Here is a 255,433-nt window from a genome sequence, read left to right as displayed (position 1 = left end):
AGGAAGTTTGCTCCAAGTTCAAGGCCAGCCTGTGCTCTATAGCAAGTTTCAGGCCAGTCAGACCCTGCCTCAAGTAAAACATGATATTCCTCGACTTGATGAGTGGAATGGCTTTTCAGAAATCTTGACTGTTTCACTTACCAGTAAAAAATTGGATGTTGCTTTCAATATGGTGACGGCTTTCCTCAGGTGTTTAGCATTGTCTTGGCGGTCCCAGTCAGTAAGAGGAGGAGAGGTGTACACACCCAAAAGGATGCAGCTGCCCTCACAGCTGGCTTGAGCACGTTTGTAAATCATCCCCGAGGAATCTACAGAACTCTCACGGTGGAGCTTAGCAAGCGTGCGACACACTCTGCAAACAGACACGAATGACAGTTTTTAAGCACAATGTATGATGGCCTCAAAAATGTTAATTAAATTTTGCCAACACAAACGAGAACTGTGTGCTTACAAATATGACTGCTAAGAAGTGTTAAGAGAGGCGGGCATAAGTGAAGAAGGGCCGATCTGAGGTGAGAAGATGCCAGGGCGTATCCTGGTGGCAGTACTGACATCTGTCGAGAACAATTTATAGTGCATTCAGAATGTGTGCATTTCTGAGTAAATCGTCAGCAAGGCTTGGTGTGTGTGTGTGTGTGTGTGTGTGTGTGTGTGAGAGAGAGAGAGAGAGAGAGAGAGAGAGAGAGAGAGAGAGAGAGAGAGAGAGATGATGACTAGGCAGTTCAAAACTTAAAAATATCAGAGACATCTAGGCACCTTTAATTCCAACACTGGAGTCAGAGGCAGGCAGATCTCTGAGTTCAAGGCCAGTCTGGTGTACAGAGAGAGTTCAGAAGAGCCAGAGCTACATAGTAAGACTTTTATCTATCAAACAAACAAAAATATTGGAAACAAGCATTGCTCGTCTCATGACTGTAATGGTAGTTAAGATATTTAAGATATTGGATATTTTAAACATTTGCTAATAAAATCCATATTAAACTTGGTATTGTTAGGAAAAGTCATCTTTGTGTCAATGGAGACAAAACAGAAGTTGTACAAGTGCATTAGAATCTCAAGTTGACCAAGGCTGGCCTTGGGCTTGCTGTGTGGTAAAGGCAGACCTCGAACTCCTGATCCTGTCTGTATCTCCCAGGTGTGGGATTGCATTTCTGAACCTCTGCCCAGTGGGAATGGGACCTCCCTAATCAAACCAGAGGAGCCTGCCTTAAGTTCCTGGCAAGTAGCACATCAGATTGGGAAGCCCATTTTAAAATCTTATACTTAGTACTAGAAATAGGGCTGGGGCTCACATCAGCGCTCCTTCTTGGAATGGTTCTGGGGTTTGGTTTAATTTTTCCCAGGTACTGGGGGTTAAATCCAGGGCCTCAAACATGGTAAAGATACCCAGCCACATTCCAAAACGCTATGGAGATCAGTCTTGGGGGGGGGTGGGGGCGGGAGTGGGAATGAAGAAACCCACCACGATTTGGAAGGATGGAAGCGTACCCGATAGGGAAGGCGTTCGCCCAGGTGTATGTGAGTGTGCGCATTTCAGAGTAGAGGCAGACAGACAGAAACACAGGGATGCTCTGGGGGCAGGGCCCTGTATCTGGAGAGATGCAAAAGGTCAGTTCTCTAACGGTTAAAAAAAAAAAAACCCTCCAGTGGGGTGACTGATAATTTGAGGAGAGTCACCCACAGAGGTCACCTCTCTTTAAGCTCATCCTTGCAGGGGATGGGGGTGGGGCTGTAGATAGTTAACTTTAAACACAAATAATAGATACTCTTTTACCCCCCATGGCAGCCCACTGCCTGCTCAGGGGTGTGCGCGTTATCTCGGTCTTTTTAACTAGAGCCAGGAAGTGGCTCTTTTCAGTTTCCTCGCTTAAGCCCTTGGCAAACATGGGCCAGGCCCTAGCTTTCCTTCAGAAGCTCTTCCCTGTAGATTTAGAGTCTATCCAAAGACACGGACTTCCTGCAGGGCCTCCGCTGGTTAGTCGGGGGGGGGGGGGGGGGTGAGGTTTGGGAGGTGGGGGGGTGGAGTGGGGGATGGGGCGGGGGTCTCCTTTGCTACAGCCTCTCCTTGAATTTCACCCATACCATGTCCAGTGACACCAACACAAAGCTCTGAGGTTAAATAATATAAGCAAAGTTACGGAACAAAGCCTGCCAGTCAAAGGTCTTCTAGAAATCTCCACCCCGCCCCTTGTCGAATCCTATACAGGGAGAGGGAGAGCCTTCCTAGAGACCAGGCAATGGATACTGAGATTGACTCCCAGTATTCACTGACTACAGGGACGGTCTGAAAGAAATGAGGAGAAACTTTAAAAGATTTCGGTTTCTCAGCAGCAGTTCCTAAGGCAGGGTCGGGGTGAGGATGGGGGTGTGCCAGTATATGCTGAGAGGAGTGGGGAGAGGGAGAAACCCAAACAACAAAGCCAACCAAACAATAACAAGCTACAGCTACACTACAGGACTTGGCAGGAACCTTGGTTACACCCGGTTCCCTTGCCCAGGGCAAAGGACCAGGAGATCTGCACACCATCTATCTCCCTCATGCCTTTGTCAGAGGCTGCTGCAGGGTAACTGATTGCCTGGTGACTTCCAACTGGACTCTGCCAGATCTCATGAAGGAGGTTCAGGTCATTGAAGTCAGTCTCCAGGGCAGGCTAGCATGGCTCCAGGAGCAGAGAGTGAGGACAACTACTACCCTAGAGACAGCTGCACCACCCCTCACTGGAGGGAGAACTCACGCTCTGCACCAGCAGACCAGGAGCTAACCCCCTGCAGTGTTAGGAGCAGGCCTAGGAAGAGGGTAGTGCTCTGTTGGGGGGTATTCACTACTCAGAATCTGACCTTAACACTGGTGACGATATCTACCTTACCCAGCCCTGAGAAATACACCTAGAAGTATAAACAGAACAATTTTAAATACCAGGCTATATAGAAACTCAAGGATCAGTGAGTGGTGCCCGTTCTTATTAAATTCCACACATAAGTCCTACAGAGCCATGAAGGATGGGGCAGAGTGCACCAGGCATGGGCAAGCTTTCCAGAAAGTGATTCGGGACCATGTGGATGGCTGGGGTTGTCATCCACAGGGTAGAATGCTTGACCAGCACGCAGGAGGCCTTAGGCTCGTGAATGGTGGTGTAAGACTCTGAGGAGCCTTAACTTAGCAGAGACCCCTGAGTGAACAACATGGAGATGGGAAATCGATGCAAAAGGCAAGAGGGGTTTTATTTAATCCAGCATGCTGGGGTCGCACTGCACACGGGGAGACCATGCAGCCCGTGCAGTGGGCCTTTATACAGTCCTCAGGGCAGCCGCCATTAGGCACAATGTGATTGGCAGACCAGTGTTACCTTTAAACTGATTAGTTGTTAGGGAATGAGGTAGGAGATCAAGGGTCTCAGAGTAACTCTGGGCCTCCCCTAGCTGCAGGGACTTCCCGGTGGTCTGAAGAATGTAATTTAGCCCCTCCCAGAAGGGAGGGACAAGTGTTCCATGGCCTTTTCAAAGTTTCTGAGCTGACCCTTTCAGCGTGACATGGGAGGGCGGCAGGACAGGGCAGACACTGACCCCTGTAGAGTCCACTGCACATCCCCCACCATTCATGGCGTCCTGCTAGGACCTGTGTATGCCCATTGCTCTGTCCAGGTTGGACCTACAGGAGGCCCTTTAGACTCCCATGGGCACTTTGTCTTGTCCTCCATTTCTGTGGTCTCCCGGCAGGCTCACTGAGCTATCATAGTGGCTATAGTCCAGTGTCCTGAATACACAAATACAACACATGTACACGTGTGGAGCACACTTGGCTCTGGAAAACTGTTGTAGGGTTGGGACCTTAAGCCTGGGATTACAGACTCATCTTACCCTGCAGAAATCAGGTTTACATGAAGCTGACAGACAAATCAGCATGGTCTTGAACATGCTACATGGAGATAACAAGGTGTATGTTGGGGATGCAGAATATAATCTTTTTTTAAAATATTAGGCAGTCTCATTTCTATTATAAGCTTAAAAAAGTTTAGAGTTGCGAGGTTGGACAGATAAAGGCAGATAAAGTGCCTGCCAGACCCGAGCTGGATTCCCAGGAATCGCATAAAAAAGTCAGGCCTGGTGATGCATGTGTGTAATCCCAGAGTCTAGGGACAGAGACAGGTGGCTTCTGAGCTTACTGGGCAGCTGGCCTAGCTTTACTGGCAAGTTCCATGCCAGTAACAGACTGCACTATTTAAAAGGAAAAAAAAGCTGTGTGATTTTAATTTGCAATTTTAAAAAAATAATAAAGTTTCAAATCAATAAATAAATGCAATTAGTGCACACTTTCCCACTTTTAATCTCAGCTCTCAGGGGGCAAGGGCAAATGGATCTCTGTGAGGCCAGCATGGTCTGCATAGTGAGTTCATGCTGGCCATGACTATACAGTGAATAAAATTCAAAAGGTAGATGACTCCTGAGGAAGGACGGCTAAGGGTGTCCACCTCTACACACGTGAACTGGCACACACAAAGATACGTGTACATGTCTGAGTCACTCTTCTGTTGCTCTGAAGAGACACCAGGGCCAAAGTGACTCCTATAAAAGTAAGCATTTTAAGTGTTGGCTTACAGTTTCAGATGTGGGGAGCATAGCAGTCCACAGGCAGCGGTTCTGGAGATGTAGTTGAGAACTTTAAATCCTGGTCCACGGGTGTGTGTGCAAAAGAAAGGGAGAGAGAGACAGAAAGACAGAGAGAAAAAGAAGAGAGATGGGAGCTCAGGGCCTCCCCTTAGTGGCATGCTTCCTCCAACAAGGCCACACCTCATAAACCTTCTAATCCTTTCAAACAGTTCCATTCCCTGATGACTAAGTATTCAACCCCTAAACCCCTGCCCAGAGCTCCTGGGGACTGGGACCACCAACCAAAGAATACATGGAGCGACCCATGGCTCTGGCCACATGTATGGCTGAGGATGGCCTTGTTGGACATCAGTGGGAGGAGCAGACCTTGGGCCTGAGGCTGTTCAATGCCCCAGTGTAGGGCAATGCCAGGGCGGGAGGATGGGAGTGGGTGGGTAGGGGAGCACCCTCATACAGGCAGGGGGAGGAGGATGGGATGGGAGTTTCTGAAGAGGAGACCTGGAAAGAGGAAAACATTTGAAATGTAAATAAAGAAAATATCCAATCCAAAAAAAAAAAAAAAAAAGACAAGGGACAAGGGACAAGGAGCCACCTAAGCTGCCTTTGGGAGCATGGTGCCCCAGTCCACCAAGAGGAAAGCATCAGATGCTGAGAACCAAGACACCAAACCTGGGAAGACATCCCTAGTACCTCCATTCGAGCTTTGTCCTCCGCCTGATGGATAAATCTGGGAAAGCGTTCCCTAGAGTGACTTCGCTTCCAGAAAAATCTCAGGGCTTGATTCTTGCCAACAATCCTGAGTTCCAAACGTCAATACAAACTCTTAATCTCTCTTCCAGAGTCTACTGAGAAAGCAGGGAGGGAAAACATTACTGGGAGTTTTTTCAGCCTCCAAAGTTAGATGCCAAGGGCCAGATGAAGGGTGAATTTCAACAGGCCAGTGTGGTTGAGTCTCTGAAACTGTATGGTGGGCAACGTGATTGACAGCTGCCTGTGAGCTCTACATCCAAGAGGCAGTCAAGGAAGATTGGGAGTTCAAAGCCAGCCTGGGCTACACATGATCCTGTCTCTAAGTAATCACCAACCCAAGCCTTCCAACAGTCTTTATTACCCTTTAAAAAATGATCTAGGCCGTTACGTTCTTAGATGTGTGTGCCCGAGTTGTGGGGATAAAATGCCACTGAGCACCGAGCCCTGGGTGCTTGGCTGTAAAATATTTGAAGTTGCTTTTGAAACTGAACGCCAGTATTTTCCAGGCTTCCGGTTTTAACGTTCCTTTTCAGTTGTAAATACTTTATGTAGTTCTTTACTTACAATAATACCGTTTGTAATACCGTTTGTAAATTTACAACCAGATGTTAGACCAGAGGACTAGCATTTCGATGACCACTCCGCTATTTGAGATTTATAGATGTCGATGCTTGTCAATCAAACCCGAACAGTTGGGGTTGATGCTTACGGAACACTGATCATAAACGCACAAGTCATCCTATGTTACAAACGGACAAGCTGATTCCTCGGGGCCAGCGAGCAGCCACGCAGACCGCAGCGTCACTGTCCGGTTCTAACCAGGTTTTTTGAATGTCCTGTCTGTTGTACTTACCCTGTAATGGTAATTAAAGCTACATTACTATCTTTCTTTCCCCGCTTCCCTTCTCCCTCTTGCTCTGCCTCCCCCCCCAACCCCCCACCCCCGCTCGATCCAGCCCAAAGATTTGTTATTTGTTTCTCATTATGGATGGTTGTGAGCCACCATGTGGTTGCTGGGATTTGAACTCAAGACCTCTGGAAGAGCAGTCAGTGCTCTTAACCGCTGAGCCATCCCACCATCCCTATCCTCATGTTCTTAAAGCTATTAGCTATCCTCATGTTCTTAAAGCTATTAGCTATTAGCTATTAGATTTGAACTTATGTTGTATGAATGCACTCTGTTGGCACTGGAGCACGTCGCTGAGCATTGGTGCTGGGACTGGATCTGGGGATACAGGAAGAGTCCCCGGTGACAAGCAGGGCTTTGTGGAACACAAGCCAGCAGGGCTCAATCTCCATAGGACTGTCCAGGGTCTCAGTAGAAGGCTGCAGTAGGGGACAGGAGCAGTACATCTCAAGGGTGGAAAAGAGAAAGAAATTCTCATTTACAGAGAGTTCTATATATGGAAAGAGTGTGCTTTGAAAATGTGAGAAACTTAATACATTCCTGTTGATACCTTTTTTTTTTTTTACTACTTTCTTGGGTTCTTATACCTTTACTCTTTTCCAAACTTTGTTCCCCCAATCCCTTCCAACCCCCCCCAACCCCAACACTAAGTAGGAGAGAAAGAAGGTTAGAGGGAAAAGGGAGGGCATAGATATCTTTCAGCCAACAAAATAGACTACTTCCTGCTGCTTAGGGGCGTTGGCTTCCTTGGGGCAAGTCCTCTCTGTGTCATCAGGATATCTCTGGCTTCTTCTTATCAAACCACAGCAGCAACCAGGAGCAGCAGAGACCAACAGTGTCCTCCTCCTCCTCCTCCTCCTCCTCCTCCTCTTCCTCCTCCTCCTCCTTCTCCTCCTCCTCTTCTTCCTCCTCTTTCTCCTCTTCCTCTTCTTCCTCTTCCTCCTCCTCTTTTTCCCCTTCCTCTCCTTCCTCTTCCTCTTCCTCCTCCTCTCTTCCTCTTCCTCCTTCTCCTTCTCCTCTTCCTCTTCTTCCTCCTCTTCCTCCTCCTCCTCTTCCTCCTCCTCCTCTTTCTTCTTCTGACTGCCCCCACCCCTCTCTGGGCTCTGACGTTTATTCCCTCTTCAGAGTCTGCAGCTGACAAAAGTCATGCCTCCTTCTCGTTAACAATCATAGTGGCTGTAGACAAACTCCAGCAGCCCCATATCCTATACCTAAAATCAAAACAAAAACATATTCACATAACATAACGCCCGCACAAACCAAGGAAACAAAAGACTTCTACAATGAAAAGTTCAGGGCTGGAGAGATGGCTTAGCCGTTAAGAGCACCGATTTCTCTTCCAGAGGTCCCGAGTTCAATTCCCAGCAACCTGTTGGTACCTCACAACCATCTGTAAAGGGATCCGATGCCGTCTTCTGGAGTGTGTCTGAAGATAGTTACAGTGTGCTTAGATATAATAAATAAATAAATCTTTTTAAAAAGTGAGCTGGAAGGATTTGCACTGAGCAAAGTCGAACAGCGTGCGTTGCCTCTCACATGTGGTTCTTAGCGTCAACTTTGAAAGGTGATTAAACTGGAATGCCTGGTAAGATCTGGAGGCAAGGAAAGCGTCATAGTGAGCAGAGGGAAGGGTACGTATAGGGAATGGGGCTAATAGAAACCAGGAGACAGGCAAACAGAGGGATGGAGGACTAAGAGGAGGCAAGGCTCATCCAGGGAGGGTAAGAGATGGGGGAGGGGAGAAAGGAAGGTACGTGAGGCCTGAAGAGGCGGCTTGGCGGTTGAGAGCACTTGCTAGTCTTGCAAAGGACCCAGGTTCGATTCCCCTGTACCCACAAGGTGGCTTACCACCATCCACAACTCCAGTTTCAGGGGATCTGATGATCTCTTCTGACCTTCTTGGGCATCAGGCATCCACATGTTACACATATGTACACACAGGCAAAATATGCACACACATGAATGAAATAAACAATACTGCCTTTGAAAGGGGGCGGGAGAGATGGCTCTGTGGTTAAGAGCACTGGCTGCTCTTCCAGAGGACCTGGGTTTGGTTCCCAGCGCCCACATGGTGGCTCATCCTTGTTTGCAATTCCAGCTCCAGGGGATTCAGTGCTCTCTTCTGCTCTGCAGGCACTAGGCACACATGAAGCCCACAGACACACATGTAGACAAAACATGCATACAATTAAGTCAATACAGTGATGGAGAAGTACACACGTTGTATGGAGAAGCCATGTGGAAATTGACCACTTTAAAAGTTAATTTATAAACACGATTTTAAAGAGATTGTAAATGAGCCGGGTGGTGGTGGCTCTCAGAGAGAAGCCAGAAAGACAAGAAAAGAGAATGGTCGCTCTGTGGAAAGGGTGGGGGCGGGGGAAGGGTAAGCGTGACCACAATGTATTACATATATGTATAAAACTGTCAAAGAGGAATTGTTTAGAAAGATTTGGAGAAATGGAAGCCTCTACTCTCATTGTATCAGTAGAGCAACAGATGGAGGTCTGGGTAGCAGATCTTCAAAAGGCTAAATAAAATAAACACATCCAGAGAATTCAGTTCCAGATCTACACCTCACAGGCCTGGAAGGCAGGATTCGAGAATCTCTGCTGGCCCTCACACCGTTGGTTCACTGCTGTAAGGAGGCGTCGGCAGACAGTGCACGGACAGGCTTGAAACCACCGCGTTAAGCAAAAGAAGCCAGTACAAGAGGCTTCAGAGGCTTCCATTCCTCTGAAGCACCAAGACGAGCAGATTTCCTTAGGAAGACAGAGACAGAGGGGAGAGGAGGGCGCAGGTGGAGAGACTCAGTTTAGGACAATAAATAAGATTTGGAGATGGTCCTGGCACTTGTCACACAACAACATATTAACATCCCTAGCGTCATACACTACACCCTTAAAATAGTCTAAATGATAGATATGTTTCCTTCCCTCAAAATTTAGATTGAAAAGAACTGAAGGAAAAAAAAATGCCACCAACCGTGCCAGTAACAGTTGCATAAGCTAAAAACAATTCGACTTGTGTCTGTTCAGAGAAACTGAAATTTACTTAAATCAGTGACAGACTAAGCTTTGGCGACTTAAATGGATTTTCAGAAAACTAAAAAAGAAAAAAAAATCTCATGACCAGCATAGCATATATTATTAAAATATTATACATTGTATATAAAATCATGACATACATACTACTCATGTATCACTATTGTTTTTGCATTTAAAAAGAAAGACTTTTTGATACAAAATTTCTTTATTATCACAAAACAGGTAATATCCTTAAAAATAAATCATCACATGTAGGATATGTAAAATTAATGACAGAATTGACTACATAAGAAAATTTCATCCCATGGAATCATACAAAAGGCAGCAGCAAACTCATCGGATAGCAAAAATTATCACTGAAATGTCACAAAAAAAGACAAATTGGTAAAAAAAAAAAATGCTAAACATATAAACAAGAACTTAAATTCTAGATGAGCAAAAAAAAAAAAAAAATACAGACCCACAAAGCAACAAGAAACACTTAAGACCCTGGTCAACAAACATATAGACAAAAATTTTACAGAAAAGAAATCAAAGGCCTATAATCATGTGTTTTACAAATGTGCACTGAAAACCATGACAACTCAACCGCTGGGGTATCTGGGAGAGCAAAGCGGGTACAGATGTCCTGCACCTGGTGCATTCTATCTTGACGGGAAGCCAGTGCTTCACCACATCTAATACAGAAGGAATTGCACCATGGGTTGACATGCTGTTGCTTCCCACCATACATACTGTTTTAAATTACCTAGGGTCTGAATAATGGTCCCCCAACTGCATGTATTGATACTTAGTTCTCAATATCATGGTAACGATAGGGGGCCCTTAGGGAAATGATTAAGTCAGCAAGATCCTGACCTCACAAATGAGATTAATGTCCTCATAAAAGAAAACAAAATTATCTACTCTTTTCATCTCTTCTTCCATGGTCTGTCAAGTTGATGGCCAAGATTAGCCATCACAAGTAGTCTGTAAGTTACACTGGTTTCTAAAGGTTCGGGAGGGCACATTACATTAGCATATTTTAAAATCACATATGTGATTATTCCCTTTACTTATAGAATATTATAGAATCTTTCAAGCCCCCCATAATCTGTATTTTGAGATAATTTCAAAATGAAAATTAAGATGCATTAGTAAGTACTAAGATTACTGTTCCTATTCTGATATACTTATGTCATAATGTGAATGTTACTTATGTTATTATGTTAAATATTATTAGACAAATTAATTTTTGTTTATTTAAGACTATAGCTTTTTATTCCTTTTCTTTTTAAAAAAATTGAATATCTTATTTATTTACATTTCAAATGTTATCCCCTTTCTTGGTTTCCCCTCTACAAACCTCCATCCCAACCCAGCCTTTACCCTGCTTCTATGAAGGTGTTCTCTCACCCACCTACACACTCTGCCTCACCACCCTAGCATACCTCTACATTGGGGTATCAATTCTTCACAGGACCAAGGGTCTCCCCTGCCCCTTCAGCTCCTTCAGTTCTTCCCTCAACTCATCCATTGGGGTTCCTGTGCTCAGTCTGATGGTTGGCTGTGAGTATCCCCATATGTGTTGGTCAGGCTCTGGCAGAGCCTCTCAGGAGACAGCTGTATCAGGCTCTTGTCAGAAAGTACTTCTTAGCACTAGCAATAGTGTCTGGATTTGGTATTTGCATGTGGGATGGATCCCCAGGTGGGACAGTCTCTGGATGGCCTTTCCTTAAGTCTCTGCTCCACTCTTTGTCCCTGTATTTATTGCCTTTAGACAAGAGCATTTCTGGGTTAAAATTTTGGAGATGGGTGGGTGGCCCCATCCCTCAACTGGGTGGTCATGCCTAACTTCTGGATATAGTTTTGACAGGTTCTCCCTCCCCTTTGTGGAGTAATTTCAGCTAATGTCATTCTGAAGGGTCCTAGGAAACTCTTGCTTTCCTGGCATCTGGGACATTCTGGTTGCTACCCCCAGTTCCCCATCCCCCATTGCTACACACCCCTGTTCAATTTCCTGACCCTCTACATCTCCTCCATCTCCTCCCATACCAGATTCTTCCCCTCTTTTTTCCCTCCCCTTCTTCTCTTCCTCCCATCACCCTCCACCCTCCACTTCCCTTGATTATATTGTTCGCCCTTCTAAGTAGGACTGAAGCATCCACTCTTTGGTCTTCCTTCCTCTTGAGCTTCATATGGTCTGTGAATTGTATTGTGGGTCATCTTGTAGATTTTTCCTTTGATGAGTATGAAGTGTTCTTCCTTATCCCTTTTGATAACTTTTGGTTGAATGTGGATTTTATTCAATATTAGAATGGCTACTCCAGCTTGTTTCTTGGGACCATTTGCTTAGAAAATTGTTTTCTAGACTTTTACTCTGAGGTAGTAGTGTCTGTCTTTGTCACTGAGGTGTATTTCCTGTATGCAACAAAATGCTGGGTCCTGTTTACACATCCAGTCTTTAGTCTATGTCTTTTAATGGGGAATTGAGTCCATTGATGTTAAGAGATATTAAGGAATAGCTATTGTTATTACTATCCTGTTATTAGATAGTGGAATTATTAGAGGTGGAATTATATTTGTGTAGCTATCTTCTTTTGGGTTTGTTGAAAGAAGGTTACTTTCTGGCTTTTTCTAGGATGTAGTTTCCATCCTTGTATTGGCATTTTCCATCTATTATCCTTTGTAGAGCAGGATTTGTAAAAAGATATTATGTAAATTTGTTTTTGTCATGGAATATCTTGGTTTTTCCATCTATGGTAATTGAGAGTTTTGCTGGGTATAGTAGCCTGGGCTGGCATTTGTACTCTCTTAGGATCTGGATGAGATCTGCCCAGGATCTTTTAGCTTTCATAGTCTCTGGTAAGAAATATAGTGTAATTCTGATAGGCCTGCCTTTATATGTTACTTGACGTTTTTCCCTAACTGCTTTTAATAGTCTTTGTTTCGTGCATTTGGTGTTTTGACTATTTGTGATGGGAGGAATTTCTTTTCTGGTCCAATCTATTTGGAGTTCTCTAGGCTTCTTGTATGTTCATGGGCATCTCTTTCTTTAGATTACGGAAGTTTTCATCTATAATTTTGTTGAAGATATTTACTGGCCCTTTAAGTTGGGAATCTTCATTCTCTTCTATATCTATGTCCTGGATTTCCTGGATGTTTTGGGTTAGGAGCTTTTGCATTTTGCATTTTCTTTGACTGTTGTGTCAATGTTTTCTATGGTATCTTCTACACCTGAGAGTCTCTCTTCTATCTCTTGTATTCTGTTGGTGAGGCTTGCATCTATGACTCCTGATCTCTTTCCTAGGTTTTTTATTTCCAGGGTTATCTCCCTTTGTGATTTCTTTATTGTTTCTATTTCCATTTTTAGATCCTGCATTGTTTTGTTCAATTCCTTCACCTATTTGGTTGTGTTTTCCTGTAATACTTTAAGGGATTTTTGTGTTTCCTCTTTAAGGGCTTCTAGCCTTTTACCTGTGTTCTCCTGTATTTCTTTAAGGGAATTATTTATGTACTTCTTAAAGTCCTCTATCAACATCATGAGATGTGACTTTAAATTAGAGTCTTGCTTTTCTGGTATGTTGGGCTATCCAGGGGTTGCTGTGTGGGAGAACTGGGTTCTGATGATGCCAAGTAGCCTTGGTTTCTGTTGCTTACGTTTTTGTTCTTGCCTCTCGCCATCTGGTTTTCTCTGGTATTAACTGGCCTTTCTGTCTCTGGTTGGAGCCTGTCCATCTTGTGAGCCTGGTTATGTTGGGCTTCCTTGGGTCAGGCTGTCTCTGGGTGTGGGAGGGGGTCTGGAGAGCCTGATCTGTTAGCTGGTCTTGCTGTCTCTGACTGTGGCTTGTCCTTCCTATAAACCTGTGTATCAGTACTCCTGGGAGACCAATTCTCTGCGAATGGAATTTGAGTATGGAGAGCTGTGACACAGGGTCAACTCCAGGGTTCAGATGGAAACCAGAAGGATCCTATCCCTGGCTCTTCCTTCGTTCCTGTGTCGTGAGGGCTCTCGTCTGGTCCCTCTTGGGACAGGTATTTGAGCAGAAGTGTGGTCTTACCTGTGCTCCTAGGTGTGTCAGCACTCCTGGGAGACCAGCTCTCTCCTGGCAGGATTTGGGTATGAAGAGCTGTGGCACAGAGTCAGCTCTGGGTGCAGATGTAAACCAGACGGCAAAGAAAGAATTTTAAGGGGGGGAAAATCAGGGTTTAATAATGAAGAGCTCATGTTGCTTTTTCAGAGGCTTGAGTTTAGTTCCAGACACCTGTATCAGGTGACCCCCCCAAATCCAGCTCCAGGGCATCCTCTGGCCTCCACAGGCCCCTATACCCACATGCGCACCCCCATCCCCAAACACACTCAAGGCCCTGCACACACTAGGCAAGCAGTCCACCACTGAGCTGTGCCCCCCCCCCCCCGCCCCCCAGTTTCCTTACTGTACTAGCTGGTTTTGTGTGTCAAATTGACAGTTATCACAGAGATAGGAACTTCAGTTGGGGAAGTGCCTCCATGAGATCCAGCTGTGGGGCATTTTCTCAATTAGTGATCAAGGGGGGAGGGCCCCTTGTGGGTGATACCACCCCTGGGCTGGTAGTCTTTGGGTTCTATAAGAGAGCAGGCTGAGCAAGCCAGGGGAAGCAAGCCAGTAAGGAACATCCCTCCATGGCCTCTGCATCAGCTCCTGCTTCCTGACCTGCTTGAGTTCCAGTCCTGACTTCCTTTGGTGATGAACAGTAATGTAGAAGTATAAGCTGAATAAACCCTTTCCTCCCCAACTTGCTTCTTGGTGATGATGTTTTGTGCAGGAATGGAAACCCTGATTAAGACACTTACTTTTTGAAGAAAGGTTCCCATGGTTCTGTGTTGATATCATCTCATCAGCTATGGCCCTGGCCCAGCCTTGGCCTGACATGGGACCTAAGTAATGGAGTCATTTATCCTCTGCATGATTTCTTATTCCTCAAGTAAAAATATCAACTTTGCCTGACAGAATAGATGTGAATGTGTAGGGGGAAGGAGGAGGGAGAGAGGGAAGGAAACAGGAAGACAGACACACACAGATAGACATAGAGAAACAGAAAGAAAGTCAGAGAGACAGGAAAGGAGAGATAGTTCTCAGAATGTGTGCGTGCTTTAAATTCTGGTGGTGTGGTCACCTTTTCTTTCTTGTCACACAATGATGGGTGCCTACCAGAAATGCATCTTTGCCACTACCCTTCCTGGACTTTAAATCTTTAGATGAACAGGTTGCTTACTTAAAACCGAGGATGTTGTTGTATTTAATATTTTCTACACGGCTTTCCTGACATCTGAGAAAGCAGCTGAATGATTACGTGGTCCACAGCGGTGTTGTTTCCCAGACTGGTGATTTTGTAGGTATTTCTTCACGTGACCAAGAGCAAACTACACTGAAAGCGACGCCCAAACACTGGACTCCGGTGAGCAATCTCAAAGCTTGGAATCTCAAACAGGCTCTCTGATAGCAGCCTGGACTTTTATCTGCCTAAAAGGGGGTGGGGGGAGAAGGAATCACCACCAGGGCTGAGTGTTCCCAGAAGAGACCTGGGCCACCTCGCAGTCCCAGGGGATCCCAGGATACAGCTCTGAGTGTACACAGATACCCTGCAGGTTTGGGAATCTCTTCATCACCCCCCCCCGGGGGTGGGGTGGGGTGGATAGCAGGACCTTTGTCAGATGGAAGGATTCGAGCTAGAGACGAGGAGGAACTGGGCTGGAAACTTGAACTCACCAAGGCACACTTGGATTTTAGCCCCTGATAATCTGTTGGTGAAGGTGACCCCAATAGGACTGCGGGAGTCTCACACACACCCGCACACACCCTCATGGGCCTCCCCAGGATTGGTATAGAGGAGGAAGTGGTTCAGGGGTGTGGCTGAGATCTTGGGACGGGCTCTGCAGTCAAGAAACTTCGGGAGCCCACGTGTGCTGGAGAATCCTGGGGCTCCGGTCACCCCTCGCAAAGCGTTCAGTCATCCCCTCCAGCGCTTCGGGGTCCACTGGGAAGTCCCGTCTTGGGCCATCCTCACACAGCCCCTCCCACGGTTTCACCTTTGTCCTCTCTAATCGCTCAGATCGGCTCCCAGCCTCCATGGCTGTGTTTAAAGTCCACCTCTAGGGAACACAGACTGACTGTTCCGATAAACCCGGGGCACGGGACTGTGTGTGTCCCCGGGGTGTCCTGGGACCCTGGCCGGGGTTGGGGACAAGAGCAGCGTGTGCGTGCAAGATGAAACTGCTCTGCGCATTCTTCCTCCTATGGCTTGGCCTGGTGGGCAGTCTGGCTCAGAGTGACCCCAGCCCCAAGGGAGAGGAGTCCTACTCCGACTGGGGCCTGAGGCAGCTGCGGGGCAGCTTCGAGTCGGTCAACAGCTATGTGGATTCCTTCATGGAGTTGCTAGGAGGGAAGAATGGAGTCTGTCAGTACCGGTGTCGATACGGTGAGTGGGTGTCTTCTCTGGGGGTGGGGGAGGGGAGAGACGAGCAACGCAGGTCACATCCGTCCTACACCGGACAAGCCAGGTTGCCCGGCAGAGCAAAATCAGGTGTAGTGGCATCAGAAATCCAAAACAGACAGCTAAATCCTGTGAGGGGCCCCGAGTGACATCTAGGATCTATAGCTCCTGATAAAGAATGATTTATCTGGAAACTCAAGCGCTACTCAGCTTCCTGGGAACCTTCCGTGTGAGGCCTTTTAGGAGTTTACTGGGCGTCGCGCAGGGCCTTAAGGGAAGGCAGAGAGGTTTGAGAAGGACCTCAGGGTCTCAGAGATGCTCCTAAAGGGAGAACGCTGAAGTGGAGAATCTGCCTAACTGCATCCCCAAAACTCCGAAGGACTCTCCTCTCAGCCACAGGCCTCTGACTGTCAGCGATTTGCCTAGATTTTACTAAGGGAGCGAGCGGTCCAGCCCTGTCTTAGTACTGTATCACTGAACTGGCCTGCCCACTGCCCACGGGGGTCCCAAGCACCGCCTCAGAACCAGACACCAGAGACACAACTGGGAACTGGGGTAGGCTCCCATGCCTACCTAGCCTGAGTGGCAAAGCCAGCTAGGACAGGAGCTGGGGCTGAGGCTGGTTTCCCCTTCACCCTCCTGGCAAGAGATGGGAACTGAGTATGGTGTTCCCCTCCCCCTCCCCCAAATGTCATGGTGTTAGATGGATAAGCCCAAGGCCGGGTCACCACCTCCTTAAGCCCACCTAATATCCATCATCAAAGAGGCAGGAAAGGGTTAATGCCTGCCTTTCGAATCAACAGAGATATTTCAGGGTCAACATACCCAAGGTTTAGCAAACATCTAACAACTGCCGGACTTCTTGTAAAATGGTGAGCCCTATCTTGTTCTTACTTCTCTAGTAGAACAGCATCCAATGACTTCAGCAAATTTTGGTTGGGCAGCCTCTGTCTGGGCGGGACCATGAGGTCACCAACTGCTTAGGGGAAGAATGTCTTGAGACTGTGATCCCAGCTACTGGGGAGACTGAGACAGGTGAGCCTGGCTACACAGTGAGACCCCGAGATCCCCTCTCAGCCCACTTCCTCCTAACAGATGCTTAAACAAAAAAATCTTTTAAAATTAATTAATTAATTAATTAATTATGTCCTGGAACTCACTCTGTAGACCAGGCTGTCCTCGAACTCAGAAATCCGCCTGCCTCTGCCTCCTAGAGAGCTGGGATTACAGGCGTGCACCACCACCGCCCGGCTTTAAAAATATTTTAAATCGACAAAAATAATAGTGGCTATTTATGGAAAAGCTTGACGGTTCTGTCCATTAGGGAGAGGTTTGATGCATAAGCGATTCCTCCCTTGGACTTTTTCTTATATTTGTGGTGAGAAGGTTAAAAGTCTGCTCCTTGGGAGTTTTGAGATGGGGCTACTTTTCTCACAGTACACTTGCTAGAAATAACGTAAGGAAGGAAAGGGCTTATGCTGGCTCCTGGTTTCAGACCGTCTCTTGTCTATTGTGGAGGGATGCTACGGAAGTGACTGGGTAGTGGGAGCTTGAGGTGGAGGCTGCTTCACCAGGCAATACTGGGAAGCAGAGATAGCCAGGCTGGGTGTAGCCTTCAAAGGCGTGGCCCGGGACAGCTCCTTCTGACACACAGGCCCTCTCAGGATTAATTGTTCAGCTTCCCAAAACAGTAGCATCAGCCAGAAAACTAACATTCAAAACAAAAGGCCATGGGGAACGTACATGTGTGTGTGTGTGTGTGTGTGTTTGTGTTAATATACATGGGCGTGGAGACCAGAGAAGGACATCTGTGTCTCCACTTATCACACTGTGCCTTGTTCCCTGAGGCAGGCTCTCACTGAACTTAGAGCTAGGCTGGTAGCCAGCACGGGCCAGCCTCCTGTCTCTGTATTCTTATAGCCTTGGGGTTACAGGTGCATGGGCAGCCGTGCCCAGCTTTTTACATCGAAGCTATCAATTTGACCTCAGGTCCTGCACACCAAACATACATTTTTTAACCCACTGAGGCATCTCCTCAGTGCCCATGGAGCAGTCTAGGCTCAAATTATAATAGAAATATATAACAGGAAATCATTAGGTATGGTCATCAGTCAGTGAATTATTGAAACATTCATTCCATCAAAAAAAAAAAATGTGTCCTCCGGCCAAGGTCTCTCTTTCTCAGTTTCTCCTCCCTTCAGCCTTTCTGCTCTCCATTTCTAGGAAACTGACTTTTCTTTCTTAGATTCCACACTTGAGATCCTATGGGATGTGTTTTCCTGATTTATCTCCCTCCCAGTGCGATGATTTCCAGTTTCAGAATGACAGGCCTTCTCCTGATGGTATAGTTTCCCAAGGCACACACACGTTTTCTTAATCTACTCCCACACTGCCTCGTGTTTGGTTTGTTTCTGTGTCACACAAAACGCTGCAAGGAACAAGAGAGGTAGATGTTTCTTCCGCATCCTCAGCTTTGATGCATATATACCGGGAGCGGGATTGCTGGACCACACAGCAGTTCTAATTTTAGTTTTTAACTCTCCAAGGAGCTTCCATATTGCTTTCCAAAATGGCTATGTTCATTTTGAATGACAGCCCCATCTTGGCGGTATGAGCCCCCCCCCTTTGGCCATCCTGGCAAGTGTAAGGTGGTGTCTCTGGTGGACCCCACTTGTGTCTCCCTGGTAATGGGAAGGCACCTTTGCAAGTCCACCCAACACTTGCTGGGCCTCTTTGAATTGTTTTCTGGATGTATTTATTTTATCTTATGTGTGTGGGTGTTTTGCTTGGGTGCATGGGTAGCGCATGGATGCATGGGTAGCACATGGGTGCATGGGTAGCACATGGGTGCATGGGTAGCGCATGGGTGCATGGGTAGCACATGGGTGCATGGGTAGTGCATGGGTGCATGGGTGCATGGGTAGCACATGGGTGCATGGGTAGTGCATGGGTGCATGGGTAGCACATGGGTGCATGGGTAGCACATGGGTGCATGGGTAGCGCATGGGTGCCTGGTACCCATGGAAGAGGGCACTGACATCCCTGGAGCTGGAGTTATAAGCAGTTGTGAGCTGCCTCGTGGGTGCTGAGTCCCCTGTTTGTCTTCTTTTGAGAAGCATCTTGTTTTGTTTTAAGACAGGGTTTCTCTGTGTAGCCCTGGCTGTCCTGGATCTCATTCTGTAGACTAGGCTGCCCCCAAACTTAGAGATCTGCCTGCCTGTCTCTGCCTCCTGAGTGCTGGAATTAAGGGTGTGGGCCACCACACAGCAAGAAACCCGTTTTGACCATTCTGAAGTCAGGTTTTTGTTTATGCTATTGCTCCTATCTGTGTTTCTGGGTGCCAGCCCTTTCTTAGCTGCACAGTGTTTACCCTGTCTCTCTGCTGTCTCTGGTCTGTCACTGATCCTTCTTATGTTCAGAAGCTTTTCACTGTAGCAAATCTCCGCCATTTTAAGTAATTTGAGTCATATATCCCAGGCTAGCTCCAAACCTTCTATGTAGCCAAGGATGACCTTGAACTTCTGATCCTCCTGCCTTCACCTCCTGGGAACCGAGATCATAGGTACATGCCAACACGTCCAATGTGCTCACAAAAGGGGCTCAAATCCACAGATTCGTGTCATCTGTCACTCCACCAACTGAGCTACATCCCAAGCCCTGTCATTTTTAATTTTTTTAAGAGATGTTTTTAATCTGTCTGAAATTTCACAGAAAAACTTCACGTAAGTGTGAGTTGCCTATTTTCCCAGCAAAGGACTTTCTTACAGCCATCACTGGGTTCTCAGAAACCCAGAAAGCCTGAGAAAAGAAAACTCTGTTCTGTTGATGGAATGGATGCGGTTTTTTGTTGTTGTTTTGTTTTTTTGTTTTTTGGTTTTTTTTTTTTTTTTTTTGGATTTGGTTTTTTTTTTTTTTTTCTTTCCGAGACAGGGTTTCTCTGTGTAGCCCTGGCTGTCCTGGAACTCACTCTGTAGACCAGGCTGGCCTCTAACTCAGAAATCTGCCTGCCTCTGCCTCCCACAGTGCTGGGATTACAGGCGTGCGCCACCGCCCGGCGAATGGATGCTATCTTGCTGCCTCCAAATCACTGTGCTGCTCGTTTGTGCATCTCTGGAGGTTGTCAGGCAAACGTGCACTGTGCCCTCGCAGGTTCCCTTTGGAAAGCAGTCGGATGAGGGCAGCCTGCCCGTCCACAGGAGACATTCCGACCCCTGGTCTGTGATGTGCCCTTCTCTCCATCTTTACAGTAACACAAATGAGGGAGGAGAAAGGTTAGTTGTGAGCGTGACCAGGGGTGGCATTGCTGGGCCTCTCGGCTGACTCTTCCCGGAACCTCCATCCTGATGGCTGTGTTTTATGGGGTTAACTTTGTTTAGGCTTCGCATTTTATGTGTACAAATTTGTCAGTCTCTTTCTTTACAGCCCCTGACTTTTACATCTTGATTAGAAAAGCATCCTCAGTTTAAGATTGCACCAATCTCCTGTGATTTCTTTTCCCGTGGAAAGAGCCACAGCTAATGCATAATAAATGAGTGTGTCTGTGCCCCAATAAAACTTCTTTATGGGCACTAAAACTTGAATTTTGTCTAATCGTCACATGTCATAAAATGTTATTCTTGTTTTGGTTCCCGCCCCTGATCGTTAAAATAGATGAAGCCCTCGTGTAAGTTGGCAGGTTATAAAGGGCTGGCGATGAAAGGAGTCACTGTGTGCAAGCCAGGGAGACAGAGTTTCAGGTTCTCAACCACACTGGGAAATAAATCTACATGGAAACGTAGCTTGCTGGGATGCTCAGAGCGTCAAAACTACAAACAGTAGCTGGAGGCCAGAGTGTGTTATCTCTGCCTAGATTCGAACTTAGACTCCACGCCTCTCTCCCAAGCAGCATCCTGGAGTGAATAACCCTGCAGCTCACCAGCATTGCGGGCAGGGCAACCTGCCATTCCACTATCTTTCAACCTGACTTTAGAGGTTTCTCTTCTGTGATTTCTTAAGTGCAAAAGACCAGGGGTGCCTTGGGAAACCACCAGCCTCTGGAGCAATCTACCTCCTGCAGTCATTAAAAAAGATGCTTTGGGGGGCTGGAGGGATGGACCAGGGTTCAATTCCCAGCACCCACAGGATGGTTCACCATCATGTGTAACTCCAGTTCTAGAGGATCTGACACTCTCTTCTTGTCCCCAAGAACACCAGGCATGCATGCGGGGCATAGACCCACATGCAGGCAAAGCACCCACACATATCAAATAACAGAAAGCAATTTAAGAAGAAACTATAAAAAAAGCATTGCCTGTGAATTGAAGCATTAGTTTTATTTACGTTTTTCCTGAAGTCTATAAAGGTAGCTGGGCGGAACACTGATAAACGAGCAATCTGGAGAAGAGATAAAATCTCCACCATCTCATTTCCAAGAGACGACATTGAATTATACCACACAGCTCCATTGTTTGTCTGTGTGTGACTCAACTACTGGTGTCAGACTGTTCCCCAGTCTCTCTCTCTCTCTGTCTCTCTGTCTCTGTCTCTCTCTCTCTCACATACACATACATACATACACATTTACACACATACACTCACATATACTTATTCATACACACATGCACACATACACTCACTCTCACACACGTGCACGCACACACACACACTCATGCACTTTCACACACAATGTTCATTTACACTCACTCTCATTCACACACACTGACATACACTCACTCACACACATGCTCACACACACTCTCTCACTCTCACACCCACATACTTTCTCTCACACTCATGCTCTCACACACATGATCTCACACACACACACACTCACACTCACATACATGCTTGTACATGATCACTCTCATACACACATTTACGCTCTCTCACACACTTCCTCTCTCACACATGCACTCACACTTCACACACATGTTTGCACACTCTCACATGTGCTCATGCACACCCACTCACACACACCCACTCACACACACTGTCACACACTTCTCTTTCTCACACGCACTCACACTCTCACACACACTCTCTCAGGCTCACACTCACACACTTTCACACACACTTATACTCACACTCTCTTTCACACATACTCACATACACACACTCTTACACATTGATGTATACTCTCTCTCTCTCTCTCTCTCTCACACACACACACACACTCACACAAATGGCGGGATAATAATGGAAATCTTCAGAGATAAGAACTTGAGGAGGTGATGGGGGGCAGAGTCAAACACTGCAGACCCTGGGGCTTGAGTTTGAGAACAGATAGAAATTTCAGACCCAGGTCAGGGGGTCTAGTGCTCAGGACCAGGAGAGGTAACTGGGCCCCTTAAGAATTGGGGTGCTGAGCCTGAGCAGCTGCAGAAGGACTTGCGTTTCTTTCATTTCCACAGAAGTGGGTCTGCTGTATTCAATTTCCTGGGCCCTCGAGATGGTCTAGGTTATTTAGGGTTTCAGAACTGGGAGCCGGTGCTGACCTATAAGTACTGACAGCACAAGCACAGACACTTGTTAGGAAAAGCTGCGCTCAGATCCTGGCCCGTGTAGATGCTGGACTTGGAGGTACTTGCCTGTAACTCCGCCCTGCAGGACAGAGACAGGCAGCTGCCAGGCACCTCCCCAACATGCATAACACACACACACACCACACATCACACACATACCCTCCCCCACAGAGCACAAACATACCACATACACCACACATATACATACACATACCACTCCACACCCCACAAACACACATTCCACAAATACCTCACACACACCACACATACATGGCACCACACATATACCACGCCACACATACCACACATTACACATACACCACACATATACCACAAACATACATACCACACACGCCACATTCATGCACATACATACCACCACACACCATACAAACACACATTCCACAAATACCTCACATACACCATACCATATACACCACACATGCACATACAGGCAAACACACATATACCACATGCATGTACATGCATATACATATACTATACATGCATGTACACACACACATGAACTCACTCACATGAGCAAAGAGATTACAAAATCTCAACCCAATATTACAAGAAAGAAGCAAAATGCTTCCCATCTACCAGTGATGAGGTGTAGGATGTCCATGGGAAGCATCTTCAGCCCTAGAACACCTCGCACGCAGGAAATGAGCAGAACTCACCTAGTATTTAACTGTGGCCCAAGGAAAGCCAGGCTGAGCAGGAACTGTAGGTACTTAGCCGGAGACTCTCACAGGCACAGCCGAAGTGTTGGAAGGACAGAGCACAGATCAGTGACAGAGTGTGCAAGGTCCTGGTGCACGGTCCAAAATCTCTGCACTCAGCAGACATCAGCACCTACACGTCCCACCACACAGAGCACGCTGCGCGCGCGCGCGCGCGCACACACACACACACACACAGAGAGAGAGAGAGGAGAGAGAGAGAGAGAACCAATGCTTTGGGATTTATTTGTTTATTTATTTGTTTATTTATTTATTTATTTATTTATTTATTTATTTATTTTTGGTGTTTTGGATTTGGTTTTTTTAAGACAGGGTTTCTCTGTGTAGCCCTGGCTGTCCTGGAACTCACTCTGTAGACCAGCCTGGCCTCGAACTCAGAAGTCTGCCTGCCTCTGCCTCCCAGAGTGCTGGGATTACAGGCGTGCGCTACCACTGCCCAGCCTTTATTTTTATTTTTAAATCATATGTGTGTGTCTTTGTGAGGTCTGTGCATCTGTAGTATGTCCATGTGGGGTCTGTACATGTAGTGCCCATGGGGGCCAGACGAGGGTGTTAGAGTTAGAGATGGCTGTGAGCCACATGACTTGGGTGCTGGGAACCGAGCCTGGGTCCTCTGCAAAAGCAGTGCGTGTGCTCTTCACTGTGATGCCTCCTCGGTTTTTAGAATTCTTACTAAAAATTGCATTCTCTGCCAATTATCATGGGAAAAAATGATTGGCATTTAAAATGTATCAAACAGCCAACTATGGTGGCATATGCTGTTCTCCCAGAACTCAGAAGACTGAGACAAGAAAACTTTGAGTTCAAGGCCAGCCTGGGATATGTGTGTGTGTGTGTGTGTGTGTGTGTGTGTAGTGAGACCCAGGCTCAAAATATAAAACTCCAGTCCACAGTCTAAACTAAACCAAACACACTGAGAATCAATGCCCCAAGGACTAGAAATCATAATATAATATTTCAAATTATCGAATAAAAAGAAAACCAAGTTCTACAAGCAAAACCCAGTGGAAAGTGAATGCCCAAATCTGAAGGAAGAAATCGATAGAATTCAAATTAAAAAAAAAAAACAGTATTTGCAAGGAAAACCTTCAGTGGGTTAATTAAAAGGATTAGTAGATCTAAGGAAAATTAATAAGTGGAACAACGTAATTCAGTATTTTAAATTAGAGTCAGAAAATAGATTAGATGAGGCATACTCAAATCAGGTGAGAGGGAAAAATGTAAAATATGAAAGGGAGATGAATACGTATGAAGATATATGGAGGATAGAAAGGAAATTGAGCCCAAGATGGAAGAAGAAGCTAAACTACGAGACAAGGAAAATATCTATACAGAGACTCCAGAAATGGATGGGACGCCCGTCCTCTGCTCCGGGAAGCAGGAGCGATGCCCTTGTACTGAAGGACAAGGTGTGCAGGGGTTGGAAGCAAGGATTGTGAAGGATGCTAATAGTAAAGGATGGTGCAGCTGTTAGGGAAAACAGCTGTCCAGGAACCCTCGAAAAGGTCACGACCTTAACCATGGGGTCATCACGTGACCCAGAAATTCTACTCCTGGTACATCGTGCATTTCATCTCTCTCATAAACACCTTAGAGGACAAATTTAAAGCAAATTAAAGATTTATCTTGTCTCATGGTTTCAGAGGGTATCAGCAGGTAGGAGTTCGGTCTCTCTCTCGTGCGTGTGTGTGTGTGTGTGTGTGTGTGTGTGTGTGTGTGTGTGTGTGAGACAGCGAGGAGGGTATGTTAGATGTTAGAGCTCATGGTTGTGGCAGGGGTTTCTCACATTCTGTCACATCCTTCACAGCAGGAAGCAGAGACCAGGGCAGGGAACAGGCAGGTCAAGGTGATGTGACGACTCCCCATTATACAGCGGAACCGGCTTCTTTGACACATTTGCAAGATCACAAAATGATCCTTAAGCCCAGGAACAAGTCAAAGCATCCAGACTTTCCACGGAGTTCCTGAACACGCGGCACTGGCTCTGCTCCGTGGTCAGCCATGCTGTGTCTGCCCTGCAGAGATGCCCTTCGCTTTCCTCAGCGCAAAACCAGCCTCATTGATGGTGCAGCTGCCATTCTGAGGCTGCTGATGACGCGTGACCTCCAGTGTGCTGTGCTGCGCCAGGGCGTGTGGCCCCACTCTGTCTGGAGCAGATATTCAATTTGTAAAACAGTAAAGAGAATTCCTTTGTGCCCTCCTCCTCGCTGCCTATTCAGTGTGAATATCTTATGGGGACAGTGACATTGAAAAATAGAATATGCTTTAAGGAAATGTTTATTTGCTGAGTAAGTGTCAAATGTTTGACTTCTAAATGTTTCTTCCACTTTTCTCCTTCTTCCTGCTAGGAAAGGCGCCAATGCCCAGACCCGGTTACAAAGCTCAGGAGCCCAATGGCTGCAGTTCCTATTTCCTGGGTATCAAGGTTCCAGGAAGTGTACGTACCACTGATATTACCTTCTTGACTGATGTGTTTTAAATAAATATGAGCGATCCAAATGATATCACTGACAGAAGCGATCACTTATGGGATCTACAGAACAGTGAGATTTGGAAATTTAAACTAGAATGGGGGGAAGGGAGAGAATTTTCAGGGAAGATATTCTAGTTCATTTTCTCGAAGATGGCTGTCCCCAGCTGAGTTTCTGGTATTTGTGAACGTCAAAGTCACCATTGTAAGCATCAGCATCAGGATACAACATAAAGATGACTGGATGATGGTGATTTATTTAAACTGTAGTAATTCATTCCAGTGATGGACTTGAGCAGGTAGTCCGGGCCAGAAAGAACGGACTGCTATGCTGGCTGACTTCTGCAAACAGTAGCTTTGTGTTCAAAGTGTCGTCTCAACAACATTTGCAGTTTGGGATGGAGAGCTGGGTCAGGGGTTAAGGGCACTGGCTGCTCTGCCAGAGGTCCTGACTTCAATTGTTAACAACCACATGGTGCCTCACAACCGTCCATAATGGGATCTGATGCCCTCTTCTGGTGAGCAGGCATACGTGCTGATAGAATGCTCATATCCATAAAATAAATGAATAGACCTCACAAAAATGTTTGCAGTTTGACACACCCACTGTTCACTGAGATCATTAGCACATCACCAACCCCTTCACAAACTGTCAGCCTCTCCTGGAAGCAAGCTGTGACTTGATCTCCTTGAAGATCTCTTGGACCTGTCTGGGGTTTGTAGAGCGCTTGCTGTGCACTCACAAAGCTCTATGTAGCACCATAAAAACTAGGTGTGGGGGCACACGCCTGTAATCCCAGTACTCCCAAGGTTGAAACAGGAGGACCAGAAGTTCAAGGCCATCCTTGTGAAGTTGAGGCCAGCCTGGGCTACATGAGACCATGTCTCAAAACTTAGGGGGTTAGGTTGGGCGATAGGTCAGTCAGCACAATGCTAGCCTTGCAACCAAGCAAATCTGAGTTAGATCTCCAGAACCCACGTTAAGAAGCCTGGTCATCATGGCGTGTGCTTGTGATGCCGGTCCGTGGATCAAGACTGCCAGGTGCCTAGAGCTCCGTAGGGAGCAAACTATTTGGAAAGTTCCAGGCCAAAGACAGACCCTGACTCAAAAAAAGCACAAGAATCGGTGCCTGGGAAATAGCTGAGTGCTTGCACATGCATGCGTGCGCGCGCACACACTCACACACGTATGTACACACAGAGAGGAGGGGGAGAGGGATGGAGAGGGAGAGAGAAGGAGGGAGGGAGAGAAAGGAAGACAGACAGACACACAGACAGATCATGCTTTTGACTTTAGAAGAGAAGTTTGATATAAAATGTAGCTGGAGGGATATCAGCTATGATATTGAGTTGTGTTGTGTGTGTGTGTGTGTCTATAAGTGCATTGGATATCTTCATTTGCTCTCAACCTTATTTTTTCTTGTGCGAGTGTGTGTACTTGTGCATGCTGGCACACAATGTGTGTGTGTGTGTGTGTGTAATCTAGGGGTCAATGCTGGATATTTTTCCCATTTACTCTCCACTTTTAAATTTTTTAAGTTATGTTTTTATTTGTTTTGAGTGTGGGGTCATGCATGCCACAGTGCATGTGCAGGTCAGAGGCAACTTGCAGAAGTTGTCTGCTTGCACTGTGTGGGGCCTGGGAATTGAACTCAAGTCTTCAGGCTTGGGGCCTTGTGCTTTGACAACCTAAGACATCTTGCCTGCCCTCTGCCTGATTCTTTCTTTCTTCCTTCCTTTCTTCCTTTCTTTCTTTTGTTGGTGATTTTGAGGTGGGAGGTCTTTCATTGTATTTGAAGATCATCAGTTGGCTAGGCCGGCTGGCCAATCAGCTTTAGGGATCCATCCTTTCAATCTTACCCGGCACTGGGTGCTGATAGACAAGCTACTGGTCCTGGCCTTTATATGTGCACTGGGGACCAGGACCCCGGCCTCCCACGTATCTAGCTGGCACTGAGCCACCTCCTTCTTACCCAGAGCTTACCAATTTAATCAGACTGCCTGGCTCACACGCCTCGAATCCTCTTGTTCCTATCTTCCCTGGAGGAGCTGCAGGCAGTCAACCTTGATATGGATACGGAGAGTTAACTATTAGGTCTTCATGTTTGCACAGCAGGTGTGTCACTAACAGCCATCTCAGGCCAGGAAGAGTGTCTTTTTGAAAATTTTTACATATGAGTGTGCTGTAGCTTGTATACTTCAGACACACACCAGAAGAGGGCATCGGGTCCCATTACAGATGGTTGTGAGTCACCATGTGGTTGCTGGGAATTGAATTCAGGATCTCTGGAAGAGTAGTCAGTGCTCTTAACCCCTGAACCCATCTCTCCAGCCCCTGAAGCGTTTTTTTTTAATATATTTTTTCTTTTAAATTTTATTTTATGTGTACATTTCCTGCTAAAATCTTTGACACGCTAAATCAATTGACTTGTTAACCTGATCATTCTCTTTTATTGCTCTGATCTACTTTCATTTTATTTCATTTTCCTCCTCCTAGTCCTCCTCCTCTTCCTCCTCCTAGTTCTTCTCCTTTAAATATACAGTCTCATGTAGTCCAGGCTGGTCTCAACCTTGAAATGTAGCCAAGGATGGCCTTTACCTCCCGACTGTCCTGCCTCTGCCTCTGCCTCCCGAATGCTGGGATACAGGGATGTGCTGCCAGGCCTGGTTTTCTCAGTTCTGGGGATAACACCTCACCCACACGAGGTAAGCCCTCTCCCAGCAGAGCCACTTCCAATTTTTTACTTCAACAGACTCTCAGACTAATGTTAAGTTTTAACCAAATTCGAGTCTCCTGGTGCTCTGCCCTCTAATCTGTTTTATACCATCACACACGGCTGTGGATTTAAAAATCGCTAATATCACAAAAGGAAAGATGAAAAATAGGCTCGTGTCTCTTATAAAGCTAATGACATTAAAATCAGTGTCCCGTGACTTAGAGCAGCCTTCCCCGAGTCCGTGGCGTCTCCGAACTGATCTAATACGCGGCACACACCAGTTGATCTAATACGTGGCACACACACACAGTGAGGTGGGTGGGGTTGCCTCAGGTCGATGCTCCTAACGTGGCACACCCTCCCCGCTTCACTTTCCCAGATGGACTTGGGCATCCCAGCGATGACCAAGTGTTGCAACCAGCTGGACGTCTGCTATGACACCTGCGGTGCCAACAAATACCGCTGCGATGCGAAATTCCGATGGTGTCTCCACTCTATCTGCTCCGACCTCAAACGGAGCCTGGGCTTCGTCTCCAACGTGGAAGGTAAGTCTCTTAAGGACACTTCCTGGTGACAGGGAGCCGGCGTCCCCTCCACTGGAGAGATGGTTGGAGCTTGCAGGAAAGGTGGAGGGAGAGGCTAGGCACTCTTTCACTAAAGATCTTGCTACCCATGAGCTGCTGGGACCCTCCCTGCTGGAAAAGGCCACAGCAACACTTCCATACAGAATAAAAAACCTACCTTTTAAGACTGGAGAAAAAGATTCCATGCCCCTGTTAAACATTTTTCCACTCAGTAGTCCTTCTATATAGGACCATGTGGTTTGGCCAACGTTCTGTTTTCATAGTTCACTCTTAGCTTGGGCAGGAACTTTAAAAATTCTCTTCTGTGTGTGCACAGCTCTCTGTGTTGCTCCAGATAACTGTTGTTGAAGCACTGCCTAACTACTCAGCTTCCAGCTCTGGCTTTATTATTTCTCTTTCCTAACTGACTGTTCAAACGTTTTCACCGCTCCACGTCGGAGGCCAGAACATGAGAACCTGGTGTTAATGTTCGAAGTTTCCAGATGGGAAAGGCTGAGAGCATCAGGCTCCTCCGAGCCACAGAGATAGCAACTGTGGGGACGGCCTTGGATGTGGTTCGTAGAACAATGTCTAGGAAAACATAGTCTTCTTGTGAATGTGTGAAGGCCTGGGGTTATAGAACATTAACTGGGCCTTGTAAAAGCGAGATCTTCCCTAACCTGTGTCCACAAAGGGTAGAAAAGAGCTGTCGTTGATGTGGGTTTGGGCCAGGGAATGGCTCTAGGCCGCTGTCCTATTGATTTTTCTTCCTAAATATCTCACTGCTCTCTCACTGGCCAGGTTGCTGTGGAATTCTGATTTTCTGTTCCACCAACTGAGGGCCATCCACAGGGACCAGCTCTATTTTAACATTACCTAAATCTGATGGCCTTCGCTTGCAGTTGAAGCCAATAGTTTGTCTTCTGTGTAGACCAGACACAAGGCCAGAGTCCTGCAGGTACAGCCCTGTGGTGTCAGGCCACCTCCTTAGCACCATTTCGGCAGTTCTGATCTCCCTCTGGACTCCTGCACTGAAGTCTATCTAGGCTGAAGGCCCAGACATTCCACCCTAAAGTTCCGTCTATGAAGAACTCTCTGAGAATGTGTTGGTGGCACTAAAACAGTATCTTTGAGTATTTGTGGCATACATCTTTAATCCCAGCGCTAGGGAGGTAGAGATCTAAGTTCCAGGCCATCCTGGTCTACAGGGCAATTTGCAGGACAGTCAAGGCTACACAGAGAAACCCTGTCTTGAAAAACCAAAATCAAAACCAAAAAAAAAAAAAGATAATGTATTTGAAATGTAATTTATGTATATTTAACTCATTTAAGTACTAGTTGAATAAGTCTACAGAGTTGTACAATGAACCTCATGTTCATTATCTCCCAAAGAAACCCCATAGCTATTTCCCTCAGACACCCCCACCCCCACTCACCCCACACAGCCCAGCTGTGAAACTAATTTCTACCTCTATTGATTTGCCTCTTCTGGAATTTTTATATAATGGAATCAAAATACATGGGTTTCTGTGACCAATTTCTTCCATTTATCTATGCAGTGGAACGTCTCAGAAGGCTATTCCTCTTTAGTGCCGAAAACTAGTCCGTCGTATGCCATACCATCTTTATCTGTCCATCAGGCGGAACTAGGGTTGGCTTCGGCGTTAGTACTGCTACCGTGAACACTGGCAGAGGAGCATCTGCAGGAATCATGTTTTCGTGTGTGCATATGTGTGTGTGTCATATAAATGAGAAATTGCTGGATTAATATGGAATGTATGTTGAACTGTTTGATAACTTTACAAAATGTTTTTCTAACCAGTCACACCATTTTATATTCCCCAAGGCTCCAGATTCTTTTCAACATTCATAACTGTTTTCATTACAGGCCCTTGAGTATCCCCTGACACTGATCATGTTGGACATATAAATGCTTACATATATGTTATATATGTTGGACGTACAAAGTGTCTATCCAGGTTCATTGCCCCTTTTTAAATTTTTCTTTTAGTCACTGAGTCATTGAGCCTTTCCTTCTAGTCCTTCTTCATCCAGACTTATGATTTTAAAGTATTCATGCATACATATTCTTTGAGACGAGTCTCTCTGTAGCCCAGAATGTCAAACACCTAGATCCCCCTGCCTCAGCCTCTGGTCTCGGGGCCACAGGCAGAGCCCACTACAGCAGCTTCTACTGAATGCTACTTTTTGAGGCCCAGAAAGTTTAAATTTTGATGAAGTGAAATCTGTTTATTTCCATCAATGGTATTTTTGTTGTCATGGTTAGACTCATAGGCTTTACCAGCCCAGAGTCTAAAACATCTACTCATCTTTTCTTCTAAGACTTTTATGATCCTAGCTCTTGGTTTAGGTTTTAGTTTGTGGTCCATTTTGGGAATTATTTATACATGGTAGAAGAACGGGTCCAACCTCATTGTGTGGACATCCGCCGATTTAATCCTGATGTTGGAAGAACCAGTCCCACATTAACCTGTCAAGGGTAAGCGGTGCTCTCTGACTTTTGACCCTATGCTGTCACACCAGCCTGCACCAGCACCCCGTGTCCCTATTGCCTCTGCAGTGGATCTGCAAGCTGAGATGTGCCCTTGCGTCTTGTCCTTTGTCAAGATCTCGCTGGACACTCTAGATTCCTGCCATTTCTATGGAATGTTTAAGATCAGCTTGTTAATTTCTGCAATAAATGACAGCTGTCATTCTCGGAGCTGTGGTTGAATCTGTGGATAAATCCTAGCATTGCTACTTTTACAAAATTATGTTTTCTTGTCCAAGCACATGAATGTCTTTTTCTTTTTGTTTATATCTCCATTCATCCCTCCTTCCCCAATGTGTTATCTCTGTTGTAGCGGAGGCCTGGCAGGGTTTTGGTTTGTTTTTTGTTTTGTTTGGTTTGGTTTGGTTTTCCTTTGTGATATTATAGTCAATGGAACTGTTTTCTTACTCTTCTTTTTTAAATTTTGCCTTAGTTTTTCCCTGTGTGTTTATGATAGAGCCAATGTGGAGGTCAACACTGATGTCCCCAGTGATTCTCCTGGCCCCGCCCCTCCTCTCATTATGTAACACCTCTGAGTTACCTGGTCTAGCTTCTCCTTTTCTTGTTTATAGAGACAGCATCTTGCTAAATCGCCTTGGCTTGGCCTGGGACTCACTACATAGACCAGGCTGGCCTCAAACTCAGGGATCCTCCTGGCTCTGCCTCCAGCGCTGGGGTCAAAGGTGTACGCCACCACTCCCGACGCCAGCTTTTGCACATTTTTGCTTGTGAGCCCATCCCTTTAACAGCTGAGCCATCTCTCCAACTCCAAACTCCAGCTTCTGTATATGGGCTTCCAGGATCAAACTCAGGCTGTGTCAGGCTTGCGCAGCAAGTGCTGTTACGCACTGAGCCCTTCCTCCTCCCCCTTTTAATTGGCCTGGCAGGTGACTTATTGATGTTGTGCAGAGAGAGACGATTGATTTTTGCCTATTGATTTATTCTTCGATCTGGCTGAACTCATGTATTCGTTCTAGTAAGTTTTCAGGGCACAGCTCCGTCTTTCATAACAGGTCATCAGCACACCTTTGCCATTGCGATTTGAATGCCTTCTTTGTATTTGACTTTTCTGGCTAGAACCTTAAATACCCATTCCATGGAAGTGTTATGACTGTATATCCTTGTATATCTTCTTCCTGTTCTGCAGGGAAGAGGTATCAGCTTAGCTCTGAGCATGAGTTCTGGCCCTAATTCTTCCTTGGTGCTCCCTGTCAAGTGTGGAAATCCTCCTCCTGGGTTATTGAGTGTTTCTATCATGGAAAGGTCTGCAGTATGTGGCATGCGACTTTGTGACTTTTATTCTATTGCTATACTGAGTTCAGTGTGTTAAGCTGGCTTGCTTTCTTAGAAGAAGCCCCACTTGGTCAGGGGTGTGAGTCTGGTTGACTGGTGTCTGTTGAAGATACTGCATTTAGTCCTGAGAGATACTTATCAGTGGTTTGCTGTCTCTCTGGTTTCTCTGTCTGATTTTGTTATCAAAATAATACTGACAACATACAATGGAACAGATATAATCCTAAGGTTTGGAAGCATTTAGAAGGGATTGCTATGAACTCTTTAAACATCTAACAAACATTTCCTTGAAACCGCAGGGCAGTGGATTTCCTTGGGAGATGCATTTTTTAGTAACTAACAATCTGTTTTCATTTTCGATTTCATTTCATTGAGTCAGTTCAGTGGGGAATTTATATTTCCTCTAAGTTGTTTACATTTTCTCAAATGTCCATGGTATCTGTTATACAAGTGAACCAAGGTCTTTTCCTGCCTTGTCTTCCCTCTGAGCCCCTTCTTCCAAGGGACAGGAACCTTTCTGTGAGTTCCCAGCCACCTTGTGGCTCCTGTCACCATGGTGTAGTATAATTAGCTACTGTCCTGTTTGTCTGATCCATCTCTTGGTCCAAACTATTCGGTCCTTAAGTTGGGATGATGCATTTTGTCTGTTTATCTCTGGTACCCTAGAGGAAGGCTGATGTACCTATCTCTCATACACACCTCCCTTCCATCAATAAATAACTGTGCACCCCATGGTTGAGCAGGGAACCGTGGCAGTGTAGTCTAATTGAGTATTCTAAAATCATGATCGTGTGGGATTTCTAATGACTCCCCATGCCCCGGGGGGAGGTGCCACAGAAGTGAGGCCCCACCAGGAAGTGTGTGTGCCTTATTGGCCTAGAGGGGAACTTTTCTGAAAGTGCCTCTCTTGAAGGTATGCTGGTCCTTGTAACTCTACACTGTCTCTGCCACCCTCTGCTCACCACCCTGGAAATATGCAGCCTCACAAGCTTCTGGGGTGGTCTGTGCTGGTCTGGGCTGGTCTGTGCTGGTCTTTACGTTTCTATTCTTCTTTCTCAAGCAGCCTGTGATTCTCTGGCGGATACCGTGTTCAACACCGTGTGGACCCTGGGCTGCCGACCCTTCATGAATAGTCAGCGGGCGGCCTGCCTCTGTGCAGAGGAGGAGAAGGAGGAGTTATGAAGAGGAGGCGGCTCTTCCAGGCTCTGAGGCACATCGGGGCTGTTTCAGGGATGGCGGTATGGTACAAGGGCCATCCTTTCCTCAAACCCTCTGGAGTCATGAGCTGAAGAAGGGAAGCAGCAGGCCTTGTCGTTTGAGGAAAGTTAAGAAAAGGACACGCAGAGTCTGAACTGTTCCCTCTAACACCGGTCTCCCCGGCCAAGAAACGACGTGCCTGGAAGTTCAGTTCTTTGCTGAAGGACAGCTACAAGTAGGTCCTATTATTCCTAGACCTGGTCATGACAGTCATAAGCGAAATCTGGGGGAGCCCAAACATTTGGGAGATAATGACTTTTCTCTGGCCCATGTTTCAGTTGCCAGTTGACACCTCACATTTAATAAAGCGCATTTTTTAGAAAACTCTTAAGAGGGATGAATGAATTCCATTCTCATCTATAGTTCTATCTCACTTAATCTAGACCGGTAAGTAAGTTCTGCCCATGAGATTTCTCACTGGGGAGCAGAGGCTTGTCTGATGAAGGTCGGATGGAATTAGGGCCCCCGAGATTCCATTTCTCCCTCCAGCGGCCTGCCCCCATGGGTAAGCTCAGACTTCAAGTTCTGAGAGAGTCATTGGCAGATCTGAGATGTGTCTGGCATGGGTAGGACACATGCTTGCAACTGACAGGGCGTGACAGGCCCTCCCCTCGGATGTGGCACTCAGCACTGACTGAATACCTGTGGACCCTTAAAACAAGGCCAGTCAAGACTGTAGGCTGTGCCCAGGCCTCTTCAGATACTCTGCTGGTGTTCTGTCACCCCAAGCAGGCCGCCAATGTAGATTATAATTAGCCCAAGTAACACGGGCAGCCAGATTCAGTCCAAGGCCCGCTGTTTTGTACAGCTTTTCTGAGCATAGCACACTCACTTTTATATTTGTATCTATTTGTTTAAAGCTGTTCTTACCCTGTCATGTCAGAGAGAGAGAGAGAGAGAGAGAGAGAGAGAGAGAGAGAGATTAAGATGAAGACCGAAAGGCCCCAAAGTCTAAAACCTTTCACTATTTGTAGAGAAACAGTGTCGATTTCTGACCCAAAATTCCCACTCCTTCTATTCCCCTTCCTAATGTTGTTAACTTGAACCAGAATTGTCCATCACCCCACATGGTAATTAAAGAGAAACAAACAAACAAACAAACAACAACAACAACAAAGAACAAAACCCAACTGTTCGTTGCAGTGATTTTTAAGAAAAAGAGACCTCAGTTGATGACATGTAATGTCTGGAGTTAACTGGAGTATCAAGGAGCTGGATCCCACTGCAGATAACATTTTTCTTTATAGTTTATGATATTTATTTCAATAAAATTTATTGAGCACCTGCAAAGTAAGAGTGTGATATAATTGTATACCTTTTCCTATTGTCTTATCTAACCGAGAATGCAGAATACTAATATTCAGGGCATATGGGGCCAAAATTTAGTTTTGCTTATAGTATAGCCTTTGAACTACTTACGTGCACTCTGATAACTTAAAAAATTAGCCAGGCGGTGGTGTAATCCCAGCACTCTGGGAGGCAGAGGCAGGCGGATTTCTGAGTTCGAGGCCAGCCTGGTCTACAGAGTGAGTTCCAGGACAGCCAGGGCTACACAGAGAAACCCTGTCTTGAAAAAAACCAAATCCAAAAAACCAGAAAAAAAAACAGTTTTTATTTTACTTAGATGTATGTCTTGTGCCTGGGGAGTTCAGATGTGGGCATTGGATCCCTGGAACCAGAATTACAGACAGTTGTGAGCCACCATGGGGGTTCTGGGGATCGAACCCGGGTCCTGCAAGAGCGTCTCTTAAGGATCTTATGGATTTATTTTTAGGTGAAAAATAAATGTTTTGTATAGCCTTTCTGAGCACAGCACACTCACTTTTATATTTGTATCTATTTGTTTAAAGCTGTTCTCACCCTGTCATGTCAGAGAGAGAGAGAGAGAGAGAGAGAGAGAGAGAGAGAGAGAGAGAGAGATTAAGACGAAGACCGAAAGGCCCCAAAGTCTAAAACCCAAAGCAATATGAAAACACTAAAAATCACCTATTGTATTTTGTCTTACACATTATTTTATTGATAAACTTTCAAATCTCCTTTACTGGGGTTGGAATTTTAGGTCTCAATTATTAGATACTTAAAGGGATCATAGGTTATACTCTTAGTAATTCATTATTTTAGGTTTTTGACTTAGAATGTCTTTCCCAGCTCTTCATGGTAGTGGCCCTGTTACACCACAAATGAGGTATTTCACTGTAAGAAAGGAATGGGGGAAATGAGACAGGTGTCCTTCCACAAGGACAACTTGGTTCTTTGAATCTACACTTGGTCTTAGCCAAAAGGCTGAGAAGCGATTGGTTCTTTGAATCCAGAAGCTGAGGCCCCCCCTGGGCCCCATGGGCCAGCCGTGCTGTGATTCGGACCAACCCAGGAACAAAACCAGCCAGTCAGTCCTTTCATAGGGTGGGGCTGTCTAAACTTACAGTACATGATTTAAAGAAGCCAGCTGTCTTAGGAGGTTCTCTGAGGACACAGGAAGTCGTTCTAGAGGGGAGGACGGCTGGGAGCAGGAGCTAGTCCTCCCAGTCGATGGTGATGGGGCCGCCTGTCAGTGTCTGGCTCTGCAGCCCAGCAGAGTCCTCGTCCTCACCCACCTCACGACGCACTCGCCGGTGGCACCCCTGGGCACAGCGGGAGCGCTCATCCAGCACCCCACACACAAGGACACGGCAGTGTAGAAATACCTCCTGAAGGGACAAGGACAGTCAACTGTCACTGTAGGTAACAGCAGAGAGCCACACACAGTACCTCGAGTTTCGCAAGCACCAACCAGAGGCAACAATGACAATCTTGTATTCATGGACAGGAAACTGAGACTTAGGATGAGGAAATTGCCCAGTCCACACATTTAGAAATGTGGCCACGTGGCACAGTCACACGGATGACTTCAAAACCTAGCCCCATATCTTTGATATGCTGAAGAGACCTTAGGGAAACAGTGTCCCCTGCCTTAGCATTCCAGTCCTCTGGACTGGGAGGGGCACTGGGGCCCAGCACTTGTAAAGTCTTTTCCAGAAGGGTCTACAAGGCCAGGATCAGTTACTCGGCTGGAGTTTTGGAATAACAAATGACTGGAAAGGTCACTTAGAGCCATTGTGGGAAAGAACACTGCTCTGTGACACTTTCCTTGGGCTGTGTTTCAACACGGCCAACAGCAGCAAAATCTCCATGTTGTCACCCACAGCCTCTTGGGACAGCCTCCTGCCACCATGGCCCACGCATACACACGCTGTTAGGACCCTTCCTTCAGGTCTGCTTCTCTCACGTTCGTCATTTTAAAGACTGCTTGGTGTCCCATTAAACCGATACAGTGTGAGCCCAGTGTGTTTATTTGAGGTCCCCTCTTGCCCTCTTAAGAGCACGCTATAAAATATATCTAACACACTGTTCTGTCTCTGTGAGATTGCCAAGAATGTATTTAGACAAAAATCATGTGCCAAATTGATGATTGTGACAGGTAACTTACACACACACACACACACACACATATATATATATATAAAATTTATACTTATATTTGTTATATAATAAGTCATATTATATAATATATAACAAGTTATATATTATATAATATATAATAAGTTAATATATAAGTTATGTTATGTAATAATATATTATTAAATATATATATTTATATATAATATATATAAATTTATACTGTTGCTGTTCTCTTCCTATGGCTTAGGCGGCCTTGTAATTTGTAGTTTCCCACACATCCCACAGAGGACACTCCATATTCCCAAGTTATATCCTATGGTTAGCATTCTGGGTTCTATCCTCTCCGCAGTCCTGTGCTGTCTTTCCATGAGACTCCTGTCTAAATCCTTCTTTGAACTGTCACCACCACTGGCTTTTCATGCTAATCTGCCCACAGAGATTCCAAACTGTGGTCCTATGATATTCTCTGTGCACGGCCACTTTATGTGGGGTGGTGAGGGGCAGGCAATTGTAATGTGTGTGAACCCTGAGTTTCTCAATGGCCAGTTTAACTATATTCCCCCCAGAGGTCGTGCAGAAGCTGACCACAGGCCCTTAAAAGGTCAGCGCACCAGGGCCATAAGAAGGAAGGCATGGGGTTGTAGGACAAAGGTAGCCCACTTACCTTGTGGTCTTTGCCCACAAACTTGAAGACAGGGACTTGGAAGTGCTTCGCTAGGTGGTCCCTGGACGAGTACTGCTTTACTGAGTCATCGGAAACACAGCTAAAAGTAGGATAGACAGCGTGTCAGACCTGATCGCTTCCACAGAGGCAGCAGATGCTCCCAGCCAAGGCATTTGGCCCAAGGAGAGGTAAAGTGGGCGGAATGTGCTGGACTGCACGCCAGCCTTGTGAGAAGAAAGAGTAAATGGCTTCCTCTCCTGGCAAAGGCATCTTCAGACCTCGTCAGGCAGGGCTGAGTATGACGTCTGCCCGATCCTCCCTTCATGGAGTCTCAGAGAGCACAGCACCCCTGCTTGGTTAAGGACTCTCCATAATGAGAAGTGCCGAGATGTGCTCTTCAGAGACACTGTTGGCTAGTAAGGCTGTCCTTCTGTCTGTGACATGTAGAAATCTAGGTCAGTATAGTTGCTGGTCTGAGAAGGCTCTTCCTCGATTTCACACTTATTTCCTGGACATATGAGAGATGCAATCCCCCAGAGGGAGTACAGAGGTGAAGGAGCCATTTGTGTACGTACGTTTAAGATTCTCGGGTGACAAGTGGCCTCAAATGGTTTCATCTCTCTTTTCCCAAACAACAGCAAACTTCCATTTCACAGAGCCTGTGGTCTTAATCTTAGTTCAGTTTGGCTCATTGCTATGAGGTGCCTGTCATGGTACCCTGGGGAAAGGACCCATTAACAGACACACCAAGGCCATGGCTTTGGGTATTGATGGACATTTTCTCCTAAGAAGCTAAGGAGTCTGTGTGATTTGATCCGTTCTAACTTATTTTATATCTTTGTGCATGTGTGCATGTAAATGCATGTGCGTACACATACACACATACACATACACACACAGATCTATTTTTCTATTTTATATGTTTTAAGGGTCAAGGGAGAAACAGCAGTGCTTCTTTGAACTGTCTAGGAAGGTGACAGACTTCCCAGCACGAGACAGCAACTGACTCGTCCCCAGCAAATCTAAGAACTGGCTCCTAAGCGGATATCGTGCTATAAGAGTCAGAAACCCCTGTTCCGGGCACTGAGAGCTGTAGGAGGGGAAGAAAGCTGTGAGATTGGGGAGAAAATCAAGAAGCTGAAGAGAACTAGAAGCTTCCAAGGGAGCTGGGCAGCAAGTGGGGGAAAGGACCTGAGCCCAAGGGATGTTTCCTGACACACTATTCCACTCTCCCATCTAGGAGGCTGCAGTTCCTTCCTGACTGCCTAAGCTATGTCCGAGCTGCCATTTAGGCCAAGGAAGACAGAGATCTTGGTATGAACTAGGGCAGTGGTTAGGTTCACTGACCTGCAAACCTGACCCAGGGCCTTCCAGTGATGCCACAGAAATCTCCATATTCTTTCCTCTAGAATCCACCAAGAATTTCTTCTCTTTCCAATCCTTCCTGATTCATTTCTTATTTCTATGTATATGCCTGTGCGATGTCTGTTAGTGCTCATATGGGTATGCGCATGTGCATATGTGGGTTCATGCATGCATGTGTGAAGGTCAAGGGTCAATGTCTTCCTCCGCCGCCGCTGTCAACCTTATGTTTTAAGGCAGGGTCTCTCACTGAGCCCGGAGCTCATAGATTAGGTAGACTGTCGAACCAGGTGAGTGGGCGCCTGGGAGCCAGGAATCTGAAGCCCTGTCTTCTCTCTACAGACAGACATTTCACACACTGAACCATATTCCCAGCGCCCCACTATCAAACTTCTTCTTCTTCTTCTTCTTCTTCTTCTTCTTCTTCTTCTTCTTCTTCTTCTTCTTCTTCTTCTTCTTCTTCCTCCTCCTCCTCCTCCTCCTCCTCCTCCTCCTCCTCCTCCTCCTCCTCCTCCTCCTCCTCCTTCTTCTTCTTCTTCTTTTTTTTTTTTTTGCTTTTTCAAGACAGGGTCTCTCTGTGTAGCCCCGACTGCCCTGGAACTCACTCTGTAGACCAGGCTGGCCTCGAACTCAGAAATCCGCCTGCCTCTGCCTCCCAAGTGCTGAGATTAAAGGCATGCACCACCTTTAATAAGGCACTCCTGGCTTATCAAACTTCTTGAAAGTGGAGTCGACACAAGCTGTTTCGATGTCTTCCCACAGCCTTACTCTGTCGTGACTCCTGACCCATAGCTTTTTCCTGTGAGCAGGCTAATGGATCCTACTCTTAGTGGCATGTGGACAACTCTCTTTTCTGTCTATAGTTCTGATGGGTTCTTGAGACTGGCACACATTTCTAGTGGCCAATCGAAATTCTTCTTAGGTATTCCACAGGTGTTTCAAGTGAAAAACTATTTACTGTTTTATGACCAAATTCAATGGTACCTCAAATTTGCTTAAAAAATTGTATATGTATGTATATGTGTATATGATGTATATGGTGTATATGGTGTATAGGGTGTATATGTATATGTACATGTACATGTATATGTATATGATGTATATGTATAAAACACATCACACAACACAGCACCACACACACACACACACACACACACACACCCCACCAAGATAGTGCCTTGCTCACCCGTCCCGGATCAGGTAGTACTTGAGGATTTCATCCATCTTCGCGGTGGGCGTGGCAAAGCAGCTCTCTACCAGGCTCTCCAGGCCGCTCACGTGCACCAGGGGCTCGATGCCGAAGTAGAGTGAGTCTCGAAGCTTGAGTGTGGGCAGGGTCTCCCGGTACGGTTCCTCAAACTCGTGGTCCTTGAAGATCTCGAGCGTGAAGGGGAAGATGCCGTGGTTTCGGCTCCTGATTTCCAGCGGGGTGTTGCGCAGGTTGGGCACGTATCCTTCTGAGATGGTGTACAGGCGTGGGAACTCGCAGGTCACCGGGATCAGCAGTTCGCTGGTGCGAATGATGATGTCCCCGCTGCTCCCAGGGGTCTGCTTGGGCAGACCCGTCACGAGGTTGCTGGCCACGATTTTGTCATTCACCACCTGTGCCCATCAGGGGTGAAGAGAGATTGTGAGATTGTTTCTAGTTCCCTCTTTCCTCACTTTAACTTCCTCAAAGCACCCGGTATGTCAAACATTACAGATTTGGTTCCTTAAACTAGAGGGGCTTTGGCTTTGAGTGTGTGTGTGTGTGTGTGTTTTGAGAGAGGGCTGTCTATATGTTGCCTATACTGGCCTGAACTGGCCAAAAGTAAACCTGTCTAAGCCCTTTCTCTTTGTCAGTCAGTAAGACAGGCAGACTGCTAAGCCCGAATGCATTCCCTCCGAGTGCATTAGTCAGGAGAGCTGCTCTAGGAAGCTAATCAATGAATCCTAAACTCTGGCCCTCACAAGAGGACGTGCTGCATGCTCTCTCAGCAAGTCCACAGCTAAGCTAGCCCCAGATTCATTCTGAACCTCCACCCACACTAGTGCAGAGGGCTTTCAGCTGTCTACCCCAGAACTGTTTCTGCAGGAAGTGGTACCAGCCAGTGATGGGGCTATTCCATCAGGCTCTCCATGGAAATAATCCACACGGCTTGCCTGAATGGGGAACCCCTATTCCTCCACAGATACCTTGTATCTCACCCAAAGTAACTAGCCTTATGATTCCTTTATCAGAACTCATAAACAAATGATCACTAGGGCCTCTGTGTTGACCTGTATCCAGTCCTCTGTGTAGCATCCATCTTGCACACTGTGGGGTCTGAGTTACCAGTTTTTGTGAACTCAAACCTGCTGCCTCTCCCTAGCACAGGTCTCTGGAAGAAGAGGGGGCCAGGTGGCTGCTCTGCCCATTCACCTTATCACGGACTGAGAGTCTCTTGAGAGGCCGCCCCTGCACTTCCCATCAGAAAGGTCCTTTGCTTCTTTGCTTGTGTGTATCACACACAATTCCACGCACACCCAAGCCACATCCCTTTCAGGGACTCCCAGAGTCCATGTCTGTCATGTGTCTGACAGTTCAGACTTATTTATATTTTATATCACCTCAGGGACTGCTGTGTGCTTCTTAAAGGCAAGAACTTATTCTATAATTCTCCTCAGGGTTTTCAGCATGGGGTGTGAGCATCTTTGGAAAAGAAAAACATGAATGTTTTACCTCAGCCTGGATCAATGTCTGGACTCATTCACCTGTTGTAAACGAACTACCAGCCTCTTAGCCCATATCATCTTTAGTCTCCAGACAACTGACTACAAGCTGTATCCTGCATCTTGGTGCTGCTAGGATTAATGGGGAGAAACACCTTGCATACAGGTGTCTCAGCACTGTGCATGAACAGGGATGGCAGAATTAGCCATTCCACACCTCACCATTCCAGGACCATGGCTCGTGGCAGAAGATGTCTTGAGTTGTTCTTTTGTGAGGACCTATCTCACCATTTACCCTCTGCCAACTACCTCCCCAAGTAGCTTTGGACCCTCCAGAACTGTCCACCAGGGAACCTACGTCAACCATGGTGCCGCAGGTCTTGAGGGAGAAGACGATGTTGACGTGTGTGCCGTTGGACACTCCTCGGCAGGAGGCGTTGGTCAGGAAGAGCTCCAGGCCTCCAACCAGCTCCCGCGGGACACTCACTTCAATGGCGTTGGACTTGCACAGCACGGGGACTGTGTGTAAAGGAATTCTGTTAGAACAGGAAAAGTGACTTCGGGGAAAAGCTAAGGAGGCTCTAGGAGATGCTTTCTCCTCCATGCAATCTGCACTCTTGGTTCTTTTCTCCAGGATCCCTAACTCCCAATGATGCTTCTCAAATCACAGATTCTTTTGAACAGGAAATAGTGTGGTTACGCTCAACAAACGCCTGTCCGAAGTGTGGCTGGCATGACTCCGTGGGACGAGACATCCTCAAGATGAACTTTAGCGCCCACACAATTTACTGGCAATGCAGGAAAGACACTGCTGACATAGGATTAAATGGCACAGCTTTGCTTTGACCATTAGCTACCGCCCCATTAAACAGGCGATAAACAGTATTCCCGTGCTCTGGAAGCCTTCCAAATTGTCCTTGAGCTACTCAGTTAACTGGAAACTCAGACTATAAATTCCACTTTAACTCAATATTAAAAAGAGGTTGCCTTTCTGTGGCGTTCTGACGTCCGTGTTCTCTCACCCTGCAAACACCCCGAAGGATACTAGGGCCTGTCAGAGTCTCATCTGTGAGTACACCTGTCAGCATCTAGACGTACAACGAAATCAGACATTGGTGCTCAGTCAGTGTTTGCTGGACGGCGGACTAAATAGCCCAGACACCAAGAACTGGGGGGAAACAGTTCTCAAGGCACTATGGATGGGGAAGAATTCGCCATTCATTATTATTCAAGCTAGGTTTGGCCCCTGGAATTCTGCTAAATAACTCAATAGTTGCACTGTTGGCTATAGAAATCAGAGACCTACTCAGGCAATCATCGAAGGACAGTTAGCTTTTCGTGATTTGAGAGAGAGAGAGAGAGAGACAGAGAGACAGAGAGAGAGACAGAGAGACAGAGAGAGACAGAGAGAGACAGACATATACAGAGAGACAGAGAGACAGACACACAGAGACAGACAGACAGACAGACAGACAGAGCGCTTTTCCCACTCCTGTCTGTTTCTGAGACAAGGTCTCACAGGGTAGCTCGGGTTGGTTTCATTCTCAGGCAGGGTTCTGGCCTCTGCCACACAAGTAGTGGAATTACGGAGTGAGCCTGTCACACCCTGGGGTGGTGGGGTGGGGGAGGGGTTCTCCATTGAACCATTCCTGATTGATGACTCAGGGGACACTTGGTGCTCAGAAGGACAGTGTTCTGGAAGATAAGAATCGTACAGTCTGGGAGGAGGGAAGACAGAGGTGGGAGGGAGGATGGAGTGAGTCAGAAGGGAGTCAGCCCTTGCCCTACCTTGGCAAGTGTGGTTATCTTCAGACAGCACCAAGCCCCTGGGACATTCACACTGGTAGCCCTTCTCAGACCGGAGGCAGGAATGGCTGCAGCCACCGTTGTTGTTGTGACACCCTTCGATGTCTGCAGAGGGAACCGGCAAAGATGAGAGTCGTGCTGTGAGGCTCTTCTGCGGGAATCCCAGCATTAACCACCAGAGATTATCCTTAACTCAGGACACAATCCCCCATGGTCGAATGTGGGAACTGGTAACGAGGCAAACCCATGAAATGGTCACTAAATGTTATGACTGCCAAGGGTAAATCCTCTGTCCTCAGCAACGGTTACTGAAGCTCTCCCGGCATTTTGTAGAGTGTCTTTCTAGTTTTCTCACGGTTTTTCTTATGATTAGAATGAGGTCATAAATATGTATAAGGCAAAAAAAGGCCATTTCTTAACTGTTATAATATATGTACACATAAGTTAAAATTTTAGAGACCTATTAATGGGTGAATAGAAATTGAGTAAAAGTTCTTCTGGATCATCTGGGTGGGTCAGAGTTGCTGCAGACCAGTTGGGTCATTGGCTCCTCTCCTAGACTCTCTAGGAGGAAGAGCACCAGATATAAAAGGTCTTGGGTAGTCTAGGGGGCTGGAGACATAGCTCAGTCATAATGTTTGCCTACCACTCCTAAGGCCCAAGTTCCACCCCTGCTCCAGCATGTCAAAGACCATAATCTTAATCACCAAAATGACTTTTGTGGGACTTGGACATTATTTTTTAGGTTGAGGACTGTCAGATTCCTACCTGTTACACAGTGTTTAAAGTTTTATTAGCACACATAGGCATGACTGTTAGCAGACCACAATGGTCTATGGGTTTGTTGTTGTTGTTGTTATGATGGTGGTGGGTTTTTTTTTTTTCACTACAACGGCAGAACTGGGTAGTTCTGATGGATTCTGGATAGTCCACAAAGTATTTATCAACTGGCTTTTATGCAAAATGTTTGTACTCTATTCTAAGTTAAGATGATGGAAGGAAATGTTTCAGATCATCTACCATGCTCAGGGCGAGATGGAAGCTGATGCCAAGGGTGCTAGGAAAAACAGGTTAGTGGGTCATCAGGATGCTGACGTAGTATACGGAAATCAGTACTTGGAAAATGTAAGAGACTAAAGTTATAATGAATTAATCTTTATTTCCTGCTTAGAAACCCACCTATAATATTTAAAAATATTTATGTAGGGCATGTGTGGATGTGTGCATGTATGTATGTTCATAGCAAAGCCCCAGTGTGTGTGTATGTGTGTATGCAACTGTGTGTGTATAGAATAGCCACAGTTTATATGTATACATGCTTGCATGTGTGTATAGCAAAAACACAGTGTGTGTGTGCATGTATGCAACTGTGTGTATAGGAAAACCACAGTGTGTGCATATGTGTGTGTGTGTGTGTGTATGGGTGTGTGTGTACATGTGTGTATAACAAAGCCACAATGTGTGGAGGTCAGAGGACAACTTGTGGGCTCAGTTCTCTCCCTCTAGCTTGTGGGTTCCAGGTATCAAACTCAGGTCATCAGGTTTGGTGACAAATCCTGACCTGCTCAGACATCTTACCAACCCTAGACAAACCATATTTTTTCCATTAATTAATTTATTTATTCACTTTATATCCTGATTATAGCCCCTCTCTCTCCTCCCAGTTCCCCTCTCACACAGCCCCTCCTTCTCCTCTTCCTCTGAAAATGAGGAGCCCCACCCCCATACCAACCCACCCTGGCACCTCAAGCCACTGCAGGACTAAGTCCATCCTCTCCCACTGAGGCCAGACAAGGCAGCTCAGTTATGGGAACGGTATCCAAAGGCAGGCAAACAGAGTCAGGGTAGGTCCCCACTCCAGTCTACAGGACCTGCATGTAGATCAAGATGCACATCTGTTACATATGTGTGGGAGTCAGGGGAAAGAGGGGCAGGTCCAGCCCTTGGATGCTCTGTGGTTGGTGGTTCAGTCTCTGTGAGCCCTCAAGGGTCCAGGTTAGTTGACTCTATTGTTCTTGTAGAGTCCCTAGAGTCCTTCCTGGTTCCCCACTTCTTACCCCAACTCTGCCACAAGACTTCCCAAGCTCTGTGGATGTTTGGTTGGTTGCGGGTCTCTGCCTTGGTTTCGGGGGAGCTGCTGGGTGGAACCTCTTAGAGGACAGTTATGCTAGGCTCCTGTCTGTGAATCCAGGCTGACAGACACACACAGCCTGAGGCTCCAAGGAAGGTGAAGGAGGAAGGCAGGCCTGCAGTGTGTCCCTAGTGATCCTCGTAGGACAGCTCGGCGCACGCCCCATGCCCCCACCTCTTACAAATTGGCTGGGGTTGTTACTGCATTCATTTATGCCTGCCTCACACAGGACACCTGTGTGTCAGGGCCAGCAGTGTCTTTACAGGTTGTATCACTGTGACAAGCCAAACCATGTATTTTTAAAGGATAGATGCAGTTTGTGGATTTTTGAAATAGTTGAGATTGTAGATAACAATGTAGAAGAAAATATAAAAATATGCTACTATGCTACAAAGTGTTAAGATCACTGGGATGGTGGTGCATGCTTTTAATCCCAGCACTTTGGAAGCAGAGGCAGGTGGATCTCTGTGAATTCTAGGCCAGCCTGGTCTATACACCAAGCTCCAGGCCAACCAGAGTACAGAATGAGACACTGTCTCAAAAAAAAAAAAAAAAGGTGTTAAAAATCAACATTAATGTTTTTTTTCCTTCTAAAAGAAGACTTCTCTTCAGTGCTGAGATCACACCCAGGGCCTATCAGGCTCAGCACACACTCTGCTGCCTACCACCCTCAAAGTGACCTTTCCTAACTCAGTTTATTTCTCTAAGTTGCAATTTCAATATTTGTAAGATCAAGGGGTAACCCTAATCTAACCACACTGGGCATTTTCAGGTAAAAAAAAATTAAAATAGGGCTGGAGAGATGGCTCAGCTGTTAAGAGCATTGACTGCTCTTCCAAAGGTCCTGAGTTCAAATCCCAGCATCCACATGGTGGCTCACAACCATCCGTAATGAGAGCTGATGAGGAGTGTCTGAAGACTGCTACAGTGTGTTTACATATTATAATATTATAAATAAATCTTTTTAAAAATGCAAAATAAAATAGTCCTTAAAGGATTTAAGCCTCTTGGGACAGTGGAAAGAAATGTTCTTGGCAGAAACATTTAGCAACAGACTAGGGGTCATTTATGTTTTTTCTTTTACTCTTCCCTATTTTCCTATTTATATAATAAACTATTAACATTTATTTAAAATTTAAAAGTATAATTAAATTTTAAAAAGCTATAACCATTTAATAGCTGCACTAAAGAAACAAATACATTTAGCCTTCCAATAAAGTTAAATGTTATAAATAGAAACAGTATTGCTAAAATATTGCTCAGATAGACATATAAAATTTTTATCATTTGCTAAATATTTTTCAGTTATGGTTATTAGGTTTTAAATTATATGAATATTAACCATAATAGTCTCAATAATGTGCTCATGAATAATTACGATTGTTCTCCATGAAATATTTTATTAATATTCAAATATGCTGAAATCGTTACATAAAATTATTAAGATTTAGGGAGGATTCCTGACTTTATCATTATTCAATAAAATTCAAAATACTTTAGCCTCATTATAAGGACAGCAATTTAATATTCCATTTAATGTTCTCTGAATTAATAATGCAAACTTTTTAGGACACTACTCATAAATTTTTCTCTTTGGAATGGCATCTTATTATTTTCAATGTGACAAGAATAAAATGAACTCTTATATATAGATTATAACTCTATTAATAAGCAAGGTCAATGGTACTGAAGGGCAAATCATATAGCCTTTGTAAATAATAATAACTACGCTATTTACCTCTCCACAGCAGGCTCTGCAGGGAGTGCTAGGGCGACTCAGATTTGTGAAAGCAGGTGTGAGGTCACTTTAGCTGTGGTGAGGGCATGGAGGGGGGTCCCATGGAACAGTAGCAGATGACTCAATCATTACCCATAAAAATGTGAAATGTTATATCAATTAAAAAGGAATAGAGTAACACTAGATACTTTCATTTCAATTCCTTTCAATATATCAGTAAGGTTTTGGTTTCTAAGCCATGTACTTTGTTATTAAAAGTAGCGGATGGGGTGGGTTATGGAGACTGAGTGGTTAAGAGCCCTCACTACTTTTTTTTCTTTTCTTTTCTTTTCTTTTCTTTTCTTTTCTTCTCTTCTCTTCTCTTCTCTTCTCTTCTCTTCTCTTCTCTTCTCTTCTTTTCTTTCTTTCTTTCTTTTTGTTAAAGATTTGTTTATTTATTTATGTAAGTACATTGGCTCTCTTAAGAGACACCAGAAGAGGGCATTACAGATGGTTGTGAGCCACCATGTGGTTGCTGAGAATTAAACTCAGGACCTCTGGAAGAGCAGTCAGTGCTCTTAACTACTGAGACATCTCTCCAGCCCCAGCCCTAGCTATTTTCCTAGACCTGGGTTCAATTCTCCCAGCACCCACATAGTGGCTCACAGCTATCAGTAACTCCAGTTTCCTAACCCCTGTGTGTTGCCCGTACATGCGGGCAAAGTGCTCATACAAAGAAAGGAAGCCTAAAATTTTTAAGTAGATAATTTTATCTCCAAAAATATATTAATCTCCCCCAAAACAATGGAAAAGTAACCCAAAGAAGTTTTTCACATTGTCTTTTTTGTTTGTTGTTTGGTTTGGTTTGGTTTTTGAGAGATGGCTGCTCTGTGTAGCCTTGGCTGTCCTGGAACTTGCTTTGTAGACCAGGATGGCCTCGAGCGCACAGAGATCTGCCTGCCTCTCTGCCTCTGGCATGTTAGAATTAAAGATGTGGGCTGTCACCACCGCTGTCGCAGTGTTTCCTCGATTTTCTAAAACAATGAGAATCACCTATGGAATTTGTTAAAATTGTAAATTCTGAGGTCCCATCCCCGCCTGTAAGTGGCCTGGTTGGGGTTGGGTGGAGCCCAGTCTCAGGCCCGGGAAGATGGAGAACCGGGGCTGCTGCCTGCCACTGTCAGCTTCTGTCAGCAGAAGCTGGTACCTAGGCATTACTGAGACACAAAGTTACCTCAGCCTGACCCACACCCATCAGCCAGAATCTGCACCTTAACAGGATCCTATGGGATTTGTGGGCACATTTAAGTTTGAGAAAGTATTACTCCACTTCAGTTTCCCCACACATTAGACTTCTTGCAACACCGCCACGCCCTTCAATCTTCCACAGTTTAAGCACCCTCAATGCTCTGGAGCATTTCCTTGGGCAGACAAGTTGTTATTTTCCGCTATCGCTAAACCAGCTTCCCACACGTCAAAGAACAAGCCGGCGCCCCACCTCCCACCCCCCCTTTGGATGCCGGGTTCGCATCCCTTCCTCACCCAGTCTCACCTTCGCAAGTCTTTCCGTCACTCCTGAGCACGCGGCCGACCCCGCATGCGCAGCGGTGCGAGTTTTTGAGGTTCACACAGATCTCACTGCAGCCACCATTGTTGTGCTCACATTCATTTTCATCTGCAGAAGGGAAACCACATCACTGCCACACCATTGAGCAACCTCACCCGGCCAGCAGACCCTGAACAGAATCCCCGCCCCCTCCCTCCCCGCCCCTTCTCAGATGCTGTTGGATCGCCCCATGCCCATCACACATGCGCCAGCATAGTCCGAACTATGGGCCTGGTCTCCCTTAACCAAAATGTTAGCTCATCTGTCTTCTGCTCATTTGTCCTCTGCCAAGGAGAAGATGCCCGAGTACTTGCGAGTTCCTATCCTTTAGGGTGGAGCGATGGGGCTGGCAAGATGGCTCAGCAGAGAAAGGCACTTTCTGCTAAACTGGACAGCCTGTGTTTGGGTGGCACACACGTGGTAGAAGGTGAGAAATGACATCTGGAAGTTGTTCTATGACCTCGCGATAAGGGACGGCCATTGGCGGGGATGCGGGGGTAAGGTTCCTTTTGTGTGCTGACTACACTTCTTTATTTGTTTTTATGAATTCCTCTTTCTCCAATAAGCTCATGAAAACTCGTTCATGATTACACTTTGATTTATAGCACAGAAAGAACTTACAGTGCAGCAGGTACTATCTAGCAAAACACTGTGTGACTGTCTTCTGGGATTGCATGACAAGCCACCCTCAAAAATCAACTTTAAAAGTTGGAATAGTCTCATCCCAGCACTCAGGAGGCAGAGGCCAGCATATCTCTGTGAGCAAGAGGCTAGCCTTGTCTACACAGTGAGCTTCGGAACAGCCAGGGCTACATAGTGTGGCCCCGTTTTTAAAAAATTGAAATATTCTCAGATTATATTTAAGAAATGGGTCTTAGTCTTTAAAACATCTGATGAACTACGTATGGATTCTTGTTGTAAAAAAAAAACAAATTAAATGGGCAATGCATATTCATCTCAGTCCTTCTACAGAGGAAAGGACACCTGAGAGTGCAGTGCACCTTGGTTCTCAGGAAGGAACCCAGATTCAGGATGTGTGCCGAAGGCTGGAGCTTAAGTGATCACGGGATATCAGATGAGCTGGTATCCACTTACACCCAGAGCCCCATGGGGCTGGCAAGATGGTCAGCAGACCAATGTGCCTCCTTCTTAGGGTTTGGGTAAGAGCTAAACAAACTCTATGGCTCGTGTTGGATATTTGGTGCCCAGTGTGACATTATAAGGTGGTGTGCCGTTAAGAGGCAGGGCGTTGCCATTGGAGGGAATGGAAGTGGATCTCATGGGATCCCTGTTCTCGCTGCCTTTCTGTCTCTGCTTGTATTTTTGGTATTATATCTTCCGCCAGGTCCTCTCTGGAACTGAGCCAATGTCAGCAACAAGCCTGTGGACATCCTTGAACTGTGAAGTAAACTTCCTCTTCTTCGTAAGTGTCTCACTTACGTCTTCATAAGTGTCTACTGAGCATCAGCTTTTTCACTAGAGTAACCAGAGACACTATTGCATTTTCCAGTAACATTCAGAGTAGACCTCTGCCACTGTGGCAAATAGGAGGCTCCCTGCAGGAGGCCTGAAGGGAGAGGGATGCTCTTCATGTGCCAACAGTGGAGCCCAGGGTCAGGGCGCTGCAGCTGCTGAGGAAGTGTGGATGTACAACTCCCACTCAGGATGTCGATCTTGAGCTGAGACACTGACGTGCCATTGGACCTGACCTAGGGACACATTTGGAAACCTGCTCTGGAGCAGAGCCTCCTTGGAGGAGATGAGAAGGGTGGGAAACTACAGAAAACCCCTAATACCGGATGAGGGCTTGGCATAAATCGCTGCATAAATTGCTGTTTCACGATGGAAACAGGTAGGTCTAGAGGCTTTGAAGTGGTACTAAAAGAATAACCCAGAAAGCCACACAAGCATTTTTTCTAAAAAAGACCCAAAGGTGGTGGGGGTGGGGGGTGGGAAAGAACTAAATAAGGGAAGCCAACGTTTAGAGCTTACAGTAGAAATACAGAACAAGACAAAACAAACAACAGTAGATAAAGTGAGAGTCTCATGTAGCCCAGGCTAGCCTAGAATACACTATACAGAAGAGGCTAGCCTTGTACTCCTGATCTTCCCTTTTCACCTTCTAAGTGTTGAGGTCTCAACTATGTGCCACCAAACACTGGGCCCCAAACTCCACTCCACTCCCCACCAGGGAGGGCAGAAGGGAGCATCTTCCTTGCAACGGTGAGGTCATACCTATGGTACGACTTCTTCCCAGCTTCCCTTGCAAGTCTGGGGGTTTCTTAATTAATTAATTAATTTTTATTTTTATTTTATGTGAGGGAGAAATTAAATTCTACTTATTTAGGCTACTGTTGCTTGGGGCTGTTAGTTACAGCTACTGGAGGTATCTCGACAACTAGCAACTCCCTCTGCAAGTTTATACCCTAGAAAAAATGCCCCACATGGAGTGAGGTATCATTTGTAAGCTAACTTTAGGCACGGATACAATAATTCTGTATGGAGCAGTGTTGCACATATAGACAGCAATCATAACCATAAAAACCTGGTGGGAGGGAAACAGGCTCCCAGTATCCACCCCCAGAGGATGACAGAGGGCGGTGGAATCCAGCGAGACTGTTTAGCTTTAATACCAAATTCTATTTTCGCCCTTTTGAAGAAAGAAAAAAAGAAAGAAAGAAAGAAAGAAAGAAAGAAAGAAAGAAAGAAAGAAAGAAAGGAAGAAAGAAGGAAAGAAAGAAAGAAAGGAAGGAAGGAAAAGAAAACAAATTTTAGCTACAGTTCCATCTGGGTACATGTGTAGCTGCCTTGTTATTTTCTTACTCCTCTCTGCCTGAAAAAGCTAATTTAAAATAAATAATTAAAGGATGGAGAGATGGCTCAGCAATTAAAAGCACTGACTGCTCTTCCAGAGGTCCTGAGTTCGATTCCCAGCAACCACATGGCGGCTCACGACCAGCTATCATGGGATCTGATGCCCTCTTCTGGTGTGTCTGGAAACAGCAACAATGTACTCATAAACAAAAATTAATAAATAATTCTTAAACAAAATAATAATCAAAATTGTCAGGCTGGCTCAGTGGGTAAAGACATTTGTTGCCAAGCCTGACCCCCTAAATTGATCCTGGGACCCACTTGGAGGAAAGAGAACCAACTCTGCAAGCTGTCCTTGACCTAGCTTGATTGGTTGGACCTAGCTTGTCCAACCAGTAAATGATTGGAATAAAAAGTTTAAGCTTGTTTCATTTACATGGAAACTAAATATAAACTAATGTTGACGTGTGCTCCTGTACACAGAAGTCTCTCCGAAACTCCTGCCACTTAGGTAGGAACTTGGGGCTTTTGATAGGCAAAGATGCCTAAGGAACAGCGTCTAGAAGAAATGGGTGTGGTGGTGTGCTGATGCAGGAAAGAAAAGATCAATAAATAAACATATAGTTCCACTTTGATATCTGCCTAAAGGAAATATGTGTGAGGACATAATCTATGCCTTTGAAACAGCCTTACAGTGCATCTCACTCTGGGTGTCTGACTTTCTGGGTTTGTGAGTCAGAGTCTCGCCTATGTAGCTCAGGATGGTCTTGAATTCACCATTCTCCTACCTCAGCCTCCTCAGTGTTAGAGCTACAGAGTGCACCACACCTTAATGGAGGCTAGTTGTCACCAGAACATTTCATCTGCATTTACAGTTAGTAAAAAACAGACAAATTTTAGTGATTAGAGTTGTCCCAAGCACTTTTGGTTTGGGACAAATCAAAAGCCAGTTCTCCTATTAAGATTAGTTAATTTAAGATTCAGGTCCTCAATGGCTTCATGTGGCATCATAAGAGCAGACAGGGTGGTTCCAAATGGTCCCTGGTCACACCATGAGCTTGGACCTGCTTTAGTGGTAAGCAACAAAGACAATGCTCAGTCACAAGGATGGCAGTGGGTCCTGGACTTGTTTCATCCATCCTGTGGGATCACTTCCTCCCTGTGACTAGTTCTTACCGAAGCAAGTCTGCCCATCTGGGCCCAGCGAGGTTCCTGGAGAGCATGCACACTCGGTGGTTTCCAAGCAGTTGCCATGGCAATCCTCATCACAGATGTCATAGAAATCTATGGAAGGGCAACAATTACTTTCTGTGAGTGGTGAGACTCAGAGGACCCTGTCTTTTGAGTTGTCTCATGAACGCAGGCGTGGGCTACAAGTTCCTGACGTGTCTCAAGGCTCAGGGACTATATCACCAACAGAGAACAGCTGCTCGTGGGCAGCTTGGTCCATTCAGATAGCCAATTCCCAGCTGCAGATCTCAGGCCCATGGTGGCCAGAGGCCTTCAGCAAACCAAACACATCAGTGCAGATGAGCTAGGTCAGGTCATGTGCCACTGTGGACATTCTAGAATGTGCATAGGGGCTGAGAACACCTACTTCCGTGGGCCTTGGGTTCAAGTTCTACTGTTAAGGGTGTTTATGAAGTCTCCAGATTTTGATGGCATTGGTGATGCAGAAATTCACTTCAAAATATTATTGGCGCTAAGTTGCCTCTTCCCGTTACGTATCACGTCTAAAAAGCAGTGAGAGCGAACACAAAGCTACCAGGTGGATGTCTGGGCATCTATCTGTTCATCCACTGCTCATGTCTCCACAGTTAGATTACTGAGGGCTCTTCCACACTCAGGAAGGTGAAAATCCATCACTTATAACGTTTTAATGAAGAAACAGAACCAAGCATCACAATAAATAGCTTTTACCTAGTGCCTGAACTGACTAGTTTTGTGTGTCAACTTGACACAGGCTGGAATTATCACAGAGAAAGGAGCTTCAGTTGGGGAAGTGCCTTCATGAGATCCAGCTGTAGGGCATTTTCTCAATTAGTGATCAAGGGGGAGGGCCCCTTGTGGGTGGTGCCATTCCTGGGATGGTATTCTTGGGTTCTATAAGAGAGCAGGCTGAGCAAGCCAGGGGAAGCAAGCCAGTAAGAAACATCCCTCCATGGCCTCTGCATCAGCTCCTGCTTCCGGACCTGCTTGAGTTCCAGTCCTGACTTCCTTTGGTGATGAACAGCTGTGTGGAAGTGTAAGCCCAATAAACCCTTTCCTCCCCAAACGTGCTTCTTGGTCATGATGTTTGTGCAGGAATAGAAACCCTGACTAAGGCAGTGCCTTTCTCTTTAACTCTGTCTATGGCCTTGCTGGGGAGGGAAGGATCACAGGAGGACACTTACGGCCACAGTAGACGTGGAAGCAGACGCTGGGCTTGGCCAGCCGATACACATAGTAGCCTCCAGGGCAGGCCTTGATCTCCACCGTGGTGTTCCACAGACAGCAGTTCCCTTTGAAGCTGGCACAGGCCTGGCGTTGCACAATGCCATCCCCTTCTAGGGGGTGGCTGCCATTGAGCCAGACAGGTGCGTGGGTCCCACAGTGATTTTCTGGTATGCAGAAGGTGGGCATGGCATCTCCCGCCATACCCGTGAAGCGATACCACTCCCCGTCCATATGGTTGTCGCAAAGAGGTTGGTTCTGGGACTCGTCGAACTGGTGCTCGGTGTTCCTCCAGGGTTCATTCAGACTGATGTACGCGGAACAAGGGTCTAGGGCTGGGGATGAAAGGGGACCGAGAGACACCTGACGATGTTTCAGATGACAAAGCCAACAGCTACATCCACCATAGTCTTGTATGTTGATTTGTCAGGCCAAAAGTAGTATGTGCTGTGATGTGACATGATGTGTGTGTGTGTGTGTGTGTGTGTGTGTGTATGTGTGTGTGTGTGTGTGTGTTGTGGGAAAACTCTGCTAATTAGGGTCAAAGTCTACCATTGACTTATCGCCTTCTGAGGCTCGGCACATAATGGAGGAATCCCTTCATTGGCAGAGCTCCTCCTTCTCTGACCTTGTCCGGGAATTCAAACCCTTCAGACACACACCCAGGCCTCTGCCTGTGGGGTGTCATCATTCATCGTAGGTACTCGAAGGACTATGTTCGTCTTGGTTCCCCTTGCCCTGGCGGATTAATATCAGCCCATGATCCCCAAGGACAAGGAGAGTCGTGTGTGTGTGTGTGTGTGTGTGTGTGTGTGTGTGTAAGCATGCAAGATGTCAAAGGCATTCTTCCTTAGGAACTATTCATTTTGCTTTCTTTAGACAGGATCTCTCTCTCTCTCTCTCTCTCTCTCTCTCTGGCCTGGGGTTCATTGATTAGGCTAGACTGTTTGGCCAGTGAGCCCCAAGAATCCTCCTGTCTCCCCCTCCTCAGTATTGAGATGAACCGTCTGGGTGCCCCGCCTAGAAGTGTCACGGCTTGGGCTTGCTGTTCATGACGCTGTGTTCCAGTCAGCACCAAAATGAATGAATAAATGAATGAATGAATGAATGAACGAATACATAATTCAATATATCGAGAGGACCATGTGTCCGAGGATCTAGGGATTTTGAAGCAAGCATGAGAAGAGATGCTGTGGAAAGTCATTGCAGTTCAGCTATGCAGTCCTGGGAGAGGGCGGGTTAGACATGCAATTAGGTCCTCGGTTTCAGAAATTAAAAAAAGAAAAGGAAGTGAGAAGGCCTTCCTTGAGTTGCCTTTGCAAAAATGGCAGTCAGGTCTCGCTCGCATCGGTATGAAGTTTGACTGAATAAAGAATGTGGAAAGCTCATTCCACAGAAAGGGAAAGGCCCGAGGCACACGGCCACAGCAGCCTGGCAAGAGGAGCGGGAAATAACTTGACAGTCTGGGGCAAGAAGTGGCCAGGATATTGAACTTTCTGGAAATGACATTTGCAGAATTATAAATTCTTGCTTGTGCCACCTTCTCTTCAAGTTTTGTGAGTTTCTCCTAAAGTCTTTAAAATGTCCCTGAGCTGCCCCAGCGGAGTGCCAGTTGGCAGCTCCGAGTTCCCTGAAGAGATGTCCTCAAATTCCCTTCCTTTTCCAAGGCGGAAATCTCCTCCGCCCCTCTGGCTGTGGCTCTCCAGCCAAGCAGGGCTTCCAGAACAATTTCACAGGTGATTATAACTTCATAGAAGTATTTCACTCATCTCCCTGTCTCTAATTTTACAAGAAATAGTTAGACTCTCAACCTTTAATGGTATCCACAGCAACTCCCGTAATGACTGTTCCATGATTTCTAAAGTTTTTCTTAAAGTTAAATGTCATTTCTTTTTTCTTTTCTTTTCTTTTTTTCTTTTTTTCTTTTTTTTCTTTTTGGTTTTTCAAGTCAGGGTTTCTCTGTGTAGCCCTGGCTGCCCCGGAACTCACTCTAGACTAAGCTGGCCTCGAACTCAGAAATCCTCCTGCCTCTGCCTCCCAAGTGCTGGGATTAAAGGCGTGTGCCACCACTGCCCGGCTTAAATGTCTTTTCTTATACTGTTGAAAAGCTCAGTTGCCTTCCTGTTGCAGAGGAACAGTGGTGTGGAGATTGACCCCATATGGGATGTCGCACAAGCACAGTCGCTGGATATTTGCTAACATTAAATTCTTCCACCCTCTTTTACAATGCCCATCTTGTGTCAGATTCTCTTCTGGCTCTCAGTGTGGAGATAAGAGTGTGGCATTATACAAATTGATCCCAATTAGCTCATACAGTCCTCGGCACCAAGGTTTGAAAGAGAATGACCCTGTATGTTCCTCTCAAAGTCCCTCTTCCTGCTAGAAGGCTCAGAGGCTCAGCAGAACACGTAGGAGCTTGGATCTTATACAAAGACCAACCTTGGGGCCTGAGCAGATATATCCGTGTCCCTATTTTTTAATCCTGGAGGCTGGTGTACCCGGGTGTACACTGCCCCACTGGCGGTCTCAGCAGCCCTGCGCCTTTGCTGTGTCTGGAAGTTCCCTATCCCTGCTTCTACCCCACCTCTTCTTTCTTGTGTTCCAAGAAATGAACCGCGGTTGAATATTATTACCTCAAGCTTATGGTCATTTACATTGTCTAAGTTTTATCTACCATGTCCCCTGTCCCAGGCTCCCATCCAGGATATTGCAATACATGTAGCTTCTGTATCTCCTCAGGGTTCAATCTGTTGTTGTTTGATTTCTGCTTTTCAAGACATGGTTTTTCTGTGTAGCCCTGGCTGTACTGGAACTCACTCTGTAGACCAGGCTGGCCTCAAACTCACAGAAATCCACCTGCCTCTGCTTTCTGAATGTTGGGATTAAAGGCTTGTAACATCATTACCCAGCTTCAAAATTAGTATGTGTATGCATGTATGTGTGTATGTATGTATATATGCACACATATACATACATATCTATATATACTTATATACATATATATACATATATATGTATATATATATACTTAAAGGTGCCAGAGCATGACCCAAGTTACTGCAGAGAAACCAATCTAAGACAGTCATACCCTGAGCTACACAGAAACACCCAGAAGGATCCTCGTTGGCTAGTTTTATGCCAAGCCTGAGAAAAACAGCTTAAGAGTTGCTTGGTCTGTGCAAAAAGTCACTCATATTTTTAAAGGTCAAATTTAATACCTATTTTATCCAGGTCTGTACCCTTCATGGGCACAGAACATTTGGTCCCTTTTATTCATTAAGGAAAAAGCTCTACTCTCATTTCTAAAAGAAACAAAATATCATTTCCATTCTTAAAGTTGGAACTCTAAAGTCCTTACCCTAGAAAGAGATCTAATTTCTTTTCACACATACTCCAAGAACCCCTTAGCTCATAGAAGGGTTTTAGAGAAAAAATGATCCTTGGAAGTCCTGGACACTCAGGCAGGAGACTAAAGGAACACACAACACAAATTCTCTGGGCATATATCTGTGTAGGTTGAGTGACTGGTTTTGTTTTGTTTTTTATTTGTTTGTTTGTTTTATACAACCATAGGGCTGTATTTAAGACCCTATCATCTAGTCCTTAACATTTGGTACCCCCAAAACAAACAGCAACAAAAAAGTACATTGTGCCAAATTCTTGTCACGAGACTCACCCATGGGTGACACCGAGGTGACCGTGGTGAAGAGACCGGTGAGCAGCAGGAACAGAGGCATCTTTCTGATCCAGCGGCCAGGAGCGAAAAGGAAGATGCCCGGAACAGCAGTTCTCCGTTGTTCTCTCAAGCACTTAGGGGAAAATATCCCTCCGGACTCTTAGGAAGAGAACCTGTATCAGCGCTGGCTGGGACCTTGTGGGGCAGCGGAAGAGGGTGGGCGGGATAAAGCATCTACTGCTCTGGCCTTGACTCCAGATAGAGGCCCTGCTCCTCATGGTCCCTAGCGGTTTTTTACTGATACATGTCTTTAGAGGAAACAGAAAACAAAAAACAAAAATCAAACCCCCTCACCATGCCTCATCCTTCTATTGTGTTTTTGTGTGTGTGTGTCTGTCTGTCCCCTGCCCCCAAAGGACTGCCTGTAATGGAGCCTTCAGTATCTTATCCAGAAGGGACCTCTCACTGAGGGACATCCCTTCATGTCAAATCTTGTTTTGTGCCTTCTAGGAACTGACTTCCTGATGCTGCAGCCGTGGCATTGTGCCGCCTCCTCCAGCGGGAACAGGATAAGTCACTTAGATGGGACTGGGTACTGGGGAAATGTCTCAGTCTGCTGGCCCAAGAGATAACAAGAGCACACACACATACACACAGACACACATAGACATAGACATGCACGCTCACACACATAGACATACATAGACACAGACACACATACAAAGACACACAGACACACATACACTCACATAGACACACAGAAAAACACACACCCAGACTCATACACATAGAGACACACGCAGACCCAGACACAGAAAGACACACAAACACATAGACACATACACACAGAGAGACACACAGACACACAAAGACACAGACATGCATAGACACACATAGACACACAGACATACATAGACACAGATGCAGAAAGACACACTGACACATATAGACAGAGACACATAGAGAGACACACAGACATACATAGACACAGAAAGACACAGACACACATAGACACACGTAGAGACCCATAGACACAGACACAGAAAGACACACAGACATACATAAATACAGACACACATACAAAGATACACAGATACACACACATGCGCACACACATTCACACACACACACACACACACACACATACACAGGAAGTACTGAGGGGCCTATGAGGGCCTGGTATTCTCTTGAAGAAGTTCGTGGGTTTATTTTGTTCTGGTCTCTAGTCTCAAAGTTTCTGAAGGGACAAACCTTCGCATTACAAAGCCCAGCAGTGATACCTTGGTATTGCCAATCTGGGTTTCTTCTCCATGAAGCAGAGGCGTTAGGGGTTATTTATCTAACCAGTTCTCACACTAAAACAGTGACAGGAACTTCCCAAAATTTAGAACTACCCATTAGTTAACAAAATCCCGGAAAGTTTAAAATTGCCTAGAGTTTTACTTTTGACCAAAGAAGAGAACCCTGGGGACCAGTTTGCTAGACATCACCAGGCCTGGATGTAGTAACGTCACATGTGGGGTCACTGCTATTCTAGGCTGTGGGCACCAGAACCAGAAATTACGGTAAAATGACAATGCGAAGGGGGCGATCAGCGGGGTGGGCTAAACATGTGTCAAGATCTATTTTAAACAGATCTGAGGGAAATACATTCTCTTTCCCAATCTGACTTTTAGAGCCTCAAAGTCAGAGCTTATCCCCATGTCCCCTCTGTACCTGAGTTTGTTTTCTGAGTAACCACGTCTCTAGCAACTGGGACTGTTTAGGGGAAGGCAGCCCTTACATTTTTGTTGTTGTTGTTTTTTAATGGTCTTAAGCACTTTCCCCAATTGATTGTGGCTTCTTTCTTCTAAGGGCTCCATTTCCAGAAACTATTAGTGCTTATTACTAGATCGCTAATTTCTAGATTGTGATGGTAAACGGAAGTGGGATCTGCAGGAGCTACAGGTAAACAAGGGGTCGCATGAATCTAACTTTGCTATTTTCTCCCTGTCCAGACCCAGGCAACTTGACCATTAGCGTCCCCGTGGTTTGCAGGCAGGGACAATGATGACCTTGGGACTCCACAGCAGGGCAATGTTGCTGTTGCCTTCGATAGAAAAAAACCAAAAAACCAAAAAACAACAACAAAAAAACCAAGCCTTGCAATTTCCTGTCCCTGAGAAGACATCCGACTGCTTCATATGTGTTCGAAAGAAACAAAGGACGTGTGACTGAGATAAACCCAGGCTTGTTGCCGAGATTGATTGCCGGAGTCAAGGACTTACACCAGATAGCCCTTTGGTTCTATAAACATATATCCGGGATGCCAGGATACCCCTCCCCTACACTCATCGGTTTTTTTTTTCCCTCCCTTTTAGTTGACCTGCCTTTAAAAGTATGATTTAAAATCCAGGCAGTGGTGGTGCATGCCTGTCATCCCAGCACTCTGGGAGGCAGAGGCAGGCGGATTTCTGAGTTTGAGGCCAGCCTGGTCTACAGAGTGAGTTCTAGGACATCCCTAGAGAAGCCCTGACTTGAAAAAAACAAATCCAAAAAGCTGAAAAAAAATATATGATTTAAAAAAAATTAAATATATTCAAGACAGAAGAACGATGCCAAACATCCAGCTGCAAAGCTCACTGACATCTTATTGATTTTATTTCGTCACATTCCACGGCGCGTCCCTAAGAGGTGGTCTCTCTTATTTATGTCACCACGAGACTGTTATTACAGCCAGGGAAAGCAGGAATAATTCTTCAGTGTCTGATATCCTATCTGTGTTTAGCTTTTCCAATAGTTTCGAACGTTCATTTGTATTGCTAGTTTGAGTCAGGATTGAACAGGGGTTTTTACTGTAGACTGCATTTTGAGGTGTCACTTAAACGTTCTATGTGATCCTTGCTTCCTGTATGCTATTGGCTGAGAATGGCCAGTCATCTAACCATATAGAATTATAGGCCTTATAAAATGTTTCATAGTTCAGATTTGGTTAATTGCATCTTTATTGTATTATTTAGCGCCCCCTTCCCCATTGTCAATGTTAGCGCTTGTTTTGTATTGTCAATTCTCCTAAAGTATGTGTTATTAGGATTTAAGCCCCTAAATACCCTGGTGACAGGGAAGAAACTTACCAGTCAGAGGGCGATGCATCAGGGAGGGAGGGAAACCAGCTTGCTGAGATCTCAGAACCACACTGGGACAGCTTTCAAGAAACAAATGGCACCTGAGACGGGGGAGTGGGCGAGATTGCCCAAGGGGAATGTGCCCCAGGTAGAGCCTTGTGGGAACTTAGCACTTAATATGTGGTCGCTGGCAGGAGATTCTGCAAAGAAGACCAAGAAACTGTTGTCTTGAAGAGGGAACTCACAGGAGCAGAGAGGGTTGAGGGAGATGGCCCTGTTTAGCATGTGCCACACCTTCAAAGCATATGCAAATGACATGCAAATGTGAGCTTAACATTCAGTATGATCCCAAGGAAAAGATTCAAAAGGTGCTTTATGGGAAGACATGGTAGTGACTTATTAGGGAGAAGAAAAGCAAAGCTTGGCGGGACTGAAAAACAAACCAGTGGCATTTATGTCACCCCCCCTGTAAGGGTCGGGGAACGCTGAGGGAGGGGAAGTGTGTAAGAGCCAGAAGACCTGGTGATAGGCCTCAAAATGCCATCTAGACTTAAGACAATTCCACACGTGAGCTAACAACTATGGCTACCTGCACTGACCTGTACCAGGCTGGCCCTGCCAACACTCTGTCATGGGTGGGGGAGGGGCTCGTGAGACCCTATCCCTTGCTGCTGAACTATTGGTTGCCAATAGATTCTGGGAGGGGGGGGGGCGTCGCTGTCATCACCAGGCTTTCAAGGGCAGCTCCATGATCACACAGATGGCCCCTGTTTGAGCTACTCAGTGGGTCATTACATCAAATGCACAGACATGAATTAAGAGACAAACAGCTGTAACAGGGACTCGTCACTGGAGTCAATGACCTACAAGTGATGTAGCCTCCTCTCTTCCTGTTCTTTCTCCAGAGCAATGGTTTACCTGGACCCCCAAATGGGTGCACAGAGGTAGAAGATGGACCCCCAAATGGGTGCACAGAGGTAGAAGACGGCCTCTCCAGCACCTTCTGGGAGGTGCAGACCATCTGGAGATCCTCTGCTAGCCTCAGCTGTAAAAAGCTCAAGTTCCCTCAGCCAAACTATCCTGCCATACCCAGCGGCAGATCGGCGCTGATCAGTCTGCCTTTAGCGGTAATTTGCGGCGTTAAATACAACAAACTAGCTCTAACATAAAGATCTCCCCCCCCCCAAAGGATCATTTCTACCTTTGTGAATCTGATTAGATATTTCACACGAGTGGGATCCTGACGTGTTGTTTTAATGATTGTTTTTCCATTTAGCCTGTGATCGTCACAGTTCACCCATGTTACAGCATGTCAGAACGTGCGTCTTTCACGGCCACATCCAGCCATCTGTTGCTGGAACCTCAGCTGCCACTCTGTGTAGAAGTGTGCTGATGGACACTCGGCATTTCTTCTGCCCTTTGGTTGAGCTGAATAACGCTGTCATTTGAATCCTCAAATTCTTTTCGACACCTACCTAGCAGTGGAATTGCTGAGTCTTGTGGCCGTTCTGTTTAGTTTTGCTTTCAACCAATATCTACTACTTAGTGGATACTTTGCAAAGCACTGTGTAATAGAGCTCACCCATTGTCCCCATTATTTCCCACAAATCTCCACCGAGGCAGATGTTACACCCACACCTTATAGACAACACAGGTGTTTTCAGAAAGAATAACCGCTCGCTCATTTCCCAGGGAGAAGCCCAACCACAATTTGCTTCTCCTCTGCCTCGAATCCCCCAGGCAAAGTTTAGCAGTGCTGGCGAAGATGTCACCTTTCCCTACATTAAGCTCCTCTTACCTCAGGGGTATCCCATGAGGCTCTGTGAGCTGCAGGGGAAGGACCACTGCTCTGCAGGCTCTTGACCAGAGCAGCCGGACACCATGTTGCTGTTGTTGTTTGACATGTCCTTGACAATGGTGGCTCCCCATGATAATTTCCTATTTAGTTAGTGATCATTATAAATTTGATTCAGTTTCTGAAAATAGTGACTATTTACTTTGATTTGTTTTTGAACAGCTTTCTGCAGTACCAGGTAATCCAGGCAGAATGGTATAGCAGTGACTTTTGTTTCTTCCCTGTACATTATAATAAAGGCAAGGACACCAGTTTCAATGCAGTTTTATCCTGAGTACAGAGGCGACTCGACCTCTTGGTGGCTCTGAAAAGTGGGGAATATAATATCCATTTATGTATGGGAAGAATAAGTGACATACAGGTTCTAGCAAGAAAGTTTGCTCTGATATTGCTATCTTTTATAAAATCTACTTTATTTTTTTGTTGTTGTCTGGTTTTTGTTGTTGTTGTTTTTGTTTGTTTGGGGTTATTGTAAGTATGTGTGTACACTATCTGCTTTCAGACACACCAGAAGAGAGCTTCAGATCCCATGTGGTTGCTGGGAATTGGACTCGGGGCCTCTGGAAGAGCAGTCAGTGCTCTGAACTGCGGAGCCATCTCTCCAGCTTTATGTTTTGAGACGGGGTCTAACTGTGGAGCTCTTGCTGGCCTGGAACTGGTTGGTCTGGAACTCACAGAGATCCACCTGCCTCTGCCTCCTGAGTGAATTAAATGGGATTAAATGCGTGTACCACCATGCCTAGCCTATATAAAGTAAAACTTTAGAGAGAAAAATCTTCCCAGCTACCATCACAGGAAAGGCAGTTTCTTCCTGGCTTTGTGGTAAAGAACGAGATGCCTCGATTCAAAAATTGAATAAGTATTTATTGTTCCAGAAGGTACATTGCTTTTTATACATATTTCATAAATGATACAGGATTGTACATGTGTTCAACATCTCGCTTGCCCCCCCCTGCCTCCCACACCACCGGAGGATTTGCTCATCACGTTGTGCCACTCCTTAAGAAGCCTGCACACAAACAGGATAGATGGCTTAAAAATAATCAGCACAAGGAAAAGAAACAAGGGAGAGGTTGAAGGACAGGAAGGAAGGAGGAGGCGGGCTGGGGACCGAGACATGCGGCCTCTCACTCTGGCAGGCCAGCGGCCGCTGGTGGCGGAAGCGGCGGCCGGTCAGCTGGCCTTCGACCTCTGCAAGGCACCTGGAGTCTGGGTTTGTCACTTAAAGGTTTTCTTTCATACGCAATGATCCCAAAAGGAGGAGGGGAAAGGGAACCCCTTGTCCCAGGAGGAGGGGTGAATCACGAGAAGGAAACAAACCAAAAGTAAACACCCAATCGGCTGTGTGGCAAGGCCCCGCCAGCCTTGCCATCCTGTCCCCAGAACAGTTAAAAACAGGACCCTAGGCAGAGTGCTTCGAGTGCAGGTACCTTGGGGGAAGATGGTAGAAAACACTCTGAGTGTAAGAGTAATTCTCCTGTCTCTTGGTTTAAGATCAAAAGAAACAGGGTGGAGAAGACAGGGTAAAGGAAGCTGTAGGAAGGTATTCCTGGTAAAAAGATAGCTGCTCCCTTTGAGATCCGCCCTTGCTTTCCAGCAGCGGGGGTGGTGGAGTTTCCAGGGCACGTGATGGTGAGGACGTGTGTGTCTTAGGTTAACCGAGGCTATCCTGGTCTGAAACAGCCGCATCGCCTGATTTTTATCCGATTTGTAAACCTTACATCCTCCTCGTTTGGAAGCACGGATGAGCACTGGCCTTCTGATCCGTGGTGTGCAGGAAGTGGGGATTATCAATGGGATCGGTACTTAAAGGAAGCAATTTTCCTCCTCTCAAGACTAATTAGTAAAAAAACAAACCAAAAAACAAAACCGAAATACAACAAAACCCTCATGCAGTATTGCCAGTGATTTCTAGACACTGATTCAGAGCCCAGGGAGATAGACATGAGATCTCATTAAGAGATAACCCAAGTGTCAATCATCAAACAATCATAAATTAATTCCAATGATTATGTGGGTAAAAGCGGTGTGACCAACCAGTATCTGTAAATAGGTAGGGGGTCAAAAAAGGGGTGCGGGGTGGAGAGGAGTCCGGTAACTCTACAGAGACCAGATCCAGCTCAAAATGAAGGGAACTGCCCCGGCCCAGACTCTGCCAGTCACAAATCAGAAGATTTGATTTTCTTATACACTTATTTAGTCCTATGTCAAAAATAAGAAACTTTAAATTAAAAACAAAAACAACAACAACAAAAAAAATCTAGAGCCGAGTGGGGTGCTGGTGCGTTAGTGTTCTGCAGACCCTGCAAAGATGCAAGAAGCGGACACCCCAGCATGGTCCTCCCAGCTGCGGCTGACTCTTCATTCTCCTCCGGAAACGGAGATGCCTAAGACAAGATGCCGAAGCCCTTTGCCCTTGGATTCCACAAGGCCTGATCCTCAGCACTCCAGATCCCTTTTTCCCCTAAGATCCTTTTTGTGTTTTGATTTTAGAATTAAAGGTAAAAACCCTCTGCCCCACACACCCCAGCTTCCACCGGCCATGCTTTAATTAAAAAGGCGTGAGTTACAAACAGGCGCGCTCTCTGCTGCCGGGATCCACGCTCATCTCGGGTCAGTCCTTTTCTCCGATCTGTCGGAGGGGCAGGTGCACTTGTAAAGGATCTCTCAGTCTCTTCAGATCCATTTCTGCCTAAAATAGAAACAACAGGTGAGGAGGGGCAGCTAGGGAAGCCAGCAGCAACATCAGTGCCTACCAAGACAGGGAGCCGCTCTCCTTCCTAACCATCCGCCCAGGGACTCTGAAAATCCGAAGACTTTAGCCCAAGGCCGAGCTGCCCACCCAGCCTCAGCAAAGCAGACCTGCCCGGGGGATAAGGAGCCCAGGCTAAGGATGCAGGGACCATGCCAGACACGTGAGACAGCATTTCTCCATAAACCTGTAGGAGGAGCCAGTCTTAGGCTCTGGCATTTCAGACTTTATTTATTCATTCATCTATTTAAGTATTTTACTCAGTCACTGAATTTTTGTTGATTTTTTTATTTCTTTTCTTTCTTTCTTTTTTTTTTTTTTAAGATAGGGTTTTTCTGTGTAGCCCTGGCTGTCCTGGAACTCACTCTGTAGACCAGGCTGGCCTTGCACTCAAGAGATCTGCCTGCCTCTGCCTCCCAAGTGCTGGGATTACAGGCATGCGCCACGGTGCTTGGCTTTGCTGTTGACTTTTGAGACAGTCTCACTTGGTAGCCTAGGTTAACCACAAACTCATAGAAGCCTTCCTACCTCAGACTTCAGCGCTAGGATTACAGGCCTGGGTCTTAGCATTGCTACGACAGCATTAAAGGGAGATGTGCAGTCAATTGAAGCATCTTTAGAGCCTATCACATGCTTGGGTCTCATCCTTAAGAATTGTATTACAACAGAAAGCCCACATACACGTGGAAACTGAACAATACTCTACTCAATGATACCTTGGTCAAGGAAGAAATAAAGAAAGAAATTAAAGACTTTTTAGAACACAATGAAAATGAAAACACAACATACCCAAATCTATGGGACACAATGAAAGCAGTGCTAAGAGGAAAACTCATAGCCCTGAGTGCCTCCAAAAAGAAAATGGAGAGAGCATACATTACCAGCTTAATGACACACCTGAAAGCCCTGGAACAAAAAGAAGCTATTTCGCCCAGGAGGAGTAGAAGGCAGGAAATCATCAAACTCAGGGCCGAAATCAATCAAGTAGAAACAAAGAGAACCATACAAAAAATCAACAATACCAGGAGCTGGTTCTTTGAGAAAATCAACAAGATAGATAAACCCTTAACCAGAATGACCAAAGGGCACAGAGAAAGTATCCAAATTAACAAACTTAGAAATGAAAAGGGAGATATAACAACGGAAACTGAGGAAATCCAAAAAATCATCAGATCCTACTACAAGAGCCTATACTCAACACAACTGGAGAATCTGGAGGAAATGGACAATTTCCTTGACAGATACCAAATACCAAAATTAAATCAGGACCAACTAGACCATCTAAACAGTCCCATAATGCCTAAAGAAATAGAAGGAGTCATAGAAAGTCTTCCAACCAAAAAAAGCACAGGACCAGATGGCTTCAGTGCAGAATTCTACCAGACCTTCAAAGAAGAGTTAACACCAATACTCTTCAAACTATTCCACAAAATAGAAACAGAAGGAACACTACCCAATTCCTTCTACGAAGCCACAATTACGCTGATACCAAAGCCACACAAAGATCCAACAAAGAAAGAGAACTTCAGACCAATTTCCCTTATGAACATCGATGCAAAAATACTCAATAAAATTCTTGCCAACCGAATCCAAGAACACATCAAAACGATCATCCACCATGATCAAGTAGGCTTTATCCCAGGAATGCAGGGTTGGTTCAATATATGGAAATCCATCAATACAATCCACTACATAAACAAACTCAAAGAACAAAACCACATGGTCATTTCATTGGATGCTGAAAAAGCATTTGACAAAATTCAGCATCCCTTCATGCTTAAAGTCTTGGAGAGAACAGGAATTCAAGGCCCATACCTAAACATAGTAAAAGCAATATACAGCAAACCGGTAGCCAGCATCAAACTAAATGGAGAGAAACTTGAAGCAATCCCACTGAAATCAGGGACCAGACAAGGCTGCCCCCTTTCTCCTTATCTTTTCAATATTGTACTTGAGGTACTAGCTCGGGCAATTCGACAACATAAGGAGGTCAAAGGGATACAAATTGGAAAGGAAGAAGTCAAACTATCATTATTTGCAGACGACATGATCGTCTACCTAAGTGACCCAAAGAACTCCACTAGAGAGCTCCTACAGCTGATAAACAACTTCAGCAAAGTGGCAGGTTATAAAGTCAACTCAAGCAAATCAGTGGCCTTCCTATACTCAAAGGATAAGCAGGCTGAGAAAGAAATTAGGGAAATGACCCCCTTCACAATAGCCACAAACAGTATAAAGTATCTTGGGGTGACTCTTACCAAACATGTGAAAGATCTGTATGACAAGAACTTCAAGACTCTGAAGAAGGAAATGGAAGAAGACCTCAAAAAATGGGAAAACCTCCCATGCTCATGGATCGGCAGAATCAATATAGTTAAAATGGCCATTTTGCCTAAAGCACTATACAGATTCAATGCAATACCCATCAAAATCCCAACTCAATTCTTCACAGAGCTAGAAAGAGCAATTATCAAATTCATCTGGAACAACAAAAAACCCAGGATAGCTAAAACTATTCTCAGCAACAAAAGGAAATCTGGGGGAATCAGTATCCCTGACCTCAAGCAATACTACAGAGCAATAGTGTTAAAAACTGCATGGTATTGGTACAGTGACAGGCAGGAGGATCAATGGAACAGGATTGAAGATCCAGAAATGAACCCACACACCTATGGCCACTTGATCCTCGACAAAGAGGCTGAAAACATCCAATGGAAAAAAGATAGCCTTTTCAACAAATGGTGCTGGTTCAACTGGAGGTCAGCATGCAGAAGAATGCGAATTGATCCATCCTTGTCTCCTTGTACTAAGCTCAAATCCAAATGGATCAAGGACCTCCACATAAAGCCAGACACTCTGAAGCTAATAGAAAAAAAACTGGGGAAGACCCTTGAGGACATCGGTACAGGGAGAAAGTTTCTGAACAGAACACCAATAGCGTATGCTCTAAGAGCAAGAATTGACAAATGGGACCTCATAAAATTACAAAGTTTCTGTAAGGCAAAGGACACCATCAAGAGGACAAATCGGCAACCAACAAATTGGGAAAAGATCTTCACCAATCCTACATCAGATAGAGGGCTAATATCCAATATATATAAAGAACTCAAGAAGTTAGACTCCAGAAAACCAAACAACCCTATTAAAAAATGGGGTACAGAGTTAAACAAAGAATTCTCACCTGAAGAACTTCGGATGGCGGAGAAGCATCTTAAAAAATGCTCAACTTCATTAGTCATTAGGGAAATGCAAATCAAAACAACCCTAAGATTTCATCTTACACCAGTCAGAATGGCTAAGATTAAAAATTCAGGAGACAGCAGGTGTTGGAGAGGGTGTGGAGAAAGAGGAACACTCCTCCACTGCTGGTGGGGTTGCAAATTGGTACAACCACTCTGGAAATCAGTCTGGCGGTTCCTCCGAAAACTGGGCACCTTACTTCCAGAAGATCCTGCTATACCACTCCTGGGCATATACCCAGAAGACTCCCCACCATGTAATAAGGATACATGTTCTACTATGTTCATAGCAGCCCTATTTGTAATTGCCAGATGCTGGAAAGAACCCAGGTATCCCTCAACAGAAGAGTGGATGCAAAAAATGTGGTATATCTACACAACGGAGTACTATTCAGCCATTAGAAACAATGAATTCATGAAATTCTTAGGCAAATGGATGGAGCTAGAGAATATCATACTAAGTGAGGTAACCCAGACTCAAAAGGTGAATCATGGTATGCACTCACTAATAAGTGGATATTAACCTAGAAAACTGAAATACCCAAAACATAATCCACACATCAAATGAGGTACAAGAAGAAAGGAGGAGTGGCCCCTGGTTCTGGAAAGACTCAGTGAAACAGTATTCAGCAAAACCAGAACGGGGAAGTGGGAAGGGGTGGGTGGGAGGACAGGGGAAGAGAAGGGGGCTTGCGGGACTTTCGGGGAGTGGGGGGGCTAGAAAAGGGGAAATCATTTGAAATGTAAATAAATTATATCGAATAATAATAAAAAAAAAAAGAATTGTATTAATTAGCATGGGCGTGGCTAGTGTTCCTCTATTTGTACTGGTTCAGAGATGACTGTGGCTCAGAATGACTTCATGCAGCAACAAAAGGCAATGTGAGTGTGTACTTACACACACACTCTCACACACACATAAACACACAATACACATACTCGCATGTACATGATCATACACACAAACACATATAAGATACACACAGACACACACACTCACTCACACTGTACACAGACACACACAGACACACACACAGTCACACACATATGCACCACACATACATACACAAAGACATACATTCATGCTCACATACACACAGACATACTCACACAGACACATACATATGTATCACACACAGGGACACATACAGAGAGACACAGACACACACAGACACAATCACACACTCAAACATGGACACACACACACTTATACAAACACACAACACACACAGAAATGGATACACACACTCACATACCACAACATCCCTCCCAAAAGAGACACAGACACACAAGATATGGACACACACACTCACATACCATACACATGCACAGACATGGATACACACACTCATACACCACACAGAGACATGGACATACACATATACACACACATACACACACACACACTACAGACACACAAACACACCAGAGAAGGGCAGCCGAGTGCTCTGAGGAAGGAAGGCCTTCTGGGAACTGTTGAAAATCTCTGCAATCACAAGACTATGGGGGACCAAATGAGGATCTAGTCACCAAAATCAAAGTAACTGCAGGAGTTTGAAAGAGGGGCAGCTTCCGTGGAAAAGAAGGGTGCCTTTAAAACACATCCCCTAGAATGACCTCTGGCATGCCCTGCCAAGCCGTCCCAGGCTCTCCGCCTCACAGTTCAGGCGGAGCTTCTGCTTTTGGCTGTAGCTTCTATCCAATTTACTTGGAAAGACTTTGACCCAATCATCATAGAGAGATTAAAGGAAAAGGAAATCAACAAGAAAACAGAAACAAAAAATCTTCAGGTGACTCATAGTTCAGTTCTGAAGAACTGACTATGAAAAAATTAAAAAAAAAAACAGCTCTAAAAATTTCAGTGTGTTTGTGTTGTCAGTACGGTTGGGGCTCACTATTTTCATCATGAACGTTGAGACTCAGTTGGTGTGGTGATGGTATACAGGTGCACGCCCAGCCTGAGAGGCTGAGGCAGGAGAGTTCCCTGGAGTTAGAGGTCAGCCTAAGGCAGGCATCCGGACCTGTCTCTTCAACAAACAGCAAAACCAGCTGGGATCGGGGTGCAGCTCAGCCGGGGCAGGGCGCTTGCCTACCAAGCCTGAGGCCCTCACCTCAACCCTTGGCATCAACTAGTTATCAATCCTAATGGAAGGTGGAGGCAGGAGGACCAGGGGTTTGAATCACCCACAACTGCTTTATAGTGAGTTCAAGGACAGCCTGGGTCACAGATGACACTGCCTTGACACACAGAAACATATCCTTCTAACAGGAAACCAACCCCCTTAAAAAATTTAAAAATGAACCTTCTAGCTAAATAAAGTTTTTCTTATCCACCTTTATACAGAAAACGGTGGCTGGACCCCTCCTCTAGGCTGCCCGACTGAAGGACCATGGTTAGCGATAATAATGAAGCTATTTAAGACGGGGCTGGGGCCATTTAATTCTTACAGAACTTACCTGAGCAATTGCATCCTTGAGCTGATTGTATTTCTCTAGATCGAAACGTGACTTTTTGGCTCCTTTATGGAAAAATAATAAGTATTGTCTGTCTCTGGCTTCTGGATAAACATATTCCTACAACACAAAGGAGAAATTAGCCGTTAGTCCTCAGTAGTAGTAGTCTAAAGATATTTATTAACTGCTGGTTGATAATTCACTGTTGGTTAGGCCCAATACAATAAGAACTCTTAGACAGACCATATTTAGTTATTTCTTAAACACGTTGTTCTCATGTTGCCCAGGCTGGCCCAGATCCTGGGTCAAGCTAGCCTCTTGCCTCATCCCCTCAGGCAGCTGGGACTACAAACACTTGCCCCGTTCCAGGCTTTGGTTCTTTCTCCGCTAGAGTCTATTCATTTCCAGTGCTCCGTGGAATTGTACTGTAGACCAACCAAGTGTTATTGTCTCCTCTGTTGTGGCTAAGCTGGGATGATTACATGCCTGGTTTCACCAGATTTTGTTATTTCAAGAAATTTGCTGTCTTACAAAGATTCTTTGGGCTGAGAACGAACGTAGCGTATCATTGTGATGATTCTGAAGCATTTAGATGTTGTTTAACAGTCATTTAGCTCATGGTGCTAATTAGAGATGCAAGTTAGGAAAGCCAATATTTAGCCTAGGAAATTATGTGCATTTAAATCGATCGGCTAATGTTTCTGGTCAGAGGTGTGACCAAATTGTTTACTACTAATGTTTCTGGTCAGAGGTGTGACCAAATTGTTTACTACTGCCATGTCGTAACTTGTCACTTGGGGGCAGTAACAATATTCTCGAAGTCCAGTGGAGTACTGAACACAGGACAGACAGAGTTTTAAAGCTGCAAGTTCCATGACAATGAAAAAGCGTTGCCACTGTGTTCCAGACTGACACCGCAGTAATGCAGAGCCCCAGTGAACGTGTGCAAAGCAGGGCTCTCTGGGGCAGTGTCACCCCCTCCCCCACAGCCCGAGCTGGCCTAGACTTCTCTATGTAAACCAGGATGGCCTTGACCTTACAATGCTCTCCTGCCCGTTACCTACGTGCTAGAATATGGTTGTGTGACACATACCTATCATGTTTGGTATTTCTGTTGTTATTCTAGATTCAGATGATTTAGTTTTCAGAAATAACTACTCAGAAATGAACCCAACAGAAGGGAATACGATATAAAAATTTATTGGAAAGGGAAGCTTGGGGACAGGACACACATGGGCTCAGTTCCTGGGCCTACGGTTTTCAACATGTGATTCCTATCCTAAGAAGCCTTACTTCCACATCTGTGGAATGGGTGTGCATTTACAGAATTGAGACTAACTACACGAGTGGCTATATATTTATGCATTTTGATGTAAAATATATGATGTGGGGACACCAGGCTACACAGGTGTGGTGGGGCTCATGAGGAGCCCTGGCCTGCCAGAGGCCCAGGCAGACGCCAGACCACATGGAGTTACGAAGTAAGAACCTGCCCCCCAAAGCCAGCAGACCACACCTTTCTACATACACAAACAAACCCAAGTAAAAGATGATATTACAGTCTCCTTTGAAGGAAAAGACACTGAACCAACAATTATGACACAGCTCGGGGCAAGAACAATAGAATAATACACAGCCGTGTTTCAAGATAACAGGGAGACAAGGGGCTGTTCGTGAAAGGTGGGGATTTAAGTAAGCTTTGAAATAGGACAGAAAGGAACAGGGCGAGCTTTCCAGACTAAAGAATAGCATGGGAAGGGGAAGGGAGGGGACGGGAGGGGAGGGGAGAGAGGAGAAGGGAGGGGAGGAGAGGGGAGGGGAGAGGGGATGATGGGTGCCTTGGAGACTAGAGCATAGTGAAAACACAGGTGAGCTGAGAGACATTTAAGAATGGGCAGCATCAATTGTCCAGGCTGAGGAGGAAGAGGGAAACTGAGGCAGGTTTCCGAGTGATTGGCATGCTTGCCGGCTCTGCTCCTTCAGCGACTTCTGTGAGTCACAGGATCCCAGCAGGCCTGGGTGAGCATTCAGACGACCGGACAGTGTACTTTCTGCCTTCTCTGCTAGGTACACATGGGAGGCTGGGAAAGGTTAAGTAAGATCCCCGCGCTTTCGTCTCCCCACACAACCCGAGCTGCACGAACTCTGATCTAACGGCCGGAGGGAACTGTCTGGTTCAAAAGCAGCAGCTTGAAGCAACTCTTAGTCTGCTTTAGACGCAAAAGAGAGTCCGGGGAGCCTTGCGTGTCTCCGCTGCTTCAAATGGTTGTTATTCAAGGCTGCTGCTTAGATCCAGTGTGATGGACACAAAGACGAGTGCTGCAAGGGCTCAGGTACAGCTTAGCGGTGGGGCATGGGGCTCAGCGAAGGCTCAGTGGTGAGAGTGGGAGTTGGGTAAGGCTCAGCAGTGGGGCGTGGACCTCAGGTAAAGCTCAGCGGTGGAGTGTGGGACTCAGGCACAGGTCAGTGGTGGAGCGTGTGTCCAGCATACTCCATGACACTTGAACCAACAAAACCTGTCAACAAAACCTGTCAACAAAACTTGGTTCTAGATAATGGCATTCACTAAGCTGGTCTTGGTTGATAGAGAACTGACTGAGGGTAAGCTGGCTGAGTTGTCACCTCTTTTAGGAAGTCAAACCATCCCATCCTTGAATGTACACAGATGCAGCTGAGAGTTTAGTCTATGCGTTCGATTAATGATAAGGAATTCTCCATTCTAAGAGTTCCACCCAACTGTTAAAGTAATTACATAAATACAGAGACTCGAGTCAGGAGGGCTGGGATGGAGCTCAGGGGTAGAGCACCCCTCTAGTGTATATAAGGGTTTGAGCCTTAGCACTTTAAAAACAATATTACAAATAAACAAATATCAAGCAAAATAGTGAACACGTATGAAGGCACACTCTTCCTATCTTACTTGTCTTATCGTGTGATCTCAGTTCTGGAAGCATCTATGCACACGTGTCCTAGTGGCCAAGGCCGTGTCCTGCACATGTCCATGTTGAGCACCTCCACCAGTGCCACACAGAACTGCGGGCTGGCCTTGTAGACTCCTTCCCCAGTGTGTAAAGAGCCCTGAAGAGCAACCTCACCTGGCGCGTCATTACGAAGTACGCATACATGGCCATGGCGCTCCCGTACGTGATGAAGTAGGTGACCGGCTCCATGATGTCCCAGGAGTACTCCCACCAGGTGAGCCGTGCCAAGATGCCAAACTGCGTGGCCATGTAGGCAAGGCCCCCCCATAGCACCAGAGTGGTCCTCTTCTCCGCTTTCCTGCTAATTTCAATTCGTACCTATTGGGCACGCGGGGACAGCATTAGTCACTTGCTCTTAGAACCAACTTGAGCCTATTTAAACTGCTCTACGTCCACTAATGGAACAGGGCCTACCGCACCCTGGAGTCAAGTCCAGCAAACGTAACTGACTTCCTAAACGACAGCGGTAGGGTTCACTGAACAGAATATCTACAGCGACAACTACGATTTCTATGTGCTGTATTAGTCTTTTGTCCTAGAAGCAGGCTTATCCACCCGCAAGGCTAACTCTTTTGAAAGAGAAAGAATAAAAACTGTAACGTCTGCTTACGGGGATGCCAGATGGCATCCATTATCAGTTTCAGTTCAAATGCCCTGCAGTAGAGCAAGAGAGCAAGTGAGCAGTCTGTGGATGCTGAGTGAATGCACTTAGGACGAGGTCGAGGACAGGCAAGGACACTGCACGACTGTGGCACACGGTGGCATCAGTGTGGTAACAACTGTCCTTACGAGAGCACAGGCACAGTACTAAAGGGACGTATTCTGTTCCTCAATCCCAAGTATCCAGGTTCTTAAAATAAGAATATAGTCCCATGCCACACCGTGGGCTTGGTCAGTGAGGGACCACATATATGATGTGCACACAAGACAGTGTGTGATTCCCGTGTTTGTGGTGACACTGGTGAAAGTAAGGCCACTGCGTTGTTCGCACGTCAAAGGGTGACATGATCCTTGAAGACAACGGACACTACGCTATGGGGGAAAGTGCTTTCTAAACTTGTACGTTCTACTGCTATGTTAGAGGATGCTCCACATGCCTCATACATGTAGGGTGACCAGATCTCAGACTGCCAGGAGAGGCCAGCTGAGTGACGGCCTAGACTGTCTAGGTCTGTGCAAGTACCCTCTGAGGTTCCTGCAGGGGAACCTCTCAGAGACATTTCTTAGAATGTATCCCCATCAGTAAGTGAGCTGTGACCGCACCTGCAACATGCTAAACATCCAGGTTAATGTGCTCGCTACAAAATATTCTAAAAGTGTAAAGGAGAAAAATCAGTCATGGGCCTACGACTGCATTAGGACATTATATTACTCCCAGCTGTCCTTTGTGTGTAAGTATAGATGCACACAGGTATATGAATAACACGTCAATGCCTGAATCACAGTGACTGGTGAGATGCTCAGTGGGTAGGCAAGGCTGAGGACGTGAGTTCTATCCCTGGGACTCCCACTAAAGGAGAAACTCCTGCCTGTTGTCCTCTCCCCTCCATATGTGCTCATGGAGGCGTGTGGGTGTCCACAGATTTATACATGAATAAATGCAATTAAAAAAATCTAGATCATATCTGCAGTGTTTTAGAGTTGACTTTCTGTATCTATAATATCATGGCTTTTTACTATAGCAAGTTAAGTCTACGGAAACAGTGTTCCCAACTATTCCCCTGGATCCCTCTACAACCAGAAGCTCTTTGGATCAGCGCTGACTTTAGCCTTTGTATCAGTGCTGGTAAATCCGGTACAGGGCGGCACAAATGGACCTCAGTACTCTTGGTCTATTACTGAGCATCAGATAATTCCCTTCAAGTCCTCTTTTCGCTGTGATTGAAACTTTTTTAGTGGTTTGGGCCAAAAAAAGTTAATGGACCAACTGGAACGAGTGGTTCCAATTGTATCGAAGAGAGTCACAGAAGCCCGTGTGTCCTGGGGGAAAGGGTAATGCGGGGGAAGTGTGAGGGGGGTCACACCTTCTCCAGGGGCGCCAGCTGCTGCTTGAGGTCCTCTAACCTCTCCACGAGCTCCCGCTCCTTGTTGAGCTGATGCTGCTCGATGCACAGTGTGGTGTACAGCTGCTGGACCAGGGTCTTCACGTCGTTCAGCGTGGCTGCATTCTCATGGCTTAGGAGGTCTGAAGGAAAGAGGGTTGTAACGGCCAGGACGGGATGTATGAGAGAGGGAGAATACAAAAAGATACGGTACCATACAATACAATGCAATGCAATGTAATGCCACGCCACGCCACGCCACGCCACGCCACGCCACGCAACGCAACGCAACGCAACGCAACGCAACGCAACGCAATACAATACAATACAATACAATACAATACAATACAATAATGATTGGGTATCTCAGCCAGGAGATGGCTCAGTGGGCACAGGTGCCTGCCACCAAGCCTGATGGCCCGAGTCCAATCCCAGGGAACAACATGGTGGAAGGAGAGAAGTGACTCCCACACGTTGTCCTCAGACCTCCACGTGTGCACAAGTATGCACACACTCAAAGTATGTGCACCTGCACACCTACATAAATAAATAAAAATGTAATGAACATTGAATACTTTAAATGAAGAATTGCTCTTCCCGGGACTATGAAGAAATGACAAGGCCTCACTCAAGCAGCTCCATCCATTACAGGAGACCTTCAGCATTAAACTGAATAACTGTTTTTTTTTAAATCAGTCTACATATCAAGGAAGTAAATTCACATGAGGGCAACTTTGAAGTCAACACCTATTACTTTAATTCACGGACGTTTAAGTATGACAAATATGGACACAGCCAAGATAAACCGGAAGGGCGACCCCTAATGGTAGGTGTGGCTGGGGAGGTTGTCTGGCTTACCAGGCCATGGGTTCAATCCCCAGTCTTAAAAAATAGTAATAGTATCAACAGACACACGTGCACAAAAACCTTAGGATATATGTTCAAAGCCAGCCAGCCAGGAGGGCCAGGGTCAGCCTCATTAAGACTCTTTATTAAATGGTTGCTCTGGAATTTACCTGTGGCCTTAACATTTTTGTTTATGTTTCTCCCACTTAGACAATTCTGAGGAAAAAATATATAGCCTTTCAAATTTGCAAATGATAAGGGCAGTACATACATACATACACACATACATACATGCATGCATATATACATACATACACTTTCACTCCAATAATCTAATAATTCACAGTTCCCCCCCTAACACGCCAACCAAACTTTTCTACTCAGCCTTATTTGGCGAAGGCTGAGAATACCTGTTTTGGCCTCAGCATCATGCAGTGAAGGACATAGTTATGAAGATGACCAAAAAGATTAAAGCCTTTGATTCAGTATCTTCTATTATGGGCAGCAGTGTTTCCAAGAATCTAAAATGTGTTTTGAGTCTCTAATAAAAACTCAGCTCCACAAGCCCAGATCAGTTCTTTCCCAGATCATAACACAGCCCAAAGAACATTAACCATCTATTGAAAATATACTTCAGCAGAATTATCACTAAAGTTAATCAACGAAGAAATCTGCATAAGGCTAGGACGTAGACTGGAGAATACACGGTAAAGCATCCAACATGGAACTTTCCAGAGCTTCAGGAAATGTTTATGGAGTCAACAGTGATGGAGACAAGACCTCTGTGAAGTCTCTTGAAGTCATCCATGACAACAGGACCCTCCCTGAGACAAAGCTGCAAGCTCACATGGGAATACAGCACTTCCACACAAGGACACTGCATTCCAGATGGCATGTCTTCTGTAACCTGTCCAGAACCTTGGTGTGACCTGGTGGAACCCACTGCTCCGACTCCCAGGCCAGGGGCTGAGCTAAGATGCTGGACCTCTCTAGGACTCTACCTGCAACTCAGTTCTCTTTTGAAAAGATAACCCCTGAAGTTGATATGAATTACCTGTGGTCAAAAAAGTTCTCTCCCAATAGTAGTATCCCGTGCTGTGGCTGTTTGAAGAGCATGGCCCCATAGGCTCGTGTTTGAACGCTTGGTCCCCAGTTGGTGGAACTGTTTGGGGAGCATTAGGTATAGCCTTATTGGAGGGGTGTTGGACATAATCCTGTGGCCATCAGTCACACAAAGGGCCAGGCCCTAGTGTTCTGGGTGGACTCTGCCCTCACAGTCACCTGGCTACAGCCAGGTCTTCCCCTCCCCACAGTTACCTGGCAACAGCCAGGTAACCCAGTCCAATATAAAAAGGGGCTTCTTGTCTCCTCCTAGCTCTCTTGCTTTTTCTCTCTTGCCCTTATGCTCTTGCCCCCCTGTTACCCCTCTCCCCATTCTTCTCCCCTCTTCCCACGCAGTCATGGCCAGCTCTTACCCCTCTATCTCTTCTTTCTCTCTTTACTTTCTATCTCTTGTTTCTTCCTACATCTCTATCATAAAGCTTTGAAGCTATGGACTGTCTCCTCCTCCTCCTTCTCCTCCTCCTTCTCCTCCTCCTTCTCCTCCTCCTCGGTTTTGTTTTTTTGGTTTTTTGGATTTGATTTTTTCGAGACAGGATTTCTCTGTGTAGCCCTGGCTGTCCTGGAACTCACTCCATAGACCAGGTTGGCCTCAAACTCAGAAATCCGCCTGCCTCTGCCTCTCAGAGTGCTGGGATTACAGGTGTGCGCCACCACCTCCCGGCTGGACTGTCTCTTCTTATCAAAACCCGCAGTGTAGGAGCAGTGAAACAGGCCTCAGCGTCTCCAGCTACCAGAAAGGACCAAGAGCCAAGCCAAGCTTCCTCTACAGGTATGGGAGGCCCATGCTAGAATGGCCCTGCCTTCTGGGCAAGGACCTCCCCAATAGCCGGCCAGCTTCCCTCCACAGATACACAGGAGCCTGCCGTCCCTGCACGGGTCCATGGGCCGCCCATTTTCCCTACAGAGGGGTGTGTTTGAGAAGTGGCCTTTGAGGCTTTGAGAGCTTCCAGCCATGCCCGGTGTGCCTGCTTTTGGGTGGAGATGTGAGTTCTCAAGTGCTGCTTCAGTTCCATGCCTGCCTGCCTGCCTGTCGCCATGCTCCACGCTATGACGGTCATGGGCCTGCATCCCACTGGAACCATGAGCCCAGACAAACCCTTCTATAACTTGCCCTGGTCACGGTGTCTTATCACAGCATTTGGAAATAAGATTTACATTTGTTTTACAATAAAGGAAATTTCTATTAGCTAATCACTAAAAAAAAGTGTTAGTTTAAAAAAATCTTCAGGCTATGGGTTCTACTATATAGAATTAGTTAATTGAGTAAGAGACAGTGTCTCATTTTGTAGCTCAGGCTGCCCTTGAATTCATCCCAAGACTGTCTCCTGAGCTGGGATCTCAGGCAAGTACCACCAGGCCTGTGAAATGTATTTTTCCATCAGTCTTCCTGTGCTTACCAAGGTAGTACATCTTTTTCCCCACTGCTGGGCTGATGTTGTAGAGTTCTCATTCCACAGTCATAGAAAAGTTTCTTCTGAAGTTTTTTTTTTTTTAACTTTGTTTAATATAGGTTAATATTTAATTATTTTTTTCTTCTTCTTTAAAATCTGAACTCTGATCCACCCTCCCTCGATCCCAACAGTTCTCCATACTGTCCTCCCAGTGTTGCTTGTAAACTGTGGCAAAAGATCAAGACTCCAAGTCCTGCCCGTAAGTCAGAAAACAAGCAATGGGGGGGAGGGCAGGGTGGGGTACAGGACGGACAGATGACAGACAGATGACGGACATGGGAAGTGGGATGGAGGAGGGAGTGACACACGGACACCGGACAGACCTCATCCAAACAAATACAGCTGGACAGTTGCAGAGGACAAGGGAAGGGTGCCAGAGCCTCTTACTAGGGAAGGGACGCAGGCTAGTTAGGCTTTTATGCCTGGTCAATGTGTGAAATCGTCTGTGTGTTTCCCAGAATGCCTTTCTCTGAGTGGCTCTGAGCCTGAGAGAGATCTAGGTGAGATTTTGGCAGGAGAAGTGAAGGCAACAGCACCACGCTTTGGAGGATGGATGCTGCGGTTAGGAGGAGGCCGACGCAGAGACATCTGCTGATGCCAGCCTTGCACCTGCTCTCCCCCGCATTTGCAGCATTTGTTGGTTAATAGCGAATTCAGGCCCAGAACCCGATGCAGCCTTCTAAAAATGGCCTGTCCAATATGGGGGACATGAGCCACATGCTTCTGTTTATTTTTAACTAATTATTTATCTTAAACTGATGAGTAAAAAGTGTGTATATATTTGTGTGTGTGTGTGTGTGTATATATATATATATATATATATATATAAATACACACCATCAATGTGCTATTTTGAAATACATACACTGTGACATGGCTAAATACAGATATTTATTACTTCGCATGCTTTTTGTAATGGGAATACAAAACCTACTTTTAGTGCTTTTCAACAATACAATGCTTTGGTGAACTTATTCAACTCCTGATTTTGTATTTTTTTTTTAATCTTCTGAATAACACTTCTATAACTTCCCATGTGTTAAATTTAAAATAATTGAAAAATTCAGCTCTTCAACTACAGTCCACTTACTCATGGTTACTATATTTGACAGGGAAGAAATGAGACATTTTTCATATCACAGTTTTTTTCTTTCTTGGCATTGGGAATTGAACTCAAAGCCCTGTGCCAGAAAGTTCTATTTAACAACACAGAAGGATTTCTCTGCCTACATTAAAGCACCTCATCACCGTCCTCCATTAAAACCTGGACACGCTCGGATATCCAGGTTCCTAACAACCTGTCAGTCTTCCATGGTGCCAAAGTGTCAACATTCCAGACTTTTCTCTGACCCTCCAAGCTCCCCTTTCGGATCCCCTCTCCTTCAGCTGTAGCTGTAACTGTAAAAGGTCTTTTTCCTACTGTGAATACTTCCATGCCTGTATATGTGTGTTTTCACATACGTGCATGTGCTGGGGAGACGGAGACAGGGAAAGACATATATATGTGTGCTCGTGTGTGTAGAGGCTGGAGGATAGCTTCGAGTGTCATCCTCAGAACATCATTTACCACCTTTGACACAAGGTCCAGCCTGGAGCTTGCCATCAGGGTAGACCAGTTGGCCAGTGAACCCCAGGGATCTGCCTGTCTCTGCCTCCTAGGTGCTGGGTATGTGCTATCGTGCTAGACTTTTCTTCCATGTTCAGAGAACTGTGAGGCGGGCTCTTTGTTGATTAACTATCTCCCCAGCCTCTTGCCATAATCTTTATTTTATAATATTCACCCATGTCTCTGCTTCATTAACTGAAATGTGACCAATACAAATGACAGAAATAGTATGCATGACATGTTGCCTTTTGCCTAAATTGTATACATCCTTGCTTCTGTGCTACAAAGGATAGCTGGGGAACAGGGATTGGGTGAGTTTTAAGTAAGATTATTTTAGACTTTGGGAGATGAACTTTATGACTGTGTTATCTATTCCATCATAACAACAACGTAACATACCACCCAATGCTACTAGCAATTAAAAAACCCGGAAAATGCTAAGTTGTAGGTCACAGAGATATATTCTACACTTGGCTGAAAGGAAGTTATCTTTTGGATTCTGCACTGGTAGAGCCTTAGTAGAGTTTGAGTTTATGGTTCATTTGTCAGGTTGCCTTAACAAGGATGATATGGCTGTAAGGTACTGTCGGGCCCCGGATGACAATAATAACCCCAACCCTTGACCCGGAGAAGTCACTGAAGACGAAGTCATAGGAAATGGAAAGGCCTCTAATGGTTTAGCAATAGTGCTTTGGGTTGAATCCTGCATGTTATGAGCGCGTGCGCGCGCACGCACACACACACACACACACACACACACACACAGTTTACCAGTGTACACACCACCAGTCTCAGAATAATGATAACAGTAGAGAGCTATGCTAATATAACGAACTACAGAAATCTTATTATCCACAAACACAATTCGAGAAGGTTTGGCTTTCTGGTCTCTAACAAGGCAGTCATTATCCCTGGCTAGTGTGCCTTTTCGACCCTGTTTCTCATGTCAAATCATTATGAAGCGAGCTCTCTAGCTTCCTGTGGGTGGCTAAATGGGAACTGGCTTTAGTGGTGCCAACCTTGATGATTCTCCTTAGCAGGGAAGTCGGATCCTCTTGTGACATGGGTACGTTCCCTTCCTTTCCAAGAAGAGAAAGGTAGCTAGCTGCGTTGGGGGCTCTGTGTTCCTTTCTACTGTTTTATTTCTGTTTGAGACTTCAATGGCGGCCAGCTAAATGACTGCTAAAAGGATGTGCCAGGGCTGGCAACTAGCCCTCCTGTTATGGCATGTGCCCTTGTTCCAACCCGGGGCACAGGTCCTCCTGTTCCCCTGGCTTAGGCCCAAGGCTGTCAACATTTAAGGACCCACGCCACCTACAGCCTGCTATCCTTGTAAACATGGCGCACGGCCATTCAGGACTGCGTATGAGTGAGCCCTCTGTCTCTGGAGCCTGGTGTGCGTGAAGTCACAGTTTATACAACATTCAGAATATTTTTAGTTCTTAAAAGCCACACTACACTACCACACATACAATTTTTTAAAGCTATGTATGAAGCTTAGACGTGGTAGGTATACCTAGCAGAGGGGGAGGGGTGGTAGGATTGATAACCTGGGGCCGGCCTCAGCTCTATAGTAAGACTGATTCAAAGACCAAAGATAAACAAAAAATTCTTCAAGAATCCTGCCGAGTTTACCAAATCCCACCCTTTGGGTTAGAGTTCCCCCCACAAATTTTAGACTTTTGACCCCTGAGAACTTCATATCCCAATTTACTTCTGGAGAAGCTGGGCAGACACCTCATGGTTTTGAGACACAGAAAAAGAAAAAAAAAACACCCATGAATCAGACACAATTCCTCCTATGATCAGTTTCTGCTTTAGTTTCCCTTAATCTGCCCGAGAGCAGCTTTATTTAAAAAAAATGAAAGCATTTACTTCTGTTTGGAAACACCAACAAATTGTTGCATCAGTCCTAATGTCAAATGAAAGCCCTTAGTGTGTGCCACTGTATACAGAAGCTCACATCCTTACTTTCCTGAGTGTTACACTTCATTTGTTCGTTCGTTCATTCATTCATTCATTCATTCATTCATTCTTCTCCTGTCGCTAGACAAGAGAATCTGGCCTCTGAGCAGTGAAAATGCTTCCCATTTGGTTCCCTCAGCATAGAAGGAATCGTGAGTCACAGGGCCTACCTTCTCAGAGGGCATTTACAAAGAAAAAGAAGATGCAGAATTCAGAGGCTAATCTCTTCTGGCTTGCTTGGAGCCAGGGAAAGAATGACTAGGATCCTTTAGGGTGTCATGGCTGAGCTAACATGATGCTTTTAACATGAGAAAATGCAGGAGAGGAAGGCGCAGGAGAAAGGAGCCAGGTCAGGAATGCAGGGATGATCTGATGTGGTAAGGCCGACATGGACTATATTGGGGCTTCCATTCTCAACTTTCTCTTTGATATATCCAATTCTTCCCCCCCCCAACCTATCCCTCCCCCCACAACAGGGTTTCTTGTGTAGCCCGACTGTGGAGATCAGGCTGGCTTTGAACTCAAAGAGATCAACCTGCCTCTACCTCCTAAGCACTGGGATTAAAGGTGTGTGCCACTACAGTCTGGCTTTAGTGAAATTCTTAAAGAGTAGGATCAAAAAGAAATGTCCTAGGACTGTGGCTCTCAACCTGTGGGTCTCTACCGCTGCATATTAGATATTCACATTAAGATTCCCAACAACAGTAGAATTACAGTTATGAAGTAGCAACAAAAATAATGTTATGGTTGGGAGTCAACAAAATACGGGGACTGTATTAAAAGGTCACAGCATAAGGGAGGTTAGAAGCACTGGCCTAGGTAGTCAGTGTGGGGAACAGTGATGGTAGAAGGGGAAGTGACAATTATCTCAGGCAAAGGGAGAAAAATGGTCCAAAGAGACATAAAAGCAGCAATGCTATTTCAGAGGGCTACTGAACATCCGCGCTGGGCAGAGCTACACTGGAGATGAGCAGACAAACCAGCAATACTCAAGCACGCATTTTATGTATGTGTGCATAAAAAAAGGGCTGTTAAAATATTACCTTGATGGGTACTTTGGTGACCCCCCCTCTCTTTTTTTAAAGATTCATTCACTTATTATACATAAGTACACTGTAGCCGTCTTCAGACACACCAGAAGAGGGCATCCGATCTCACTACAGATGGTTGTGAGCCACCATGCGGCTTCTGGGACCTGAACTCAGGGCCTTCGGAGGAACAGCCAGTGCTCTTAACCATGAAGCCATGTCTTCAGCTCCTTGCTGCCCTCTTAAAATGTGTACCCAAGTTGAGCACCTCACTTTTTTCCCCCACACGTAAATAAGTAGGTGTATGTCAGAAGTTCCTAAGATTATAAGAATATAGATGGCCAGGACTCAGAACATTTTGATTCTATAGTGGCAAGAGGGCACTATGCATTCAGAAGGAATCTGGATTCCCATCTTGAGATCAACTTTTTTTCACATTAGTGATGTCTGGCAGAGCCTGATAATTGCTGGTTCCAAAATCCTTGGGATCACAGAGATAGTCTATCATATGCTATATGGGTTGCTAGTAGGTTTGTTTGACATTGTGTTTTACATATGTGCATTTAATTATGTCTAAAAAATATCCTGCTGGGTGCTGTACATGAGATTATTGGCATTTTATAAAAAAGCCTGCTTTGTGTGAGATGATTTTGTTCAGACATATGTGATGTGTTTAAGTTCTGTATTGCTTAAGATAAAACTAGACATATTTTTTGTAAGTCAGGTCTATCGATTACAGTTTGTAGTAACAACTCCAAAGTACTTACTAATCCCACTGGAGGCCAAAAATGTCTGTACAACAACTGACTTTAGACTGCAGAATGTAAATCATCATAGAAAGAAAAATGGCTAACACCTACTACAGTGTTTAGCAGAACATAGGAATCCTTTATTTAAACATAAAGATTTACTTCGTATTGGTTTAGTGTATGAGCCACATGTCCCTGCCCTGATAGAGTGTGCTCCTCTGGAACTGTAAGCCAACAGAAATCCTTCTGCAAGGAAACCAAGAGGCTGTGAGCTGGCTAAATGGGTTAGTGGGTTAGGGGGTTTTAGGGGAATTAAGAACTAATTCCCAAGAGAGTTGTACTTTACAATTGTGCAATAGTAAATACACACACACACACACAATTTTAAAAACACATTTAAAGAGAAAAAAATGGGCCAGGAAGGAGCTTCCAGTTAGGACATTCAGGTAATGGAAGTGGAATGACCAGGCTCCAGGCCCGAGGTGGGATTCCAGAGCTGAAGGCAGGTATAGCCAGGCACTACCGAGCTCTGAGCCAGAACAGTCCCGCTGGACAGAGTGGGAAGCCAGCGTGGTGTCAGACCCTCCAGACAACTCGTGGAAAAACTAAGTTCCTCCCAAAGGTCTTCCCACATGAACAAAACCATATTAAAGCTGCGTTCACCTCTCTTTGGTGGCCGTACGTGGTACGTTACATCGTTAATGACCAGCTTAAAGTCATCGAGGAGCAGGAGGTCTATCCCCGTGGAGGCAGCAACCCGAACGCCATCTGTGAACAATTTAAATACGATGTGTCACGGGCCCATGATAATTATTTAAGAATGATCAGAAAAGTTGGGCAGTGGTGGGGAAAAAAACCAAAGATGAACAAACAAAAACAAAAACAAACAAACAAACAAAAAGAATGATCAGAAAAAAGACAACATAAATCCCCAAATCTCAAATAGCTTTAACGTACTCTCATCTCTGCTAGCTTGGCCTCACCCCAGGCCTATGCTGGGTTGTATAACTGAGGCTCTTTGTGTCTAGGCCAAATTGGATGATTTAACAGGCGCTTTCCCTGCAGCTGTGGGAACAAGAGGGGTAACTGTTGATCACAGACAAACCTATGGGCTCAGCTGGAATCTGGACTCACCTGAAGAGCGGTGCAGAGCTGGCCTTTACCTTTACCTTTACCTTTTACCTTTTAAGCTGGTGAGTAACTTTGCTAATTAATTCAGCAGGGAAGGTTGAGATGGGAGCAAATGACTCTACCAAGGATGGACTAGATATGTTTGAGGGGTTTAAAGCACGCAGTTAAAATGCAAAGAACAGAAGTTGGCAGCTGTCCTGGCTGGTGACCCCAACGGAAGGGTAAATGGGTACTTACTCACTAGTCTCAATCTTTCTGTAGGTTTGAAAGACTTTTCTAAGTCAAAGCAAAAACAATTTTTTTTGGCACTTAAATAAGCAGATGTTTCATCAAATGAGAGGCTTATTGTATACTCTCAAATCACAGACTATTTTGGTAAACATTTGAGGGCTCAATTGCTGGAAAAACATATTCTGCACCTACGGTAATGATAAGAGGCCTCAAGGACAACGTGAAATGTGATTGCCTGCCTGTCCTTGTGGTGACATTCGATGAGAGACGCCTTTGAATGAGACTCCCTGTGGGCACACATCTGCTGACACGGAACAGTCCCGAGGACCACTGGGACTGAAAGGGCTTTGTCTTCCACGCTTGAAAAGCCACCCCCTATACCCCCTACCCACTCCCACTCCTCCCACCCACTCCACCCCACCCCCACCCCTCCACCCTGCCCTCTAATGTTAACAGGAACAGGACTAGTCATTTTGTACTGAGCTGCTTGGGGTCGGGCATGAGGAAGAGGTGAGAATTTAAAGTGAGCAAGACTGTACCTGGCGAGTAGATGGCGACCCTGTCAATTCCCCGGTCCTCTTCTTGCAGTTGTCGTAAAAACACCCCGACGGAGTCAGAGATGGGCTTGAGTGTGAACTGGCAGCGTTCGCGCCGAGAAGGTAGCCTCACAGATATCACCGGTAACCCATTTTGGTAAACCACCGTCACGTCTGAGCGAAAAAGACCCACAAACATACGACAGTTAGATTTTTATTAGTAGTAAAAGTCTCGTCATCATTTTTCCTGCCTGTAGTGGGAAAACACACTACCATTAGTGTGACTTAAAATGTTTTAAAGGAAGGTTTAAGAACAAGAAATTTTAGAGTCAATCTGGGAACAGACTCATTCAAGATCAAACAAAGCAGTGGACTATATTTTTTTTTCAGATATGAAAAAATGCACAAGGGGCTGTCTCCTGGGTGGGCCAGAGAGAGGCTTTTGTGGACTACAACACAGGGGGCTCTTGGTATGGCCGAGTCAAGTCCTGGTCCTATATGGAAAAACAGACATGAAACCCAGGAAGTTATACAGTTCCCGAAGATCCCGAGCCAAGACCCAATCCTAAATTTTCCTCCAAAGCCCTTTCCTCTCGTGCTGACACCAACTTTAAGTGTTTAGCTGCTGATGTGAGGTTCGGGGCTGAAAATATTACTTTAAATATATATCTGAAAATTATTCTTAGAAAAAGTTTTCTGAGATTCATTTTACTAAGGCTCCATGCATCAAAACTACCAAAGAAAGAGAAAGGGAAATAAGGGATGCTGCTCAGACTTATCTTCCTACACAGAGAGTGGGCTCCTAATTCTCAGAATATTGTAAAGAAGACAGGAAACAAACCACTCTAAACAGTGCACTGACTGACCACGAAGTGCTAATGAGCTAGCTTTAAGAATCAAAAGGCTCTCACGTCTTTAATCCCAGCACTTGGGAGGCAGAGGCAGGCAGATTTCTGAGTTTGAGACCAGCCCAGTCTACAGAGTGAGTTCTGGGATAGCCAGGGCTACACAGAGAAACCCTATCTTTAAAAATAAAAAATAAGTTCCTCAGAGAACTAGGAATGACACTTCATGAGGACCCTGCTATACCACTCCTGGGCAGATAGATACCCACAGGATTCCCCAGCATGTAATAAGGATACTATGTTCATAGCAGCCCTATTTATAATAGCCAGAAGCTGGAAAGAACCCAGATGTCCTCAACAGAGGAATGGATACCAAAAATGTGGTATATCTACACAGTGGAGTACTATTCAGCCATTAGAAACAATGAATTCATGAAATTCTTAGACAAATGGATGGAACTGGAGAACATCATCCTAAGTGAGGTAACCCAGCCTCAAAAGAACACTCATGGTATGCGCTCACTAATATATATTAGCCTAGAAGCTTGGAATACCCAAGACACAATGCACATATCAAATGAAGAAGGAAGGAGTGGTCCCTGGTCCTGGAAAGACTCAGCGCAGCAGTGTAAGGGAATACCAGGACAGGGAAGTGGGAAGGGGTGGATTGGGGAACAGGGAGAGGGAAGAGGGCTTATGGGACTTTCGGGGAGGAGGGATCCAGGAAAGGGAAAATCACTTGAAATGTAAATAAAGAATATATCAAATAAAAAAAAAGAACCAAAAAACAAATCAAACAAAAATGAATAAAAGGCTCCTCTGTTGTTCTCAGTAGCATCATGCACCCTCAAAATTTGATCAGGAGAGACTGTTGCGGAGATTCCAAAAGCATGGGACTTCCCAGAGCTGCTACCCACACCTGAGTTCCTCGTCTGTCTCAACAACAAACCCCCAACAACTCGTATTTTCATTGGCCTTTTTTTGAGTTCTGAAATGTCTCAAGAACATCCCCATGGTTCCTTCAGATCCCCCTGCAAACCCCTAGGCACTTTGGGTCTGCTTTTTAGAGCTACTGTATCTGATTTTGTAGTATTACAAAGTGTTACTGGTGCTCTTTGGCGTGCAACGTTGTATATGATGCCTTTCCCTTGGCATGGTTATGAGACACAACCATGCCATATGCAACGGTAGCTCAGTGATTTGTATGAGCAATATTTTTTAAAAATTCTAGGTTACCATGCAAAGTAATGGGTCCACCCTCCCATCTTCATCCTCCCAGGTCCTATTCTGATGCACAGACCCACTGCCATTTCTCTTCATGGCCGTTAACAGAAACTAGGTTATCTTTGTCTTTAGCTATTATCACTGAAGCTTCTACAGGATGACCGGAATGCTCTTGTGACATAGTTAGCGTCCATCTGTGGCAGATTCAGCTACCTGCAATCGGTATTTGGGAAATCTTTGTGCCTGTACTGAACGGAGAGCACATTACTCTCTAAATACTAAAGTAACTGTTCACAAAGCACTAGGGCCTCATTCAATGCTCTGAGCAGAGTTCCTTTCTGTCTCAAGAACCATCTTAAACATTATTGTCGCACAAATGCACTCACTGCCAATGAGTTCTTTCCATTTTTGTATGTCTGAGAAAGTCACTGCACCTTGATTTTTTTTTTTTTTGAGAGAGATATTTTTAGTATGTAAGAGAAAATCTAGCTGACAGACTTTTTTTTTTTCTCTTTTGGCGCTTTTGGAAGAATTAACTCCATCATCTTGTCTTATATGGAATAAGGAGTTGGGCTTATTGTATCTTTACTTGTATGTGTGGTCCGCCTGTATTCCTTCTGTGTGCTCTTCATGGTTTCTGGTCAGCATGGTTTTCAAAGGTTTGGTTGTGACATCACTTGTTTCCCTTTGTGATTGTTCTACTTAGAAACAGAGGCATGTCTTAGATCTGTGTACTCAAAGCATTCACCAAATTTGGAGAAAGTCTGACCACTATTTAATTTTCTTTCTGTCTCCCACCCCTCTTCCTGAAAGCCCTAACCATGTTCATGCTCAGTCACATGGTATGGTCTCCACACCTGCTGAACCGTCTTCATATATTCCATTTCCTTCCCACTCAGCTTCTGGGCCACTTTAAGCACTATTTATTTCCGTGTCACAGATGTTTTCTTCCACAGAATCCACCTTCTTGTTAATTCCTCCTGTATGGTTTTTATTTTAATTAATCAATCAATTAATTAATTAATTAAATTTTGGTTTTTCAAGACAGAGCTTCTCTGTGTAGCCTGGGCTGTCCTGAAATTTGCTCTGTAGACCAGGCTGGCCTTGAACTCAGAGATCTGCCTGCCTCTGCCTCCCCAGTGCCGATTCAAGGTGTGTGTCACCACTGCCCAGCTCTGTATGATTTTCAAATTTCAGATATTAAAAAAAAATCTCAAGAAAATGAGTCCTTTCTTACAGTCTCATCCCTGCTTTCATGTTTATACATTCTCCCTTTCCCTCCTGAATGCAAGGGTCATAGTCACATCTGCCGTTTGCACACCAGCTGCTGGCTTCTTTTGTCACCTCTGTCATTTCTGGGTCTCTGTAGGCTGAGTTGGGGGATGGCCTCCTGACACTCCATGGCTAGGTGATTTTAGTCACTGGTTACAGATCCTTAATTTTGTATTGCTGAGCACCGTACAACTCTTTCAAGACAGAGGTGGAGAATCCTTTACTCCAGGGCTACTTCCTAGGCGATCTTTCTGGAAATCTCTGAGGAGTGTCTACATATGTGAGTATTCTGGCTGGATAAAATGATATGGACACTGAGATTCATTCATTTTATGTTTTCCGGTAACAATAATTTCTGATGAAGTTTTTCTAGTCTCTCCTGTGCAGTAGACTTTAGCCAGGCTCAGAGGAACAGGATTTCCTCTCAGCCCCCTCCTCAGGACCACTGACCCACAAGCCCAGCTGATGAGCCATTCCAGGGATGGCTGCCTACCCTGGTCTGTTCTTCGTTTAACCAGACAATCGGGATCTGGCTGTTCACAGCACCCGCTCTAAAACACAATCACACAAGCCCAGCTGTGGAGAGAGCGAGGCTTGTTCAGTTCCCTGGTGCGTTCTTCCTTTCAGCTGTGCGACCTGGACTTGGCTGTTGCTTCTCCTTGTGCACAGGTCTAGCAGCCGCCTCCTGCTGGGAAGCTGGGAAGCTGCCTGCAGCCATTGCTTCTCCTTAGCAGGGATTGCAGGACTACACTGCTTGATGCCCAGACGTCTGAAAATGGTTGCCACTCATACATTGTGTGTTTGCGGTAGGGCAGATAGCATCACCATTATTTTTTAAAGATTTATTTATTTATTTCATGTTTGTGAGTACACTGTCACTGTCTTCAGACACATCAGAAGAGGGCGTCAGATCCCATTACAGACAGTTGTGAGCCACCAGGTGGTTGCTGGGAATTGAACTCAGAACCACTGAAAGAGCAGTCGGTGCTCTTAACTGCTGAACCATCTCTCCAGCCCCAACAGACATCACCATTAGAGTTCATAATCCACAGACACAGATACGTGATTTGAAATTTGACATAGAAAGTAAAACAAGCAAACAAACAAACAAATAACAACAACAACAACAAAACAACTGAGTACATACTCAAGAAATATTTTCTGGTAAAAATAATTTCTGAGAAAGTTTTTCTAGTTTCTCCTGTGCAGGAGACTTTAGCCAGGCTCACAGGAACATGACTTCCTCTCAGCCCCCTCCTCAGGACCACTGACCCACAAGCCCAGCTGTAGGAAATATTTGATCTCAGCCGGGGTTTCTATCCTGTTTTTTACCATTCAGGTCCCAGATAAAAGACACACAACCTTTATATTTACAGTAAGCCTCAGTCAGCACAGGAGCTGGGAGGGTATCTGTCCTCTATGCTGTTATGTCTATTTCCCTACCTATAACCACAATAGGACCGGCCATGTTCCATTTGGGCTACTCTTGACATCAACTGGCCAGCCCTCAGTGCTGTGGTTTTATGGCTCTTACTTACCCCATGGTATCTTTTCCTCTCTCTCTTCCTCCCCAGACCCAAAACCTGGGAACTCCAGACCTGAACCCAGGGAGCCCCAGATCCTACCTGTCTCAATTCTGCCCAGCTGTGGGCAACTTTATTCATCAATCAGGGATAACTTGGGGGCGGGGAGGGGGGCAAGGTCACCGGGTACATCACAGTACATCACGGGTACATCTGCTCCAGGCCACTAATCTCAAGGAACCTGTATTTAGCACTGGAATACAAGCAGTATCAGGACCAGCCCAAGACAGAGGAGTCTGCTTACCCAGGAATGGGTCAAACAAACAAAACACATAATACCAACACAGCCCATATTTGCAACATCTAAACACTTCTGAAAAGATTACCATTTTCCTTTGCAGAAAGAATCCTTAACCCACCATTCCCAGCCTCCGGTATGTAAACTCGTAGATTTCTTCTACAGATAGTGTACTGGCTGGTTTTGTGTGTCAACATGACACAGGCAGGAGCTTCACAGAGAAAGGAGCTTCAGTTGGGGAAATGCCTCTGTGAGATCCAGCTGTGGGGCATTTTCTCAATTAGTGATCAGGGGGCGGGGTTCCTTTGGGTGGTGCCATCTCTGGGCTGGTAGTCTTGGGTTCCATAAGAAAGCAGGTTGAGCAAGCCAGGGGAAGGAAGCCAGTAAGAAACATCCCTCCATGGCCTCTTCATCAGCTCCTGCTTCCTGACCTGCTTGAGTTCCTGCCCTGACTTCCTTTAGTAATGAACAGCTGAGTGGAAGTGTAAGCTCAATAAACCCTTTCCTCCTGAACTTGCTTCTTGGTCATGATGTTTGTGCAGGAATAGAAACCCTGACTAAGACAGGTAGCAATGATGGTAAATTAAATGATTAACACATTTACTTGGCATCTTTATTGCAATTATCTTCTTTCTGTTATGCAAAGACAAGCTAACCATAGACCACTAAAGGAGGCAGAAGGGAATTTAAATAAAAGATTGAATTCTTTGAGCTAAGGCTTGGAGCATCTCATTAAACCATCAGTTTCAAAGATAAACGCCCAGAGGTTGCTGTCTTTAAAATAACTGAGACAGAGTCAACAGAGGGAATGAAGATCTTTGCATCTGGCTTATGAAGCCTTTCAAAGGAAAGAGACAGAAAAGCTTTGAGCAACAACTCTGCATGGAATACACAAACCTTCATTGCAGCACTGCTTTTCAAAAGAATCCCCAGGTCTTCCTCCCTCCCATATGCTGGGTTACAATGCAAATGTTAGAGTTCTTGGTTAACAGCCCACAAGGACAATCACCAAAGGTTGTCAACTTTAACAATAGGTGGAAGAAATAAGACACGGTCCAAGGAGGCTCACAGAGACTGAACCGCCAACCAAAGAGTATACAGGGGCTGGACCCAGGCCCTCTATGCATGTGTAGCAGATGTGCAGCTGGGTCTTCATGGGGACCCCCTAACACTGGAATGGGGGCTGCCTCTGACTGTTGCCGGCCATTGGATCCCCTTCCCCTAGCTGGCCTGCCTGGTTAGGCCTCAGCAGGAGAGGATGCACTCAGCCCAGCTTTGACTGGGCGTCCCAAGGCGGGGTGGGACTGAAGCAGGGCTTCCCTTTCTGGGAGGAGAAGACAGGTAATTGGGGGAGGGGGGCTTGTAAGGTGAGACTGGGGGAGATGAGGGAGGGGGCTATGATTGGGATGTAAAGTGGGATTTACAAGGAGAGGGTCACAGCACCCACACTACTACAGAGATACTCTGTTCAAGTGTGAGTTCCACAAGATAGCTTTTAAAAAATATATTTATTTATTGTATTTTATTTTATGTAGGAGTAGTACACCATTGCTCTCTTCAGACACATCAGAAGAGGTATCGCAGATGGTTGTGGGCCACTATGTGGTTGCTGGGAATTGAACTCGGGACCTCTGGAAGAGCAGCCAATGCTCTTAACCTCTGAGCCATCTCTCCATCCAGCCCCACAAAGTAGCTTTTTTTCTTTTTTTAACATTTTATTTCCTTTTTTTTTCAGATTTATTTATTTATTATTATATGTAAGTACACTGTAGCTATCTTCAGACACATCAGAAGAGGGCATCAGATCTCATTACAGATGGTTGTGAGCCACCATGTGGTTGCTGGGATTTGAACTCAGGACCTTTGGAAGAGCAGTCAGTGCTCTTAACTACTGAGTCATCTCCCCAGCTCCACAAAGTAGCTTTTGCTTTGATTTCCATATTAATAAAATAAGAATGAACAAGCACGTTCACCAAGGATGTTGCTTCAAAGAGGCTTAGAAGTCACAGGGTTGCCACCATAAACACTTAGAGCCAGCCATAGTGCAGCAGGGACTTTAAGCATAAAACAGAGTGTCTGGCGTTCTGCTGGCTAAGGAGAGAAGCACAGGTGCTGGAGACACTGAGGCTATGAGTAGACTGGGAACAGACCAATACCTGTGGGTCAGGGGTCAGGGGTCAGGGACTGGGGTGGGGGGGGGAGGGGGGGAGGGAGGGGGCTGGGGAGGTGGGGGAGGTGGGAGGGAGAGGAAGGAAGGATAATACACGTTATCTGGTCAAATGTTTAAGCCTCAATGCTTGTAAAACCCCTGCCCCCTAGTTCCCCCTCACACCCCCCTCAGCCTGGGGCGGTGATGATACACAATCCCAGAGCTGGCAAGGTGGGAGAAAATCAGTTCTCACAGAGCAAGTTCTGGGTCAGGATGGGTTCTAGGAGATGTCGACTAGAAAAACCAAGCAGCCACCTACCTCTGCAAATGGATACAGTTTTTCACAGTTTGGTTAATGTTCAAAAGACTGGGTGAGATCTTCTCTACAAATCCAATACTACCTCACGGACACACAGGACTGTGTGTCCCGAGGGCTCACTGTGGAAGGGAGCAGTAGAAGAGGCAGGGCCTGTAGGGTGGGATTTGTAAAGTTCCGTGGAACTGAACTTTGTGTGACAGAAGATTTCTGTCCCTTATGTTCTCTGCACACATTGCCCGCTTTTGATAACACTAATGCATCACAAAAATGGGACACGATGACACGGTTTTAACGTCAGGAGGCCAAAGAATCACGTGTTCTTCTTCAAAAACCTCTTTTTTTTTTTTTTTTTTTTTTTTTTACAGTTAAGAAAACCAAACTGTCACAAGATCAGACAACGCCCCCTGAAGGTCGCAGATGGACCAAATGCAAGCTAGTTTTCATTGTTTCACTAATTCATTCCCTCGGTGTTAGCACCACAGACATGAACTACCTTGCCTGGCTCAACAGTCATTTCTCTTGGATCACATATGATGTGGAAATTAGTGAGGATTTCAGCACTTAGCTGGCTTCTTTTAGCAGCATTCCATGATATAATTACTTCATTTGGTAAAAAACATTTCATCCTTTAGCTTTAATATACTTTTTTTGTTTTGTTTTGTTTGAGACAAGGTCTTGCTACACAGCCCTGGCTTGCCTGGAACTCACTATGTAGACCAAGCTAGCCCCGAACTCACAGAGAGTTCACACTCTGTTTGCCCCTGCCTCCCAAGTGCTGGGACTGAAGGTCGCCACTGCGCCTGTCTAGACCTGACGCTGAGTCATACTGCAATTCTTCCTCTACTCATTTCTCAAGTTTCTAAGCGCTTTGCCCCAGAATCTGGGCTTCTCAACCCACATATTCTCCAAGCAATTTCACATCTTTCCAGATTCAATTACCATGCAAATGCCGGTGCTGTCCCAATGCCCCCATCAGTTGTGTGGGACACGTGAGCTTTCCACAGGAGCATGACAAACTCATAGCCCAAACAGAATTTATCTCCCTCACTAACCATGCACTATCTCAATTAAGTCCATTATTTAGCTTCTGTCCAAGCAAGAAAACTACCTAGTATCTGACTTTTCCTCATGCCGGAACCTACACTCGCCTACCAATCAGTAACTGAGGCTTTTCATTTTATTTTTTAAAAAAATCTTTAACCCATTGATCTCTGCTACCACAGGTCTAGCCTAGGCTACTGCCATCTCTTTTATGAATAACATTGCCCTTTATCCCAGCCATGCTACTATTTTATTATCCACACTGAACCAGGGTGATTTTTCTTTCTCCAAAGGAAATCACAGCTGGTGTTTATTATTCCCACCTACACACACACACACACACACACACACACACACACACACACATAATCATACATGCCTGTGTATCATATGTAACAATCTCTCTACATATATATTATTATAGCCAGCCTCTAAGAAGTCTCATCATGACAGCTGTCTCACGGATAGGTATTCATACAACTGTGTAGCCCCAGTCATATCAAGTCAGGTACGAGTAATGGTATGCAACTTCTGAGGTCATGTCAAAAATGACTTCCATCTGCCTGGCTCTCTTGGATACCCAGCTCTGGGGAGAGCTGGTCATCACAAGGACAAGCCTGGAGCTCTGTGGGGAAGCCTCTGTGAAGAAGTGCTGCCTCCCACCGACAACTGTATCTCTCTCATTAGTGAGCAGCCTTACAATTGGAGTCTTCTAGCCCAAGCCAAGTCTTCAAATAACAGCAGCCCTACATGACACAGCATTACAACCTCACTAGTCTCCAGCATGCTTCACTAAACTACTCTGAATCTCCACTTCACAGAAACATGAAAATAAAGGATCCTTGACTTAAGCCCCCTGCCAGAGATAAATGCATATCTATATCTATATATATGTATATATGCATGCATGCATGCATCTGGACTTTATATACATAAATAAATGGTTCTGCTATGGCCATCCAACCTTCTACAACTTGCTTTAATGCTCATCACCGTTTGGAGATTTATTAGGGTTGAATCCTACTTCTGTATTATCTACTTACACACCTGTAATGGAAATTCATTGTATTTCCATAGTGCTATTTATCCACTAAAAACAACCCAACACATTTTTTCTCACTGTAAATACAAAAGGCTGAGAGAGCTAACAGTACAATCCAATGCTTCAGGCTTCTGGTATTTTTCCTTGTGGAGCTATGTGTTTTATAACTTACTTCTTAAGCACCTGGAACTTGCTTCCCTGATAATAGAAAACACTGTTTATTAAATAGTCTGCTCTCCTGTCTCTGATTTATAAAACTAATTCTACCACATGCCCAATTTCTGTTGGCACAAGGTTTCTCTAACCTGATGCAATAATCCTTCCCACACCAACATGCCAACTGTTTTGATGGTAGCAATCTGCATGTTCTTTAGGTAAGCCTTGCTTTTCTGCCCTACATCTGTCTGGTCAGCCACGCCCCCTTGCTTTCCCACCCCACATCTGTCTGGTCAGCCACGCCCCCTTGCTTTCCCACCCCACATCTGTCTGGTCAGTCACGCCCCCTTGCTTTCCTTTTTTTTTTTTTAATTTTCTATATTCTTTGTTTACATTCCAAAAGCTTTCCCCTTTTCCAGTCCCTCCCCCCATATGTTCCATAAGTCCTCTTCTCTCCATCCATTCTCCTATCTTTCCCCCTCCCTTTTCTCTGTCCTGGTACTCCCCTACAATGCTGGATCAAGCCTTTCCAGGATTAGGGCCCTCTTCTTCCTTCTTCATAGGAATCATTTGATACGCTAATTGTATCTTCAGTATTCAGAGCTTCAGGGCTAATTAATATCTACTTATCAATGATTGCATTCCATGTGTATTCTTTTGTGATTGTGTTACCTCACTTAGGATGATATTTTCCAGTTCCAACCATTTGCCTAAAAAATTCATGAATTCATTGTTTCTAATTGCTGAGTAGTATTCCATTGTGTGTATATACCACATTTTCGGTATCCATTCCTCCATTGAGGGACATCTGGGTTCTTTCCAGCTTCTGGCTATTATAAATAAGGCTGCTATGAACATAGTGGAGCATGTGTCCTTATTGCATGCTGGGGAATCCTCTGGGTATATGCCCAGGAGAGGTATAGCAGGGTCCTCTGGAAGTGTCATGTCCAGTTTTCTTAGGAACTGCCAGACTGATTTCCATAGTGGTTGTACCATTTTACAATCCCACCAGCAGTGAAGGAGTGTTTCTCTTTCTCCACATCCTCGCCTCCACATCCCTGAGCTTGGCCTGAGCTGTCTCTACAGTTTTACTCACTCATATGAATTCTGAGCAAGTTCATCAGTGTCTGTTGAGTTTTGACTAGTATTAAACCCAGTTTACATATTCACTAGGGGAGATGAAACCTTTTAGCAACATTATCTTTACAAGCACTAATGTGCATAATCTACATTTATTCTATTTTTTACATCTTCCAATATGGCTTATTCTTCTCAGTAGTATCTCAGATACTTTTATTAGTTTTGCATCTAGAAACAAATATTTTAATAGTACTACCCCCACGGTCATGGTTTTTGATTAAACTGTATGTTAGGCTAAGCAGAATGAAGTAAGTTTTATTTTGGTGATGATAAAAAAAGCCTCTTTATATAGTATACAGAAACATTCTTGGAGGCTCTACAATTAGCACATGTAGGTAAAATGTGTAGGGACAAGATTTTTGCTACACTGCTTTTGCTCCTGGGGGATCACTCGTGTGCACCCACTCTGGAGCTGTCTTTGGATCTGCAAATGGAAGATACACACACACATACCCCCCCCCCCACACACACACACCCCAGCTTATCTTTAAAATGTCTTGGCTACCTCAAAGGCAGGATACTCCTAAACCTTTCCCTGTTGCCCCAGGCCTAATCATGGAAGTGGCCAGTGGCCACACCCAAAGTCACACAAGGCTGGTTGGCTTTACCTCCTGCCATGGCTGCGTTCCATCCTTCTACCCCAAGTCATGGTGATTCTCTCCTGCTGCTCTCTGCATCCTATCCTGCTCTAAGGGTCCCGCCCCCTACCCAGCTATTGGCTTTGGCATCTTTATTGATCGATCAAAAACCAACTGGAGAGCTGGAGAGATGGCTCAATGGTTAAGAGCACTGGCTGCTCTTCCAGAGGTCCTGAGTTCAATTCCCAGCAACCTCATGGTGGCTCACAACCATCTGTAATGGGATCTGATGCCCTCTTCTGGTGTGTCTGAAGACAGCAACAGTGTACTCACATAAATGAAATTAATAAATCTTAAAAAAAAAACAACAACTGGAAACAAGGACCATTAGCATTTAAACAGATTCCTGATTGAATCAAAGCATTAGAACCAATCTCCAACAAAAATGTATTTGCCTCAAAATAACCTCAGAAGAATCGCTTATGTAGAATATTTCTACTGTAAAAACACATTTTCCCTACATGCTAATTGTAAACCCTCCAAGAATGTTTCTGTATACTCTAAAGAGGCTTTTTGTCATCATCAAAATAAAAGTTAGTTCATTCTACTAATGTGACTAAATCTGTCTCATTTTTATTTGAAAAATGATCATGTCTTAAATCACTTTGTGTCACTATGACAAAATTTCGTTAAATTATAAAGAAAAGAGATTTATTTAGCTCACAGCCTGGAAACATCTGCTAAGGACATAACACGGCTTCATTCCACAGTGGATGACATCACATGGCTCCATCCCACAGTGGATGACATCACATGGCTCCATCCCACAGTGGATGACATCACATGGCTCCATCCCACAGTGGATGACATCACATGGCTCCATCCCACAGTGGATGACATCACATGGCTCCATCCCACAGTGGATGACATCACATGGCTCCATCCCACAGGAGCAGTGGATGACATCACAATGCTCTATCCCACAGTGGATGACATCACATGGCTCCATCCCACAGTGGATGACATCACATGGCTCCATCCCACAGCAGATGACATCACATGGCTCCATCCCACAGTGGATGACATCACATGGCTCCATCCCACAGTGGATGACATCACATGGCTCCATCCCACAGTGGATGACATCACATGGCTCCATCCCACAGTGGATGACATCACATGGCTCCATCCCACAGTGGATGACATCACAATGCTCTATCCCACAGCAGATGACATCACAATGCTCTATCCCACAGTGGATGACATCACATGCTTCATCCCACAGTAGATGACAGCACATGGCAAGAATAGGTGTGAAAACAGCAAGTGGACATATATGAGGAGGGATCAAGGGGTATTGCAGCTTTGTAACCATTCACTTTTGGGGAAAAGCCCAACTCTTACAAAACATTATTCACTCTTGAGACATCTATCTCAGTTTCTTGACACTTAACCCAAACTTTTCAGAAAACCATTAGGCCATAACCATAAGGATGGTCATCTCAAGACCTAATCATCTCCTGAAAGTCTCACCACTGACAGTACTGCATCAAGGAAACAGCCTCTGTAAGAGGTCTGGTTGGGACAAGTCACATTGGACCATACATACCAACGTATGGAAATAGTTACAGAAAATATTCTCCTAGGCTAGGCATGGCGGTGCATACTTACAGTTTCAGAGGTTGATGCAGGAGGACTGCCAGTTCAAGGCCAGCTTAGACTACCTAGCAGGTTGATGGTCAACTTGAGCTAAGAGTAATATCCCGTTTCAAAATACTGGGTAGAGTTGGCAAGATGGCCTAGTGGAAAAAGTCATCTGCTTACAACTTGATGATCTGAATTCAATCCCTAGAACCTACATGGTAGAGGGAGAAAATTAACACTTGTCAAATGTCCTCTAACCTCCACACGTTTGCTGCTGTATGAGTGACCCCTTTAATAAATAAATGTAATCCCCAACAAAACACTGCTGGTGTTGGGATATGGTGTAGTGGTGGAATACTTGTCTGGCATGTAGAAGCTTTGGATTTGATCTTTAGTACACACACACACACACACACACACACACACAGAAATATTTATCTTTCCATAGTAATATTTGATTACATTTCTTTTTTTAAAACTAATAAAATTTATTTTAAAATATACAACTCAGTATTGACATTTTTAAGTCATCAAAATAATTTATAATAGTTAAATTCTTCATAAATATACATGATATCTTCTGAAGCTAAAAGTAATATGCGCTCAACCAGTTTTTAAAATCTATTTGGAACATTAAACATGATAGAAGTAGAAAAAAATCTCTTATGAAGTCCTCCTTGAAAGGAAATTGTGACAGGTTCCTGATTAGACAGAAAATATTTCATCTCCAAGGGAGAATATGCAGTATAACTGTGGCTTCATAGAATGAATTGGGTAGTGTTACTTCTGTTTCTATTTTGTGTAATAGTTTGAAGAGTATTGGTATTAGGTCTTCTTTAAAGGTCTGACAGAATTCTGCACTAAAACCATCTGGTCCTGACCTTTTTTTGGTTGGGAGACTTTTAATGACTGCTTCTATTTCTTTAGGGGTTATGGGACTGTTTAGATGATTTATCTGATCCTGATATAACTTTGGTATTTGGTATCTGTTTAGAAAATTAGCCATTTCATCCACATTTTCCAGTTTTGTTGAATATAGGCTTTTGTAGTAGGATCTTTTTTTGAATTTCACCAGTTTCTGCTGTTATATCTCCCTTTTCATTTCTGATTTTGTTAATTTGGATACTGTCTCTGTGTCCTCTGGTTAATCCGGCTAAGGGTTTATCTATCTTGATTTTTCTCAAAGAATCAGCTCCTGGTTTTGTTGATTCTTTGTATAGTTCTTTTGTTTCTACTTGGTTGATTTCAGCCCTGAGTTTGATTATTACCTTCTGTCTATGCCTCTTGGATGTGTTTGCTTCTTTTTGTTCTAGAGCTTTTAAAAGTGCTGTTAAGCTGCTAGTGTATGCTCTCTCCAGTTTCTTTTTGGAGGCACTCAGAGCTGAGTTTTCTTCTTAGCACTGCTTTCATTGTATCCCATAAGTTGGGTATGTTGTGCCTTCATTTTCATTAAATTCTAAAAAGTCTTTAATTTCTTTCTTTTTTCTTCCTTGACCATTGAGAAGGGCATTTTTCAGCTTGAATGTGTATGTGGGCTTTCTGTTGTTTTTGTTGTTATTGAAGACCAACCAGTCTTAGTCTGTGGTGGTCTGATAGAGTGCATAGGATTATTTCAATCTTCTTGTATCTGTTGAGGCCTGTTTTGTGACCAATTATATGGTCAGTTATGGAGACGATACCATGAGGTGCTGATAAGAAGGGATATTCTTTTGTTTTAGGATGCAATGTTCTATTGATATCTGTTAAATCCATTTGGTCCATAACTTCTGTTAGTTTCACTGTGTCTCTGCTTAGTTTCTGTTTCCATGATCTGTCCACTGATGAGAGTGGGATGTTGAAATCTCCCACTATTATTGTGTGAGGTGCAATGTGTGCTTTGAGCTTTAGTAAAGTTTCTTTTATGAATGTATGTGCCCTTGTATTTTATATGTGCCTGAGCATAGATGTTCAGAATTGAGAGTCCTTCTTGGTAGATTTTTCCAAATCTACCAAGATTGGAAAACTCTTTGATGAGTATGAAGTGTCCTTCCTTATCCTTTTTTAAAATAACTTTTGGTTGAAAGTTGATTTTATTCAATATTAGAATGACTACTGCAACTTGTTTCTTGGGATCTTGTGCTTGGAAAATTGTTTTCCAGCCCTTTACTCTGAGGTAGTGTCTGTCTTTGTCACTGAGGTGCATTCCCTGTATGCAGAAAAATGCTGGGTCCTGTTTACGTATCCAGTTTGTTAGTCTATGTCTTTTTATTGGGGAATTGAGTCCATTGATGTTAAGAGATATTAAGAAATAGTGGTCATTTCTTCCTGTTATTTTTGATGTTATTTTTATCTTTCTGTGGCTATCTTCTTTTAGGTTTGCTTTCTTGCTTTTTCTAGGGTGTAGTTTCCCTCCTTGTGTTGAAGTTTTCCATCTATTATCCTTTGTAGGGCTGGATTTGTAGAAAGATTTTGTGTAAATTTGGTTTTGTCATGGAATATCTTGGTTTCTTCCTCTATGGTAATTGAGAGTTTTGCTGTATATAGTAGCCTGGGCTGGCATTTGTGTTCTCTTAGGGTCTATATGACACTTGCCCAGCATTTTCTAGCTTTCATAGTCTCTGGTGAGAAGTCTGGTGTAATTCTGATAGGTCTGCCGTTATATCTTATTTGACCTTTTCCCCTTACTGTTTTTAATATTCTTTCTTTGTTTTGTACATTTGGTGTTTTGACTATTATGTGATGAGAGGAATTTCTTTTCTGGTCCAATCTATTTGGAGTTCTGTTGTCCTCTACCTTCATAATTATAGTTCTCTTAAAATCAGTTTGTGAAAATAATTGATTTATGATTAAGTGTCAGAAAACATTTGCATTACATAAAGGCATTGTCTTAACTACCATTCTATAGCTGTGAAGACACCATGACCAAAGCAACTCTTATAAAAGAAAGGGTTTAATCGGGGCTGGCTTACAGTTTCAGAGGGTGAGTCCATTATCATCATGGTGAGGAGCATGGTGGCATGCAGACAGGGACTGGAGCAGCTGACACCTTAACACCATGAACCATAGGTAGGTAGAGAGAGAAGAGAGAGAGAGAGAGAGAGAGAGAGAGAGAGAGAGAGAGAGAGAGAGAGAGAGAGAGAGCATAGATACTGGGCCTGGCATGGGCTTTTGAAATCTGAAAGTCCACCCCGGTAGCATAATATACCTTGTCCAACAAATCCACACCTCATAATCCTTCTAATCCTTTCAAATGGTTGTACTTCCTAGTGATAAGCATTTACATATATGAGCCTATGGGGGATATTCTATGCAAACCACCATCACTATCCTCTCTTCTGGTATTCTACTAAAGATTAAGTAAGGGATTCAGTATTTTATTTTGGTTTTATAAAAATGAAATCCTACCAGGTGTGGTGTCAAATTCCTTTAATCCCAGCACTCAGGAGGCAGAGGCAAGCGGACCTCTGTGAGTTCTAGGCTACCTTGAGCTACACAAAAGCACAGTGGGACAGTGAGAAAAAACAAACAAGCATAAAGAAAATAAAACCTCATCCTAATTCTCTATATTTTTTATTTTAAAACAATATATTTGATGGTGCTATTGGGAAGTACCTTTAATTATAGTTTGCTTCTCAACCCATTTTAATTCCTGAGTGATAAAAAGCTAAACACACTCAAGTACAGACAGTAGAACAGTAGCAAAATTAAGGGTTCCAGGATCTCAGACTTAGTATTGTTCAGCTCTCCCAGAAGGCAACACTGTGGCTCTATGGTCAGGCATTTGAATACAACTGACTCCGAGTCTCCTCGCCTGTCATTCAACTCTGCTCAGGGTTCTCGAGCTACTGATAAGAGTCAATGAAAATGTATGGGAGGCATTTCTGACTTAGGAGTTTCTTCTGCTTTTCCTAGAATCGGGAGTCTAAAATTATATCACACATGCCTAAGAAAATTCCCAATTATCCTTTCGAATATCACAAGAGCAAAACTAACTTGTACCACTCAAGGCAATGAGGAGAAAAGAGCATCACATTAGCACCGATGTTGGCTGAGCTGTGGAGTTGCCACAGGGATGCAGATGGTAGGTCACTGCTTCATGGTATATCACAGAAACAACACGCTCTTTCTTATGGACCATGCTTCTTGGTATCTGCCCCAAATAGTGAAGGTTCATGTTCTCGTGGAAACTAGCACGCAATGTTTATAGTTAACTGTTACAGTTAGGTTTTATGGCCAACTTGATATGACGGAGAATCATCTGGGAAATAAGTCTCATAAATGGCTTGTCTAGATCGGATTGGCCTGGGGAGGACTCTGCCAGGGAGTTTCTAGTGGGTTTGGGCGGGGTGGGAAGACCTGACATACTTGTGGTGGAACCATTCCCAGGAGTGTGTAAGAGCAACAAAGTGAGGTAGGTGTTGAAGCATGCGTGAGTCCACTTCTCTCTGCTCCGGGCTATGGATGCCATGTGACTTGCTGCTTCCTCAAAATAATGGTCTATGACTAGAATTATGATAAACGCTTTCTGCCCTAAGTTGCTGTGTCAAGGTGTTCTATAACAGCAGGAGGAAAGGGAGTAGAAGTAGCTCTGCTCAGGATCACGAAAACTTTGAAAATAACCAAGGGGACAGATAAAGCTGTAGCATATTCAGGTGACAGATTACTCAGTTTGGTGCTAAAGAGAAAAAGCAAAAACCAAAGCAACCAGACAAACAAACAAACAAAGCCCCACACTGACTCCCCATCCCAAACTCTTTTTCTTGAGACATTACATTATACAACTTCGGTCGACATTTCTTAACATTTTTCATTTATTGATCTCTGAGAAGTTTATGAATTGTAGACTTCTTTAGCTTAGTTTCCTGAAAAAAATCTAAGCAATTTGCATATAAAACTTTTATGTATATATTTTTTATTTCAGTGGCAACTAAATACCTTTATATTTGAAAAGTATAATGCTTAAAAAAAGCTGAATTCCTTTCTCATTTTAAATCAAAGTCATGAATATTTCTTGTTTATTTAAAAAAGAAATAAATCAGCCAGGCGGTGGTAGCACATGCCTTTAATCCTAGCACTAGGGAGGCAGAGGAAGGTGGATCTCTGTAAGTTTGAGGCCAGTCTGGTCTACAGAGTGAGTTTCAGGACAGTCAGGACTGCACAGGGAAACCCTGTCTCAAAAACAAACAAACAAACAAACAAACAAACAAATAAAACATAAAAAGTAACTCTAAAAATTTAATTTAATAAGATTTTATTATATATGAAGGATCACTTCAAGGCTGCTATTATTTGACTGGAGTAAAGAAAACCAATGTCTAGGTACGATGTGATAGCCCATGGCAGCAATCCCTATACTGGGAAACTGAGACTGGACAGCATGAATTCAAGGCCAGTATGGGCTAAGCTAACCCTGTGTCAAAACCAAAGACAAGGGGGCTGGAGAGATGGCTCAGCAGTTAAGAGCACTGACTGCTTTTCCAGAGGTCCTGAGTTCAATTCCCAGCAACTGCATCGTGGCTCACAACCATCTGTAATGGGATTCCATGCCCTCTTCTGGTGTGTCTGAAGAAAGCTATAGTGTACTCATATACATAATATAAATAAAGACATCTTAAAAAACAAAACAAAGACAATACAAAACCCCAAACAAACAGACAAGGACAGTATCCAAGGGCCTGGCTTTGGAACTTGGTACCTTGCATATCGTTCTTGGAACTGGAGGTCTTGAGCCTTGCTCTCTAGATACGGCAACAACTCAGGCATCAACCATGCGTGGACCTGCTCTGCCAAATGACAGGCTTGCATGGGGAACCTGAGGACTTTACTCTCAGGGTTATGGTCTCACTACTGTTCCGTTGCTGAGTCACAAATGGGGAGATTACAAATTCACATCTCAACTTGAGGTTTTCTGTATAGGGCTAATGTTCAGCACTCTGAGGGATTTCTCAACACCTGCAAACAGTCTTTTCCACAGATGATCCTCTACAGAGGTACTTCCTCCAGCTGTGGGAAATCCACTGGCTTGTCCTTGTCTAAATATTTAATTGGAAGACAGCTCAGCTCCAGGACTTATCAGCTTTCTGCCAAAGCAGTAATAATGGCTATGAGGTCAAATGCGAAGACCACACTCATTCACGCTGCCCCAAACTCTCCCAGGGGACGTCAGCCGGGGCCGAGGAACCCCTGCACCTATCTCGCCTTTCACGGATACGAAATTCCCACCCAAACCTAAGAAAAGAATTTTATATTTTGAAACGCTCTGTGCATTAAAAAAAAACAAACCAACCAAACAAACAAACAAAAAACACCTCAAAACCCTCTTCAAGATACAGACACCTGTGCAATAGGCCAGCCGTCATGTTGGATGTTGGCCTGTTAGAGGCCTCTTCAGAGCCAGTGTAAACTGGAAGAATAAAGCAATGTGCTGTTACACTGGGCAGAGCTGCTTTCTCCCTGACAACCTAATTTATGTTGCTAAGTATGGTGAATGTGCCATCTGTGTACTGAGCTCTTCCTTACAGTCAAAAAAAAAAAAAAAGTCTTCTCCCTCCCTAGTGGGTATTTTAGCAAAGAAATGGAATGTTTCTTCAAAGATGGTAGCCAGTCACAGTGAGAGCCCTTCCAGTTTCCTCCAGAATCCACACATTAAAGATTTTTTTTGTTTGGTTGGCTTTTTTTGCGTCAGCATGCATCTCAACAGAAACACCAGGACCTAAATGCCTAGAGCAAGGCTGGATAGCGCATCAAGCTGCATTTGGGAGAGAAATGAGAGTTTCTAATTCCCTCCAAATATTAAAAGGATGCCGTCATCTGAGATCCGACACAAGCTTGCTTCTCCCAAGCTAAGCATGTAGGGTTTCCATCCTTTCCCATGTGGTGTGGCTATTCTTCTGAACAATGTCAACAGCCAGGCTTACCACGCCCTTCAAGAGAGGGCCTCTGTGATGGAACAAGTCTAACCTTATATTTTGGTAAGGATTCAAACTGAAACTCCTATTTACAAAAAATGTTCAAGCTGATGGACACATCTTTTAAATAGAAAAATAAAAGGTGCCTTAGGAAGTGAGGCTCTGTAATCTGTCACCTTCATGCTAAAGAGTGTCCTTATTTTCTGTTTTGTGGTCACATGTCTTTTTAAAGCAAGGGTGAAAGATGTGCACTTGATATGTGTCCTTGGTATGATATTTGTAGTTGATATGCAGTATATGTAGTCAATATATAACATATATACTCAATATATTGTATGTATACTATTCTTAATATATGTAATTGATATGCAGTATATGTAGTTGACATAACATATACTCAATATATTTATGTACACACATATCATGTACCTGATATGTGATGTGGTTACTCAATATGTGATATATGCACTCTATATGTGACACATGTACTTGATATATATGCTCTCTGTATGTGGCACATGTATTTGATATGCTGATATATGCACTCTGTATGTGACATATGTACTTTATATGTAACATGGTTATTTAATATGATATATGTATTTGATATATGATATGTGTGCTCTGTGTGTGACACGTGTACTTGATATGTGATATATGCACTCAATACATGACATGTGTACTTGATATATGATATGTGCACTCTATATATGACATGTGTACTAGATATGGTAATAACAATAAAGAACTCCAGCTGTGCATAAGTGGTTACTAACAGTGCCATTCAATTCAAAACATCTTTCCCCTTAAAACATTTTTATAAGTGACATGTAGCGGCTATGATGGCTATGCTCCTATAGTACTTGTACTCAGGTGACTGAGGCAGGGGATCATTGAGGTTTAGGTCAGTCTAAGCTATATAACAAGACCTGTCTCCAAAAACCAAGAAACAGATAAAGAACTAATCTTGCTTTCTGATTTGACTATATCTGGAATCCACTAAAACCCAAGCATCTAAGCATGCTTGTGGGACATGTTCTTGACTTGACCCTTTGCGATCAGAAGACCCACCGGAAGTCTGGGCCACATCTTCAGGCAGCAGTCCATATAAAAGGACATGGAACAAGGAAGTTTTTTGATTGCTTGTTATCATTCTTGCTGGCAAGTTCATCTATCCTGCTGCTGAGGCATGATGGTATTAAAACCTATGTCTTCAGGACTGATGGGACTGAAGACCTGCTGACACATTGAGGCTCAGTGACTGAACAACTACTGGATCATTGGAATTTTCCACTAGTAGACAGTCACAGTAAGACTAGCTGGACTACAGCCTCTAAGCCACTCTAATAAATATCCCCTTTTAATATATATATAAATTCATTCTATCCTTCTGTTCTTTTAGAGAACAGAACCCTGGCTAATACAGAACTCTGCCAACTCAATTTTAAGAAGGTAAATATCTTTCCCCTGCTACCTGCTGCTAGATAAGGTTTTTCAGGCATGATAGGGAAGCCGCACCCATAGCTGCTTAACTAAGTCCTACATAATTTGAATACCAGTTGATATGCCCACATGGACAGCAGAAACTTCACAGCCGCTAGCTCTAGATGAAGAACTATGGGCAACTAATGGCTGCTGAGAAAGAGTCAGTGTTCTCCAGGAATGAGTCCCCATGAGCTATCCAACCCCAAATGGTCAATCCTCAACACATTTGCGTGTGTGTGTGTGTGTGTGTGTGTGTGTGTGTGTGTGTAACAATCATAATTAAAGACAAACCAAACAGGGCATGAATTTGATAGGAAGTTATGGGGACATGGGAGTTGGAGAGGAAAAAGAAAGGGGGAGAGATGATGTCAATATGGTACTAAAATATGAAATTCAAACGCACACACAAACACACACACACACACACACCACACACACAGATAAAAATAAAAGTGGTAGAGCAGAAACCAAAGTGAGGGGGAAACTGGGCATAAACCTGCCTCTACAACTCACTCATAGATCCTAGCCTAAGAACTATAAATTCTTAGATATAATTACCCATGACTGGGGCGACCAAACACACCATTGTGTATCACTATACAGGATTTTCGTGGACTGTCATTATGAAAATTGCCCCCAAATGATTTTTATGAGGCAGTCATACGTTTTACTAATTACAGAGATCACACAATTTCCACTGCAATTCTCATGCAGTGCCAAGTGCGCAGACTGCATCTCTGGACAGAGAAACTGAAGGCAGTGACACAAGCTACTTTTCTCCATCATTTCTAGTTGGCCTTCCACTCCCCAGATAAAGAGGAAGACGGGGTCTTGGCCTATACCAATCAGCTGACCTCATGGTCTTTAATATCACCTTTCTCTCTCTCTCTCTCTCCAGTCTACCTGACTGATGACAAATCTTCCCCCGGCTCCATGTTAGAATTGCTTTCATCCCTGGCTTTCATTAACACGGAGGGGCATCCCTGAAGGCTTCAAGCAGGTCCAAACCATATGCCATGAATGTTTCACTATTCGTCATTGACAGCTGAGGGTCTGGGGCCAGAAACATTAAAATGAGAAGCTGGAGACCACATGTCCTAGATGTAGGAGTCTTGCTATCACGGCAAGCCCTCCTCAGATCAGAAGGGCTCTTTCTGCAAGGCAAGTGTGTGCTTCTTTTACGGTCTTCACTGCACAGTGAGAAAGCAGGCTGTGAAGAATGATTCCCTGAGATTTATACACTCGTGCAGCAGAGCTGGCCCACACTTGTGGCTTCACTAGTTATCAAGTGTGTGCAACACGGCTCGAGAAACGTGACCTTCTTTTGGTAGAGAAGTTAAATGCTTAAGATAATCTATGTGGGCTACAGAGATGGCGCTGACTGCTCTTCCAGAGGTCCCGAGTTCAATTCCCAGCAACCACATGGTAGCTCACAACCATCTGTAATGGGATCTGATGCCCTCTTCTGGTGTGTCTGAAGACAGCAACAGTGTACATAAAATAAATAAGTAAATCTTTAAAAAAGATAATCTAGGTTTTTATATCAGCTATTACATAGTCACAATTGGAAAGTCTTTCAAATGATATTGTTCATGGAATTACTGAGAGGCAGTATCTAAGTTTGTAATATCACATAATGTATCATCTTTTAAAACCAAGGGCCATTCACCTTGAGATACTGAATTATGACCCGGCAATAAAGACTAAGTAGAATGAGTGACAGTGAGAATGTTTGTTAACAATGACTAAGCCTTCTTTGCTGTATGCCAGGCGAAGCTTCTAAAACACTCTACTCGTCTAAGGCAATATTAATTTTGCAGTGCAAAGTAAGAGGCTGAGGGTATAGCTCAGCAGAAGGTTGTATGTTGAGCAGTTTTATAGCACTTCTAAAAGCTCTGGGTTCAATCTCCACCATCTCTCTCTCTCTCTCTCTCTCTCTCTCTCTCTCTCTCTCTCTCTCGCACGCAGGATGGGAGCATGAAATTAAAAGATGCATAATCAGAAGGTAGCAAGACTTACTGAGCTGCATTAAATCCAATGAGGCTGTGCTTCTGTTTTTTGATAACTAGTATAAGTTATGGGTTTTAGAAAGCATTTATTTATTCTGTGTCTACAGTGTCTGTGGTGTAGATGGGTGCCTGCCGTGGCTTATGTGTGGACCTTGGGGAGCAGATTGTGGAGGCTGGCTCTCTCCTCCTACCACATGGCTTCCAGGAATCAAACTCAGGCATCAGACTTGTGGCGAGTGCTTTTACCTACTGAGCCATCCTGCCAACTCCAGGAAGGTGTTTCTAAGGGCAAAATTTAGTAAAAGTTTGGGGAACATTTTTTAAAAAGTTTGTATCCTGGAAGGGGGACATCAGTCAGTAGTAATATACTTGTTTAACATGCCCAAACCCTGGCTTGATCCCAACAAAAATATATACGCACATAAAAATTTGTGATTTCATTTGTAAAATTATTTTTAAAGTGTGTGTGTGTGTGTGTGTGTGTGTGTGAGAGAGAGAGAGAGAGAGAGAGAGAGAGAGAGAACACGAGAGAGAATGCGCGAGACAATGTGAACACACAAATATGAGATATGCATGCTGTGTCTAAGGAATCCAGAAGACGGTGTCTGATGCCCTGGAGCTGGAGTTACAGGTAGTTGGGAGCCACCTGATGTGGCTAGGACGTGAACTCAGGTCCTCTGCAAGAGGAATACATCCTCTTAACTGCTGAGCCATCTCTCCAGCCCCTACATTCTTTCTTTCTTTCTTTCTTTCTTTCTTTCTTTCTTTCTTTCTTTCTTTCTTTCTTTCTTTCCTTCTTTCTTTCTTTCTTTCTCTCTTTCTTTTTTTCTTTCTTTCTTTCTTTCTTTCTTTCTTTCTTATAAGAAAGAAGGTATAAATATTGTTTTATAATCTCTTGTGGAATACAGGGATAACCTATTAGCATCCATGATTTCAGATAACATTCAGTCATACCCCTGCACAGTTTTATCACTAGTATTTTACTAGGGTGTTTCCATATGGATTAATATATAGGAACACAGTAGATTCAATGATTGGTAAAATAAGACAGATGCCTATAAGGATTCATTAGCTCAGATCAATCACCATGAACACCACACCAACCAACGACACCCAAGCTTCCTCTCTTTAAGCCCAAATTGGTTGATCTTAAAAATATAATTTCTAAACATATACTGAGTTATAGGAACATGGATCATATAATAAGTTCATAAATTTTACAGGCTAGACATTTTTTAATGAAATACTCTTAGTTGGGACAAGCTAAAAGACTCAGCACTGTGGATTATTTCTTACATGAAGAGAACATCTCTTAATTGGATAGGACTAATGTGGGCTAGCAGAGGAAAGGAATGGGATTCAGGAGTGACACACGTGCAGATGTGGTTGTGTGTGACATGAAGACCATGCTGGAGGAAGAGAAATACTCCTGCTATAGAGGGGCCCTTGGGGGGAAGGAAGGGAGGTGTTGCACACCGCTGGCTCTTGGCCATGTGACAAGTTCTGCTACCTGGTGTACAGTGGAACTAGGCCTTGACCCACACATGACCCCAGTGGCAACACAGCCAAGTTCTGCTTTGTAGTTTACATATTATCAGTGTTTCTCTGGCAGCTGTTTGTCCTTACAACACAGGAACAAGAACGCCAGGTAATTTCCTTGTTTTGCTTCAGCCTAATTTCCCTCTCAGTTGCCTCTGTTTTGTAATTGAGAGACCACAAAAGGGTTTTGTCAGGAGCCACCTAGTTAAGGCTAAGGCATGCAAATGAATTTTCTGGAGATAGCCCACTGTTTTGCATGTCCTGTGATGGGTAAGCTCTGAGATGCAGGTCCTTAGACACTTCAACCCAAGGTTGCTTCTTGCTGCTGATATGCCTTTTTCTGTCACTATTGCATTGTCTTATGATTTGTGGGCATTAGCCCACCCTACTGAACAAATTTCCTGCAGGTCAACATGAAGATGTACTCTCATACAGTAATGCTTTACAGATGAATTGATGATTTTATGATCTCTGATGGTGATTTTTATAGAACTCTTAAATTTAGAGAAGCAACCTCAAGCCCCATATAGAATAAGATGAAAACAGAGCTCTGTAAACCTTCACGTGTCATGAGCTGATTGCATTAGGACAAGAAAGCAGGCTTGGAACAAATCTGTAATCTAGGAAAAGCCAGGTCAGGTCCAAGGAAGAAGCCACAGGTGTGCACTATGCTAAAGCAAAGGCCGTGTGAAACTGCTGCTTGGAATTTATAATGAACTTAGAGAATGAAACACTGCTTTGAACTTACTATCTACACCCTTCTGTAACTCCCCTTTTGTGTAACATTTTATCTATGAGGTAATTCTTCCTTTTTTAAAAGTATTTATTTATTTATTTATTTATTTATTTATTTATTTATCTATTTATTTATTCTAAGTACATTGTAGCTGTCTTCAGACACCCCAGAAGAGGGCATCAGATCTCATTTCAGATGGTTGTGAGTCACTATGTGGTTGCTGGGATTTGAACTCAGGACCTTCGGAAGAACATTCAATGCTCTTAACTGCTGAGCCATCTCTCCAGTCTGGTAATTCTTTTTTTTTTTTTACATAGATACTTTTTTTGTCTAAAAACTATAAAAGCTAAAAGCAATAATAAAGTTTTGGTGTAGCCATTTCTGCTACATCTAGTGTACATGTTGTCTATGTAAATGACTCCTTTCCTTTTCTCTCTGGTTCACAAAGAGTTAACAAACTCCAAGCCTCTAGATTGGCCAGAGAGGGGTCCCTGTGAAGGGTCTGTGAGCCAGAGAGAAAAGAGCCCTAGCAACTAAGCCTTTGTCTTTTTAGTCAACCCTGCTGCTAACAGCAGGAGTTAATTACCAGAAACCAGTGGCTTTGGGCCTTAGAATAGCAAAGACTTAAAGAAAGTATTTACAATTAGTAAGCAATGTTTGCCCCCACAATTGCTGATGCAACCCATCACTGTTGGCCTCAGTGTACCTAGATGCTGGGCTGGTCCCCAGCAAGGTTTCCTCCAAAGACTGAAGAATCACCAAACATGAGCACATGTTAATGCATCAGACTACCCAACAGCATTGGGTAAAGGAATCCTGTTACACTGTGAACTTAACTGACAGAGAGGACTCTGGGGCATGCATGATCCATCTGGGGCTTCTTCAGTTTTGGTGTTTCTGTGAATTTGCAAGATGCTCTTTTAATGCATGCCGTCTGTGAATTAATGCTTATAGAGCTGAATTTAGAACAAGATCAAACTGAAGTTTACACAAAAAAATGTTAACCCCTAAGCCAAGCTCTGCAAATTGAAATTTCATGGTAGAAATGGTAGTGAAAGTTAGAAAACATGACCATAGGTGGGGGGCATCTCTAGGATGGGACATGGCCTGGGACAAGGGAGGCGCACAAAAATCAACGGGGGCGACCTTAGCTGTGACTCACAGAATTGGGGATATGGAACCTGAAGAGGCCACCACCTGTATCCAGACAGGAAGTCCAATGGAGTGATAGAGACACCAACCCACCCACAAAAGTTTCAGCTCCAAATTTATCCTGTCTACAAGAAATGCAGGCACAGGGGAGGGAGCAGAGATGGAGGGAATGGCCAATCAGTAACTGGCCCAACTTGAGACCCATCCCACGGGCAAGCACCTCTCTCTGACACTAGTAATGATACTCTGTTTTGCTTGCAGACAGGAGCATGTTGTCGGCTGAGATGTTCCACCCAGAAGCTAACTCTGGCAGATGCAGACACCCACCAACAGTGGATGGAGCTTGGGGACTCTTACGGAAGAATGGAGAAAGGACTGTGGGTCCTGAATGGGATAGGAACTGCACGGGAAGACCAACAGATCAACTAACCTGGACCCTTGGGGCTCTCAGAGTCTGAACCACCAACCAAAGAACATACTTGGGCTGGACCTAGGTCTCCCACACCTATGTAGCAGATGTGCAGCTTGGTCTTCATGTGCGTCCTGAACAACTGGAACAGGGGCTGTCCCAAAATCTGTTGCCTGTATGTAGGATATGTTCTTCTAGCTGCACTGCCTTGTCTGGCCTCAGTGGGAGAAGAAACACCTAGTTTTGCAGCCCAGAGGAGAAAGGGATAGGGGGAAGGACTGTGGGAGGGGGTAATCAGGAGGGGGGCAGTGAGAGGGATGTAAAGCGAGTAAGTAAAAAATAAATTAATTAAAGAAAAAGAAATAAGCAGAGTTTCAATCTGTTGCCAGTCTGTAGCTCTGGGAACATTTACAACAGCTCTTGACCTTACTGCAGAGGCTCGTCCCTATATAATCCAGACATTCTGGCCTCCCCTCTCTTTCTTCTCCTTCTCTCCTGTCTTTCTCTGCATGTGCATTCTCTCTCTCCCTTCCCATGGCGACTTCTCTGGCCTCGGCCCTCAGAGCCAGTGAATTGGCCAAGAGCAGCTTCCCCATAAACCTGCTCCTAATTACTCTACACTGGCTTAAATTGGCTCATTTCACCGGCAGGGAAGTAACTCATCGCCTGTTTCTAAATGTGAATGAACATCAAGGACCTATGCAGACTTGATGGACAACTAGTTTGTCTTGGTTAACTCTCTGAATTCACCCTCTCCGCAGTTCCACACCCCTTCTCTAACCGTCCGTCCCCTTTCCCTGACCTCTGAGAGAACCACGAGTGGGCACCATGATCTACATGGTTTGTAGACCAGCAAGTGGGCTGGAGAGGTGGCTCAGCAGGTACAGGCACTCACTGCCAAGCCAGATGACCGCAGTCCAGTCCTTGGAACTCACATGGTGGAAGGACAGAACTGACCTCCTCAAGTTGTCCTCTGGTCTCCAAATGCATGCCACATCATGGATGTGCCTCCCCCAAAAATAAATGTAATAAAATTATTTAAGAATAAATGTATGTGTTAACTAAAAAATCTGGAAACATTAAGCTAAGGAGGAAAAAAAAAAAGCAAGCTATAAAAATGGATTTGCCAAAACTCACCATCAGAGGGCACAACTGTACTGCAATAGGCAGCTCCCACGCTCTGCCAGGAAGCCGGCCTCTGGTGTGCCTAAGAGACAAAAGCCAGGTAAACCGTCAGGGCGAACGATTCTAGACACATGGGCTCCAAATAATGCTAGCACGTGAGTGTGTAAGTATTATGGATTCTTCATGGAAAAGCAGAAAATGTAAATAAACAAAAACAATAAAAGGTATTCTTAGCAGCCTAGGCTATTAGCAACGAGTACACTACAAACAAACACATCTTCACCACAGATAGGTAGTCTCATACTAAACAAAATGAGAGTCATACCTGGTAAATAATTTTTTTTTTTTTACTGACTTTTAAAAGCAATCCTGGTTAAGCATTATCTGCTCTAAATATCCCTTCCTCTCGCTGTTAGACCTTAGACTGGTATCTCTTTCATCAGTTCTGAGAGCGCGATGCACTGTGCATTTTCAGTACTGGAGTGGGCTCTGGCTCTGGCTGTCTGCTTTCCTTATTAAAATCCTGGGCAGGCAACCTCAGTGCTTGAGCCCAGAGCACCAGAATGAAGCCACAGTCACACACGTTTGCCGCATCTTCAAAGGGCAGTGCTGCGGCCAGGAGTCCAGACTGAAGTTCTCAGGAATAAGCTGGGTTTCCAGGGGAATACTGAATACATGTCTAACTAAGCCCTTCCTTTGTGCCTCTCCCAGTCCCAGAAGTATGACAGGAGGAGGGCAGGAAGGCAGTAAACAAAACCCATGCCAAGGCAATCGAGACCATCTAGGATTCCAGGACGATGCACGCGGTAACTCAGCTGTAACACAGGATGCACGAATCTCATTACCTCTCACCTCCTTCCTCCTAAAGGCATAGGGGGGTGTAAGGCTGACTGTGGTGTCTGGAATGGGAATGGTCTGACAGGCACTTGCTTCTGTTTGAATAGTTTGTCCCTAGTCGGTGGAACGGTTTGAGAAGGATTAGTAGGTGTGGCCTCATCGGTGGAACTGTTTGAGAAGGATTAGTAGGTGTGGCCTCATCGGAGGAAGTGTGTCACTGGGGATGGGCTTTGAGGTTTCAACAGCACAAGCCAGGCCCAGTGTCTCTCTGTGTCTGCTGCTTCTGGAGGAGATTAAAGCTCTAGCTTTGCTCTTGCACCATGTATGCCTGCCTGCATGCCACCATGCTTCCTGCCCTGATGATCATGGACTAACCCTCTCAGTTCCAGAAGCAAGGCCCAATTAAACGCTTTCTTTTATAAGTTGTCTTGGTCATAGTGTCTCTTCAGAATGAGAGAAAAGTACCCAGGACACTAATATTTAGAAAAAATATAAATAAGTCATTTAAATAATTGGAGAGAAAGTTCACAGATCATTTTTTTTTTCTTTCAGGTTTAAAATTTTGATTCAGAGGACTTAATTTCAGTTCTAAGAAAGACGCACAGCTAATCCCTCTTCCAGGGTGGCGCGGCTGGCTGATGTGGTGAATAGCCCATCTTCATCTCACCTCAGACGGCATCTTCCCCCTTTCCAAATACTTCTATGAATTTCAATGTTTCTGAACCTTTGCTCTGTCCAGTGATCTGTCTGCTCACACCCCAATAACCACAATGTTTCCACATTCTGGGTTTATGGTAAGTTTTAGTATCTGATTTGGTTAGTCGTCATGAGAACTAAATGAGTAATATATATATATACAGCACTTAGAACAGTATCCGGTCTACAGTAAGAGCTAAGACCATGCTAATTCCATGCATAGTGGAAACTACCATCTGTATGATGTCATTGATTCCAGGAATCTTTGTGGTCTGAGACAGGGTCTCACTATGTAGACCTGGCTGGCCTGGAACCCACTGTGTAGACCAGGCTATCCTCAAACTCACAGAGCTCTACTTGCCTTTGGAATTACAGATGCATGCTACTATGCCTGATGTAGCTTAGAATCCCATCTCTTTCCTTCCAAATCTTTATCTGTATACTAGAAAGGCATTTTACAGAGTTTGCATCTGTTCCCATGACTGCTTTCTGTGCTGTAGTGTGGTAATCAACATTGAATGCAGTACCCTGAGGTGTTTTTTTTTTCTTTGTGCACATCCGCTGTGTCTCCATTGGCTCGTTATTTTACTATCTTTTCTGAGGTGCTTTGTTTTCTTTGTGATCTAATCTGGGAATTGTTCATTAGGAAAATCTAGCCTCCTTACATTTATTTATAGGTATAGAAAACATATATTTAGTCTTTTCCAGTATGTAATTTTAGACTCTTGTGTTTGCATTTATTTACTTTTTCTCTTTGTCAATATGGAAGACTAAACCCAGGGCCTTGACCATGATGGGCAAGCAATATAGTCTGAAATTTTATACGTGTTCTGATCACTACTTTCTTCTTTAAATAGTTCACTTAGTAAACTAAAGCATGGTGATACATGCTTGCAGTCCCAGCACCCAGGAAACGGAGGCAGGAGGATTACAAGCTTCAGTTTATAATGTTGGTTTTAGTGAATACTTGGCTCCGTCTCTCCCCCTAGCCCTTTAAATGTCATTACTGCTGGGTAAGGTCTACTCTGGCCCCTCGTGCTAAATATTGATCCAGCATTCACCTCTTCTGATCGCCTTCAGTTATATACTCCTACCCAACACACTAACCTTTCTCCTGATTTTGGTAGGTCCAATTCTTTTAAGTAAATTACTCACTTAGTTTATGGCTATATTCTCTGACCCATGGGACAAGAATTTTTGATTGGTTTAACTACTGATAGTGCTTGTGAAATAACAAGTCCTCATTAAATAAAAGCTTAGGAACTGTTGACAATGATAGCTTGTAGAAAATAGATATTATGTTAAAACAGAAGTCTTCCCTCTAGTATGAGTACTGAGGCTTTTTAATGTCCCTTTCCCGATCAGTTTAGTTCAGATTATCTGAACGCTCACGATGTGACGTTTCGGCTGGGTCTTTTTTAGATGATCATTGGTGGCTGACATAAAGCAGGAGTTTATTCAGTGTCACTCCTTCGTTCTCCTCACCGCCCTGTGGAGGCCTCAGAGATGCAGACTCTGCTCTGCGCATGTGAACCCCATATTTGTTTCCATCTTAACTCTACAGACAATGGGTTCCATGCTAGCTGCCTATTCTTAGCTACGGTTTCTGCTTTTATTACTTCAAGGACCAAACCTTTTCCTGATGAGAACTGAATTTTCTGAAGCCTAACCTATTAGTTCCTAACATTAATCTTTCCAGAAGGACTTGTTGAAGTCCTGAATGATGCTTTTGGGGAGTCTGAGGCCAGCCACCAACTCTGGAGAACTTGTTTGCCTGGCTTTGCCGGGGATCTGCAAGCACAGGTGTCACCTCTTGAGGTCTCTCTGGACATCTGTCTGGCCTTCACCAGATCTGGCTGCCATCCTGTATACAGAGTGCTGTGGGTCTGCTCCCTGGGTGTGTTGAAGACAAAGCTTAGAATTCAGTTTCTTATTCTCCTTCCTGTGCTACAGTGTGGGGAGAAAGGGGAGGGACTGTTACATTTCCCAGGCATTACTGTTATCCAGTGGCTTGTGCCACCACCATCTGTGAACAGGAGAGTCAAAGTGGGAGGGAATCCCAGGCGCCCTCCATGCCCTTCAGTCGTTTGCAATGTTTTGCCAAACTCAGTTTATCTAGGCCCATCTAGTTTTCTTTCTTCTTCCCCCAGAGTCAGTCAGTCAGTCAGTCTGTCTCTGATTCCCTTTCAGCTCCCCTCCTCTGTCTGTCTCTCTTTTGATATTTAGGAAATACAGTCCCATATAGTCAAGGCTGGCCTGAACCTAGCTGTGGAGTCAGCCATGATCCTCTTACCCTCTTCTCTACCCCTCAAGTGTTAGGATGATAGGCACGCAATATAGCACCTCATTCCCTCCACCATGCCCGCCCCCCCAACATCTTAAAAGACATCCGAACCATCAGAACACTTCATCTGACAATACTTGGGACCACATTTGCTGGAATGCTGTAAAAACCAGGAGACTCTATGATCTTTACAAATTGTCCTTGGTGATATTTTCTGTAGACATCAGCACGTGACATGGTTTCTGTCAGATGCTATAGAGCATGGATCGCCAGGCCGGCCACCTCTGCTTGTGGAGTTTTATTGGAACAGCGCTGAACTCACTCAAACCCACTGCTGGGCAACTGACTCTTTCTCTGAACAGCGGATTTTAACAGCAGCGGTCAGGGGGATGAATAATTGCAACAGAAACCCCGTAAGAAAGCTTTAGTTGGCTCTTGCTATAGAATAAAGTTTAGATGGTGTGGGGATAACTCTCCAAACCACTTCTGCAGTGACACTGACAATGTCAACTAAGAATTATATGTAGAGGCAGGTTTCCACTGTTGCGCAGGTTGTCCTCAGACTCCTGGACATAAGCCATTGTCTTCCTCGGCCTTCGAAACAGCTGTGACTTATAGACACCATCCCCAGGCTGTTATTTATTAAACTGTCCAGACACATATATAGGTCTGTAATTTTCTTTAAGATTTCTCATAGTTTATAGTCCATTGAGACTAACATAAACAAAAAATGATTTTGTTCTAGCTGCTTCTTGAAATATGGTAACAACACGGAGGAAAAACAAAAAATCAAAAGCAACCAGGAAACGGGTAATGGATGCTCAAGGCCAAAGTACTGCTCCTCGCCCCTGCATCCTGTGACCCCTGAATCGGTTATCTGTGCTGCATCTTTTTATTCTTGGTATGTCACAATAAAATAGTAAGCTTTTTAGTTTTCTTTTGTTCTAAAGTAGCAAGCATATCATAAATATTTGGCCAATATTAACATTTAAAAAAACACATCAGGGGCAGTGGTGGCGCACACCTTTAATTCCAGCACTTGGGAGGCAGAAGTAGGTGGATTTCTGATTCTGAGATCAGCCTGGACTATAGAATGAGTTCCAGGACAGCCAGGGACACACAGAGAAACCCTGTCTCAAAAAACAAAAAACAAAATAAAACACAAACAAACAAAACAAAACAAAATAAAAAACCCCAACCAACCAACCAACCAAACAAAAAAACAAACAAAAAAACAAACAAAACAAAACAAAAATACATCAGGAAGTTTGCTGGCAGCTAAGAATGGTGGTATATGTATATGTATATGTTAAATGTTATATGTACATCAGCTCCTGGGAGACAGACACAGGAGTTCAGGCCTAGCATAGACTACCTGTGACTTTGCTCCTGAAAAACAGAAGCAAACACAAACATAGGTTTGCTAGTTTGTTAGGAATGTGGATGAGTGCAAGCTAAGCATGCATAAGCCCTGGGTTGATTCCCAGTTCTTCAACCAAAACAAAACCTAAGCAAACCAACCAACCAACCAACCAATTAGCCAACCAACCAATTAACCAACCAACCAATTAACCAACCAACCAACCAACCAACCGAGCAAACATACACCAACAAACAACCAAATAACTAACAAATTGTTAAAAAAAAAAAAAGACATTTTAGGTAAACAGTGCGTATTCTTCACATGTTTAGAGGCCACAGGCAGAGACCAAAATCAAGTTGAAGAGAGACCGTGGAAGGCATAACAATACCCAGGGAGAGAAATCTCTAGGTGTCATCAATGCCAAATAAAGAGAGGCGCTAGCACCACAGACCCTTACAAAGAAAGTTACGCTTTTATTTTTAGTAAAGGGCAGTCCACATATTCTGATAAGTAACCTGAGAATGTTAGGGAAATGCAAAAGATTGTAATTAATGTAAGAAATGCAGAAGGCCGACCTGCTGTGTGTGCTGCAACAGGGTACCATTAACCTACCCAGGAAGAAAAATGTCCAGCAGCATCAACTTAAAATACAAAACGCTGTAGTGTTATCTTCCCCCAAGTCATAGCACTTAAGCTAACTTTCAGTATTAAAAAGGAGATATCCCATGTCCTCAGATCCCACTATTAAATGCAACTTAACGATACTTTTGGATCCCTTACTGATAACATAAGTTAACTTTCCCTACATTCACTTACACAGCCAGAAGAGTAAACCGACCAGAGACTCAAGAAGACACTAAAAGTCTAAACAACCTGCCAACAGTCCCAAATACCCCAATTAGACATGAGATAAAAGAAAGAGAAGGGAGGAGGAGGAAGAGGAGGAGGAGGAGGAGAAGGAGGAGGAAAAATAAACAGTGGCAGGAAACAAATAAAACTGTTCAAGATCTGAAAATGGAAACAGAAGCAATAAAGAAAACAGAAAGGGAGGGAAGCCTGGAGATGGAAGGTCCAGCTAAGCAGACAAGAACTACAGATGCAAGCATCACCGACAGAATGCAGGAGATGGAAGAGCGTCTCAGGTGCTGAAGATGCGATCGAAGAAACAGACACATGTTAAATCTAAAAAAACTCAGAACATCCAGGAAATCTGGGATAGAATGACAAGGTCAAACCTAAGAATAGTACGAGTCAAAGAAGAAGAGTCCCAGCTCGAAGCCTCAGAAAATGTTTTCAACAAGATCATAGAAGAAACATTTCTTAAACTAAAGAAAGGCATGCCCATAAAGGCACAAGACGCTTACAGAACACCAAATGGACTGGGCCAGAGAAGAAAATGCTCTCACCACATAATAACCAAAACACTAAACACACAGAACAAAGAATAGTAAAAGTCACGGGGGGAAAGGCCAAGTAACACATAAAGGCTGACCTAGCAAAATGACACCAACTTCTCGGACCAGTTGGAAGCCTGTGGAAGCGTAAGAACAGGGAGTAGTGCTGTGGTGTTGTCCTCCAGGTGGAAAATAGGCCCTGTGATCAGGAGGCATGCCAGCTGTGTTGCCTGAGCATCCTTCCCTCGGTCTTGTGAAGGGAGGGAGGGAGTGGAAGAGAGGGGAGGAAAGGAGGGAAGGAGGGAAAGAAGCAGGAAGGGAGGATGGGAAGGAAGGAGGGAGGGAAGGAAGGAAGTGGGAAGGGAAGAAGGGAAGGGAGGAGGGAGGGAAGGAGGGAGGGAAGGAGGAAGGGAAGGGAGGAGGGAGGGAAGGAGAGAGGGAGGAAGGAGGAAAGAAGGGAAGGGAGGAGGGAGGGAAGGAAGGAAGAAGGAGAAAGGAGGGCCACAGGCTAGGAGAGGGCCAGTTGGGAAGGGAGGTTGATGACATAAAAGGGGCCTGAGAAAGGATGGGGCAGTGGATGTAGCCACACTGTGTTTCATCTAAGTATGGCATTACATATATAAAAAACACTTTTAAACCAGACATGGTAAAATTTGCTCGTAAACCCAGAGCTGGGGCGATGGGGGAGAAGCACAGGAGGAACCTGGAGACTTGCGACCAGCCTATCCAAATTGTTGAATTCCAGAATCCCAGGGAGCCTGTCTCAGAAGAAGAAAAGGAGGGGGGAGGAGGAGGGAGGAGAAGAAGAGAAGAAAGAGAGAGAGAGAGAGAGAGAGAGAGAGAGAGAGAGAGAGAGAGAGAGAGAGAGAGAGGAAGGAAGGAAGGAAGGAAGGAAGGAAGGAAGGAAGGAAGGAAGAAAGAAAGAAAGAAAGAAAAACAAGGCAGATGGTGCTTGAAGAATGATACCCAAGGCTATTCCCTAATTACCACAACCTCCCCTCTTCATCTTCTTCCTCTCCCTCCCCTGCTCTCTCTCTCTCTCTCTCTCTCTCTCTCTCTCTCTCCCTCCCCCGCTCTCTCTCCAGAGTCTATCTATAATTATCAGTGTAAAACTACTGCAGTTGGCCTATAGCAAAACATATCTATAGACAACAGTGTACTCAATTTGGAGTTTGTGGTTTCCATGCTTCCCTCCTGATGTACTAAGGAGACTGAAGCATCACACCAGCGACAGACTCTTACTACCTTCAACCAAAGTACCAACCCCAGCAAAGCTTGAGAACTGAGAGAAGGGGAGACCTTGGAGATATTAGAAAAGTTATTAGTGATTGGGACCTGGGACTCCAGGCCCTAAGATGCAGTTCCCCACCTGTTATATTAATACTACGTCTGTTGACTATTTCACTTAAGGGTGAGGGACCACACCCGAGCAAAGGTTTGTATTTGAACTTTAACGGTCTATAGAAACACACTCACAAGCCATCTCCATAAGGGATTTGCCGCTTACTGGAAAGTCTCATTCATTAGAATGTATAGTACATTCTCAAAAGCAAGAGGATCTGTACCCTGAAATCTGTGTAAGGTTAGCCCTACAGTGTAAAAGGCAGATTGAAACCTCCCTTCAGACAGCAAAAACAAACAATTAGGCTGAACTACAGGACTCTCTGGATCACTAGGAGACAGAGTATCTTATGAAACAAAGTGTCTTATGCAGTTTAAGTCAGAGTGCAATTAATATGTGTGACTTAATGCTTTAATATCAGAAAATTACTCATCCTTTGGTTATTTAAAATGACTGTTAGACTTTATTACATCTAGACTAATGTTTTTCCCACTAGATACATTGTAATGTCATACAAGAAGTCATGATTAAATATATAAAGTATAAGCCTACAATTCCCAAGGCAACTTTTGCTCTTACTAAGTTATTAAATCTATCCAAGTGAAGTGACTTAAAGAAAAAATACTTGTTGCCAGGGGCTAGGGAGATGGCTCAGCAGTTAAGAGTGCTTACTGCTCTTTCAGGGGACCCAGGCTTGGTTCTCAGCACCCACACCCGGTGTCTCACTAACACATGTAACTTCTTTTTTTATTTTATTTTATTTTTTTATTTTTTTTATTTTTTTTTACTTTTTTTTAATTCGATATATTTTTATTTACATTTCAAATGATTTCCCCTTTTCTAGTCCCCCACTCCCCGAAAGTCCCATAAGCCCCCTTCTCTCCCCCTGTCCTCCCACCCACCCCTTCCCACTCCCCGTTCTGGTTTTGCCGAATACTGCTTCACTGAGTCTTTCCAGAACCAGGGGCCACTCTTCCTTTCTTCTTGTACCTCATTTGATGTGTGGATTATGTTTTGGGTATTCCAGTTTTCTAGGTTAATATCCACTTATTAGTGAGTGCATACCATGATTCACCTTTTGAGTCAGGGTTACCTCACTTAGTATGATGTTCTCTAGCTCCATCCATTTGCCTAAGAATTTCATGAATTCATTGTTTCTAATGGCTGAATAGTACTCCATTGTGTAGATATACCACATTTTTTGCATCCACTCTTCTGTTGAGGGATACCTGGGTTCTTTCCAGCATCTGGCAATTATAAATAGGGCTGCTATGAACATAGTAGAGCATGTATCCTTATTACATGGTGGGGAATCCTCTGGGTATATGCCCTTCAGCTCCAGGGAGATCCAGTGCCCTCTTCTGGAGTCCTCAGGCATGCAGGTGGCGTACCTGAACCCACATATACTCATAAACAGAATAAATCTTAAAAAAATAAAATAAAAAAACCCAAAAGATTGACTTTTTACCTGGGATCAAGATGGTGATTCAAGGCAATGTTCCCAGGACCTGGGAGATAGAGGCGGGATTTAGAACTCAAGGCTAGCTTTAACTATGTACTGAGTTCGAGGCCAGTCAGAACTGCAGGAGACCCTCTCTCAAAGAAAGAAAGAAGAGTTTTTGTTTTTGTTTTTAACAGGGATTCTAGGTTCTCCAGAGCAAAGGATGACCTTGAATCTCTTCTCCTCCTGCCTTCAGCTGGAGCACTGAGGGTGTAAGACAGGCATTTCCTCAGGGATCATTTGTGGTGCTGGGTATTGAAGCCATGGCTCTGGAAATGCCAGGCCAGCACGCTTACAGCTAGGCCACACCCCCAGTCCTTGTATTACGTTTAAACGCATTACATCCTCAAGTTTGTCTTCTTCACAACTTCCATACACTGTTCCTAGATTCTGTCCGTACCCCTTTTGTTCCATCGCTGCATTCTAATATCTGTTCTGATGACCGACTCCCCTTCAGGTTTACGGTGAGCCAGAAAACTGCATTATTCTCCTTACATATTGGTACCTCTCAGTATGCAGGAGGAAGTAGAAACTTCATAAAGACTTACTTCACTGAATCCTTGTGCCTTTTTTTCTATCTCAGCTTCTTTGACAAGCGTTCTGACGGCTTTGTACTCTTTCCCTTGGGGAATCATTACTGATGTTTTATTTACTACTGAGGGATTCTGAGAAATTAGAAGAAATGACGGCAGCTACAGGCATTTGGGGAGTAGTTAGAGTATTCCTTCTCCTATATATTAAAGGTCTGTTTTATTTTCGTCTGCTGCAGGTGGATTCCACGTTACATTGAGGTGGTTAATAACTATACTGTTAACTATTTTAGACAACATACTATACCCAACCACAAAAATTCTTGAGAAATCCCTATCGTCACATAAACACTGGCATTTGTTCTTGATAACCATTTATACTCTTCCAAAAGGAATCAAAGCAGAATGTCACTTGTGAGATTGACTAAACAGACAGTTTGGAAAATGCTTGAGTGGAGAATGGAACGTGATGTAGTGTTCTTCTGACAGTTCTCCTTGGCAGAGGAGCTTGGCTCTGTGGGCCTCTCTATATTACCATGTAAGTCCACAAAGTCTCCAGTCACTGCTGCAATGACCCTGAGAGAGAGCTGCATCTTAAATTAACACACTGAAGAAAAACTCTCTCTGAAGTGGCTCAAAGTTAGAAAAATACAAAGAACTTCTTGGAAGTATTTTGTTTTTGGCTTGATGGTATGTAAACAGGTGTTAATTACGTCAGTCTCTGGGGTTTATAAAGTGCAGTACTGTGTAATGTTTGAAAATGCTCTTTCCTATTTGGGGGACTCCTGGGCCACTGAGAGCCTGGGCTGCTCCTGACAGCTGCTCCCTGCACCTGTGGCATCTGCATCTCCCAGCAGCCCTCCGGAACTGTAACAAGGTTACTAGGAAATTCTTATACAAACAGAAGCTTGAAGAGCCTTGTGCAGCTCACCCAAAGGAGATTCAAGGATACAAAGGAGCAATCGAGGTATGGTGGTCGCAGACCTCCACTCCTCTCTTACCAAGACCCTGGCAGAAGCCACGGAGTTTCACAGAGAGTCTGTGTGATAGAAAGAAAGCATCTAAATTAACTGCTCAGACAACTTGAAAACGAGATTCTCCAGTCATATCTAGTTCCATGACCTTGAGCCAGACTTTTCGTCTGTGAAATGAGCGGGTCTTACAGCAGACGTTGTGAGTCTTTACAACTCGGAAAACTATGAATTTGTGAAGACAAACAGCGATGTGTTCTCTCCTGACATGTGTCACACACAATAAAGTAGTTGAGGGAAATGATTTAATGGTTTGCGCAGCTGGGAGAAATGGTTCAAGAGACGGCTTGAGTAACGCTTTGGGGTCTGGTCCCTGTAATACTTTGTATTTATTCAGGACTGAATCCGAGCTTCTCTCTTTTTCACACTTGAATTCTGAAAGATGCACAGTGGTGAATAACTTAGGCGGTGGGCGGCAGCTATTAATAATCCCTCCCGCTTCCTTTGTTCCTGAATACAGATAAAAACAGGTAACAAAAGAGTTCCAGAGATGAAAACAGCTCTTACAATGTACACAAGAGCAAGAGAATGCCAGTCTTCTTACAAAATCAGAGTTAAAGTGCTTACAGGAAAAAGATCCGGGAAGAAAATAAAGCCTACATGTATGTGAACATGTGAATACACCTATGTAGAGAAAATGAAACTAATGTGCATCTGTACAAATGGATGCACATATTCAGGGAAAAGTCAAAGTAATACACATGTGTACATGTGAATGCACATATGTAGAGACTATGAAACTAATGTGCATGTATACATGTGAATGCACATATGTAGGAAAACTGAAATGAACCCATGTGTTCATGGGAATGCACTCATGTAGAGAAAATGAAACTAATGCACATGTGTACATGTGAATGCACATATGTAGAGAAAATAAAACTACCATGCATATGTACATGTGAATATATATGTAGAAAAATGTAACACACATTTGTACATGTGAATGCACATATACAGAAAAAAATAAAATGTCCATATATATGCAAATGCATTGAAAAATACATTGAAAAATAAAGCAAATGTAGCAACATATTAATAACATAAATCTAGACAGGGTATAAGAATATATATACATTGTATTCTTTCTAAAATTTTCTTTAGCTTTGAGAATTTTCAAAATAAAAAAACTGAGAGAGAACAAATTAACATGAATACACTTCTTGCATTATTCTTTTTTTCACTTTTTTTTTTTTTGATTTTGGTTTTATCAAGACAGGGTTTCTCTGTATAGCTCTGGCTGTCCTGGAACTCACTCTGTAGACCAGGCTAGCCGCGAATTCAGAAATCTGCCTGCCTCTGCGTCACTACTGCCTGGCTAATCTTTTTTTTAACAAGTAAAATGGATTAGATTTAATTTTTTGGTAGCTTTATAAAGCATCAGAAAAGCTAGAATAGGATGGAGAAAAGCAGTGAGCAGGACGTTTTAATAACTTGCATTCCTGTGATGCTTCTTTTTTTTTTAAAAGAGTTATTTATTTATTATATATGTAAGTACATTGTAGCTGACACTCCAGAAGAGGGCATCAGATCTCATTACAGATGGCTGTGGTTGCTGGGTTTTGAACTCAGAACCTTCGGAAGAGCAGTCAGTGCTCTTCACCGCTGAGCCATCTCTCCAGCCACCGGCCCCCCCCCCCCCACACACCTTGAGATGCTTCTTTAATGGTAGTAAACAATGTCCAACCACGGGGTGGGAGATGGCCCAGGCAACAGGGCTTGGCCGGGAAGTGTGAGTTCAGATGCCCAGGACCCATGAAACGGCTCAGTGCAGCAGCTCATACCTGCAAACCCTAGTGCTGGTGGAGGGGGCAGGGGACTCACTGACCACCAGCCAGTTTAATCAAACGGGAGTTCTAGGCTTCAGTGAGAGAGGCAAAGAATAACCTGGTGAGGAAGGGGGAAGGCACCTGAGGTCAACCTCGGGCCTCTATACAAGTGTACCCATGTACACATGCACGTGGACGCACAAAGACAGACAGACAGACAGACAGACAGACACACGAGGGGGCAGTGCAGATAAATAGGTCTGAAGTGACTTTCAGTTTTGCTCTGGCATCAGCTAATACTGGAAAAGAAGGCGGCTTTCCTTCCTTCCCGCGAGGAGAGGGGTGCAGTAGCTGCCGTGAGCTTCGCTCTCTGACCTCCCACGTGCGCCTGAGCAGCGTGGATGTCTACACCAGGAGAACTAGACAACAGGGGAGAGTTCCAGCCCTGTAGTAGGTGTGCTTCAACACCCTCCCCACTTACTCATCTTACCTACTTCTCCCAATCAAGGCGCTTGCCTTCCAGGGATAACCACCCTGCTGAGTCAGCAACACCAGCGGTAGCTCTGGCCACAGAGGCAGGGACCAGGGGCAGCCAGTGCGCCTTGCAGATGTCCCACAGCAATGCCACCCAGAACAAACACACTTTAATTAATGAGAGACTTAAACACATTTGTTCTTAATACCCTGGGGCTTCATAAAAAACACGTCAAATTTGATGAGTTCTTTTTTTCCTTTTCTCTGATGTTAGCTAAGTGGATGGATTTATTTCAGTTTACTGCTAAGCTTCATATAGTTAACACATTACTTAAAATGATCACAGAGGCTGTTATTAAAACTCTCACCAATCAAGTCATCACAGTGTAGTGTAAAGGGATGTAGACAAGGCATTTAGGGTGATTTTCATACATAATTAAAAGCCCAACGCACAATAGCTCTTTGCTTATTCAGCCTGAAGCCAGCTGCTCTCCGCTGACTGACCGGCTGGGTATCACATGGGACCAACTGCTCAGTCAACGGTTCTAGTCACTGTTCGCAGTCTGAGCTGACAGGCTCAATTACATATTCAGAATAGTTCTTCTTACAAATGCCACTACCATCTTCATTTTGCAAAAATTATAAACAGCTAGGAATGGCAATTCATATTTGCTCAGTACCAAAACTATCCATCCACTGATTTAAACATGAATAAATCTCAAAAGCTACTACACTACAAAATGTGTAGTAAATGTGTAAATCATAGAGTATGTAAATTATAGTACTTGATGAATTAACATACAAATACAAGCATTATTATTTTACCTTTAACAGGTATACAAATATATACATACTATTAACTATTGAAGATGTGAAATATATACATATAAGAACTAACTGAATATGTGAATGTGATTACTCTTAAGATGGAGATGGTATATCATTTTTATAGTACATAGCTCTGGAGAGAAAGGTTTGGAAATTGGGGATGGAAACAGATAACTTTGACAATATTGCAATATGTATTTTCAGTGATAGTATTAAGTGCCAATTTAACAGAATCAAGAATCACCTAGGAGGTGATCTCCAGGAACTCCTGGGGGAGATATGGACATTAAGGTTAGTCTCTGAGATTGTCTACGAGGTATTATCTTAATTATAATAATTAGTGTGGAAAGTTCCTTCAGGGTAGGACCACTCCCCAGCGGAGGACCCTGGAGTCTATAAAGTGGAAAAAGCAAGCTGTGTGCTGGCACACAGGTATTCACGACTCTCTGCTTACGTTCTTTTCCTACAATAGAGTTTGAGCATATTCTTCACCTACTCCACCTCTCTCCAGACCTTCGCCACCTCCCTACCTAGCCAGCTTCATGTGCTCTCTCTTTTTCCAAAAAAAAAAAAAAAACCGAAAAACAAAGCCAATAAAACAGAAAGAAAGCAAACCCCGAATGACTGGCGCAGAGTGACCCCTCCCAGAAGCTCCTGCTGCTGGCCCCTCCCCCACGGCGATGGACGGTACTCTGAACTGTGAGCCCCAATAAACCTTCTCTTAGGTGTCTCCACAGAACATGTTATCACAGCAACAGGAAAAGAAAGAAATGTTCTCAGTTTAAAAAACAAAAGACTTGACACAAACTGGACCAAATGTGGCTATTTAAGAGTGGTAATTGTAGAGTGTGTATTGTAGAATCCTTTGTAAATTGTGGAAGTATTTCTAAACTGTCTTTGTTTTAAAGCACTGAGCATCTCTCAGGGTCCTTGCTGAGTCTGCATGCTTGCTGAGAGGAGCTGGGGATGTTCTCCTCTGATGAAGGCTTGGATTGTATATGAACGGAGTCAGACAGCATTTATTGATTTTTATCTTGCTGTGTGTTGGCCCACATTGACTCTGTCAGGCTCTCCCGTGCTGGTGGGCACAGCAATAATTCCGACTCATTATTGAGGACTTAGATGTCCATTAAACAAGTTCACTGAAACGGACTTTTGGGCTCTCTCCTGGTGGATGCGGTGATAAACATTCACTTTATATACTCTTCGAGATAAAACTAGGAGATGAACTTCGGAGCTAAGGGACATGCATATGCCCATGGGGCCACACAGTGAACTCTGTGGCAAGCTTCCCTATCGTGAGACCTTCAGTACCCTAACACCCAGAGTTCCAGACTCTTCAGTTAAAAGAAATGTTTTAACTATGTGTATGGATGTGAATCTGTATGTGGGCATGTACATGTGGGTGGAAGTGCCCATAGAGACTGGAGGGATTGCAGTTCTTGGAGCTGGAGCTACAGGAAGTGTGAGCCTTCAGGTGGGGGTGTGGGAATTGAACCTGGGTCTTCTGGCCAAAACTGCTGAACCATCTCTCTAGCCCCAAGCTTTTTAAAAATTATTTTATTTTATCATGCCTAATATTGTCAGCTTAGCTAATTTCGGGCTTCAGGTAGAAATGTAATTATTTTCTAGTAGCTTCCTTTCCCAATGACTGATAATGTTAAGATCGTTTAATACATTTATAACTCAATTGGGTATCTTCTCCTGTGAGTGCCCCTTCAAGTTTCCTGCTCTTTTTTTTTTTACTATATTATCTTTTAAAACTTATATAAAATTACTTATCTATTGGGCTGTAAGCCCTTTGTTGAGGCCTCATATGTATTTATATGCATATATTTATTTATGTGTACATATGTATATGTGCATTTCTTTTTCCCAGCAGACCAAGTATTTTAATGGTAGCTAAAAAAAGAAACTGAAGCTTTTAATGTAGCCCAACTCGTAATGACCTCCTTCATGAGTAGTGGCTTCTATATTCTGCTTCAGGTATTGCTTCCTGTCTGAAATGCAGGAAGATATTCTTCTAACAAGCTTTGTTCTTTTAACTTGAACATTTCTAACTGTGTTTTATGAGTAGTTTTATTTAGTGTGGGATTCAGCCCAGATTACATTTACATCCTTCTGTATCAAGTTGGCCATCTTTTCCTCCACTGAGGATATACAGAACCTGAGGTGAGTCTGCAGAGAATCAAGTGAACGATGTTAAATATTCCCAGGCGTGACCCCGGCACCTCCATTCCTTCCTGCGAACCTCTGGCTTTCTCTGGGGAGGCCTGACACCTCTTCCCCAGCTTGTTTATGACATATTCTAGTGTGTCAAGTTGTTTCCTTTTTCAAATTTCATTTCCTAAAAGTCAGCTCTAGGAACATAGCTTACTTTCCCTAAGCTCTGTATTGGGATATGTAGTGTGTCTACACATGTGTAGAAATGCCTCAGTTTCATGGATTTAATAAGCTGACCAATCATGCCTGGCTTACAACTGGTTTAGCATGCAATTTATCTTCAATCACTTTGTGATAGTCACATTAATTTTATCTTTCCTCTCGATTCTTTCAATATATATAATTGTGTCATCTGTATATGACATTAGATTTACTTCATCTTGAATATTGAAGTTCATTTCTTCTTCAACTTAATTGAACTGGATGAGTCTTTAAGTTCAAAAGTAAATAATCTTTACCTCAGCCTGGATCTTGATTTTCAAGAGAAAAGTCTTCAATACTCCATCATTAATTATAACACCTATTGAAATCTCTTGCTGAGGGTTTTTGTGGTAACGGTTCACTTGTACTTATCCACATGAAGATGCTCTTTTCCTTTCTTATAATGTCCTCATAGATAGTACATTATAGATTAGTCACCTTTTTATGTTCTCTGGGGAAGTTTAAGATTTACTATTTTTTATGTGTATGAGTGTCTTCGAGCACGAATGGTCATGAATCATATGTGTGCAGTGCCTGATGAGGTCAGAAAAGGACGTTGGATCTCTTGGGTTGGTGTCACACAAGGTCGTGAGCTATCGTGTGTGCTCAGAACTGAACCCAGGTTCTCTGCAACAGTAGTAAGCACTCTTAAACTAAATCATCTCTTTAGCTCTCTCTGGAAAATGTCTCAAGCCTAGAGTTTTATACATGTGAGGTTTTAATTATGGGTTAAACTTCTTTTATAACCATAAGACCAATCAGACTTTGTATCTCTCCTAGCGTTGTCTTTTTGGGTTTTTTTTTTTTTTTTTTTTTGGTTTGGCTATGGGTGGGGGAGGAGGTTTTGCTCTTCCCCTACCAATAGCACCATTATTTAGATACAATTAGCATCTCGTATAATTTATCTAGCACATGCCTGCAGTCCCAGCACTTGAGAGGTTAAAGCAAGAGAAGATGCTCAAGTCCATCATCCCAGGCTATATAATGAGTTTGAGGCCAGCCTAAGCCATATAATGAGAGTCTATCTGAAAACCCGTGTCTGATATGATGGCTTTAGTACATAGTGTTGTGTAAGTGCTACCTCAATCAGTGAGTAGTACCGTCTTTCACCATCCTCACAACCTGACATCCATTAGACACCATTTCCTGTCTTGCCTCCTCCTAATACTTGACAACTTTCTCTTTTTATGGATTTGCCTGTTCCTGACATTTCCTGTTAAGCAGAGTGACTCAGTATGTAGAATTTTGCTGAGTGCATTTTACTGAGTAGCATACTGTCTTCCGACAGAACTATATGACACCGTGTGCCTGTACTTCACCCTTTTCAATGCCAAACAACGCTCCATTGCGTGACGACACAGGATTCTTTAACAGTGGATGGATGACCACTGGCTTTGGTTTCACTTTGTGGCTGTGAGGAATAATGTTCCCATGAAAATTCATATGGAAGTCTCTGTGCAGTGCCATTTCTAATTCCTACCTGCTGTGAGGCTCCATCTACGTCTCCATCAATACCTCTCACTACTGTCTCTCTTATGGTATCTTCCTTCGTAGATATGAAGTAGTACCTCACCATGCTCTCAATTCCCTCTTCTAGGTGACCAATGACATTTTGCATCATTTCAAGCTCTTGGCAGCCATCTTTATAGGAGAAATGTCTGTTCTGATCTTTTGACCATTTTTTTTTTATATAAAGGAGCCATTTGACTTTCTAAAAAATTATTTTTCAGTACGCTGTCACTCACACACCAGAAGAGGGCATCAGATCCCATTACAGATGGTTGTGAGCCACCATGTGGTGGCTAGGAACTGAACTCAGGACCTCTGGAAGAGCAGCCAGTGCTCTTAACCACTGGGTCATCTCTCCAGCCCCTTGACCATTCTTAAAATCAGGCTTGCTTTTTAAAGTTTAATGTTAGTTTTGGAAATTATGTTACTCTAGGAACTTTTGAGTGAAAATTTAAGTTTGTTGGTATCAAGTTTTTCTAGCCAAGCTTTGGTTGTTTTTGTTCCAGTGCTGGTACCAAACCCAAGATAACTCACGCTCTACCACTCAGTAGCATCCTAAGCCACCTTCTTAGTGGCTCAAGGATTTGTAGTGATATCCTTCTTTTCTGCTTTTAATGCTGGGAAACTATATATATGTTTAATTTCTTAGTATGGTTACTATTTCTCCTTTGATACACATTTCAAATATTGGAGGATTTCCCAGAGAAAATGATTCATTGCTGCAGACAGTGATTTCCTCTGTGGATAGAGAAAATGTTATATGACTCCAGTCCTTTGGAATTTATTAATGTTTTGCTTTATGGCCCGATTTGAGGTCAGTTTTAGAAAATATTCCATGTGTGCTTGAAACAAAGAATTCTACAGTGGTAGAGGTATTACCATGTGCTTCTAATAGCAGAGGAATTAGAACTCTCTTCTAATTGAGAGTTGCCTTTGTGTGTGTGACAGCTTAGATGTTTATTGACTGAACTGAGAATCATTCACCCTTGGCAAAGCTCTTCTTTAACAAGCTGTTGGGAAGAATATCCTGACCTTATGTTGCCCTCTAAGGGGGAAAAGCAGAAAGGCATGTTGGCTTCCTTTCCAGTGTGTGCATGGTGTGTGTGCATATAAGTAGGTATGCATGATGTGTGTGTGTGTGTGTGTGTGTGTGTGTGCGCATATAGGTAGGTATGCGCAATGTGTGTATGCATATGGGTAGGTATGCATGATGTGTGTGTGCATATGGGTAGGTAAGCATGATGTGTGTGTGCATATAGGTAGGTATGCATGATGTGTGTGCATATAGGTAGGTATGCATGATGTGTGTACATATAGGTAGGTATGTATGATGTGTGTGCATATAGGTAGGTATGCATGATGTGTATGCAGATAGGTAGGTATGCATGACATGTGTGTGTACATATAGGTAGGTATGCATGACGTGTGTGTGTGTGTGTATGTGTGTGTGTGTGTGTGTGTGTAGGCAGAGGAGGTAGAGGAGTGCCATCCTCTCTTTGCCTCATGTACTGAAACAAGGTCTCTCACTGATCCTGTGCTTGCTGCATTGTGAAGGCTGGCAGCTAACAAGCCCTAGTGTTCCTCCAGTCCCTATGCCCTTCTTCCCCCATGTGAAGAGCTACAGGCGGGTGCTGGGAACTGAACCCTGAACCCAAGTCCTCTTCAAGAGCAGAGTGCTCATAGATGATGGTTAGCTTTTTATTATATGAATGCTGGAGAGCTGAACCTGGGCTCTCAATGTTCACATAATGCAGTTACCTACCAAGCCATCCCCCAGCTCCACGCTTGTTTCCTTCCTTGACAAAGGCCTATTTTATGTTAAGAATACAGACATGCACATTAATATTATTAAGATTAACACAGGATAAAAGGACCAGACTGAATCTGAATTAGAAAAGGATCTCGTCATGTAGCCCAGGCTGGCCTTGAACACCCAGTCTCCCTCCTCAGCCCTTGTAATGCTGCATTCGGAGTGTTCATTACCATGCTTAGCTTAAAACCAGCCTTTTAGAAGAAATACAGATTATTTAAAACGTTTCTCACATACAATTCAAAATATTGAAGCACCAGATGAAATTTAAAATTAGCCAACTACTTCACTACATTTTATATAAAGAGAACGCTTCATTAGAAAAGTGTCAATCTTTGGATCTCATGCAGATTTGCAGAACCAAATGTTTAGTGTGGAAAAAAAAAACCTTAAGCCCTATAAGCTGACTCTGCCTCCTCTCTAGTCTGCGTCCAACAGTACAGGAGAGGACTGTTCTCACGGATGGTAACAAAGATCAGGAGGTGGACGGCAACAGAAAGGCGGCAATGTTGGAGATAATGGAATCCGGAAATAGAGCCTGACAGAGAGAGTCCAAGCTCAGGTGTCAACACTGAGTGACAGGGCTGACTGCTATGTCAAGCTAGTATGCCACCATTTGGGGAAAAGATTCAGGGAAAGCGTTAGATGGGGCACAGTGAGGAACAGCTATTGACCTGAACACAACCCCCTCATGTTGTAGCCCACTAAGAAATTCCTCCCGGATAGACGGGGAACCCAGAAGGCTGTGCGCTGGATCATTTCCTGCAACAGCAGCTGTTGTTCAGCTTCTCTCCAAAGTATGGCTGGAGCGACCGTGACAAATGCGGCCAATCACCCAGACGGCTGTCTGGAAGCTACAAGCACCAGGTCCAAAATAAACATAAGGAATAGCCAAAAACTATATTTCTGTCCATAGATTAAGTTAGGCAGTCTGTGAGGGAAGTTTGTCTAATAGGAGGGTCAGACAAATGGAGGGTTAAAAGTCCCTCACGCCTTACTGACACAATCCTCTGGAATGTTATGAAGTTACGGGAACGAAATCATAAAGCCTGGGTTGACGAGATGGCTCAGCAGGTAACGGCACTTGTCACACACACCTCAAGACTTGAGGACAGCACCCAGAACCAATGGTGGAGGGACCGTCAACCACGGACTGCTATTCTTAGACCTACACACGTGGGATGTGGTATACACAAACTACACACACACACACAAACACAAATGTGAGTATATAGATGAATTTTTTAAGCATAAATGGATTACGTGTTGACACATTCCTACTAATGAACACTGCCTACCTCAGGCACATTATCTCTCTGTAGCCTGTCAGAAATACATACTTCTCACTGTCACAGAGTAAATGCCACACATTTGCCCCTTGTTCTCAACAAGGAAGATGTGTTGCTTCCTCATTTAGGCAAGCCATACAAAAACAGTTGCCATAGGCCGACAACGCTCTCACTTTACTGCTACTGTACTTTTTTGTGAATTTTTTTTTTCAAAATAAAAACTTAGGAAGGTCCCCATTAAAAATCCAAAGTGCCAAGGTTGACAAGTTACCACAGTGAGGGAGCTGCAGTGCTAACTATTTACAGTACGGTAGCTTCTCGGCGTGACATCCTCCAACTCCTGCGTCAAAGGCAGAGTGTGCTAGCATCAGACAGTAGATCTCAGTGTTTAGTGTGGTGGTGTAAAGGGGAAGGAATGGTAAGATACAGAAGTAGTGACAAGTAAAATCTGTCCTAATTGTTCATGTGTGCACAGGTTTTAACTCTTAAACCCCATGTCTCAAAGCCAGGTTCTTCCAATTGGGAACACGCTAGGACTACAGGCCTCCCACAGCAATACCTTAACCAGAGCAGAAGAAGGCAATGCAGTCTTTCTTTATGTAAGTCTGGTAGAACCGTGAGAACCCTGAGGGACTACTTGCTAGTGACATTGGTTTAGGGAATCCACTTTATCCCATCACCTTCTGATGGGACACCAGCAGTATCGCCTTGAGGGTTCCTGCATGAAAGCCTTCATCCTCGGTGCCAATCTGGTGCCAATCAAAATGCCAGCGCACATCACAGCACCAAATGCATGTGTGGGTGGCAATGACATCTCTTCTGGTCTCCATCGCTATTTCCCTTCTCCAAGTGTAACTTGTCGTGAAAGCTGTCCCCTCCAAATAGCTCTTCCTCTAAGTTGTTCATAGCTGAGGGGAGGGTGACCCAGCTCATTTCCTGTACTGATCTTGAGAGGTTAGCTGCCCCAACCTCACACTCAAGGCACTGCTTCTCTGAAAATCATGGATGCTGCCAAATATCCAGCATTTATCATCGTTTTCTGCTTGTCCACCAGAAGAGAACATTCTAGGGATATAATGGCATGAAAACCGCAGTCTGCTCACATGGTAGATTGATGTTTCTATAAAAGCAGGATGAAGGCCATTAAGCATGAGAAGAAACTTTTCCTTCCATCGAAGATTGTACGGCACTACAGTCTAGTGTCACTGACATGGGGACAGAACCCTGGAGTTGGTGCTATCTTGTGTTACGTCTTGACAACATGACGACACCTTTGAGAATGGCCAGAATATTACCTTACTGTTCATTAGATTCAACACTACTAAATAATGCAATGGTTGATTTTCACTAACAATTACAGTAAGTAAAAGCCCAGCCACCTCTACAATCAGGGTGCATTAAGGATATTTACATTTTAAAATGGAAATATCAAGAAGGACAAAGAATGTCAGTGGGTTCTCAGAATAGTGTACTCTCTTCTTTATATTCATAGAGAAATTGGCATTATTTACTTAATAAGCACTATGGAGCACAAGTGGTCAGTTCACACGTGATCCATCCCCTCCCACTAATTCAGCCTGAAGCCCATGGAAATCTGAAGAGTCATAAGGAAGAAGAGTGACCCAGAGGAACTTCTTGTTCTAAGTCACGTTTGCAAATCCATTATAGCCAGAGCACTGGCTTAATTGCAGGCAGCTGATGCCTTTCACGGTTCTTATTATTTTCCTATTGTCTAATTCTGTCCCAAGAGGCAAACAGAACACTTGTTGACTTTGCATATTTTAAACAGCTTTCTCTCCATTTTACATATCCCAAAAGAATAACACAAGTCAAAATATTCTCCACATCTGGAGGTTAGAGTTAGTACCGGATTTCATTTTGTTAAGGTGTTAGAATATATAAAAAAGGCTACTCACTAAGTGTTTGTTTTCTTTGGGACAAAGATCTGAGCCCCCTGGGTCACTGATATCCACTACAGTTTCTACTAATGTATCATTATCACTTTAGCAATATGAAATGTTCCCAGCTTTTACTGACATCTGTTGATCTATTTGTGTTTTGAAAACAGAAACAGCATCATATTTTCCTAATGTCATTTCTGGTCACCCTTTACTAACACTCGTGTTCAAAACACTAATACTTTTATACTCAAAGACGGGAGGGGGGTCACTGCAAGAAAAGTCTTAAGAGTGGAGCCCAATTCTTAACTATAGTTTCCTTGTATACCATAGCAAGCTGGCATACTTAAGGTGCTATTAAGAATGTAGCTGGGCCTGGTGATACAGATTGGGACACAAGGACTTCAAGCTTGAAGTCTACATATGCTACAGGCTGAACTCAAGGCCAGCCTAGACAACTTGGTCATAAAGAAAGTATAAGGTGGGGGTGGGGGTGGGGGTAGGGCGCGGGGCGGTTAGGGGTGGGGGTGAAGCTTTGGAATACAGCTCAGTGGCATCTAACACGAACAAGGCTCTAGACTCAACCTTTAAAAACCGGACGAAAGAAAGGAAAAATAGGGGGTGGGGAGGTCAGCGAGTTCAATAAAGTCAGATTGGTACTCTGCGAGGAAAGCCTGCATGGGATGGAGGTATACAGAGAGCTAAGGTATCCTGCCAATAGCTCCAGGCACAGAGATGAGAAATGGTGGAGTGGACCTCCTCACCCACGCCGAGCTCAGCCATAGGACACTCTGCCTGCAAGGGCTTTAACAGGCATTTGCTTTGAACAGAGGCCTTGCATTTGATGTAACAGGAATCATGGAACAAGCAACAGAAGATGAAGAGAAACAGTAACCAGAGACTATTCTCCAGGATGTTTTTAGAATGTGTGTCAGGGGAGGGATAAGAAGACATTGACCCCACTAAGTAACAATAAGTAATTATAAAGTCACCAGTAATGAAACAGAGAAACCGTATCAGCAGTAAGCGGGCTGCAGACTACTTGGTATTAGTAATTAGGTTGTTATGTGTAACTATTCAAACAATGACATTTTGTGGCTAGTCCTCCTCGTATGTCCATAAACATGCTGATTTTCCTGGCTTCCCAAAGAGCTCTTTGGCCTTTGAGGTCCTGACCTTGAAAGTGACATCTTTAGTCATTCTATGTGAGCTGTTTAAAACACAACAGCAGGCTCCGGAGGAAGAGCCTTTAGTTACTGATGCCAGGAAGCCTGCAGACTCCTTTGCTTCAGTGACTACTGTACAACTGTCTAACCACCACCACCCCAGCCCCAGCCCCCACGCTATTTTTAAAGGATTTTGTTGTTGTGGGACACTGTCTTGTGTGCATGGCAACGGTTGTCTTGGAACCAGAGCAGCTGTGACCACTAACATAAGACCCTCTCAAGATCGGGCTCCCTCACATTCCCTGGCGGAAGGGAGAAATGAGTCAGGAGGGGCTTGTGAGCCACCAGAGGACCTGAGGATACACAATGGATGTCTGCAGGGCAGGAGACCTTCCCTCCTGGCTGCTGGGGCAGCCAGGTGCTGCTAATGCTCTTGTGAATAGCTACATCTGAACTCATTCTGTTCAAGCTAGACGTGAGAATTAGCTCTGCGCCTTATCTAGGGTGAGTAAACGTTTATTCAAATCAACAACATATCAGGGAGCGTTTATAGCGTATTTGTTTAAACTTTTGTTTGTTTTCATTTCTGACAGGGGCTTGTAGTTGGGGCTGGCCTGAAACGGACCACGTAGCTAAGGCGAGCTCTGAGCCACGGTCCTCTCTCCCTTCAGCTTCCCAAATGCTGCAGTTACAGGTGTGCGTCATCATGCCCAGCTAGCTTTAAAGTATTTTAACGTTTGCACTGAATTATCTGAATTATCGGATGAAAAATGGGAGGCTTGGTTATGAGTCCTGATTCATGGCTTAACAGTTGCTAAAGATCCTCTGGGGTTAGAGAAATAAAATAATTATAAAACCATTAAGACACTGGCCCGATTTTTAGCCCTGTTGGACAGTCAGGGTGGTTTTAGTCAATTACTAAAGATGACTAGGTACTTGTACTCCTTATTTCTCCTTGCCTCACACGATTATCATTTTATGATGAAATTCATAAGCTTATAATTTATTCTAAAAGCATAATTTCCATTAAAGCATGCTATATCTGCAAAGAAATATATTTACTTATCTCATTTTGAAATCATGTTTAACAGAAGGAGGGGCTGGTGGCAATGGGCAGAAGGGTAACAAAACAAATCCTGTTTGGAAAACCGGGATAAAATAGGAGTCTTTGTGTGCTAACAAAAGAAATGTGAAAACAATGAAACAACTAAAGACCTCCTGGGGAGACCTGGAAGGTAAGGCTTACTTTAGGGAAATGGTACACTGCCCGATCCCCTGCAAAGGGCATTTAGTCAGCTATGCTTTAAGTTTATACTTAAACGCTCCTGCCTCAGTTTCCCCAGGTCAGACATCTCTTCTACTTTCCTATCTATCCTCTTGCTTTTGTGAGTTTCAAAAAGTATAGGGAGGAGTGAAATAGCTTCTCATCCTCACATGTATTTTAGGGCTAGGTAATCTTTATAGACAATGGTGTTAATGCACCTGGTAACCAGACATAACAGATATCACCACCAGTACTGCTTGGGAGAAGGCTGTGCTGGGAACACTGGTTTGGATGTCTGTCCAGCTCACCTGGATCATTTGGATTAGGAGTACTAGAATGTTCTACTGTGAAGGATTTCTGTGGGGGCTTGCAGTTTACCAGTATATCAGCATATATATACAGTCAGTGCATGCGGTCATCACTGACGTCCTGTGAGGCAGGCTGGGTTCGTGACTCATTCGAATGCTTCTCAAAGCAAGGATGAGGACCTGACCTTGAATCCTAGGGCCCAAGTGACAGTGCCAGGTTAGATGGTGTGCTTGCAACCCCAAGGCTGGGGAAGTGGAGGGGGTGGATTCCCTAAGGCATGCATGCACAGGCCGGCCAGCCCAGTCAACGGTGCTCCAGGCCAATGAGAGAGACCCGTCTCAAAATAAGGTGTTCCTGAAGTATGACACTGGAAGCTGACCTCTGCTGTGTGCACACGTGTGTACTTGGACATGTGTGTCTAGCTACCCATGAGCATACATGCACACACAGTCATGTGTTGCATTTCCTAATAATCTGGCCCTAGCTTATTGGCAAATACATGTATAACTACCTTTATTCCTCCATCTTCTGTCATTTGGGTTGAACACATCCCCCCAAAAAATTTTTCAGAAGATTAGATTAGTTGATATTTGAGGTTTATCCTACTGTAAAATATATGATACAAAAATATCATATATTTTGTGGGGTAAGAAAATGAATTAAGTTTTTAAAATGTCCCCGTAACATACTAGAAGAACATGAGAGAGATCCACAAGGGACTATTACCATACAGTTTATAACTGTTACATATTATTTTACAATAAAAAAATTCACTAAAATTAATATCAATAGTGTAGGAGAGATGGCGCTCGAATTAACCAGTGTTGATACATCTAACCCAACTCTTCATCACTTTTCATCCTTAAAGTCTGGGGTTCTGCAGTTGGTGGAGCTGTCACAGCTCTGGATTCCCAGCATGCTGCAGCTGATACCACTGCTCATGAGAGGACACCAGCTCTAAACGTTCATTTCCAAATTGGCCGGTCAGCGGCTGCTCGCTAGCAGTCCGCAGCTGGCCATACTGTTGGAAGCTGTGTGCTAATGGACTCTGCCCATCTTACTAAAAGCTGTCTCATTTCAGCCTCCTATGAGGATCTCTTTGGATTCCTGCCCAGGAGTCAGTCTCAATACATGAGGCATCCAGGGTATTGGATGGAGATGCTGGACTGGGAGCTATGCTGCGGTCCAAGCGCTGGCAGCGGGAGGCCACTGTGCTAGTTAATGTTTAGCATAGCTTGGGAAGGACAGCGGTGAAAGTGATCCGGGCATCAGATGTGACATCTTCCCGCTCCAACCACCGGCGCCTGACATGCGAAGCTGCACATACTGAGCCTCCCCAAGAGCTCAAGGCCCCCCCTTCAGAAAGCTTGGATGGGGACTCTGCCTAGCAACAATGATAAAATGATAGTTTGCTTCATCTGATATTGTTTCTTCAACAAACGGATCCAAACTATAATAGAAAGTTGTATGAGAAAAAGCCCCTCCCTTGCTATTGCATTTTTAATCTAAAAGGAGCAAAAGTACTAAATATTACTCATGGCATATTACCGTGATCCCGTGCCCTCCACTTCAGAGTCAACGCTCTAAATCCCATTCTAGAATTCCATTCTCTCTGGTCCATGGGTCTCTTCCTTCTCTCTCCCACTCTGTCCACTGTTTCCACCTCATTGATAATAATACATAAGAGGTGGGCTGGGGTGTGGTTCAGTGGGAGAGTACCTGGTCAGAGTATGGTCAGAGTAAGAGAGACTCTAGATTTGATCTGAAGCATGTGTGCAGGCATGTACACACACACATATACACACACACACACACACACACACACACACACACACACGAACTCACACATGCACCACCACCCACACATACAGAAGCCTTTGTTTTAAGCACAGTAACACCCCACCATGAATAGGTGTTTCCTAAAAAATGTTCTGTGCAGGAAAGTTAGAGACAAGAAACGAAGGCTTTGCTAGGCAAAACTTATTCACTTTTGTCATGAAAAGCAAGGGGCACACACGGGGATGTTTTAGGCTGTACTCGTGATAAGGGAGAAGAAGCAATGTAGAACTGTGTAATTACCAAAACAAGACTAAAGAAGCCAGAAGGACTTGTGGTGAAATTCTTTTTAATGGTATTGAAATGGACTATCATTTCTCTTCAAAGGCAAGTTGCTTAATAAGGAATGTGTCTTTCAGTAATTTAAACCGTTACTACTTAGCCTGAATACAGAGACAGGAGGAAATCATTAAACAGTGCGTTCAATGATAGCTTTAATTAACAGTGGGCTCCTCTATCAAATCAGACCAAGGGGAAGTTCCCTCTGGTTAAGGGATTCCGATGTGTTGGTTGAAAGAAAAAAGCAAAGAGAGAGGAACTTGGTGTCTTCCTAGTTAAAAGAAGTTCCTACCCCTGGAATAACCCGGAAGGGCCCTACTGATCTCACATGGCCATCCTGTTACCAGACTGCTGGAGGACCGGTCTATTGGTCACACCAGATCTCCTCAACATCAGTCAGCACCGAGGCGCAAGAAAAATACAAAACTGCCAACTTAGTTCCTCCAACACACACATCAACAGGAGCTCGACGAATCTGGTTGGGGCTCATTGAACCTAGAATGTGAGTTCCCTTGGATGCCAATAACCATTTTCTCAAAAACAAAGCCATGCAGTAGAAGCGAAAAGGCAGTCCAGACTTAAACCCAGTCAACGGTGTGCTAGCTTATCTTCCCTGCGTCTGAGTGCACTCTCATTTTAGGAGATCTGGCTCTAAACTGTCTGGGTTGAAAATGTGACCTTGTGGGGAGGAAAGGCGACAGGGGCATACTGTGCAGATGCTTCTGAACAGCATGCGTCTCCCCCCTGCCCAGCCCCGCCCCAGGCAGTACAACTACATTCGCTGCCATCTTTCTTTACAAAACTTATCTCCCAAGTTATCCACAGACTCACACACACTCTCTCTCTCCCTCCCTCTCTCTCTGTCTCCCTCTCTCTCTCTCTCTCTCTCTCTCTCTCTCTCTCTCTCTCTCTCTCACACACACACACACACAAGGCTCATTCTTTCCCCTGTCTTATCATTCTTCATTCTGTTTGGTGGGCTCAACCTCCCTCAGACCTCCTAAGCTATTACCCTCCATGAGAACACTACATCTAGTCTTTCGTGTATTGATTTTCAGATCCAAACTTCCAAGGGCCGATTAGTTATCCCTCCAGTTCCTTGATTAAAACATGTCTCCAAAACCTGTTCCTTTCCCGTATCCCCTGCTTTGATTAATGGTAACCACAACCTTTCGGTCAACCTCTCTCTCATACCTAAGCTTCATAGCCGACTTGGTCTTCGTTTCCTGCTCCTGGGTAATCCATTGTAGCATCTCCCCTGCCAGCGCTGCTGCATCCCAGGGGTGTAGAGCACAGGCCTCTTTGCCTCCTGGCTTCCACAGGGCATGCATCGCCCTTCACCGTATACGCCTGCCATGGTGTCTGCAGGCCACGTGGGTCCACAGCAATGTGACAATCAAATGGAGAGCCCGAGAGCCGTGAGCCAACGTAAAACGGTTCCCCCTTTTAAGTCGATTTTCTCGGGTACTCACCACAATACCAGGAAAGTGACCAATAAAGACTATCTAGTCACCAATGCTTGCACCTTGAACTGCCTTAGGCTTTGAGCCTCCAGAAGAATTAGAAAATAACTGTCTAAGGTTTAAAAACCCTTTCTTCCACCCAAGAACACATTAAATTCATATGAACCAGACAAGAGCTCAAATGGCCACAATCACTAGAAACAGCTATGAAAACGTTCTACGTATCCATCTAAATGGACACAAACAATCAGGCCCTGAAGTCACAAAACAGACCCGAGTCCTGGTCCCTTTATTTTGATTGGTGATGTTGAACCCTGTGGTATTTTTTAAAGCAAGTCTCTAAGCTTCAGTTCTGCACCTACAAATCCAGATGTTGAAAGATGCCAGAGCGGCGATGCATCGCACACCTATCAGGGTACCTCCCGCTGAAAGTTACTGTTGTTGTGATCAGTGTAAAAACCCCCTGGTCTTTGGTCCTTCCAGTTACCCGAGTGACAGTACTGTCTTCAGACACGCTCACATGCTTACTTAAAAAACAAGGCTGAGGCTTAGAATTTTTTTTCAAGGATTTCTAGTCACAAACTCCAGCCCTATCTCTTCTTCGAGACGCTTAAAGGATGTCTCCTAAAACTGACCTTCACAATGTGTTACAAGAGGCTTGCTTTCCCGTCTACCACTGATGTACTGTGAGGATACAGGGAAAGCCCCTGACTGTTTAAGGGTGTTCATGGAGTCTTCATTCTTGAGGTAAAACTGTGAACTACTGTCAGGGTTCTGCAAGCCTTCCTGGAGTGTGCTTTTGACGCCCACAGTTGTCCTACAGCCTATGGGAGGGAGAATTGTCTAATTTCAGGCTAAACACTTACTTGAGTCTCTTCTCAGCTGGTCAGCAATGAATGCACATCAGAGGCCAAAGGCAGGAGGGTTTGGCTTAGTTCCAAAGGCCGCAGGTGGAAGAAAAGGCACGCCAACTGCTGACCAGGACCAAAGAACCCTAACACACACTGGGTGATCATGCGGCCTGGTGAGCCATCATTATCCTTTAAATAATACTTACTCAGTCTTTCCCTATGCGTCTCTCAAATGAACCATCTGACCGCTGTGTAATAAAAGAAGCTTATCAACAGATTGCTTACAAGTTTCCTGCTTCGAGTTGCTTATTGATAAGATTGCATTTCAGGGCCTCCTTGATTTTGGAAAGCAATTAAATGCTCACACATCATTTGACAGAGATTGGGGAGTCTCCACATCTAATGACTAATGACTAAGTGCGTGCCCACAGAGTGTTATTTCATGAACAATGTGCAGTTCTGAATGAGGAGAAGAGTATCAGGGTCCTCTGTGTTTTCCCTGACTACCGTTAGGTCAGGTAATCAAAATGGGCATGGGGGGGGGAATGTTTGTACGTTTCATTTTGTTTTAAACATATTATTTTTCAGACACATTGATCTCAAGGTGACTACCTAGCCGAGAATGACCTTGAACTCCTGGTCTTCCTGCTTCTGCCTCCTGAGTGCTGGGATTCTGGGCTTGTGCCACCATGCCTGAGCAGGTAGTGCTGCCTTTTCCTTTCAGGTAAGCACACAGACTGAGCCACTTCTCGAGCTGTCCCACTCAAAAAAAAAAATGACCATAATATTATCTATGTGGAAGAGGCAAGAGAAGCCATGGAGAGATGCATGTGTCGGTGTGTCTGTCCATGCATGTCGGTGTGTCTGTCCGGAGTGCTAGTGGGTAAAGCAGACAGCGTTAGATGCTGTTCCAATGAGCAAATCAAAATCAGGTTGCTTCAGATGTCTGGGCTTTGATTCTCTCATTATGAATAAACTCTTTGTCTAATAAAAAAGAACTCACAGAACTTAGGCAAATTTCATTAGTTCTCTTGGCATAAAACGCATTCGAGTTAGCAGCTCTAAGGGCAGGCACTGTGGGTAATTTTTAAAAAAGAGTTCAGAAAAAGTGCATTTGGCACAATGGAAGCTATTAAAATGTTATTAACCTTAGATAATTCAGTCTTCTAAGTTCTTATGTTTGACTTCAACCGACAGTATTGTCCTTATCTGACTTGCTTAGGACCAGAAAGGCTTTGGATACTGTTTGTTGTGTCGAATTTAGTATATCTGCAGAGATTCTTGGGAATGGATCTAATTTTAAACATGACATTGGATTGTGATTCACATACCCTTTACATATGTAGTGTCAAAAGAATCGTGTCCAGCATGTGTACTGCCCCTACGTTTTCTCTGTGACATCAGAAGAGCGAGGTATGGAATTTTCCACCCATGACGTCATTTCAGCTCTCAAAGCAGTTCTGGACTTTGGAGCAGTTAGGATTTTGGATTTCCGGAGTAGGGCCGCCAAACCATAAGTCAAAATAAATCCTTCCTATAAAAAATTGTGTCTATCAAGTTTTACTCACAGCAATGAGAATCTGGCTAACAGGACTGCTGAAGGGAACATCATCCTCCACTGCTGTGTTACCCTCACCACAGGTCATAGTCACCTCAGATTTGCAGATTGTTTTGGTATGATTATCTTCTTCATCATTCCTGACCCCAAAGGATGCCGCCCTTCCATGCTGTACCAACTGGCTTAGCTGAACATACCACAGAACTTCTTTCTATTCTTTACCCTTCACCCTATGTGACACTTCTTACTGTTTGTTCTCCCCCTTTTCCCTGCTGCCTACTTTTCCACGAGCATGCAAGATCAACTGGCTCCACTCCGCATTCCTGACACCAAGACTTTTTACCTGGTGCATAAGAGACATATTCATCCAAATTATCGCTGTGTATTTGAATGAATTCATGAAAAATGTTTCCACATAACTGCCTAGAGAACCCTTCCTGGTCTTGTATGAATGTTGTTCCAAATGAGCTCACTGAAAACACCAACAGAATAATCAGGAAGTTTTAAGTGATGGCTAGATATTTGATGCTATTAAAGTGCTACTATTTTTCATTGGATAATGGCATTGCGGCTACTCTTAACTTTCAGAGAAATATTGAAGTGTTTATGGAAACATTCACAGGCTAAGTAATTTGTATAAAGTAGCCCGGTATTGGTATGTGTGCCAAGGACAATGACTGAGGTGAAGACGAAGTTACGACTGTCCACATAAACCCAGACCCAGTGGCTGTGCGCATCATTGAGGGATTTGGAGGGCGGAGGAGGTTGGAGGATCAAGACTCGTCCCCTTCTTTAAACTACTGCATTACTGAAGGCTCTGCAGCCTCTGAGGCTCACTGAGTGTTTATCAGTGTAAGAGCCAAGCAGAAGGTGAGACAAGGCAGACGGCAGCTGGATAAAGGACTGCAGGAAATACTAGAGTTGCTACAGATCTTGTGAGAAAGGTCTCTAAGAAGACAAACAGGGCAAGTCGGGCAAACACTGTCAATGAACTGTTGTGTGTGCTCAATTGTCCCCACAATGATATAAACCAAGACGGGAGAACCCAGATGGAAAGGCCCACTTCATTTTGCTCCTGGAAATTATTGTTTAAGTCAAACTTGTCTTAGAATAGAACAGACAGGAGACGAGGGGGAGTATTACTCTATTGTATGAGGAATCCAGAAGCAGCGAGTCATGAATAATACAAACGAAACACAACACAAAGCTCTTGGCCCAAGGTCTGAAGTTTGTATGGAAAAGGAAATCATCGTGGGAGATCTAGATAGGACGGTGGCCCCACAGTTACACCCAGGTCACCAACAGTTTAAGATGACATTTGATCCAGTGAGTCTACCTGGTAGTTGACTGAACAGAAAAGCCAGAACACGTTCCACAGGCAGGTATAGAAAGAGAGCATAAAACCCAAAACAGAAAGTGGAGCTTCACAGATTCAATGCTCTGGTGGCCGTTTAAACCAAACAATATTAAAAGACACCCAAACAATGTATTTGAGGAGAGCACGCTCCGGGGCAGGACTACTGAAGGCATGGTTAAGAATTCCTGACCAGAAAACTGTCATCCCTGGGTTGCTCATAAACCTTTTCTTATAAAGAAAAGCAGCATTGATTTATATTTTGATTAAGTGCAAAATTATTTTAGAGATCAAACTGAGACTAACAAAAATTGGCAACCTTATTTTTTAGCTCTAGTCTGGGCCGATGCTGAAGTTAATGGGCAATGGCTTATCAGTATCGCAAAGGGGACAAACTGCAGTGGCTGTATGCTCTTGGCATGTGGGAGTTCTTAGGTTCACCCCCAATACTCCACCCACCCACAAAAGGCCTGTTTCTCCAAGAGCCAACCTGTCTCCCTAAAGTATGCAGGGGAGACCCACAAGGTCACCAGGAAATGCCTTAGGTTTCCACAAAAGAGGGGACCAGCCTCTTCACTCTAGAGTTTCTCTATCTGAACTTAATTCCTCAAAAGCTACATCGGTGTCCCGAAAGGGGACCACACAGGAATGCAGACTCTGTGCTGCAGAGTCAGCGGAATCAATCACCTAGGATCCTCATGCAGCTGTAAAAACAAACTGGCAAAGAGATACCAAAGGTGAACCATCTCTAGGTTAGAGCGAGCCCAAATCTCTCAAGAGAAGGAGGTGTTATGGAAAGAACAGAGATAGGGTCAGAAAGCCAGCAGCAGTGGCAGCAGCGGTCTAAGCCCCAGTACTAGTTGAGACTATGGCCTCCCTCAGAGCCCTCACCACACCAGACTCCGCTTTCTCTCTGTGATAGAGGACCAGATCATATGACCCTCAGGGTCCTGATTAGAAAATTCTAACAGGCATTTTCCATCCTGCAGCTTCTCTATAATAACTGTGGGTTATTAAAAATGGACTTATATTCATAACAATGTCACTCAAGTACCTGGCAATAGAATCAGAAGCTCTGTCGCACCATGTTACCTACCTTACTAGACAGCATCACATCTGTGGTACTGAGAATACACATTCCCCAGAGAAGCTGATCAAGAACTGTAGATCTGGTCCTGAAGGCCTTTCCTCAAATCTTCTCCCCCCCCCCCCAAATTAATGATAATACGATAAACCTTTTAGGTTCTCTCTTCAATGAGGCTACGTAAGATAGTGTAATACCCAACACTTACGTACTCTATGATAAATAAGCGCTATGTTGGTTTTTGTTAAGTTCGGTGTGGGGTGTGGCTCTTCCCAGATAGCCTGAGCTAACTTTGACTTACAGAGAGCTGCACAGCTCTGCCTCTGGGTCGCTGAGTGGGTGAGCCCACGCCCAACTCTTTCTTGATTTTTATAAATCGTAAAGACAAAGAGGTTTGTCTTGTAAAGTGCAGGTTTCTCTTCCTTGGGTTTCGGGCACTCTTACAGGCCTTATCCTTGCCTACTGCAGCTGTGCACCTTGCCAATAAGAGCACATTTCAGAGCCTGTAACTTTTAGAAAGGATTTCATGAGATTTGCAGATTTATCAAAGCCACCCAGCAAATAAATCCTAATTTAGTCGCGGATGATGGGCTTCTCCATCTTTTTTACATTGTTTGTCGGGTTGATTATAAAAAGCAATTAATAATCACAGAAACAACAGCTCAAATAAATGTTGGATGTCCAAAAGGTCTCAAGAGAGACACATGGCCACACTCGTAGTGTGGTAGTCCTGGGGGGAAGGGGTAGGAAATCCATAACAGGAGAAATGCAAATGGAAAGAAGCTGGAAGATGTTTAATTGTAAGAAGGGACAAATGTTTAAACCGTAATGACAATTTTAAAATGAGATAAAGTATTCAATACTCAGAAGTCTAAATCAGGAAGACGTTGAATTTGAGGCCAGCTCGAGCTACACAGTGAGACCTCCGGGGGTGGGGTGGGGGGGTGAGAAGCAACCTCAAACAAAAATAAGAATTAAATGTTTTAAAAGTGGAGGTAGGCCAGAGATGGCTTAGTATTTAGTGCACATACTACCTTTGAAGAGAACATAAGTTTGGTTCCCAGCATCCCCTTTCAATAGCTGCAAATATCTGTAAATACCTCTCTGGAGGACATGATGCCCCTTCTGGCATCTATGGGTACTGCACCCACATATGCATACACATATAACAGAGAAATGTTTAAATCTTAAAAACAAAACAAGTAAACAGTAATGAACTCAATCCAAATACACATCTTTGAAAATTAATCATTAAGATCTTGATTGCTAAAAGAAAAGGATCTTGATTGCTAAAACTAGAAGGTAAAATAGCTATAATCTTATAAAGTATCATTTGACTTCATCTGAATTAAAATACAGTATGACTCTGTTGTGTTTAAAACGTAAAAGAATGAATAGCAAACTGCTAAAGGCATCGCACTAGAAGACAGGCCTGCCTGCTTTCTACTCTAGAAACTTTTAAGTGTTGTGTAACTTGTTTTTAAATTTCATATACAACCCTAACAAATAATTTATAAAAAATAAAGACACCTAGAAGCAGTTCCTGAAAGGATGCAGGCAGACGCGATGGAGGCTGAGGGTACAGGAAGACCCCTCTGTGTACCTTCATTTGTTCTTTTAAGATGCCAGGCTGAGCTGGGCGGTGGTGGCGCATGCCTGTAATCCCAGCACTCTGGGAGGCAGGCGGATTTCTGAGTTCGAGGCCAGCCTGGTCTTCAGAGTGAGCTCCAGGGCAGCCAGGGCTACACAGAGAAACCCTGTCCTGAAAAAAACAAATCTAAAAATCAAAAAAAAAAAAAAAAAAAGGAGAGCGATGCCAGGCTGAGTCCTTTCCATTTGCAGTCTTGAGATGCTTCTCTTTTTCCTTTTTATGCGTGCAGGCTTATGTCGTCCCTTTATGCATTTATTGGCTGAATAAATTTTAGCCATTATTACCTTTGTTATTAGAGGAGAGAGAGAGAGAGAGAGAATAAAAAACTACGGAGACTCTCAATATGCAGAAGCCCTGACTACTGTTTTATCTCCACACTGAAACGCATAGAGGTTTGACCACATACAAGGTCACAGAGCTATCAGGGTGAGCTCCAAGGGAGCAGCACCCTCAGGGCTCCAGGTTCAAGAAGACATGGCGCCAGGAATGCTCTGCAGACAGATGGCCTAAGAGCTCGTTACGGTGAGCAGCAGGAAGCATGAGGAGAAACCTCACAACACAACAGCCGGCCCTTCCTTCACAGCCCGAGCACATAAAAGTAACCGTGAACAGGCCGGGTGGCTCATTCAGTAGGGGACTTGCCTAATATGTTCAGTGCCTTCAGTTCACAGTTCAATCCCCAACACCGAGTAAAAATGCGTCCTGTGATCCCATATAACGGTGCCACACACCGTAATCCCAGCACTGCAGAGGTGGGGGCAGGAGGGTCCACTTAAAGGCTTCGGCATGGTCTTTCTGACAACCGCCCACCCCCTTCTGCAACAGGGGATCAGAACAACATAGAAAAAAAAGGAGCCTTATCCCTACAGGAAGGGACAAAGTCCTACAAAACAGATTTACCATAAGAACCTGTGGGATCTCGTCTGGGTGTGGCCCTGACAGGCTCCCAGTCCAGTCGACACAGCACAGTGCAGCTGCGTGACAAAGTTTATGGCAGCCATATTTGTCAGAGCAGAGGGAAGGATGGAGAGAGTGGGGTGTGCGCGCGTGTGCAAGAGTTTCTTCTACAGCCATAGAAAAGAACGCTGGGAGGCTGCTGGCAGCAAAACGAATACAGCTGGAAATTATCATATTCAGCCATTGAGCTGCTCTTGGAAAGACAAGTGTTATCTCGTGTGTGGTTCCTATATTTTATAGTTATATAGAAGTCATGTGCGCATATGTGACTTGAAAGTCATAGTGGAGCTGTCTAGGGGAAGAAAGGGGGTAAGAGGAACGGGGAAGGGTGAGAAAAGTAGGTAGAAGGGCATAGGTTCAATATACCCTTATAGGAAAGAAACTTAACAACAAAAAGTGAAAAATAAATTTTCATTAAAACAGTTAAAGAAAAAAACAGCCGGGCGGTGATGGCACACACCTGTAATCCCAGTACTCTGGGAGGCAGAGGCATGTGGATTTCTGAGTTCAAGGCCAGCCTGGTCTACAGAGTAAGTTCCAGGACAGCCAGGACTATACAGAGAAACCCTGTCTCAAAAAACCAAATCAAAAAGAAAGAAAGAAAGAAAGAAAGAAAGAAAGAAAGAAAGAGAGAGAGAGAGAGAGAGAGAGAGAGAGAAAGAAAGAAAGATATGTAAACTGTTTTCCTTTATCAATTTCTATTTCTAATTTATTTTAAACACAGGAAAACTAAGGCAGTAGATGCATGGATCTAAGTGTCCAGTAACATTACTGTGGAGATCACTGTGTTATTCGCCTTCTCTAGCAGATACCAAACCTTTCTCCACCCTCGGCTGTGCCTCTTTAGACTCATCAAGACAGGAACCCACAGACTTTGGTTTCAGAATTCCTAAGATTTCTTTAACAAACATGACCATGCAATCAAATACATACTTGCATTTTCTTTTTACTTCATACTTGCATTTTCAAGTTCAAGTAGTTTTAATGAAAATATTCTGCCATTTAACTCACTTTCTGTAAAGCACACTGAATACGCAACAGATTTTATTTGGATAATCCAGAGTTGATACTGTCGGGGCTGGCTTACAGGTTCAGAGATTCAGTCCATTATCATCAAAGCAGGAGCATGGCAGCATCCAGGCAGACATGGTGCAGGAGGAGCTGAGAGTTCTACATCTTCATCTGAAGGCTGCTAGCAGAATACTGGATTTCAGGCAGCTAAGATGAGAGTCTTAAAATCCACACCCACAGTGACACACCTCCTCCAACACACCTTCTAATAGTGTCACTCTCTGGGTCAAGCATATTGAAACCATCACACACACAAAGACCAGCTATAGATACTCTGTCACCTACAACACCAGCATTAGTGCCACATAAGTGTCAGCTGCCATGTGATTACAACCACAGAAGATATGCTATTCCAAAAAACCAACTAAGAAAACAAAAACAAAAACAAACAAAAAAAATTCCCAAATCTGACATTGTAGCACATAGCATTGTTTCAGGATTGGGGCAGAAGAATGGTAAGTTCAAGGCTAGCCCAAACTAGCAAAATAGGGTCTCATGCAGCCCAGGTTGGCCTAGAATGCACTATGTAAGCAAAGGATAGCCTTAATTTAACTCCTGATCTTTCTGCTTCCACCACACAAGTGCTAGGATTATAGGGAATGAACAAGAAGACATCGTGTTTTAAGAAAACAAGACATAAAACAAAACCAGACCCCAATCCGGGCTCAAACAAGTGCAAAGTATTATGCCACCAATGACACAATGACTGTTCTCAAGCTGGGCTTTTGTGGGGCAAAGGCAAGCAGACCCCTGTGGCTTCAAGGTTGGCTTGGTCTACACAGTGAGGTCTAGGACAACCAGGGTTAAACAAAGAAATTCTGTCTCAAAAAACCCCCCAAAATAGCAAAAACACAGTCGTAGCTCTAAGTCACTAATTTTGATTAGTTACACAGCAATGGATAACCATATGCCAATGTATTCATTTGCTTTTGGCTTTGCTTTCGATGCATGGTCTCAGACTGCCGCCCAGCTGACCTGATACCTGGAGTGAGCCCTCCTCTGCCCCTGAGTTCTGAGACTGCTGAAGGCCACCACCCTCACCTTCTGTCTCTGTCTTAACAAAGTGTTTTCTCAAGTCCAGAGAGTTACGGAGTAGTAAGTGGGTCACAGAGCTTCTAAAAGGCATTTTCATGGCCCCGCCTCCTTTTCTTGTGAGGCAATCGCTGTTTTTATGAGTGGTAACATCTGGCTCCCCGTCTGTCGCTTTGCTTTGCCTCTAGGAGGGACTGGGGTGGCTCTGCCTCATCTCTGTGACAATGGTTATTTCTAGGTACCCGGGTGTATTATTGCAGTAAGGCCTTGAAAATTGGCATAATCACACTACCACCCATGTCTACTGCATACAAAGCCATACGATACACTGTCCCTTAGTTATTTAACCGACCAAAGCCTCCTAAGGGGCGCTGTCATTATTCTTACATTCATATAGAAATGCCGAATGAGTTTCAAAGTCAAACTTCTGGAAATGTTACAATCAAGGTTCAAACATGACTTTAAAAGTTCAACTCTATCATTGCTGTACTGATTGACGGCTTTTTGATCAAGGGAGTGGGGCAGCAATCTCTTCTAGATACAATAGAAAACATTGAAAAGGGGAAATTTAAAATAAGTTTCTGTCTTTTCATATTCTGTGTTTGTTTGTTTTCAAGACAGGGTCTCACTATATAGCCCTGACTGTCCTGGAACTCACTCTGTAGTCCCAGCTGGCCTTAAACTCACAGAGATCCACCTGCCTCTGCCTCCCAAGTGCCACGGTTAGGGGCGTGTGCCACTACACCTGGCTCTCAGATTCTTACTTAAGAGTGTAGAGGTGACTTTTCAATCAATATATTTATATGCAGATAGTATTTATTCAAATGAACTGGTGAACTGTAGCATTTCAAGATCTATGAGGGGAAAATACTGGGTTTGGAAGGCTTCTTTGGGATTAATGCAAAATAAAAATAACTTCTGTAGTTAAACAGGCAATATGATTAAGAAGAAACATCAAAGGCCAAATAAAGTAGAGCCTTTTAAAAAACAAGGAATAGTGTCTAAAACCATTGAGCTAGGGAAGGGTAAAGACTGGAGCACTGTGAGAGCAAAACTCAGAAGGAAGGATGACTGCTGGGTACCCACTACCAAACAGTCAACCCTGAGAACACATATGCACCACTGTATAGACCAACCCATATGCATATACACGTACACATGTCCACATGTGTCAACAACAGCCCACACGGGGGTGGGGGGGAGGGATATATCACTGTAATCCTAAAAACAACAGAAATAATTTAAAAATATTTTTCTATTTAAAACATTTTTTTAAAAGGAAAGGAGTAATGATCTCTAATGATTATGGTTTAGAGACCATCTGTGATATTAAGTTAAAAGTTCTCTTTTGCCCATTTTGTACAACTTTTTAACTATGGCAAGAAACAACCACAGAGAGAGACTTCATTTTAAGACATCAAAATCACTCCACAGTAGAAAGGATATAAAATGGCGGAAGACCCATTGTTCTTTTGGAAATGTTGGGAATTGGTAGGGTAACGACCTCTTGGTTCCCACAAGGAGGCTCATCTCTGCCCTGCCCCCATGTGCTAATATTAGATCAAGCATTATCACTTTCTGGGGAGAATCAATGTGTCTAAAGAGCATCTACTGGGTGGGTGCCAAAAGTGCAAGGCTTTCAAGATTCTGAAGAGCCTCCAAGATAGCTGACCTGTCTTGTCATGGTTACACCACAATAAGTCTTTTTGTTTCATGTTTCTCTATATTCAAAATGAAAAGCATTATTAGAAGCTAAAATATACAGTGGCTTTAAGACTTGAGATTGCATTTCAGCTGAAATGGCTTTATTCACAGAAGAACTCCTGCAATCAAGGCTCTGAGCACAGTGGCACACCGCATGCCTCATGGCCTTTCTTATGCTGCTGCAGTACATTCCCTAGATACAGATCTATAAATAAATAAGCACCCGGGAGTCCTAGGGATACCCAGTGTTATTTTATCAAGCAAACAGAGATTCCATTTAGCCGGCGCTGTGCATTTCACCTGTATACCCAACATCTTCGTCGGTACAATAACAACTTAAACAGAAAATGCACCAGAGTTATCTCAGAGAATCTCCGTCATAGCAAGACTTCCAAGAGTGAGCGTGAGTCACCTTGAGTCTCATTAGGTTAATGATCTTTACACTTGGGATTAGGCTTTGGGAGGGCTGTGTCACACACAACTTCCTTAGTTGTTTCTCCCTCTGTCACAATGGTTCTCAACCTCCTAAATGCTGTGACCTTTTAATACAGTTCCTCATGTTGTGGTGACCCCCAACCATAAAATTATTTTCATTGTAACTTAATAAATTGTAATTCCACTACTGTTTATGAATTGTAGAGAAAAAAAATCTGTGTTTTCTAATAGTCTTTGGTGACCCCGTGGGAGAGGATCATTTGTGACCCACAGGTTGAGAACCGAGGCTCTATATCCATTACAGTTAAGAAAAGGAATTACTTAAAAAGTGACTTACTTTTCTTGGAAAAGGACAGTAGTCACTGGATACAGGTCAGGGGTTATCTTTTCCTCCTACCTTTGCTGCTGAATTTTGCAATATGAAAGTCAAACAATAGACATACGAACAATCCACGGGAGTTCAGAATTGGGAACTTTGTGGTACATTTTAAGTGGTCTACGATATGCATGGCACAGAATGGGTTCCCACAAGCCGTGGCACTGGGGCACTTCTAAACAGAGCTACAGCCAGAAGATCTATATTAGATGTGGAAACAGAGATCGCTGGTGGGTGTCTGCTGGGCCACGGACATGCTTCTCAGATCTCTGTGCATCCTGGATGGCCTGCTGGGTCCTTCCCAGCACCCTATGTTACATTTGCACAGTTAGTTCCATTGTTTACTCAGTGTGGTGTAATCTGAAATCATGTTTAAAGAGGACAATAATTTTCCTGCTATGATTAGAAATAAAAATCTAACTTTAGAAGCCCAGGAACATTGTGGACGTGGACATAATGATAATCGTACTCGGATACTAATATTATGGAGAGTAACAATGGACGGGTCTTCACAAGGATTGGTGGGAAACAGGAAGGGAAGGGTAAGGACCCTAGAGGCAAAAGCCACCAACATTACATTTGAGGAAAAGGGGTTAGAAGAGTTCACACTGTTCATCAAATATGGTTTAATCTAATTTCATCTGAATATAGTTTGAGGAATGAAATAGCTCCACACAAAAATGGCAGTTCAAATCATGATTGGACTATAACAACATACAAAATTAGCAATATAAATTCTTACAAGTTTTTACTTGACATGAAGCTAAAACCACCACAGTTGGAAATACACCACAGAAGAAGCACACATTTTGGAAACCCTAAAATGTGTGATAGTAACAGCTCAATTTCAAGCCACTGGACTCTGTTGATCATTAACTGGTCTGTCTACTACCAAGAAGAAAGAGTGAATTGTATAATATTTAGATCTACAATATCTTACAACCTAACATGTTAAGATTATAGTTTTAAATTTCTACGCAGTTTCCAAATCCTCTGGTCGTTTAGTTTCCTTTTGAGATTTGGTCAAATGATTCAAATAAAAGCTATAAGGCTGTGATAGATTGAATGGTGTGAATACTTAGTCCCACCATTGGTGGAACTGTTTGGGAAGAATTGGGTGTGGCCTCATTGTGGGATTCGCGTCATCGGGAGCAGGCTTTGAGGTCCTAAAATGACTCGGGGCATTTTCTGTGTGTGCCACCTCCTGCTTGTGATCACAACGTGATTTCCTGGTGAGTCAAGGTTTATTCCACCAGCACAGACTCTGCCCCTCTGGAACCATTAACCCAGTTAAAATCTTCCTTCTATAAGTTTCAGTGGTCATGGTGTTTTGTCACAGCAATACAAAAGAAATCAAGACCAGCTGTTTTCCAGATTTCCTTACCTAACACCCCAAACCTGTTCCTTACAAGTCTCAAAGCACTAATTCAACACTTATTCTAGGAAGCACGGCGGAGCCAGTGTCAGACCTCATAAGCATAGTGTTTTTAGGTCATAAGAGATTTATGAAACAGTACAAGTGGTTCTAAGACATCACACTCAATCCCCAGATGGCCTGTGACTCAAAAATCTGTTGCTTCAAGTTCCCTAGTACTTAGATTATAGGCTGCCACACTCAACCCAAAGGAGTATTCTTCTCAGCTGCCTCTTAGCAACGTGGGGAAGGTACAGAATTTCCATTGCTGGTTTGTATATACACCAGGCTCCTGCCTGTGTCCTTCGCCATAGTCTTGCCCTTCCAAGGCTATGCTGCACAGCAGCTACTGACTTATTTAGCCAACTAGAGGCATGCGCTCGAATTCAATTGCTATTTGCCTAGGGTGGAGCTGGATACCTACTGAATGAATGAGCAGGGTTTGTTCTTGCTTCCTGAAAATTATAATTACTAGCCTCCAGGAGAAGGTGTGACCCACCCAAGTGCCTATTATGTACAAAGTATCACTGGTGAACTATCAAGGAAATAAAAGATTAAAACACAAGGTCAAAGGTGGGTTGGAGAGTTGGCCCAGTAGTCAAGAGTGCTTATTATGGCAAAGGACCCAGGTTCGATTCCCAATACCCACATGGAAGCAAACCACCTCCTTTAGCATTAGGCATGATGTGGTAATAATAATGATAATAATAATAATAATAATAATAATAAAATACATGAAAATAAAATAAAACATTTTTTAAAACCACAAGGTCAGTGATTGCTAAGTGGCCATGATCTATCGAGCAAGTCAGGATATATATATAAAAACAGATATACCTTCAAGTATAACAATACTGAAGAGGGGGTCAGTTCAGTCCAATTAATACAACCAAGAGAAATGAAATTTTCAGTAAGGAAAGATTACTGTGGGGTGGAGAGGCTAAAGAAGGTTTTTTCTTAAGCTGGAGAGATGGCTCAGTTAAGAACAGTGACCTGAGGTCCTGAGTTCAATTCCCAGCACCCACATGATGGCTCACAACCATTTGTAATGGGATCTGATGCACTTTTCTGGTATGTCTGAAGACAGTTACAGTGTACTCATACACATAAGATAAATAAATAAATCTTAAAAAAACAAAAAAAGAATAGAAGGCTTTTCCTCATATTATCTCGGCCAGGCCCAGGATGGGCACACATTGTGGGCCCTAAGGCACAAACTCAGCAGAACTGTCTTTCAATTATATTTCTTCAACTTGATATAAAGATTTATCAGATTAAACTTGGAAAAAGGTTGTTGCACGCTTAAGGCTAAAATACATCCCTCCGACAATCCCTCCCTTCCTACATACAAACGTTCTTTCGTCTGGACATGTGAAGTCCAGGCCATGGTGACTTATAAAGAAGGTAGGGAAACGAGCTTACGTGTGGACAAAAGCAGGTAGCAAGGGGACAACATCTCTGCCCACACTGCAGGAAGCCTCCAGGAAGGCTGCATTTAGTCAGAAAACTGAGCACACTGTATGTGTGTGCCTCTGCATAATTCAATCCCGACCCTCCTGTGACCTAGTAACTATCATTCTTACCCTTTCTATAAACACTGCCCCACAGGGTAAAGAGTCAGTCCGTGATTGAAATCAGACGCATCTGATTCTAAGCACACCTCTCCCCACGATGTGACTCATCTGGGGACAGCAAAACAATGGCCGACAACTCCCTGCCATTCCAGTACAATCCACAGCAGTCTAGCTATTGAACCAACGCAGCCAAAACCCCACAACCAGCCGGGACTACAAACTGCTGTTACCTCTGAACCTGCAACTCGTGTCTGCTGAAGTGATCTCCAGCAGATCAGTCTACTGAAGGGTTTTATTTTATTTTTTTAAAAGACAGGGTCTCACCATGTAGCTCTGGCTGTCTGGAACTCACTTTGTAGGCCTCGAACTCAGAGAGCTGCCTGCCTCTGTCTTCTGAGGGCTGGGATTAAAGGTATGCGCTACCACACTGGCGATCTGTCACCTTGCGTGTTCGCTGCAATAAACTGCCTTACTTAAGTCTCATACCTCTTCTCTCAAACTGGAGGGAAGCAGCTTGGTGTGGAGGAAGCTGCTTTTCCTCAGGATCTCTAAAGTGCTCGACACATCCCTGGAATACATTCAGTAAACAACTATTAATTAAGAGTTGCTGAGCAAGGCTCCTTTGATTTCTAGAAAAGTCTCCTTTGTCCCAGGATTCTCTTCATTCATTTCCATGATTCCTCTGACAACTGACACTAGATTAAAATAAATGGCTACACATGCATTATAGTGCTTTTCTTGCAAATTAAAATAAGATGAAAACTTCAGCCTAGTGAGGTCTTACAGAAGCCTGGCTCGGGAACACTCAGAGATAAAGTGAGCTTCATTTCCACTTGGGGAATTTACATAGATACTCAAAGTGAAAAAAAATGCAATTCTTGACTACAAAAGCAGCTCATCTCAAGTCCAGATAAATAGCTACTGAACAAGCCTGCCTTCCTCGAGTACCTCTGTCTTTTATATTCAGTTTCCAGAAGCTGCCACTAAACTGTGACAGTCACAGAATGTTTTTAGACACTGGGGTTTCTATTATGCCTATTTAAAATAAAGAACAACAACAACAACAAAACCCTCTGAAGTATGTTTTTTAAAATGTCACCCCCCATCTCTGCATAGCACCTGCAAGTTTATGGACCCCCAGTAGGAGGAGGACCCAGGATGGTGTGTGAAGGCAGAGATGGCTGAAGAGTTGGTAAGCTCAATCGCTAACCTTGCTGCAGAATCGCCAAGGTTATGAGGAAAGTCCTGGCAGCAGGGCAGGCAGGGTTGTCTGGAGAGGCTGCCCGCCACCAGACGCTCAGCTCACTGAGTGATGTTAGGGAACTGAGGAGATCCTCCTGCTGCACTACGCAAGGGCGTCTGCATGCCTAGCAGCTGCGACAGGGGTTCTCAACCTGGGGGTGGCCATCCCTCTGGCAAACCTCTATCTTCCAAAACTATTTACGTTACAATTCCAAAATCACAGTTCTGAAGTAGCAACAAAAATAGTTTTGTGGTTGGGGGGTCAGCACAGCATGGGGTGGGGTCCACAGGATGAGGAAGGTCGTGAACCCCTGAGCTAGAGGCAGGAGAACTCTGGGTGAGGGAGAACAGGGGCCACCCCTGCATGTGCATCTTGGAATCGCAAACTCATTTGGCAATGGCGAGATCCAGCTTGAACGGCTTCATCAAGCAAGTAAAAGCTACCTTCTCCAGAAACTGATTGGCGTTTTAAATTATTCTCTTCATGCTCTCCTGCTCCTCTCTGCAAGGAGAGCATGGCTGCTCGGGTGCTGAAATGCATTAGCATTTAGGAATTACCCAAATTGCTCTCGGTGGGAGGGATCCCCGTGGCAAGACAGGGCTGCCTCGCGCTGCACACTTCAGGAGGAGCGCGCCCAGCTCTAGCCGCCCACGCACACCTAGGGCCAGGCTTCCCCGCTGCCGCCACCGCTCTGAACCGCCCAGCCCTGGACAGCAGCAAGCACATTAGCATTGACGGGAGCTGCCCACAACCCAGAGGGCTTTTCCTGACAGACAAGGACAGTCAGAGATTTAATCCCTGCAGACAACTGCTTTGTGGGACTTTCCAGCAAGCCTGCCATTAGGTCTTCAACCTCTCTCCTACAGCTAAATGCAGCCCACTGAAAAGATTCCATTTGCTCTCAACAAAATTCAGGAAAATCAGACGTGACTACACGGGAGCTTGATTTTTAAGTTAATGAATCACATTCATGTTGGTTAGCTTTAAAACCTGCAGTCGCTATCTGCACTGAGAGACATTCCTCCAGAAGATCTAATAAAACTGAGCCACATCCTCCAAATGGGGCCGCTATTACTTTGATAGGAGCTGAAAAAAAACTGAAAACTAAGAAAATGAAATCCTTCTTGCTCCCCCTTGACTCTGATCAAGTCCCGCCCCTCTCTGCATAGCATTCGCTTTGGGTCTCAAGGTAAAGCAAAATAAAGTCTTTTTGGAATGTTACCACCTCCTAGGTCCAGGCAGATGGGCTACCCACCCCAGCAGTACAGCAGGATGGGTTAAGCCAGAAGCCACAGCACCCAGCAGTGTGGGTCTCCCCACAAAAGGAAGGGCTAAGCCAGAAGCCACAGTACCCAGCAGTGTGGGTCTCCCCACAACAGGAAGGACTAAGCCAGAAGCCACAGCACCCAGCAGTGTGGGTCTCCCCCTGGCCTCCCTTGGACTCTGCTGCAGGGTTAATTGTGTGGAACAGCCAAAATGGTACAGTAATTGGTTATTGACTTTTGGGGGTTGGTAATTTCGTTAACACCTAGGGCCTCAGACTTTCTAATGAGCTTTCCCTTAATCTGTGGTTGAAACTGAAGAGTTGAGGACATGGTAGAAGATTTTCTAAGAAGGAAAAGAGAGAGGGCAGAGACAGCTGCATATCTTGCCCTGTCACACTGCTAGCCTTTGGAAGACCCTTCCTGCGAGCATCAGTTTAGGGGTGGGGCATCTTCCCTATCATCCCCTGACCTGTGTGCTTTGCCAGGCATACTCTGCTTTCTTCTTTGAGAAAAAATAAACTGTGTCTGCTCTACATTAACGATTTAGAACAATCCCCCTCCACATCTCTCTTTATCCTGTGTGGTTTAACGTGGGCATTCCACACATGGATCTTTTGCACAAAAGAAGGCAGACTAGAAATCTAAGCACACAGCAGGCCTCTATCAAATGATAAGATCCGTCTTGGAAGCAGTGTCCACGATGCCGTCCCTAGCCAGCATGGAGCATGTGCAACTCGGTGACTTCAATCAAGCCATTCAATGAGGTACTTAAGGTAGATATTGATTATGCTTAAAGTGCATTCTGCAAAACTTCACGTCAATTGAGTTAGTGTTTCCTTCCTTATGGATGGGAACTCCCTTCACACTTTCCCGTAGAACTGCTGGCCGCAGGTTACATACCACCAGTCTCAAGCCCTTGGCTAGTTCTGCGCTGTGTTGCTTCAAGGCTAGACAGCTGCACTCTCAGGGCAAACGCTGCTGTCCTAGCTTAACAGCTAGTGCAGATGCAAGGAACTAAACACCTAGTGAGAGGCACAACCAGCTGCACATCCCCATGAAGCAAAACATAAAACGACCTCCAGGGGAAAGGGTTTTGGTGTTTTGTTTTTGTTTTTTGAGACAAAGAACTCCTGCGTTACCATAACTGGCCTCCTCCCGCTTCAGCCTCCCAGGTGCTGGTCTAGGCAGGATTTGTAAGTGCAAGGGAACAAGAGAAGATGGGGAGGGAACACGCATACTGTGAAGGCACTCGGGGAGGAACACACCTAGGCAACCCACACCCTCTACCACCAGTCCGTGCTCCGGGTTCCCGGACACGTGGCCAGGCAGCTCTTGTTCTTTGTTTTGATTCTAGTCAGCAGGGGTGATGGAAGAATCCGGAACACAGTGCAGAGACTCTCGATCCAGGAACTGGAGCGAGAAGTCTGCAGAGTCCTGGCAGCCCTCAGAGTTCCTTTCATGGAAGGGATCCCAGACATTTGATGAAGACGAGAGGGTGTTTCCTGCCCCTGCAGATGCCGCCTGGGAATGGTGCTAAGTCAGCGTCCGCTGTTAGCATCCTCTGTAGAGATCTTGTCGCTAGCCGGACTTGAGGATCATTATCCTTTTGCCTGATCTGCAAAGCCCATAAATGTATCACGGCCACCAAGGAAAGCCGGGTGGGGAGAAACTGACCTGAGAATATTCCTCTTTTCCTAAGGGATGTTGGAAATGAATAAGTTTTTTCTCATTCTTCATCTAGGAATTAGCTTGAGTAATGTTATCTCAGTGGTCCCTAAGACAAAAAAAAAAAAAAAAAAAATCTGCGTATGTTCAGCTATAGGATTCTCCAGACTAAGTCCCAAAGGCTTGTTTTAGCTAAAAATAGGGTAAGTAGATGATACCTCCCACTACCTCCATCTCCAGCACTGTTGTTTTAGGGGGCAGCAGCACGGAGTCCATACCACCTAGAACCCAACTAACCTTAAGTAGGCTTTACCTCCACACTGGCTCATTTTAAATCTAAGAAACTGAGGAGGTTGTATCGAAAGCAGTCAGAGGCAAAAGAAGCCACTGGGAAATCCCAAATGTTTGCAGCCAGGCTGAAAACACGATTAGTCTCCGTATCTAAACAAAGAGGTCCCTGGCGGCTTCGAGCTGCCTCCACCTTGACAAGCTCTGCTCCCTGTCCTCCTTAACATGACAAGTTCAATTCCAAATGCTCCTGGTTGCTAGTAACAAGAAGCCAGGCCCCGCATGCAGACGGCTCCGCTCTGAGTTTCTCCCGTTCCTCCCTCATGAGCGCTCCGGCTCTGAAAACTGCGTTAAGGTGGGGAAAAAAAAAAAAACCCAAACAAATATTAACTAAATGGCATCTCTGCATATTAGATCATTACAGTATATATGAAGTCACCATGTTAAAGTCACAATGTCACCACGTTAAAACATCATACACTATTTCACGTTTGTGTTAAGGCTCCTTTTCCCATCTGAAAAAAAATGTTTTTGATTTAAAAAGTTTAGTGGTAATAGCAGTAGTGTGCACACATGCACGTGTGCACACGCACATGCACATGACGTGAGTGTGTGACTGTGTGGCCTCCCCTGCCAACACACAAGTATGTGTGGTCGAGAGAACTGGTTCACAGGGCTAGTCCTTCTTCCTCATTTGGGGGATTAAACTCAGACCAGCAGGCTAGCGTGACAACTGGCTTTGCCACTTTATCTAGCAACAGGCCTCCATCTAAATTCTGATTTGACTCGTAATAACCCTGTGAGTGTGAGGAAGATATTTATATGGAAGACAACTAGATGCAGCTGACATGGCCAAATGCAGGCACTGCTGTTCCAGGTCTTTCCTGGGCCTTCCTAGATGGCGGGGAGTCCAGGAGGCCAAGCACTAGAGCGCTGCGTGATCTGGTCCGAATCGTGCAGCCCCGGTGCCCCTGCTCCGCACATGAGTCTGCAGAAACTTATTTAACAAGTGACGACTATGGTATCTCGCCTCCTCTTTCCCTCACTCATCTACACCAGACACACACACACACACACACAGACTCACACACAAATCTATACCAGCTAAACATGACAGGAACTGGCAGATCTAATTTCCCACGTCCTTTCCCACTGGGAGTTTTAAAGCATACATTTGATATGTAATTTATATTTCACAAAAGTCGCATCTTAAAGTGTACGCATCGGCGGTTTTGTTACATTTGTAGTCATGTAACATCACCACTCTGCTGTTTCAGAGGGGTTTATTACGGCAAAGGGAAAGCCTGTACTTAGTCTCACATGTCTTTCCTGTTTCCCCAGGCTTCCGTCTCTGTGACCCTCCCTATCCTGGACACTTCACACAATGCAATCGGACAAGTGGTTTGTTGTCAAGGTCCACTCACATTCCATCACTTGACATGATTTCTCTCTTCCTGTGGGTGAACAGACCTGCTGTGTAGACATACACATTCCGCACTCGGCTAGTGGGCATTTGGGTGGTTTCCACTTTAGGGCTCCTCTGAATGAGGTTGCTATAAATATAAATACACGTGCTTGTGTGTACCTGTGCTTTTATTTCCTTTGCATGTATATCTAGAAGTAGGATTGCCACAGCATTAAGTGAAAGGCATAGTAAACATTCTGAAGAACTGCTCTGCCATTTTCCAGACTGCGTCGCACCGCCCCACCACGCTCCTGACAGCATCGGAGGTTCCATCTCCTCATGGGCTGACAGTGGCTCTACGGCCATCCTAGTGAGTCTGCGGAGGAATCAACCATACTGTATTTGTCATTCTGTGATAGCGAGCATGTCCACAGGAGGACATCCCCTCTCCAGTTACCTCATTGGCTGTGCAGTAACTTTGTGTTTGTCAGTCAGTCAGTCAGTCAGTCAGTCAGAGTTAACTCTTGTCCACAGGCGACTGGTTACCTTGCTGACTGTGCAGTAACTTTGCTTTCACCCTACTATGGAAAGGTGATCACAGCTCACCGGCATGGTACAACATCATTGCTTGCTTTCCTGTACAAATTGAGTTTCTCCAGCTATTTTGGCTTAGTTTCCTGTGGGAAGACTCTGCTAATTAAGGTAGAAGTCCACCACGACTGGGTAGCTCTAGGCTCAGCACAATATGGGAGACTCCCTTCATTAGCAGAGTTTCTCCACTCTGACCTTGGCTGGGGAATTGCAAACTGCCCCCCAACACACACACACACACCTCTACCTGAGGAGTGTCACAGAGCCTCAGTTAGATTATAGAACCAATTTCCTTTCTCCTGAGAAAACTGTTCAGCTAGCACCTGAAATGAATTAGCAAAGAGGCATTCCAGGTCCCCTAAGCCCCCAACCAATGACCTTGGCCCATTCTGGATGACCTTTGCCCATTCTGGATGTCCTTACCATCATTCTCCCAAACTGTTAAAAGCCTTGAATCACCTAAAGTAAAGCTGATCAGCCTGCTGACAGAAGGTCATTGTGTGGTTTATTCACCGTACATATTCACAGGGCTTCCAACTCCGTTTGATGTCTCTGTCCCCTCAGCCCTCATGAACTGTATCAGCCAACAATCCATAGAACGGGGAGACCCACAGTTTCCTATACATCTAAGCCACCAGTTCAACTCCAATCCTTCATCTATACTTATAGAAATCTCTTAATACATCCAAATATTACCCATCAATCCTTTTTAAAGAAAAATCTCCAGAACTTCTTCCTCCTGTACTGCTCTTGAGAACACTATAATCCTATGGCTTGCCCTTCCCTATAAGATCCTAGTTTCCAGTTACTTTCCCTGTACTTCCCCCACTGGAGCGCACGTGCTCCAACAGCTTCCTGAAAGCAAGTGCTTAAGAGGGAACATGGTGGACTGTACATGTCCGAAGCTCTTTTGACCCTTCCTTGTGCAGCAACGTTTTACTGAATGTTGATGATAGCAACATTCTATCCTAGAGGGAGGTTCGATTAAGAATCAATCAACCAAATAAACAAACACAATTTTACTAGGTTCAGGAAGCAATCAACTAACAAGTCTCAAGAGGTTCCTAAAACCTAAACTCACAAAGCCCCGCCCCCAACATGACGTAAGCCTCCCTCTCAAGTGTTGAGACTCTAAGTGTGTGCTGCCACATCTGGTTGACTGCCAACTGCTATGCAGCCATGACTGACCTGGAACTCACTAAGTAGTCCAGGCGTCAGGAAAGAGGAGACTGAAAGGCTTAGCTGCCTACAAGTCCAATGGGGAGCTTCAGAGATATAGCTTTCCTGAGCTCTCAACTATAGTGGGGTGGGCCTTCTGGTGATGCAGGTGCCTTTTGGATATCCACGCTGCTGTAATTAAGCCATCACCCAGACTCCTGTAAGTTATCTCAATAAACTCACTGGCTCACTGAGCTAGACGTGAGTGAAATCATTGCTTGGTGCCTCATTAATGATGAACAGATGTTTGTTCACATATCCCAGAGAAAGGCCACATATCACCTTCACCTCAGGGACTGGATGAGCATAGAATCCTAGAATAAATAGACTAGGGGTTGTATACTTACCTAATGTATATCCTGGGTTAGGGTTGCTTCACATTTTAGAGGTCATTTCTATAATGCCTATTAGGTTCTGTTGGGACGAAAGCTCTGATTTCTAATCCTCAAAATCATTTTGTCTTTGTTATGAGATTTCATAACGATGCCTTTCATTGGAGTCTTGTGTATGGCAATTGCTGGACCATCTCACTTTTGAAATCTGCCTTTCAGTTACAGAAAGTTTTCTTGAAGTGTTTGTTTCGCTTGATGAAGGACCTTTTGTTAGTATGTCCTATATTAGTCTTAGGATACATTAATTTGTCTCTTTGTCTCCAAAATATTACATATTAAAAAGCATACAATTCTAAGAGTCATTAGCAACTGGAAAATGAACTTTGAAGAAAATTAATTACTTGTATTCAGAAGACATTTCAGAAGACATTTCCTCAATGTTTTCCTCAGTGGGTATCGTACTGTATATAAAGTGTGGGTACTGAGGGTGTCCCTCAGTGGTGGGGCACTTGCCTAATTGCATGGTTCGGGCTCATGCAGCATACTGGAAAGGGAGATCTAATCCAAGCTGTGAATACCTTAAACCTTAACAAGACAGCATTTGAAAGTTCCCTAAGACCTAAACTACTCTTTCACCATGAAAGTCCAAGAACCACAATCTCTAAGAAAGGAAGCTTAGGGGTACACAGAACAAGGGAAATACGGGGTGCTTTCCCTACACGTTGGACTTCTAACATCAAAGTAAATTAAATGGCACACAGCCTCCAAGGTCTGAAAGAAAGCAGGAAGAGACACCAGAAGACTCTGCCCTCACATTCCCCATGCTGTTTATCTCAAAGCATCCTGTCTCCCACCTTTAGCTCCCATCAGGTAACCAATCCTGGTCTAGTTAGTGGCTAGACAAGTCTGGCACACTGGGAAGTGGGGGTAGGAGTGTGCTGGACTGCTTTTCCTCTTGTTAAGTAGGCTAACTACAGACCTGAAGTCTCAGCCGTTCCCAGAGTAAGGCCTTAGTAAAGAGCACACTCTTCTCTCCTGCCCTCTTCAGAGTGGGGACGTCACACAGAGGAACCCTGTTCTCATACGCCTGCTCTGTCGCTTGTGTTTATTTTCTTGGGGTGGAATTGGGATAGAAGAAGCATACCCGCAGGCTTCAGGATTTAGCTCACTGGTACAGTGTAATGCGCTAGGCAAACACGGGGGCCCCGGGTTTGGTCCCCAGTGCCAGCAAAAACAAATCACAAAAAGAACATATTTGTTCTTTCTTCCTGATTTCTGGCACAGAGCCCCTAAAACTCTGGGATGCCCAGGATGATGAGCGCCTCCGGAATGCTAATGAAGTACTGAGGACCTAGGAGCCCCTCAAAAGCTTCAATGTGGAGCTGATCACCAGAAAGGCCAGAGCCCCTTGCTATAGAAAGTAATGTCCACAGGAAGGGCCAGGGTTCTAAAGATCCAGGCCTGGGAAATACACTAGTCAGCTCACAGCAACTAGCAAACTAGATTATTTTGATCATCACGCAAAAGGAATTTCAGATATTCAAATTCCAAGCTTTTTACTTCATTTTTCTGCCACAAGAATAAGGAAAACCAAAGGGGGGGGGGGAGACTCATCTGCACAGAAAGCAATGGGCCCGCCGCCTTGTTTGGTTGTTGTCGGTGTCTCTGGACGAGCACTTGGCAATAAAGTCCAAGAGCAGCGGAAGTTCTTGACTCAGCAGTGAGAAGCGTATGTGCGTTGTTACGGACCCTCTAAGGGAGAAGCTGGGCTTCTCCTCACCCAGCAGCCTTCTCCACTGGATAAAGAGTGAGCAGCAGCACAGGAGAGCCTGCTAGGTGGTGCTGATGCTGGCTGATCAGCCGCTCACAGACGCCCTGATTCTTAGAGCGTCTTCATTGTACACGTATTAAGTATAAGTGGCTCACACACTTCCAGTACTTTCTGCTATTAGAACAGAGTAGGAAACTGTGACTAATCACTGCTATCTGGCTATTGGATTTTTTTTTCATCCACGCATAATAGGTTGTAAAAATTACTTAACTATATTATTGAGACTTTCTCCGGATGACACTGTTTTTGTGTTGTTACACTTTGAGGGGAGAGGCAGTAAGAGAGCGCCACGCAGCACTTATGCGTGGACAGTGCAATCTCGCTGTGGAGACCAGCTGGAGATGCTCAGCAGTCCGCAGTTTGTCATGGGTGGGGGGGCCACCCATTTATAGGCTGTTAATGGTTTGGGGGGGGAGGTGTACAACAGCTTTGTTTTGGCACTTCTTGTCTTCTTTGGTTTTTGTTTGTATAATTTGGTTTTCTCTCTCTCTCTCTCTTTGTGTGTGTGTGTGTGTGTGTGCACAGGAAGGGGAGGGATTGCAAGAACAAACATGAACCATAATGAAGTTGAGTGAGTAGGGAGCTGGGGAGCTTGGGGGAACTGGGGTGAAGAGAAACATGATCAAAATATATTAAGTAAAAAATGAAAAAAAGAGAGGGCAGCTGGGGTAGGATTCATTACATACATGAATGAAACGGTCATAGTAAAACCATTACTATGTATAATTAATACATGCTAATTAAAAACTTACAATATAAAAAATAGGGTAATTCGAAAGTAAGAAATAAGATGGTAAACAAAATTTAAGTGTAGGGTTCTAGAACGGCGATCTGAGATACTAAATCACCTACTCAATAAAACGACTGTAATGGGAAAATAGCCATGGTCGTTTGAAGTCTGGAAATAGTCCTAAAAGCACACAACAAATGAAAACCTAGTCAAGAGAATCCCCCAGATCTCTCCAAGAACACAGCCTGCTCCGTCTTCTGACCCCTGACCTCCAGGCTCAGCATGACAGAAGCTCCTCTCTGTCAAGGTCAAATAATACCATGGCTGCTTTCCTGACTCCCAGGGTATCCTCTCAAGGGGAGCAGGCTGCCCACATTTCTCAGTTGCAGGGCTTGTACCAAGCAGGTACAAGTTGCTGAGATGTTCCTCAGGCTAGACCCTACTAAGACAGAAGTCTACCTGACAGGCAGAACCACGATATTGGACCCCAACTGTCCTTGCAACAGCTTATCCACAAGGTGAATCTTGGACAACGGAGAGGCCAAGAAGGCTGAGGAGGGTGATTCTCCAGTGTCACCTTTCCCTCTGGTTCCAGAGAAGCAGCAGGGGCATGGTGCAATCTAACGCAGGCCCGAAGCAGAGAGCTCCAATCCTCTTAGCAACAACGAGAACACAGTGGAGAAGTCGTTGTTGACAGGACTGTACAAAATACCAGGATTTGGATGGGGGAGCGCTACCAGAGTCCCAGCCGCCATTGAACTATTGGAATTTGAGGAAACAGGAAAGAGCTAAACAGGAACTCCTCAGAACAAGCTTCACACACTGGTCTCAGGTTCCTGGGATGGGATCAAACTGCCTTTCATGAAGATGACAGAATTAATCCCACTGAGATAATTAACAACAACCAAGCAACCGGTTGGGCACAAGGATGTTTCCACAGAGGTGTGCAATCTATAGAGGCAAGCAGCCTAAGAGAGGAACCCAGGCAAGTAACACCCGAAGGTGCTAAATCACCTCCATCCCAGAGAGACCGACACATCCAAGATGTGAACGCACAGGCTCCCCAGAGATGATCCTGCCAGACAGTGCACACAAGAGCAAACCACACACCCAGCCAGGCGAGGGGCTAAGGCGGAGTCTGCAGCCTCACCTGCTCCAGTGTTAGCCATGCTGCTGGTTTTCAGCAAGACACCAAACAGGGAAAGAATAACCAAAGCAGGAGGAAAAACAGAGCAACAAAATCTGCCTTTGAGAGAGCCCAGATGTCAAACTTAACAGGAAAGCAATGGCAGACATATGTGTCTTCAAAGAACAGAGCGAGGCATCGCTTCAGAAACAGAGGAGACGTTGTAGGTGTAGCTTGGTGGCCTTCATCCTCAGTGACGCTCCCCCAAAGGACAGAGTAAACAAAGAACAGAGTAACCAAAGCTATAATGACCTCCTTATCAAACAAACAATAGCATTTGAAAACTGCTTGGAGATGGAAATTCTCCCTAGGTTAAGTGCTGCACATCTTTAATCCTAGAATTAGGGAGACAGACACAAAAGGATCTGGAGTTCAAGGCCATCCTTGGCTGTATGTGTGCCTGATGTTCAAGGAGGCACAGGATCCTCTGGAACCAGAGTTCCAGGTGACTGTGAGCCCCCAAGAGGATGCTAGGAACCAAACCCCAACTGTCAGCAAGAACAGCAAGTGCTCTTAAATGCTAAGCTTTCTTGATTATGTTTAATAAGCATGCAGTTAAAATTCATCGTAAGTATTATACAACCTTAATTAAAATAATGGCACATCTGTTGGCAATGACCCCAAGGAGGGAGTTCTACCTAAGAGACCCCATGTTTGTCTGAGAGCTGATGGTCACTGGAACCCTGATTCCTGCCATCAGGAGGCTTCTGGTGTGGAAGAAGGAACACTCTGAGGGACTTGTGCCTTCAAAGGGTGTCGCCCCCTCCTGCAGCCCTCTGGGCCTCACTCTTGTACTTAATTAATAAAACAAACTCTTTTCAAGCCCTTGACCCAAAAGAGCACTCTGAAAATTTGGTAATTATGATGCAAATAGACTACAGTCACTCTAGAAGAAATGGGAATTTCCCTCTGTAATGGAACTCCATGAAACAGTCTGAGCCTGTGTTGTAATCAGTGTATACAATACCTTACTATAGCACATACATTGCTACAAAAGGGGTGTATGGTACAATGTTAAGATGGATTCTAATTTGCAGTATTTTTACATGAAAAGTGAACCCCAAATGCACTGAGATAGTATAAAAGTTTAGGAGGAGGAGAAGGAGGAGGAGGAGGAGGAGGAGGAGGAGGAGGAGGAGGAGAGAAGAAGAAGAAGAAGAAGAAGAAGAAGAAGAAGAAGAAGAAGAAGAAGAAGAAGAAGAAGAAGAAGAAGAAGAAGAAGAAGAAGAAGAAGAAGAAGAAGAAGAAGAAGAAAATTACCAGAACTATTTAGAATCTTACTGCTGTTGAATGAGACCTTATTTTTGAAAGAATGTATGACCATCTTGCAACCTAGAAAAGAAACATTAATTATTTAAGAAATGTTACCAAGCATGGTAGGACACACTTGAACTGAGCACTCAGAAGCTGAGGCAGGAGGATCACAGTGAGGTCAGGGACTGCATGGGCTACATACGGAGTTCAAGGCTGTCCTGGACCACTCGGCAAGATGCCACTTCAGAATATAAAATGAAATAAACTTCATAGTGAAGTAATTTTACCCAAGAGGGTTCAAAGACTTTAGAGACTGAAGATTCCATGGTAACTGAATGCACGGAAAATGCAAATGAATATCGTTTTAAGTTTTTTGGGTTTTTTATCCCCCCTTTCTTCTCTAGCTCAAAGTTAGCTAGTCTTTATTTTCCAATTCTCTTTTTATTTCTTGGAAATGTTTCGCTCCAAGGGGATGGTATAACTCATTTTAAGAATCTTGACATTTTCTAGGTTGCCTTAGAGATTGTTTTTTGAAGTTGATCTGATCATGTGATGTCTGCCTAAACTCAAAGCCAAGGACCTGGGAAGATGCTGGCGAAACAGTGCATTCAAGCTCTCCAAACTGAAACGGCCCTCTGTCTATTCATGTGCTGCCTTCTACCACCTATAACAACTCTGAATTTTTACTTGAGAAAACTCAAATGACTAGACCCTTTTGCCAGACACCCAAAATGAGGGATGGGGTGGGAATGGAATCCAAGACGCCAACACAAGCCTTAAATCTTTAATTGGCATCTTTTATAAATTTACCAGAACCTAAGAAGACAAACAGAGGAGCGGGAGCAAACCAATTTAATATCAAAACCCACAGGCATGGCCAAATCAAAATATTCCTATACTTTTCAAATTCTTCCTGAGCTTCATTTGCAAAAGTAAGGCTTCCCCTGTCCTGAGCAACTGCTGAGCCTCTAATACCTGTGCCAAGTTCTTCGCTGTCAATTGCAGCTAATTCCTCTCCAAGGCAACCTCAGAGATAACGCCACTGCACACACCAGAAGGGAAGTAGGTAGTGGGAACACTTAAAATAATAAATCAGAATAATCCATTAAAATAATAAAAGAGTATAAAACAACCCGGGCTTGAAATAATATTTTTTTACAGAGACTCTAAACCTGTAATCCGTAACAACAGCCAGCAGGCCAGTGGTAGTTCTGACTGTAGGGGGCACAAGGGTCCTTCTGGGTTTGGGGAATGCTCATCTGCCTCATTCTGGCGGCGATTACACGGATATGTACACTTGTCACTTATTCCTGTACATGCAAAACAAATTTAGTTCATTACATGGCAAATTATACCTCAATAAAGTTGATTTTATCCCATAAGATCTCTCCTGCGAGAACAGTTTCTCTTGATTCTAACTTTTAGATCTAATTGCTGGGGAAACCAGTTTAATGAATTTAATTTTGTTGTTAATATTATCGATATTATTTATTTATTCATCCATTCATTTCTTTTGGGACTTTTGAGACAGGGTCTCATATCCACCCGGCTGGCCTACAACTATGTAGCAGGGATTAGACTTGAACCTCTAATCTTTCCTTCCCTACCTCCCAAATGCTAGGAAGCACCCATTACCACACCTGGCATGGATTTTATTTAAATCAGAAAGATAATTATTGATCTTTAAAGTTCCTTTGAAGACTCATAGAGTATTAAAGCCTGCTTTTGAATAGAGCAATAAATATACAAAATACAGGATCAAATTGCAATAAAGGACCAATTTTAAAGAGAACCAGAAATATCAGGAAATGGACGATGATCTAATATTCAGTATCAATACCCTAACTATAAAAGTCTGCAATATCCTTAAAGTGCATGTAAGAAAAGAATTATTTTTAAATTATTTAAAGGTAAAACTGAAAATAGTTCCTAGAACCAGAAAATTTCTATGAGTCCATGCAGTTCCATGGTATAGACTGCTAATTTGTGACCTCAATAATCTAAATGTAGAAAACAACATAAATTTTGCATATCTCCTCCGCTGGAGCAGAGAGGCCAGGAAAGGGCATGCGGCAAGCCCTTCACTAAAAGCCTGCCACCAAACAAGATGGCTGCCGTTAGGTCTGAGCCTGAAGGGAATTTAGTCTTGTCATTTTTTTTTCTACTAAATATAAAAAGACAAAAGACAGCAGTCTACAGGGGGTTTGTGGTTTCCAACCCTCTATGCTGCAAACGTCAAGAGACAGACACAGTAGTGTGAGTTGTTCTCTCTCTGGACAGTTTTGGAAGAATGGTAGGGTGGTGAGAACAAGGATCCCCGCTCATAAATGGAGATACAGGCCTTAATGTCATATGCAAGAGGAAGCCCTGTGGGTTATTAACACAAGAATCTTTCAACTAGAAGACACGGCTCAGGAAGTAACAACTTTACAGGAGCTGGTGGCATAAAACAGAACAAAAAAACTAATAAAACTCAGCTGCACATAAAAACCTCTTCCACTAACTCTCATTTCTATAGACCCTGCAATAAAGCAGATTGTCAAATTATGCAACATTTTACAGACAAAGGTGTTTTAATTACTGTTATCTCAAAGCAGTCATAAATATACTATGCATTCCACAGCTCCTCAGTTCTAGGAGGCTGGAATGACGGGGTGAAGCATTATGCTCTCACAGGTGGGGCACCCCACTCTTGCAGAGGGCCAAAGGTCAATTATCAGAATTCACAGTGATACACACAACCCAGTTCCAGGGGATCTGATGCCCTCTTCTGGACTCTCTGGACACGTGTACTTACATGTGCATATACCCCAAATGCAGAAACACACATAATCAAAACAAAAAAATCTTGAGGAAGAAAAAACGTCTTCTGAATATACTGATATCTTATAATATATCTAATATATATTTTTCTCACTTACAATTTGTGGTTATTAACAAATCTATATAACAGTCTTCCTTATGAGATTGATTTCTTGCTTCAGAAACACACCTATCCCCTGATCAACAAACATCATTCTCTTCATATAGAGTCATATCAGGTCTTCTTAGAATTTGGGGGCAAATATACTTATATAAAATATATCAGTATATATAATTATATATAAAAATATATTCTATGTCAGCGTATAATTATGTTAGATACATATATTATACTTATATAATATTTTACATATATTTTTATATATTTACAAAATATAAGTATATTTATATATTATATAATATAATATACATACACATAATATAGTTAATATTTATATATAACATATAATATCATATATGTAATTATACATACATAGTATATATTATTATATTATAATATATAATATATAGCATATTGTGTATCTATAATAATATGATATATAATTATATATTAATATTATATATTATATAATATATATTATATATGATTATATTTTCTGTTTATAGACAGGAACCCGTATCTACCTAGGAATATTAAAAACAAACTCCAGATCTGTTTAGGAGAATACAACTATTTAACTTCAAATGATACTTATTTTTCCTGTGGAAAACTCCTAATGAAAAGGTACAGTCACCTTTGCAGTATTCTGTAAGTGAATCCAGAGCACATAAGAAATCTTAGTTTGGGTGTTAAATAGAAAAACCTGTCCATATGAACTACATCACATGTTATATGAGCTGTGAAATAACAAGTCTAACGGCTGTGTAACCACAGGGGGAAATACCACGCGTGCACGCGGCCCTCATCAGCAGCCCCTTCCCCGCGTTTTGCTGTTTCCTTCGAGCATGCTGTGCTTCAGCCGGAGCTCACACTGTCCATTAACCTGAATAATGGACTCCTTGGCAAGCCAGAGACTGGCTCCACCACCACCACTACAGAGGGAGAGAGAGCAAATTGAAGCAGACCTCTTTAGTGCCCTGATTCCCTAAATCATTGAGTGGAGCTGAAAGCCACAGGCCAGAATAAAACATGTGGGCGGGCGGTCAGTACGAAAGTGGGGTACAGACGTTGAGAGGAAAGGGCTTCTACTTCGGGATAGGAAGGCTAACAGGTCAACCTAGCTTTCCTTACACACTAGGTTTTAAGTAGAAGAGAAAGCTTTGAGCTGTCTGTGTTACGCAAGCCAAGAATCTACTGTGTTCATCGTGCTTTCGTGTGCTCTCTCCTACTGCAGATGGTATGACCCAGCAGCCCAGGCCAAAACCACAAGCAGATGAATTATATATAAAGACACCTGAATGGTACCAGCATCTCTCGGCCTCCAGCCTGTCCTTCCACCAGTTGCAAATCATCTTTCTGAAGTGAAATCTGATCACGTCACTCCCTGGTTTCAGATGCTTCAATGTCACGAGACTATTTGTCTATAGGATAAACAGGGACTCAGACACAAAGTCTGACCACGATTGAACCTTCTTTCCCATTTCTCTCTCTCAACTTCACCACCTCATACCTCATTTTGAACTTTTTTTGAAGTTCCTTGAAAATAAACCTAGAACCAGGCAGAGGGGCACACACGTCTGATTCCAGAAGTTTCTATAGGATACTGAAGCAGGAGGGTGTCAAATTTGAGGCAGCCTAGGCTATGTTGTGAGTCCCCATCTCCAACAGTAAATACATAAACAGGCTATAAGCATATAGCATTCTGTGCTCACTTCTGCATAAACTCATCCAACTCGAGTTGGATGAACTCGAATGCTTATCCAACACCAATCTCAGTATATCAGTCCAACAGCAGTCTCTCTACTTCTTCAAGCAATTCAACATTCAACTCATCTCCCCCTGAAAGTATCTCTGCCTTCCTACCTTAAGTTGGTTTCAGAATTGCACTGGTTGGTGTGCTGGACAAACCAGCAGCCCTCAGATAAGTCCACATCCTAACCTTCATAGCCTGTGACAATGCTATCTTGTTTGCAGTCAGAGACTACAGTCACGGTAACACCCCCATCCAGGCTAGGTGCAATTTAATCTGACCACATAAAACCAGAAGCCCTTTCACAGTTGTAGAGAAGAAGCTGGACCTCCTTTCTATTGTTAAAGGCCCCCAGGCCAGGAACTGCAGGATCACATAAAAATGAGAAAAGGCAGCAAGCATCCGTGCTAGAGTAAGCAGAGAGCACTGCCGGACTGACACCTGCATCGTGGTGCAGGGGGATCCCAGCAAGCTTCTAACCTGCAGACCTGCAAGATAATTAGTTTGTTGTTAAGCTTGTAATGATGTGTGACATGAGTGTCAACAGAAAAAGACCAAAAAGGTCACAGGGGGTTGCTTAGTTGGCACAGTGCTTTTCTAGCATGCACAAAACCTGGGTTCCATGCCCTGCCCTACACAGCCTGCGCATGGTGGTACACATCTGGAGGCTAACCTGGGATACATGATGTTCCATTTAAACAAACCAAACCTCCTATACTTGGGGACAGAAGCTCAGGACTTAATTCCAAAGATGCTACTACTATGATTAAAGCATTTCTTTCTTCAATCCAAAATGAGAGTTTGGTTTGCTAGCAAGCCATTCTAGAACCGTCTGTTGGTCCTGGTTCACTGCGGACTTGCCGCTTTTGTTATCAGGACTTGCTTTGACCCAGTCCTTCCATGAAACTTACATGTATGTAGTTGTGAGAAAACAAAACTCTACATTCTCAGACTAATGACTCTACTAAGCAGATAAAGGTGCCTGCCACACAGCCACATGACCTAAGCCTTACTCCTCGATCCCACATGGGAAGGAGAGATCCGAGTCTCTCAAAGTTGTCCTCTGACCTCTGTTTGTGAGCTATATCACATGTGTGTCACCCCCTCATCCCCATCACCACCACCACCAACAACAACAACAACAAAGAATGTAAACAAACAAAAAAAATCTGACTTCTCTAGCTTCATATCTGATGTGTTTTAATATCACATATTATCATAGGAACTTGAGCTACCTTATTTATCCACAGGGCTTTGCACTTGGGTCTCCTAAGTATCAAATAAAACAAATTAGTATTCAGGGTTCATCTCTTGAATCAGGATTTAGAAATATTCAGGAGTACTAATATGCCATTTTATAACCCTCTAAAATTGACATTATTTACCCAAAGTCAATACTCTGGCTCGAATCACATCAATTATACTGGCTTGGTGGGTGTGTGAAAGTGCACAATATATGCCCATCCCTGTGCTAATTACACCGATATAAGCACTGAAGCATTTGTAACCACCCATGAAGCTGGTTCCCTATATTTTCTCCCCCTGGGAAGAATGGAGATTCAGAGGCATTTGGATCCTGCTTCAGATTAATTTACACAATTTATGAATCACAAAGCTGGGAATTTTAAAGGCAGGTCATTAGTAAGAAGTAAATTGTACAAATCAACATTTATATCTATACCTTAGTCTCTTAATCAAAATGTAATTTGGGAAAAGTCAGTCTTCCCAGTTGACACAGAACTTTCCAGGTGGCAGGGAAGACACTCTATACTCTATAATATCAAAAGAGCAGTGGAGAAGGAGCTCGGTGGTGGAGCATGTGCATAGCGTGTGTAAGGTCTAGTTCAGTCCCTGGCAGTACATTAAAATCGAACAAATCAAAAATGGAGCCATGTTATAGAGCGAGACAAGGTTCTCTGGCCACAAATGACTCCATCATCTTAGTAACTTAACACCACTTCCATGATAAAGACAGGCTGTAAGTCGTGCCTGGCCTGGATATCTTCCTACCAATGGCTACTTCCATTCTGTAGGACACAGAGCAAAAAGATTCAAACTTCAGACTCATTTTGTGACTTAAAACAGGTTCCATATTGAACCTGGAAGCTTTTAGGGAATGTCATCTCAGGATGGGAACCCTGATTAGGAGCACGTCTCCAAGTGCAAAAAGGAGAAGCTTTTCTCAGAAATTCCAGAAGGGTGGAACACCTTCTTTCAGGCATCCCAGGGGCATTGCCATCTTAATCAGAGCAGCTATGAGTTCCTGCTCAAGTCCCTCCCAAGATCAGGCCTGTTTCCTCCCAGAAAGAGGTAGGTCCGTGAACCTCAGCAGAGACTCCAGCCACTCCACCATGCCCTCTCCTCTCCCCCACGTTGTATATAATTCTGCCCTCCGGGATATGATCTTAGATGGAACAAGAGGTCATCGATTGTGAAAGTTTAACCAAGAGAGGGCACTGCGTAACTTTTGGGAAGTCCTGCCTCCGCTGGGTGGGGCTTTCTCTCTAAGTCACACATACATGCTCCTGTAGGTAGCCCCTCTCCTCCAGTAAGAAAGCTTGGGGAATGGTCCGGTGACTCCACTTGGTCCGGGCTAGGCGCACACCTCTCTGTTAATACTGCATTCAGCAGCCTGAGGGCCTTACCTGCAGGTACTACACAAACACACCCCTCTCCAAACAATGGACTACATTTCTCTTCTCATAATGAACATCAAATTTGAGACATAATACTCTGTTCGGCTATGAAAATAAAGAGGTCAATCAAACTAGTGTTGGGTACATGAGCAATAAGAAAACTATGTCAGTGTAAGCGAGGTTTAAGAAAGAATCCATATTTGCTATCTTATGCTTGTGTGAGATTAGGTACATGTGATAAAAAGTCAGATGCATTATGGGAAAGGAAATTCATAGTAGAGAAATAGATACATATTGCAATCTATCAAAAATCGAGTCACCCAAACAATACCCCAAGTAACTAAATGGTTCCGTTTTCCTTTTGATCCCATGCAAAGAGGCCACAGACAGTGGGGCCCTGAGAACCTTAGCTCAGAACTCATGCTATCAGTCTTGACAGCGTATTCCTGTCTAATCTATAGTTGCTTCACCATGAATAAAATTTTATTGCTACTTTTGCAATCTAGGTGACACATTATTTCAGCTCTTTCAATAAAGAAGCCCCCAGGCCTGAACACAATAAAGTCACTGAATGAACTTGGGTGGAATTTGTCTTTGGTCTGTTGCTGGTACCCTATCTGGCTGGGGTGAACAGACATTTGTTAGCCTCAAGAAAACCTCAGCCAGTGCATACCTGCCTAAAGTGTAGATCCAGGAGGAAAAAAAAATATACAATGGTCTTCAACCCTGTCCCTGAGATTCCACCAGGCAGAGAAGACTAAATGTTTATCTGAGGAGGAGAGGAGCAGCCCTGTGCTACGTCTGATGTTGATATCCACTAGCGATCTTCACCTTCACAGAGAACCAATCACAAACCAGTCTGCTCTTTGGCCCTTGAGAATCTTGTTTCCCCTCAAATCACCCACATCCCCAACTCCTGCTTCCTTACAAAAAGACTGTACAAACTTCCATTCTTGTTGGCCTACTAAGTAATATGGGAATGTGGATACATTAATAAACCTGTATGCTGCCACTGCTGATGCTAGTCATTTATCCACTGTCCGTGCACTTCAGCAAACCATCAGAAGATGGGAAAACTTCATTATTGATAGTTAGCATTGAAATATGTTTAAACTTGAAATAGAAAACATGAGTGGCATTGATCTTCACACTTCACTAATTGCTACGTAATCTTAAGTGAGTTCATTAACTCCCTTGCTGAGCCTTCTTTCTCATCCATAAAACAAAGTTGGATTAACTGAAGCCTAAAATCCTTTCCTAATGCTAGCATCCTAAAATGGCAATAATCTTTGCACTCTGTCTGGCATCCTAGTGAGACCCAAACAAGTAGGAGATGAATAGAAAGAGACGGGGCATAATGCAAAAGCTTTTAAAGAGCTAGGCCTGAACCTAGGCCCTACCCTGACTTAACTGTAAGACTTTGGATAAGCCTTAGGTGTCTTATCCTCAAAGCTGGATAGAAATGTCTATTATCTAGGTTTCTTCTTTTATGAGGATTAAATTGTAAAATACATTTGAAAAATACATCTAGGTCTTGAGGGAGGAGACATAAGTCAATGGGAAGGTGTACACTTGGTTTGATTCCAAACACCAAAAAACAAAAACAAAGAATCCTAAAACCTATAATGGCTTCACTTGGTGAGTGCTCACCGTATGCCCTTCTCCTAAAGCCTGACTTCTAAACCTCATAGCGTGATTTTTCTTCCCTTGAGAGCCACTTCTTAAACCAAGATTTTTCACTTGATGAAATATGAAGAGTGTCTTAGGCCGCAGTAACCCGAGTGGGTAGGTTAAGCAATACAACGGGTTTCTTTCTCTTCTGGAGCCTAGATAGTTCAGGTCAGGGTTCAACAGGCGCAGACTAGTGAGGGCTCTCGGCTGAAGGATAGACAGCTGCCTTCCCGATGTGTCCTCTTCAGCAGAAAGAGCTTATGCTCTTTCGGGTGTCTGTGGCGCAGGGCTCACTGTCAGAGTCCCATTTAACCTTTATCATCTCATGGGTCAGGTCTGCCCACAGCTATGAGATCAGGGCTTCACTGAACAAGGCAAGGGGAGCTAGAGACCTTCCATTCATAGCAGAGTATCAGCTCATTGCTGTGCTGAGGGCTCTTTTTTATCAAGACAAAATGGTCATTAAAACTTCATGCTAAGTTTTGGAGATGAGCAGAACTATTAGCTTACATACAGACTTGGGGAACAGACAGAAACATACTTGATAGGGAACAATTAGCTAGGCAGCAGATTTGGGGCCTTGGACGCTCATTCTATTAAATATTGCATTACTTTTTTATATAAATGCATTATTTATCATTGTCTTCGCTCACATTCAAACTCTGATTTCAATAGAAAGTTTAAATATTATTATGGAAAAGGGAAGCTAAAGCAGTAAGAATCCCTGGGTACTCGAGAGCCGGAGGCAGGTGCATCTCTGAGTTTGAGGCCAGCCTGGTCTACGGAGTGAGGTAAAGGACAGTTGCAGAGAAAGCTAGCTGCCAGTGCTTGCCAGGAGTCTCACCCATCCACAAGACAGGAAGAGATGGTGTTTCACCAGGTGACAGAGACTTCGGGTGTCACCTCTCTGTGTACTAGTATACAACCATCTCTGTGGACACAGAGCAAAGGGATCATTAAAGAATATTCTTGAAGGCAGAGAGGGCGGGTCTTTACCAGGGAAAACACTAGCATGTATTTGGTAGGTATTAATAAAGCTCTTCACATGATCTCTTCAGGCTACTTTTACCAGCAAGGCATGCATTATTTCCTCCTCTTCAGAACTGTGTGTGTGTATGTGTATGTAGGCATGCATTATTTCCTCCTCTTCAGAACTGTGTGTGTGTATGTGTATGTAGGCATGCATTATTTCCTTCTCTTCAGAACTGTGTGTGTGTGTGTGTGTGTAGGCATGTATTATTTCCTTCTCTTCAAAACTGTGTGTGTGTGTGTGTGTGTATGTAGGCATGCATTATTTTCTTCTCTTCAGAAGAGCGTGTGTGTGTGCGTGTGTGTGTGTGTGTGTGTGTGTATGTGTGTGTGTGTGTATGTGTGTGTGTGTGTGTGTGTGTGTGTATGTATGTAGGAATGCATTATTTTCTTCTCTTCAGAACTGTGTGTGTGTGTGTGTGTGTGTGTGTGTGTGTGTGTATGTAGGCATGCATTATTTTCTTCTCTTCAGAACTGTGTGTGTGTGTGTGTGTGTGTGTGTGTGTGTGTAGGCATGCATTATTTTCTTCTCTTCAGAACTGTGTGTGTGTGTGTGTGTGTGTGTGTGTGTGTATGTAGGCATGCATTATTTTCTTCTCTTCAGAAGAGTGTGTGTGTGTAGGCATGCATCATTTCCTTCTCTTCAGAAGTATGTGTGTATGTGTACCGTTATTCTAATTTTTAGTATATTTTTCCCTACTTTTATCCTTTAGCACCGGCATGCAGGCTGGCACCTCAGCTTAAATGTGCAAAACTTATATTCAGAAATAGCAATTTCTACAGAGTTTTCTGTACTTTGGGGGAGGGAGGAAGATGGAGCATATTGTATTTGTCTTTACCCAATCAAATAACGTCCTTCCTTCAGGAAATGTCTGGACCCCCTGTGCGGCCATGTTGTGCCTGCCTTCCTGTGTTTCTCCAGCTGGAAGAGGTGAAGGCGGCGACTTCCTGTTGCTAACTTCTCCATTACCTCACTACATCATACTTGGTTCTTGGCTCCCTCAATGCCTGCGTTAAAATTTTCCCGTTACAAATCCCTTCTGCTGTGAATGTCAGAAATGAAGCCCTCACTAATAAAACCACCTACTTGACAGTAAACCACTCAACTGTTTTCTGAAATGTTTATTTGCTTTTTCATACATTTACCTTACTTTCATATGATTCTTCCAAAAAAAATCAAACTTTTAGGTCAGGGATTAAAATCAAAACTCTGACGTTGTGGGACACACCAAGAGTACAAGGACTGAAGAAGAGAGAACAAAGCAGCCAAGAGAGATCAGAGTATGAAAGAGATGGCCAGGGCCACTTGGGTGATATGCTAGCGTTACTGGCACATGCTCAGATCAACACGGCTCAGACTGTGGCCCTGGATATGAACGGAGTACTATTAGGAACAGCTCAGAAGACATACTGCCACAAGCCACGAGACTCCCATTCACCCAGTGAATTAGAGATTCTCTTCAGAAGCTCAAAAGACCCCAAAGAAAAATTTTATGTGTAAATAATTGTGAGAGGCTATAACCTGGAGCAATGTGTTGAAAATGCAGTTCTTAAAATGCTAACCATCCAAACAGAGACTGATAGCATTAGAGCATACAAATACTATCCACTCAGTGAATGGAAAACACCATATGGTTGTAGAAGCCTTGCATTCAAGAAGTGGCTTCAGAGAGCTGGGGGACATAACTCAGTGCTAGATCATTTGCATAGCATGCACAAGGCCCATTATCGCCAAAAGATGAAAACTGTAGAATTGGTTTCCAAGGACTCTGATAGAATCTTTGCAAAGTCTTGTTGGGTGCATGGGCTTGTGCACACATATTGCAAGAAATACTTCATTAGGATGCAGATGGTGTTTGCATTTCAGCAATTTAAACTGCCTTCTGTTATAAGCTTTGTCCATGAACTCATAATGATTGGATGTTAGTAATACTAACAGAGGAATTACCTCACCTATGGACCTACACCTACACCAAAAATAAGGCTTCAAGGACCCATTTTTTCTAAGGGTCAAATATAAAAGTTTAAGTGCTTCTTGTTAAATAGTGTTTATATATATATGTGTGTGTGTGTGTGTGTGTGTGTGTGTGTATGTATATATATAATTTATTGGGATAGGAACATAATGGTTCCTTTAACATTATAAACCAGGCTGAAAGACCCCAAGTAAGTGGCCTTGGTTTACGGCTATAAGTTTACTCTTCTAACCACACTATACAGCACTCTCTCAGTCACATGGCTAATTAGAAGGTCAAACCAAGAATGAATATAACTGTTGAGCCACATTTAATGAAGAACACAATTATTCAAATCCTAAAGACGTTGGCATCATCTGCAAAAAGAAAAAAAAAAGGAGTGCTTACACAGGGAGAATAGGAAGAAATAACACAGGACCCCAATGCCATTTGTAATTTGACCAGTATGTGTTGTATGAAAGAGCATAAGGAGAGTTTAAATTCAGAAGAACTTACATTGAACTCTCCACATTCCATTCACTGGACATTTAGTAAATAAGAATACAGTTCCAGAATCAGACCTGCATAGATACCCTGGCTTTAAGGTCATCAGATAGAGGCATTAGTGTAACCCATGATGAGCCACTAAGATATCCATCCTGGAGAAAGGACGCACGCTAGAAGGGATAGCAAGCCACAGACTCCCAAGTCAGCGAGGGGGGTGGACGGGCAGCCAGGCCAAAAGGAGGTCAGCCTCCTAAATGGCTCTCCACAGAGGGAACCTTTGTCCTGCTTAGCTACGGATGACTGCCTACTTATGACACATCTTCTGTAACTGATAGTAAGTTACTTAACCATGCTAGACCTCAGGTTCCCTAATCTCAAAGGCATGGTTGACAATAGAACTTGCCTTAGTGTGGTTTCTGAGGGTTGCATAAAATGATGCAAGTTAGTGTCACTGATAGTGCCAAGCAGTTAGCAAGTGCACAATAAATAACAGGTCAAAATCTGCTAAAAATGAATACCATGTATCTTAGTCAGGGTCACCATGGCTGTGAAGAAACACGATGGCCAAAGCAACTTGACAGGAAGGGTTCATTTGGCTTACCCATCCTGAGCCATAGTCCATTGAAGAAAGCCAAGGTAGGAACTCAAACTGGACAGGATCCTGGAGGCAGGAGCTGATAAAGAGGCCATGGAAGGGTGCTGCTTACTGGCTTGCTCGTCATGACTTGCTCAGCCTGACTTCTGTCAGCACCCAGGACCATCGGCCTAAGATGGGGCTACCTATAATGGGCGGGGCCCTCCCAAGCCAATCACTGATTAAGAAAATGCTCTGTCCTATCTTGCCTCCAGTCACATCTTACAAAGGTGTTTGCTCAGTTGAGATTCCAGCCTCTCAGATGACTATAGCTTATGTCAAGTCAACACTACCCTTGTCAAGCTACGAGTGCAGCTAGGTGGTTGGATATTTTCTACCGTGCACAGGGATCTGGGTGTGATTCTGAGTTAGTACTGCAGAAAGAAAACAAACAAAGCCCGGAAAGGCATTCCAAGGATGTTCAATTAAACTTACTGAGATGCTTACTGGGCAAGCATTTTTACAAAGCGTGGCATACTGCATAATAATTACAAAGCATTCTTAGTACCTATCAGTTGATAAATGCTATATGTGGAGGCTGGAGAGAAGGCTCAGTGGTTAAGATCTTGTGTTGTTCTTGCAGATGACCTAGGATTTGATTCTCAGGCCCCACACAGTGGCTCACAAACATCTGTAGTTCCAGTGCCAAAGGATCTGGCCCCCAAGGGAGGGCACCAGGCATGCAGGTAGCACACATACATACATGCAGGCAAAACACTTACATGTACAAAAATGAAGTAAATCTGAAAGAGATTTATGTATAATGGATGTTAAAGTAATAATGCTGCTGTCAGCTGTCGGGAGCTCACGTGGCATGCCCACAGCCCGTATCCTTGTCTGGGTACCACCTTATTTTAAGGAGGACATCGTGACCATGCCATGTGTCATTCTGATGTTTCTTCAGTCTGGAGAGAGAACCAGAACCTCCTGCATGTTAGGCAAGTTCGTGCCTGGTGAGTTACACAGCCCTAGTCCTCTCGCAGATCATCTTAAACTGTGAAAGAAAATCAGCTCAGTGAGGAAAGCTGGAAGGGGTCTCAGTCCAAGAGAAATAAGAACCAGAGCTTCCTAACGGATGAGACGGTCGCTTTAAATTCTCCAGGACGCAGAAACCACCAGACATGCTCAGAGTGGCCTCCGCCCATCTTCTCTAGATAGAGCTTTCTTCAGAACCTGATTGTTGATTCATTCCAACCTCAGAATAGATGTCTGGCCCTGGTCCCTTTAAAGAAAGGCCTCCTTCTCTTCATACTGCAATGTTTGGGATATTTAAAACTTCTATTGCCATAAATTCCAAGCTGACAGTCTCATAGCAGCCATAATTCAGTTGCAAGGAACACACATTTACCACAGGCCTGTAAACCAGAAGATTTAATAGCCCCTAGCTGTGTAAATGAATGGAGCTCACTGTGACCCAGAAGCAAGCAGGACCCAAACAACTAGGACCTGTGTCAGCTCTCTCGGCCTTCCAGATGTGTGCTCGGTCTTCCAGACACAGATACAGGAACCACCATAGTATATGCAACCCCCACCACCAAACTGCTAATATGTACCACACGCTTGTATTTCAAACACTGAAACCCTAAGTCTTATTATGAACCTTAGCACTAACAGGGGCTTTAAAATAATGGATCTCACAGAAAATGCTTAGGGTAGACATTGTTCCAACAGACATAATTTAGATATTCTATCTACATAGAGTAGGATTTAGCCTGTCTGAAATGGAGATAATATTTATATAGACACATGTAACATTTATGTTTCCTTGATACTAAGTATCCAGGAATGTTTGTATGAAAGCTTTGTTTTGTTTTCTTAAGCAACAAGGGGGAAAAAATCTGTTCTTTAGATTTGTAATATCACTGGGAGTTTCTATTCATCTATTTGTTTCCTGTTGTGGAACCTTCCCCATTAATTCAAATACTTTATTGAGGATTCTTCTTTCTGGTGTCTAGAAAACTACAGCCAGACCAGCTCGGCTGGTATTAGTCCCATATTCAAGCAAGACACTGACAGTGTTATCACTTCTTATTAGTCCCAAGTCTTACTGTGTACATGGAAGGCTTTTCACAAACACTTGTTGAGTGGATGAATGAGAGGAAGGAAGTATCTCTACTACTACCAGGCTTCGGAGAGTAACTGGATACAAGGAAAGAAAATATAGATAGAACCAAGTGGGATGCTTGATTTTTGAACTTGGCAGGATTTAGAATCACCATGGAAACACATATCTGAGTGTTTTCAGAAAGATTTTGCTGAAGGGGGTAGAGCCGCCCTGAATTCCGGAGGCGCTATCTCATGGATTGGGTCTTTGGGGTGGAGTGTAAGAACCTTTGCAGCACAGCAGCGTCTACGCTGTGCCTCCTGATTGCGCATGCGCTCTGACCAGTTGCCTCAACTTCCTGTCGCCATGCTTCACTCACCAGGGTAGATGGCACGCCTAGCTCCATGTGCTTCCCGCTGTGGCGTACTACACCCTCAGACCATGCAGCACATAAACTTGCCTTCTTTAAAATGCTGTCCTTGGGTAGTTTTCATAGCAGCAACAACAACAACAACAAAAAGTAAATAATGCACCAAAACATTAAGAAGAGCCATCAAGCCAAGGGGTGTCTGGAATCCTGAGCCATAAATGGAGTATCTAGACCATACTCCCTCCCCGCACGGCTCAGAAAACATCACAGAGGAGGGACTGGACAGACTGTAAGAGCCAGAAGTCTGGGAAGACGAGGTCAAACGATGTCTTTTGGATATGAAAGGATGCTCTTCTCAGGAACTTACAGCGCCTACGGTTGCCTGCACAAGACCCAGCCTGGCAATCCTGCAGCACAGAGGGAGGAGGGGCTTGAGCTGTCTGTAGCTGAGGAAACGCTGACAACTGATGGCTGCTGGGTATGGGAGCATCGGTTTTCCTTACACATGTGATGGATAGATCTAGTGGACGATCCCACACCAGGCATACACGAGGATTTGGTGGTTTATAAAAGAGAACTAATACTTTTTAAAAGAGGACCCGAAGGTGAGAGGGAGCAGATGTTTGAGGAATTAGAGAGTAAGGTAAGGGTGCATATGGTCAAACACATTGTAGGAATGTATACAATTCTCAAAGAATTAATAAAGAATCTTAAAAAAAAAAAAAACGGCTATTCGTGTGACAACAGAGCAACTTTGGTCTGCAGCGGTGATGGACCTACAGCCATGGGGATACACTTTACATTCCTGGCCTATATGCTTGTGTCATTATTTGGTCTTGGTTTTAATATTGGTTTGGTTTGGTTGGTTTATTTTATTGGTTTGGTTTGGTTGGTCCAAATCTGATCCTTCCTGGCCTGGAACTTGTTGGGTAGACCAGATGGCCTCAAGCTTATATCCCCCCCCCCCACCTCCAGCATCTCTTTTCAAGTGCTAGAGTGACCTTTGTGCCACCAGGCCCAGGTGCTTTTCAGTTTTACAAATAGATAAGACCCCTCATGTGTCAATTTCATCCTATACCAAAAGAGCAGACAAGAAAGGTTCTTTTTTAAAGGGAAATTCTCCTGCACTAAAGACTCAAGGTAGAAAGAAAATGTGACATCTCAGCTGGTGACAGGAAGGTTGATTCGGGGCTGCGAGAACATTCCTGCAGTGTTTCCAGGAAATCCAGACAGCAGCTTGGCAGTAAGGGCTCTGGGTGGCACTCAAAGGAAGCTCATGGAACTCCACGTTTTTGAGAAGGGAGAATGAGCCAAACTCTGCAAAGAACCACAAGAGATGCTGGGACCACGAGAGATGCTGGGACCACGAGAGATGCTGGGACCAGGCAGCCAAGCACTCTGCATGGTACTTAAACTAAAGGAGCTAGCAGGCAAAGTGACGTCAGTCTGTCCTGGCTGTTCCACTTTGTTCAGAAAACTTCACCATTTTCCTCTCTCCTCCAAACCTTTCTGTATTTAAGGAAATCATGGGGGGTTGGAGGGGAGGAAGGAGAAAAAGGAAGGAAAGAAAAGAAAGGAAGAGGAAGGAAGGAAAGAAGGAGGATGGAAGAAGGAAATGAGCCATTGCTCTAGCTGCATTCAATCTGTTCTACAGAGGGAGCATGCTACTGCTGCTGATGTCCGCTAAGAGACAACCATCCAAAGACCTCTCTTCCTTCTTTTTTTTTCTTTTATTTCAAAAAAGCAAACAAAGCTGCTTCAAATCTAGGATTAGAAAAATGAAGTCAAGAGAAAATGTTTCCCATACTAAGAGTAGGAACATGCTGGTGATCCAGCAGGAACATCAGACTGTGTATAGTTTGGGCTATACACAGTGAAACCGGTGTGCGTGTGTGTGTGTGTGTGTGTGTGTAAGCATGTGTATGCACAATCATGGAGGAGAAATCAAGACCCTAAGCTACAGCTACACCTACAAATACCAAATGGCTGTCTGGGAAAGCCTGGGAGCTCAGTAGTACCACAACACAGAGGCATTGTCAGCCTCCCAGAATCAGATCCCATCAGGCAGTAACTCAAGCAGAAGGAAAGTTACTCCACAGAGCTAAGGTTCAAGCCTAATTAGTCTTCAATCCCATCACACACCTCTAAATCTGAAGAATTCAGGGCCATTCTTCAGAAGAAAGCATCACCTTCGACTCCAGGTAATAATGCAAAATTAATTTAAATCCAAGTTTTATCCATTTCGTTTAAGTCCAAAGTATAATAATTTACATAATAAAGTTTCCATTGCAAGCCTAAAGAAGTAGAAACAAAACTACACCTCACCTTAAAAGAACATTTTTTTTTAAACTCCAATAGTTAGAGCAGTAACTGACATACTGTAGATACTAAAGGAGTTGCTGAATGGATAAAGGAATTAATTATCATAAAATTACCATTTCCTCTTCATAAAGATGGCTGTATGAAAGGTGCTCTAAGACCCCTCACCTTTAGCTAACCATGGGGCAATGCGATGCAGAGGTCAAGGGTCACACATAGGCATGCACATACAGTTTGAAATATACCCACTGGACACGTAAGCCCAATATAGGGCTTCCACTTCCCCTATTCCCTGACTGCCTTGACTAAAATCCCTAGCAGTGTTCATAGCTTTGTATGTGATTTAAAGACAAAAAACACAACAACAAAACCCACCTCGGTGGTTGTACAAAGAGAGGACTGCCCTTCAAACCACATCTTCAGAAAACAGACCTTCCCAACTTGGATCGTGGGAGTTCTCTGTCTCCTCCACTGTAACTTGTTTAGAGTCGACACCTTACTTGAAGACAGACTGAAGACAGATTCCTTTCAGATTAAGCCTCTTTACCAGGACATAGCAATGGTGAGATGCACCAGGAAGTCCAAGATGCTCAGGAGGCCAAAGAAGTTGGATTACCTGAGTTCAGGAGTTAAGTGTAGTCTTGGCAACAGCCCAGAACCACACCACAGACAGATGTGCTAACGATCACTCATCATGAGGCGTACCTCCAGGTATGAAAATGGGGGAGCCCCCCCCCCCCCTCAGAACACCAGGCTTGTCTTTCACTGAATCCAACAGAGTATGGTTTTTCACATAATTAATCAGTGAACAGGCAAGCACTCAATAAACACAGGAAGGGTGGGGCAGTAAGAAGATAATTCTTTTTGAATTTTTTTAGCATTATTTAAAAGGTGTGAAGTCCTTTCTTAAAAGTGGCTGGAGGTTGGAGAGACTCAGCAGGTAAGTTTGTTGCTCTTACATAGGACCTGAGTCGGTTTCCAGCACTCAGTTCAGATGTAACTCCAGGGGACCTGACACCCTCAACTGGCCTCCGAGGGCACCTGCACTCATGTGCACACGTACACAAGCACAGCTTTAAAAGATTGTTTTATAAAAGACCACTTCACTTCAAAATCAGCTTGGTGGTATTGAAAGTCTAGACTTTCGAAACTCTTTGATGAGCAGGCCCATGGCATACACCTAAGATCCACTCAGTGATGTAGAAGGGGAAGAAATAATGTTTTAAATAACTGCTGATAAGATAGATCAGAGGCTCAAGACACCTGCCACCAAGCCTGCTGACAGAAATCTCTGGGTCCCATGTGGTAGAAGGAGAGAACTGACTCCAGCAAATTGTCCTCTGACTTCCACTTGAGTACCATGCATGTGGGTGTACATGTGCACACACATACACACACACACACACATTGACCACTAACAATAATGCATCCACATTTTTCAGAGTACAGAGGCCTCCCATGCTATCTGCTGAGGAAACACCTTCCACTATCAACAAGTGACTTTCTGCATGCTTCCCCTTCCCAAGAAGCATCTATAAATCACAAGAGTTTGTTTGTAATATAATTTGCCTAAATCAATGGAAACCTGTGTTTTGTCACAGGCCTAAATGAGGCTTTTATGAGCTTGGTTTATGTGCCATTAGCTGCTAGATGGGTAGGTAGGGGCTCTGGCAACTGTGTTTATAATTATGTATATGCATAAGTAAATGCATTAATATCTTACAAACATATTGATATGTGCTGGAACAGCCTACATAATGTGAAATACAGCTAGAATCATATCTAGAACCATGTTCTGGTTTCCCCATGGCTGCAGCTGGACTGAAGAGCTCTGTCCTGACAAAAAACTCACTAAGAAACACAACCACACCCAACAGATGTATGCTGGCTGCCTCAGACCAGAGCCATGACTCTAAGAGCCTGTGGTTTGAACTCGCTCTTGTCGATTAGGTTTTTTAGACAAAAAGGAAGTTGCAAGTTTAGAAATAAAACAACATGCAAACTGCACATGAGGCTAAGTCAGAAGTCAAAAAAGAAATATAGAATTAAACTCGCAATTTTCCCAGGCTTGTAATCCAACTACTCAGACTATACAGCAAGTTCAAGGCCAGCCTAGAAAACTTAATAGACCCTATCTCAAAAGAAAAAAGAGAAAAGAAGGTTAGACTGTAGCTCGGGGCTCAATTCCACTACCCCATCCCCCCTTCCACCGCCCCATGTGCGCCACCCCCCCACCCCAGCATCACCGTTGTTCAAGACTGGTAAATAAGATATCCAACTTAGGGAAACATTTCTAATAATATAGTCTGTTATTTTGCTGTCCTGCTCACACACAGAGGAAATTCTTATCTTGGGACAACAGAAGAGGAAAGAGATAACACTCTTCCTAGGCTGACCACAGAACAGCAAACCCAGCTATTCCAGTAAGGGAAGGAAGTACATGCCACAGAACACATATGGAGGTCCAAGGACAACTCTGGAATCGATTCCCTCCTTCTATCTGATATAGGCTCTAGGGTTAGAACTTGGGTCTTCAACCTTTCCCATACTGACAAATCTCACTGGTAGGAAGACATTATCTGAATGGATTGAAATGGAGGAACAAAATACATTTTAATTTTCTTCACTGGTCAACATCACACTCCAAGCATACTTTTAAAATGAAGAAGCTGCTCAACCATACACACACGTGTGCATGCTCTCTCTCTCTCTCTCTCTCTCACACACACACACACACACACACACACACACACACACACACAGAGAGAGAGAGAGATGCCCAGATCCCAGTACAAAATACAAACATAAACAGCCAAGATAATATGCGTCCTTCAGAAGACAGTAACCCAACTCTAACAGGCCTTGAGAAATGCAATTTAGCTGAAGCAAAAGATAAGGACTTCAAAATAGCAATTATAAACGAGCTCAAGGACCCTTAAAAGCATGTGAATAAATGCCTTAATGAATACAGTGAAAATACAAATAAACAGTTAAATAAATTGATCAAGACATGAAAGTAGAATTTAACAAAGAAATACAATCACTAGAGAAAATCCACACAGGTAAAACTATAAATAAAAAACTTAGGATGTCAAACAAAACCTCAGAGGTAAGCATCACCAAGAGAATACAAGACACAGAAGAGAGAATCCAGATGTAAATCTAAAAAAATAAATAAATTAAATTAAAAAAGGGAATAAAATATCTGAGAAATCTGGGACACTATGAAAAGACCTATGAGACTAGATGAAGAAGAAGAAACCCAAGTCAAAAGCACAGAAAACATTTTTAACCAAATCAAATAAGAAAAATTCCCAAAAATAAGGGAAAAGGGGTCTATTAAGAAACAAGATGCAGCCGGGCGGTGGTGGCACACACCTGTAATCCCAGTACTCTGGGAGGCAGAGGCAGGTGGATTTCTGAGTTCGAGGCCAGCCTGGTCTACAGAGTGAGTTCCAGGACAGCCAGGGCTACACAGAGAAACCCTGTCTTGAAAAAAACCAAATCTCAAAAAAAGAAACAAGATGCATACAGGGCACAAAATAGAAAGAAAAGAAAAAAATCCCCATGACCCATTATAATCAAAACATTAAATGTACAGTACAACGAATATTAAAAGCTACATGAAAAAAAAAGAACAAGTCATAAAAGCAGACCAGTTAGAATAACATCTGGCTTTTGGATGGTGACTCTAAGAGCCAGAAGAATCTGGATGGATATATTCTACAGATCTAAGAGACCACAAGTACAGTCCAGACTGCTATACCCAGCAAAACTATCAATCACAATTAACAGAGAAAGGAAAGCATTCCATGATAAAACCAAATTTAAGTAATCTACCATTCAAGTTTTACAGAAGACACTAGAAGGAAAACTTCAACTAAAAGAGGTTAACTATACCCTAGAAGTCAGGATGGTTAGATAATACCAGGGGAGAATTCACATCATAAAAAAATTAAACAAACAGCAATTATCAGTAAATGCAGCTCATTGACAACTCTCAATATTAATAGTCTCAGTTCCTCAATAGAGTCACAGACCAGAGTAGGAAACAGGATCCATCTTTCTGCTACATCCAAGAAACATAACTCACCAGTAAGGGTAGACACCTTATCACCTCAGTGTAAAAGCATAAAAAAAAAAAAAAAAAGATTTTCCAGACAAATGGACCCAAGAAGCAAGTAGGCATAGTTATTTTAATATCTGACAAAATAGACTTCAAATCAAAACTAATCAGAAAAAACAGGGAAGGATATTACATACTCATTAAAGGAACAGCCACCTGAAGTACATTGTACTTCTGAACATTTATGCACCAAACACAAAGGGGAACGGCCTGCCTTCCATTTGAATATGAACTTTACTGCAATATATACAGGTCACTAGACGTTTTGCGGTTGTTTTTTGTTTGTTTTGTTTGTTTTTATAGACATCAGTCACTAAACTCAAAAAAAAAAAAAAACCATTAAGGTGAATGACACCTACACAGTCTCTACTTCAGTAATTTGATAGCAATTAACTGTGTGTTCTCTTGGTGGGTAACACCCCAGCAGCTGAGATAACAGAGGACCGCGTGACTTATCAGGCAGCACCCACTTCCTTTTTGGAGACAAGTAAGAATCCACATTTCATTACTTCATAAACTTTCTGGAAAGTCTCTTTCATCTTCCTGCCCCACTTTATCGGAGACAAGAGCACAAACCAGTGGAAACACTGTCCTAACATTTGTTCACTGTACAAGCTAAGTCCTGCAAGTCAGCTGCACACTGCTCTCATTACCTCCAACACCCGGTAACCCCCACCCACCAGGCTTTCCTGTCTGCAGTGCTGAGCTGGAACTGGGCCTCAAGCGAGCACTCGGCCACTGAGCTACCCCTTCCCACTCCCCAGGGGTTAGCTTTTATTTGTTGGCCTTATAATGAAGGAGGGAAAGTGGGAGGGCACCCTTCAGTGCCCCTGAGGACTTTATACCATTTTACTCTGGTTTCTCCCCCATTTAGCTCAAATAAATTATTTTATAATTACAAGCTTTATTCCACCAACCGTGGAAAGATTTTCCAGTATTTTATAACACTATAATTCTGCCCCAGTTCCAGTCTAAATTTTCTTACTCTTTTAGTGAAACCTCTGAGACCCAGAGCCATTAAACAACTGTGTCTACAAGAAACCCTGTCACACCAAGGATCACTCCGCCTTTCAGAGTGAAGGATATGGTGGTCGGGTATAGCAACAGGCCAATGTGCAGCTGACCTGTAGGACTTAGCTTGTATGTGGAAAAATTAACACTAGAAGGGTCTTTTCTGCTGGTCTGTTCTATTGTCTTAGGTTAAATGGACAGGAAGACAGAGAGAATTTGCAGAACTAAACAACAGAGCAACACAGAGTAGTCATAGGCATGGGAGCAGCCTGGGAACATCAGGTCAGAGCCTAGAAGGTAAAAGGGAAACAGTGCCCCTGGCAACCTCCCATCTAAAGAACTCATAGAGGATGCTGCATGGGAATATAATAATATAATATATAATATAATATATAATGTAATAATATAATTTAGCAACTATTTCCTTTATTCCCTCTCTCTTAAGTTTTAATTTTTAATGCCATACCTACACATGGTGGTGCATCTGTAATCTCAGCATTCAGGTCCAGCATGGTCTGCAATAGTGAGTTCAAGGCTAACCTGTGACGCTCAGAATCTGAGATCAAGGACTAATCTGATCCTTTAACAGAGAAATACTGAATATTAGCTCTAAATAAAAGAAATGTTTTCTGAAATGAAGTTCCTGCTCTGTACCCCCACTTTTGTTCCTGTGTTGCCCTAAAAGATGTTTGCTGTTACATTTGTGATTCTTTGCTTTCCTGTGGGTTTGTTTTGTGTTTAGGATACATTAACACATTTAACCATATCCAAAGGAAATGACAGCTGTAAGCCTGTATTTATTGTGAACATTGTTCACAACAGCTAGAAAGGTTGATACATAGGCTCAACAACCTAAGTATCCATCAGCAGATGACTATTTTTTAAAAATGTGTTTAATGGGGGAGGGGTGTAACACCTAGAGAAGGCTTCCCCTCTTCAAAAAGAGAAGGTGGAATGGGAGAAGGTCTTTCATGAGGGGTTCCTGGGAAGAGAGGGGGGCTAATATTGGGTTGTAAAGTGAATGAATAAATAAATTAATTAAAAAATAGAAAACAAAAAAATATTTAAAATGTACATTGCATATACCAAGTGATACTGTCTGTTCATAAAAAAAAAAAAAAAAAGAACAAAATCGTAACTGTAGATAAACCTGGGAATAAGTCAAATAAAGTGAGGCACAAAGGGGCTAGCAGCTAGTGGGAGAAGGGGGTTGGGAAGTTGTGGGTCACCTGGTTATAGTGTTAGGAGGAATTTTTAAAAAGTTATCTCTAGAAGGGTGGGAGGATTTGGTCCAAGGTTACACAGTTGTAATTAGATAGCAGCGATGTTTTCTGGTAGTCCCACAGCAGGAGAGCACACAGACAAACACGATGACAGGGCTGGGGCTGGGGTGGTGGGCTGTACATAGCTACTAATGATCTCTCTAGCGTGATAATACTGTGCTGGCATCGCCGGTGCTGCCTCTCCATGTTAGCACAGGAGAAACATCGCTTAAACAATTTGGATAATGGATGATCTGAGATCAGTTGATACCAAAAGAAAGCTGCCTGGCATTTGACACAATGTGCTGGAAGAAACTGTTCTGTTAACATTTGGTCAAACAGTACTTAAAGGGGCGAATGGTAAGACACATGAATCAGAGCTCAGTGCTACTATAAAAAACCCAGCTGGAAGCTGTTAGTGCTAGAGAAGGGACTGAGAAACCCAAGGCTACGACCAACCCCAGCACCCATACCCCCCAGACTGCCAGCACAGGTCAGGACACAAAACAACAGGAGACATTTACAACAGCATCACCGTTCCCACAGTAACAACTGAGAGGTTCTGAAGTTTAGAGAAAACAGATATAGTCAAGAAAACCTTTATGGCCACTTAGACCTGACGTCTTATACAAATCATACAACCTAAACAAGACTCCCCTCCCCCGAAAAAACTTGAGAGACATCTTTAAAGCAAACAGATCTTTGCAGAAACTTTAGAAATATCAAAAACAACCACCCCAGGAAAGCATCCTGATTAAATATTAACAGATTAAATACTAGCAGGAAACTTTCTCTTCCTACCATAGTATATCAGACACCAACCAGTAATGCCAAAACTATCTACTGTTGGGACTGCTAAATGTCTAACCTAAAATAATCAAAGGCAAAGGGACATATTGAAAAGCCTCTTCACTGACAAATTAGTGCAAATTTAAAAAGCATAGGAGAGCCCCGCTTTGATGTAAGGCATCTTTTTATTGAGATTATAATTTAATTATAGCATTTCTCCCTTCCCTGTCCTCCAAACTCTCCCATGCACTCCTCCGCACTCTCTGCTTTGATGATTTTATACATCAGTTAAGAAAAATCTTAATTTCGGGAGTCAAGCATGTCCACATGGCTGTGTTATCCCAGGGCTTTAGAAGGCAAAGACAAGAGAATGAAGAGTTCAAAGACAGCCTGGGCTATATTAGTGACATTCTGTCTAAGACAAAAAAAGTAACTTAATTTTTTAATTATAAAACTATAATCCGGGATAACTTCCCAGAGGGTGGTAGGGCATAACATCTCCTTCTTTTAAAAATATACATATGTGTGTGTGTGTGTGTGTGTGCATATAGATATATTTTTTAATGTATACTTTTTTTTTCAGGAAGGGTCTCATGTAGCCCAGGCTGACCCCAACCTCTTCTTGTTACTGCTCCTATCTTTTAAGAGCTGGGATTACAGGCAAGAGCTACCAGGCCTGGCTCTGACACTTGAAATCATCCTAGAGGAAGTATGGAAAACCTGAAAATAGATCTGGGGTAAAATCTTTATCCGTTCTCTCAGTCTCCTTGCCCATCCTGTGCATCTGCAGCCACGCCAGGACCACTGCACCTCTTAACCAAACAGGAAGAGCTGCTAATAATGATTTTTAAAAGAGCTACATACACTCAAAGCACCCAGCGCTTCGTAGCGCGTTGGTGATGTTCACACCCATCTGCTGCTTGCCAGACTCGTGTTTTCAGTTTTCAAATTCCTCATCAAGCAACAATAAAGCCCCCTAAATTTTTTTTAAGAAAAATTGAGCAGCCTGAACCATTTAAATAACCCCCAAATCCTACACTAACATTTACTAAGATTTAACAGTGGAGGAAGAGGGTGTGGCTTGGGGTTGCATTTACAACCTATTGACTGAAGTATCTTAGCAACACTTTCCCTAAACACTCCCAAAAGGCAAGAGCAGGTCATAGTCCTGCTTATGCAATAAGCATTGAGGGGCCAGCCCTCGGTCTCTGTGGGACGTAACCGAAGCCATCTGGGGGAAAGCAAAGATGTCTGCCTTAGCAGGAAATATTTTCACGAGCGATCCCAACCCTTTTCTCCCACTCGCTTCCTTTTAGAACTAGCAGCCGCTGACATTACAGCCATGCTAGGCAGCAGCAGTCGGGGAGGAAATGAATCACAGAAATTAGTCAGGATTTCCTATTTAGTTACTTAATAATCCCAACCCGGAGGCTGGAGGTAACCCTGAGCAGGCGGAGGGATCTGCCAAAGCCTGACTTTTTCTAGCACTGAACAAGCTAAAGGCAACAGGAAAAGCTCAACCTCCACGTGTGCACTTGGGTCTGAAAGCACACGCAGGCACACGCAGGCACACGCAGGCACACGCAGGCACACACAAGAGGACGTGTCTTCCTGCCCACCGCAAAGGCTGACGGCTGACGTTCTTGGAAGACAGGCTACGAGGAGAGAAGCAGAACACGTGTATTTGATCATAATTTTACAGAATTGAAGACCCAAAGGCCAAACAAGAACCACACATTTTTTCAGGCTTAGGTTTGATGACTCACAGCTGTGTCGAATTATGACTACACAAAAAGGCTTGACGGAAGACTATTGGCCAAGGCCTATCCAGAAACTCATTTTCCTCCCTGTGTAGGACTTTTCCCTCCCAAGGCTGGGACAAGACCCCCGCCCCACAGGCTGGTCTTACAGTCTTATCTTTACGGCTAGTGGTAGGACAGATCGGCAGGAAGATTAGAGTGATGATACTTGGAGGTCTCGTGACTGGCTTTGGAAGAAAGGGTTCTTTCTGGTTTCTATGACCTCGCTTGGGGAAGAGGAACGAATCCTAGTTTCAGTGGTTGGCCTTGGGAGAGAATAAGACACAGGAGAAAGACAGGACCTCAGAGAGAAACCTTAGCACATAGTTTTCGGAGCTCCAGCATATGCAAAGGTTGATGCAAACTAAAGATTTCTAGTCACTTACTAAGGTTTTGGGGGTTTTGTTTTTTGTTTGTTTTTTAAGAACTTCGAGGGACAGGCTGTGTGTTCCTTGGTGGCACACAGGTTTTTAGAGACAGGGTCTCATAAAGCCCAGGCTTACTAGTGAGCCGAGGGTAACTTTGAACTTCTGATTGCCCCATCTCATTTTCTGCTGGATTATGGGCATGCAACACCAGGCCTAGTTTATGCAAGGCAAGGCAGTGAACCCAGAGCTAGGCAAACACTGAGGTGTATCCTCAGACCTAAGTTCTTTATGTTCTGGCTGTTTTAAAATATTATTGTTTATTTGCAAAACAAGAGCATTGCTTTACAACTGTTTTTTAATAGAGTAATATATAGTCACTATAAAAGCTAAAATTACACGCAGACATACATAACAGAAAATGAGTTTTCTGCAGTCCCATTAACTACAAATGCTTTAAACTCAAAAGTGCACTGTTCTATTATTATAAACTCTCAAATGTGTCGGATTCACAGGTATTATGCAGATTCAAGCACATTTTGCCTCTGCTGGGAAACTATTGGTGTTAAAATAGTCTAGCAATGCGCCTCACATGCTCATCACAGTTGACACATATAAATCCTGGGACCAAGACTGGAGTATTAAGGCAGACCACTAAGCTCCGAATCTAATCGTGAGTGGCTACTACCTTCCTGCAAAATCATCCTGTGTTTTTCTTTCAAATACACAACTTTTAACTATTTAACCCTTAAAATATGGTGGTACCCAGACATGGATACAGTCCCGCTGCTGGATCACAGTCCATGTTCAGTACATTATACTTCTCTTAATAGAGGTCGAGCCGGCCTGTGGCCTCACTGTCCCAGGAGGGCGTCAGGTGTTTATCATGTCGCAACTGACCCACGTCACATTTAATTCCTTTACAGGTACACTATTGTGTGAGAGTCACATGTGGAACTGAACATCAGTGATTCCCACAGCTTGAATGAACACAGTCTATCCAGTAACTAGTGTCTATCTCTACTTGGAAAATTCAAAACTTTAATACCACTGCCAATTCCATGTCATTTATGGACTTGCCAAGCAAATCATTAATATCCCATCCATGTTATTAGTAAAATTATTGCACAGTAGTAAGTATTACTACTTAGTTATAAAAGGGAATAAAAGTTTGATACATGACACAGTATCCAGGGGTCTTGGACACATTCTGTTTTGTAGAATAGGCCAGAATCAGAAAGATATTGTATGATTCTTCTTACATAAAATATGTACACTAGGTAGATTCCTTGAGATGGAAAGTAGAGTAAAGGTTACCAAGAAATGGAGGGAGAGGGAGTCTTTGATGAGTGAAGTTGTTACTGAAGATGATGGGAACATTTTCTAAACAGAGAGTGGTGATGGCGAATTTCTCATCACTGAACTGTACACTTGCAAACGCTAAGAAGACTGCATGCATTTTATCACAATGATTGTCCAGTGGTAACTGGACAGGCTAGACAGCAACTTGGATAAGTCGCAAGGTTACCATGCTAAGAGAAAGAAGGTAATCTCACAAGGTTATGCATTGTGTGATTCTATTTTTATAACACTTTTGAAATGACAAATCTGTAAAAACAGAACAGATTTGCAGGGGAAAAGAGAAAGGGGAGGAAAGAAATCAGTGTGGTTACAGATCAACCTGAGCAGGAGGCTTCAGGTGACAGACTGGTTCTGTACCTTTTTGCTTCTTATTGAGGTTTGGTCTTTTGCTGTGTATTGTAATGGTAACCAGTGGTCCCCCAGGCTTGGTTACCCACAAGGCTGAGAGAATCCAAGCCTACAGTGTGGCCTTGCTCCTTTAATTTGAAACTAATGGCTAAATAAAGATGCCTACAGCCAAGAGCTGGGCAGAAGAGAGCTAGGTGGGGTTTGGGTTCCCAGGCCTGGGGTCTGAGGGGACCACAGATTGAGAAGGAGAGAATGAGGGAAGGGGGCAGACATACCAGGAGTTAGGTGAGTCATAAAATATGGCTACGACGGCTGGCCACTGGAGTTAAGAGCTGCCCAGGTGGAGCATGGCGAGTTATAATTCAAGGTTATTGATGGGGAAATGAATTCTAATAGCGTAGAGGGTGGATTATCTGTCCAGTTCTAGTGCTGATTAAGGATTATTACAAATATAAAGTTTATGTGTTTTTTATCTGGATTGAGATTAGATATTTTCTACAACAGCTCCAGTCCATTCCCACCCTGGGATCTGAACCCAGGGCCTTGTGGCTTGTAAGGCGAGCACCCCCTGGGCTCCTCTCCAACGCTGTTCAGTGCCTTTACTGTAGTACTGGAAGCAGGGCTGTGATAAAGTGTCTTCATCTACACACACACCAAATGAGGACAAATGAAAGAGAAAAGCCCCCAGACAGGCGAGTGATGTCAGAATCATGGCTGTGATATAGATAATACTATGATCTGGCATATGTGGCCACTGGAGAAGATGGGTTAAGGGTGTGCAAGACCACTCTACAGTGTTTTTCACTGTTACATAAATCTACAATCTTCTCAAAGTTTAACTTAAAAAAAAATGATTAAGGTAGGCAGGGTGGCAAATGTCTTTAATCCCGGCACTTGGTGTGAGTTCGAGGCCAGCCTGGTCTACACAGAGTTTCAGGACAGTCAGTGTTACATATATACCCTATCCCCCAAACAAACAAAACAAAACAACACCACTAAAAACAGTGAATAGAGAAGGGAAAGCGTACTGTCTCACCTACTGCTACCATTTCCCACCTACTGCTGTTACCATGGTTACTAAAACTGCAACCTCCCCTCACTAGACACCTCTATCCTTTTATTAAAATTCCTCACAGATTTGTTTAACCAACTATAAGTTTACTTAGGTATGAGAATGCAAGTCTTATTTATGAAAAAAATTATTAAAATCTTGGTTTAATATTGAACACATTAACTTAAAATTTTCAAATTTCTCAAAAATAACTTAGCAAATAGTATAATACCTAAAGCACAACATTGTCCAGTAGAGATATGTGAGCCATACGCCCAGTCTGATAGTCATATTAATAAAAACAGAGACGGAGCGGGGGTGTGGTGCAGGCACAGTACTTGCCTTGCATACACAAGGCCCCTAGTTAAATCCCCAGTATCAAACCAACCAACCAACAAACAACAGCAACAACAAACAAAAAAAAAACCCAGAAAAACAAAATGAGACAAACAATAACAAAGATACAATATTTTAAGTATTTTGTTTTCTTGAGATGGGAGTCTCTCTATGTATTCCCAACTGTCCTGGAGCTTGCTGTATAGACCAGGCTGGCTTCAAATTCATAGCAATCCTCCTGTCTCTTTCTCTCAAGTGCTGGGATTAAGGGTGTGAACCACTATGCCCAGTCCCAATTAGTATGTGTGTGTGTGTATGTGTGTGTGTGTGCATGTATGTGTATGCACAGTGTATTCCTGAATATGTGTGTGTGATTGTGTGTGTAGCTGTGTGTGTGAGTGGGTGGTTGTGTGGTTGCATGTGTATACTCTTGTAAGTATGTGTGTGATTGTGTGTGTGTACTCTTGTAAGTGTGTGTGGTTGTATGTGTATGTGTAGTATACTCCTGTATGTGTATGTATGTGATTTTGTGTATTTGGTTGTATTGTGTGGTATATTCCTGTATGTGTGTGTTTGTGTTGTATATGTGTGTGGCTGTATATGTATGTGTGTATGTACTGTATATGTGTATGTGGTTGTATGTATGTGTAGTGCACTCCTATATATGTGTAGTTGTGTATGTACTTCTGCGTGTGTGTGTGTGTTATACTTCTTTATGTGGTTGTCTATGTGTATGTGTGTGTTTGTGTGGTGTACTCCTCTGTGTGTATACTCCTGTACTCTGTGTGTATGTTTGTGTATACGCATGTGCGCGCGCGCGCACGTGTGCGCACGTGTGTGTGTGTGTGTGTGTGTGCAGTGTACTCCTGTATTTATGTGTGTATACTCCTATATGTGTGTGTATGTTTGTGTGTGTGTACGTGTGTGTGATTGTGTGTATGTGTGTGTGATTGTGTGTATGTGTGTATACACATGTATGGGTACACTCACACATGCATGCCCATGTGGAGGTCAGAGGCTGACACTGGATAGCCTCCTCTGTTGTTCTCCACCATGTTTTTTGAGGCAGAGTCTCTCATTGAACCTGGAGTTCTGATGTGGCTTGGGTGGCTGGCCAGCAAGCTCCAGGGATCTGCTCATCTCTGCTCTGCTTCCCCAGTATACAGCATACAGAATATAGCATACAGTATATAGCTTACCTTATACAGTAGACAGCATATAGTATACAGCATACAGTATACAGCATACAGTATATGGCATACAGCATACAGTAGACAGCATATAGTATACAGCCTACAGCATACAGTATACGGCATACAGTATATAGCATACAGCATACAGTATATAGCATACAGTATACAGCATACAGCATACACTATATAGCATACAGTATGCAGCATACAGCATACAGTCTACGGTATATAGCATACAGTATACAGCATACAGCATACAGCAGCTCCTGGCTTACGATATGGATGCTGGGGAACTGGACTCAGGTCCTCGAGCTGGAGCAGCAAGCACTGTATTGAGTGAGCCATCTCCCCAGCCCTGTAAAATGTAACTTTAAAAATAACGTCTTTAAATAAGCACATTTTATCATAATTAAAAAAAATCCTTCAAAAAAGAAAACCAGACTTGCTTTATGTGCATTTTATAAAATTAAATTCCCAGAAAGGCTTGTTGAGATTGGCATGATCCGATTTAAACAATTTAAACAATTCTGACTCTTCCCCAAAAATACATCATTGTGAAACATTTTTAAAAGACGGTAGCATCAAGTATGACTCCACATGAGCCTGTGTGTGCCAGGTACCAGCCCAAAGGCTCTTCACACACTGCCTCCCTCGAGTTACCATCACAATCTTACAAGAGCAAGGCAGACTGTGGCCATTCCTTTTACATGTGAGAAGACACTGCACATAGATGAACATGCGTTGACCAAGGTCACTCAGAGCAGAACTAGCAGAGCTAGCATTTGAAACGGGGTCTGGTACCCTCCCAGCTCTCCTGCCTTCCCTCCCACTCTCCTCACAGCCTGTCAGCTTAGACATTCTCCATTTTGTATTAACGGGCACAAAAGCTCTTACTGAAAGATTACACCCAGATTAAGGCCACTGAGTGTAGAAAAGGCACTCCAAACGGTTATTTCGATCTCATAGATGCTCTCTCCTATAATTTAATCAAGCTAACCAATAGCCTGCATTTGCTATGGCAGGGCTAAAGTATATGCTAGAGATATAAATTACTATCTCGATCTAGTTAAACTAGTTATGAGCTCTTTAAATATCCACATTCCTGACGAGGGAAGGGAAGACAAGCACCCTGTCAAAGCTGCACACAGGAGACCTTGCAATACTAGACAGATGTGTCGTGTGTGTGTGTGTGTGTGTGTGTGTGTGTGTGTGTGTGTGTATGTGTGTGTGTGTGTTCCTGATAAGGGACTGTGTGCCTAAGGAGTGTGCCAGAAAACAGCATCAGCTGTTGGATAATGGCAGCACTCAAACTAACCTGCTCAGACTCAGGGGAACTCTACGAGTTAAAATTCAGTCCCCAGATATTATCCTGCCTGCTCTGTAGTATCAGGGCTTTTTAGTTTCTTCCACTTGTCTGTCTTTGCACATCAATAACCTCCACTTCAGTTGTTTTAATTATGACACTCTTTTGGTAACAGCATCCAAAGCTCTGAATGACACTGAAAAGGACACCACTGCCTTCTTTGAAAAAAATGATACTGTAAGTTACCAGATCAAATAAATTAATGGATTAACTAATTTAATTAACTCATAAAGAAGTAAAGGATTTTAGAAAGATATCCTTACTCTTATAACCCAATAATACAAAGTAATCCAATTTAAAAATGGACTAATTTGGGGGAGCTAGAGAAATGGTTCAGAAGTTAAGAGCACTGACTGTTCTTCCAGAGGACCCAGGTTTAATCCCCAGCACCCACATAGAAGCTAGCAACCATTTTATAACTCAGTGTCAGAGTTCTCAGTTCACCTTCTGACCTCTGTTGGAAATGCACGCATATTGTACAGACACCAAATCAGCCATATACATAAACTAAAAATAAATAAGCCTCCAACAATACTTTTTAAAAACAACAGGTACATTTTAAACATGTATTTTTTTAATAACTTCAAATAGTTAATGAGGACATGAAAATACATTCAGCATAGTTAGTCATTAAGAAAGTACAAATCAAATTCACACTGAAGATATGAGAGAGTAGCTAAGTAGGAGAGGACTTTGTACTTTATTGGTAAAGTACAAAGACTTGCATTCAGCCAGGCACTGATAGCTGGTGGCACACACCTTTAGTCCCAGAACTTGAGAGGTAGAGGCAGGCAGATCTCTGAGTTTGAGGCCAGCCTGGTCTACAGATCCAGTCCCAGGACAGCCATGGCTATACAAAGAAACCCTGTCTCCAAAGAACAAAAGAAAAGACCTGGATTCAACCCCCAACATAAGCTGGGCGGTGGTGGTGCATGCCTGTTATCCCAGCACTCTGGAAGGCAGAGGCAGGTGGATTTCTGAGTTCGAGGCCAGCCTGGTCTACAGAGTGAGTTCCAGGACAGCCAGGGCTACACAGAGAAACCCTGTCTCGAAAATACCAAAGCCAAAAAGCCAAAAAAAAAAAAAAGCACAAAGTACAACCCCCAACATAAAACAAACAATGGAATGAGAGAAGACCACTTCATATTTGTCAGGAAGGCAAAAACAAAAACAGGAGTAAGCACTGGACCCTAGACGGTACCGGGGGAATTTCTTAAATGGCCCAAACTCTTTGGAAAACAGTTTGGAAGTGTTTCACAAAGCTTTGCACAGAGCAATCCTGTGACTCAGCATTTCCACTCCTAGAGAAATGAAAACACATATCGACGAAACAGCCGCACATGTGTGCTTAACAACACTGTTCATATCATAGAAAAACATGGGAAACAAACAAGTGGGCTTCGAGAAATGAACACACAAACTATGCATATTCATATGGTGATATATTAATAAACAAGAAGGAAGTAGTGTTAAAGCACTTTTAAAAGATAAACAAATGCTAAAAGCAAGGTTGAGTGAAAGAGACCAGTCACGAAAAGCCATGTGTGCCTGTGAGTCTACTCAAGGAGGCCTTCAGAGAAGGAGATTCATGAAAATGAGAAAAATGGGCTGAAGAGGTGGCGCTGGTTACAAACAAACCCCGCTATTCCAGAGGGACGGCTCACACGGAACCTGTAGTTCTAGCTCCCAAAGTTCTGATGCCCTCTCTTGATCTCACTCAGCACCAACACACACACACACACACACACACACACATATGCACACACGCATACACACACATGTGTACACAGATAAAATAAAAATTTTAAATTAAAACACACAAAAATGAGGTTTTGCCAGGGTCTAGGTATAAGTGATACTGGAGATTGACCATTGGAAGTTTCCTAGAATTAAAAAAATAAATAAATGGTGCTATTGTAGAGCCCGTGTGTCTTTAAAGCCACTGAGTTATATACTTTACATGGGCAAACATTACCCTATGTGAATGAGCTCTCGATAAAGCTGCTGTGAGAGAGAAGAGGAGACGGAGATTGTCTGCCTTCTTCATCAGCTCAGAGGGAGCTGTCCTCTGCCCAGTGCGGAGTTAAAACCCTTAAGTCTGAATACAGAAAGCAGTGCTTCTGAGGTGAGCATAGAAGGGTCCACAGATAAGGACAAGCCTCACTACACAGTATCTCAATAATAAAAGAGATTTTATATGCAAAGCATTTAAGATTCATAAAGTGACACATTCTGCAAATACCAGATATTTGAGTTTAAATGAAGCTGGCTGCTTTGTGAGTCTTGAAACCACTCATTCCCGAGTCCAGCCGATTTTCATCCAGATTCTGAAAGTAGAAAGTCCGTAGAGCGTCTGTCCCAGAACAGCACCCCTCCAACGTCCAGTCTGATCCGGCGCTCCTCTTGAGCTACACGTAGAACAACAGCTCAAAAGCTCCAGAAGCACACCAGGAGATCACAACGAGTCGGCTTCAAGGCTGGCGAATCCCACAGTTCCGCTCCCAGGTCACACCCAGGTTTAACACACCTGTTTCTCTGAACTTGGTGAGGCAGAAGAATGAAGAGCCACATTCCAGGGAGGAACTGAGGATCAAGAAGACAAGGGAAGACCTAATCCAAAGCCTTTCCTTCAGGATGACTGGGCCAGCTCAGAACACGCACCCATTCCAGAATTGACGCCAGTTTCCAGAAGGGAACTCCAAGTGAGACTCACTTCAACCTGGGCTCCTCACTCAGTCACTGGCGAAGATGGAACTGACAGGATTAGCTTGCACAAAACTGCCTAGCTTCTTCAACTGAAAGTCGCAACAAGAAACAGATGTACGCTGCACAGGAGCAGACACCTGGGATGCCACCACTTGAAATGGTGGAGACACTCTGGGCTATATACAGTGGGCCTCTGGGTTACACGGCAAGATCCTGTCTCAAAGTACCAAAATAACAAATAGATAAAACCCCCAAGAGTCAGGCCCTGCTTACGGATGGAAGAGATTCCAAGAAATGCAGTATTAGGCAAGTCCACCCTTGTGAAAACATCAAACCCGAACTAAGTTATTAATGAACTCAATGTCATCATAATGTTATGGACCCATTATTGCCTATGAGGCTGGTCAGTTACAAAATGCACTTGTGCCATGCATAGCTGCAGCTTGTAAGACTCAGTTCTCACCAAGGTGACACCGATGTCTGAAAGAATACTGACCCTGCCTATGCAGAGCTCACTCTGGTATCTTTGTGCTCCTATTCTAAGACCCCGTGTCCGTCAGCCTCAGGATCTGGCTTATCTAGCCAGAGATCACACTTGAGAGAAGGGTAAACCCATCCTGCTACTGCATGATGGAGGAAAGGCTCAACAACTCTTCCAGAATAGGCCACTGCACCCACATCACCCATAGTGAACATGGGTGATACCTCATCTTATTTGATCTTATAAAAGCAGTGCTGGAGAAAAAAAATCTAAATGGTATGCACAGACTGCGGACAGAGTTTTTTCTTCTCATTTTAAAACTTCCCAGTTTCCTAGATACAACAAGACAGCTTCATCCCGGAGTTCAAGGTCACACAGTGAGACCTGTTACCAAAACAAAAATAACTTTCTCAGGGTATGGCCACCAGGCATTAAAGCCACAAATAAAGACAGGCAAAGGGAAATCAAGAGATGGTTCTCAAACAGAAATGGTATCTGGAAATGCCCAAAGCCACAGCTGAGACGGAGCATGCTACCTGGACCTGCTGGGCAAGGGGCCAGGGATGCAGCTACACATTATAGAGGAGAGGTTTCCAATCAAGGATCCGCTCCCTCAGAACAGCAGTGGTGTGAAGGCTGATTAACGGAGTACACCCTCCTACGCTTCTGTTAGCTCATCTAAAGCACTTGTCATTCTGAAGTAGGAGAATACTAGATAAATCTGCCTTGTGTTCCCCTTTGAGGGGCCAAATTTTACAAATGGAAAAGACTTAGCAGGAAGCAGGGTCGACTTTGTTCAGTGTTGAGATTCTGCCTTCCAAAGGCAAATTCTGGTTGGCATAGTAGCTCAACCCTTATAGGCATTTGTCACCACAACAAGCCTGACAACATGGCTCCCATGAGGTGACAGGAGAGAACCAATTCCCACAGGATGCCTTATGAATTCCACATATACACCAAGGCAGGTATGCATGCGCGCGCGCACACACACACACACACACACACATACACACACACACACACACACACACACACACAATGAATGTAAGGCAAACCTATAGGACTTATTTCTTTTATACAAGGAGACCAAAAGGCAGGGATTTTTTAATCACTTAACTATATAATGCAATTATTCTTTTGCTCTTGGTGGTGACACTGGGGACCAAACCACAAGCATGCTCAGTATGTGATCTGTCACTGAGGTACATCTCCAGGCTAGGCTCGAACCTCTCTCCTCCTGCCTCCATTTCCCCAGCGCTGGGAATAAAGGCGTGCATCATCAAACCAAGGTCATTATGCAAACTGAAAGAATTCCAGCTCACCTTTGAGACTGCGGGCTGTACTCACACTGACGCAGTTAGGACCTAGCATAGCCTAAGCAACCACAACCATGATCCTCGGGGCTACCAAGATGCAAAGGATAAAGAAGTAATTGTCTCAAGGCCCACCCCGTTGGAAACCCCTGACCAGACACCACCTTCCTAATATCTCCTGTCTTTACTAGATTCTCATGCCAGTCTCCTGAACCATGCACAGAAGACATTAGTCATGCATGACATCTCAGAGCTCTTAGCACTTCAGTTATACTGGTGTGTCATTTCTGTATTCATACTGGTAGTTACCCTCACACACATACACCCTTCTCTACAGGATACCTCAGAGGAGGAAAAGGGGTAAGAGGAGTGACCTCAGACTTTAGATTACTTCACCACACACTTCCTCTTCTTACCCATAACCTCATCAGTCAATTAGCTCTTCCTCCAACTGGAAGCCCATGTAACACCCAGGCCACCTTCAGTCACCCCAAATTATAGGCCAGGGCCTTTCCACTTGTCTCTCGGCAGGAATACACTTCACCTGTGTCCTTCCAAGGACGGTAAGCCTTCAGGAAGCCCTTCTATAACTACTCAAATATAAACTGATCTCCTAATTACTCTTCCAAATTCCCAGTGTTTTTTAACTACTTAGAACTTTTAAATAGCCTTTTGTTTGGGGAAAATTACCACCTTCTAAAGCCTGCCTCCTGTGATAGAAATCAAAAGCTGACTTTCCCGGCCTCTCTTTGCAAACAGGTGCTCTGTGGCCATGTTCTGCCACTGTGGAATTTTGGTTAGGAAGCAAATGCCATCACCGAGGTGGTCGTGTAGAATCCACGCTGACCAGAGTGAGACCAGCTCTCCTTCAGAAGCGAAAGTGGCAGACGTCCCCATAGTTCGTGTACACTTAATAATGACAAGGCAGGGCCAACACTTGTTCCCAGTGCAAACCCAGAGCAGTAGGATCTTCAGTGACTTTAGTCCAGTGGTAGAACGCTGGCATCGCTCCTGGCTTAGTATATGTCGAGACTGATTCTTGGGTTTCTGTGAACTCCCGAACACACTTTTTAAATCACTTTTTTTCCTGCTTATCCTAAGCAGAGAGGGTTCTGCCATTTGCAACTAAGAACTCTGATTCATCCCTCACACCTTTTCCCCCCACATAGTTCAAATGATGAAGTGCTTCTTTATTATTGCATTTGGTGGCTGACTGTGAAGACAGGGATATTGTGCATGCTGCTCATCTCCATAGAACAGTGCTTTACATACATGAGGCCCTCAAGGAAATACACACGCACAGACACACACATACACACACACACACACACACACACACACACACACACCCTAAAACCTTTCAACCACTATGCAAATACATACTCGTGACCCAGCTGAAGGAAATCCAGCGTTATCAGTGCTACAATAGTCAAAAGCTAAAAATTAGGACCAACCTGGACTAGAGAAGTCACACAGGGTTTACAAAGAAAAAGAAGATACATCTGCAGACTATTGAAAAGATGGTCTGCAATCGGGGTATGGAAAGAGAGACGTGTGACTTCCAAAGGATGGGGGAAGATGGCACTGGGAAGGAGTGTGGCAAGTGCGGAGAGACGTCTATTAAGGAAAAGAGCGCTGGGCTCGGGGAGTATATCATCAGTCGTGCAAAATGAGCAAGCTTCTGAATGGCTCTAAATGCTAGGCCTGGAGAAGGCTGGATCTGATGATGTTTTAAGAACACTAATCCTCAATGAGTATTTTCATCTGTTCTTTATTCTACATGTTATCTTCTGTGCAAAACTACAACAGCTACCCACACATTTTCTACAGAGCTCCCTCTCCAAACACTGCCGCTCTATATTTATCTGTTCAAGCTGAGAGACTACAAGAGGAGAAGATCCTTATAATTAATCCTCTTGCAACCAAGCAAATATCCAATTTAAAAATAAAAATCCATTACCAAAATGGCCTTTATTCCTCAAACCCTAGCTACAAACTCAATTTTAAAATTTCCCAACTCCATTTATCTTCTAATCTATTAGAATCTTGCACTGGTTCCAAGTATTTAAACTAAGCTCCTTGATGAAATTCTATGCTAAAATCACACAGTCATACTGAAAACAAAATGTGGTCAACTTTCTATTAGAATTGTTCAGATAGATTCTTTTAAAAGTACAGCAAGTCTGGGCTGGGGGCGCATCTCAATTGGTGTAGACCCTGCCCAACATCCATGAAGCCTTAGGTTCAACTCCCAAGTTCTACATAAACCAGGCATGGTAACTCACCTCCAAAGTACCAACATTTGGGAGGTAGAGTCAAGAGGACTAGAAGTTCAAGTCATTCTCAATTACATAACAAATTTAAGGCTAGCTGAGGCTACCATGAGACCCTGTGTCAATTCAAGCAAACAAACAAAAATTGCAAATCCTGTAACTGTAGAAAGCCTACATAATTATTTTCTGGCCTTAAATGAACCAGAAGAGATCCTTAGAAAATTTCTTTAATTTTATATATATGTGTGTGTGTGTGTGTGTGTGTGTGTATGTGTGTATGTATATATATATATATGTGTGTGTGTGTGTGTGTGTGTGTGTGTGTGTGTGTATATATATATATATATATTCTAGTTACAATATTAGAAAACATATGTAAAGAAATGGACCAAGTGCATACCATAGTGTTCAGAGTGGCAAAAATGGGAAACAATATTCTTACAGAATCAGCTTGATATGAGGTCACACCATAAGGTGGTATAATTCCCGGGTGAATGCGTGCCTGGCAGGAGTGAGGTCCTGGGGTTATCCCCAGCACAGGAGGAGGCAGGAAAAGGAGACAGCAGCAGTGGCTTTCATGTAAAAAGTACAAATTCACTTTACACTGATATGCCTTTCTCACATCTCAAGTCATAGTTCCAAAAGTTTGGTAACATGTGTTGACAAAGATGTAAGCAGAGAGCAACTCTCCTTACATCCATTTGTAGGAACACATCCTAAAATTCACGTGAGCTATGATGAATCCACAGGGTTATCACCTTAGCAATGCAAGAATCAGCGAAAGACTGGAAATGTCTGCGCAACAGAATGGAATTCATTGGTCAATGGGGGTTATATAGGCTAGGGATTACTTATCTGAAATGTTCAAGAACAAAAACTTGGAATTTTTCAAGTTTTCGCTTGTGTGCAATGAAAAGACTTAAGGATGGGACTCAACTCTAAACACAAAATTGATCTGTCTCATACATTTTATACTCATAGCCTGAAAGTACATTTATACATTGTATTTTCATTTAAAAAATGTATTTAGGATATATTACAAACCAGAGACTTGCTTTTTAAAACCAGTCAACGAAATAAAAACAAAAGCCCACATCCAAGGCCGCAGCATGGATACAGACTCTAGTACAGACAGAAAGGACAGCACAGACCGTCTAAAGGGTGAGTGGGCGAACCAACGAGGTGGAAGGACACAGCTCTCAGCTGGAGACATGCTTTCAGTGGGATTTGGTTGGTGGGTAGGATCCTTCCCAACGACAGTGAAAGGTCTGCCATTTGTCCTCTGGTACATCAGGGAGAAGTCACCCTGGATACCCAGGCCGTGATGCTAGCAGGGAGTGGGACCTTCACCAAGGGCACACCACAGGAGTGGCCTCCGAGGCGCTGCAGGAATAGTGTAACCTCTCATCTTCTTAAATGAGGCCAGTTGCCTGTTTAACAGGCTTGCCTGATTCATGGTATCAAACACAGGCACCGGGATCTAAGTTCACCCTTTGCTCTCTCTGAGAATGTAGACCTGGAAACTTTTAATAGCCTGGTTGGGGGATGGGGAGCAGAAGAGGAAGGAGATGAGAAAGAGGGGTGAAGGAGACCCGGCAGCAATGTCTAGAAGATGATACTTTTGGAAGAAAATTGTAACAGAACCGAAAATTGAGCTTTGATAAAGAAAATTTTCTTTTTTTTTTTTTTCCAATGTGCAATGAATAGTTTTTGAGGAAAGAAAGAATGTAAATCTTGGTTAGGGTGTTGCTGGAAAAAGTAACGGCTCTCCTAGAAGTCAGGCAGCCCAGGCTGAGATGTAGCCAGGGGCAGAGCACTGACCTGCAAGCGGGAAGTCCTGAGTCTAATTCCCACACAGTAAAAATGGGACAGAGAAAGACATAGGAGGAGGGAAGGGCAGGTGAAGAAACTCTGGCAGTATGAATAACTGTCAGAACATTGACTAACCCTAGCCCAAGCCAAGGGGAAACTTAATTTCTTAATAAAATAGAAATAGGGGGAGAATGGGGCTGCTGAGAAGGCTCAGTCACAGAAGAGAAAGTTTGTATCCGAAGTCCAGCCACCTGAGGTCTGTCCCTGAAATCCACATGGTGAAGGAAAAACTTGACCCCCAAAAGTTTTCCTGTCTCCCACACATGCATCACTGTGTGTGTGTGTGTGTGTGTATAGAGTGTGTAGGGTATGTATGTGTGTGTGTGTGTAGGATGTGTAGGGTGTATGTGTGTGTGTGTGTGTGTGTGTGTGTGTAGGGTGTGTAGGGTGTGTGTGGGAGTGTCTTAATCAATCAACCAATAAGAAAAAAATTAAAAATAAGGCAGCAGCAACTAGTTATGAGAAGACATAATATTCTAATATTTATGTGTCTGTGAATATATATGTATACATGTTCATGTATGTGTACATGTGTTTACATGTGTTTGAAGCCAAGTCAACATAAAATGTCATCCTCAGTCATTCTCCACCTTATTTTTCGGGACCATCTGTCACTGAACCTGAGGCTCATAGATTTGGCAAACCTGGCTAAGAGAGGGGATCCTCCTGTCTCTGCCTCCCAGCACTGGGGAGTACAGGCTCCTGCCACCACATCTGACTTCTTATATGGACACTGGAGATCTAAGTCAGCATTCCAACCAAACAAAAGTGTGACCAGGAAGACCGGGGGAGGCGGGTGCACGGCTAACGTTTTTTGTGAGGAACAAAGGGGTCAGGTATTGACTGAACAGAGTGGGCCGAGCAAACAAGGCAGCAGATGGAGCCGGGCCCGAGCCAAACCTTCAGCAGTGGCGCTGGATAGCAGACTGTCACACGGTCTGCAACTTCAGTTAGCCAGTGTGGGAGGAGTTATATCAGGCCAGGAGGCAAAAGCTGCAAGTCAGAGGCTCTCCCTGGGAAGCTGGCTTCGCGTGACCCCTTCTAGGCCACCTGTGCCTTTTACTATGACTAAGACCGGAAGATACAGGAAGATCAAGAAGAATTTTTGCCAGGCATCGCCACTCTGAGTTCTGACCATCAGGATACAGGGACAAAGTCGAGGTGACGAATTTGGTAGCTGTTAATACAACCTGGGTGGGATTGTTTCATAGCCTCGCCCACAGTGCCAGTGGTACAAGAGTGAGAGGCGGTTAACCTCGGCATCTGAAGAGTCGCTTGCATCAGAATCAGGATGCAGTTTCACATCGACAAATCATCCACAACTAATGCTAGCCAGATACAACCGCCTGAGCCTGTAACTCCAGCCTCTACGGAGACTAGGGCAGGAAGATTGCTTGAGCCCAAGAGTTCACAGCTAGCCCGAGTACCATCTTGAGAGGGACCATGAAACTCATACACATAAAGTAAAAATTTAAATAACTTTAAAAAAAATCTCTAATTCTAATCTCAGCATCTCCTTCCCAGTTCTAAACTAAGACCCACGAGTCAAATTAATTCAGCAAGCTCAAACAAGAACACGTCTTGGATGTAGTGGTGTTGGGTTGACTTCTGTCACAGTGACATATCTGAGACCAACTGTAACAGACCTACACTTCCCTCTAAATCCTGGCTGTGGCGGTTCAGCTCGCGGTTCATAAGCTCTCCATCACTATGAGCCCAGCACACGGGGGTCAGGATGTCAGAGCAGCAAGGTGTGTGGCAGGCAGGGGGGCTGCTCAACTCGTGGTGACCCAGAGAGTCTGGCTGTGCTAATGGCTTCTTCTTTCCTTAACCTAGCTCTCACCTTAGACGCTGCTGCCCACATTTCTGCCGGGCCTTTGTCTCTTAACGGATGTCCCACAGCACAGTACCTCTAGACATACCGTCATAGACACATCCAGAAACATGCCTTCCTAATAAAGGCAGCTGTCAATCCAATCGCCGACTGTTGTAATTAACCAACACAGATGTCCACCATATATCTTCAGCCATCATTTAAACTGAACAACGCATTCATTTATCGAACAGCTCTTATATCAAAACCTCTTTAAAAAGCCAAGCCCCTTTCCTAAAGAGATCACAACCTAAAGTCTAGTTGAACTGTTTGCATAATAAGACACAAGGGCTGGGTGTGAGGCTGTGTGGTAGAGTGTTTGCTGCACGCGCAAGGCCGGTGTTGGATCCCAACCTTAAAGAAAATAAATCGCTTCTCTTGAGCCGCCCAGGACCATTCTTGGCTCTGTATTACCTATTCTCTTTTTCTAAGGACCTCTCTCCATGTTTAAATCTAAACTAAACTTTTTCCTAATAACCCCAAAACAAACAATAGAAACAACAACAAAAGACTCCAGACAAGAAAGTGCAAAAGATTTGAGTATCATATATAATATTAATATACAAATATTAATATGTGCATATTTGATAGGTCATGTTAACATGAGTATCTAGTATGTTTCTATTAATAGACAAGTAGTAATTATGAGTATTAATTAATATGATAAGCATTCTGTAAGTTGAGCATAGAGAGAGGAATTATTAGCCATCTGGGACTTGAGCCATGTTTCTAAGGATGGAAAGTGGGCCAGTCAGAGGAAAGAGAGGAACTGGGCAGTGGAGGGATTGTGGGGCACAGTTATACTATAGGGAGTCCTCTATTCAAGTCTTCAGAACATGGAGAGGAGCCAGGTAATGCACATATAACCCCGACCGAGGAAGAGAATGGGGAGTTTGCAGCCGGCCGGGCCAATACCATTAAGTCTTTTAAGGTAGAAGGCAGGACACAGGGAGGTAGACATTACAACTGTGAGAGCCGTGAACACGTATTTGAGCTCCTCATTAATTCCACCATTCATTCCCTAGCCTGGACAAGCTATTAGACGCCTCCCGCCCATTTTCCCAATAATGGCAATCTAGTCCCTACATCAAAGGTCTCTCAAGAATAAGAATACAGAGATAAAAATGACTCTAAAAGTTACTAATTAGTCACTACTTATCAAAATAAAACTATCATCACTAAAGATGAAATGGATTGGAATTATAGAAGGTCGTTAATGCTAAGTGGGATTTGCATTAAATTTTATAGGTAGTAGAAAGTCAAAGTTTTGCGTGGGAAAATAAGAAAATAAGGTTCGATGGGTTCATTTATTTATTTTTATTATTATTATTATTATTTGGTTTCTCGAGACAGGGTTTCTCTGTACAGCCCTGGCTGTTCTGGAACGTAGACCAGGCTTGCCTCGAACTCAGAAATCCACCTGCCTCTGCCTCCCAAGTGCTGGGATTAAAGGCGTGCCCCGCTTATTCTAAGCTGTAAGGTCAATCCATTCAACTTGTTCTCTGTAGAGCCCTAAACATCTGCAGGGAAAGCCTGTGGTGCTTTTAGAATGCTTTTTGAACTCTGTACATTCATTTCCTTGAAGAATTCCATTCACATACAAAGTCTATAACCTTCATTTTCTGGCACGGGGTGAGCACACCTGTGGAGCCAGGCCCTACTGGAGACACAGGTCACTACTAGCATCCCAGACTCCTTCAGGTAACCTGCCTCCTGAGTTCTGACGCACAGATTCATTTGCCAACTTTTGAAACTGATGCCAATGAGAATGCAGAATGTTGGTGACAGTTCCCTTCATCCAACAGCATATTCCCAAGATGACAAAGTTTCTTTTTTTTTTAATATTTTTATTTTCTATATTCTTTGTTTACATTCCAAATGATTTCCCCTTTCCCGGATTCCCCCTCCCCATATGTCCCATAAACCTTCTTCTCTCCATCCATTCTCCAATCACCTCCCTCCTTTTTCTCTGTCCTTATATTCCCCTCCAACGCTAGATCAATCCTTTCCAGGATCAGGACCCTCTCCATACTTCTTCATGGGAGTCATTTGTTATGCGATTTGTGCCTTGGGTATTCAGGGCTTCTGGGCTAATTAATATCCACTTATCAGAGATTGCATTCCATGTGTATTCTTTTGTGATTGCGTTACCTCACTTAGGATGATATTTTCCAGATCAAACCATTTGCCTAAAAATTTTGTGAATTCATTGTTTCTAATTGCTGAGTAGTACTCCATTGTGTAAATATACCACATTTTCTGTATCCATTCCTCCTTTGAAGGGCATCTGGGTTCTTTCCAGCTTCTGGCTATTATAAATAAGGCTGCTATGAACATAATGGAGCATGTGTCTTTATTGCATGCCGGGGAATCCTTTGGGTATATGCCCAGGAGAGGTATAGCAGGGTCCTCCGGAAGTGTCATGTCCAGTTTTCTGAGGAACCACCAGACTGATTTCCAAAGTGGTTGTACCATCTTACAGCCCCACCAGAAGTGGAGGAGTGTTCCTCTTTCTCCACATCCTCGCCAACACCTGCTGGATGACAAAGTTTCTTACACAAAGCTCCAGTCTTCTCTTTCCGACGACCACTATCCAATATTCTTGGGCATTTATTTCACAACTCATTTACGCATACTGTTATTGATCGCCACATTGAAAATTCCTGTGTGGCCCTTCATTTGGCATGAACAATTTTGAGCATCTGCTTTGGTGGCTGTGTGCACCCCATTCTGCCGTGCATAAATCTGCAGTGGAACTGGACTCCAGGGCGGAACTGCTACATCACAGGGCATGAGTATGCTCAGCTTACGTCAGTCGACAAACGCTTTTAAGGAAGAAATATTTCAAGGCCTTTGTAGTAACGTGGATTAGAGTAATGACTGAGGAGGGAGTTAGCTCCCTTCGGCAGCCTCGTGGGTGGAGCAGAGGGCTGTGGAGGGCGTAACCTCAGAGCTGCTTTCAGTAGGAGGGGTGTATTGCCATGGGAAAACTTACTCACGGGGTCCATTTAATTTAGGGTATTTTCAGCAGCTTCCTAGAATGTCCATGCATGTATGTGCATACGTACACAAACACACAAACACACACACCCTTAATGATAGGACAGAAGAAAGGGGAAAGGATAGGGAATCTGAATAAAATATGGACTTTAGCACTGAAAGATCAAGACTGGTTCTCGCATTAATCACAGTAAATGTGCATGGTAGTATACGAAGATAAGAAAAGTTAAATGGAAGGAAAGAAGGCATATAGGAATTGAGAAATATATAGAAATTTAGACTTGTCTAAAAACCTAAAGCTGTGCTGGAAAAAAGTGAATGTTAAACATCCACTTGAAATATAATCTGTACATTGTAATGTGCCTGCAGAACTTCTTTCAGGATACACTTTAAAAGCTTTAGATAACATACATGCATGCACATACACATAACATTCATACACACTTTCTATCTATAAACTTACATACACAGACAAACAAGGGATGCATACTACCTCTGCAAATGTTGGGTTTTGTGCCTTATAATAATAAACCTTTCCTTTCCATTCTATCTATTCTAACCTTTTCTGACTTTACACTATAGGCATTTGATAATTCATCAAGAAGCAATCTTCTAATAATCTTTAAGCAATAATGAATCAAACCTCCAAGCAAAGCCAGCATTCCAAAAGCCACGTCATAGTAGTGGTTTAAAGTCATCGAGTCCTTGTTTACATGATGGTGGGTGGGGAGGGAAGTCGACAGGCTTTCCGTTGCTAGAGAAACCAGCCACTAACATGATAGAAGATGCAGGGACAGGAGCCTGGGACAAAGGGCAGAGACCCGGCCTCCTTCAGCCCTACACTATGTGAGACCACTTGACAGTCCTTGACCATCTCCAGCCCTCGGTACTCATGATTTCAAGTCAATGATCAATTATGGAGTCTCTCCATGAGCCAAGAGACCCCTTCATTCTCACTTCTTGCCTGTGCAATTATCCTCCTTAAAGCTTTTCTCTCCATTCTACAAAATGTTGAGAGAATCTAAAACACGATGTATCTCCACTGAATGAGCACCTATGCCTAAACACACACAGACATACACACAGACACATACACACACACACACACGTGCACATAGACACATGTATACACACACATGCACATGCAGACACACATACACACAGGCATACGCACAAGCACACAGACATGTACACATATATGCTTATACACACACACATACACTCACATACACGCACACACAGACACATGTATACACACACATGCACATGCACATGCAGACACACATACACACAGGCATACACACAAGCACACACACAGACATGTACACATATATGCTCATACACATACATACACACACACACACACAGATGTGATGGCTCACACCTGCAATTCTAGTACTTGGAAGCTAGAAGCCAGAGGATCAAAAGTTCGAGCTAAGTAGTATTCAAGGCTAGCCCAAACTCCAGGAGACCCTTTCTCAAAGTACCAGCCACCATCATGCAGTGCTCACACCACCATGTGGACCACAGACATTTACTTTAATGTATCTGGGCTTGCTCAGTTCGCTCCCTAGGAGCTTTGGGATCAGTTGGGGTTCTAGCAATTTTACACGTTTAAAGTTTGGTTCTCCTACATTAGTTAACAAGCTTCTTATTAAAAAGCCAAATAAGTATTTTAAGCTTTATGGAATCATACAGTCTCTGCGGTAACAACTCAACTCTGTTGATAGACAAGGGCAGATAGATACACATGAAAACGAATGAATCTGCGTTTAGATAAAACTTTATTTATAAAATTAAGCAGCTGCAGGCTACAGTTTGCCAGTCTCCTTTCTAGAGTCACAGTGGGGCAGGAAAGACAACTGGAAAGACAGATTTTTGTAAAACTACATCACAAGTTCACACTAAGACAACTGTTTTGTTTGCAGGGAGGAAGTGCTCAAGAATCAGGATCTTCACATACCTGTGAATGTTCGTTTCCCCTGCATGAACAGGTCACATCACCAATACCTAAAGACAGAGCAGGAAAACACTCTCCCTTACATAGTTGTCAAGGCAAAACAGGGGATGTGTTTAATTTACATAGGCAAAATTTACAAGATGACCTGCAAAAGTAAAAATACCAGGTTTTAGCAAACTTTAGCAGTAAAAACAGAAACTCAAATCTGATCATTCCTCCTACATATTAAGCAAGTAATTAAGATAAATGCCAAGGTCATTGGCTTTCTTGGAAGAGCTATTGTGTTTTTATTCAATCTAGTTGCTTTAAACCTGCCGGCTCTTGGTCACCCATAAACTGCCAAATCTGCAGTAGCCAGAGCAATGACTCTTTGACCTGACGGTTCTGATGTATTTGGGGCTGCCACAAGAGTTATTCACCAGAGGGAATGAGTGAGTCAACTTCATTCCACCTTCCTTTGGGTCTACCCTAGCAAAAATGCCCCACCCTGTAAGAGTCACCTTATTGTCACCTCCATGGTAGCTAGCAGGTGTTCAGTAGCAGGCTGGAGTGGAGCTGACCCGCCGAGATCAAGCAAGTGCCTTTTTAAAAAACTGATCTTAAGTTGTTGTTCTACATGGCTTTGCCAAGTAGGCAAAGACCACATCAAATAGTAGAAACGGCACTTACTTGACTCCCACAGGCCAACTCCACTCTCTAGCAGCTAAGATGTCACTGGCATGGAAGGTGGAGAGTGAGGTGGGGCTCCTGGCAGCCACTGAGGAATGGTCATGAAAGACCTAAGGAACAGACAAGAGTAAGGTCACGCCAAAGGTCACGCCAAAGGTGAAGCCCCGAGCCTGCCAGCACTGCTGCTTCAGCCTGCAAGGCTGGGAGCCTCCAAAGACCTCCTGAGAGCACTCTTGGAAGAGCTCCAGACGGACTGGGAGAAATCTTTCAGAGAAATAAAGTATTCATTCATCAATTGCCACCCGGAAAACTCACAGAAGATGGAAGAACCGTGGATCTGAAGCAACAACCCGAAAACACTTGCAAAGACCGGCAATTTTTTTTTCACTTTATCTCCCTGCTTCAGAATATAAAGATAAAACAGAGAGCTCTAATAAATAATGAAGACACAACTGTTTCTAATGAAAGTGGATTCTAACAACAGAGCAGTGGGGTTAGAATCACTCAGCACTCCGAAATCTTGGTACACTTAAAAACACAACAGGAGTGAGGGCTTGGCAGTTAACAGCAAGCCAGGTTGCTCTTTCAGAAGACCTGGGTTCAATTCTCAGTGTTCACACAGAGGCTTAAAGCCATCTGTAACTCCAGTCCCCTGGGATCCAAAACTCTACTCTGGTCTCTACAGGACACCAGGCACGCATATGATACAGAGACAGATACAGATACAGGGACAAAAGACCTGTATACACCAAATAAAAAAGTTTTTCAAAGCAGATGCAGTTCATTGGGCTAACAAGGAAACTCCCTGGAACAGGGGTTGTCCTTGACTCTGATTGGGGATGACTAAAACCCAAGAACAGTAATAAAAGGAGTCTGTACATATCACCCCCCCTCATCCCCCCCCACATAGACCCAGCTTCTTTAAAATGTGTGATTTTCTGAAAAGCAGCAACAATGAAAAACAAAACTCTCATCTGTCCCATCATTCTCCTCCTTCCAACTAACCATCCCTGAAAAAAAAAGACAGGTAGATGGGCAGACAGACAGACAGACAGACATCTTCCTTTACCAGCAATCCATTCAGAACTCATTCTCAGACCATGTCAGAAGCACACAGGCAACTGAGCCCAGTCATCCCTGAGCCTCTACAACGGGCAGGTTTCTCAAAAGGCAAATATAATTTTTTTCATTCCAAATTAGTATTTGTCAAACAGATGTTCTTGCGTGGTCCCTCTTTGTTTTTCAATGTATTTATTTAGTGAGCAGTTCACATGAGTACTGAATTTATATCATTTCCACCCACCCAACCCTTAAGTCTAAGATGCATTAAAATTGTTCACGCTTTTTAACGGACAGTCTGGTGGCTCAAACTGCCCAGGTCCCAATCAGCTTAATTACAATGGGCTACTCATTGTTAATAGCATTTCTGGCCAGACTACAGCTTGAATGCCTAAGTAGCAATTTCTCCTTGATTTTGGCTGTGCTCCCCTGGCCTTAAGACCACCTCTGGAAAGCATCCTGCTTGCTCGAATTCCCCCTGCTGCCTCAGCATTTCTGGTTAACACACTGCACAGCAAATCATTTGGAGGGACAACCCGGAGTGAAGCTCTGCACTGTGGCTTCTGTAAAAGAAATGCTCAAATCGTTAGCCTGGATTTTGAAAATGTAAGACAGAAGCATGAGACTGAAAAGATAAAAATGTACCCAAGACTGCTCCTTAAAACAAGGACTATAACCCAGATTCAGATCCCAGTTCCCATATGGTAATGCACAACCATCTGGAACTGGACCTCTGTGGGCATTGGGCACACGTGCGGTGCACATACAGACAGTACCCAGAAAATCAAATATAAATACACTTTAAGTAAACAAGGACCATAACGTAAGAATCCACCTGGACTAATACCTAAGACTGAGTATTAAAACAAAGATTTATTTCACATCAACTATCTCTTTTTTTTTATTCGATATATTTTTAATTTATATTTCAAATGATTTCCCCTTTTCTGGCCCTCCGCTCCCGGAAAGTCCCATAAGCCCTCTTCTCTCCCCTATTCCCCTATCCACCCCTTCCCACTTCCCTGTTCTGGTATTCCCCTATACTGCTGCACTGAGTCTTCATATCAACTATCTCAAAAAGAAGTCCTTCTTGACCTTTTTAGAACTGGAGTTTCCTCGGCTTGCTCTGGAAAGCTATGCCACAATGTAACAACTTTCTTTCTTTTTTTCTTTCTTTTTTTCTTTCTTTCTTTCTTTCTTTTCTTTCTTTCTTTTAACCATAAAAGGCATCATAATCTTTTACAAAATAAAGCAGCATCTAAGCATGGCAGAGCATCCCAAACATGGAGAAACAAGTTGATGCCAACAGGTTTCATGCCACAGCTTGTCTGTCCTGGGAAAATCCTCATATTTCAGTGGAGTAAAGCAAGCTCTCCTGACACAGCCCGGTCCCCCCCCCCACTCCCCCGTGAGCTCGCCGTTAGAGGAGATGCTATTCTGCACCTTGCACGAGCCATGTTCATCTGTGTGCTGAGACGTTACTTCTCTCCGCCTTCTCTGGGGGAAGTACAAAGGGCTTTCCCAGGAAGAAGACAAATGAGGACATTGCACACCGAAAAAGGAGATTAGCTCTTCTGAAAGGCAAAAGAGAATTCCGAGTCTAACTCGAAAAATGGCATAATAGATTCCTGCCCCTCACAACCACCAGCGGGGGGGGGGGGGGAAATACTCAGCTGGGAAATGACTGTTTATACGGATCAGACACAGAAATACCACAGAGCACTTACAAATGAACAGAGTGGGGGCGGGATTGGTGGCGCTGGCTAATCTACCAGAGGACCTGGATTTGATTCCCAGCACCGCATGGTCGCTCAAAACCATCTGTTCCAGGAAACCTGATGCTTTCCTCTGGGGGTCCACAAGTACCAGGCATACACGTACATAGACATACATGCAGACAAAATACTCATATGCATTAAATAAGTAATATAATAAAAAAATGAACTACATAATGTATCAACTAAACATAATTTTATTTTGTATTACTTTTATTTGGGGGAGTGGGGTACAGAGGGCAGCCTACAGGAATTGGTTCTCTCCTTCCTCCAAGAGGGTTCTGTGGATTGAAGTCGGGTGATCAGGATTTGTTAGCAAGCACCCTTACCCTCTGAGTCATCCCCCTGACCCCCAATAAAGAGTTTTCATGTGTTATGCAAAGAGAATAAACTAGAGAAAGACACAGAGCATAAACCCTCCTTTTTAAAACATGGTTTTATTTAACTATTTCTAAATAGTTTTAATGCATGTTTGTAAGTTACAGAGGGTTTGAAGATGCACACATGCAGGGCACAGGCTAACCATGCACTGTGTGGGAAACACCAAATTCTAGAGAGGGTTACTCTGGGAAAGAGGATAGGACACAGAATGGAGGAGTTCCTAGGGGAACCCACTGAGCATGATGTAACCTTACGACCCGCCCCTCTAGGAAACTCCCTCCCATGACAGAAGGTCTTTCCTAGTTCCTTGGTGACCTAGCAGGCCAGTACTTCCTGCTTTCTTTCTCCTATGATCTTTCTGGTGCTGGCCGTGACGTGACCTTTGCCCATACATAGCTCAGGGCCAAGCCCATGGCTGCTGTTCATCTTACCAGAATACTCACTGCAGCAAGAAATAAAGCCTAAAAGACTATTATAGCTCCTTTCCATTCTCCTTCTCAGCTGCTACAGCTCTAGCAATCATTAAAAAGAAAGCCATTACATATTTCAAACTCACCCAACTTTGTGGTATTTGGCCATGCTAAGAATTATAATTCATTCTGAATCACAGACCAAGGCGGAATGAGCTATTAAAATTAAAGAAAGCACTGACTAGAGTTCAGCTCCCCATTAAATAAATCAATATTCCAAAATCCTGTAATGTGTTACGCTAACATTCTGCCTTAGCACCCCAACCGAACTTGGAAACCATTTTGTTTTAAGACGTAGGACAGAGTTTCAGATCTGAAAAATTATTTAAAGTGTTACTTTCTTGGGGATTTAAAGATAAAATAAAAACATCAGGGAGGTGAACATATACACTCGGATTTTTTTAAAAAAAAAATTCATTATCTTCTGACCAGAAAATTCCTTTTTATATAGAAGCTTCGGTCACCAGCCCTTACAGATCAGTGAGAGAGGAGGAGGAGGAGGAGGAGGAGCTGAAGGAGGAGGAACAGGAGGAAGAAGAGGAGCAGGAAGAGGAGGAGGAGGAGGAGGAGGAGGAGGAAGAAGAAGAAGAAGAAGAAGAAGAAGAAGAAGAAGAAGAAGAAGAAGAAGAAGAACAACAACAACAACAACAACGACAACAACAACAACAACAACAGAATTCTTCCATAAGTTTAATAACCTCATAAGGTTTCTTCTGTTCCACTATATTCAAGCTATCTTTAAATATACTTCTTTAAAGTAACCTAATATCTGAATTCTGTCTTAAAATGAAAGATGGGTCTTTACCACACTTGGCCACCTGCCACAGCCTGATTCATGGCAGCCAGGAGGGTCCTGGCGGTGCAAAGATGAAGCTATGGCGGGGTCAGATGGGAGATTCCAAAGGTTAACTCCCAAACAAATATCTGCAGAACATCTGCCACCTTCGGAATGCATGTCTGGAAGGAACGTGGGGCTGAAAGAACCTCTTCAATGCGTTCCCTCCTGTCTTCTGCAAAACCCGGCGCAGCCCAGCTCCCACCACCACAGGCCGGGCAGCAGTTTCTTTTCTGTGTGGTGCGGGGATAGAACTTTAGGTCTCACATGGGCTAGGCACACACCCTACCATTCAGCCCTGCTTGCTCTCCCCCTAGCAGTGGCGGAGCCCCTTCCAGGAGGCTAGGACTGCTCCATCGCCTTGGCCCCGCCCTGACTGTTTCAGCACCATGCAAACTCTTTCAAGATTATTCGCTGCTGCACGAATCGAAGCCATTTCATCCCTGTAATGTCCTGGCAGAGAACGAGATGATCTACAGCTATATCTTCCCCGGAGCTAAAAGATTTAGACAATGGTCTCTGGGATTGATTAACTCACTGACTCTCATCCATCCAAAAGTGAGCGACTATCTGAGCTCTTGACACCGCACTGGCTCTGTGCGTGGACCTAGCAGACTTTATGGGCTTCGGGTTGCCCACCAATGCCATTCCTGCTACTAATACATGAATATCATGAACAGCTAACCACTTACTAAGGTCTACCTACTACAGTTTCAGCTAATGTGACTACCAAGGAAAAGAGAAACATTGTGTTCAGGCTAGCCTGCCTGGATGCTATTGAGAATCCATTCACTAGGACAATCCTATCACCTCAGACCAACTTTGTTGCTTCTACCTTCTTCCAACTCTCCAACCCATGGCTCCCCAGTACATCATTCCCTCCTCTGCCATTCTCTCAACAGTGTGGATTAAAAAGAAGAGGAGGAACCGGGCGGTGGTGGCGCACGCCTGTAATCCCAGCACTCTGGGAGGCAGAGGCAGGCGGATTTCTGAGTTCGAGGCCAGCCTGGTCTACAGAGTGAGTTCCAGGACAGCCAGGGCTACACAGAGAAACCCTGTCTTGAAAAAACCAAAAAAAAAAAAAGAAGAAGAAGAAGAAGAAGAAGAAGAAGAAGAAGAAGAAGAAGAAGAAGAAGAAGAAGAAGAAGAAGAAGAAGAAGAAGAAGAGGAGAAGGAGGAAGAAGAGGGGGTAGGAGGAGGAAGAGGAAGAGGAGGAGGAGGAGGTGGAAGTCCATGGCAACCACAAAAGAGAAAGATGAAACTATAGCCATAAATGACTCCCTAAGGGAAATAAATACAAGGCGAATCGTTGACCACGATGTCAGATGAAACTATGGAAACTGTCCTGATGAGGAACTAGAGGGCCGCTCACCTTACCCCAAGCTCCTGACCTCATCGTGAAAACAGAACCTGGACGTTCAACTGCAGTGAAGCCACACAATGAAACAAAAGTTACTTGGAAGTGTTATAAAAAATACAGAGCAAGGAAGCCGGCTCAGCCGTTAGGTCATACTGATCTTGCACAGGACCAGAGCTCGGTTACCGGTGCCCACATCAGAAGGCTCACAACCACCTGTAACTCCAGCTCTCGAGGGCCTGACTCCTCTTTTGGTCTCCATGGACACCCATACACATGTGGCATACATTTCCATAGATAGACAGACAGACAGAAATCTTTTACAGCCAGATACCATGGCACCTTAATCCTAGCGTGCATACCCATCTCAAACATACATGCATGCACAGACAAGCATAGACAAATAATAAGCAAAAGACGCTCTTAAGGCTCACTAGATTGAGCATACTTAGTTAAATGACCAAAAAACAAAACAAACAAACAAACAAAAACAACAACAAAACCTGTCAAAATGTTAAGACCAAAGAGGTTAAATGTTTTGCTCAAGTTCATGGAAAAAAGAAGAGAACTCACACTACTGACTTCAAATGATATCCCCCTTCCCGGTTTCCCCTCTGTAGACCCCCCCGCCGCCCTGTCCCATCCCCCTTCCCCAATGGAAGAGCTAGGGGAAGGACTGAAGGAGTTGAAGGTAATTGCAACCCCATAGGAAGTACAATATCAACAAACCAAACCACCCCCTCCCAGAGCTCCCAGGGACTTAACCACTAACCAAAGAGTACACATTGAGGGATCCATGGCTCTAGCTACTGACTATTATACCACATGGAAACTTCCATTACACACAAATATATACACATTTATCCCCTCTTCATTTAAGTATCTCAGAAAACTACCAACAGCCTGACGATATAGCTCTCTTTTCTCTGGAGATTTCACAGACAGCATCACAAACACCTCCTCTTCTATAGAGATGTCCCAATGCCTATGAAAGACTGTCACAGTTACCAAAGGAACAGATGCCCACATTTGTATTACAATCCCTGGAAGATCAGAAAGCTGTGCTTTTTAAGTGAACAACTCCAGATATTGTTTTCCATTTTACTCTTTTACCTCTTAAGCAATGAGAGGAGTAGAAGAAGCAGGAATCGCCCGTATTTATGTTTCTAGTGTAGAAAGGAAGATAGGTAAATTTTTAATAAGGAAAAAAACCCTCAAGATTAGAATGCCTGCTCAAGGAGAAATAGCACTCTACTGCAGAGACGTTAGACAACCATGTGCTGAATTTGTAAGCTCTCCCAATGTGAAAATAAATGTTTAAGGAGATGGATAGGTACGTTTATTTATTTGAACATTACAGCAGTGTGCACACAAACCAAAACATCTCATAAACAGATATAGGTATAATTTTTATTTGCCAATTCAAAAAAAATAAAGGAAAAGGGAAAAAAAGACCACTACCTTATCATATTCAATAGTCTCTTAAGGGAATCAAAAACTATGGCCATTAAAGAGTTCTTTATCAACACATGCAAGACAAAACAGAAAGCTAAGAAGAACTAAGTCCAGGAAAATTTCTCTGAAGTCCTCCTCTGATGAGCACAGTACGAAGGACCACTGCGCAAGGCTATGGGGAAGTGAAGCCTGCAGAGCAGCCTTTGTCCAGAGACGTGCTTGCTGTGTGCTCTCCGTGCTGTGTGAACCTTCTCAGACCGCGGAGAGAATCTAAAGTCTACAGGGAAGAGGGGGAAGGCAGGTACATGAGAAGGCAGGCATCTGATTTGATATAGAAATGTAAAAGTGACTTAATAAAAGCACAACGACACATTTTAATACAAAAATAGAAGCCCAGAAAAGAACGCAAAGGAACATATTTAGTAAGAATATAAAAGGGGAACTTTCAAGCATCAAGAAATAATCTCTGTGCCTGAGGAATAAAGTCAGACCTTGAAGTAAACTATCCTCAACCTGGTGCTGGCTAAGAGCTTGGCACACAGACGTAGCCCATCACTTCTACTATGGAAGCTGGCTGGTCCCTACCCTCCATCCTGTCTCTCCTATCTCTAGCTAATGTCCTAGTTCAGCCATCTCTTCCTGAGCCACTGACCTGGCTGGCCCTTTATTGATCTCTACCTCTCCGGTCCCACTCCCTCTCCCTACCTTTACAGCAAAACCAGCATGACCTGTGTGAAAGCGTACACTTGATCAAGGGACCGTCCTGCTTTATATCCTCAGCAACCCTATCCACAAGCAACAGTTTGGTTTGTGTGTTTTTCAAACTATGGCTTCTTCAGTTGCAAAGTCAACTTGGAAGAGTCCTTAGTAGCACCTCTCAAGCAGAAAGGAAAACCGTGCAATTTCTTCCGTTTAACCTGTACACAGGCAGACTCATATACACACAATGGAGTGTCTCTAACACGTTCCACGATGGTGTTGGTCCACAAACGGCCGCTGCTGTACAGAATAAACTTCAGTTCCTTTTTGCAAGGCACTTCATGCTCACACGATACACTTGACTGTCACAGAGGCTGGAGCCAGGCTCTCTCGGGATGACATACCAAGTGTGCTTTTGCTAGTGTAGTGTTCTCAACTACGATCCTGGACAAATCACTTCACCAATCAGACTTAACTCAGCCTTACTATCTATAAAGTGAGTACGCACATCTTGAGGTAACTCAAAAACTGAAGGAGATTAAATATAAAGTGCATGGTGACGCTGAGAAATATTATTATTGGGATCACCACCATCGCTCGCCTTACCTGACCTTGTCCCTTAGGCACGGTCGTATCACATCTCCGTGACCTGAAACACTGACCACGCTTTTCTAGTCCTACACACATGCACTGCTTCCTGCTTTAGCACTGTGAGGCCACCGCAGGGAAGCCTTCCTGCTTCCAACAGGTAGTAGCCACTGCTCCCACCCAACCTGCACGAGCACAAACGACCTAGCCTTGTCTCCCATGCCTTTAATCCCAGCACCCACCTAGAGGACAGAGGCAGGTGGATCTCTGTGGGTATAAGGCCAGCCTGTTCTACATGGTGAGTTCTAGAACAGCCTACATAGAGAGACCCTGGCTCAAAAGAAGAGAAAGAAAAACTACATCTAAAAAGCAGCAGCACAATCCATCACAGCGCTTGCACCACGTCCCCTGGCCACACTGTGCACTCTTGTCGGACCCACCAAACGCACCGTCTTTCCTAGCACAGTGATTTGCACGGAAAGTCTACACATCCCTTCCAAGTGATTCTGGGTAATTTAACCTTTGTAGGTGGAACATTTTGTCACAGAGTCCACTAGAAAATACTGCAGAACTATCCAGTATAGAAGCAATACCAAACAATTACCTCGTTTAGTAGGACTGTTTAGCATTCCAGATTAAGTTACCAAGATCCCTGGGAAACAACCCTGATTCAGACGGCAGTCAGCCAGCTAGTGCCTGAAGGGAACATGGGGAAAGATTTAAGGACTGGAGACAGTAGGAAGGACCTTGAGGTCTCTTGGAAAACTACAGCAGATGCAGGAAGAGCAGGAGACAAAGAGGAAGGCAGAATCAGCTTCAGCTCAAAAGCCAGTGTTTCCCCCATCCATCACTAGCACTGAAACAGTTCACGGTACTCAAAGACAAGTAAACCCATCCCCAGTGTCCACACCCACAAAACTGGGGTAATGGTAAGGATTAAAGGACTCTGCCAATGCCCTCAGATCCTTCTACACTGCAGAGGTCGGGTTGTGCAAGCTATCTCATTGGCTCTATTGTTATTTGACAATTTATCAGTCACTTTAATTTTCTCCGCATCAAAGTTTAAAGCAGACATTAATATCTTGAAACGCCCTGTAACATCACTCAGAATAGACAAGAAGCATGACACAGACCTGTCTTGGGAGGCAAGAGAACTTAAGGATTTCAGGACCTATTAAGACAGTCAGGACTGTGAGCTGCCGGCTGTCCGCCTCTGCAACTTCCCAGAGATTGTTACGAGGGTTCCGCAAATGATCAGTTGGACAATAAACAGCAGAAAACATGCATAAATGAAAAACTTTAATAATGACGCGAGCAAGGCAAACACCACTTTCTTACAGACTAATAAACTTAATATCACCCAAAACAACCATTTGAAAAAATCATTGCCTTGAAGAGATGTCAAGATATGATGTCCTATTATCCAGCTGCCTCAGAACTGCATCTGACAAAGGTTCCCTTTAGCATCCTGTTACATCCAGTTGGTGATATAATTCACCAAGTTATATTTTTATGACTATAAAAAATTCAAGCCTGTATACAGTTTATGGACCAATAGCTCACTAAGCTTATTAAAATTAATTTGTTTGATGTCAACCTTCATTTTTACCCAGCTGTCTTTACTGCAAACATTTTACGACGTGCACAGAAATAAATGGGTTGTTTCTCCCCTTTGTTTTCAACATGCAGGAGACTTTTTTTTTTTTTTTTTGGAACATAAAAAGATAAAGTCTTTTTGATTGTTTGTTTTCTTTTGTTTTTAGTAGAGCTTAAAATCTTGGCTCTTACTGTGGTACAAACCCAAAACAAGAACAATTTTTAGACATTGGAATTCATTGTAATAAGGCTGTACTTCAATGTCCCTCACATCACCAAAGGTTTTACCTCCATAGTAGCTAAGCTAAGAGTTGACAGTTCTGCTGCACCAAGGAATGAATTGTAGGCACAATTATTTGGATACAGAGTTCCTGCTATGGTCAAAACTATTTGACTTGAGTGATTGTCATCATTCTCAGCCCACAGGGAACAGGTTACATTCATTTAAGAAATGGTGTGTTTATTAGGATGGTCTATCCATGAAGTCATTCATCAGTTGTTTCAAAGAACAATGGTTCTGCTTGGAGAGTGGCACAGACATTAGGTGAGGGTAAGATTCTGGTTCATTGGCTGTGATGATTTTGAAAAGCATTCATCTCAGAAAAGGAGTAACGTATAAGGTCATCTTCAAAACTGATACAATGAAAATTTGTTTTCAACCTGCTCAAAAGGAGACAGCTTTTTTCAAAGATTTACTTTTTTGGTTTTTAACTATGAACGTGTACGTATGGGTACGCGCGTGTGAGTGCAGATGCCCACGGGGAAGGCCAGAGGGGCCAGACTGCCCTGGAGCTGGAGTTCCGGGAGGTTGTGAGCTGCCTGACATGGGTGTTGAGAGCTGAATTCTGGTCCTTTGCCAGGACAGTAAGTGCTTTCAGTCACCGAGCATCTCGCCAGGCCTGGCAGGTGTCTCTTAAGCATCTGTTGTCCAGCCTGATGTGTATCAGAGCACACTTGTTCAAGACTGACTCACGCGCTCTGCACCTTCTCTAAGAATTCCACCCCAGTTAACTGGTTTTTTTCCAATTCACCTTTTAAGACCAGTGTTAACACTTTAGAGCAAAATATACAACCATGTAATTTAGAAGGAAAAGAACTGGATGGGGGAATGGAGAAAATAACAGGCCTTCTCGGCTTGACATTCACGGATACCATGAAAATCCATTCCATCACTCTCAGACGCCTGCATCCTCTAAGGCAGGGGCTCTCCACCTTCCTAAGGCTGTGACCCCTTAATACAGTTCCTCATGGTGTGCTGACCCCCAACCATAACATTACTTTCATTGCTACTTTCTGACTGTAGTTTTGCTACTGTTATGAATTGTAATGTAAACATTTGTGTTTTCCGATGGCCTCGGGTGACCTTGTGAAAAGGTTGCTCAACACCCCACCCAGGGGTCATGACCCACAGGTTGAGAATGACTGTTCTTAGGACATCTGAGGTTTGTTCTAGAATTACCTGTACACAATAGTTAATTTTCCTAATAACATATTCTAGTAGTTTTAATGTGTCGATGAGCCCGCATTAATCGGTCCAATCAAGAAAAAAGGTTCCAAAGCTGAGCAGATATTTTAAAATATTAAAATATAATCTTCACCTTAATCCCAGTGGATATTCACATAATTATATCATATTGTAAAAGACCTAACAGGAGGTATAAACAGGCCCAAAATAAAATAAAAAGGTTGGCTGTCAATTTATTGTCTTTGACTACATCATTCTTTTTTTTTTTTTAAGATTTATTTATTTATTATATGTGAGTACACTGTAGCTGTCTTCAGACACACCAGAAGAGGGCATCAGATCTCATTACAGATGGCTGTGAGCCACCATGTGGTTGCTGGGATTTGAACTCAGGACCTTCAGAACAGCAGTTGGTGCTCTTAACCACTGAGACATCTCTCCAGCCCGACTACATCATTCTTAATGGTGAATTTTCTATTTAGATTTTTTTTTCACAGAGCATAAGATAAAGAAAGTCCTTGGAGACTTAAAAAGATTGAATAATCAGAATTTGATGAATAAATCCAAGTTCACTCACTAAAATATTTTATGGGATTCAAAATAAGTAAAATTTTCGAGATGAATAAAAAGATATCTACCTCCTTGAAAATAAAACAAGTGTGTTCTAAACTGGTTCATCCAGGACCCTCAATAGTCCAATACTTCTAGTAGACTGAAAACAACACATTTGGAATATAATGGAAGCATATATTCCTAATTATTGGGTAATTATCATTACTTTAACTGATTATGAACAGAAAGCTACTGGTCACCACAGAGCTAACTTGGTGGTCCCAACTTCCCCCACCTATCCATCATAAAGAAATGTGACATCCAATCGCCAAACTTAAAGAAAAATTTCAGGGGCTGGGGAAATGGCTCAGAGGTTAAGAGCACCGACTGCTCTTCTGAAGGTCCTGAGTTCAAATCCCAGCAACCACATGGTGGCTCACAACCATTTGTAATGAGATCTGACGCCCTCTTCTGGTGTGTCTGAAGACAGCAACAGTGTACTTACATATAATAATAAATAAATCTTTAGAAAAAAAAAAGAGAAAATTTTCAGATTGAGCTTCCTGGACAACAGGCTAAAAAGTGTTAAGAGGAGAAGACTAGTAAGATACACACCTTGGCTATATCTCCCCAGTAAGATAGGGAGTCCAACAATCAACCCTTCACTGTCATTCACAGATCGAGTACACTGTCAATCTGCATCCTGAATGCAATAAATTCTATTACGATTTAAATTGGAGAACGGAAAAACAAAAAAATTTAAGAGGCAGGAATCACCAAAGTTAAGATATAAACCAAGCCTTCCATTGAAAGGAATCTCAATCCCTGATTTCTTATTTGCCACAAACATAACCTCATATGTCACTCCTCTGTTTCATTAGATTTATGAAGTGAGGGAGTTAGGCTTGCAAGGAGTTTTATTTACGTCATTCTCTGGCCTGAGATGGACCTTAGACATAAGAGGAATGACTGGGGCTTGTTAGGGCTGAAACCCAGACACAGCATTTGCTTAACAGTACATGTGTATGGAACATTTGAGGGCCAGCACTGAAGCCAGCTTAAATTCAGTAGAATTTTTGTGCATGAATGCAGCATACAGAAAAGAGATTCAGACCAGGAGAAACTCAAGAGAATTAAGGTTTGAGACTAGAACGTTCATTCAGGATCCCATGCAGAAGGAGCATTGCAAATTCTAGACCAGCTTGGACTGACTGCATAGGTAGCTGGAAGGAGCCTTGGCTATATTCTCCCCTCAGGCAGGTGCAGGGTGCAGGGGGTGCAGGGCAGAGGGGATCTGTGTATTAAACAAAGTAGCCTCAGGTAAGTTGCAATAGTATTCCTGTCAGGACACTGAAAAGGGTGGAGAAAAGGAGCTACAAATTGTAACAGTGTAACACCAGCTTATGATTTTGTAACTGGGCCCAGAGGCTGACCACTAGGAACTGCCAACGTTCAGGCTGTCATAATCCGAGATGAAGCAGTTTGATTTTGCAAAGGAACCGCACAGTCCACAGTGAAAAGCAGCTCCCCTCCACGGAGCATCTTTGGAAATAGCAGCCACCTTTACTAATCACACAGGAAGGTGAGCGACAAACAGTTTATATTCCCTGTAGGTGCTCTGGAGTTGGATAATAGCAGGCTCCTAACACGAGGGGGGAAAAGTAAGACTTGATTTCAAACCCTGTGCTGGAGAGGAGGCTGGACTACATTTTAATGGGGGAGTTATAACCGTGCAATCACATTGGCCATTTTATTCAAGTCCTATTTGGTCTACACTCCTTCTAAAATGACGACTCTTGACTGGCTGAGCATGGTGGCACGTGCGTATAATCCCAACACCAGGGAGACGAGAAACAGGAAAAGAAGAGGAGGCCATTTGGCCTCTGCTACATAGTGAGACCCTGTCTCAAACAAACAAACAAACAAACAAACAAACAAAGGTGACCCAAAGCCAAGAAGAAGCAGCAGTTATTACTAGTAGGACCCTTGGCTCTAATTTGCTGTACCTACTATGGCTGAATAGAAGTGCCACCAGCAGGGCTTGTGATCGGGTTTGATGCAGACTGCCATCTGCTGCACACATGGGATGCATCTCCCATGCATCTCCCATGCATCTCCCATGCATCTCCCATGCATCTCCCATGCATCTCCCCAGGTACAGTCAAGAGGTTTATTCCATACTCTCCCACCACACGTGTCTCAAAACCACATCTGCTTAGAGATTCCTACTCCTGGAGGCTTTGGAAAGCAAAGACTTCCCTGGCAGACAAAGAGTTAATTTTATAAGAGAAGGGAGAGATGCAAAGGCAACTCTTGTAGTTTATGATACAATTAATAGAAGACTAAAAGGGACTCGTTATACCTGGGCAGGAGTCTTACCGGCTGTGCAGTCTTGGCCAAGTCTTTCTCCTTTCTGGGCCTCAATTTCAGACTTGAAATATCACGAGTTAAATCTCTAAGAGGCATCTTTCATACAGAATGCCACATGAGGAATCACAGAAAAATCACGTGGGGATACATACATGATGGCTTTAGAGCAACTGGGCAGATATTCAGAATCTGCTTCTATGAATTTAAATAATCAGGTTCACCTCTTTTCAAACCTTGGATTCCGAAGTTCATTTACAAGTCACCATTCCCATGACAACACTTCTGCCCTTCAAAAATAACACTTCATTTTTAATTGTGCTTTCGGTTACAAATTCAGTTCAACACTTTTACCCACCCCAGAATAGCACAGAAGAATATTGTCTGAAGTATCTCTTACAAGGAAGACACGCACAGACCCATGCATCTGAGGCACACATTTTTAAACACCACTTGAATACCACACCCAAACAGTATTAAGAACAAACTGCAAAATCCGAAGATGCCTCATTGGAAAACAAAGATAGCTTGGGAATTCTTCCAATAGTTCAGAGGGAAAAGACTGTCATCACATTTTGGGGGTGGCTTGTGTGTCTTTCAGAGAACATAACTGGAGGCTATCAAACATGCAAATCAGAATCGAACTATAGAAAAAACTCGGCTCTCACCCAAAAGCTTTAGCAAAGCAATGTCAGTATGCCAAAATGTGAAAAAGTACAATTTTCTCACAAGAAGGAAGCTCGGGTCCATAACTATCGCTAATAATAGCAATACTATCTTGTATTCGCAGCGCCTCGGTTTTTTTTCATAGCGCTTTCCCACAATTTTATGCTACCACGGGTCTAGGGCTATCCTCTCTGCAAAGTTCCAGTCCTTTCCGCTTAGGAGACAGAGAATCAGAACAAGACAGGTCATGATGCATGGGCCGAAGACAGCACCTTCTCTATTGGGCCGGCTGCAGTGAGCTTCTCCTCACACTATACAAGTTCACCTTATGAAATTAAACCTCCACTTGTTCTCTCAAAGAGTTGGCCAGAGACCAATACGCATGGGCCTCGAAACTCCAAAGGAAGGGAACCTGCTGACCTGTTAGGTCAAGAACTCCATGCCAGACTCCGGTACTGTACCGCCAACACTACACATACACACGCCCCTAGGCTGTTGAGACAGAATTCCTTCTTTGCCAGGCAATGAAACCCGGCAAGAACTGGTTAATAGAATCACCAAATCTCTGCCTCCATGCCACCTCTCTAGTGCCTGCTGCCCTTCCTTTGGGCTGGCGCGCAGCCTGAAAGCTAACCCTCGGAAGGGACCACCGGGACCTTTAAGGACCCGAGGGGATGGTGTTTGCCTCCTGAAGCAATGCAGCATCCGCCTGGAGGAAACTGGTTCCCAGAACACGCACATGCAGGGACCTGATCAGAGAAGGATAAAGTTTGATTTTCCTTCCTGCTTGTTCCTAGGGGACCGAGAGAGGGCGAGGCAGCAGCCTCCTGGGGTCCCGGGGTGCTCTCCGGGGACAGTTCCCAGCAGCATGGCACTGCCACTCTCCTGACACACCGGCAACCGCGGCAACTCCGGACGCCCCAACCCGCCCAGAGGAGGAGAGAAGGCGACAACTTGCACCGGGCTCAGTTCGGGAGCATTGGAGCAAAGCTGTCAGAAACGTCGGAAGGAGGGACCGAGCCTGGAGGCGGGTCAGGGAGAGGTTCAAGTCCCGTGCCTTCCCCGCCCTGGCGTCCCCAGTCCTGCGGGAACATCCCTGCTGTCGCCCCTCCTCCTCCTCCTCTCCTGCCTCCCGCCCGCCCGCCCGCCCGCCCTGCCTTCTCAGCCGCCGCCGCAGGCGCTGAAGGACACGGCGGCTCGGTGGCCGGCCACCCCGGGGCGGCCGCGAGTTGAGGGAAGTCGCCGGGCGCCCTGGCCTGCCCGCGGCTCCCCACGCCGCCCCGCCCTCCCCGGAGCCGCGCTCGCTCACCGTCCGGTGCTGCTGGTGCGGCCGGTGACGGCTGACGCCCAGCCCGGGAAAGCAGCCGGCAGTCAGCGCTCCGCAGCCGCCGGCGCCCCCACCGCCGCCCCGGGAGCAGAGCAGTAGCAGGAGCGATCTACCTGCGGCGGCCGCCATCTCTCAACTGGAAACGGCGCTGGCCCAGGCAGCGCAGCGGACGGCAGGGGCGTGGCCAAGACCCGCCACTCAGCCGCACCAGGCCAATTGCAGCCCTGAGTCAGGCCTCTGAGGCGGGGCTTCCTGCGAAGCCCAATCAAAAGGCGGGAGAATCCCGGCTTCGGGCTGTCTGTCACTTCCAGAGTTACCTTACGGGCAAATTCTAGGGGACCCGGTCTCTGGCACTTGAGCCTCTTGGAATGGAGCAGTAAGGGATGGCGCGTTCGATTTGGCTAATCTTTACCAAGCGACTTGATAAGAGAACTAGGGAAATAGATACCTGTGCAGAGCTTGTTCTGAGTGTTCTAAGTTGTCTGCATAAGCACCATTTTAAGTCGGCTGGCGACTACTTTCGACCACATGCCTAAAGTTAGCATCCATAACTGTTAGCATTTGGATGTGCCGAAACTAACCCTGAATTGTAAAGTATTCCAATTGACAGTGCTGTGCAACATGATATAAAGTAGTCTAGAGTGGTTGTAGTTTCAAACTCCCAGGATGAGTCCCTGCCTGCCATTGGGCTGAATGAACAGAACGCTCCACAACTGAAACACCTGATTCTTTTTCCCAACACCCTTAGATTGACATTCCGCTCTAAAAGCAACACTGTTCATTACTATTTATGACCTTGGTCTCCTTTTAAAAATAAACTACAAAAACAGAAGAAACCAGCAATATAATAAAACCATGTAAAGATGAACCAAGTTTCATAATATTGCTAAAATAGCAAGTAGAACACAGTTGAGAAAAACTTTTCATGTCTGGGGCGGGGTTGGGGGGGGGGGAAACGGGGAAATGTCATTATGTTGCCCAGGCTGGCCCACAATGCACTATGTGGCCCAGAATGACCTCAAACTCACCCCCAACCTCAGCATCCCCAGTGCTGGGGGTTATAAGTATGAATCATCACACCCAACATAGAATTACTCTTTTCTTTTTTGTTGTTGTTTTGTTGTTGTTGTTGTTGTTGTTGTTGTTCAGATTTTTGTTTGAGATTAAGTCATACTACATATTCAGGCTAGCCTCGAACTTACAATCATCCTGCCTCAGCCTCCTGAGCGCTATGATCACAAGCACCACCATGCCTGGTTTGGGCTAAGCTCACTCACTGTCTCTTGAAAACACAACTTGCCACGGAACAAGGTTTCTCAACCTGTGGGTCGTGACCCTTTGGGTCAAAAGCTTTTCCTCATGAAGTCGCCTAAGACCATCCTAAAACACAAGTATCTACATTATAAATCATAGCAGTAGCACCAAAACTACAGTTATGAGGTAGCAAGAAAAACAATGTTATGGTTTAAGGTCACCACAGTATGAGGAACTGTATTAAGGGGTCACAGCATGAGGAAGGTTGAGAACCACTACACAAGAAGCTAAGTTCCTAGCAAGGGTTCCTTGAGTGTGGTGTAGCAAAGGAGGCCGCAGTTCCTCTATTTCCTTAGACTTCCTAGCTGTTTGCTATTAAGAGCCACGCAATTCTTTCAGCTCCTTTTAAAAATCCAAGTGGGGTGAGATATAGATATTTTAAAATTCTAATAAACATGGTTGTAGGTTATATAACCCTACATGAAGTTTTAAAAATTAAAAATTGTATGACTTGTTCTACTAATATTCTTTAAGGTTTGACTAAAATTGCTTCCTTGGCCAAACACTGAAGTAAAAATTCTGCGTTAATTCTTCAGCCCTAACCTAGAACAGTAAAATGGCGGGTTTCTCCTGATGACCCCCAAAGAGCTTTACTTTCCAACAAGTGGAATCTGGGGACTGAGGAATGCGCTCATCAAAATGGCTGAATGCAACAAGCCCCCATTTGGAATTCTTGCCATTGCTGGAACAACTTCAGACTTCAGTCACAACTGCCTTTTACCGGCTATAGTTGCCAACGTAGCATCTCAAGTATTTACCCATACTGCACACCCTCCTTCTCTCTGTCTTGGTTTTAAGTTGGCGTTGTTGTTGTTGCTGCTGCTGCTACTCTTCTTCTTCTTCTTCTTCTTCTTGTTCTTCTTCTTCTTCCTCCTCCTCCTCCTCCTCCTTCTCCTCCTCCTCCTCCTCTTCTTCTTCTTGGTCTTTCTCTTCCTCCTCCTCTTCCTTCTTCTCCCTCCTCCTCTTCTTCTTCTTCCTCCTCCTTCTCCTCCTCCTCCTCTTCTTCTTCTTCTTGGTCTTTCTCTTCCCCCTCCTCTTCCTCCTCCTCCCCCTCCTCTTCCTCCTCCTCCCCTCCTCCTCCTTCTCCTCCTCCTCCTCTTTTTCTTGGTCTTTCTCTTCCTCCTCCTCTTCCTCCTCTTCTTCCTCTTCCTCCTCTTCTTCTTTCTCTTCCTCCTCCTCTTCCTCCTCCTCCTCCTCTTCTTCTTCTTCCTCCTCCTTCTCCTCTTCCTCCTCCTCTTCTTCTTCTTCTTCTTGGTCTTTCTCTTCCTCCTCCTCCTCCTCCTCTTTCCCCCCCCTCCTCCTCCTCCTCCTCCTCCTCCTCTTCCTCTTCCTCTTCCTCTTCCTCTTCCTCTTCCTCTTCTTCTTCTTCTTCTTCTTCTTCTTCTTCTTCTTCTTCTTCTTCTTCTTCTTCTTTATTTTTGGTTTTTTGGATTTGGTTTTTTTCAAGACAGGGTTTCTCTGTGTAGCCCTGGCTGTCCTGGAACTCACTCTGTAGACCAGGCTGGCCTCGAACTCAGAAATCCACCTGCCTCTGCCTCCCAGAGTGTTGGGATTATAGGTGTGCGCCACCACCGCCCAGCCTCCTCTTCCTCCTCCTCCTCCTTCTCCTCCTCCTCCTCCTCCTTCTCCTCCTCCTCTTCCTCCTCCTCCTTCTCCTCCTCCTCTTCCTCCTTCTCCTCTTCCTCCTCCTCCTCCTTCTTCTTTGCTAACCCCAGACCCTGGCCAATAGCATTCCATCTCTATCTTTGCTTTACACTTCAGGAAATCTTACTACATTTCCCTTTCTTCTGTTTTTCCAAGTATGGAAATTGAATATCTACCCTGCCATACTGAGATTTAGTCCTGGGCATTAGAAAAAAGAACCAGATTAAGCCAGTCATGGTAGGATACACCTATAATCACATGGCTAGGGAAGCTGAAGCAGGAGGACTTTTCTGAGTACAAGGCCAACATAGGCTACATAACTAGATGTTTGAGGGAAATATAAAACAAAAGAAAACAACCTGGGGGGAAAGTCACAGGTTTTTTTAATGTACAAATCTGAAACTAGAGACATTGCTGCATTTCAAACCTGCATTCCAAAATGTATCATCTCATATTTATGAAAATTAAATCGCTAATGTGCCTGTGTTAGGTTACATATAGGATCTACCATTATACCACGATCTTATAATGTAGATCCAACAATTGCGCTAAACAACTGTCATTTATCTTCTCCCAGGAAAAGAAGCAAAATAAAACCTTCCCTCAGTGGGGAAGGTCTACAGGAGCTGGTGGGCCAAGAAGAAAGCGTTCGCCAGAAAGGAATCCTCAAAGATCGATCCATCGCCATTCATGTACCAGGAAGCATGCTGGTCATTCTAGAAGTAGCACATTTTTAAAGAAGGACACACGCTTTGTAAGAAGTTGAAGATAACCTTAATATCTTCCAAGAAAGTGCCTGCAAAGTAAATTAGACATCAACCATCAACCTCTTAACAAAATATTATTCAACCACATACAAAAGTTAACTAGCCACAGATCAACCATATTGGCATACAAGCTACATCCCAGCACTTGTGAGGCTGAGGCAGAATTACAAGTCCCTGGGCTATGTAGTAAAAATTTATCTCAGAAAAAAAAAAAGTGTGTTGGTGTGTTCTTACAGTCCGACATTGGGAAAGCTCAGGTAGGGAGATGGTCAAGTTTAAAGCCAACTTGGGCTACACAGACAAAAACCCCAGTTCATCTATTTCAAATACAAGAATAAACCACAATGAAAAGGATTGTGCTTTCTACACTTTGACACATAATCAAGAGACCAAGAAGTAATGTATTTATTCATTATTAAGAGTAAACTGGGCAGCCGGGCAGTGGTGGTGCATGCCTGTAATCCCAGCACTCTGGGAGGCAGAGGCAGGTAGATTTCTGAGTTCGAGGCCAGCCTGGTCTACAGAGTGAGTTCCAGGACAGCCAGGGCTATACAGAGAAACCCTGTCTTGAAAAAACCAAATCCAAAAAAAAAAAAAAAAAAGTAAACTGGGCATAGCAGCACATACCTGTTATATCAGTGCTTGAGAAACAGAAGCAGTAAAATCTGGAGTGTAGGGTTATCCTCAGTTCCTAGAGTTCAAGGCCCAGGGCTGGGCCCTGTCTCAGAAAAAAACAAAAAGAATAAATACAGTAGTTCTGAGCTTTTTGGCTTGGCTGAAATCATGCATGAGATATAAAACTATAAATAATATAGTATTCGTGATCATTTTTAAATTCCATCGAACGTGGGAGCCAGTGAGATGGCCCAGTAGGCTCAGGGTCTTGATGCACCTGCCTGACAACCTGAGCTTGGTCTGGAACCCACAAAAGGTGGGAAAGGAGAACTAACTCTCAAAACTCATCAGATAACCTCCACCCTCGCTCTGCAGCAGGCACTCACGCACACAAAAATAGTAATGAAATTAAATATGCCAAACAATTTTAACACCATGTATAGGGCTGAACACAGTAAGTAGCACATGATTTTAATCCCAACATGTGATGAGAGGCCAAATCTTTTAAGTTCAGACTCCATTTTAGTGAACTTGATCTAAGTCTGAACTCGGGTCAACTAACAGACTGCTACCTAGCATTAGTTTCCAAGTTGTCCCCAGCCCCCAACAAAACCCAAGCCTAACTCCAGTCTCTAGGCTAATCCCCAACAAGACCAGTGTCTCCAGGTTACACCCTCAGCAAGACCAGCGTCTCCAGGTTATTCCCCCAACAAACCTGCACCCCAGGTTACACCCTCTGCCTACTGACCACCAGTGCAGAGGGGAGCAAAGTGGAGTTTATGACATGACTCCCAGTAGCAGTCACAGCTGCTTTCCAGTGAGAGGCTTCCACACTTAGCGCCTGCTTGCTGCTTATGATAAAGCCTTGCCCCGTGGATATTCGGTAGATACTCGGGGCTCCCACCACCACCAAAACCATCCTGCGTGACGGTGGTGCCCTGGGTGGGGTGGGATGGGGATGGCAGTGGCGAGCTAGCTCAAATAGAATGAAGACCTTTCTGTGGGCTGCATCTGATTGGCTCCTGTCTGTTTTGGGGAAATCACTAACACTTCCCTGGCACTACAGTGAGAGGCAGAAGCAGGGGGATCTCTGTGAGTTCAAGGCCAACCTGTTCTACCTCAAATGTGTCCTGGTTCCAAGCTGGTCAGGACAATATAGTAAGACCCCCATCTTTAAAATGTATATATATACATTTTTATGTATACATCTTTAAAATGTATACATATATACATATATATGTGTATGTGTGTGTATATATATATATATAATATAACTTAGGTGGTGAATTTAAAGGAATAAATAGGAAGACACATTGCCTTGGGAAAGTTTTGAGGGACACCTGCTCTTTTAGTAATTTAAATTGCTCCCACCTGCATATTAATCTTATAATTTAAAAACATGGCCATTAAAAAATACCTTGCTGCACAAATTTTTTATGCCAATCCTTAAAAAAAAAAAAAAAAAAAAAAAAAAAAAAAAAAGGTTACTTGAAAAAAAAAAAAGCAGCCGGGCATGGCGGCACACGCCTGCAATCCCAGCACTTGGGAGACAGAGGCAGGCGGATTTCTGAGTTCGAAGCCAGCCTGGTCTACAGAGTGAGTTCCAGGACAGCCAGGGCTACACAGAGAACTCCTGTCTCGAAAAACCAAAGAAACAAAACAAAACAAAAGCTAAAAAACACCGAATCAGAGCATATTTCTTGAAGCATGAAACTTTAACCCGTTTCCCTACTAAAGCATACACTGACGTGAGCTCCCAGCTATGACTCAACTCAAAGGAATATTTACCCAAGGGTTCCAGAGCAGGTAGGGTGGGCAGGCGAAGCACGCACGCTGGCCGGAACAAGCAAACACGACAGGAATCTCCTCAGAGGTTTGGGGGGTGGTGTTTCCTGGTTCGCTGACAATGTGAATTAGCCGTGTGCTCTCAGTAGTTCTGAGTGAACAGGAAAGAGTATATCCACAGAAGGGCAGAAGGAGAGGCCGCAGCCTTCGGGTGTTATGGGAGCCCGGGGCCGGCCCTGTCTGCTCTTTATGTCTGATTCACTCTCAGAACATCATCACACATTTCCCTTGCCTACTCCCGACCCCCGTTAGAAGTAACTTCTCCATCTCCACAGCCAAGTTCCTGCAACTTTCTCCTTTCCTCCTTTGTTCTTTCTCTGGCAGCTCATCTGCATTGTACATATTTCTAGTCAATGTAAGTGAGAGAGGTTCAACTACCTTTAAAGCCTTTTTTGTATATAACATACATATTTATTAAAGCACTATGATATGCAATATAAGGAGATATAAATATAATATAGTGTACTATTATGATATGTAATATAATATATCATAATCTAAGTAAACTATTATTTTACATATACATACACACATATGTATATATATGTATATGTAACATGCTTAATATATCTTTTCCTCTATAGATCTACTTTCATATCATCATACACATAAACACACCCATGTTCTCCTTGTTTTTCTTTATTTCCTCCAATACTCCCACTTGCCCCAACTCTAACACAGATCCACTCTAAGTCAGAAATATATTTATATATCACTCTAAAAATATTTGTTAGCAGGAGGCTCAGGCCCTGATTTCCAAAGGAGGACTGTCTTCACATTTTATAACTCAGTCACCCTGCGGTCTAATCTTATTTTCTGTCAGCAGCATTCATGTCTTGAACTTTTTTCTTTCACGCACAGAACACCCGAGGAGGGGCCTGGGAGAGAAGGGCAGGGATTGTTCAGGTAAAGTCTTTGTTCCTGTTTCTCAGAATCCAGGAGCCTGGCAGCAAATTTTAAGGCAGTCTTTCCTTTGGCATTGGATTGGCTCACGCCCTTTTTCAGTCTTTGATATTTACTAGACTTTTGGATCTAGGAAGTCTTTTGTCTCTCTCTCTAGAGTGATCAAAGCTATTAATTTTATACTCAAATATAGCACACCTCCTAAGTACATAGGAATTCAGCTCACACGGTTATGAAACCCAGCACCATCCAGAGTAATAAAAAGACCCGGCTGACGCGTAATGGAATTCCGACCAGGGGGGTGGCTTCTTGCTTAGCAATCTTCTCCAGAGACTTGTTTCCCATGCCCCGGACTCTCTCAAAAGCCATACCTAGCTTTTTGCTACTGCTGTCCCAGTAACCATCTGTGCTTCTCGGGGATGGGGGGTGGAGAGCAGGTAGTACAACCTTCTCTGAAAATAAACCTCTAGGTAAAACTTAAGTCTCCTTGCAAGCGCCCATAATTTACTATTGACTTTGTATCTCAGTTGCTTAGTGCCGGATGTGAGCCGGTCCTCACATATCAGATAGTCTGGTAGTGTAATAACGTTCTGTGATCATTAGGCCTTTTGGATTGTTTGAGACCAAGTTTGGCGTAGCCAAGGATAACCACACACTAGCTAGTGTTACTGATAGGAGACACTACTTGAAACTGTCATTAGACCTGTCTGATCAGGATAGTTTGGCTGACTCAGCCACAGATCCTGCACAATTCTATATGTATCCTGCACCGGAATTCCTTCCATCAAGGCCTTTGTCCTTCCGTGGGCCTGTTCTGTAAGAGAATTCCTTATGTGTAACTGTCTTTGTCCTACAGTACTCTTTCAGGTTCAGAGATGCCAATCCGGCAAGTTAACTAAAGCTAATTCTACACAATGCCAGTTCTTCCTTCAACTGTCTGTCCTTCACAACACTTAAATTTATAGACAACCTCCGGTGAGACAATCTAAAAGAATTTCACAAAGCAGCACAGTCTAAAAGAGCCTTCTGGGGCTGGTTTCTAGCCACACGGATCTGCCTGCTTCAAGGTGAGATACATCTTTAATATTATGCTGAGTTTGGCCCAAATTTCAGCTCCTCTGAATCTAAACTAAGTTACTGTCAAAGCTAATCTATTTCTCCCCAGTTTTGATGGAATGGACACCGCCATTATGAGGACCTACTTCCAAAGGAAAGCGTGAAGGTTCTGGGCCACAGGCTGCAGTTGGTGGGAGGCAGCGGGTGGAGGAGGTTGTGGGTGGGAGCGCGGGCTTTGCCAATGAACAACAGGTGCAAAAGCTGCTCTTTAAATTTAGCCACTGCAGTTGGCATCCTGTCTCCCAGCATCCTGTCACTTAAGGCAGCCACTGCTGATTTGGAAAGGATCAAGGGACAGATAGGACGAGGGATCATATTTATTAAAAGACAAAACGGGAGGAGATTAACTTTTACCAAAAAAAACCTAAAGAATGAAAACACTGGCCCTGGGAAATATACACAGTTTGAAGGAATGATATGGAAGGGAAATTAATCATTAGCAAACCATCCTTAATCAAGCATTTTGAAAGTCAGTCTTAGCTGCCAGAATGTGGAAGCAAAAAAAAAAAAAAAAAAAAAAAAAAAAAATCACCTAAGATTTAGACGGAGACTCAGAAAATAATATCTAGTAATCCAGAGTTTGGGTGAAAGAAGGGAAAATGACTTGGACAAATCAGTAGTGGCCAAAAACCTGTCAATCAGCTGAAGACCCACCCGCTGGGAGAGCGAGGCAAATGCTTGAGACACGAACACTCCCCAAATTCTTGTTCCTTATAGAACACATTTCTTTTTCTGAGATAGTCATTTAACTCTCGTAACCTTGACCTTGAAATGGATTCCATTTCTCCACTTAGCATTTACCCATCATTGAAAAGAATGAAAAATTTCCCTCTTTGCTCCCTTGGCAGTTTGGGGGACCACCGCCATCGGGCAGGAAGTTCACGACCGACCATCTGCTTCAGAGGAAACAAATGCTCCTTGATGTCCTTCACCCTGGGAAGGCAACGGTGGAAAAGACAGGAATTCGAGAAAGACTAGCCAAAATGTACAAAACCACACCAGACGCCGTCTTTGTTTTCAGGTTCCGAAACCGCTTTGGTAGTGGCGGGACCACTGGCTTCACACGATAAATTGTTCTTTGGATTATGCAAAGAAGAGTGAGCCTAAACTCAGGCTTGCAAGACACAGCCTTTATTGAATGAAAACGAAGACATGAGTGGTTTCAAAGTATGTTTGAGGAGAAGGCTTTTTATTGTAGATCTGAAGGGGGATTCAGCCAGAGGCATCCGGAAGGGTCCACACTGAACTGGGCCATGGGAGGGGGGGGAGAAAAGGGGGAGGGGGAAAGAGAGGGAGATGGGAAGGGAAGGAGGAGAGAGAGAGAGAGAGAAAGAGAGAGAGAGAGAGAGAGAGAGAGAGAGAGAGCGCGGGCGTGACACAAGAGGCAAGAGAGAAACTTCCTATAATGGGAACCAGCAAAGCCCAGCCCCTGGACAGGAGATATTATGGATAGGGCCCCGGGGTGGGCAGTGTGGGAGGAGCCCCAGGTACCGCCTTGTCTAGGTTTCTTTGGGATCTGACATTTATGAGAAGAAAGATCTCCATAAAATGGGGAAAGGAATGCAAGAACAGAATGAAGAAGGCCCAGGATACTGCACGGCCGATGCTGGTGCTGGCGGCCGCTAAAGGAGGGGAAGTTCTACAGCAGCCAGATCTGCTGCAAAGGTGCCAACTTGTAAGGACAGGGCTAATATACTAAAAGCTTGATGTGTGTGTGTGTGTGTGTGTGTGTGTGTGTGTGTGTGTGTGTGTAGAGAGAGAGAGAGAGGCAGGAAGGGAGGGAGGGAGGAAGCAAGGGAAGACATATAGAATGATCTTTGAGCGTTAACACGGCCTACATTTAAAGCGCACTACTAACGTAATAATCACCCAACATTAGTGAAGTCATTAAAAAGTTACAGGGTTTTTTTTCTCTGCTTGGCCTTTTTGCAGTTGTTTTGTGTTACAGAGTCTAATTCTATTTAACTAAGGTTAACCATTTCACCATTCAGAGGTTCAGAGAATGATGAGACCCCACGACGCCAGGATGTACCGCCGCCGCCACCGCGGGCCCCTACGAGAATCTCTGCACTTGAGAGTTCATGACCTGCCCGGCTATGCAGTGATTTGTAGGCCAGTCTGAGCTACCAAAAAAGACTCTTGTCTCACAAAAGCTAAAACATCAACAAAAAGCACCATGCTCCTTTCTCCATACCTTTCTTTCGTAAAATGTCTTTCTTAAGTTGAGCCAGGGCCCTTGGGTGTCTCCAGTGTCAGAGGAAGATAGTTCAGCAGGTGAAGTGTTTTCTAGGCACTTTAGGAGCTCAGCTTGATTTTTAGAACCATGTGCAAGAAGGTACACACTCATAATCCCAGCCCTAGGGGGTGGGGTGGAGGGAGGCAGAGATGAGGGGACCCTGAGACTTGCTGGTTAGCCTAGTGGAATCAACAAATTCCAGGTCTGTGCGAAACTCTCATTGCCTACACACACACACACACACACACACACTATGCACATACATACCACATATCACACACACACACACCATGCACACACCATAACACAGAGACACACATACCATACACACACACACCATGCACATAATACACCACATACCACATATCACACCATGACACACATGCACATCCATATACACACAATGCATCACACACACCATACCACACCACACACATACACACAGAGACATACACACACCACACCACACATACACACACACACACCACACCACACACACAGACACACACACACACAGACACACACACACACACACACACACACACACGAACATACCATCACACACACATACACACCACTCACAGACACACACATTATCACACACACACATACACAGATACACACACACACACAGATACACACACAGACACACATGGCTCACACATACACAGTCCTATCCTCTCACAAAAGGGAGGACAGGAATTTAATAGACTGATTGTTGTTTGCTGAGGCATTGCAAGAAGATCAACACAGTAATTCTGTTCCTGGGGCCATTTATTCAAAAGAAGTACATTTTGAACTGCCAAGGCTGCTCAAGCATCATTGAGAACACTGGGATGATGGATTCCAAAGAGCTGCTGGCCAAAATACACAAAGAATTCTTACAAACCATGGTAAGAGACTTACAAACCATGGCAAAAGACTTGAATAGATACATTACAAAAGAGGACTTCTAAACAACCCAGAAAGCAATGGGAGGGGGCTTGACTTCATTAAGAACCAAACCCACAATGCTACAGCCCTTCAAGTCCAGGGAAATGGTTACAACGAGAAAGATACAGAAGATGCTAAATTTTCACAAGAATCTAGAATAACTGTGATGCTCATACACCAATAGGAGTGAACACTGATACAGCTGCGGTTACCAGAAAACAGATGCTGTTGTCCAATTGGACAGGAATGACGTGACATACAGCGTTAATGAGGGCCCCTTTTCTAGGGTTTATAAATTCCAGGGGATGCACTTTGTTTGCTCCACCATACAGGGCGAGGTGGGGCAGGGAGGGGTGGGGCAGGGCGGGGCTGTTTCTAGCAGCTGTTGCCACATAACCTTTATACATCAGTTTCCTTCCTGTCTTTTCAATGGCTTAACATATCTGTGGCTAGGCAGGGGTGTAGCTCAGCGGTCGAGTGCCTGCCTGGCGTGTTTGAGGCCTTGGGGATCTATATCACGAAGGCCAGGGCTGCATAAACTGACTGGCCCTTGTTACTGGAGGTGGACTGTGGCCATGAGGATTTTGAGATTAATGCTGTACACCTTTCAACAATGTTTTTTGTTCATTTTTTGAAATTTTCATCTACTATACTTTAGTCATACTCTTTCCCCTCCCCCAACTCCTCCCAGACCCACCACCTTCCTACCCACCCGAGTCCCCTTTCTTTCTCTCCCTCACTGTGTGTGCCTTTAATCCTAGCACTCAGGAGGTAGAGATAGGGACACTACAAATTCAAGGCCAGCCTCAACTACAAAGAAAGTTGGAGGCTAACCTGAGCTACAGATCCTGTCTCAAAAATATATAAATTGATAATTGTGTATTAAATTATGCTTGTTTGAAGCGCAATATGAATCAGGCCTTGTCCCACATGTAATCCTATGGTCTTGGAGGCTAAGACAAGAGGCCAGGAGTTCAAGTCTAGCCTGAACTACACAGTGAGTCCCTGTTTCAAAAACTTGAAAACAAAAAATGGCTGAGATAGATTGAGATAGGTGTTGTCATGTTGTCTGTGGATTTAAGGACAGTTGTTGTTGTTGTTGTTGTTATTGTTGTTGTGGGGGGGTTGGTTTTGTTTGTTTTTTGTTTTTTGTTTTGGATTTGGTTTTTTCTGTGACAGGGTTTCTCTGTATAGCCCTGGCTGTCCTGGAACTCACTCTGTAGACCAGGCTGGCCTTGAACTCAGAAATCCACCTGCCTCTGCCTCCTAGAGTGCTGGGATTACAGGCGTGCGCTTCCACCACCCAGTTTAAGGACAGTTTTGATCCCGTCTTTCAGTATCATGCAGTTTAGTCCACATGTAACCTAATTATCACCTACGGTGAGTATGACTAAAGTACCTGTTTGGCAAGTGTCTTGAGGGCACAAATACCCACGGCACACTCCCAGCACACGGTAACAATGATTTCTAGGATTGCCCAGGTGCCAGAAACCCAGGCTCCCGCAGCACTGAGGATTTTGCGATTAAAGCTATATGACTTAAAAGTGGTTTTTATTCTTTTTCTCTTCAATTTTCATACAATATATAAGCATACACACACACACACACACACACACACACACACACACACGAACAACAAAAAACAACACAGAGTCCGATATGTGTACCCTAAGTCCTCCCAAGCATGGGTCCTGTACAACTTCACATCTTGGCTTTTAAAAACAGATATGAATAAAAAGAACTTTGTTAATAATGTAACCCTGTGTCAGGCAGTGGTGATGCACACCTTTAAACTCAACACTTGGGAGGCAGAGGAAGGTGGATTTCTGAGTTCGAGGCCACCCTGGTCTACAGAGTGAGTTCCAGGAGAGCCAGGGCTACACAGAGAAACTGTTACGTGATTGGATCTCCTTGACCCCTGAAATTAAGAATACCTACTGACCTGAATGTTTTTTCCAGAAGAGAATTAACTGAGTAAGAAAACTACACTAATACTGCCTCCGAGTGCGGAGGACGCAGTGGCCTCGGGCACAGCGCATGGTGGCCTCGGGCACAGCGCTCAGGGTTTCATGCACTGCGGCTCGCTCACCCCCTCTCACCAGCATTAGAATCCAGGCGCCCCTCTTTCTGTAAGGGAAAACTCTGAGGCTAAGTCATTTGTTCAAACTGAGTACCCAAACTCAAGGACCCTATAGCTAGCTCCTAGGTCGGTAACGCCGTCTGCCTTTCCGGAAGTCACGCTCTCAGTCCACAGTCCAATACAATCCCCTTAATACTTCCGTGTAGCACGGCCTTTCTTTTCAGTGCCTGGGACTGAAGCCAGTGCTTTACATGCTAAGCACATAGTCCGGCATTGAGCTACATCCACAGTCCCAGCAAAGTCTGTTTTCTCTCCAGGACATTCATTGCAGAGGAGGTTTGAGCTGAAAAAGACCTCTCTAATTAAGGCTCTCTGGCCACAGAGAACTCCTTGAGGTCTGAGCGCTTAAAAGCCTTTGTGTGGGTCACAAAGCTTCTTAATGGCTAGGCAGGACTGAGCCGCAATGTTCCCTGCTTCTGAAGGTACGTCCCTTTCCCAACACCAGAACCCCTCCCTTCTCACATCCTGGTCTTTCAGGTTACTGCTATCCAGTACAGGGTTCAAAGTTCTTGTTGACTCTAAATGGAGTGGCCAAGGGGACACAAGAAGAGTGGGTAATTAGAGCAATAAATGCTTACAGCTTCCATTTCCTGATCTGTATTCGGGGCCACTTCCAATTGCACCCAGTCAAGTGCTATGTGCTGGGCTGGAAAGTCCCCTCCGTTTTCAGGCCACTTCTCCATGTTAGCTGACGCCCCAAACCCTGGCATAGTTTGCTCCTATGGGTTGAACACTAGAAACAGCTGTTAAAATGCCAACGGCTGAACGTCTAAATAAAAATCTTGTCGATACATTTGCAGGACTTTATTTATGGAATCAGCCATTTGTCTGCTGAGAAAGTCCCTAAGGAGTGCCTCTGTTGAGCCTGTCTCTGTGGGATCCAATGGCGCATGTGCATGTGGGACAGAGAGATGGATAAAAATGGGAACTGTGGGGTTCATCCTTGGTTGAATGATGTCAAGGAGTACCTGGAGAGTAGAATAGAAAGGGAAAGGGAGAGAGAGAGAGAGAGAGAGAGAGAGAGAGAGAGAGAGAGAGAGAGAGAGAGAGAGAGAGAGAGAGAATGGAGCGCTCTGTTACACCTCGCAAGGAATACAGATTCAGTTTCTACTCCTGTACAAGAGGACGGTCTAGACAGATTGCCCTGCAATCTGTTACTACTCTTTTTCCCATTTTGAAACAAAGTTTCAATATGTAGCTCTAGCTAGCCTCAAACTCCCCGAGAGCTGCCTGCCTCTGCCTCCCGAGTGCTGGAACTAAAAGGCATGTCCTAAGGTAGGGGAGATGGTTCAGGGGTTAGGATCACTTTCCTTTTGTAGAGGACCAAGGTTCAATTCCCAGCACCCACATGGTGGCTCACAACTACCTGTGAGTCCAGTTTCAGAGGTTCATACACTGTCTTCCGACCTTGGTGGGTACCAGGCACACATGTGATATACAAACACACATGCAGGCAAAACACTCATACACATAAGATAATAAAATCTTAAAATAAAGGCACAGGCCACCAAGCCTTTCTCAGTGTTGCCCTCTTGTTCTCAAGAAGGTCAAAGAGGAAGAAGAGAAGAAAGTAAATGCTCGGGGCCCGGGTGTGGCTGTGGCCTGCTGACACCCACCCTGTGCAGTCTCTGTCCTGCATCAGACATCAGCATGCCAACTGTACTGAGTGATGAGGAGACAAAGACCCTACATCCTTTCCTCTGGGCATAAGCCTACGAGCGAGCGAGCGTACTCCAGGGGCCTAAGCACTGAGTGCAGACAGACTCAAAGGAGGTCCTCTCACCCAGGCTTGTCTCTCCTCCACGCTGCCTCCATAGAAAACGTGTGGCCTCGAGTCTGTGCTCTCCCTCTCTCCCTCTCCTTCCTCTCCCTCCCTCTCTTCCTCTCCCTCCCTCTCTCTCCTTCTCCCTCTCCCTCCCTTTCTCTCTTTCTCCCTCTCCCTCCCTCTCTCTCCTTCCTCTTCCTCCCTCTCCCTCCCTCTCTCTCTCCTTCCCCCTCTCCCTCCCTCTCTCTTCCTCCTTCTCTTCTCCCTCCCTCTGTCCCTCCTTCTATCCCTTTCTTCCACTGTCCTGCCCTCCCTCCCTCTCCCTCTCCTCTCTCTCTCCCTCTCTCTCTCCCCTCTCCCTCCCTCCATCTCTCTGTTTCTCCCTCCCTCCTCCTTTGTAGTTCCACACCCCCCATTCTGTACTAAGACACTAACCTTCCGTGGTCTAATTTATCATAGTACGGTAGGTGTTTCATTTGTAAGTGGGCCATCTGGCAGGCAACATATGGAAATAGTCCCTTTGACAAGGTCATAAGAACATTAAATTTGTAATTCAAAGAAGTTTCCTAAGCTGGGAAGTACATGTGGTAGAACACTTACTCAGCATGTGGAAGGCCCTGGGTTTGAACTCCAACACCATAAAATACATAAGTGGTTTTCCTAAAATCTGAAAGAAATACTCAATGATAATATCGAGGGCCAGCAGTTAGCAAGGCATTGTGCTGTGTGCCATGTGAATAAGACATTATAGCGTCTTGTTTAATCCTTACAATTTTCCTATGAGGAAAACACTCTTCTAGTTTACTAGATGCTTTTGTATATGCATACTGATGAGAAAAATAAGATATGCCAGAGTAATGTCTAACCTTTGCTAAAGGCTGGCTGTTGAGTAATGGAGCCAAATCATGGATGCAGGGAGACGCCAGAGCCCACACGGTGAACCTAGACTTTATCCTGTAGACTCCACACTGTAGAGTCCTATACTGTTAGCTCAGAGGTAGTCACCATGAGCCCACACAGGGCTCCAGAGGAATGACCAAATGAAAATGATTTCTTTGGGGCTTGAGAGTTGCCTGATGCCTTAAGAATGTGCACTGGGGGCTGGTGAGATGGCTCAGCGGTTAAGAACACTGACTGCTCTCCCGAAGGTCCAGAGTTCAAATCCCAGCAACCACATGGTGGATCACAACCATCCATAATGAGATCTGACCCCTCTTCTGGTGTGTCTGAAGACAGCTACGTTGTACTTACATACAATAAATAAATAAGTCTTAAAAAAAAAACTAAAAGAATTAAAAAAAAAAAAAGTCTTCGAAAAAGAAAAAAAAAAGAATGTGCACTGG

At 44.0% G+C, this 255,433-nt stretch overlaps 3 protein-coding genes across 4 annotated transcripts; 1 reads left to right on the top strand and 2 right to left on the bottom strand.

Moving 5' to 3' along the window:
* The first annotated feature begins 15,193 nt into the window (after positions 1–15,193).
* Positions 15,194–34,167, top strand: Pla2g12b (phospholipase A2 group XIIB). 2 transcript variants are annotated; one of them, XM_052163661.1, is made up of 4 exons: positions 15,194–15,750; positions 25,360–25,448; positions 28,578–28,743; positions 33,669–34,167. In XM_052163661.1, exons 1-4 carry the CDS (start codon positions 15,540–15,542, stop codon positions 33,785–33,787), a joined length of 585 nt encoding a protein of 194 aa, XP_052019621.1. In that variant the 5' UTR covers positions 15,194–15,539; the 3' UTR covers positions 33,788–34,167. The 2 variants fall into 2 exon arrangements, with proteins under 2 accessions (XP_052019621.1, XP_052019620.1); XM_052163660.1 differs by having other exon boundaries at positions 33,666–34,167.
* A 1,286-nt stretch (positions 34,168–35,453) lies between these two features.
* On the bottom strand, positions 35,454–58,557 carry Oit3 (oncoprotein induced transcript 3). Its single transcript, XM_052164062.1, has 9 exons — positions 58,201–58,557; positions 54,485–54,859; positions 53,268–53,375; positions 49,224–49,346; positions 43,806–43,928; positions 42,376–42,536; positions 40,513–40,928; positions 37,965–38,064; positions 35,454–36,549 (listed from the first exon to the last, which is right to left on the bottom strand). Exons 1-9 carry the CDS (start codon positions 58,259–58,261, stop codon positions 36,376–36,378), a joined length of 1,641 nt encoding a protein of 546 aa, XP_052020022.1. The 5' UTR covers positions 58,262–58,557; the 3' UTR covers positions 35,454–36,375.
* A 5,445-nt stretch (positions 58,558–64,002) lies between these two features.
* Mcu (mitochondrial calcium uniporter) lies at positions 64,003–238,980 on the bottom strand. The gene is made up of 8 exons (XM_052163464.1): positions 238,795–238,980; positions 115,878–115,947; positions 87,296–87,466; positions 86,058–86,162; positions 76,610–76,770; positions 74,700–74,903; positions 71,608–71,724; positions 64,003–65,851 (listed from the first exon to the last, which is right to left on the bottom strand). The coding sequence occupies exons 1-8, from the start codon at positions 238,939–238,941 to the stop codon at positions 65,774–65,776; spliced, it is 1,053 nt and encodes a 350-aa protein (XP_052019424.1). The 5' UTR covers positions 238,942–238,980; the 3' UTR covers positions 64,003–65,773.
* Positions 238,981–255,433: the final 16,453 nt, after the last annotated feature.

Source organism: Apodemus sylvaticus, chromosome 19, assembly GCF_947179515.1.
Source record: "Apodemus sylvaticus chromosome 19, mApoSyl1.1, whole genome shotgun sequence".
Taxonomy (NCBI): Eukaryota; Metazoa; Chordata; class Mammalia; order Rodentia; family Muridae; genus Apodemus; species Apodemus sylvaticus.
Note: the sequence above shows the minus strand (reverse complement) of the source record. Positions and strands in the feature narration are given on the sequence as shown.

Coding starts and splice junctions, on each gene's coding strand:
- Pla2g12b (XM_052163660.1), top strand. CDS start 15,540: ATGAAACTGCTCTGCGCATTCTTCCTCCTATGGCTTGGCCTGGTGGGC. Junction 15,751..25,359: donor TCAGTACCGGTGTCGATACG/GTGAGTGGGTGT, acceptor TCTTCCTGCTAG/GAAAGGCGCCAATGCCCAGA. Junction 28,744..33,665: donor CTTCGTCTCCAACGTGGAAG/GTAAGTCTCTTA, acceptor TTCTTTCTCAAG/CAGCCTGTGATTCTCTGGCG.
- Oit3 (XM_052164062.1), bottom strand. CDS start 58,261: ATGCCTCTGTTCCTGCTGCTCACCGGTCTCTTCACCACGGTCACCTCG. Junction 42,537..43,805: donor AGATAACCACACTTGCCAAG/GTAGGGCAAGGG, acceptor CTTTACACACAG/TCCCCGTGCTGTGCAAGTCC. Junction 36,550..37,964: donor TTGTGGGCAAAGACCACAAG/GTAAGTGGGCTA, acceptor TTGTCCCTTCAG/GAGGTATTTCTACACTGCCG.
- Mcu (XM_052163464.1), bottom strand. CDS start 238,941: ATGGCGGCCGCCGCAGGTAGATCGCTCCTGCTACTGCTCTGCTCCCGG. Junction 87,467..115,877: donor TACAGTTGTGCCCTCTGATG/GTGAGTTTTGGC, acceptor TTTTTCGCTCAG/ACGTGACGGTGGTTTACCAA. Junction 86,163..87,295: donor GGTCGCCATCTACTCGCCAG/GTACAGTCTTGC, acceptor AATTGTTCACAG/ATGGCGTTCGGGTTGCTGCC.